The 288,358-nt window shown below is 36.6% G+C and overlaps 2 protein-coding genes across 2 annotated transcripts; both read left to right on the forward strand.

The window, feature by feature from the left end:
• Positions 1-1,246: 1,246 nt before the first annotated feature.
• Positions 1,247-227,693, forward strand: Prp16 (ATP-dependent RNA helicase l(1)G0007). Its single transcript, XM_090377598.1, has 24 exons — positions 1,247-1,706; positions 15,458-15,618; positions 29,162-29,320; positions 44,085-44,238; positions 56,127-56,242; positions 59,893-60,095; positions 75,974-76,159; positions 82,927-83,085; positions 86,052-86,306; positions 98,575-98,736; positions 106,932-107,078; positions 118,042-118,252; positions 118,371-118,433; positions 136,041-136,196; positions 146,220-146,320; positions 152,984-153,030; positions 154,464-154,626; positions 170,341-170,505; positions 172,337-172,485; positions 184,781-184,835; positions 190,647-190,907; positions 202,217-202,312; positions 204,956-205,077; positions 227,612-227,693. The coding sequence occupies exons 1-24, from the start codon at positions 1,420-1,422 to the stop codon at positions 227,691-227,693; spliced, it is 3,660 nt and encodes a 1,219-aa protein (XP_090233724.1). The 5' UTR covers positions 1,247-1,419.
• A 29,355-nt stretch (positions 227,694-257,048) lies between these two features.
• LOC150082783 (cyclin-dependent kinase 18-like) lies at positions 257,049-258,212 on the forward strand. The gene has a single exon (XM_090378279.1). The coding sequence runs from the start codon at positions 257,049-257,051 to the stop codon at positions 258,210-258,212; it is 1,164 nt and encodes a 387-aa protein (XP_090234405.1).
• Positions 258,213-288,358: the final 30,146 nt, after the last annotated feature.

Genomic DNA, 288,358 nt, shown 5'->3' on the forward strand with positions numbered 1-288,358 from the left:
AGACAGATGTAGGATAGATGTGCGGAAATTTGCCTTTAGCCAGTGGGTAGTTGATTGGTATAACAGACTTCCTTCCCTTGTTGTGGAAGTTGATAGCCTAAATAAATTTAAGGCTCAGCTGGACAGATATTTAGAACGAACGGAGGGGTGAAATGGGAGTGTTTTTTTTTTTTTTTTTTGGCTGATGCTGCATAAGCTTGCTTTCTTGCAACATATGCCTCTACTAATGCTAATATCGTCCATTCCTGTGTCAGTGCCATCTTCAGCTGGTGAACATTTTCTTGTGGGTGTGGATGTGCCTCTAAGCGTATCCCAAAACCTCCCATATATGTTCGATGGGATTTAGAGCGTAGAACGGGCAGACTAATCCATACGATCAATGTCCTCACTTTCCAAAAGCATATCAACTGCTGCAGTGCAATGGGGTGTGGCATTATAATCCATAAACACGAACTCGGGGCCAATGGCACCTCGGAACAGACGCACATGGGGAAGGATTACCTCATTACAGTAGCGTGCACTGGTTACAGTACAGCCTTCCAGTATCTGGAGTTGTGTATGTCCATCCAAGATAACGCCTCCCCAGACGAGAATCCTCGACCGCCATATCGATCCCTTTCAGTGATGTTTGCAGGGTGATACCGTGTGCCAACCTCTCGCCAGATTAGCTTGCGTCCAAAATCGCTGTTGAGACTGGATCTACTGTCATCAGTAAAGAGTACCATAAGTGAAGATTTTGTGGTTGTTAACCTTTAGAAATAGTGTTGGTCCTTAAGTTTTGCACCCTAGTGTTCTAACCACCGGTGACCGTGAGCATCCCACCAGCCGTGCCGTTTCGCAAATGCTCTGCCCCAGTCGTCTGGCCATTACAATTTGGCATCTATCAAATTCGCCTTTCTCATCTGAAAAACGAGTAACACTGATTAACGGAGCCCAGTATCAGGTGTTTTTTTATACCGTGTCCCGACCAGCGCATCAGCCGTAGTTCATCTGCACTTGCTTCGATTTGCATAACAACTCGCGGTCATACCTTTTTGGCTCGTCGGTGTATTCTTAATATTTAATTTCGTTAAAATAGTATTTCTTTTTTCACAATGAATAATACGAGAATATCCGACACCAGGGGACGCTAATGATGCTTCAGTTATGGTTGCCATCACCTGTTTTCTTTTCGTTGATGTTTCGAATGTAATTGTATCATGGTATCCATTGCAATGTAATGGCATTTAAAAATCACAGAATTTTAGTAAGTTAAAGTAATTTTGGTTAATTTATTAAATTCTTATTCATACGAGCAGGATTTACGTACATTGATTCTCGTAGATGGATCACGAATTCTTAAGTATCTGTAGAAATTAAAAATACAGAAAACCCAAGAAACGAACAAAAAAAAAAAAACTCCCTAACACTTTGGTTAAAATGGAAATAGAAGTGGACTCTATTCACAGGCTTGAGGGTTCTAAGGATCAGGTGGGTGGACTTGTTATTAAAAAACCGAAAGTAGTAGTTGAATCAGATGGAGTTTTTAAACTCCCTGCTCTTCCTCCCAGGCACTCCCTTCTAGGATTAGATGTACTAGCAGCAAGAAAAAGAAGAGAAAGAGAGGAGGAGAGGGAGGAAAAGCGCTCAAAAGTAGTGTCTTATAAAGAGCATGAAGAGGACGTCGAAGTCGACAGCTGCAACCTAAAGAAAATTTGTAGTAAAAGGTAAATGTAGTATAGTAAATTTCTTCTCTATTGTTTAAATAACTCATGTGGTTTTAAAACTTCCATTCATTGAAAGGAATTCCAAATAATTGTAGTTATCTGGATTTCTTTTCCTTTGATGATTTTTTATAACATCAGATAACAGGAAATCCGTATAATTATGATTTGTGAATGTGTATCAAATTTTCGTTGTATACGATATATTCATTATTTGCATTTGGTAAATTTAGTTTTATTTGTTATCTGTCAAAATATTATACACTAGTCTGCATTTTAATTTAAAAGTCTAAATTATAGGTATGCACTAACTAAGTTGTAAGCTTTGTAAACGACTTGTTCAGCATTGAGATGCGGAGGTTTAATAAATGTTTACCAAAATTGTGAATGTTTGGTTTTCTTTATGTGTTGGAGCAACAAAAGAAGAAAAAAATGTAATAAATAGATGTAATTTATTTAGATTTAGGTAAGAGTTTCGTAAATTGGTTGGAGTTGTGATTTCATTATGGAAGAATTGAGAAATCTCTGGTCATGTGAGTTTCAGATGGCAGGTTTTATAATTTGCTTAAGCTCTTTAATATATTTCTGTATGCTAGTTTTTGTATACCATTGATATGATTGTTTTAAATGGCGCTTTATGCCTCATAATCTGCTTCTTGTGTATAGTATAAGGGGCGATTATTTAATTCATGGTCTGGTGCAAGGTTTTATGTTTCCCACATGAACTTTCCATAACTGCCGCTACGATCACTCTCCCTGATCACTACTGAGAAAATTCTGTGTGTACATGCCAGTACTTGTCAAGCTAGTGTTGCATGAATAGAGTTTTTTTTAGCCGCGTGTCACTGACAGTCATTTTGAAGCAAGTGTCATGTCGGACATACAGATTGAACAGCGATATGTGATTCCCTATTGTGTCAGATGGGGCTTAAATGCATTGGAAACAGTTAAAGAGATGAGTGAAGCATCTGGTAATGAGTCTTGGTAGGACAGCCATATTCCAGTTTGACCAAACTTTCTGGTGTGAAGTGGTTTCTCCATTAAGACAATGCTAGGCCCCATGTGGCTAACATTGTGCAGGCAGTGATCACTGTCATAGATGCCGAGGTTCTACCACATCCCCTTTATTCATCGTGCTTAGCCCCTTGAGATTTCTTCCCGTTTCCATGTCTGAAGAAAGCTCTGAAAGGCAAGCATTTTGCATCTGACACAACGATGCTCACAGAGCCACAACGGAAGCACTTCACAGTCTTTTGAAAAATGGCTTGCAAGAAGCAATTAATGCCTTGGTACGACTGTGGCCAAAGTGTGTAAAGTTCAAGGGAGAGTATTTCGAGGAGAAATTCACAGAAGATTCAGATGATGACAGTTAAGATGTTGCATCAGTCTACAAATTAAATTATCACCCCTTGTATATTGTGGGCAATTTGTTTCATCTATGGCAAGTCAACATAACACATCACAAAAGTTAAATAACACATCACAAAAGTTATTTTAGTTTAAGCTGTTTTATAATGCTTGTAAAATGCAATAGTCATTCCAGGTTTTCAGAAAATTGTTTCAACACATGAAATTGTGATTAAAATCATTCCCCATAAATATAATTGTCAAACAAAGGAATTCAGAAAATCTTTCAATATAGTTTGCAGATATAATATCCATATAATATCTTTATTGCAATCAGCAAAAATAAGTAAATTTTACCTGGATGCCTGATGCAATGCCCATAATAGCAATATTCTTGATATATTCTATCTTGCTTTTTACTCAATATTCACTGGATATTGGGTAACACTAGGGAATGACAAGTAGCAACTGTTCATAAACCAGTTAGCTAGCAACCACTAGTGGACAGTGACTATAGTGTATTAATAAGGAATATATCCACAGAATTAACTTGTAATGGTTTTATTTTTTTTATTCACAAAAGTAGGATATATATCCTAGCTTAGTGAAAAGCTGTCTGTAACAGTTTAGGTTTTTCAGCACGAGCAATATGTATGGACATGTATTATATCTTATGTAGGTTAGCTCCTAAATGTTAGTTGAATTCCACTACGAGCATGTATATAAGATATGTTTAGTTTTTAGCCAAATCAATATTTCATTTAAATGCTGTCACTAGCTGTTCCAATGGAAAAGTAAATTACTAGTTTCGACTGTTTTTCACGTATCACAACACCTGTAGTTTTCTTTCCTCTATGGCAATAATTAGTTGTATTTTTTGAATGTATGATAAATATTCAACCAACTGCTCGTACATAAAATGTCGTATATGAGTACTTTATTATCAAAGGCCAAAAGATGCAAAGCAGCTATTCACTTGCTACATCAGCCAAAACAAAACAAACACACACACACACACTGATCATTCTCTTCTTGTTACCAGAGGGTATTGATCCAGCCTCCTCTTAAATTTTGCTAGACTACTGATCTTGGCTACCAAAGTTTGTGCAGTATGACAACATGAACATTAACTTCCTGAAACCTAGTATATTAGTTTTCGTCAATAATTTGTATTTATGTCCCATTTCAATGTGAAACTTCTACAATTTTTCCATTTGCTTCTCCTCCCAAAGACGTCTAGTTGCCAAACTTCATAATCCACATCCTTTTAATCTCCTCATGAATGTTGCTATTCCTATTCTCACCAGACAAGTCACCCTTCTTTGGACTCTTAGAATCTCAGTTTTTCTTGAGATTCAGCCTCCTGACCATATAGTTATTCAAAATGCACTCATGCCAGTGACTTATTTAATAGGTTATTTTCAAATTAATACTCAAATCATATCTCATAAAATCTTTTTTTTTTTTTTTTTTTTTGTTCCTTCTAGCAGTGTTATAGTCAGTCCAGTCTCCATGTAGTTAGGGCAGGTAATTCATTAGTCACTGTTTACTTATCTACTAATCAATTCAGTAATTACACTACCATGAGTTGCTAAAAGTTAAAATGTAATGTTCATAAATTACCATTAAGCTGTTACACTTGTGATTATCTTTACTTAAATGAAAAATGAAAATTTACACATGCACACACATATATACAGGGTGTTTCAGTTGAAAGGCAGTAGGGTCTATCCTGCTTATTTTCAGGTTTAGGCTATATGTCATCTGGACTTTTTGTATTGTATTGGGCTGAAATGTTAAAATTGGACTAGATTGAAGTGTTTATGGCTTTAATTGGATTGATTAAATAAGACACTGCTGGCATCTTTTCTTTTTCTCAGATGATACACATAAGGGGCAAAAATAAAAAAGGTTGAATATAGGATAGATGTGCAAAAAATTGTAATGAATTGTTAGAACAAACTTCCATCAGGTGTTGTGGAAGGAACAATTAGAAAAATTATTAGAGGGCTGGATAGATGAAGTGTTAATATATATATATATATATATATATATATATATATATTTTTTTTTTTTTTTTTTTTTTGCTTCCTTACATCATTTGCAACTACAGTAGAATGTTGGTCATCCGGAAAGTCAGTTATCCGGGATAATTTGAAAGGCTGATTTTCTTCTTTTTATTAATGGTGGTATTTGAGACACATTTATTATGCTATGAGAGTATTTCTATCTGTTTTTTTACCTCATATATCTGGCACGATGTTAGATTAGGACTAGGGGTTTTCTCGGAAACCATGAGTGATAGAGTTTATTCACTTCCGTGAACCCAATTTTCCACGACATATTTTGTTCTCTTCATTTCATATTATGTTTAATTTAGTTCCAGATTGGGTAAGAATAACATCTGCCCGAAACTGTGCGATTCATTATTTTTATCAGTAAAATGTCGACGAAAAGAAACACAACTCAAATGGGCAGAAAACCAGGAAGAATGCAATATAATCAAATTGATATTATTAAGGAACGTGAGAGATTTAGCAGCAAAAAAAAAAAAAAGTCACAAAAAACCCTAGAATATTATTTTAAAAAATTACTTTAAATTTTTTCCGCAAAAAAATTACTGTAAATTTTTTCCGCAAAAAAAATTGCAGTAAAATACCTATCCGAATATATATACATATATAAATGTGCAAATTTTTATGTATAAGTTATTATTATTATTTTTTTTTTAAATTAAATAAATTCATTTTTTTTTTCATGCTATTTAAATTTACATTCGATAATAACCTTACATTCGATTATTTGGAAAATTTTGCTATCTCGAAGAGGTTTGACATTAATTATTCTGGATAACTGATGTTCTACTGTACTATTACCAATACTGATACTAAGTATTTCCATTTAGATTTTGCCTAATAATTAGCTTTTTTTTTTCTCAGTGGGAAAGTTGTTCCCTATCTTCAGTTTATTCTAAAAGGGTCATTGATGTACCTCTGAAATGATTTTATTTAAACAAAAAAAACACAATAGTGGTATGTGATTTTTACTTTTTAGTACACATAATGAGCTGTATGAGGGCAGTTACATGTAACAAGATTGTTGTGCAAATTGAAGCTGTGTGGCATTTAATTTGTGGATATAAAGGGATGGTTGAATGAGAAAAGACAGAGTAGTTATAAACAGGTACTACTCTTCTTGGATTAATGTAATTAGTGGAGCACCCCTAGGGTTCGGTGCTGGGTCTGTTGTTGTTTTCTATATTCATTAATGATATTGATGAAGGCATATCAGTATTACAGTTAGCAGATGATATGAAAGTTTGCAGGGTTGTTAATGATGGTAATCAGGGTATGCTACTGCAACAAGATCTAGACAAACTAAGGTGATGGACTGAGAAATGGCAATTGAAGTGTCATATTGACAAATGCAAGGTACTTCATATGGAAAGCAGTAATCCTAGATTAATGTACCACACTCAGGGTTTGCAAGGAGAATGAAAAAGACATGGGGGTAATTGTACAGTTAGATATGAAATTCTGTGAGCAGTGCAGACAGGCTGCCAGGACAGCTGATGGGTTTTTATCAATGATATACAGGAATTTTGCCAGCAAGGATAAGGAGGTGATTATCCCACTGTATAAAGAAATGGTTAGACCTCACCTTGAATACTGTATACAGGTCTTGTGGCCTCATTTGAAGAAGGATGTAGATCTGTTGGAACAGGTGCAGAGAAGAGCAATGAGATTAGTGAGAGGAACAAAAAGATATTCTTACTAGAAAAGGCTTTAATTCTGCAAACTGCAGCACCTGGAGACTAGGCATCCATGAGAAGATCTGATTGAGGTGTTTAAGGCTTTGAATAGATTGAGTAAACTCAATGCTGATGGAATCCTTTCTCTTGCTCACATTACACATGTGATGGGACATAAATTCAAATTGAGGAATATGATTGCAGAGTAGATTTGCAGAAAATTGCCTTCAGTCAACAGGTGTTTGTTTGAACAAATTCCCATTTTGTTTTGAAGAGGTGGACAGTTGAATAATTCAAGGGAGGACTACACAAACTGTAGAAGGGATGACAGTGGTATGGGAAGCTTTGGCTTTTTTTTTTTTGTCTGATGCTGTGTAAACTTGCTTTCTTGTATCTGCCACTACTAATATATCTACTTAGTGCTTAAAATTGTTATCATTATTATTTTCTTTCTTTTCTTTTTTTCACTTTCCTTTGCTGTAATCCCTTACAGATACTATTCTTATTTAGTTGGTCCTGTATCATATTCTTAACCACAACCTCCAAAATTTTGAGGGCTTAAGTGTCTGACAGTGTTAACTACAAAATTGAATTTTTGTTTTGAGACAACTTTAGTTTAACTTTATAGAAATAACAATGCATATTATGTCATAGAAATGTATTTCTCTAGTAGTTTGCAAGTTAGCTTGGGCTATAAGCACATTTCCGGTAAATCAAGAAAATGTCAAATGACTTTTTCTTGGTTAATTACAAAAATGTTTACTACAAAATGATTTTGTAGTTAACATTGTCTGACTCAAAACCCTCGATTTTATAGTTGCCCATCATCTCTTTCATGCCTCTGTTATAGATTAGGAAATTGTTTTTAAATACTGAAATACTCTTTAAGCTTCTTAGGTCACTATTTATAAAAGTCACTATTTATTAGGTAGATAATTTGTAAAAATACTACTAGTATGATTTAGTTTAGTGAAATAGGTTTCTGACATAACAATGTAAAACATACCAGGAGATATGGATATTGTTGGTTGAATTTTTAAAAAATGAAATAACATATCCCCCTCATGAGTTAAGATCAAAATTATATTAAGTGAATGCTGATTGTTGAACAGTTATCTTTTAGGTCTATTACAAGCAAGGACAATTTTTTCTGTGAGAGAGTGTTGGAAAAGGTAATTTATGCAAAGACTGGTGCTCATAACCATTTTTTTCTCCACTCTTAAGTTGAAAGGTCTGTTCCTACCCTTTTATCACAAAAAAAATCCTTCCATTCTGTGATCACTTCCAACACTTACCTTGTTCAGAACAGTAACATCATATATCTTCTATTAGTGAGGATAAAGTTGATTTCATTAGTTGTAAATCCATTTGGGCTCTTCCATGTCCACTTTCTGTTCACCCTTTTCTTGAAAAAAGTGTTCATTACTGACATTCTTCGAGATTCTGCAAATTCCAAAGGTCTTTCACCTCTTTCATTTCTTTCACCAATTCCAAAATTTCCTATAGTTTCCCTTTCTGCGATGTTTTGTCTCTTTCCAACCTTAGCATTGAAGTCTCCCATAATGATGATATAGTGGGTTTTCTGCTCATCTAGAAGGCTCTCAATTTCGATGTACATTTCTTCAACCTCTTCATCATCATGGCTCGACGTTGGTTCATTACAAAAAAAAAAAGAAAAAAAGTTCAACGTCACATCTCATCCTGTAAGCTGTTTGATGCTGTCCACTCCTATCAATTTGGTGAAGAACACCAAGATAAGGGATACTGATCGAACTGTTCACCATTTTCACAGTTGTATTGAGGTTAGTTTCTATAAAGTTTTTATCATTCTTGATAAAAACTATTTTTATCATTGAAGGTATATCAGGCATAGTGTCAAAGTTTGCAGATGATACTATGGTTGGCAGGGTTGTTAATGACAGTAATGGCAGTGTGCTACTGCAACACGATCTAGAAAATTTGGACAGATGGGCTGAGAAGTGGCAACTGAAGTTTAACATTGACAAAGCAAAGTACTGCATATGGGTAGAAGTAACCCCAGAGGAACATACCAACACTGGTACTACACTTAGGGTGGTAGAAAATGAAAACATACTGGGAGTAATTGTGCAGTCAGATACAAAGTTTTCTGAGCAATGCAGGCAGGCTGCCAGAGCAGGTCATGGGGTTTTGTCAATGATATATACAGGAATTTTGCTAGTAGGGAAAAGGAAGTGATTATCCCTTTGTATAAGGCAGCGGTCAGGCCGCACCTTGAGTACTGTGTACAGGTCTGGAGGCCTCATTTTAGGAAGGATGTAGATTTGCTTGAACATGTACAGAGAAGGGTAACAAGATTGGTGAGGGGAACAAAGGGGTCCTTTTACTAAGAGAGGCTTAAGTTCTACAAATTGCAGCAGCTGGAGACTAGGCACCTGCGAGGTGATCTGATTGAGATGTATAAGGCCTTCAATGTGGGTTGAGCACAATCTCAGTTCTGATGGGATTCTTCCGCTTGCTCAGATTACGAACCTAAGGAGGCATAAATTCAAATTGAGGAAAGACAGCTGTTGAATAGATGTGTGGAAATTTGCCTTTAGCCAGCAGGTGGTTAATTGCTGGAACAAACTTCCATCTGTCATTGTGAAAGTTGATATCTTAAATAAATTCAAGGAAGAACTGGACAAACTTTTAGAGGGAATCGTTGTGCAATTTTTTTTTTTTTTTTTTTTTTTGGCTAATGCTATATAAGCTCATACACTTGCTTTCTTGCATCACATGCCTCTATTACTATTCTGTTATTAGGTGTTTATATTTTTAATCATGTAAGTAGATCAAGAATTCTGTTAAAATTAAAATGTTTGCATCAGCTTATACCTTTGTCTGCTGACATTATAGACTTTACATGGTACTATATTTAGTATTATTAGCAATACTAAGTACTGTACTTAGTATTGTTATCTATTTTATGGATTGTTTTATACTGCAGTTTGGAGCACTTAATTAGGTGTACATGTTGCCTACTCTTTTCTAAACTGTAAGTGTAACTGGATATGTGCAAGATGTGGCGGGGATTTTCTCCTTTGTTTACATCATATATGTTGTTTGTGAAACCTGTTGATTTCCTTTGTCAAAATAAGGCCTTTCAAGTGACAGAAGAATCAACATATCACTTCACCTAATCTCCTGTAATAAAGCAATGTTAGAAACCAAACAGCACAAGTAAGGCAGTATGTCTACATATGAACAGTTTGGTAGAAAGAGAGTAGATGGCAATCATCTGTGCCACTGAAATTCATGTATTAAGTTTCAATAAGAAAGAATGTCTATAACAGTTTACAGCTGTCTAAGATCTAAACTGGCATTAATTTTGAGTTCACAAAGCATCACAAGTATAAAAATGGTTCATTTTTATCACTAAAGATTTTCTCTCTATCCCAAAAAAGGAAATAAAGCACAAGGTAACTTCTTTTAGAAAAATAAATTTTGAATATATTTGAGAACAAGATCACATTTACAAACCTTACAAGTTTCCACTTTGGATTACAGATTACTATTTCTTTTACAAGAGAAAGTTGCTAATTCTTAAGCTAATGCTTTACTGGTGCCAAACATTTACCGTTTCGGGCATACTCATATATAAAGCTTTGACCTTCCTATGTGTGAGCAATGGGACACTGTTTTATTCATTCAAAGTATTTTATCTGACTGTACCAGTTTTAGAAATACTAATTTTACCGCTTTTACCCATCTGACTGAGCCATACACTAACTGACAATGTGTCAGCAGTTTTTAAATTTTTAAAATCGATTAATATATACACACATTTATGAAATATAGGGTTTTTTTTTTTTAACCTTTATACTGATTTTTATTTATTGATATGTCTTCATATATTTATTTTTTTATTTTTGTTATTGTTCTTTGGTTTTTAGGAGCATTAGCAACTAAGGCCATATTGCTCTGGGGATATGCGGTGGTCATTCCCTGATCTTTCCGCATCCTCTGTATTTGATGGTCATGGGCTCGAACCCTGGTCTAATCATGAAGCGTGTACTACACACTGCCGCTCCTGCCCACCTGATGCATTATAACCTTGTTGTTTTTGCACCAAAAAAATCAAATCAAATCAAATACAAAGCGTAAATGAAAAGAGTTGATCCGTTAAGATACTTTAAGTGACACAATTCATTAATCTTCTGCTTAGAATAAAGCTTCTGACACTAGTTAATTAGGTTGGCCACTTTTATAGAGTTTTAACTTTTTTTCCTTTGAAAATTCCAATATCCTTTAGCATAATGATAGATGCATGGATGTATATAATGAAAACCTGCTTACCTCTGGACATCAGACTTAACACAATTACTTCATAGTTGCAGATTACCCTTTTACAATTCTCTTCCTCTTTTTTTACTAATTTCTACCTTTAAAAGAGAATACTCTGAACATTTATTTCTTGACCCATTGATTGAAATAGGAATGGTAGTTGTATTCCATCATCACAGTTTAGACTAGCATTAGCTTATAAATAACCAAATCAAGGCTCACACTTTTACTATAAACATATTAGTTATAGAAGGCTAATAGATATACATTATACTCATCTATTAGCTCGAACTATGTGGTTTACTAAATAAAATTATTTAAGGTATCCCTTATCTCTTCCCTGCAAAATACTTGTTGCTTTCTTCTAGTCTGCTCTAGCACTACCCAAACAACAGCAGTATCTAAGTGCAAATCTTAAAACTCCTGGTTCCAGGATACCCGATATGAAGTTTTATGTATGAACTTGTATACTATATATAGATATAACAACAGTCTTTATATAGTAAATGCATGGATGACTTTATGTATTAAATGCAGTATTCTAAAGCATATATTCTCTAACATGTAAACAACAATTGACTGGCATAGTAGTGGAAAATGACATAACAAAGGAAGCAATCTTGTACAGCATCAGCAAAACAATAAAAAATCCACTTCCCACATCACCCATCCATCTAATAATTTGCCCAATTCTTCCTTATTTATATTTTCACAACACCAAATGAAAGTTTGTTGCAATCAACTACCCTCTGGCTGGAAGCAATTTTCACATATCTGCTCTACAACCATCTTTTCTTAATTTAAATTTATAGCCCCTTTGTGTTTGTGTGTGTGAGAGAGAGAGAGAGAGAGAGAGCAAGAGCGAGCATGCGTGCACGCTAGAGTAAGAATGCTATCATTTTCAAACTTAAATATCCTAATGTGCCTTCATCAGTATCATTAATAAGTATTGAAAGCAGCAGTAGGCCCAGCACAAAACTCTAAAGGACTCTGTTAATAACATTAGTCCAAGAAGAGCAATACCCATTGATAATCACTCTGCCTTCTCCACTAAACTGCCTTTTATCCATAGCAGTAACTTGCTCCTAAGGTCACACTGCTCCAATTTTTACAGCAATCTTTAATGTGGAATAGTATCAAGAGCTTTTCTAAAATCTAAGTATATGATGTTAAAATTATTTTTTTTGCATCCATTTCCTTTGTTATTGCATCATAGTACGTAGTCAGATTGGTTAGACATGATCTCCCCTTAACAAATCGAGGCTGTGCCATATAACTGCAATTCTTCTTCAGCTAGTGACTATTGTTTAGCATGGAGCTACTGGCTAAAGAAGTAATGCAGCAGGACCATCTAGACAGGAACTTGACAACAAAGGAGAATTGTTACATAGACTTAAATTAATTCGTTTTATGAGCTTCATAAATGAAAACAAAACTGCTTAAACTGCAGTTGTTGTTGTTATTTGGTTTTTAGGAGCATTAGCAACTAAGTCCATATTGCTCCGGTGATATGCGGTGGTCATTCCCTGACTTTTCCGCATCCTTTGTATTTGGTGGTCACGGGCTCGAACCCCGGTCTAATCAAGACGTGTGTGCTACGCACTGCTGCTCCTGCCCACCTGGCTACAGAGGCGCCTTTAAACTGCAGTATCACTTCTTCCATCTGTAAGTCCATGTGTAGCTATGACATAGGACAGTACCTCAAAAGTTACAATAATCGGTAGTTTGATATAGTCCAATTACTGTGACACTTCTGTATTTAAAATTTTAGTGTTAAATAGTTTAAAAAGTAATTTATTTTGTTATAAATAGCATTTAATGAGTATATCACATTGTAGTGTAGAATATTGTAACATTTTGTAAATTTAGTTTAAATTTTTTAGTCATAACCACTGTCATAACTATGATTAGAACAAGATCCAGTTAATTTAGTATGACTCATGTTAGTGTAACTTTGGGGAGAATTACTGCAGGCATTTGCTGCAATTCTCCTTTGGTTCAGTTTAGAGCCGTCTTTAATAAGATGTAATAGTGTCACAAATGATTCTTTTGTGCATGTTTTTTGCAAATTGAGTGAGGTAGTGAAGCAGAAATTCAGTGATTAGTGGATGAGATTGAGTACCTAAGAAAAGAATTGATGCTCTGAGAGAATTAAATTAAAGAACTGATCGTGTCATAGATCTTTACAATAATGAACTTACTCAGAAATAGATTTTGATTTTTTTTTTTTTAATATCTCAAATTATTTGACAAATCATTGTGAATTTATTTATTTAGTTTAAATAAAGGCTGCTGGTTTACAAGGACTGCACGGACAATCTAGCAGTTTGTTATTGCTCAAAATGCTTGGCTTATGCAGGACATCACTACTAGATGATTTCATCATCATTTCAGTCAATAACTCCTTTTCATTCTAATACAGAAGAGTTGTGCAATAGGGGTAGGAATATTGTGTGTATTGTTTTATCTCCTAATATTTTAATCCAACCCATGGATTAAGGCATCATCATCATGGACTTCAAGCAGCTCTGCAAGGAATCATTTATAAAAGAAGTTATGGTGGTGGTGTTCAAGATAATGGAAACCAAGATTGCATACACAAGAGGAAAGAGAACATAGCGAAACAGGAAAAAAAAGAAATCTACAAGCCTGGCATGTGTAACTAGGTTAAACTAATAATTATTGCAAATGGTTGAAAGAAGCTGTTGTTTGATAAGGAGGTGAATTTCAACTTTTCACATTTTGAGGCTCCAGACTACTATGCCATTGTGTTGGTTGCAGGAGAAAATAATGCAATGATTCAAGATGTTATGTGGATGGATATGATCTAGCTTAACAAGATTCTACATCCTATAATAGGAATCTTCATCTTAAGGTGGAAGCCCAGTGTCAGGATTGCCAACTGTTTAAAATTTACAGACAGATCATAATAAAAGAGCTAAAATTTGATTTTATGCATCCATATAGTCTCTAAAAATACAGTATCAAGAAATTTTCACAGGTTTAAAGAGTATTAGTTTATATGTTCATCTTATATATGAGTATTTTCATTCTGACCTATTTTTGAAAGAATTAGATCTGCTATTTTAACAGATCCAAATCAGAAATGAAACAGAATGATAAATGTGCACTGTGGTCTTATTTAATTATGCACTCTGACATATTAGGTTGCATGAATCAATATTGTTTTTATAAACTTGTGCGTTTTTTAGCCATCTCAGTATTATAAAAATTTGTTCCTGAAAAGTTGCACTGTCCATAAATGTTTTCTATAAAATTCATTTTCAGAAATTGACAACTCCAGCTGCTATTAAAATTGATTAGAACCTAACTGCTGCTGTGGAAACTCATTTCTGTATTTTTTTTTTTTTAACAACATTTTTTATTTATGTAGTTTGTTTTACAGGAACTCCTCTTCAATTCAAGTACCTCATTAAGACTTGCAAATGGCTTATATAATTTGTAAACTTTATTGTCATGTGGGAAGGACAGTGACGATGCCATTGTGCAATGAGTGGAGACAATATTGATTAACTCTGAGTAGAGGACCCAGGGCATGCTACGAAAACAGTTCCAAAACCATATCGAACACCACCAGTATCTTGATTGGCTAAAGGAATCGGATCAGTCTTCCATTTTCCAGGCTTCTTACAGATCTCTTCCATGCTTTGCAGTCTTACCTATTACAAGCTGTTCATGTGAAAGAGCCTTTTCAAAACTAGCACATGTAGAAAACAAACTAAGGACTACAATGTCCCAGGCTAGCATTCTGAAGCTTTAGTATTAGACATTCTTGTGCCTGACAGAATCGCCTCTGTAGCCAGGTGGGAAGGAGCAGTAGCGCGTATCACATGCTTCTTGATTAGACCGGGGGTTCGAGCCCATCACCACTAAATACGAAAGATGCAGAAAGGTCAGGGAATGACCACCGCATATCCCGGAGCAATATGGCCTCAGTTGCTAATGCTCCTAAAAAAAAAAAAAAAAAAAACAAACAAACAAACAGCCTGACAGAATAACTTCATGTGAGGCATTGCAGCTATTGGTGCGAATGGAGGATGCAGAGTATTTTGTGTTAAATATTGTTATTGTCATTAGTAAAGTTATGTTCTTGTATTAAGTAATACAGAAAGTATTTTTTTTTAATGAAATTTTGTGTTTGAATATTTTTACCTACATTTGAACCACCTTGTATATACAGTTTATATATTATTTTCATTTGTATTGTGAACAACAAAGTTTGATCATGATAAAATATCTCCTCTAATTGCCATTCTAGGTATTCAGTAGAATGTCATTATTATTAAAATTTGAACACATTTTCATTCATTATTGCTTAATTGTTTTATAGGAATTATCGTTCATCTCAAGTTGAAACACCATCTTATACAGGTGGAGTTAGCGAAAAATTTCAAGAAAAGTTGCATAGTAGACATGAACGAGAAAAGGAGAAAGGATTGTATGTTTCATCGAAAAGTCATAAAGAAAAAGAAAGAGAAGACAGGAGAAAAGGTATATTCATTATTTGTATACTTAGTATTATAATTAATAACACCTATAGCCTATGTGATTTGTTGTTTAAATTTAGTTTACTGATAACTTAAAATGGTTATAACAGTTATACAGGGTGTTTCAAAAATGGTGGTCAATAATTTAAAGGAAAAGTACAAACTAAAATAAGCAAAAAAAGTCCCAGTGAACATCAGGCTGCAAATGAACTGTTTTCGAGATAATGCACATTTTCTGTTAAGATCCGCCAATAAGAGCACTAGTTTAGCAAAAAGCTGTGAATCCTTTGCCAAGGGTGGTTTTATTAAACAGAAGATAATACATTTTTAATTTTTGGTTTCAACACCACAGGATTTTTACAGATGTTACAAAAGTTGTTCAAAATGCTGTCCTTGCATCCGTATGCAGCTTTGTAGTCTTCTCTGCATTGAATTGCGAATCCTCTCAGGCATTCCTGGGTCATTTCTGATTTGCTGAAAGGCTCCTTCAACCAGACGCTACAATTCCTCAACTCTGTTAATGTCAGAAATGTACACCAAGCTTTTTACATGACCCCAGATACAAAAATCCATAGGATTTAAATCTAGTGATCTGGGAGGCCACATTACAGGCCCACCTATCCACCGTTGACCATACCTTCTAGTTAGATACTGAGTCACAACTTGAGCAAAATGTGTCAGTGCGCCATCATACATAAACCACATGTTCTGGCATTGCTGAAGTGGAACATTATCATCATCAAGGAGATCTGGAAGAACATTCTTCAGGAACTGAAGGTACAGCTCTCCTGTTTGGCAGAAAGTGTGTTTCAATTAGACGGTCTCCTAGTAGTTCTGCCCAGACATTCAACGAGAAACGTTGCTGTTGTGACTTGTGAATTGCATTAGGATTTTCGTCAGACCAAATGTGACAGTTAGGAAAATTAAAAATACCATCATAAGTAAACCCAGCTTTGTCAGTGAAGAAAATGTTGTTTAAAAATTAGGGATTCAGGACACACTTTTGTTGCATCCACTGGCAAAAATTCACTTTGGGAGGGTAGCCTGTATTGCTGAGACCTTGTACATGCTAGATATGGTAGGGGTACAGTAATTGGCGATGTTCGTCTGACCAATTTGATTGGATACTATAATGTGGTCACAAAGGAACTGAATGCCAAAAATAATTTTGATATCATATACTTGGATTTCAGGAAAGCTTTTGATACTGTTGCACATGGAAGACTGCTGTACAAATTGGAGAGGTATGGAATCAAGGGTAAGCTGCTACAATGGATAAAGGGTTGGTTGAGTGGGAGACAACAGAGAGTGGTAATCAATGGACACTGTTCTTCGTGGATAAATGTTATTAGTGAAGTTTCCAAGGGTTCGGTGCTGGACCCATTGTTGTTTTTTATATTTATCAATGATATTGATGAAGATATATCAGGTTTAATGTCCTAGTTTGCAGATGATACAAAGGTTGGCAGGGTTGTTAACGACAGTAATGACAGTATGCTACTCCTACTGGATCTAGATAAGTTGGGAAAATGGGCTGAGAAGTGGCAAATGATTGACAAATGCAAAGTACTGCATATGGGTAGCAATAACTGAAGAGAAACGTACTAACTCTGTGGTACTGCACTCAGGGAAGTGGAAAGTGAAAAAGACATGGGGGTAATTGTGCAGTCAAATACGAAGTTCGCTGAGCAGTGCAGAGGGGTTTCCAGGGCAGGTCATGGAATCTTGTCAGTGATATATAGGAATTTTGCTAGCAGGGACAGGGAGGTGATTATCTCGTTATACAAGGCAATGGTCAGGCCACACCTAGAGTACTGTGTACAGGTCTGGAGACCTTATTTGAGGAAGGATGTAGAACTGCTAGAATGAGTACAAAGAAGGGCAACAAGATCGGTGAGGGGGAACAAAGGAGTGCTCTTACTAAAAAAGACTTAAGTTCTGCAAATTGCAGCACCTGGGGAGTAGGCACCTGCGAGGTGATAAGGCCTTGATTGAGTTGAGCAAGCTGAATGCTTGGGATTCTTCTCTTGCTCAGATTAAGAACCTGAGGGGGCACAGATTCAAATTGAGGAAAGTCAGTTGTAGAATAGATGTGTGGAAATTTGCCTTTAGCCAGCAGGTAGTTGATTGGTGGAACAGACTTTCGTCTTTTGTTGTGGAAGTTGATAGCCTAAATAAATTTAAGGCTGAGCTGAACAGGCATTTGGAATGAATGGAGGGGTGAAATGGGAGGTTTTTTTTTTTTTTTTTTCGCTGATGCTGCATAAGCTTACTTTCTTGCATCGTATGCCTCTGCTAATGCTAAATGCTAAAATGCTCTAAAGAAGTGAAATATAAAATTTTATGAGGATGCATCCAATGGGAGGGGTTGTTCACATCTGGTGAGTATGGGCTTGTCACACCCAGGGTTCTGAGCTGGATATCATCATTCTTTTCTTTCTTGGTGAGTCCCTTCTGCTTCTCTCTCTCTCTCTCTCTCTCTCTCTCTCTCTCTCACACAGGGTAACTCAAAAATTTTGTTTTTTTTAGCTGGTGCAGCAAAAGCCTCAGGCTTCCTTGCACATATGGCTAATGATAATGAGGATGGACAAAAAAAAAAATAATAATAATTTAAAATTTGCCACACACTGCTATGACTCGCTACACGCTCTTGCAGAGCAACACTCTTTGTCGAAATTCCTCGATTTTGTTCTATTCTTTCTAACACCCTTTCCTCAACGTCACGTGTTATGCTTCTGGGCCTACCTGCTTGTATTCCATTTGCGAAGTGCCCATGTTCTCTAAGGCGTTGATGTACCCTGATGAATGTGCACCTGTTGGGCTGCCGTCCACAGGAAAATGCTTCTTGGTACAAACGTGCAGCATCGAGTGCACTGCCTTTGGCTTTACCATACATGAAGTACATGTCTACATGCTCTTCGTTGCTGTAACCTCTTTCCATGTTGACTATTCTTTGACAAGTATTAGTATGCCTGCTGTCTCAGAGCATCGAGAGAAGGGAAATGGAGAGAATGATTATAACCTAACCTAAACAAACAAGTCAGTAGTGGATCCCAACTCTGTACAGTTCACCTTGTCAGTGGTGGATCCCAACTAGAAATGTGCAATATCTCGAAAATGATTCACTTAAGGAGATAAGTACTGTATAAGCCAGTGAAAAACTTTTAATAACAAGTGGCATGAAGCTTTCAGGGTTAAATGGGCCCCTTCATCAGCAAATTCTAATGGGATAAAGACATTTGAGACAAAATTTAACAGATATAGAGTTGTGCGCGCAGTGATGTGTGCATGGTCACGAGATTAAACATTCAACTGCTAGATTGTTGTTGCATGGATGTGTGTTGATTTGCTGCCAGTGTTTATCCAGTTTCAAGATAGTTGACTCCAAGATAGGGTGTAGCCTCATGCCCTTGCAGCGATTCATAGTTCTTGAATTGCATGATATGTTAAGTGACTCTAGCCAGAGGTGGTGGTGAAAGTGTCAGGATTGGTCAATGGGATCCTCTCATCGGACCAAAAAAAGGGGGTTAACAAAGCTAACCACAACCTTAATTCTACATATACAAGTCTATGTAGTCTACATGGATTAGCCTCAGTCTGTACTTAGATGTAAACTGGAATAGCATTTCATTAGTTGTCATCATCATCGAAATCTGTTATAACCATTGAAGGGACAGTCCTTCTGAACTATCAGCTTTCCTTCACTATTTTTCTTCATGCTATCCTATTTCCTGTTAGATCTTTAGCCAGAATAAGCCCTCTTTCTTCTAATACTTGATGGCATTGTTGATCACTTTCCTCTTGGTTTATCTCCAGGCCTGTAACCAATCATTTTTGTTTCAAATATCTGTTTTTAGTTAATCTTCCTTTTTCCATCCTTTTTTACATATCCATACACATTTTAAAGATGTTTCAGTTACCTTTGATTTGACATTTTTTACTCCCAAGATTTTCTCTTATTTCATCTTTTGTAATATCACTTTGTAATTGCTTCCATCTGTTAGTTACATTTGTTTTTTTTTTAAACTGTCATTTCTAAAGATTCTAATTTTTGATCAGTTCCTTTATTTTTTACCCAGTTCTGATTCATAGCTTAAAACAGGCTTAAAAACTGTTATAAACTGCTATTTTTTTTGCTAATTTCTCTTTTGCTCTAGTGAATTTAACTGGAATTCTTACACTTCCTGCTTTAGTTATTCTGCAGTATATTTCTGTTTAATATTCCATATTTATTAAATACTGCTCTTAGATATACAAAGAAAGTTATTAATTTATTACAATTTTTAGTTAATTAGCCTACACATGAAATAAATTTTCTTTGTCTCTCCCAAATTTCATAACTTGTTTTTGTGTGAAATTACCTGCAGTCTATCTAATTTATTTGGAGATTTTTGAAGATCTTGCAATCTTTGTAGCAACAAAATATCATCTACATAATAATGATGATAATTTTTATATCACCCACTAAACTTTGTCGGTAAAATATCCTTTTATTAAATTGATAAAAATTACATAAAGAAGTGAGGATAAGGTGCATTCCAAGTTTAAACTTCGAGACTGTTGCAGATATTCTCTCAGGTATGGCAATCTAGGCTTGCTACCTGGGAGTCTAAAATGCTGGTAGAACTGATATTCAGGTGGCACTTGAGTCTAGTGGACTGACTTTTGACAAAGTCCGGTCATTCTGCTACAACCAAATCCTCTGCTTGAATGCACTTTCATGATGGTGGGACTGTTATTAACTGTGAGTATAATCCCTGTGTGCAAGTCCTGAAATATGGTATACAGGAGGTGACCACCCAGGTGTGAACCAACATAAGCAGAGGACAAGGTGTAATTTCCACACCACACACAGAGGGATGCTGCCCCCTGTGTGTTAACAGACAATAGTAGGTAGTGGATGACTCATCAACCAGTGAAATACCATCCCTTTGATTATTGGAGACTTGAAGTGGCGAAACCCATGTTTATTCTCCAAAGCAAAGTTCTGCCACCCCTCCCCCCATTCCTTCCATCATACAGTAAAATTTGTCTTTTGAGGTTATGATAGGCATTATGGGGAGATCCAACCTTCCTTACATTTTGAGGGTACAGCTCTAAAATGGTGTTTGCAGGATGCTCTGCTCTGATATTCCTTGTCATAGACTTAGTAATTTGGAATCTCCTCTTTTCAATCTTCTTTGGCTTAAAATCTCTCTACCATATTCTGTAAAATTCATCTATTGCCTTTATTGTTTTCCCAACTCCACTAATTACTTGGAACTCTTTGGCTTCTTTTCTTTGAAATTTGACTTTGTCCAATCCAACTTTCCTAACAGTGAGATAATTTTTGTTGGTGATTTTAATTGTTAGCCACTAGATAGTCCACTAGACCAAACCTATTAGTAATTCTCTAGGAGGCATCCATCTCAGCCATTGTATAATCTTGCTGTCTCTACTATGCCAGTTAGCAAAGAGAGTCTGAATTGTGTGTATGCAGGGTACATTGTTAAGACCATGTTGTGTCAAGGAGCTGGGTATATTCTTACTGTGTGCATGCCATATCCAAAACTTTCATTACTTCATACAACATGTTTCCCCTCCCCGCCTTTCTCTACTACTAAATGCATCACGAATAGTCAAAGTGAACAAAATTATCTGTGAAAAGATCTAAACTTTCATTGGTCTCGGCTCCAGTCTCAGTGTTGTCCATTTCCATTTAGTCTGCCAAGCCAACTTAATTTTTCTGACAGAATCACAATTATTGGTTGATTCAACTACTGCTCATCTCTAGCTTAAAATCTCTCTACACTATTCTGTCAAATTCACCTATTGCCTATCATTCTCTGAATTCCACTAATCACTTGGAACTCCTTGACTTCCTTTCTTTGACGCTTCACTTTCTCCAGTCCAACGTTCCTAACATTGAGGTTATTTTCGTTGGTGATTTTAGTGTTCACAACTCCATCTGGCTTCCATTCATTTTCTAGTCACACGAACACAGGTGGTCAAGATGCTGAGACTTTTGCAATTACTAATGACCTCACACAGATTTTTCATTTACCTACCAGAATACTAGACAATCATAACCACACAGCAAACACCTCCGATCTTTTTTACACAAACAACCCTTTCAAGTACACGGTTGAGGTGAGTGGTACTCTGGACAACTAAGATCACAACTTAATGATAGTTTCTTTTCCAGTGGAGCCTTTCTCTCATGGCCATTCTCAGCCTTGTTTTGCAAGGCTGAGAATTGCCTTGCAAATCCCAGCCTTGAATGGAGTGAACTGCGAGATTTCTCGCAGTTCACTCCATTCAAAAGAGATCATTTGGGTTATTTAATAACCCATCTCCTGCAAAGTCTCTGTCTTTTAGATGCTCTGTTTCTGCTGAATGCCCTTTCAATAGATACTTTCATGGGCGCTGTTCTGAATTGGTTTCTATAAATCTCTTCCAGACCCATCTCAACACATATCCTTTTACTGTCCAACTTTTAACTCACAGAAACAACTTTTCTACCTCATTCTTTCTTTCAACTTCTGTTTTTGAGAAATCTCCCTTCATACATATTTCCTGAAAATTGCAATCTACAGAAATTCAAGTCTAATATCAACAAGTATCTTCTTTTATCTTCTCAACCTTCAACCCATGTGTGGTACGAAGTACTATAGGTTCTAATACTTTTCTTGTTTGAGATTTTCACTAAAAAAACATTGTTTTCTTCCTTAAATACTTGCTTGCAGATTCTTTTATATTGAAACTTACCCCTTAAAAGATTATCATTAATGCCAAATTTTTCTAAAATTTGAGACCAGAGCTTTCTAGATACTTTAGCATTAGCATTAGTAGAGGCGTATGATACAAGAAAGCAAGCTTATATAGCATCAGACAAAAAAACCTTCCTTGAACATTTAATGTAATTCTACTAATACAAAATATTATAATCTTATTTATAATATGTACTACAGTATTAAACAAGAAAATTATGATTGTAAATTTTGCATTGATTGTAGAGTGCAGTAAGGTTACAATTAAATTGTAAATTTCACTGCATAGGCTAAATACCAACAAGACCTTAACAAAAGAATTGTTTCATACTTTAAAATAATCTTTCAAAACATGCTGTTTCAATGGTAGAGCATGTTTTAAAAGAGAATTATGAAGATGCGAGAAAGCAGTTATTTCATTTTTGCAGTTAGCTACACTCGAAAAATTCAGTGTACAAGTCTGCAATGACTTCCCCTTCATTCGTGCATATCCTGAAACATTCAAAGTTTGCATCCACTTCCAGATAATCTTTGAAGCTTAAGTTTCCTGTAAGTTTAGGTGATGACGCACTTGCTCAAATATTTCTTCCTTATTATCGGACTGTTCTTCACAATTAATACAGGAAGAAGAAGCATGAAAAACTTTACATGTTGAATCATTCAAGGTGGTAAATCCAGCACATTTGAAGCAGTTGGCAATCACTTTTTCATCGACTTCATCCAGTGCTGAAACACATTGCCTGCAGGATATCGATTTCTCATTGAATTTTTCTTTCAAGACATAGCACAGTTTTGTTTAATAGCATTCATCAGTAGATTTTCCTAAAACACTGGATTACACCTCGATCAAGTGGCTGAAGAACTGACATCATATTTAGTACAAAGTCTTTTACAGTGATTGCACATAGGTCATTTACTTGACAATGAGGGATGCAGTTAATCCACAAACAGCAAAATTTTTCCATTCTCATCCTGTGATCTAAGTCTCTGATCCATTCTTTGTAGATTTGTGATGTCATCCATGCTTTTTTTTATTTGCTCGATACATAGACAGTAATGTCTTCAAAACTTTAAAGTTTAAAGCATCGACGCTTATGGGCTTTCCCAATGTTTAAAAGAGGAAGCTTCTCTGTGCCAGACATGTTTGCTGCTAGGAGAATGGTAATCTGTTGTTTGGCCTTTTTTCTGCCACTACATTTCTCACCTTTAAATGTAAATTTTTTTATCTAGAAGCAATTTAAAAAAAAAAAAAAGAGTCCCATTTCATCAGCATTTAAGATGTCATTGTGGTCATATGTCGCAAAACATTTTTTAAACAATTTTCCTTCCATTCCTTTGTAGCATCAATGTCCATGGCTGCACTTTTGCCACAAACTTTTTTGAAAGATAGACTACGACAAGTCTTAAATTTCTGGAACCATTCATCTGAACTTTTAAATTCTTCAATATCCATTGATGTGCAAACGATTCAGCCTTAGCTTTTAAAAGATTACCATCTATGGGAACATTTTTTGCACACATCATCATTAGCCATTCCAGAAGTACCTTTTCAAGATCCAGATACTTCGCCTTTCATGCTCGAATCCTACCTGGTGTAGCAGCAGATTTCTCTCAACTTTTAGTCTTTCAAAATAGTGAAAAGAGTACTCTTAGGAATTCTGAACTGCTTGGCAATGTCAGTCTTAGAATGTACACCATTATCTACAGTTTGCAAAATCCTAATTTATCTGTGATTGGCAAAGCTATCAGCTTTTTTGGAGTTATACCAATAAACATACCCTCTAACTAATTAAATTAACTTCTAGCCGATGTTCATTTCATTATTGCCCTGCCAGAAAAGAGCTTGGGAAATCTTAATAAATGATTTCTCGTGGTTAGGCTGCAAAGTCAGCAATTACTTCAATATATTTGAAGTGTTCTGTCATTTTTAAATGTTAATATTGTAATAAAAAAAAAAGTAAAAATTCAGATTAAGAGGTAGAAATTTATGGTCATTATAGAGAAATCCTTTTGTTTTCAGTGTCGTTATAATGAATGTAAAATAGCAGTAGGTTAATGAGAAATTGACCGGGACCAACCACATAAGATGTTATAACATGTTGGGACATTAAAAAGAGGGGTGCCAGAAAGAGCTTCAACTGTATAATCATTGGTTATTGGCAAATATCAGATAATTTTGATTTTTATCTGTTTTAATACTAGAGCTACCCTCTAGTGAATATGTTTGAAATGATAACATTTTCCGGCATATTGACATATCTGTGTCCATTTAGAAATGCAATAACAAAGCGTTCATTAATAATTTCTTAAAAAAAATACAGTCCAATTATGAAAGTGGATGTTAAACTTCACTGCATTGTTATATTCCCTTCATTAATTGTTCAGTCATGTAGATTTTTTTTTCCAGTTTACACAACACAGTTATACATATTAATAGTATGGAGATTTAAAATTAAATTTTGACATTCCATATTGAATCATCAGGCTTAATCAAGGAAGAATAAAAGTGAAAACAAACTGTACAGGGGAGAAAACAGTTTTCTTTCCTGTGCAGCTGCTCTGGCTTTTGTTCTTTCTTGATTAGCCTGATGACAGGATTCGATATGAAATCTGGAAATGTTGCCAATTGTTAAATAGTTATTGTGTGGAAATTCAGCTTGCTTTTTTAAACAGTAACAATTTATATACAGTAAAATTCTCTTGATAACAGTTCACATGGTTCGATTATTGTTATTCATAATTTACATTAATTCCTTATGAAGAATGATATAATATCCCCCTCTTTCTCAACACATTAACTCTTGAACTGTGCTAAGTATGGATGACTTGGTTGTTTGTAAATATCTGCACCTTTCTTTTAATTTTGCATCTCTCTCTCTTTTCCTTGTGTTGTTGTATGCTTGTAAGATTGATGTAATGGATAATTTTTGTACATTTTGGCAGTGTTTGCTAACTGCATCAAGGGGCATGGGCTCTTCATTTTTTATCGGTGATACATCCAGTGTGGTCAGACTTTGATGCCAACACTCTGAACAGTTGAATTGAATAAGGATTGTTGCTTTTCTTTATTCTTTGTTCTCGTCTCTAGGCTTTGATGGTAGCTGTAGTGTAATTATAATTTTGATAATAACAGTACAGAAGAAAAATGCATTGTTACAAAGTGGGCATCACTTTGCAACTGCAAATTCTGCTATTTTACTTCCTGTTTCCTTAGCATGTGAATCTTATAGCATGCAGTGTTTACCTTTTACCAAGCATTTTTAGTAATATATGTACAAGTTAATTTACATAACATTGAACAATGTGTTCCTCATTTGAATATTTTTCTTTGAAGCCTTACAATAAAATTAGTATTATGTATTATGTAGATTAATATCTTTCTATATTAATAAGCTATTTATAATAGCTTATTAATATAGCAAATATTAATAAGCTATTATAAATAGCTTATTAATATTTGCATATTTATAGGTCATAAGGTCATATTTATAATGGAAATTGCACTACCCTTCCATCGTTTTGTTTGTTTGTTTGTTATTTGGTTTTTAGGAGCATTAGCAACTAAGGCCATATTGCTCCGGGATATGCGGTGGTCATTCCCTGACCTTTCCGCATTCTCCGTATTTGGTGGTGACGGGCTCGAACCCCGGTCTAATCAAGAAGCGTGTGCTATGCACTGCTGCTCCTTCCCACCTGGCTACGGAGGCGCCAGTTCCCTTCCATCGTTATCATGTTCCCGTTATAAGAATCAGTTTTGAACACCTTTGTGATATTTTTCTAAAGTACATTTCTGAAGGTCACGACCAAAGAATAATAAAAACAGTTTGCTCTTTCCGGTTTATTTGGCTTTTTTGTTAGTGCATCTAATTATAAACAGGTAGTAAACTCGATCTTATTGCATTTGCGATAATACCAATAACTGCAGTTGTGTGGGTTTTTACATTATTGTGATGAAATGAGTTCCACTTCACTGAAATCTTCAATCATATAAAAAACAAATTTTCAGAAACTTCTCTTCATTCCTATTTACTTATTACAATGGTGAAGGGAAAGGGACCAACGGAAAGTACAAGTGGTAGTAGTGAAATAAGATCGAGTTTACTACCTGTTTATAATTAGATGCACTAACAAAAAAGCCAAATAAACCGGAAAGTGCAAATTGTTTTTATTATTCTTTGGTTGTGACCTTCAGAAATGTACTTTAGAAAAATATCACAAAGGTGTTCAAAACTGATTCTTATAACGGGAACATATGATAACGATGAAATGAGTTCTACTTCACTGAAACCTTCAATCATATAAAAAACAAATTTTCAGAAACTTCTCTTCATTCCTATTTACTTATTACAATGGTGAAGGGAAAGGGACCAACGGAAAGTACAAGTGGTGGTAGTGCCAGAAAACGAAACAAAATTGATTTCGAAAGGAAGATGAAAATGATTAAGAAGTATGAAGCAGAACAAAGTGTGTCATCTATTGCAAGAGAATTAGGTCTCGCTGCTTCAAGTGAATACTATTTTAAAGGACAGTGTGCGTATAAAAGAACATGTCAAAGGATCAATGCACTTAAGATCAACAGTGATCACAAAAAAGCATTCAGGTGTATATCGAAGATGGAACAGCTGTTAATAATAGGGATGGAAAATCAGATTCAGAAGCGAGTGCCCTTGAGTCTAATGGCCATTCAAGCAAAAGGTGCCTCCATAGCCAGGTGGGCAGGATCGGCAGTGCATAGCACACACTTCTTGATTAGACCGGGGTTCGAGCCTGTGACCACCAAATACGGAAGATGCAGAAAGGTCAGGGAATGACCACTGCATATCTCCGGTGCAATATGGCCTTAGTTGCTAATGTTCCTAAAAACCAAACAACAACAACAGCAAAAGCAACAAGTATTTATAAAGATATTAAGGATAAGTTTGGGAACCCCAACCCAAGTTCGTAGCAAGCAACAGGTGGTTTAATAGGTTCAAGCATCGCGCTGGTTTCTGCAAGGTTAAAGTATGCGGTGAAATTGCCAGTGCCAATTTTGCAGCTGCATAGAAATTTTATGATGTGTTGGAAAAAATTATTGATGAAGGCAGCTATTCAACACAGCAAATTTTAAATGTTGACGAGACTGTTCTGTATTGGAAAAAAAAATGCCACGTCGAAAATACATTACCAAAGAGACAAATGCAAGGCTTCAGAAGATAGGGCCATGCTCTTGCTTGGGGCTAATGCAGCGGGAGATTACAGATTAAAACCCTGCTTGTGTACCATTCTGGAAATCCTCGTGCATTTAAGGGCATCAATAAAGCCACCCTACCTGTGCATTTCCGTTCGAATGAGAGAGCATGGATAACAGTATCTCTCTTTGAGGATTGGTTTAAATGCTGCTTCATTCCCGAGGTTGAAAAAGATTGTAAAGACAACGACGTTCCTTTCAAGATTTTGCTTCTATTAGATAATGTTCCTGTACATCCTACACATCTAGATGATTTCAATTCGAACGTGAGAGTCATATTTCTACCGCAAAACATGACTTCACTCATGCAACCTATGGATCAGGGTGTTATTTCGAATTTAAAAGCAAACTATTTACGCACAAAATTTGCTCAGGCATTGTCTGCAGATGGTGAGAAAAATTTTATGTTAAGAGAAATCTTAACTTGGAAATCTTGCAATATTTACCACGCCATCTTAAACATTAATAAGGCCTGGGCAGAAATTACTAAAAGTTGTTTAAATGGTGCATGGAAGAAAATATGCCAACAGCATGTAAAAGGCTTCAAAGGATTTGAAAAAGACTAATCATATGAAGAGGTTACAGATAATATTGTAAAGGCTGCAGAGCTACTTCAGCTGGAGGTTGTTGCCAAAGACGTGGAGGAGTTAATAGAGGAAGAAGAGAAGGAAGACGTCGATTCTGGCAAAGATGCTCGAGAGGTAAAACTTACTGACGTTATGTCTGTCTCTCTTTTTTTGTAATTTTATAATTTTGAAATTTTTTTAAATTGCGCTTTTTTGTAATTTTTCCTGGTCATGAGATAAAAAAAAAATTGAATAAATGCAATAAATAATTCTGTTTACATGTTCGCTGAACATTTCTTTTTTGAGTCAATCAATTCAGTGAGCACAGTTGCGAGTGCTGCACAAGCATTGGAGAAATTCCGACTTATGTAGCGTTCCGCGGAACACAACCTCTACGTAAGTCAGGGAATTCCTGTATATAATTGACTGTATAACACAGTAATATATTTTATTGCATCCACAGAATATTTTAATTATATACTTCAGGTTAAAGCCATCATTTATGTGTGATTCATCATATGAGTGATGAATTTTTATATAATAACTTGTTTACATGTAAAAAGATTTAAAACTCATACATAAAGTTCTGGAAAAATTAAATGATTAAGCTCAGTAACTGCTGTATATGAGTTGTTGAGATCAGCCTTTTCTTTTGGAAATGCTAGTTTTTATATCATGCAGATTAGTCTTGAGTACTCAAAATTTACAGACAGTATTTTGTAACCATAGCATTATCTTTGGAATAAATGTCACATATTTCTTGCAATCAGATTGCATTATAAATATATAGCCACAGTAGAAGCTATGAAATTTTTACTTTTAGTATAAAAGTAATAACATAAAATATGTTTAATATAAAAATATTTTCCTTTTGTACATAATAAATTTATTAATCCTAAATTCTCTGAAATTTTTTCTTTTAGTTTTTTCATACATACATAGTTTATTGCTGTATAATATATTGAAATACTTGTAAAAATATATTGCTTTTAAACTTAATTGTAGACAGAGACACAGGATCCAGGAAACATAGGGATCATCACAAAGACAGGGAGAGATCACAACACTCGAGCAGGCATTCAAGTACAAGGTCATTTCATTGGAACTGGGATGAATCCCCTCAACCAAGAGATGAACCTCCTTCTCCTGACATAAGAGTGAAAGGTAATAATGTTAGTTATATATATATATATATTTTTTTTTTTATTATTATTTAACAGAGATACAAATATTAAATGGCTGCATTAGAGTTTTAAATAAATATTTATAACATTATAGTTTACAGATGTAGTATCATATGTATAAATTACATTAAGTAGCTAGCTGTCCTTGTTGCAAGTGTATCACTAAAAAATTGACTAATTTTTATTGGTTTTATTTTATATTAGTCCTGATTATATGAATTTGGACTTATAATATTGGAGACTTGTATTCAGTTTATTGATTGTTATGTTATGTTATGTTATGTTAGTTCCTACATCATCATGAATGTTGTTAAAAGTTATATCTTTCTGATATCAAGTCATGTATTGTTATTTGCATTTGTATCTTTATAGTATTCTGAGGTTTTCTGTAGATCAAGATATTTTGATAGTTAAAAGTTAAATTTAAATAATATCTTAAATTTGCTGAAAAATATACAGGAAGCAAAATTACTAGTAATTAACATGAATGCACTTTTAAAGTGCATTCATGTTAAATATGATTTTTCTGCCATACAAGGTTTTTTGTTTTCCATAAGTTGATACTCAGCTTGCAAAATATCTGTCTAATGGTCATAGCAGAAACTGTGCAGTAATGTGTTAGCTCCTTAGCCTTTTAAGGTGCTAAAAATTAGTATTAATAAAGATATGATGATGCATAGATAACAGGTTTATTTTAACATCAACATTAAGTCTGTGTTGTTCACCAATTTTCTAACCTCCTAAGATAAAGTAACCTACTTGTTGTAGCGAGTCCCCCAACCTGAATCCTTGGAAGTTAATAACATTAAAGGAGCTTTAAATTTAACAATTGACAATCTGTTCCCAAGAAAATATAGTTCAGTATGGGGGAAATCCTCTTTCCCCATTACTTTCAGTTGTGTTCATAACCCATTTGGAACACGCATAGTTATACCCACCCACCCACCCCAGTCCAGTGTATCTGTTATATTTTTGTCATATGAAACCATAGTGATGGAGAACTGGAAGTGTTTCATAAATGTATCAACAGCCTGGATGATAAAATTAAATTCTCCACAGAAAACAAAATAATAGAACACTGCTTTGCCTAGACATAATTTTAAACTTTGCCTAACTAACTGCATACTAATAGTTGATATATAATGATAATTGTGTGAAGACTGTTTTTTGGTGATCCATCCTCCTGCTCACGTCCTAACATAGTTATTTCCATCTTTTTCACACAGAAAAAAAAACCAAAAAAACCAACCCCAAAAAACTGTAAAACTATGGTTTGCCATTAAATTTGGAATTATCTAAAAATTCTGCAAATTTTTGCTTGAAATTATGTTTTTCATGTCTTGTCAATCAACAAGTCAGCTGTCAAGTGGTACTAGTCTATTACACAAAGCATGGGAAATGAGTGAAACTTCTTTTAATACTAGTGTCGAGATCTATTGCTATCTCTCTAAGTTGTGCCATTAGGCCACTTTTGGCCAAGAGGCACAACTTTAGGAGTAAAAGCAGTTATTGATTTATGTAATTTCATAATTGAAAATTAATTTGTCTATTTCTGGTTAACATTATTAACTTGATTCTTTGTCAAGACTTTTCAAAAGATTTACAGTATGACTGTATAGAAGCAAAACTCGAGGGTAAGGTTGAGGACAAGCATATCCAAGAATGGTTTTGATAATATATAATAGCTTTTTGCACTAAATATTTTGTACGTGGTATGTACATCATATCTTACTTGTCACATCTCTCATTTGTCCAACTTACATAATGTCTGTATTATGTCTATTTGCATGAGGAGAAGGATCCACCCATGCACGTTCAAAGAAAGTGCATCACCCCTTAAAATTGTAATTGTCGTCCGAATAACGTAAGTATATGGCAATATTTCTTACAGATTGCATCAGATAAGGTTGACATGCGTAGGTGATGATGTAATATTACATCAGCTGTTACTTTCAGCTATATAACTGTGCTCTGCAAGAGTTGCAGTCATTCCTTGCTTGTGTCAGGATGGCGAGTTACGTGCATTTGACACCACGAAGAAAGAGTGCTGTTGTTGCTTTGTGAGGAAGGATGTTCTTCCCATCATATTGCTTATGAAGTGTCTTGTAATCAGTTGACAGTGAGTAGATTTCTTTCCAAACTCAAGAATACTGGTTCTGCTGATAAGAAAAAAGAAATGGATGCAAACGAGTCTCTACACCAAAACAGGACTGTGTTTTCAAGCACTTATGCCTTAAAAACTGTAAAGCTTCTTTGTCTGAGCTGAAAAGAGAATGGGAAGAACACGGGAGTGGTAACAAGTGCAATAACAGTCAGAAGATGCCTCTTCAAAAATGGACTCGTAGCCTGTTGTCCTAAGAAGAAGCCCCTCCTCACACGAAAAAATGAAAAAGGCCCAATTAAGTTGGTGTAAGGGGCATGTAAAATGGATTCCGGTTATTTTCTCGAATGAAATTCGACCTGCATGGCTCTGATGGGAGAAAAACGATTCACTGTAAACGTGGTGAAGAATACCATCCAGACTGTATGATGTCTACAGTGAAATTCCCTACCAGCCAAATGATATGGGGGTGCATTTCGTATGCGGAGTAGGACACCCGCAGTTTATAAAAGGTTCCATAAATGCTAATGGATACCTGGCTACACTGGAAGGCAAATTGCTGCCAACCATTAGAGACCATTTCAACCTGCCAAGTAACTGTATCTTTCAAGATGACTCTGCTCCTTGTCATCAGGCGAAAAGTGTAAGTAGGCACTTCTGTAGTTATTTTAGCTTCATTTCTGCATTAGTGGTTTGACGGTAATGTGTTTACATTTGTTACATGTGACAAAATGGTTGGAAGAATGGCAATTACAACTCTTAGCTGGCCAGGAAACAGCCCAGACCTGAATCCTATAGAGAACTATTGGCATCATGTGGAATCTGCAGTTGCCAGAAAGAAACCAAACACCCTTCATGAACTTCAGGAAGCCATAATTCGTGTTTGGAACCATGAACTATCAGTTGATTATCTTCAGAAATTGATCTTGTCAATGCCTCAACGGTGTGATGCTGTCATCAGGGCCAGAGGCAGTTCAGCTAAATATTAGTTTGCACCTGGTGAACTTTTCATTTTACTTTCCATTTTAAATGATAAACTAAAGCAAATTGAGGGCTTCTGATAACATTTCAGCCATAATTGTCGTGTTTACCAAAACTGTTGTATAAAGGTTGCAAATGCTCATTTTGGAATATTTTGAGAGCACCTGTCAAATATTACTTAGCTTTGCCATAACTATTAATAAATATCTTTTGTTTTTATTTCTATTTGTGATGCTAGTCATTAATGTAACATACCATTGCAAAAAGGAGTTAGAAATGTGAAATTCCTAGGTGATGCACTTTCTTTGAACACCAGTGTGTGTTGGCTGTGTGCACTTTTCTGCTTATTATACTGATATCTACACATCTTTGTTTATATTAAAAATATATAGCATGCACACGTTAATTAATTATTATCTTTCTATACATTAAAATAACTTTCCTCCTAATGATATTTATTCAGCCAATGGGAGAAGAGGGATGCGGGTTAAGTGTAATACATAACAAATACAAAAATACATAACAGAAGGTTGTTTTACTGTGGTAAAACAAGCTTCTCTTTAAACGTGGTCAAGCACTATGTTTATCTAACACTGCTACGCAGTACCATTCTTAATTTCCATATGTAACGGATTTATTTAAATAAACTAAATGCAAAAAGGCATAAAATTTTAAGATTTTATATCTATATAATATCTGTGTAGATACACCATAGACAACTCTTAAAGAAAAACTACAATCGTAGTGTGAAAGGCATCCACTGATGAAAAGCCAACTAGCTTTAAAACAGTGACGTCTGGGTGGTGGTGCCCACCGAGAAAAGTGACAATAGTCTTCTCTATTAGTGAAGCGTTACTTATTTGAGGTAGTGCAATACATGGTAACTCGTTGTGAAGGATGAACACAATATGAGATACAGATGAAATGATACTTTTCACACTACAATCGTAGTTTTTCTTTAAGAGTTGTCTATGGTGTATCTACACCGATATATTGTAATGTATTTATGTATTCATAGCTGAGGACGAGACACACACACACAGTGTCGAAAGCTTCTATAAGTATTTTATTTTATCAAAAGAAGTGAGTGCAGTGAGCAGAGGGAGAAGCCCCCTAGTTTATATTAAAACTATATAGCATGCACACGTTAATAAATTAATTAATTTATTATTATTTTTTATTATTTAGATTTCTGCTAATCTCTCAGATGTGTTTGCAGATTAGCTGAGAATCATTTGCTATGTGGATCTTAGCATTCAGAAATACACTTGATTGATTGCCAATAATATCAGTATCTCTTAATAAATATACATACCAATCTTCTAATTTATATTCTGGACCCATATTGGGTGTGTTAGCTGTTTTGTTGTATTATATTTTAAACTGTATAATGTATGGACATAAGTTACTTCAGAATTTTGCAGTGTTATCAAATGTAACTATCTAAAAGTTGTTTAGAGTGTCTGGTGAATGTGTTACGTCAGCCTTACGTTTTTTGTAGTATGAATCATGGAGCCATAAACTGAGTTCTTTTTTCACTGAACTGAAACTGTTTAAATCTGTGTTGTACTTCTTCAGATGCACAGTATGCATCTTTGGGGATGTGCAGTTATATTCTGTAGCGCAGTGTTTCTCAAACTGGGGCTCCATAGACTAGTTCCAAGGGGTCCGCAAAATGGTGGTTGACCATATATATACAAACTTGAACAGGTGATGATAGATGGTACCAAAAGAAACATTTTTTGTCAAGTAAACATAGGTCGTAAATGAGCTGTTGTTATAGCAGCAGAAGCTATTAAAGGGTTGTAAAAATCAGAAAAGCACATTCAATAATTTAATGTCATTTAATGCATACAAATCATTTGCTGTTGCACACAAAATAGAAAAAACAATTCATAAGAAGTGCTCGAACTGGTGACTGTGATGTTCAGTACATAACTCACACCGATGCATCATTGAATGTTGTAAGCATTGGAAGTTCCTAGGATTGTCTTGTGTCTCTGCACTTGCTGCGACAATCCGTGCTATAAGTGCTATGCATATGTTATATGCATATAACTTTTTTTGATATTTGAAGAGGTCTGTGAACTTTTCTTTTTTATTTTTGAAAGGGTCCATGGATCTTAGTAGTTTGGGAACCACTGCTGTAGAGCATTAGGATTGGAGAAATCCATATACGATACACATTATGGAGGAAAATATCACTTCTGTTGTTTGTTGATGCACAGACACCTCTATGCCTTTTCCCAATGGGAAACGTTCTGTTCATAGATAAATCTCCAGGAAATACATTAGGATATCTCTCCATGCAGCTGCGTAAGAGATGGTTTTTCTGAACCTTGCACACCTATTACTAGGTCTTGTAGACTGAAAATGTAGATGAAAATATGAAAAAAACCTTGTTGGTGGAATGGCCTTGAGGGATGATGTCACAACTTACCTAACAAATGAACTGCTGCTGCATAATCTGATCTTAAATGACATTATGGTGAGTCTTTGCAAGATTTCTGTATCTGGCATAATGAACATTTTTGAAGGCTGCAGTCTGAAAGGTATGCTGCGTGATAGAAATAATGCCACTTATAATGCCCCAAAGAGCACTATAAGTGGAACCCCCTTTTTGGAGACTGTGTAGCAGAATTGCACACTTAATATATTGAAATTTCTTTTTTGGTACCTTCAACCTTTTTTTTTTAATAATGCTGAATTTAAATGCTGGCAAATAAAAAAATAATGTTGAATTTAAAAAATTCAGCATTAGTCATCCACTTTCCAAAAATTATCCGAAGCATGTGAGTGTAATGAAGAATAGTTAGACACCAAGTTATAATGAGAAGCCTTTTCTGTCTTCAGAGGCTCATGTTAAATATGAAATAAATCACTTTAATGATTAAATAAATCACCTTAATGATTAAATAAATAAATCACCTTAATGATTAAATAAATAAATCACCTTAATGATTAAATAAATAAATCACCTTAATGATTAAATAAATAAATCACCTAAATGTCACCTGCCCTAGTAACGATTTCTATAAAGTAAACAAACAGCACCATTAATGATTCCTAGAATTTAGTCTCTATGAAGGAGAGTTATAACTGAGTTTATTTCTTCTTGGGACCTTAAAAAAAGCAATATATGTAAGTGGGAAAATATTTAATTGGGAGTGCTTTAGCCCCTAAAAATTGCATGGCACTTTATGGGACTAGAAAAAAGCAAAAGAATATAAAAATATGTAGTAAGAAACATTAATACAGGGTCTGCAAAGATGGATATGAGAAGTACACATAGTGCCTGAACTAAATGGGTGTAAAGGGTAGCAGAAAAAAGAAATGAAGTAGTAATGAAATAGGTGAAAGAATTTTAAAATCCTAGTGCGATTGTGAATTAAGATTATTAATGGCATAATTAACAAGCCAATAGTAAGAAATGAGACTGTGGAAAAAGAAAATAAATTACAATGGGATATACAAAAATTGCAAAAGGGTTTACAAAATAAATTACAAAGGAGTATAACTGTATTCTGATATGGATGGGCAATTTTAGAAAGAAGGTTGAAAGAAGGATGACATATATGCAAAATCTGAAGACAGTTAAAAAGAAAAATTGATACATGGTTAGGCATTTCATCAGGGGACTACTCCTGGCCATGTATCAGGAACTGCATTTCCAAACTTGTCCATAGTACAAGAAAAGGGGGAAAAATACAAAAGTAAAATCCCTGTCTTAATACTATCAGACGTCCTGATACGGCGCCTCCGTAGCCAGGTGGGAAGGAGCAGCAGTGCGTAGCACACGCTTCTTGATTAGACCGGGGTTCGAGCCCGTCACCACCAAATACGGAGGATGCGGAAAGGTCAGGGAATGACCACCGCATACCCCGGAGCAATATGGCCCTAGTTGCTAATGCTCCTAAAAAAAAAAAAAAAAAAAAAAAACAACAACGTCCTGATACAGTGTAAATTAAAGTTAAAAATATAATATAAAATACACAGTGTTTACAGTGTGGTATGGGGAAAAAACACTGTAACAAGACAATTTATAGTTCAAATGTAATTTGCAGGGAAAAAAAAAAAAAAAAAAAAAAAAAAAATATATATATATATATATATATATATATATACATAATGTGATAAGCAAATGGTATAGGGTGAGGTAAAAAATTCTTGAGGATGGGGCAGGGGAGAAAGAGTGGTTAAACGAAGATGAAAATAGCAATAGGTGAAGTTTTACAATAATTTCATGAACAGGAAGAAAACTATTAGTTTTACGAATGGAAAGAAGATAGAAAAAGAAAGCAAAAAGATAAAAAGTGTAGAAAAAATAATTAAAATTATTGAACTTACTGGGTGTGTAAGGCCTAACCTTAAAGAAAGGGTTCTGGTATTTGCAAGGGTTCTGGTATTTGCAAGAGTTAGTAAAAATGGGTGTTAATACCACAAGCTTGTTATTATTATTATTACTACTAGACATATAGTGCAAGGAAGCCTGAGGCTTATGCTGCACCAGCCAAAAAAAAAATTTCCAAGTTACCCTGAGAGAGAGAGAGAGAGAGAGTCAGAAGTAGAAGGGAATCACCAAGAAAGAGAAGAATGATGATAATCAGCTCAGGACCCTGGGTGTGCCAAGCCCATACTCACAAGATGCGAGCCCCTGGGGAGAAAGGCAAACCGAAACCAAAAGTAAAATGTTACCTGGAGTAATAAAGCAAAGCAAAGCAAAGGGGAGATGACAAGGCATAAAAAAGCATTTTTTATGGCGAGATGACAAGGCGTTTTTTTATGCCCTGTCATCTTGCCTTCTCTTTGCTTTATTGCTCCAGGTAATGTTTTATTTTTGGTTTGGTTTGCCTTTCTTCTCTACAAGCTTATGCAAAAAAAAAAAAGTATGCAGCCAAAATAAAAAGTTGCTGTTTGCATCCTATTCACCCATACCTCTTCAATCCTCAGCTACCTAATCTATACAGAAATAAACCTAATAAAATAAGGCCAGAAGGCCTACAGCTTTTTGAAATATCACAGAGTTGGAAAGTTCCTCTTCACAATAGTCAACAGGTAATGAATTACTTTCATCCACCTTGGACTGCCCCTTCTCAACTGAACTTTGATACTTATTTTCTTCAATGGGGTAAGGATCTTCTACTGACTCTCAATCTGGAACAACTCCATGCAAGTCATATTCAGAACTATGTTGATTTCCTGCCAATATATACCGATGGGTCCAAATCTCAATCAGCCATTGGAGCATCAGCAGCAACAGTGTTTCCCTTTGCTATTATTTTAGCTTCCCTTCCACCTGAGTATAGCAGCTTTTCTGCATAACTACATGGGATGAAATTAGCTCTAGAAAATTTGAATCTTTACTCATCTTCAAAATATTTAATTTACACAGACTCACTCAGCTCAATTAGAGCAATGCAAAAACCCTCCTATACGTATCACCCTGTTTTAAACCAAATCAGGAAGTTGCTCTTGAAAATTAAACAACATCAACAATTAGTGAACTTTTGTTGGATTCCAGCACATTCAGGGATAAAGGGAATGAACTGGTGCATATATCAGCAAAAAATCCCTCCACATTAGATTTGACCTCTGTCGATATTCCAGCCTCTGACCATGATATCATCATAAAAGCAGCATACCTTGAACAGTGGAAAGAGCTATGGCACACCCAGACTAATAAACTTTTTCAGTTGAAACAGGAATCAAAATTTTGGCACTCAAGCATCCAAACAACTAGAAGGGAAGAAGTGGTACTTGCACGGGCAAGAAAGGACATACTCATCTGACCCACCTCCATCTACTTCTAAGTGTCCACACTGCTCAGTATATCTAACAGTTAAGCATATTCTTAACTGTTAGATATACTGCTTTCTCTGACCAAAAACCAATTCTGCTTTCTCTGACCAAAAACCAATTCTGCTTTCTCTGACCAAAAACCAATATCACTAGAGCATATTGTTGGCAATCAGGCAAATATTAAGGAACTTTTCTGTTTTCTGAAAAAAGTTGGAATATGCCATCAATTCTGAATAGTTTTTCTAAAATTAAATTGAAATGCCTTCAATTCTGAATTATTTCCTAACACAACTCTATGGATAGGTGCACTATAGCCACACCTTCATCTTCATCAGAGTGTACAGAAAAACAGTTGGGTGGTTCAGGAATAGGTAGTACCTCACCATGAGGCACGGGACAAATTGCAGATGGTATTTTTAGGCACATCACTGTCCACTTTTTCTTCATTGTCATCCCTTTTCTAATAGGAGGTACCGTACGGAAGTAACAGTCTGTGACATGATTTGTTGGCTCCCTCCATATACCATGGGCACTGCGAAAGGCATAAAATATCCCTTTCGATTCACTGACACGTTGAGTTTCAATAAACAGGTAGTGCAGCATATGTGTAGAGCCCAATTCTTGTCCTAGTCATTTACTTTACACCCAAAGTACAAGAAGTAGGCCTTTTTTTATGGCTCAAGTTAGGGACGCTTTCTTGACGCTAACATGACTTCTCCACATATGTAACAGAAGTCATCCGGACTGTTCATACAATTACAAGGTATGTTAATCTTACACGACACAAACAAGGGCAGACTGGCCATAAGACTTACTGGGGAAATCCCATTGGGTTGGAGACTGATAGAGGCTGATGTGATTTTCAATATTACACTCTGACCTCCGATACATTCTATTCGTTTTCTCTGATAAGAATTTTTGATCTAGTCTGCCCCTGGATACAAATACTGCACAAAAAGTAAGAATCTCACAGAGAAAAACCTTTAACTGAGAACAAATAACCCAGTACCTAGCCATATTCAAGGATTACTGCAACAGAGATGAAGATGCATTTGAGGTGACAACTACTTATCACGTGATGCAGAGCGAGGTGACAGTTGCCTATCATGTGATAAGAATGTGGTGGTACCGAAACTGCAGTCTTGCCATGTGTTTTGCCAAGAGCTGTAGTTGTTAATGCAGAGTAATTTGCTAATATGAGACCCCAACTATAATTTGAAAACAAGAGCCAATCAACAAATTTTAATGTGATTTTCATGTTCAGCAGCATAAAATTAGTCAAGATTGGGTATTTTCGTTTTTGTAACATTTTACGTGTTGACCAGTGTTTTCATCTGTAATGTCAATTCATTTTTTGTAGCTTCCTTGCTGGTGCAGACAATTCATGTTTGTTCTCGAGTTCTTTCTTCATTCTTCAGCATAGTGTAAGGAAAAACTCAACACAACATTCTTGAGATGCTGGTAAATTTGATCATCAATTTAATAATTTCATGAACTTATCTCTTAGGATAAGTTCTACTAATTTGCTGTAAACATTCATTACAGTTTTCTTCAATTGGCTGCATAGTTGCTTCCCTGGCATGTTTTTCCCATCAATGAAAATAGGACAGCATTACAGTTTAACTTCTCTTCTGAAACTAAAAATAACCTTGCTGATATAAACATAGAACATTGCTGTTAACAGTTAACATCAAAAAAAGTGCAGTCAGTAGTCTGACCCCCTATTCATATAATTTTTTTTTTTACCCCTGCCTGTGCCGACCGGGCTAGCCAGGTGGGTAAAGCACCTGCCTGGCAACCCAAAGGTCGCGGGTTCGAATCCCGCCTCGGGCTTGGATCAAAGTACTGCAAAAAAACCTTGGGAGGTGCATTATGGCCACAGAAGCCGATGCGCCAACAACTACCAAAAAAAAAAAAAAAAAAAAAACCCCTGCCTGTAAATATTTCTTATTTTAGGGGGGGGGGAAGGTATGAATATGAAGAGACATATTTAGCAGTTTATTAAACCAAATTGACAAATTGATTAATTATTTTTATTAGTTTTAGATTGTATTTAGATTACAAAAAAAAAAAAGAAATGCACACACATTTTAACAAAATTTAACTCTGGCTTTGTGAAGATGATGTTTCTTAGAAATAAGAACAGTAACATTTGGTTTATTGGTGAAAAGTTATATTCATAGATCTGTGGTTCAACATTTAATCAATTTCGGTATTTTTTTAATTAAAAATAATTTTTTTTAAATAAAGAACATTACATGTAGATGCCCCCATGAACAGCTATATGGTTCCCTAGGGGTCCAAAAATCCAGTTTAAAAAATGCTTAGAAGATATTATTGTATTGAAGAAAAAAAATGAGTGTTTTATGTTTTACATTTTTTTGTGAACAAAATTTTTATTTTTATTTTATTTTTGACAATAATCTCACTGATGTTCAGTTATGAAATCAAAATAAGAAAAAACTTAAATTTAAAAGCATTTTAGTTTTTAAAAAAAAAAAAAAAAAAAAAATGCCGACCGGGCTAGCCAGGTGCCTGCCTGGCAACCCAAAGGTCGCGGGTTCGAATCCCGCCTCGGGCTTGGATCAAAGTACTGCAAAAACCTTGGGAGGTGCACTATGACCACAGAAGCCAATGCGCCAACAACTACCAAAAAAAAAAAAAAAAAAAAAAAGTTTTTAAAAAATTTCCAAATTCCCCAAAATAATGTCCAGACGCCTTGAAAAGGGTTAATGTGTTTTTTTCAAAGTGGCATGAAGTTATTTTATGAGGATTTGAAAGAGGTATGAAAGCAAATGGGATTGGCCTTAGGTTCAGGCTTTATTTTTTAAGTACCAAATTCAGGTTATTAATTCTCAGATTGACAATACGAAATTTTTAGAAATCTTCAAGTACCGTGTTAATAGACTAGAAAAGAATAGCAAAAGCTTAAAAAGCAGTACTCACCTTGAAATTAATCTGCGATGGTTTACTTAGGTAGCGTGGTTAATGTTTAAGTTGAATTGTTAAATTGAAAAATTAAAAGGGAGGGAAGTAGGTAAAAGTTGACTGAGTTAAATGGGCGCAAGGAAACAGAAGTGTACACATCCAATCCTTGGTTGTCATCGAAATAAAAGAAAGAAGAATAATTAAAAACTATGTAAGTGAATCCGGTGAAGCCAATAGTCTTTACGAGGACTTTCGTTAGTTAAAGAACGTCTTCAGTTGGCATTGTGTGGGGAGAGAACGCGCATGGTATTTTAAGAATAAAAAATTATACTCTCGTGATGCCTTTTTTGACATGTGGGAACTTTAATCTCGAGAGGTTCCAAGGGGAAAGATTGAAGGGGAGTTTAGAATTTAGAATTTTGAGGTTAGAGTGGTGCTTGTACCATTCGATAACTAGAGCGCATATTGAAGTATTCTGTAGCTGGATTTTAGTTTAATGATGGAAATGGCAGAATCGATGAGCGGGTTGTGGTTGTGAGTCTGGGCATGAGTTGTAAGTTCTGTGACGGATTGGTTAGACGTGAGACTATGGAAATGGTAGTATGCATGGGTGTTGGATGTTTTTGATGAGCCAAATTTGGTAGTGGTACTTCCGATATAACATGTGTTGCAGTTTGATTGACAATTAATGAGGTATATAATATTATTAAGGTCGTTTGTAGAATATTTGTATGTGTCTTTATAGGTGCTGAAGAAGGATCCTAATTTGTTGTAGGTGGAAAAAACAAGGGAGATATCAGTGTTGTTAAATAGGCGTCGGAACTGTCCTGCTAGTTCATTGTGGTAAGGGAGGACTATGCGGATGTTAGTTTTATTTTTGTCTTTGGTTGGGATGTTAGATTTAATTTTATTTTTAGCGTTAAGGATTGTATTTAAAATGAGTTGGTGGGGGTAACCTCTGGATATAAATTTGTCGGTAATATACTGTATTTCATTGTGAAGGTCGGTGGGTGAGGAACTGTACTTTAGTGCATTGTGAATTTGGTTATATAAAACTGCCTTTTTAGTGTTTAGAGGGTGATGAGAAGCAAAATGTAAGTATTTACCGGTGTTTGTATTTTTCCTGAAAATTTTTTCGTATTTAATTTTGTGCCTGTTATATAGATAGTGAGATTAAGGAAATTTATTTGATTGTTCTGTCCAATTTCAAGGGTGAATTTAAGTCTATCATGTACAGAGTTAAGTTTTACGAAGAGGTTATTAATAATGGATCTGTTGCCTACTACAAGAATGTCGTCGGCATAGCGCATGTATAATTTTAGTTCAGGGGGAAAGGGGTGTAGAATTTGGCTTTCAGTGGCGGCTAGGTAGATTTCGGACAATGGGGCCGAAATCCCTAGTCCCATTGGTAAGCCATATATTTGTTGGAAGATTTTTTCGTTGAATCTAAAAAAATCTTGCTTCTAATAGAAGGGTGGTGAGTTCAAGGATATGGTCTATAGAAAGGGAGGTACGTTTTGTTAAGGTATCGTCTGTTTCTAAGAACTTGCATAAGGCTTGTAAAGTAAATGGAATATGGACATTTGTGTAAAGAGAAGTAACGTCATAGTTAATAATATCACAATATCCGATACAAACATCCTAGCTTCCTATGACGTTACTTCTCTTTACACAAATGTCCATATTCCATTTACTTTACAAGCCTTACGCAAGTTCTTAGAAACAGACGATACCTTAACAAAATGTACCTCCCTTTCTATAGACCATATCCTTGAACTCACCACCCTTCTTATTAGAAGCAAGATTTTTTAGATTCAACGAAAAAATCAGAATTTCCCGACAAATTTATATCCAGAGGTTACCCCCACCAACTCATTTTAAATACAATCCTTAACGCTAAAAATAAAATTAAATCTAACATCCCAACCAAAGACAAAAATAAAACTAACATCTGCATAGTCCTCCCTTACCACAATGAACTAGCAGGACAGTTCCGACGCCTATTTAACAACACTGATATCTCCCTTGTTTTTTCCACCTACAACAAATTAGGATCCTTCTTCAGCACCTATAAAGACACATACAAATATTCTACAAATGACCTTAATAATATTATATACCTCATTAATTGTCAACCAAACTGCAACACATGTTATATCGGAAGTACCACTACCAAATTTGGCTCATCAAAAACATCCAACACCCATGCATACTACCATTTCCATAGTCTCACGTCTAACCAATCCGTCACAGAACTTACAACTCATGCCCAGACTCACAACCACAACCCGCTCATCGATTCTGCCATTTCCATCATTAAACTAAAATCCAGCTACAGAATACTTCAATATGAAGCTCTAGTTATCGAATGGTTATGGTACAAGCACCACTCTAACCTCAAAATTCTAAATTCTAAACTCCCCTTCAATCTTTCCCCTTGGAACCTCTCGAGATTAAAGTTCCCACATGTCAAAAAAGGCATCACGAGAGTATAATTTTTTTATTCTTAAAATACCATGCGCGTTCTCTCCCCACACATTGCCAACTGAAGACGTTCTTTAACTAACGAAAGTCCTCATAAAGACTATTGGCTTCACCGGATTCACTTACATAGTTTTTAATTATTCTTCTTTCTTTTATTTCGATGACAACCAAGGATTGGATGTGTACACTTCTGTTTCCTTGCGCCCATTTAACTCAGTCAACTTTTACCTACTTCCCTCCCTTTTAATTTTTCAATTTAACAATTCAACTTAAACATTAACCACGCTACCTAAGTAAACCATCGCAGATTAATTTCAAGGTGAGTACTGCTTTTTAAGCTTTCGCTATTCTTTTCTAATTCTCAGATTTTGTTAAAATATTATATACTATTCTTTATATTATTATCTGCTTTTCTTTAGCAGTTCATCTTCTAATCTGAATATTTTTATAGATACTCCATCAAAATCTAGTTGGGATGATGATGATGACATCACTCCATCACGCTATTCTTCTTGGGATATGCCAACCCCTCATTCAAAATCTAGGTCAGAAAGAGACTGGGAAAGAAGTGCAAGGAGCGAAAGAAGTATTTCCTCAGAAAGAAAGTAATTATCATTTTAAAAATTTTAATTTGACTTAGTAATAACTTTATAATGAGAATATTCTAAAAAATTTTGTGGCCTTGATTATAACATTTCTGTTTCCAGAAAATTGATGCATTTTATAGTAATGGAAAAATTATAGTATTGGATTTTCCAGCAAACTCACAGGGATCATTATCCATGTGAGTTTGCTGGAGAAAAAAAAAAAAAGTGCAAGCATGTAGTACTGTATTATAATGTTGTTTCAGCCTTTTGGGATAAAAAACAAGAAAAAGTTGAAAATTGGTAACAAAAGTTTTGTTATCCAAAATTATTTCCCAACTGTCTCACTTCCAATAGGGCGAGAAAAATCAAAGCTAAAATCAAGCTATATAGAAAATCAGCATGTGAGTGGCATGCAGTATGTTTTGTATGCAAATACTAAACTGGAAAGTATTTCTTACAACAGTATGTAAAATTTGCACTTATAATTCTTCTAACAGATTTTTTTTTTTTTTAATTTTTAACATTTTTTAAGTGTTTCTGGTTTGGTTTGATAAAATGTACAAAAGTGTGCTTCTAGCACCACAGTAGTCAAAGTCCCTTTGGATTATTTTAACTTTCCATTGGGAAGGTAATTATTAGTGCTTTTCTTCATGTACAAAACTCTCATTAACTGGGTTCTTTCTTGCATGAATTTTTATTTGCTACTGTCAATATCAAAATTAGTTTTGCCATAGTTATGATATGGTTGAAATGTAAATATTTAATGTTGTACAAACAGCAATTTTATTACTTTGTGTCCTTTTTCTGGCTCTTCACTTTACTTAATGCAGATTTAAGATTAAGCTGTTGTCCTTCCCCGTACACTTTTGTCTAAGTTGACAGTTCTCCTTTGCATTTGGAATGATTTTACCCAGTGCAGCATAAAATGTGAGAGCTTTCAATTTGTGGTCATTAGAACTTTTTTTGTTTGTATGCCTTTCTTCCCTGTGATGAATTAGCACCACAATAATCAATGCCTTTGTGATTTGAAGTGGAGAGTTTTAGCTGCACTTTCAATAACAGTGCTGCTAAAATCTTTTAGTTTTTAGCAAATATAAAAATGGTTTTGTTAACAACATTCATATACATAATAAAACATAGAATTATGTATAAAAATATTCTGAATTTTGGGAAAGTGTATTTATTAAAATCACAATGTTTATGGATTTTTTTTTATACTATAATTGGTTATTCCAGAATTAGAATAAGATTGTTGATAACCAGGGGAGAATATAAAACTCCAATTTCCTCATGGTATTCGCACTCAAGTTAGGGAACAATCCCAGTGGGAATAAGTACCGAGATCAAAGTGCTTGCAGTGAACCATGCTGCAAGATAAAACTACCTAAAATAATATCGCAACACTTAACCCAACCAAAAGATTAACAAATATTATGTCGATCTCCTGGCTATTTTCTGGCCATGGAGGGAACTTTGCCTTCATATATGTACCTCACTGTCGATTTGTATATCTTTGGCAGTAAAGATTTATTTATTTTGATTAGATCTCTTTTTAGAAGCTTGGCAGAAGAATTTTAGGTTTTTTTAAAGACTTTAGTATTTAGTAATGGCCACATGGCGCAAGGAAGCCTATGGCTTATGCTGTACGAGCCAAAAAAAATAAAATAAAATAACAAAAAATACATAAAATTAAATAATAAGAATAAAACCAAATTAATAATAATAAAAAGAAAATTAAAAAAAAATAATAATAATAAAAATTAATAAGAGAAAAGGAAATTGACAACCTATGCATTTCCCTCCTCCCTTAGGTAATTATCCAGCTGACCTTTGAATTTCCCCAGACTGTCAGCCTCTACCACCCATGTAGGTAACTTATTCCAGTAATTTATAACTCGCTGGCTAAAATAAAACTTCCTGCAATCCAGTGTAAACAACTCCTCCCGTAACTTGAAATTATGACCCATAGTTCTAGAATCATTTATAACTGTGAAAATTTCGTTCTTATTCATTTTGCTTATGCCTCTCAGAGCCTTAAACGCCTCAATCAAGTCTCCTCTAAGGTGCCTAGTTTCCAAGCTCTGCAACCCACCTATTTGAAGTCTTTCCTCATATGGACACCCTTTTGCCGATCTCACCAGGTGAGTTACCCATCTTTGGACTTTTTCAAGAAGAACAATGTCTTTCTTTAGGTGCGTTCTCCATACTTGAACACAGTATTCCAAGTGTGGTCTAACAATAGCCTTATATAATGGGATTATGATGTCCTTAACTCTACTAGCGATTGTTCAATAAATCATCGATAGGACACCATGGGCCCTCTTTGCAAGCGGTCTACAATGCTCGGAGAACTTCATATCTGACCGTATTGTAATACCCAAGTCCCTTTTCTCCACTACTGGCTTTAGTTCAACTCTGCCAAGTGTACAGGCTGGCCTCGATTAACGCGATTAATTCGTTCCACGAGTGCATCGCGCAAAACAGAAACGCGTTAATCGAATATAATAATCAATAGGAAAAATTATAATTGGCCTTGACCTTCTGGAATATCCATAAATAATTTTAAAAATACCTTTTAAATAACTTTTTAACTGTAAACAATGTAAAAGATAATGAAAATAATTATGGAATTAAATGTTTATTGCATAAAACAGTGGTTTCCAAACTGTGCACCGTGGAATATTTTAATTTTCGAGGGAAACACAGCGATACTCGACATCTGTCGGACACCACGCGAACTACTAGCTCGAGGTAGTTCACAGTTTTAGCATTTCTTATTAAGTTGTTTGGACCTAACTACTAAACGGAACTGTTAGGTATTTCTTTTAGTCTGGGTGCACCTTGAAAAAATTACTGCGACACTAAGGGCGCCGTGAACCAAGAAAGTTTGAGAACCTCTGACATAAAATACACAATGAAGAAATGACTGTTGCGGAAATATTTGAACAGTGTTGACTTTCTCTTTTCATCAGTAAATTTCCGATAGCCGACAACAATCTTCTCTGGTCCCTGGCGAAATAAATACCGCAGAGAACCTCAAACCTTTTGTTTGAGGTTCTGTGCAATACGAAAGATTTCATCTAATTCTTTTACTGTTATCTCCTTCGCAGTAACATTTTCATCTGCCTCATTTAAAAATTTGAATTTTTATGCAAGTGTGCATTGACTTTATTAGCAGGAGACAAACAAGTAACACTTCTTCTTCCGATGGTTGATGGAACACAGAGGCTGGGAGCAGGCAAACGTTTGTTTATTGACCGTACGACTCGCGGTAAGCTTAACGCGCGATTCAAATCTTTTTCAACTATCGCATAAAAAAAAAAGATCGCGTTAACTGGAACATCGTGTAAAGTGAAAAGTGGTATAATTTTTCAAATAGCATTAACTGAAAATCGCGTTAATCGAACTCGCGTTATGCGAGGCCTGGCTGTATAAGTTATTTTGGGGTTACTGTACCCCAAGTGCAATATCTTACACTTTGCTGGATTAAAGCATAGCTGCCATTTTTCTGACCATCTCTGAAGTCTATCTAGATCACTCTGAAGAAGCTCGTCTTGGCAACAATCATTAACTACTCTACCAATCTTTACATCATCTGCAAATTTAGACATCATGCCCTCTATCCTTTCATCAATGTCATTTATGAAAATCAAAAACAACAATTGTCCTAATACTGATCCTTGGGGAACCCCACTTCTTACATCAACCCAATCTGAGGAATAACCATTTATTACAACCCTCTGCCTCCTGCTCTGAATCCACCTTGCGATCCATCTAAGGATTTTCTTTTTTTTTTTTTTTTTTCGGTAGTTGTTGGCGCATCGGCTTCTGTGGCCATAGTGCGCCTCCCAAGGTTTTTGCAGTACTTTGATCCAAGCCCGAGGCGGGATTCGAACCCGCGACCTTTGGGTTGCCAGGCAGGCACTTTACCCACCTGGCTAGCCCGGTCGGCAAGGATTTTCTCTGTGATTCTAGCTTGTTCCAGCTTATAAAGTAACTGTTCATGTGGGACTGAGTCAAATGCTGTGCTGAAATCCAAATAGACAACTTCAAAATTATTCCCTAAGTCTAGCACTTGAGTGACTCTGTCAAAATAGTTAATCAGATTAGTTAAACATGATTTTCCCTTTACAAAACCATGCTGAGTATCCTTCAGAATTCCATTTCTATCTAAGTGATCCTGAATTCCACCCTTGATCATAGGCTCCGTGATTTTCCCTTCTACTGAAGTTAGACTAACCGGCCGGTAATTTCCCACTTCACTCTTAGAACCACACTTATGTATTGGAGATACATTGGCACTTTTCCAATCCAACGTAATCACTCCCGAGTCCATGATGCTCTCGTAATTAGCCTCAGTGGTTCAATGCACTCACTTGCCACCTCCCTTAAGATTATAGGGTAAATGCTTTGCTGAAATCCAAATTGCTGCTTTGGATAAAGGGATGGTTGAGTGGGAGAAAACAGAGTGGTAATCAATGGACACTGCTCTTCGTGGACTAATGTTATTAGTGGAGTCCCCCAGGGTTCAGTGTTGGGTCCATTGTTGTTTTCTTTATTCATTAATGATATTGATGATGGTATATCAGGTTTAATGTCCAAGTTTGTAGACAATACGAAGGTTGGCAGGGTTGTTAATGACACTAATGGCAGTACGCTGCTGCAACAAGATCTAGAAAAGTTGAGTAGATGAGTTGAGAGGTGGCAACTGAAGTTTAATATTGATAAATGTAAAGTACTGCATATGGGAAGCAGTAACCCCAGAGTAACGTATCAACTGTGTGGTACTACACTGACAGAGATAGAGAGTGAAAAGGACCTGGAGGTAATTGTGCAGGCAGATATGAAGTTTTTTGAGCGGTGCAGATGGTCTGCAAGAGTAGCACATGGTGTCTTGTCAATGATATACAGGAATTTTTCTAGCAGGGATAAGGAGGTGATTATTCCCTTGTATAAGGCAATGGTCAGGCCACATCTTGAGTACTGTATACAAGTCTGGAAGCCTCATTTCAAGAAGGATGTAGAGCTGCTGGAACGAGTACAGAGAAGGGCAACAAGATTAGTGAATGGAACAAAGGGTTATTCTTATGAAGAAAGATTTGCAAATTACAGTGCCTGGAGACTAGGCACCTGTGATGTGATCTGATTGAGGTGTATAAAGCCTTGAATGGTTTGAGCATGTTGAATGCTGATGGGATTCTTCCTCTTGCTCAGAATAATCGCCCGAGAGGGCATAAATTCAAATTGAGGAAAGACAGTTGTAGGATAGATGTGCGGAAGTTTGCCTTTAGCCAGCAGATGGTTGCTTGCTGGAACAAACTTCTATCTGTCGTAGAAGTTGACAGCTTAAACAGATTCAAAACAGAACGAGACAAACATTTAGAGCGGGTGGATGAGTGAAATGAGAAGGGGGTGTGCGTGTATTTTTTTTCGGCCGATGCTATATAAACTTGCTTTCTATATGCCTTTGCTAATGCTAAAAATGCTAAAATGCTATCAACCCCAGGAGCCTTACTGGCCTGTAGGCTTGAAAGTTTTTTCATTAAATAAACGTGTGAAATTTCAACATCATTAATTACATTTTTTTAAACTTCACTCCCAGAATTTCTCATTAATGTGAAGGGTTTTTCTTCAGTAAATATCGATGCAAAGTAACTGTTGAGTTCATCTGCAACTTCAGCTGGGGTACCTAATACTATCCTGTGTCCATTACATAATATCTGGTTTGCCCTTCTCTTCTTTGCTGTTCTTCTATATATGTGAAGAATTCCTTATCCCCCTTTGCTCCCTTTGCCAGTGATTTCTCATAATCTGCCTTTGCCGGTGTAACCTTTTCAGTGGCATTATTATAGATAAATTTGTAGCTGTTATAGGCTTCAGTACTTTTTATTGCTCTGCATGCTTTATTTTTTTTTATTGCTTTTTGGCAACTTCATTATTCATCCAACTTGGAATCCTCCTCATGGAGTATATTTTTTAATTGTATATAAGCATTTAAAGCTTCTGTGATTAATGCTTTAAAGTTATACCATAATTCAATTGTATTCACTCTCTGTGAGTTATTGACCCAGTTAACAGAGGCCATGTAGTACCTTAAGGCATCGTAATTTCCTTTCCTGAAATTATAACCCATTCCTTGACCTTTAACTACTGCTACCTCTCTCTTCATCGTCCACCGTAGAACTCTGTGATCACTTTCTGCTACTGTTTTTTTTTTTTTTTTTTTATGTAAACCCCAAACACGAGAGGTATTAGAATCTATAGTACTTAGTACCGTGCTGGGGTTGGAGGTTGAGAAGATGAAAGAAGATATTTGTTGACATTGGACTTGAACTTCTGTAGACTGTAATTTTCAGGAAATATGTATAAAGGAAGGTTGTTCCAGAAAACGGCAGTTGAATGAATAAACAAGGAAGATAAAAAGTTGGTTCTGTGAGTTTGAAGTTGGACAGTAAATGGATGTTGGCTGGTGGCGGCACGTGTTCGGACTGTTTTGAAAGAGAGAGCGGGAATTATAGAAGCCAATTCAGAAGAACAGTGCCCATGGAAGTATCTGTAGAAGAGGCATGCTGCAGAAACAGTACGTCTATGAGAGAGCAAGTGGAGAGACTCTGTTAGAGATGAATCATTAATTAACCTAACTGCCCTCTTCTGAATGGAATCAAGAAGCCTGAGAGAGAGGTTTTGGGGACAGCACCCCAGATGTGGGAACAATATTCCATGGCAGGGCGGATTTGCGATTTATACAGAGTGCGCACCTGTTTGGAAGAAAAGTAACGCTGAGAGCGAAAGAAAAAACCAAGTTTTTTAGATGCAGAGAAAGCAATATTTGTAGTGTGCTTGTGCCAAGAGAGAGAGATTAGAAGTCAGGGTAATCCCCAAAAGAGATATATCATTTTGCCTAGAAATCGGAGTGTCACTAAAGGTAAGCATAGGGGCAGAAGAATCCTTTTTGCGAGATATAAGACAAGACTGAGTTTTAGAAGGGTTGAAATCAACTACGTTGTTTTTGCCCCACTGGAGAATTATCTGAAGATCGGCATTTAAGGAATTGTAAGCAGATTTTCGAGAAATTGAGCAAGATAAGGTTTCTCAAAATTGGAAAGTGGAATGCAATGTGCTATCATCGACAAAACTATGGATAGGATTTCCAGTCAATGGAAGAAGGTCATTAATATACAAGAGGAAAAGAGTGGGTGGAAAAACTGAACCTTGGGGGAGACCGGCATTAGTGGAGAAGTTAGAAGACAGAGAGCCATCTACCATCACCCTCAGTGAGCAATCAGAGGGAAAACTGGATAACCAATTACTAAAAACAGTTGGCAAACCATAAGATGGAAGCTTGTTTAGAAGACCTTTATGCCAAACACGATCGAAAGCCTTTGAGATGTCAAGAGCAACTATTTGTGTTTCCCTGAACCTTTCCATTGAATTAGTCCATAAATGGGTAACATAAGCCAGAATATCACCAGTGGAGACACTGACGGAATCCATACTGGCAATCGTTGATTAGACGGAAGGTTTCTAGGTAGTTTAAGAGTTGACGGTTAATTGCAATGGGACAATAATTGGATGGGAGGGATTTGTCACTCTTTTTAGGAACTGGCTGGATGTGAGCAAATTTCCAAGCAAAAGGAAAAACACCTTTGGAATAAGAAAGTGAAAAAAGGCGGCAAAGAATAGGAGTAAGTTCAGGAGCACAGTTTTAAGAACAAGTGGAGAAATACCATCAGGACCTGGAGCTTTCTTAGCATCAAGATTCTTCAAAATCCTTCTGACATCCTTTTGACAGAAGACGACAGGAGGCATTGAATGGAGCGTGTTGAGAATGGTGGGAGGTGTTTTACCAAGATCATTAATACATGAGTTGGAAGAAAAATGGGATGCTAGGAGGTAAGATTTATTCTTACCTGAAGTGACAACAGAACCATCTGGTTTGGACAGAGGTGGGACCAGAGATGGGCAAAAGTTGCGGCCAATAGCTTTGGCAAGAGACCAGAATGCTTGGCTACCATTAGGGCAAGAAGCAAGTTTTCTACTCTTAGCCCGTTCAAACTCTAGTTTGGACTGATTAATAACTGCTTTACAATTGTTGCGAGCTTTGGTGTAGGCAGAAAATGAAACTGGAGAATTAGAAACAAGCCAATTAAGATATGCAACATTCTTCTCTAACAGCTTTAGCACATTTATTGGGAAACCAAGGTTTAGATAAAGGACGAGATTTTAAAGTGGAATGTGGGATAAAGCATTCCATTCCTGCAAGAATAATTTCACTGACACGATCTGAGCAAACGTTGACATCAGAAGTTTTGAAACAGTAATCTGACCAAGGAAAAGAAGAAAAGAAATCTCGCAGGTCATCCCATTTTGCATTCTTGTAATGCCAAACAACATGAGGTTGGGAATAACCATGCGATAAAGGTTCCATTGGAGAAGAGGCAATCACCAAGTTGTGATCTGAAGTGCCTAAAGGACCTCTCACTTCGACCGTGTACTTAGAAGGGTTGTTTGTAAGAAAAAGATCAAGCGTATTGGCTGTATGATTAGGATTGTCCGGTATTTTTGTAGGTAAATGAACAATCTGTGCAAGGTCATTAGTAATTGCAAAAGCCTCAGCATCTCGACCAGCTGGGTCGGTGTGACTAGAAAACGGAAGCCAGCTAGAGTTGTGAACATTAAAATCACAGAGGAAAATTACCTCACTGTTAGGAAAGTTGGACTGGAGAAAGTCAAGTTGCAAAGAGAGGAAGTCAAAGAGCACCAAGTGATTAGTGGAATTGGGAGAACGGTAGAGACAACAGATGAATTTGACACAATGAGGTAGAGAGATTTTAAGCCATAGAAGATCAAAGAGAGGAGATTCCAAATTGCCAAGTCTCTGACAGGGAATATCAGAACGGGCATATGCACAAGTACCACCTTTGAGGCGAAAGGAATCATACAACGAATGATTTGGGCATCTGAGATGAGCAGTAGTTGAATCAACCAATAACTGAGATTCTGTCAGAAAAAGTACAAGAGGTTTGGCAGACTGCAAGCGGAAATGGACATCGTTGAGATTAGAATTGAGACCATGTATATTTGTGAAATTAATTAGGAAGTGCTTGGGAGGTTTAGATCTTTTCGCAGATAAGCTTGCTCTAATTAGTTTGACAATTCATGGTGTATTCAATAGTAAGAAAGAAAAAGTGGGTGGGACATGCTGTATGAAGTAATGAAATTTTTGGATATGGCGTACACGTGATAAGAATATACCCAGATCCTTGACATGATGTGGCTTCTACAATGCTCCCCGCATACACACTACTCGAACTCCCCACAGTCATTATCTGGCAGAGTAGAGGTAGCAAGATTATACACTAGCTGATCTGGAAGCCTCCTAGAGAGTTACCAATAGGTCGGTCCGGTGTACTAACTAGCGATCGGCCTGCAAAAACCGTTTTAGAGCTGTACCCTCGAAATGTAAGGAATAATGAATCTCGCCACGATGTTCATCATAACCTCAAAAGTCATCAATCATACTGCATGATGGAAGAGATAGGGAAGGGTTGACCGGAACTTAGCTCTAGAGACTAAACATGGGTTCCACCTCTTCAAGTCTTCAATAAGCAAAGTGGTGGTATTCCACCAGTTGATTAGAGTCATCTACCACCTAGTACTGCCTGTTAACATAGAGGGGCGGATTCCTCCATGTGGTGTGGCCGCCACATCTCGACCCCTGCTTATATTGGTTCACTCCTGGGTGGTCACCCACCATGTTCTTGTGCATGGAGGTTATACCCAGGATTACTAACAGTCCCACTATCGTGAAGGGTGCAAGCAGAGGATTTGGCTGTCATAGCCCGTCCGGACTTTGCCGAAATTGGGTTCACTTGACTTGAGTGTCACTCGAATATCATTTCCATCAGCATTTTAGACTCCCAGGTAGCAAGTACAGCTTGTCTGGCATATCTGAGAAGATGTCTGTGACAACCTCAAGGACCAACCCCAAGGTTCCCGTACTGTCAGCCATATTATGTCATCTGGTTCATGGGAGATGGGAGATGGGAGATGATGAGGTCTAGAGTATTCTTTTCTCTAGTACTTTCCCTGACATGTTGGTACAAATAACAATCATCTAGTTGATTTAAAAATTTTGGCACCCCATGTGGAGTTTCCTTCCCATTTGCTCTAATCAATTAGAGGCAAATTGAAATTGCCCATAATAAGACATTCAAGCTTACTTGCCCATTCCATTTGCATGTAGAGGCTCTCATCATAATCTTCACAATCAACTGGCTTGTAAATTACTCCCACTCTCATTATACCTTTACTTCTAACTATTTCACACCATACAGATTCTATACTAGCATGCGAAATGTCTGAATCCAGAAAAGCTTTCATCGTGCTCAGGCTACTTTTGATAAGAAGCATGACCTCCACCACCCCTTCTATCTTCCCTGTCCTTCCTAAGTACATTATACATACCGTACTGAAACTCACATTCCTTATCTCTGGGTAACACCAAGTGTCCGTAAGCCCTATTATGTCAGTGTTACTTGTCCTAACCAGGAGTTCGAATTCACTAATTTTTTTTGACAACACTTCTGACATTACTGTATAAACAATTAAGACTTAGTGTTCTTGTATAGTTAACTACCCTGATGCACACCTTAAAGTTATTTAAGCTCACTTCCCTGGCATTTGCCACCCAATCATTTGAAACGCTTTTGCCCTCAAAACATCTTGCTACTATGTTCTGTTGCGGTAACACACAAATACTCTTGAGGTATGTGCAAGAGTTAATTTGACCAATACTATCAGATAAACGCATATCTATATTACCCTTGTCCCCTCAAACTAGCAGTTTCCCTGAATCCTCAATAATACTGGCAAAAACTCTTGCACCACCTCTGTTTTTAAATGCATTCTGTCTCTAAGAAACAGATTCCTTCTACCTACAAATGCGGACCAAGCTGATAGAAATTTCCCCCCAAAAGCCTTGCAGAGTCCTTCAAGTCTTAAGTTAATCCACAAGGCTTTCAGCATACAATCCCTCCTATCGTGCTATAGGATAAAATCATGACTCACCCGGAAATCGCCATCGGCTATTTCCATATGAGTCATGGTACCCTCTGACGAAGTTTTCAAGGATCTTGTAATAACCATTATGAAATTTACTAATTATTAATAAAAGAAACTTTCAAAAAATTATATTTATAATATAAAAAAATAAATCAAACTATTACGGGGAAAAAACTTATTAAAATAAACTTTACAATATACTAAAAAACTTTTGAAATCCTGCTCTACTTCACCCATCCTGCTTTAATCCTCCTTATCTATGCTTCTTTAATGTCGCTATGAAGAGCTACAATAGGCACATCTGTTTGTCATGAATGCCAACCAGATAAGAGCAGATTGAGCAGGTATTCAGATAAGATAGGTATTTAAAACATTAACTCTAAAGAAAGTTGCAAAACACATGAGTGGCTGAAGAGCTAGTTTAATGGAGAGCAAAATTTAACAGAAAACACAAATGCAGTTTAGTGCTCCTTCACATGAAAACATAATCTGAAGAAGTCTTTAATTCACAGAAAATTAAAACAAAATCCAAACAGTACCTCCAGCTCTTGATTGCTGTGGGCGACAGAACCCTTATCTGGTGACATCTGATAACTATCAAGATGTGTGGAACTTGTCACTCTAAAATTAATAGACTGCTTCACTGCTAAATCCAAAGAAAAAATGTAATACATTAGTACAAATCAATGTCTAAGCAATAAAGGTATTAATATTAGTCATACAATGAAAGGCTCAGGGGCTTTTGCTGCACTAGCCAAGACAGTATTTTCCAAATATGTTTTCTGTACTGGAAAAAAATGTAATTGCATTTATGTTACAGTTTTTAACATTTTCTTTTGCAGGTCAAAAAGGTCTTACAGTGATGACACACCCCTTCCTACACCTACTTATAAGTATAATTCTTGGGCTGCCAATCGTAAGAAAACAGGAGCAACACCAAAAGAGAATGAAGAAAAAGGTAATCTCTCTCTCTCTCTCTCTCTCTCTTAACTTCTTTGTTTTCCAAGAAAAATGTCAATTGAAGAGAAGTTTTGATAAGAAGGAAACTGTATACAGTATAATGTTTTTTTGTGAAATAATTGACTGTGGCTAATCTCCAGAAAATTACATTATTTATATAGTAGCCTAACAATAATTATATGTAATTAATATCTGCACAGAGTATCAAAATGAAGGGCCAAAAAATTTTGATGTCTAGATATATATTGAGTTTGTCAGAAATCTGAACAGGGATCTTCCAAGACGATAACATGCTGTGTCATTGGGCCTGCACTCTGCACAAGTGGTTCAAGTAACACAGTGAAGATATAACCCATCTTGATTGGCCTCCAAATTCACCTAGCCTCAGTCCAGTTCAACATCTGTGGGTTGTTGTAAATAACATGACTCATCCGACCAGCACACCTTCTTCCAGCCTTCTAACATCCAACTTTTTTAAATGCTCTTTGCACCAGGCAAGTCTTTTACGCCGATGAACCTTGGTTAGGAGAGGATGCTGTAGGAGTTGTCTGCTGGTATAGCCCATATGTGCAAGCGTGCGATGCATGGGCATGCCAGATATTGTTCTGGGTTGGCCAATGTTGTATTGGGTAGTCAACTCTTCAACAGCACTACGCCTGTTTGCCTGTATGAGTCATCGAAATCAAGGCACCAGCTCGTCGAGCACCCACAATCTGTCCTTTATCAAAGTCCGATAAATCCTTCCTTTTACCCATCAAGCTCGGAATATTACTATCTACTGAACCACTGACACCTTATCTATGCTACGTATGACGACTAACTCTGCACTCTCGTACCTCACGTGGTCAACAGGTCACATTCAGTTTTCATAAGGGTGGTCATAATTTAATGATCACTCAGTGTATAATGGTCAGGCCACATCTTGAGTACTGCATACAGGTCTGGAGGCCTTATTTTTAGGAACAAGTACAGAGAAGGGCAACGAGATTGGTGAAGGGAACAAAGGGGCGCTCTTACCAAGAAAGGCTTCAGTTGTGCAAATGGCAGCGTCTGGAGAATAGACACCCATGAGATGATCTGATTGAGTTTTTTTAATTCTCTGAATGGATTGAGCAAGGAAGCATCAGGATTGAGGAAGAATCCCAATGCTGATGGGATTCTTCCTCTTGCTGAGACTATGCACATGGGGGAGCATAAATTCAAATTGAGGAAGGATGTTTGCCTTTAGCCAGTGAGTGGTTGATTGCTGGAACAATCTTCCATCTGTTGTTGTGGAAGTTGATAGCTTAAATAAATTCAAGAGAGAACTAGACAAACTATTGGAGGGAATGGATAAGTGAGATAGGAAGTTTTTTTTTTTTTTTTTTTTTTTTTGCTGATGCTGTATAAGCTTGCTTTCTTACATCATATGCCTCTACTACCATTGCATTACATACACATTTAAAATTTGAGGAATGCAAGTTGTCACCTAGATTTGTTTTATAAAACATTGCACAAAAAATTAGCAGCAACTATATACGAAGTAATGTATTACATGCGCTCTGAAAGGAAGTGAGAACAAGATGGATTTTTCCCAATAATAGTAAATAAAAAATTTATAAGTTATTTTAAGTAATTAACATATTTTCTGCATATATAGAAACATAACCTGTATATAAGGCAACTTGGTTCTTTTTTATTTTGAAAAATTCTAAAATGTTGACTTATACTCAAGTATCTACAATATATACATGTCAACCTGACCTGTCATATATATATATATATTATACATGTGTGATTGGATGAATGTTGAAGGGGTTAAAGTTTATTACCATTTGTTGATAATGTTTCATTATGAATGCTCCACTTGTAGCATTGTTAAAATTTCAGTATCTTTTCAATACAAAGGTCTGTGTACCATGTCATTAGTCACTTGTGTGGTTAAAAGGTTAGAAGAAAGAGATACTTATTCAGTTATCCAAGAAGAAGAAGAAAGACAATGACAAGCAGGCTTAACTGTTTTTTCCTTGCAACTACAATAGCTTAATCCACATATCGCTGAACTGTGAAATCAACAAAGGGCAATTTGCTGGGTAACATTGACAAATGGATATGCTGGTTTCAGACATATTTAAAACTATTTCATGAAACATTGATAGAAAGTTTTGAGAGCAGAGCAACTTCAGTACCCTTACAGGATTAGCCATCACAAAGCTTTAATGCATTCCAGTTCTCAAAAGCATACTCTCACTTTGGATTTTCTTCAGAATCACAGATGATTTTGTTTTGGTACAACCTGCAACTGTGCCATGGATATTTTAGCATAATATGGATATTTTAACCTCTCAGGTTATGTGGTACTGAAAATTGTTAATTAAAAAAGTTACAAATTTTTAGTGTTTCTCTGCAGTTTCTGGAGTTCTTTTTTGAGAATCAGTAAATAATTTTCTTAATTTGACGTATGTACTTGTAATTTTTGTTTTTGTAAATTTTGTTTTCTATTTTAGTGAACATGGCATTCAGTATTAATAAGTGTTAATTTTTTATTATTAATATGTATAAATGATTATCTGTAAAAAATCTGCTCAGCAAATAGAATTAAAACTTTTAGCATTCAGAGTTTATTGAAGTAAACATATGAGAGTTGGCTGAAAACTAATGCCTCTTATTGCATAACTTTTGAAGAAATGGAGATAAATCAAAAATCAAAAATGTACTTGTATAACAGAAAATATTGTCTTTTAATTTGGAGTATCATTTTCTATATATACTGCACCTAACTTTTGATACATTTTGTCCAACACTTAACATGTTTTTGTATGCTATTCAAGTAAAATTCTTCCAGCTGTAAGGCCTACCATCTCTACATAGGTGAGTTATATCTGTTGCCTTGGAGATGTTTTTTAAGCTTTGGAAACAAAAAGGAAAATTGCTTGAGCCAAATTCTGGCCTGTAGGGAGGATGCAGAACACCTTCAAATCCCAGCAACAAATTTCCATGCATGTTGCATGGCTGCTGTGAGGTTGCACATTGAAGCAACCACACTGCTGTATTGCCAAACCTTGCTTTTTTTTTTTTTTTTAGCTTATCCAACATCTCAAATACGTCAGTGTGGATAGCATCCGTAGAGTTCCAAAAGACAGTTACCATCACTTTGCCAGCTGATGCTTATGCTTTGAATTTTTTTGCACATGGAGATGTTTTATGGCGCAATTCCTTGGACTGTCCCCAGTTTTCTAGATCATGGGGGGTTGATTCCAAGATTAATTCAGATTTGATGAGTCTAACATTTGCAGTCAGAAATTGAATAACTGTTCATTGTTTGAACTGGGTTTTCAAGGATGCTTCCATTTAAAACAATGTAATTTGTAAACAACCACACAGAAACAATACTCTGTATGTGCTAACTATAAAAGCTATGTTGATGGGAATTTGCTGCACCACCTAGTGCCAGGGCTATGAAGTAAAAGTCATTACTACTTAATATATTTTCGTAATTTTAAGTAAAATTAAGTATTCTTTTCTTTTTGGAATCTTGGAATGCTTGATTCCAACGAGAAAGCAATTAAATATCATTCCAGTTTGATGGTACCTATATCATTTTGTATTGTTTTTGTGATGAAGCCAATTTATTTTGCTTATAGTAGTGAATTCTTTTTTTTTTTTAAGAAAATAAACTACCATGGTCACCTGATGAGTGGGATGAGGAGCAGAAACGTGTGGACAGAGAATGGTATTCTCTTGATGAAGGTTATGATGAAGCCAATAATCCATTTTCAAATATGTCTTCTGAATACACGCAGAAAAAGGAAGAAGCTTTAGAACAAAAAAAGAAGAAGAGAATGTCAGCACAGCAGAGACAGATAAACAAGGTGCAAACATGCATTCCTACTTTTTTATCAAAAGGAAATTAGAATAAATGGGATAAATAAGATAATGGGATTGTAATGTAACCTTTTGAATTTAGTTAACATCAGTGAACCAACTGGTTTTTAATTTCTTTATTTCACTAAAATAATTAAAATAATAGCTAATTAAAAAATTAAAACAATATCTGTATTTGGCTATAGGGAGAACATCTGAAACTGACAACCATGAAACCTGGTGTTTGCCTGTGCTTGGGTTTTTTCCAGTTTATGGGTAATAAATCTGAACAAACATGAAGTGTCAAATTAAATGTCAAAATTGAAGTATGTACAGGTAAATAGAAAACACATCGGTAGCTTGCTCAGTGGGCAGCATGACTGTGATTAAACTTTATTAAGAATAAACTATATTAAGAATAAAATAATATAATAATATAAAATAATGTAGTTAATTGTATTAGCCGTGTCTGTATTTGTTATTTCTATTTATTCCTTTATCTGCATTGGCTATTAATTTGGAAATGAGAACACCCACAATCTGGAAACCCAGGTGCAACAGAATTGCTGAGTGATTACTGACAAAATTGCTTCAATAATCTTTCTATACATTAAAATAATTTTCCTCCTAGTGATATATATTCAGCCAATAGGATTTTATCACAGTTACGTGGTAATACATAACCTGTGATAAAACAAGCTTCTGTTTTAGTGTGGTCATGCTAGATAAACCTTGTGCACACACTTTGTTTATCTAGCATGACCATACAGTACCATTCTTGTTTCCATATGTAACGTATTTAAGTATTCATAGCTGAGGAAGACCACCAAATATGGAGGATGTGGAAAGGTCAGGGAATGGCCACTGCATATCCCCAGAGCAATATGGCCTTAGCTGCTAATGCTCCTAAAAACCAAAGTATTTTAAGTATTTTATTTTATAAAAAGAAGTAAGTGCAGAGAGCGAAGACCCCTAGTATTCCATTTAAAAAATAAAATAAAAAATCAGATAGTGTTGATTATAATTTGTTACATAGAACTATGTTCTGTCCTTGTTTCTCAGTTGCAAGCTTCTCACTCACATTTTTTTACCAACAGCATATCTTGCATATCGGAATAAAAGTCATGGCAAAAAAGCAGCCAGCTAAGTGCTCAAATTTTTCTTATTAAGGTAATATCACTTATCACAAACATTAAATACTGTATGAAAGTATGGAGTAATGAAATTTTGTTTACTCACAAAAATGTATTTTTATTTTCCACTTTAAGTGCCAATACAAAGACTCAATATAGGTTTATTAATTCCCATGCTATGAGGCATTAGGCACTGAAGAGTCACTTGGAACTGGGCTATAGAGCTACTTGGAGCACACTATGCTTATTATTATTATTGTAATAATGATAGTATTTATTATATTTATTGTAAACAAATTTTTTGATGAATAAATTGTATTGTATTATTATTATTATTAGTAGTAGTACTGGTGGTGATAAACAATGCAAGAAAACAAGCAAGGCATGCCTTTGTTTTGTTTCTTTTTTTTCTCACTATATATCTGAGAGACGGTCGTTTTCAAAGCCGCTAAGTGGATTTTTCTTATTTATTGATTTGAAATTATTGTTTTTCTAAAACTTTTGATTTAAATTTAGTAGTATAACATTATTTGGTGATTTTCTGATTAATTTGGTGTATTTATTCTTTACTCGGCCTTGTAATTGCATAAAAGTATCGGTAAAGGTTTCCACGTGTTTCAACTCCGCGAACCGTTCGTAATTTTCCCGCCTTTGTGATACGATATACCGTACTAGATAGCGTTAGTTGAACTTCGTTAGCAGTTAAATTGTACGTTTAAATAAATACATATAACGACTTAGATTACAAACGTAATATAATTAATTTTATTTAACATAATTAATTATACATATAACCACTTAGGTTACGTAACATAAATAATTAGTAAAAACAAATAATTAATACATAACTTGATACGAAAGTTATATAAAGGGATTTCGCAGATAACACTCGTTACTGAAACGTATATTTCGTAGATAACACTCGTTACTGAAACGTAAATATTCCGTAAATAACACTCGTTACTGAAACATAAATATAGCGTTATAACTGTGTTTGGATACAAGTTTAGGATTTAATTTTGTACAGAAATTGAAATTTTATTGAAAGTAAATCTAAATCATGACTCAAACCAGAGCAGCAAAGCAAAGGGCTCAAGCTAATGGGAATGCTGTGGCCCAGGGGAGAACTGAGGGGGGCAGTTGTCCTCTGAATCACAGCCTTGTAAGATGCACTATTTGCTTGATGTTTGCGGAGCAGTCAAGTATGGGACATGATACTGCCATGGGGGATGTCTTTGTGTGTGTGCGATGCAAGGAGTGTAAGGAGATAAGGCGACAACTCACCGTTGTTATGGGCCTATATGAGAGCTTGAAGGATAGGGTGGATGCCCTCGAAGGATTACAAGTGAGGGGCCCATCAAGCTCTCAGCTGCCCACACCAATGCCAGAGCTTGCACTTGGTCATCGCGGAACACAGCGGCAACCCCCAAGGCAGAATGCGCTGGTCCCAAAGGAACTAGTAGTTGTTGGTGACTCTATTGTCAGGGAAACGGGAAACATGCTTTGTAAAAAGGATAGGTGGAATAGGACCAGGGTATGTCTGCCAGGGGCAAAAGTTGATGACGTTGTAGAGCGGATATCATCTTTTAAGGGCACAAAAGGTGATATAGTTGTACACGTTGGCACTAATGACATTAAGAGTAGGAGACCGGCGGAATTACTTGACAAGTACAGGTCACTGATGAAAAAAAGCCGTGAATTAGGGTTGAAATTGAAAGTGTCTGCAATTCTGCCCAGACACGATAGGAGGGAGTATATGATGAGAGCCCTGTCAATCAATTCGGCCCTGGAAAGATTGTGCAGGGCTCAAGGGGTAGAATTTTTTTCAGCCTGGTCTGTACTTGTTAACAGGAGAGACTGCTTCTACAGGGATGGGATACACTTAAATAGAAAGGGTGCAAGAATGTTTGCTGATGCTATCGAGGCAATGTTAGGTGGGTCGGAAAACTGCTAGATTGGGGGGATACAAGGACTAATAGATTAACAGTAGCCACTGGCAGAGGTGAAAGTGATTCTTGCACTGCTTCTATTGGAATGAGCCGCAGCCTGGAAAATAAGATGCAGGATATTTCAGAGACTGCTGGGAATCATTGGGGTACAAGTAAACACATGGGTTGTGTTAGGGTAGCTAAGAAAAAGAACAGGTGCATGTATACTTGTGTGTACACCAATGCTAGGAGTTTAGTAAATAAATTTGATGAATTTGAGGTATTGCTCAAAACATCAAAGGCAGATATTGTGGGGATTTCAGAGACGTGGTGTCACACAGATATAAGAAATGCAGAACTGGAATTTGGGGAGTACAATGTCTACAGAAAGGATAGACAGGATAGGAAGGGAGGAGGGGTTATGCTATTAGTTAAAAAACACATAAAATCCAAGGAAGTGAAGCCAGTCGACATCGCTGGACAGTGCAGTGTCGAGTCAGTTTGGTGTGACATAAGCATTGGGAGATCAAAATTGAAAGTAGGAGTGTGCTATAGGCCTAATGACTCTGATGAGTATAATAAGAAACTGTTCGGAGAAATAGAGTGGGCCAGTAAATCAGAGAGTCTTATAATGGGGGATTTTAATTTCCCAGATATTGACTGGAATTTGGGGGCTGGTCACTCACACAGTAGCAAGGCTTTTGTGGATTTATTGGATGATTGTTTTCTACATCAGCATGTTCGGGAGGCAACTAGAGGGAGTAATACTCTTGATTTGATTATCAGTAGTGATTCTTCATGCATTAAGAATCTGCAGATAAATGAACCACTTGGTGGCAGTGATCACAGTGTGCTGAAGTGGGAGTTACTCAAAGAGGTAACTACCATTAGGGGTAAAGGGAAGGGGTATTGCTTTCGTAAAGGCGACTACAATGGACTGAGACAGTATTTAAATTCTATACAGTGGGATCAACTGATGATATTGCCAACAGCAAATTCAAAATGGGAAGCATTCAAAGAACTTATCGTGGAAGCTACTAGGCTTTACATACCAACTAAGAAATATTGTTCAAGGTTTAGGCCTAAATGGATGTCAGATGAACTAATGAGGCATATGGCAGAGAAGAAAAATGCATGGGATACATACAAATTAACACGTGACACGGACGCCTATGATAGATACAAGTTGATCTTTAACCAAGTTACAAAGGAGGTTAGGCAGGCAAAGGCAGATTACGAGAGATCCTTGGCAAGGGATGCGAAGAAAAACAGCAAAGAGTTCTTTACTTATGTAAACTCTAGAAGGAAGGGGATGAATCAGATTGGTCCACTTGAGATCGATGGGTCAACTGTTGATGACCCTGCTCGGGTAGCTAACAAACTAAATGAATATTTTGCATCGACATTCACACATGAGGAGTTATTCAGCTAGGGGAATGCCAGAGGTGTATTCAATTCTAGCAGTAAGCTAGAGAATCTTGTAATAACTGAGAGCAAAGTGGAGGAGAAATTGTTGAAGATAAACACAAGAAAGGCACCTGGGGTGGATGGGATCTATCCAGTTATATTAAAGGAGGCAGCAAAGGAGGTAAGCAAACCCTTAGCCATAATTATGAGAGCTTCCTTGGACTCAGGGGAGGTACCCATTGACTGGAGATGTGCAAATGTGACCCCAATTCACAAAGGGGGATCAAAGGCTGACACAAGTAATTATAGACCTGTGAGTTTAACTTCTGTTCCCGGAAAATTAATGGAGGCACTGGTGAAAGAAGCACTGCAGGATCATCTAGACAAGACTTCAGTTATAGCTAGGACACAGCATGGTTTTGTTAAGGGGAAGTCTTGCCTGACCAATTTGATTGGATACTATGATGCAGTCACAAAAGAACTGGATGCAGGGAATAACTTTGATATTATATACTTGGATCTTAGAAAGGCTTTTGATACTGTTGCACATGGAAGACTGCTGCACAAATTGGAGCAGTGTGGCATTGGAGGCAAGTTGCTGCTATGGATAAAGGGGTGGTTGAGGGGGAGAAGACAGAGAGTGGTAATCAATGGACACTGCTCATCGTGGACTAATGTTATTAGTGGAGTCCCTCAGGGTTCAGTATTGGGGCCTTTATTGTTTTCTGTATTTATAAATGATATTGATGATGGTATATCAGGCTTAATGTCCAAGTTTGCAGACGATACGAAGGTTGGCAGGGTTGTCAAGGACACTACTGACACTATGCTGCTGCAACAGGATTTGGAAAGGTTGAGCAGATGGGCTTCGAGGTGGCAAATGAAGTTTAACATTGACAAATGTAAAGTACTACATATGGGAAACAGCAACCCCAGAGCAGCGTATCAACTCTGTGGTACTACACTGACAGTGGTAGAGAATGAAAGGGACCTGGGGGTGGTGGTGCAGGCAGATATGAAGTTCTCTGAGCAGTGCAGACGAGCTGCAAGAGTAGCTCATGGTGTATTGTCAATGATATATAGGAATTTTTCTAGCAGGGATAAGGAGGTGATTATTCCCTTGTATAAGGCAATGGTCAGGCCACACCTAGAGTACTGTATACAGGCCTGGAGGCCTCATTTCAGGAAGGATGTAGAGCTGCTGGAACGAGTACAGAGAAGGGCAACTAGATTGGTGAATGGGACAAAGGGGTTCTCTTACGAAGAAAGGCTTAAGTTTTGCAAATTACAGTGTCTGGAAACTAGGCACCAGCGGGGTGATCTGATAGAGGTGTACAAAGCCTTGAATGGTTTGAGCATGCCAATGCTGATGGGATTCTTCCTCTAGCTCAGAAAAATCACCTGAGAGGGCATAAATTCAAATTGAGGAAAGACAGATGTAGGATAGATGTGCGGAAATTTGCCTTTAGCCAGCGGGTGGTTGGTGGGTGGAACAGACTTCCATCCCTTGTCGTGGAAGTTGATAGCCTAAATAAGTTTAAGGCTCAGCTGGACAGGTATTTCGAACGAACAGAGGGGTGAAGTGGAAGTGGTTATTTTTATTTATTTATGTTACTTTTTTTTTTTTTTTTTGGCTGATGCTGCATAAGCTTGCTTTCTTGCATCAAATGCCTCTACTAATGCTAATGCTAATCTTTGCAAGTGATACCATGTTCGCAAGTCTTACATAACGATACACGTGTAGCTACAATTTGTGTGGAAAAAAGAAATATTAATTGTTAGATTTCTAATAGTATGATTTTAATGAAATTTGGAATGGCAACAAATATTTTTTAAAAAACCCAAATATAAAATTTCATGAAAATCCATCCACTGGAAGTACCTCTGTTACGTGTGGATGGACATGGTGAAGACAATAGGTGCATATGCATATACAGTAGAGTCCTGATTAACCAAGACTCATTCAATTGAGGTTCCGAATTATCTGAGGTGTTGTATATGCTTTATCATCAAAGACAAGAGTATGTAGTTCAGTACAGAGTGGGAACTCGCGCCAGTTGACTGTTGAGCTGTGCTAATCTTTTATGTTTGTTGATTTTGTGACTTTTTACTCTAATTTTAAAGGCAAGCAGGCTTAACTGTTTCTTCCTTGCAATTGCAGTAGCTTAATCCACATATCAGTGAACTGTACAATCGACAAAGGGCAGTGAGCTGTGTAACATTGACAAATGAATATGTGGTTTCAAACATGTTTAAAAATATTTCATGAAACATTGGTAGAAAGTGTTGAGGGTAGAGCAACTTCAGTACCCTTACAGGATTAGCCATCACACATTTCTTATGATTAACCAAGATTCATTTAATTGAGGTTCTGGATTATCTGAGGGGAATTGTCGAAAAGTTGTATATACTTTATCATCAAAGACAAGAGTATATAGTTCAGTACAGACTGGGAACTCACACTAGTTGACTGTTCAGCTGTGCTGATCTTTTACATTTGTTGATTTCATGACCTTTTACTCTGTAATTTTAAAGATTTAATAAAAAAGATTTTCAAATTTTAACTCTATAATTTTCAATTTTTTTATTTGTCATGTTTCATCTATGTTTTTAGGGTTAGTGTAAGCACTATGAGTGGAAAACGAAAGTGTGTTGTTGTTGTGTCTTTACATATGAAGTTGAATGCAATCAAACACGATTAAGGAGAAACAATAAAAAAAAAACGGATTAAGGAGAAATGATAAAAGGAGAAACAAACACGGATTAAGTAGAAACAATAAAAAAAAAGTGGCCAGTTACTTAGGTGTTAATTGGAGTGACTGTAGGGGATTGCAGGAGAAAGAGTGGAAATTGAAAAATGGTGTTCACAAAGAGCATCTGTATGTGATGGTGAAAATTTGAATAGAAAAACTATGAAGAAAGGAAAATTTGAACAAACTTCTGAAGCTCTTTTTTTGTGGTTCACACAGATGAGAGACAAAGGAAGCCTAATTTCTGGACCGATTTTACAGGCTAAGGATAAGATTTTACAGGTCTTAGAATTTCATAAGCATTTTAGTGAAGGGGAAGAACAATTTGCTGCAGTATTGGTATGGAAAACATTTGGTATGAAAAACCTGGTATGGAAAAACTATGGAAAACCCCCAATCTTGGATCGTTGGAAAAAATGGTTTGGAGTTAGAAATATGAACATCAATGGGGAAAAATTATCAGCTAGTATGGAAGAAATAGCAACATTTACTGCTAAATTAGCAAAAATTATTCAAGGAGAAAATTTAAATTTGGATCACATTTACAATTGTGACAAAACAGGCCTGAATTATAAAATGTTCCTATCCAAAACACTTGCATCTAGAAAAGAAAAATCAGCTCCTAGTTATAAACGAAGCAAGGAAAGAATGACAGTACTGACGTGTACAAATTCATTGGGGGTGGGGGGCATAAGCTTAAACTAACCATTGGAAAGTCAAAGGATTCCCGAGCTTTAAAAAATGTAAATTGCTTGCCTGTTAACTATGCAAAAAAAAAAAAAAAAAAAATGCATGGATGGATTCAAGTTTGTTTAAAACATGGTTTCATGAAGTATTTGTTCCTAGCACAAAAAAATATTTGAACGAAAAAAACTTCCCCATAAAGCACTTTTAATTTTAGACAATGCTCCATCCCATCCAGATGAAAGGAACTAGTTTTTGCCACCTAATGTGACATCCCTTCTTTAACCTCTAGATCAAGGTGTTTTGGAGACTTAGAAACACAACTATAGGCAACGTCTCTTAAAACATCCTGGAAAAATATTTTATGCTCTCAAAATGAAGCCAATGAGAAAAAGATGGCAAATGAAGATGAAAGAGGGGAGGAAACCCTTTTTAGAACTAGCCAATAACCTTTCTGTTTCAGACACTCTTACTATAGAGGATATTAAAGAGTGGATGAATTCTGATGAACAGCTGGAAATGACTGATGACATGATCGTAAAGCTTGTTGATGAACAAAAAAGGTGAAAGTGAAGATGTGAAGAGGGCACAGAAACTAAAAAAAAAAAATTACACACATAGAAGGTCTAAATGCTATTGAGTCAGCTTTACGTTATATTGTAAAAGAGTAAGAGAAGTTTATCGCAATGTGATATGTAGAACACTTCCGTATGATACTCTCCAGAAATTAAAACGAAAACAATTAAAAAAAATCGAAAATCTTACATTATAGTAAGAAATAATTAACAATAATTAAAAATCAAATGAACAATTAAAAATCAATTTAAGGCAATTAAAAATTAAGAAAAAAATTAATTTAACAAAAAAATGCAAAACGATTTTACTTCCTGAAGCTGAAAATGACTGAATAGTAATTTTCAGCTTCAGGGAATGAAAATTACTGAATAGGGATGCACATGGAACTTAAATAGGGATTATTTGTCTTCGCGCATGTGCGTAAAGGACCATGAGTTGGAGATTAGATATGGCCAGCGAACATTAACAGAATTCTCATGTAATTTAATTTCGACAGTTTCTGCAATTAATAGTCTCGTATAATTATGTTGGACACGAAATATTTTGGCTTTGTTAAATAAAAAAGTGTTTTTCATTAACAGCATGAAAGGCTAATTCTGATGCTGCTGAACGAGAAGCATGAACTGAGGCAGCATGTTTGTTAACACAAAAATTCAGAAGAAACCGCGTAGAACTCTAATAAGACTGGTTGCAATCACCGCAAGAAATGTTGTATACTAGGTCATTGATTTGTGTTGCGAATGAGAAAAGGACAGCGATTGTTCAGTATAGTGTGTAATTTCCGTATTGGCCTGGCTACTATTTTAAATTCGGTATCTTTAAAGAATCTGTTAAGTTGCTTGTGCCACTGTTCAACATATGTGACAGAAATAAAGTATTTTTTGATATTACTGTTGTTGGTCGGTGTATTTTTTTTTGTATTCTATCCTTAGCTTGTACCCTAATTCTGTCTACTGTAGCAAGTGGGTGACCCCTGTTTAAGAATCTGCTGGTTAATATTTGTATTTCTGAGCCCAAAGCAGATTCCATCGTTGAATAGTTATAAGCATTGAGAAATTGATTAAAGATAATCGATCTTTTCTAGGTGAATGGGTGATAGCTGTTATAATGTAGAAGCATACTGATGTTTGTAGGTTTATGATAGATGTTAAATTGGATTTTATTCACGTCCTAAGTAAGTGCGAAATTTAGAAAATTTAATGACTTAGTGTCTGTATTCTCCCTCTCCAATGTAAATTTGAGTCTAGAATGAATATTATTAAACGAATGTAAAATGTCTTGGATAGTGCTACTATTGGTAATGACTAGAACATCGTCTAAATACCTCCCATAGTATGTGATATGTGGTAGAAAAGGCGTCAAATGTATATGTTCAATCGTTGAGAGATAGATCTCCGATATTAGGCTGCTCAGGCTTAATCCTATTGGCAAACCAAAAATTTGTTTGTATACTTTGTCTCGAAAGGTGATATAGTTAGCCTCAACTAAGAGTTTAATTAAGTGAAAAATTTCCTTAATAGGAAGCTTCGTATAATTAATTGGTATCGAGTTATTATTTAATATATCCCAAAGAATATCTAATGTGTATTCAACGTTTACATTCGTATATAACAAGTAAATTATCATTATCATTACTGCCAAGTCTACAGTCCTTAAGGTATTAAATAGTGTATCATAGTTCTCAATCCCAAATTGTATCACGTCTAAAGGGTTTTATAATGCTATATACATGTGTGGCCAAGGATGAAAATGCCGAGTTTCTGTAGGAAACAAAAGCCAAATAGGAAAGCTGGTCTTATGTAATTTTACCTGACCGAAAAGTGCAGGAATATTGTATGTTCTGGCCTTCAATTCCTTTAACTGGAGAAATTAACTTAAATTTATTCAAACTGCTCACTTTCACAAACGTCAGATGGTAGTTTTCAGTAATCAGTTACTGTGGCTGAAAGAAAATTTGCTCACATCCATCCTGCAACCATCCTTTTTCAGTTTAAGTTGATGTTCCCTTGTGTATGTTATCTGAGAAAGAGTAAGTTTACCATCATCATTAAGTTTACTCTGTCTATTTAAAGCCTTAAACACTTCAATCAGATCTTGCCACAGGTGCTTAGTTTTTAGGCACTGCAGTTTGCAGAACCGAAGTCTTTTATGGTAAGAGTACCCCATAGCATTCTTGACTAGTCTGGTTGCTTTTCTCTGCACCTGTTCCAAGAGATCCATATCGTTCTTAAAATTCATATGTTGAGCATATAGTGGGGAAGCAAGTTTAATGAACTCTGGAAGCTGCAAGTTAAATATTATTTAAGTTAAGTATTAGGAGAACAATTTGCCACCCAGCAGTTGCTACTCAGAGAACAAGTTTTGTGCTACTTGTGGTGAGATTGAGATCTTAAAAATGTAAAATGTGCAGTTTTAGGACATCCAGATTTTGGATGCTCTACTCGTATTATTTCTAAATTGAATTTAACTCCTAGTTGGTATGCTTAAAGTATTTGATACACCAAAAACAGTAAAAATGATAAATGTAAATATCTGTTAGATTTACATCAACATGAATTTTAGTATTCCTTCAGTATGATATTTGCTTTTTAACTCCACATTAATTATTTTTTAATTAAAAAAATTTAGTCATATCTTAGTTATTTTTTTAACTCATCATTATTTGCTTCTCTCATCAACCTATGTGATGAGAGAAGCAAATAATTTGTATTTTTTCATCTACTCCTTTTTTTTTTTTTTTTTTTTGTTAGTGCAGCAAAAGCCTGTAAATAACCCACAAGATAAAATAACATTAGGGGTGATGTTTGAAGAACAAGCTGGCCATTATCCACAACTTATTACTTTTTCACCAAACACCTCATTTTCTGCCTTGAGTGATTAGAGGTATGCTTGATAGTGGAATCTTGCTGGAAATGCACAATAGAATTTTTCTTCATCTGTTAGTTCCCCAAAAAAATAGTTGCAAATTATAGTGTATCTCTCTCCAGTTTGTCTCTATATAGATGCAGTTCCAATGATCCTCCTTGCAGTCAAAGTGCACCAAAAACCCAGTTTTGGCATTGTGGAGAGGAACTTTGCACATAAGATGTCGGTTTTCGGAGTTTTTGTATCTGCTATTTTGGTTGTTCACTGTCCATTCAAATAAAACTGTGTCTTATCTGTAAAAATCATCAATTCTGGGTCATTTTCTCTATCATGAATTGAAGAAGGAACCATTTGCAGAAATTGACTTTGACTAGAGGATCCTGTAGCTGTAAAGACTACACTTTTGATTTGTAGGGCCACAGTTTTTAAAGTTTTGTTTCCATTCTTGCAGTACTCTTTGACACTCCTGTTTTTTTGTAAGAGGTGCTTAAGGGGGTGTAGCTATAAAATCTTCTGAAATGATTTCTTTCAATCACAGTGCAGCCTTAGTGTAAATTAAGTAAATATTAGTATTTGACTTTCACCAAGTCACAATAATTTTATTATACTTATTTTGTTGAATGAACTGAACAGAAAACCTGTTTGAATAATACCTAAATAAAAAAAAACTACATTAAACAATAGCAGTTTTTGAAACATATAAACCACAAAATTTATAGAATATAAATTAATAGAAATATTCAATATTCAAAATTAATAGAATATTCAACCAAATAATATCCTATTAATATTATTTGGTTGAATTAAGAGTTTTGATTTAAACAGTCAACATATGCCAGGAATTAAATTCAGTATTTCAGTTGGTTTTACAGCAGTTTTTCTCCTAGTCATTTAATATTTTATATTGTACCTTAGTTATCAAATAGTCAGACACACCCATTCTTAACTGATGTTCTTCACTCAGTACATTAAAATTTTTTATTCATGCTTTTGGGTATATTTAACCACATCGTAAACGGAAAATTATTTAAGTGCAACTATGTTACCAAATATTAAAGTATTCTGTAACTGTCAGTTTTATATAGGGTGATTGAAAAGTTAATACTTATTTTTAAAATGCTGTTTTAGGATCACAAAATCACATTAAGTTCCCCCCCATTTATTTATTACAGAATTTGATACCATTTAATATCCTGCAGTACAATTTTGTTTTGTTTTAAGTAAGTAATGGCTGGGTAACTGCACATTACTGATAGAGCAAAGACCAGATGTGAAGTGTGGTAGCTGATAACAGCTGTTCAGAGATTATGGCAAGCTGAAGAAGAAGTGCAACATTAAATCCATGAAGGCTGCCATCTAAATCGTTGACATCTGGATTTGGGGCTGATGGAAAGTACAGTGGAAGACCACCTGCTTCTGTGTTAGATGAAACATCAAGGTGGTACAAGATGCTTTTTTCACAAAGTCTTAAGGAATCCATTAGAATGTGTGTGTATTGAATGGGACTGACTAACGATTCTGTTCAGAAAAGTTTTGAAAATAGATCTAAAACAGAAATTATGGGAACCACACTGCATGCAGGATCATAACCCAGAGGATTATGAATGAAGAAGTTAGCACACATCTGATATGAATGACTAGAAGGCTGGCAGTACCTCTTAAGAACATATTTTTTTTTTTACCAGATGAAACCATTTTTCATGTTGAAGACTTTGTCTATAGACATAACACACATTACTAGGGGGAGATATTTTTCATGTTTGGACACAGCATGCATTACTGGGGCCATTCCAGTGGAGAAGTGGGGAAGAGCCAAAGCCAACCAAAAGTAACAGTGTGGGATGATGTATAACAAAATTTTCAGCCCTTATGTTTTAAAGTTCAAATTACCAATAATAAAAATATCAGGAATCAAAATGCTGACATTAAAAATGTGAACAGTTCAAAAAAAATAACACTACAAAATGTTGTTAGGTTCAAAATACCACTGTCTAAAAACTGACAATTCTGAATTCCAGTTGACCAAAATGCTGACAATTCAAAATGTCAACAGCTTATAATAAAACAGGCTATAGTATCTATAAAAATTTTTGAAGGAAATTTTTTGACATGTTTCACAACGTGATAAATTCAAGCTTCATGACAAAATCTTATAGGTGTAACCAACCAAATATTTTTGTTGTTGTTATTAGGGGAATACTATAAGTTTATTTTACACCTAAATGTTTTTGTGAAATGGATAAATTTTTGACACTACTACAATTTTTTATTCTATTTTATTGTATATTTTCAAAAAATTATATATTCTGAATAAGAGAATCTATAAATTACTAATTTTGTATACTGGAAATATTTCCGATATGCAAAATTTCATAAAATGCCATGAAAATGTGGAACATTTGATGAAAAAATTTTACAATTTTGTAATATTATGAAAGAAATCTGCTACTAGTGTCAGTGATCACATTTGTCTTTTAAGAATCCATCCAGAAAAAAGATATTTTTTCTTTTAATGTTGTTGCTTATTCCTTAAGCTTTGTATTGTAACACAAACTGCTCTTGCAAATTACAACTGTGTTGCTGGTCATACACCACTTGCATGATCTGGTGACCAGTTTGATGTCACTTTAGAACTGCTGAGAATGAAGAGAGATGGAAAATGTCCATTGTGGGTACAGTTTGAAAAAGGTGTGCTTCATTAAATCTCTCATTAATATCTTTCATAAACATTTTTTGACATTAAACAATAGATTTAATTCCTCATGACCAAGATTTCCCTTGCCATTTTATAGCCAGTCATGCAGCTGATGAGCTTCATTGCTGGGTATAATAGTTGTAAAAAAAAACTTAATGATCTTTGTTATGTTGTGCAAGAAATTGATTGAAATTCCCTATGGTATATTATTAAAATAAAAATGTAATGTAAATTGATAAAGATTGAACATACCTTGTTAAAATTATTCGTTAAGAAGAACAGGTTTTTTTTTTTTTTTATCCTCCTGTGTGAAAGTATTTTTGCTCAGCAGTATGATCATTGATATTCTCTCTGGTACTGTGCTGGTCATGCATTTAAAATTGACATTACAGTACATGACAAGATTGACAAGCTGTATTTACATCTGTAACACTAGCATTACCTTTTAGTCATTCCAATGACAAATAACTTATTATTTATTAAAGCAGTGACAAATAACTTATTTATTATTTATTAAAGCAGTGACAAATAACTTATTTATAGATGTAAATAAGTTATTTGTCACTGCTTATTACTCATTGAAATGTGCTTCACTGAGGCTGCTGAACACTAGGTATACCTCTCTAAAATCCTGTACCTCTCAATCATAGAGTGTCAGATTTTTTGAGTTTAATGTATATTACATTATGACAATGTGACTGGTTAGTGTACGTGTTATGGACTGCTCCTGTTTTAATCCTGTTGGCATTCTTACCTGCTATTATGAATATGTCAGCATTTTTGAAGTGTCAACATTTCAACACTTTTGCCATTTTGGGGTAATTTTTGTCAGAATTTCAAACTTTTTGGTGTTTTGACTGTTGTTTACATGTATTGCTGTTATAACTCTCAGCATTATGGATTTTGGCAATTTGATTGCCAAATTGCCAAAGATGCCTTTTAAGATGCCTTCTCATCTTAAAAGATATGATGACTTTGGAAAGATACCTTGCTATGCTTGAAAATTTATTTTCCCTGAATTCATGCATTGCCCAAACATGCAAGAAATGATCTTTCTGCAGAATGGCACATTGTTGCACTTTATTATGCCCGTGCAAAAACGGCTCAACATTAATTTCTCTAGCAGTGATGGATTGACAAATCTGACTAAACAGAATTGTCTGCAAGGAATCCTAATCTGACACAAAAAAAAAGTGAAGAACTGTTAATAAATTGGAATAAATTACCAAAGAAGTGAATGGGTGTTCTTGTATACTTCAGTAGAGGTGTATTGAGAAATGTGCATATTAAGATTTCAACACGTGTAAAGTAAATGATATAAAATTACCTAAGATTACTTTTTTAGCATTAGCCATATGGTGCAAGGAAGGCTCAAGCTTTTCTTGTACCAGCCAAAAAATAATAAATGAAATAAACTATTTATGTGGCTCTCTCCTCAGAAAGTTCCCTATCCCACTGACCTTTGAATTTCTTCAAACTGCCAGCCTCACCCACCCATGGAGGTAACTTCCTCCAGTAATAAACAACTCACTGGCTAAAAGAAAAGTAGGTAATGACTTTAAAATCATCCTGTAGATAAAACTAGATATTCTGATTTGTAGCAATCAGTCATACTGCTTGGTAAAATATTTTCACATGCTGAATAAGATTTATGCTGATTTATACAATATCTTTTCTGAAAGAAAACACTGTTGGTTTCATTTATATACTAATATTAGTGGTAGCCATATACAGTGCAAGGAAGCTAAAGGATTTGAAAAAATAATTACCTTGTGTCCTTTCTTCCATTACTAAATACTCTATTTTTTGTGCTGATATATAATATAGTTTATTTCATTATTCTTGCAGGATAATGAAAAATGGGAAACTAATCGAATGTTGACAAGTGGTGTTGTGCAAAGAACCGAGATGGATGAAGATTTTGAGGAAGGAAATGAAGCACGGGTTCATCTGTTAGTTCATAATATTGTTCCTCCCTTTCTTGATGGAAGAATTGTGTTCACCAAACAACCCGAACCTGTTGTGCCAGTCAAAGTAAAATATTCATTTCTACTTATAAAATGAATTTTTTTCTCTCATAATATTTTATAGTTAATAAGACATATATTATAATGGGAATTATATTTTTGTTAGATGAAAGTCTATCTGTGTCTTTATGCAGATTTCCTCAGACATTAAAAAAAAAACTTGATTTTTAGCTATAAGGGATAAGATTAAATACCATTGGTGGTGCATTTTGTTTTTTCCAAGACAGTTAAAATATTTACTATGTGGGATATCCACTAAGCAGTCTATTGCCAATGCTTATTGTTTTTATCAAGGTATAAATAATATAGGCCATCATTCTGAAAACATGCTTAGCTGCCTGTATGTATTAACTTCTTCTGGCAATAAAGATGGACAATATTCAAATTGCACTCCTGCCATTAAAATATTTCCTATAGCGTATTGTGGTAGTCCTTGGAAAAGGCACCTAGTCGTAACAATTCCACCATGCAAAGGCTAAAAACAGTGACTAAATTTTTTTTTAAGTTATATTTTAGATATTTTGTAAGTTAAATTATAACGGTATAACATTTTTACATCATCATATTTTCATTTCACATGCAAACACAAGTATCTATCATTTTTTTGAAATATGTGATAAATATTTAAAATTTTTTAAAATACAGCAGACTCTTGATTTACTGAGATTGGATTAACCGGGACACTTCAAGACTTCGGGACACTATCAATCAGAAATCATAAAATTCAAGTAATAACTAGAATAGGTATAAACAGATGTTTTGCAAGTCGTAAATAAGTGACAAGAAGCGGCGTTATAAGTCGTCATTGGGAGTTTTTTTATCTATCGCCATACTTCTTTTTACTTAGGTTGCATAACATTTTTCAATACAGTAAGTCCCCAACTTACGCAACTACGGATTTACGTAAATTTGTTTTCACTCAATTTTTTTTTTTTTTTTTTTTAGGATTGTAAAATTTAAAACAACAAAAAAAAAATAATAATAAGCAATCAATAACGACGATCATGGCATGCACAAATTGCACAAGTGAGATCGGAGTAACAAGAAAAAAACAGGAAAGAAGAGAAGATTCTTACAATTATTTATGGTTTTTTTTTTATATGACTGAAGAATTCAGTGAAGGGGACACACACACAATTATAATAACGTAAAAACCAACAGAATTCCAGCTATCGGTATCATCGCAAACACAATAAGATCGAGTTTACTACCTGTTTATAATAGATTGCACTAACAAAAAAGCCCAATAAAACGGAAAGTGCAACTTGTTTTTATTGTTTTCTGTTGACCTCCAGAAATGTGCTTTAATAAAATGTGAACTCATGCAGGGTAATAATAGTGAGTTTTCGCCTTAACCCTATGAAGTTCTGTTCAGAAAATTTAATTCTGACTGTTATCATGGTGCTGACTAAGAGAATAAGTGACAGTGGTACTAGTAAATCTATCAAGAAAAGGAAAGTGATCGATTTGGATCAGAAAATTAAAATAATAAGGATGTATGAAAATGGGCAAACATTAACAAGTATCGCGCTGAATTCAGATATTGTCAATAATAATATAGCAACAATATGTTACTAGTCATTCCCGAGTTATGTAAAACTCGACTAAGTAAGAAGTCCTGGAACTTATCTCTTACGTATTTCGGGGACTTCTGTATTTTTGGATAACCGGGAAATCGATTATCCGGGATTTGTTTTTTACCATCTGTCCCAGAAAATCGAGAGTCTACTGTATTTTAGGTAGGAGAATTTAAATAGCTTGCTTTAAGTTGCTTTAATTTAAATTGCTTGCTTTAAGTTGCTTTAATTTAAATTGCTTGCTTTAAGTTGCTTTAATTTAAATTGCTTTAAGTTCGCTTTCTGTAAGTTTTTATGGTTGAGAGTTTGCAATACATAAAAAACTTTTTTTTTATTATGTGTAGATCATAGTCAAATGATTAACTATTCTTACCTAGTGAGCGCAAGAATTTGATTAAAAATATATGAAAGATATTGCTCTGTAAATTAGTGTAATCTTGGATTTACAGGTGTAATGAAGCCAGAGAAAAAGTGTCAATAGCTGTTACATTAATTGCAAGAAAAAAGGAATATCCGAGAATGATGCCATCAAATATTAACATAAAACAACAGATTAATCTTGAAGAGTAAATTTTCCCTATATCTAAGTGCTTGTTGCAAAATACAAGATTTGCATACAAATGAATTAAATACTGTAAGTCATGAGTTAACACCTTCATAGTACAGTCGTGGTCAAATTGATCAGCTGTAAAAAGATAAGGAGACTACATATGCATACCACAATAAATAAAATTATTCGTAATGGTGACTTTAAAAGAGTTGTTTCCTTCGCAGTTTATTTCCATTAAAAGATAACTACTAATTAATACAGGGTTATTACTGTCAGAATGTCTTTTGTGGTGGGGGAATAGAACATGAAAGAAAAAACTTTTTTTTTCTTTCTTTTCTGGACATTCTGCTCATTGAGAAGAGGAGTAGTGCATGTGCTTAATGGACTGACAGAAGTTCTGGAATTTGATGTGATCAAGAAACTATAACAGATTCCATAATTTGTTTGTGTTATGATATGTATGTATAATTCTCTTGATAGAAAAAACTGATTAAAAACCATGATTAAGTGAAAAACAGAGAATAGGATAAATTGACATAGAAGATTGGTAATTAATTTTAAGAAGCACTATTTGCTAAATGGAATAATTCATATTTTGAGATCATTGGCAAGTGTGATTAGATTGTGAACAGCATGTATAAAAAGATAGGATGAAAGGGAATAACAGACTGCTAAAGTGCCTCTGTATTGGATATTAGATGAGCCTAAACAGTTATAAAACAAAGCAGTGTTGATCACTATTGAACTCTGATCAGCTACCGACTTTGATCCACCAGTTGGTAGTGTGAAATAAGAATTATAACTTTTAGGAATGGGATATATGGTATATCAAAATAATAGAGCCAGAGCAAAAGTGAAGTGTGCATGTGTGTAGCAAAATGTAATAATTTCTTAGGGAAATATTATTGTTATGATAAATATTGTGTTTATTGAGAAAAATATATTAAAAGATGAATAAAATATAAACATACAAGAATTTATTGCAAAATCGCATTATTTCAGTGTCAGACTTCTTCCAAATAATAGTGCCACAAAAAAACCAAAAAAAAAAACCAACTGTTTAAAATTAGTTTTAAAACATAAAATTGATTAATATCTAATAAAAATACATCCTTTGATTACTTTAAATACTCAATATAAAAACTAAACATAATTTAATCAACTAATTATTTAAAGAAATGAAACACTATTATATTACATGTAAGAATTACTGCAACAAGTAATGCTAATCGGGTACTAACTGCACTGTACATACAAGAACAAAAAATAATAATAATAAAATTAAATACATGATAAAAAAAAAAAAGTAAAATTACAAAAGATTAAAAAGCAAGAGGCAGCCCTGACCCACAGAAGCATGCAATATATGGTGCAGCTGCTGCTTAGACCATGCAAAGAAACCTTCTTGCAACAATCAGTTGGAAAAGCACAGACATTCACTAAGAAAGAAAAATTACAGATAAACTTTCTTATTAAACAAGCAAAATGCAAAACTTGCTTGCTAAACTTTGGTGATTTTGTTTCATTTTTCATTACGTAGTTTAATTTTTTGTGCTTGATTGCAGTTAGCACCTCATTAGCCTGGGTCATACAATCTAGAGTCCAATATAAACAGAAACTGGAAAATACACATCCTGTTCAGAAATATAAGACCTAGATCTATACATATCCCACCACAGCCTTACATCCCAGAACCAACCATGTTCATCAACCAGCAAACAGAAGTATTAACTTTCCCTCTCTTTCCACAGTGTCAACTCCATGGAATAGATGCAGGTTATTCAAAATTTGGCATTTGTTTTAATTTAAATTTTTCTTACAGTTTGCTCATCAATTTTTGTTCTAGTTAACAAAAAGCAAGCAAAAATTTTTATTTTTTTATTTTATTTATTTAGTTTTTTCTCTCTGAGTTGTTTCAGGTTTTATGAAAAGTCTTCCATATTTAAGCATTTTTTTTTTTTTTTTTTTTTCATCTATCAGTCTTTGTTGTATAAGGACATCCATGTCAGGTTTGCTTTCTTGCATGCAGTCCATGTTTGATATATGACTACAGTAGCTGATGCCACCATGGCAAAGAAGTTAGTGTTTCCTCAGATCTTTCTTTATGTCATCTTTAATATTTTCTCATTTTATTTTTGAAGTGAGGGTTGACATTTGCTTTTAGGTTTTCACATGTTTGGAGGCCCTTTGCCTTATTCTGGCTGTAATTGCACCACCTTATGCAAGGTTCTGTGCTGTTGTGCTTTTTAGAGTGAGTTTTGGGCTTTAATTTCATTCTATTTTTATATATATATATTGCTTTTTCTTTCTCTTTAGCATTTTCATTCAGGCTGTTTAATCATAGCATGATTGCAGGTAGTACTAGTACCTCACAAGCATAATCCTATTGTAGTTTGCAGCAAAATTCATGCATGGTCTGTTAGTTGTAATTATTAATTTTGCATAGGTTTTGCAGATGCTTTATAACATAATGCATGTAACATCACTTGAAAGTGATATTCTTATTCAATTCGCTGCTGCTTCTCATGATGCTTATTCCTTGAATATACAGATGTTTATCAAGAATCCACAAAAAACCACTTAACCAAAAAAAATGTAACAGGTTGATCTGGAAGGAAACTCAAAAAAAAGAAGTAGATATCCTTCAAAAAGTTATATACGTTATATTTAATTTAATTTAATTGAATTTTATAATAAAATTATATATGTTATATTTATTTAACATATATAATTTTATATCAATCGAAAGTGTAAAGAAATCGAATACCACAACAAACGAAACAACACTAAAAAAATGTATAATATTATTAAGTCCTTAAGACAAAAGTTCTGACCAAAACTTAATGTAATTAAGGACTCCAAAGGAGAAATTTTAACAGAGGAGAACACAATGAAAGGAAGGTGGAAAGAATACTGTGAGCAGCTCTTCCGAGCACCTGCTGGCACTAATGATCTGCCACCCCCTTTTCAAGGTGTGATCTTGAACCAGTTCCACTGAAGGAAGAAGTCAAAAAAGCCATCAGAGAACTAATATGTGGCAAGTCACCTGGAATTGATGAAATCCCAGCAGAATCGATTAAAGCTGCAGGTTGGAAGGGCACAGAGTTTTTTCATAAAATGATTGTAAAAATTTGGGAAACGGGACGATGGCCATCAGATTGGAAGAAATCAATTTTCATTCCCTTACCAAAAAAAGATCTGAAAATTTGCTCAAATTACAGGACTATTAGCCTAATTTCTCATGCTAGCAAGATTCTTCTTAAAATCATATTGAACAGAATCTCAAGAAAACTTGAAAAAGAAATGCCAGAAGAGCAAGCAGGTTTCAGAAGGGGTAGAGGAACCAGAGATCAGATCTTAAGCCTACGACTGATTATAGAAAAATGCAAAGAATTCAATGTTCCAGTCGTTTTGTGTTTTATAGATTATGCAAAAGCATTTGATTGTGTTCAACATGAGAAATTATGGGAAATGATGACTATTATGGGTTTCCCAATCCACATAATTCAGCTGATTAAGCTACTATACCAAGAAAGGAAGGACTGTGAGAACGAACATGGGAAACAAGGACTTTTTCACAATAGGTAATGGTGTCAGGCAGGGCTGTATTTTGTCACCTCACCTTTTTATTCTTTATGCCAAAGATATCATCTGTGAAGCTTTGGAAGATTTAGAGAGTGGCATCAAAATTGGAGGACTGAAGATAAACAATCTTCATTATGCAGATGATACTGTTCTAATCTTAAAGAAACTCTGAGAAGAGTATGTGAAGCAAGTAAGAAAAAAGGATTGTTTCTGAATGTGTGTAAAACTAAAATTATGGTGATTGGTGATAATCTTGATTCCAGTAAGGTGAAGGTTAATGGGCAAGATATCGAAGAAGTTGATGAATTTGATTACTTAGGGTCAAGAATAAATAAAAATAGTGACTGCTCAAACGATGTAAAGAGACGACAGGCAATTGCTAAAATGTTGGTCACTGATCTGATAAAATTATGGAGAGATCATGATCTGCCCCTAAAGACGAAACTGAGAATCATTGATTCGTTAATTTTTCCAGTTGCCACTTATGGATGTGAAGGATGGAATCTGAAAAGAGTTGACAGGAAGAAAATTGAGGCATTTGAAATGTGGTGTTACAGGAGAATACTGCTTATTTCTTATTTGGATCAAAGAACAAATGAGTGGGTATTGAATAAAATTGGCAGGCCTAAAATTCTTCTTCATAGCATCAACAAAAGAAAACTCAAGTTTTTTGGTCATAGTAAGAAGGGAAAACTTTCTGTTGAAGAATATAATGGAAGGAAAAACCGAGGGAAGAGGTGCAGAGGAAGACCTGGAACTAGGTGGAAGGATGGGATCAGTGAACTTCTGGGCATGACATTTTGCGATGCTGCTCGTATAGCACACGATTGATGCAGTTGGAGGAATTTGTTGGTGGTCACAACAGCTCCTCGGCGGGGAGCTATGTGACTGGATGAAGAAGAACATTTAATTTAATTCCATTTTATAATAAAAATAACTGAGTTATTTTATTTAATTCGGAAATTGTTTTGGTATTTTTTTTTTTTTCACATAATTGTCATAATTAATTAAGAACTTCATGTGAAGTGAAATTACTTATCAATTATTTTATGTATATTGTAGGATCCAAGTTCTGATATGGCTATTATTGCTCGTAAAGGAAGTGCAGTTGTAAAATACTATCGAGAACAGAAAGAACGCCGAAAAGCCCAAAAAAAGGAGTGGGAATTGGCAGGAACAAAGCTTGGTGACTTAATGGGTATCAAAAAGGAAGATGACAAGGTAAGTCTAATAATTTCTGTTGCTTCTAGTTGGAAAATGTATTACTTATTAATTGATGTTTATATAGCTTCCTTTAGTAATCCAGTATACCTTAATTTCTTATATTGCCTCCTGTACAGTTTCTCTCCATAATGTTCATCATCACCAATCTATGGGTATTTTTGTGATAGCTTGTTTCCCTGCAAACAGTTGCTTCAGTTACTTCAATAAGCAACTCAGTTCAATTCATTTCTAAGATATCCTCTATCACCATGATTTTATAAATGCTAATCAGCAAGTGGCAGTGATTGTGATAAATGATAAGTGTTGAATGGATGGCTGCACCAAATCTCCCCACCACTCCAGTCAGGATAAAAATTTAATATATGTAATGATAACATATCATTAAATTTACTTGAAATTAAGGGGAGGGTGAGGAACATGGTTATAATGTTTGTCTCTTTTCTTTTTAAAAGACAATTTCTGGATTGATTTTGTTTCTGTGAACAAACTGAATTTTAAGCATATCTTTAAAAAGTTTCAGATTTGTAAATCATTGGTGGGAACTTCAAGTTATTAAGCTCCTTTACGAGTATACTCTGTAATATTTTCTACAAATGACATTCATGAGGTATGAACTGCCTTCTATATGGTTCATCCACACGTTTTCATCAAAATATCACTTTTTTTGGAGTTTTCTACCTTTGAATAATATGTCTGTGACAGATGTTGTTCAGAGATGAAAAACTAAATGTGATTTTGATATTTTGGATATTTAAAAAAAAACTACAAATGATTTTGATATTTTGGATATGTGTGTCAAAATTGTTTTTTGCATTCAGATTCATTTTAGGATCCATAGTATAATGAAGGACCCTTATAATGGTACTCGGTTGTCTGTCTATCCATCCGTCTGTCACAGCATTGTATCTCTGGAACCTCTTAACCTAATGACTTGAAATTTTCTTGGGTTTTTACATCATGTGATTGTTGTTGACAAAAATTTGTCTGAGAAATGGGAGGTAAAATGTGGGGGGATAAAAATGTTGTCGACAACCTATAGCTTATCATACACCGTTGGAAAGAGCTCAACGAGTAGGTTTAAAATATAATTTTAAAATATTTTTAAAATAAAAAATGGCGGCGCCAGACAGGAAAATGTAATTTTTGTGTCCCTCCTCTATTTCCGTCACTAATAGAGATAATCACATTAGCTATGCATTATTCGATGCTTATTAAGGGAAAATAAAATCTATCGATTGGGAATTAAGGGAATATTAAGGGAAAATAAAATCTATAAAACCGATTGAAATCTATCATTTACTTTTTGTGTTAAAATTAAATTGCACTTCGATAGCACACTTCTTTGTACTAAGTAACTCTCCTTCTGGTGACAAAAACGTTGCTAAATAGTTAATAATTCTATAAAGGTCATTTATAAATTTTGTGATGAGAAGTATTTTTTAACAATTTTCAAAGTTGGAGTTGTCCCGGCAAGGAGCTACTCAGAGAGCCAGTGTTGAGGTGGCCATGGTGGACGCCTGTGCAGAGTCTTGCACGGACCTCACCTGCTAGTCGCTTCTCCCCCAAGACTTTAATCGTTTCTCCAGGAAGAAGTCAAAGTCGCTTCTCCCATCCCTATCATTCACAACAATAACTAGAAAGACTCAAATAGACAACATTTTTGTTAGTTCCTCAGTTTTTGGCCAAACTGGGGTACTAGAAACTATTTTTAGTTGTCATAAAGCTCTCTATTTGAGATACTACACTAACGACCGTTCATGACTATGGACCCTTCATCCTGAGTGCCTGGCACTCAGTAGTAGACCAATTTATTTGACTACCTCATAGACATAAAGGAAGCAGATGGTGTGCAAGTTCTAATTTGCACACCATCTGCTATTTTTAGTTGTCATAAAGCTCTCTATTTGAGATACTACACTAACAACCGTTCGTGACTATGGACCCTTCATCCTGAGTGCCTGGCACTCAGCAGTAGACCGATTTATTTGACTACCTCATAGACATAAAGGAAGCAGATGGTGTGCAAGTTCTAATTTGTAACACATACTGGTTTATAAAATGCTGCTGCTGCATAGGCAAACTCATGAGATTTATATTGGTGTCTGAGCTAATATGTGTGCATGGGGGACTTCTAACATGCTCCACATTATTTGTGAAGGAGTATCCAAATACTTTTGATCATATTTTTTATTATTATTGTATTCGTTAAGTTCTGCTGAGGACCAAATGTTAATACAGGTATTCCTATAACAACCTAACATACATACTATAAGTATGAGTAGAAATTGTATTTAAAAAAAAAAAAAAAAAACTATTCATATATTTGCACACCTAGTTTAATATTTTTTGTGGTCTGTTGCCCCTACCTCATATATAAAAGTGGCCTGTATCTGAAAAAAAGCTAGGAAACTAGGAAACACTAGTCTAAAGCATTCTGATACAGATATTTTTATTTTAATCTACCATCTTGAAACAAGATGGCAACCACCACTCATTATATGAATACCCATATATAAATTTTGTATTTATAGTCAACTTAAGACCATTATTGTAAATTGCAAACCTGAAGACCCATTTAGACTCTTATTTTGACAACCTGATCCACACCAAATTTATATGTGATTCTAGGATATGTTAGTCACCAAATAACAAATAGAGAAGCAAAAATCCTTTTACAGTTTAGAGATCAATTTGGAGTAATGGATAATAAAAACACAGGGAAATAAAGTGATTACTTGTCATTTATGGTATTTGGTCAGTGATTTGGGCTAATTTTAAAATTTCTTTTGCATTTACTACTAATTACATATTTTATCAAATTGTTAATAATAACAGAAATAAAATAAGGACTTTATTTATATATTAAATGTAATACACTCAATATGGAATAACTGGTTGAATGCAAATATCCAAATTGTATATACTGCATGCAGTTACTAGATTTATTTATTTTAATTATCTAGGAAAGCAAGGAAGCATCAAAAGATGACGATGATGATGATAATACGAATTATAAAGATGATCATAAATTTAAGGACCATATGAAGAATGCAGGAGAAGCAAGCAGTGACTTTTCCATTAAGAAAACGATAACACAGCAGCGTCAGTTTCTGCCCGTGTTTGCTGTTCGAGAAGAGTTATTAAATGTAATTCATGATAACAGTGTAGTAATTATAGTTGGTGAAACTGGTTCAGGAAAAACTACGCAGCTCACACAGGTAAGTACTTAAGTGTTGTTGATTTTGGTGCATTATAGCCTTAGCTGCTGATGTGCCACTAAAACCCAAAACAACCAATCAACTTCAATGCTGTTATAATATTTAAAATAATGTCATCTTTATTGTTTAAAAAATGAATCGTAAGATGATTGTGCTCACTATTTTGTTTTAAATTGTATAAATAAATAAATAAATTTTCTGTTTATACTCCGGCACGACAACCAAGTCAGTAGAGTTTACAGTAAATCGTCAATACAATATTTATCATATTAAGTAGCCAATGGCTTGAACCCCGGTCCACTCAAGGAATGCATGCTATGCACTCTTGCTCCTGACCACTTGGCTATGTCAGGCCTATGTTGCTGTTGTACCAGCAAATCAGTTTGTATATTTAGCTTCCATGCATGTAGTTACTTCATGCTTATCTGCTCATCTTCATGTTTTGTGCTTATTAATTACCATATTTCTTCGATTCTAAGACACCATCGATTGTAAGACGCACCTTAATTTCAGAAAAAAAGCTTTGATTCTAAGAAAAATAAATAAATAAAATAAAACACTAAAATAAATCTAACAAATATTTTTATTATAATTGAATTCAATTTACTAATAATACCGGTATTTATCAGTAGGTATGTTATTCATCACTTCCTTCTGAATCTTCTGAGCCGTCAATATCTGCATCTGAATCAATATCAGAGTATACTTCACATTCAGAGTCAGATTCTTTGAGCCATCGTTATCTTCATTATCCCATAATATATCATCTTCTGAGCCATCGAGATCGTTGGTGATGCAACATTTTTTAAATGAGTGCTTTTTTTCTGGAATCAGCTTCCAAGCTGTTGATATCCATTCTGCCAATTTTGATTCCAGCGCTTTCTTAATTTTTCCGGAAGGTGTCAGCAGAAGGTTGTCGGTCAACAGCCAGAATTCATATTCCTTTCTCAAGTAATCTTTAAATGGTTTGTTGACTGAAACGTCAAGTGGCTGCAGTTGGCTAGTCATGCCACCAATAATCACAACCAAGTCACCACGTTTGAAGACTTCCAAGATGTCTATTCCACACAACATTTAGCCAGTCTTCCATAAGCTCTGCCGACATCCATCCATTTTTTGTGCACGCACAATAACATCTTTGGGGAAATTTTCATATTATGGTATGGTTTTTCGATTTAAAATTAAATATGGTGGCAACTTTCGACCATTAGCGGTGATACGCTGCTTTTCGTAGCCCATGCTTATAATCTTGATTTCTTTAGCACCTTTAGCATTGAAGGTGTAATTTCGAGGCATATCAAAGAAGACTGGGGTTTCATCAGCATTTCCAGTTTGACTAAACTCATAGTTTCTTTTTTTTTCCCTTAATTTCATCACCTGTTGCTGAAAGTTAATTAGCTTCTGTTGAAAGTCTGCAGGAATTTTTTGACAGATAGATGTTCGGCGCCTTAACGATAATCCACTCCGACGCATGAATCTGTCGCACCAGCCGCGAATAGAGAAAAAATTATTTTCTCTATTCCGAGGGACTTGGCAATTTCTCTGGCTTTCAATTGCATGGATTGTCGAGTGATGGGTAACCCTTTTGTACGTGTCTCCATTACAAAATGTATCACAGCTTCATCGAATTGTGGAAATCTTCCTTTCTTAGGTGGCGCCTCCGTGGGCAGGAGCAGCAGTGTGTAGCACATGCTTCTAGATTAGACCAGGGTTCGAGCCTGTGACAACCAAATATGGAGGATGCGGAAAGGTCAGGGAATGACCACCGCATATCCACGGAGCAATATGGCCTTAGTTGCTAATGCTCCTAAAAAAAAAAAACCTTTCTTTGGTTCTGTAAAGCACTTGGTGCTTTACAGAACCAAAGAAAGGTTTTTTTACAGTCCTGTAAAGCACTTGGTGCTTAACAGGACTGTTGCTTTGCACGAAAATATGGAATTGCGATGATTTCTCCAGCAACGAACATTTACTTCACTAATGTCAAAATGTCGACCTGCAGCTCTATTTCCATGTTCATACACAATACACAATAACTTTTCATTTCAATGCGGCTTCGTAGTGCAATCTTTTTGACATTTTAATGTGCAATAAGGGATAAAAATTAACGAAATACGGTAACTCCACTTACGTACTTTCAAAGATACAAACAAAACTTCCTAGTTTTCGCTGAGTGAGCTCCACTATAATGAAATAACAGTGGCTTCACATTTCAAAAGCACGTGAAATTACCTGCACCACTTTATTCTCCATTGGAATTGGAGAATGCAATAACTGTCAAACTTGGAGACGGGGTTTCCACTTAAAAACAAAACGTGTGGTGCCGTGCAAAGCGCGGGAAAATTCGGAAAAAAACTACGATTGTAAGACTCACTCCATTTTTAGAGATGTTTATAGAGAGAAAAAAGTGCATCTTAGAATAAAGATGCAATACGAAGAAATACAGTATATATATTTTTTAGAAATATTATTGTTAGTAAAAGCATAAAACTAAATAAATTTTATTGAATCTCATGAGAAATAAACAAACCAGGCAAAAATCACTAAATTTTTTTCTAAAAAGCATTTTAGAAAAAAGCATTCTAGGGCAAAGGCTGCTTGGGAGTTTACTGACATACGGGTTAGTGCAATCACATAATTTTTATACATAGCAAACTATCCAAAGTAGGTAAATGGGATCATTTTAATTATATCTCGTATTGTGGAGTTATACTTCTTAACTGAGTTGTAACAATTGCAACACCAGAATACCTGTCCACCCACCAAAGAGAGGCCAAAAAGCTTTGAAACAGTGATGTGTAAGTGGTGGTATCCGCTGAGAATAAGTAACAATAGTCTTCTCCATTGGTGAAGTGTTACTTATTCGAGGTAGTGCAATATCATGACATCTCGTTGTGAAGGTCTTCACAATATGAGATATAATTAAAATGATGCCATTTACCTACTTTGGGTAGTTTGCTATGTATAAAAATTATGTGATTGCACTAACCCATAAGTCAGTAAAAGTTATTGATTACACACATCTGTTTATTTTCGTCAATGTTTACAAAAAAAGAGCAGCTCACAGTGTGTCTCCACTAGTTTTTCCATTGACAAACTTAATTGTCATATACAGTATCAATAAACACAGTGGCAACAGTTGTCACTTATTTTAAATGGTATTACTGAAATTGTGCTTCAGATCACACACACACACAAACACACACACACACACACACACACACACACACACACACACACACACACACACACACACACACACACACACACTATGAAAATGTGCACTAACCCTCTGAACGAAATATGTTCATTTACCAAAAGCAATCATTCTTCATGACAGCATAGTGGTTATGTCACTTGTTTGGAGTGGGCAGTGTTTGAATCCCATTTGAGATTTTTAATTTTTAAAGGTATTACATCTTTAACTAAGAACTGTGTAATCTTCTCTGGCACAGAGGTCAAACTGATAAGGCTGTAGTTGTTCATTTCACATTTTGAGTAACCTGTATAAATAGGAGAAAGAGATTTCTATGCCTCCAGTCTACAGGGACTGTGCCTGAATCTAAGATGCTCTTATTATAATAGCTAGGTTGCTTACTTCTTTTGCTGCTTCAGTATAATTGGATAGATTCCATCAGCTCCTGGTGCCTTACAGTACATTTTGCCATTAGTAATTTTTCAGTTAATTAGTATTAGATAGGTCACTGGTCCCTTTCAGCTTTAAAAACTTCAAGTTAAAAAAAAGAATAAGGTGATCCACATGCTGTTATTAACATGTTCACTGCATCTGATTAAGCATCAAAAGGTAGCCTGAGTTCTGTGCTGTAGTGCATGTAAGTGATCGTTCTTAAGCAGTCAATATACAAGTGGTGTAAAAGTATAGGCTGAGTTCTGTCTGCATGCTGATTGAACTGTGGGCTACTAGTATCAATGATTCATTTTTGGTTATAGTTTGGTACATATTTTTATTGGTTTTTTTGCTTGTGTTGAGGTTTTACTTTTACACAGATGGAATAAACTTTCAATAAAATTTTGAGTTTTGTTCTGATTTACAGTGCAGCCCAAAAGTAAGTGTTTGCTTTTAGCTATGAATTCCAGACTTTTACTTTTCAACATTTACTTATGAATTTTAAGAATGTTGAAGATTTTTGAATGTTATTTCTCAATATTTCAAAAATTACAGCACATTGAATGCAATTCTCTCAAATATAGGTGGCAATGATTGTGTTAACCAATATCATCATCATCAGCCATTTTCAATCCACTGCAGGATGAAGGCCTCTCCAGCAACTTTCCACTTCCTTCTGTTTTGAGCACTGGACATCCACTTACTACCCACAAACTCATGAATTTCATCTATCCATCTCCGCCTTTGTCTTCCAGGTTTTCTTCTAGCTCCTCTTGGATACCATTCTGTTATTTTCTTAGTCCATCTGTCATCATGTCTTCGAGCTATGTGTCCTGCCCAAGACCATTTTAGTTCTTTAGTTTTGATAAGAATGTCCTTTACTTGAGTTTGTTGCCTAATCCATGTGTTTCTCTTCTTATCTAACAGTCTGATTCCCAATATGATTTGTTCCATTCTTCGCTGTGTAGTTCTCAGCTTCTCTTCCATTCTTTTGGTGAGTGCCCAAGTTTCACTTCCATAAGTCATGGTGGGGAGTATACATTGGTTCATTATTTTACGTTTCAGACAAACTGGGATATTGCTCTTCAGTATGTGACTATATTTCCTGAATGCTATCCACCCAAAATTTATTCTTCTCTTGACTTCCAGCCATTTATCATTATTACAGCTAATAACTTGTCCCAGATAAGTATATGACTCCACCTTTTCAATTACTGCTCCTTCAATCATTATTTCCCTTTCTGTGGCATACTTGTTCATCATTACTTTTGTTTTAGCCATATTCATCTTTAGTCCAAAATCCTTACTAGCTGTGCATAACTGATTAAGATTTTCCTCTAATTCTTTGGGATCATGGCTTATGACCACAATGTCATCTGCAAATCGTAAATGGTTTAGGTACTCTCCGTTCACATTGACTCCTTTCTGCGACCAGTCTAATCTTCTGAAAGCTTCCTCAAGGGCAGCAGTAAACAGCTTTGGAGATATTGTGTCTCCTTGTCGAACTCCTTTCTCGATTTTAAATTTCCTACTGTCTTTGTCTAGTCTAATAAAGGAGGTAGCACTCTCGTATATTTTCTTCAAAATCATAATATATGGGGTATCAATGCCTTGTCTTTCCAGTGCCCAAAACATTGCCTTATGCTGTATGGAGTCAAATGCCTTTTCATAATCCACAAATGCCAGGCATAATGGTGTTTTATATTCATTTGCTTTCTCCATTAGCTGTGATATTACATGAAGGTGATCCATAGTTGAGAATCCTGTCCTAAAGCCAGCTTGCTCTTTCGGTTGATTCTCATCAAGTATTCTTTCTAATCTGTTAGTAATGACCCTTGTGAACAACTTGTAGATGTGGGATAACAAGCTAATTGGTCTATAATTTCCAATTTCTGATTTATCTCCTTTCTTATGCAGCAGAACTATGATTGCATTATTCAGTTAACCAATAATAAAACCATAATTCAATTCAATTAATCGCTTTTTTACCATGCGAAATTATCGCTGAAACTACAGCACATATTTTGCAGGTAACTGCTGCTGCTATCATAACAGAAATAAAAGATACAATTAATTAATAAATTAATAAGGAAATAATTAAAGAAAGCTTCCATAGACTTTATCATGGAAAGAAGTTTCAGAAATCCACAAGGTTGGTGCAGTGTTGCCATTTATGTTACAAAGACTGAGGAAACACATTCTTCAGACAAATGTGTACCCTCAAATAAGAAAGTAGTAAACTGAAAGGAAGGAAGTTTGAAAGGTTAATGGACCACAGGCATGATTTCTTCAGAGGAGCACCCACGGCTACCAATGTGGGTGCTCCTCTGAAGAAATCCCCTCTGAAGACACCCAAAAGTCTTATTTCCATAGTTAATGAACTGCTCAAAAGCAGCCAAGCATTTGCTGGTGCCCCTATATGGCCTGTAATAGAGGAAACCAAAGAATTTACAAACTTAATGGAGCAAATTAAGGAAACACATACTTAAATACAGCAAGCTCTCTGAAGTCTAACCTAAGAAAACCAAACATAAAAAATATAAATATTAGTTTCTTTTGAGTAAATGCTGCCATTTATTTGATAATATTACATTATGATATTATTTTGTTTTATTTATTTAATTATTCCTCTTTAGCAGTTTGATTATGTAATTTTATTTTGTATATTTGCATATAATTTGAGAAAATTTCCAAGGCTTAGTCAATTTTCTTTTGGTTGACATCTAAAATTTTACATTTTGTGTGTGTGGTTTTCTTATATTAGCCTGAAGAGGGCTTGCCCTATTTAAGTTTCTATTTTCTTTTTCTGCTCTGTGAAGTACATGTATTCTGTGGTTTGCTATGTCACAGGTCATATAGGAGTACCAATCAACACTTGGTTGTTTTTTAAAAGTCCCCATGGAAATTCAGTCTTTTGGATATCTACAGGTTTGCATATTCTCCTGAAGAAATCATGCCTTTGGTCTCTTAATCTTTCAACTTCCTTTCTTTCAGTTTATTATTTTTATATTTGAGAATCTGCATTTATCTGCAGGACATGCTTCCATAAACTTTAGAACACAGGCAGCAGCATTGCACCAACCATGTGGATTTCTGAGGGGTTCTTCCCATGGTAAGGGTAGGTGTTCTTTAATTATTTTCTTATTGATTTATTATAGAAGATTGATTTAAATCATCATAATTTAAATTACAGTTTAAAATCTTCCTCACAAATAAATGTAGATGTAAAATATATGTTCAGCTTATTGGCAGCCAGTTCAGGATCATTGTTATTGTTACCACAGATATCAAGCAGACCAGTATAATTGATTCCTTTCTTTTTATTGCAGAAGAATTCCCTAATTCTTTTCATTGCAATGTTAGCTAAAGAAGTTTCAGTCTTCCTTAGAATGCATAATCCTCTAAGTAACTTTATTACAGACTAATTTATATTTATTATGGAATTTAAGGTCTCTTGATAATTTCTAATCATTCCATGCACCTTTCTTCCCTGCCACAAAGGCCATTAGTTCTTTTGACTGACCCCATTTTAGTGTGCACCTTGAACAATATCCTTGAGGTTGTCACAGACATTCTCTCAGATATTCCAGACAAGCTGTACTTGCTACCTGGGAGTCTAAAATGCTGATGGAACTGATATTCGGGTGACACTCAAGTCAAGTGGACCCAATTTCGGCGAAGTCCCTAGGGTCTATGACAGCCAAATCCTCTGCTTGCACCTTCACGATGGTGGGACTGTTAGTAATCCTGGGTATAACCTCCATGCACAAGTACATGGTGGGTGACCACCCAGGTGTGAACCAAAGTAAGCAGGGATCGAGGTGTGGCACCCACACTACATGGAAGAATGCCACCCCTCTATGTTACTAGGCAGTACTAGGTGGTAGATGACTCTCATCAACCGGTGCAACACCACCACTTTGTTTATTGGAGGCTTGAAGTGGTGGAACCCATGTTTAGTCTCTAGAGCTAAGTTCCGGTCAACCCTTCCCTATCTCTTCCATCATGCAGTATGATTGATGACTTTTGAGTTTATGATGAACATCATGACGAGGTCCAATATTCCTTACATTTCGAGGGTACAGCTCTAAAACGGTTTTTGCAGGCCGATCGCTAGTTAGTACACCGGACCGAACCTATTGGTAACTCTCTAGGAGGCTTCCAGATCAGCTAGTGTATAATCTTGCTACCTCTACTCTGCCAGATAATGACTGTGGGGAGTTCAAGTAGTGTGTATGCGGGGAGCATTGTCGAGGCCACGTTATGCCAAGGATCTGGGTATATTCTTACCACGTGTACGCCATATCAAAAAATTTCATTACTTCATACAGCATCTCCCACCCACTTTTTCTTACTATTGAATACACCATGAATTGTCCAACTAATTAGAGCAAGTTTATCTGCAAAAAAGATCTAAACCTCCCAAGCCCTTCATAATTAATTTCACAAATATACATGGTCTCAGTTCTAATCTCAACGATGTCCATTTCCACTTGCAGTCTGCCAAACCCCATGTACTTTTTCTGACAGAATCTCAGTTATTGGTCGATTCAACTACTGCTCATCTCAGATGCCCAAATCATTCGTTGTATGATTCCTTTCGCCTCAAAGGTGGTACTTGTGCATATGCCCGTTCTGATATTCCCTGTCAGAGACTTGGCAATTTGGAATCTTCTCTCTTTGATCTTCTCTGGCTTAAAATCTCTCTACCTCATTGTGCAAATTCATCTGTTGTCTCTACCGTTCTCCCAACTCCACTAATCACTTGGAGCTCTTTGACTTCCTCTCTTTGCAACTTAACTTTCTCCAGTCCAACTTTCCTAACAGTGAGGTAATTTTCCTTGGTGATTTTAATGTTCACAACTCCAGCTGGCTTCCGTTTTCTAGTCACACTGACCCAGCTGGTCGAGATGCTGAGGCTTTTGCAATTACTAATGACCTTGCACAGATTGTTCATTTACCTACAAGAATACCGGACAATCCTAATCATACATCCGACACGCTTGATCTTTTTTTCACAAACAACTCTTCTAAGTACATGATCGAAATGAGAGGTCCTTTAGGCACTTCAGATCACAACTTGGTGATTGTCTCTTCTCCAATGGAGCCTTTATCTCATGGCTATTCCCAACCTCATTGTTTGTCATTACAAGAATGCAAAATGGGATGACCTAAGAGAGTTCTTTTCTTTTTTTCCTTGGTCAGATTACTGTTTCAAAACTTCTGATGTCAACGTTTGCTTAGATCGTGTCAGTGAAATTATTCTTGCAGGAATAGAATCCTTTATCCCACACTCCACTTTAATATTTCGTCCTTTATCTAAACCTTGGTTTTCTGATAAATGTGCTAAGGCTGTTCAAGAGAAGAATGTTGCATATCGTAATTGGCTTGTTTCTAATTCTTCAGTTTCATTTTCTGCCTACACCAAAGCTCGCAACAATTGTAAAGCAGTTACTAATCAGTCCAAATTAGAGTTTGAACAGGTTAAGAGTAGAAAACTGCTTCATGCCTTAATGATAGCTGAGAATTCTGGTCTCTTGCCAAAGCTATTGGCCGCAACTTTTGCCCATCTCTGCTCCCACCTCTATCCAAACCAGATGGTTCTGTTGTCACTTCAGCCAAGGATAAAGCTGACTTGCTAGCATACCATTTTACTTCTAACTCATGTATTAATGATCTTGGTAAAACACCACCCACCATTCCCAACACGCTCCATTCAATGCCTCCTGTGGTCTTCTGCCAAAAGGATGTCAGAAGGATTTTGATGAATCTTGATGTTAATAAAGCTCCAGGTCCCGATGGTATTTCTCCACTTGTTCTCAAAATCTGTGCTCCTGAACTTACTCCTATTCTTTGCTGGCTTTTTTCACTTTCGTATTCCAAAGGTGTTTTTCCTTCTGCTTGGAAATTTGCGCATATCCAGCCAGTTCCTAAAAAGGGTGACAAATCCTTCCCATCCAATTATCGTCCCATTGCAATTACTTCTACTCTTTCTAAAGTAATGGAGAAATCAATGAACCGCCAACTCTTAAACTACCTAGAAACCTTCCGTCTGATCAACGATCGCCAGTGTGAATTCCGTCAGTGTTGATCCACTGGTGATATTCTGGCTTATGTTACCTATTTATGGACTAATTCAATGGAAAGGTTCGGTGAAACACAAGTAGTTGCTCTTGACATCTCAAAGGCTTTCGATCGTGTTTGGCATAAAGGTCTTCTAAACAAGCTTTCATCTTATGGTTTGCCAACTGTTTTTTGTAATTGGTTATCCAGTTTTCTCTCTGATCGCTCACTGAGGGTGAGGCGCCTCCGTAGCCAGGTGGGACGGAGCAGCAGTGCATAGCACACACTTCTTGATTAAACCAGGGTTCGAGCCCGTCACCACCAAATATGGAGGATGCGGAAAGGTCAGGGAATGACCACCGCATATCCCGGAGCAATATGACCTTAGTTGCTAATGCTCCTAAAAAAAAAAAAAAATCACTGAGGGTGATGGTAGATGGCTCTCTCTCTTCTAACTTCTCCACTAATGCCGGTGTCCTCCAGGGTTCAGTTCTTTTCCCCACTCTTTTCCTCTTGTATATTAATGACCTTCTTCCATTGACTGGAAATCCTATCCATAGTTTTGCCAATGATAGCACATTGCATTCTACTTTCCATTTTGATAAACCTTGCCCTGCTCAATCAGCTTCAACTTCTCGAAAATCTGCTACCAATTCCTTAAATGCCGATCTTCAGGTAATTCTCCAGTGGGGCAAAGACAACTTAATTGATTTCAACCCTTCTAAAACTCAGTCTTGTCTTATATCTTGCAAAAAGGATTCTTCTGCCCCTATGTTTATCTTTAGTGACACTCCGATTTCTAGGCAAAATGATATATCTCTTTTGGGGATTACCCTGACTTCTAATCTCTCATGGCACAAGCACATTACAAATATTGCTTCCTCTGCATCTAAAAAACTTGGTTTTCTCTTTCGCTCTCGGCGTTACTTTTCTTCCAAACAGCTGCTCACTCTGTATAAATCGCAAATCCGCCTTGCCATGGAATATTGTTCCCACATCGGGGGTGGTGTCCCCAAAACCTCTCTCAGGCTTCTTGATTCCGTTCAGAAGAGGGCAGTTAGGTTAATGATTCATCTCTAACAGAGTCTCTCCATTCACTGTCTCATAGATGTACTGTTTCTGCTGCATGCCTCTTCTGCAGGTACTTCCATGGGCACTGTTCTTCTGAATTGGCTTCTATAATTCCCGCTCTCTCTTTCAAACAGTCCAAACACGTGCCGCCACCAGCCAACATCCATTTACTGTCCAACTTCAAGCTCACAGAACCAACTTTTCATCCTCCTCGTTTATTCATTCAACTGCCGTTTTCTGGAACAATCTTCCTTCATACATATTTTCTGAAAATTACAGTCTACAGAAGTTCAAGTCCAATGTCAACAAATATCTTCTTTCGTCTTCTCAACCTCCAACCCAACCACGGTACTAAGCACGATAGGTTCTAATACCTCTCGTGTTTGGGGTTTACATAAAAAAAAATCTTTTGTTGATATAAAATTCTTAGTGGTTTTCAGAATAACTTCCTTGAACATTTCTAATTTAGTATTTATATTTGTTAAAATTACTGTTTGATTCCACTAAAAAATGGGGCCAACCAGTAAAAGGGGAACCTTCCCTTTCCATTGATAGTACTTGTTTCTTTAAATTGTTTCCACATTTATACACTAGGATCACTGCTTGCCAGTGGTTACTTTATTTGAAGATTTTTAATATCTAACAAATCCTTACTGATAACCAGGAATATTTCTTTCCCTTATTGCATCTCTTGCATGCTTATGTAGAAGTGGGCATCCAGCAAATCCTCAAATGGAGCTAGTTAGTTACTCACCTAACCACTAGGTGAGTAACTAACTGACAAGTTCCAGTCAATCCCTAGGAAATTCAAATATGATTTGTTGTAACAATGTCTGTTATTTTCATCACAGTCATCTGATGAAATAGTTGCCTACTGGATATGCTTCTCTTGAATCTCTATGCTTGGCAGTTAAAAGCATAACCCCTCTCTCCTTCTGTCATGTGGTTAGACCGGGGTTCAAGCCCGTGACCACCAAATACGGAGGATGTGGAAAGGTCAGGGAATGACCACCGCATATCCCTGGAGCAATATGGCCTTAGTTGCTAATGCTCCTAAAAACCAAATAACAACAACAACGACCTTCGTCATGTCTGTCCTTTCTGTTCACATTGTATTTGCCATATTCAAATTCTTCAACCAGTATATCAGACTCATGTGTTTTGATATTCTTATTATGTTTAAATTTTTTGACTTAACCAATACCTTAAATTCCTTAAATTCATACATTATATTTATGCCACATGCCTAGCATTAGTGAACAAATATATGAAAGTCTGCCTTGTTATGTTCATTGTGACTTTTATACATCTGTATAGGCACATTATAGCTGGAGCAGCTTATGTACCATTAAACAACATCTGCATAGTTGCTTAAAGTAGTACTTTCTCCAGGAATCAGTGGTAGTATTCAACCAGATTGCTTAAATTATTGTAAGAAATAGAAGACTAGATGATTTTTTGTTTAATTATTTCTTCTTACATGTTTCTTCATTTTAATTTTGTTTTTAGTATCTTCATGAGGAAGGCTACAGTAAATATGGTATGATAGGATGTACTCAGCCACGTCGAGTAGCAGCAATGTCTGTAGCAAAGCGAGTATCCGATGAAATGAATGTTGTGCTTGGAGAAGAAGTAGGCTATGCTATCAGATTTGAAGATTGTACTAGTGAGGTAAGAATTAATACTATTTCTTGTATATTATTTTCTTCCTTCTTTATTGATCATTGATGATGTTACGTTTGTAGTACAGGATGTTCAAAAATGATGCGGAGAGTTTGTATTTATTGAATGGAAACAAGATGTAACTATGATATAAGTTGTAGTATAGAGCAGTGCTGTCCAACATTTTGGCTGGTTGAGCACTTTCATATCTACTTTTAGTTGGAAGGTGCCTCCATAAAAGAAAAAATTATCATATTAAATATTTACTGAAAATAAGCATGTGTGTGTGTGTGTGTGTGTACTTCTTAATTGCTTCTCATTTTGTTGTCTGTTAAACTTTGGAGAAATGAAATTCATTATATGAACTTCAATCAACAAATCCATTAGAATTTGCACAAGCAAATCTGTAGACAAAATTTTTAAGTAGTTTTAGTTTTATGATTTTCATAATAGAACATTATTTTTATAGTACAGGAAAACCTTGTTAATACAGTATCAGTTTAAAAAAAGTTCTCATTTATACAAAGTAGATTTCATTCCCCTCAAAAGAGATAGGCATTCTTTTGTTAAAAAATTTGTTTAATGCAAAATACAGTTAATACATATTACAAAATCTGTTTGCATCTTGGATAGTGTTATCCTACATATCAATACAGTTAGTACAAAGTATGCTGATCCTGCCATGCTAACTGGCTGTCATCATGGTCACTTGCCATTTGCAGAGAGGAGAATCAGAGCCATAAGTTTCACTGTGAAATACGAGGATAGTTGAAACACAAGTTGCATAATTCATGCTACAGCTGTGAGCATTGGTGAAATAACTAGAATACTGTAAATGTTTTCAAACACCAAGTTATTCTGTGCAAGTGAGATTTTTCACATTTTGACCACTTATTTTTCAGAAAAGTAAGCATTTGGTTAGTCAAGAGTAAAAATAACCACTGTTCAACAATGGTCCAAAGCAAAAATGAAATGAGTTACACGTGGATACTAAACCCAAAATCATTGAAGAAGTTTATAAGATGGAGTACATCTAAACAGAAATTGCAAATCATTTATAGATTCCTTTACCAGTGTTATCAATAGTTTTAAAAGAAAATAGAAGACATCTAAAGTTGGAAGGGCACTAAAATGAAGAAACCATGGAGCAGTGGATCAAGATCTTGAAGAAAGGCTATTGGAATGGTTCCACCAAATGTGAGCATTGTATTTACCAATATTGGGTACTCTGCTACAAAAAGAAATGCTGATGTTTTTGCACTCCCCCTTGGGTGGTATCTGTGATTTTAAATGTAGCAATGGTTGGCTGTATCACTTTAAAGAATAGAACAATTTTGTCTTACTTGATATCAGTGGTGATCTGGAGGATTCGAAAAGGAGAAACCCTAGATTGTTTAGAGGCTATGTAACCAGTTCTTCGCAAATATGACACAAGACTTTTTCAACATGGATGATACAAGAGTGTTTTAGACTTTACTTCCCAAAAAAACACTTGCTGTTCATGGTGAAACTTGTATAGGGTTAAACTGAGCAAACAGAGGGTGAGTACTGTTTTGTACCAATGCAGATGGCAGTAAAAAGTTTTGTTTCCTTGTTATTGGCATGTCTTCTCAGCCAAGATAGATAAAGGAGTAACCACTCTCCTTTATGAAGGGTGGTTACTCCTCTAGTAAAATTAAAATTATAACAGCTTGGTTTACTGCCAATTTTTCAATTATGGATTCTAAAATTGGAAGAATGTTCATGCAGAAAATAAAATTCTGATGATCCTGGATCGATATGCTATGCAATCTGTTGTAGTGCTGAAGTTTTCAATTATTAGATTCCTCTTTCTGCCTCCAAACACCAGATGTTTCATGAAACCATTAGACCAGGGTGTCATTCATAACTTGAAGAAAGCCTACAGATCTCATGCCTACTGTCTCATGGATTATTGATCCACCACTTTGAAGGTAAAACAGCATTGCACCAAAAATGTAATGTGTTAGGTACCATTTGAAACATTGTGATTACTTGGGATGACATTTCTCCTAATGTCACGGTAAACTGATTTGAAATGATTATAAAGTGTATGAATGGGAGGAACCGAGGGGACACATGGACCTTGAGGAAGAATTTGAAGACTGTGTTCACTTGGATGACTCTTGTCACCATAGCTATGTCATCAGAAGATCTACTGAACACTTAATATGTAGTGAAACTTATAAAAAGGAAAAGATTATACAAAATGACAATGAAGAACCTGTGCACACATTACCTATTGAATCTAATGCTTAAAATGAATTGAAAATGTACTACCTTGCAGCAATGTTAGTAGCGAGGTGCTAATGTTAAGAACCATTACAAAAAATGTCCAGAAGAAGTCAGATTATTTTTTAAAATAGTGTTAAGTTAAATTTATTTAATGTTGAAGCATATAAATAAGTTAATCAGTGTATTAACCCACTAAATTGGTATGATTTTTTTCATCCATTTTTTAAACTAATCTTTATTGTTTATAATTCAAAATTATAAGAGTACCCTTTTGCTTGTTTACTCCTTTGTTAAATCGTACATTTCTTATGAATCCTTCTTGAAACCTTCTTTTTAATTAATTATTATTTTTACAATTTTTGTTGTAGTCCTTGTTAATTGTGACTGCAGCTGAAAACATATCTAAAATGGCAAATTCAAGTTCAAGTAGGGTAAATTGCAAAACTAAATTAGAAAGATGATTTGACATGTTAATTTCATGAACCTTGTTATTACAAAAGTGAGACTTAGGTCCCTTGAAGTATGTATTAACATGGTTTTCCTGTATGAGCAAGGGGAAGAGGGAAAATTTAAATGCCTAAAATATTTAATTTTTATTTCAGGACAGTTAATTTCTGCAGCTTACATCCTAGAATTTCCTCCAAAAACATTCTCGGAAAAGGTGGTTGCCAGTTTGCAGGTGCCATCTGAACTTACCGAGAGCACCGGGTTGGACAGCACTGGTATAGAGTAAAAGTCTCATGCTTACATTATATCAATAGCTCAATATGACAGTGAACTATAAAGAGAATCATTTATTATCAAATATAAAATATGGTGAGTTACAGGTAAGTGAAAGATATAAATTCATATGTAATAGTGGAACTGTTCCATTCCTTTTTATTGAGCCCAAGAAAGAGACAAAAGTCCTTTTATCTGGTTTTTTTCTTTCATTAATTAGCCAGCATTTGATTATTGGAATATGGTGTGGCATGCAGCAACTCTTTGATAAAGTTGTTCTGCACATACAAGGAAAATAAATTCAGGTAATGAGACTAGCCTGTCACAACTCTAGAAGAGTAAATTGAACTAAAAACTCAACTGTTTTATGTGAATTTATAATCACTTGCTTGTAGCTCACTTAGAGTGGTATAATTATAGCCCCCATAAGTTTGACTTCTGTGTTATGGAAAATTAAGGAGTCCATTATTATAAAGATAATAGAAGATCATCTGGATAGGATTAAGCTATGAGGCAGTCACAGCATAGATCTATTAAGAAGAGATGACAACTGATCAGTTTGATTACTTACTGTGGGGTTGTCACAAAGGAACTGAATGCAAAGAATAATTTTCACATAATTTACTTACATTTTAGCAAAGCTTTTGATGAATTTCTGTGTGAGCGACTTATGCATAAAATGAAACAATGTAGCATTAGCAGTGCTATGCTATGAGTACAGTCGATAAAGGAGTGATGATTAAGTAATAGAAAACAGAGTGGTCATAAATGGCCACTTCTCTTCATGGACTATTATCATGAACAGAGCTTCACATGGTTCATTGTTATATCCCATCCTGTTCCTGATATTTAGTAATGTTATTGATTTAGGTATTCAAGTATAATGTCTAAAATGATCACTCATTATCCCCATCACCAAAAAAGTGAGCATCCAATTCTGTTTTGAACTTAACCAAACTTTCAAACTGGCTACTGTGTAACAGAAAAATGTTTATCTTTTTATCTGTTTATTATATGTATTTTTTGTGCCGAATCCAGTGGGTCACTGTTGAAGGTTTTATGTTTTTGTGATATTTGTGTATGTTATATAGGTCCAAAGTAGGTGAAGCATAACATCATTGGTGGCACCAAATTTTGCATTGCTTATGAAGCCTAGTTTGGAATGCCTGTGGTGTGATTAAGACAAGCTATGGTCACCTCATTTCTGCTGTGGTAGTTGTAAATGTATGCCTTTTGTTATATCTTGAATATGGAGAGACCCCAAAAACCATCATGATGATGACTGTTCTTTTGCATGGTGGGTATATTAAAGTTTAAACAGTTTCTGAATCAAAGAGCTGTGGTGTATCCGAATATACCATGCTCTGTTGCCACACAGTGAAGACCTTCCAATTGTTGATACACCTTTTAGAGAAGAATTAGATGATGAATCTGGTGAACAGAATAATTAGAATAAAATGCCATATTTCTGTAATCACCAAGATTGGTTGACAAACTGAGAGACTTGGATCTAACCAGCCTGCAAGGTAGCCACATACAGAAAAAGATATTCCACTTATATAGGCTTTTACAGTGTTGAAGAATCCCTGTATTATTGTTTTGATGTGATTTACCTTTATGAAGAAATTGTTATTAGTCACATACCAGAAGAGTGGTATCTTTTCATAAGCAATCAAAGTAATATTTGAAAGCTGGCTTGCTTCACAATGGGAATATACACCTATCAATTCCTGTTGCATACCATGTTCTTCATATTAAAGGCAATCAAGTATGGATGTCTGTGTGGACTTCAAGATGCTTTGGTTTCTCCTGAGTTTGCAAGGTGGTTTCTAAGTTCCTTTTCTTTCTCTGCCTCTGGAACAGCAGGGAAGTAGGTGAGCACTACAGGAAAAGAGAATGGCCACCTAGAATTGAATTGTACTCTGGGGCACACAATGAATTAAACAGTCTTTTGGTTACAAGAAACAAAAGTTTTGCTTCTGTTACTCCATAGGTAGGACTAGTCAAACAATTTGGTGAAGTATCGCATCCTCAAGGTGACACCTCCATGCATATGAAGTCTGTGTTTCCAAAACTGTCTGGTGAAATAGTGCAAAGTGACATGCAGATGCTAGTTTCGCAAGAACTGTAAAATATTAACTAATTCTACGCAAAATGCATGTCAGTCATGTCTCCTTGTGGCAAATGACTTTCTTGGTAACATTAAAAATTATTAGAAAAATGGGCTGCAGAATATCAGTCAAGCTCCATACCTGCATGATGGCAATGTTAATGAAGAGCATGTGGAGACATTGCACCAGGACATACAATCAATGGAGAAGAGGCACCAAGGAAGGTGCGATGACACTATTGATGGCCAACTATATCTGGTTATTCGTTCAGAATGATCATACTGACCACAAAAAACAAAATTGTTAAAATGCATATTTTTAATGAAATTTTTGATTAACCCAAGGAAAGTTTATCCTTTTTAATTTGTGATTTTTTTAGCTTATTGTTTACTTATAGGAAAGATTAATACTATTCTGTACAGAAACTAAAGATTTTTTAAAAATCTGGTAGTATATTATTGCACATTTGCTTTTCTTTCATTTCTGGGCAAATCATTGATTCTGTGCAAAAACTGAAAGCAGCACATTTGAAAGCAGCATATCCTAATTCATAAAGAAACATAAAGAAATGCTAAAAAATTATTATATAGTTTAATTTATTTTAATGATCTATAACATGCTGTCCAAAAGTGAACTTCATGAGATCTAGCCTTCTATTATTCATTAAGGTTTTATATTAATAGTTCCTGATTCATATGTCTCCTACCATTGAGAATATACCTCCAACATTATTTTATTGATTTTTTTTTTGGGCTTTATACACCTCAGTTTGGTCTACCCTGAGATGTGTAGTTGCCAAATTTTGCAGTCTGTGCCTTCTAAGCTTCATATGTGCATTGATTTAGTAGTAGTAAAGGCAAATGATGCAAGAAGGCAAGCTTATACAGGGTGTTTCAGTTAAACGTTTCAGAACTTCTAAGAGGGGTAGGGTACATCCTGACAACTCGAAATCATATAGCAATGTGGGGTCGGAAATGCTTTCCTGAAGCGGTGTTGTACACAGAAGCACCATAAAGAAAAGAGACCGTAAGTGAGAAATCGTTTTAATAATACATGAAAAGAAGCAAAAGGTACATGGATTAAAGTAAGTGTTCGAAGTTTCTTCCACGGGCTACAATGCACGCCTCACATCTCCGACGCATGGACATCCGAACATTCTGGAATACTCCAGGCGAATTTCGAATTTCTTCGGCAGCTACTGCGATTCTTGCAACCAGCTCCTCAGCATTGTCAACAGGGGTGTCATAAACTAGCGATTTCATATGACCCCAGAAATAAAAATCAAGACATGATAGGTCGGGTGACCAAGCAGGCCAACGCACGGGACCACCACGTCCGATCCACTGTTGACCAAATGTGACATCCAGGTAGTTACGAACATCTCCGCTATAATGGGCAGGGGCTCCATCGTGTTGGAACCACATTGTCTGTTGCGTCGATGCAGAAATCTGTTCATCTCTCAAAGGTTGTGGCAATACTTGCTGCAGAAAGATCAAGTAGATAGGTCCGGTTAGACGACACGGTAACAGGTAAGGTCCGATGAGGTGATCTCCCATAATACCGGCCCATACATTGACCGAAAATTGAATCTGTGCTGCACGACGTCGTATTGCATGCGGGTTCTCGACCGCCCAGATATGGTCGTTATGCGTGTTGAAAATTCCTTCCCTTGTGAAGGATGCCTCATCGGAAAACAACACTTCAGCAGGAAAAAGGGGATTTGTAGCACATTTTCCAAGGTAACACTGTGCGAAAGCAATACGAGGTGCATAATCCTCCGGTTGCTCTGTCTGGACACGCTGCCTAGAGTATTCCAGAATGTTCGGATGTCCATGCGTCGGAGATGTGAGGCGTGCATTGTAGCCCGTGGAAGAAACTTCGAACACTTACTTTAATCCATGTACCTTTTGCTTCTTTTCATGTATTATTAAAACGATTTCTCACTTACGGTCTCTTTTCTTTATGGTGCTTCTGTGTACAACACCGCTTCAGGAAAGCATTTCCGACCCCACATTGCTATATGATTTCGAGTTGTCAGGATGTACCCTACCCCTCTTAGAAGTTCTGAAACGTTTAACTGAAACACCCTGTATAGTATCAGGCAAAAAAAAAAAAAAAAAACTACACCCTTCATACCCATCCATACCCTCCAAGAATTTATCTAGTTCTTCCTTGAATTTATTTAAACCGCCCACTTCTGCAACAACAGATGGAAGCCTGTTCCAACAATCAACCACCTGCTGGCTGAAGGAAAAATTTGCATTTATCATTAGTCTGGTTGCCCTTCTTACACCCACTCTGAAATTTTTATCTTTTTTTAGTTATGGTCCCTCCAGATCTGAATGCAGTATTCTAAATGCAGGTTCACCATTGTTTTATGCAGAGAGACAATGACATTCATTCAATGAGATTCAATGGCCTACTTTCAAAGGTTCTATAAATCATAAACAGGACATTGCCTTCCTTCCTAGTTACCTGTTTACACTGCATGGTAAATTCCATACTGATTCCATTATAACATCTGTAATTTTTCTCCTAAACCACTTTTAACGCCTCTCCTTCTAGTTTTGAAGTAAGACCTAAATATCTGTTCCCCAGGTGTGGAACCTTAAATATAGAAACTTTATTTTACCGACAATATTTGATGTTGATCCAAAATCATTCTGGATCATTATGGCCTGGTTCTTATCATTAACCATCCTTCCTACCTTCAAATCAATAGCAAAATTTGACAGCTTTCCCTGTACTCCTAATTACCTGTAGAGTCTAATATCTTGAGGACACACCATGAAGTTGACGGTCAGTGGAGATGCAGTGACCCTGCTTTTAACCAAAAAAGAGAAAAGTATTCTATATATGCAGTGTTATATTTTTAAACAGAGGTCTTGCCACACTCAGTTACCAGAGTGTGCTATTGTTTTGATATGTCTGTCCTTCTGTCAAATATTTATTGATATGAAAATGAAAGGAAAAAATAGTAATACACATCTGTATAATTGCATGAATTTAACTCAAAATTACATTTTTTAATAGGTTTCAAGGCAATTTTTGATATTATAATGCATATAAAGTTTTATTTCATTTATCCATTTTTCATTACTTTTTTTTGTATTTTGACAGAAAACAATAATTAAATATATGACAGATGGTATTTTGCTGAGAGAATCTTTAAGAGAATCTGATTTAGATAATTACAGTGCTATCATTATGGATGAAGCCCATGAACGCTCACTTAGTACTGATGTTTTGTTTGGCCTTTTGCGGGAGGTAAGAATTCTTGAAAGTTTGCTATATTAACAATATTTATTATTAAATAAATAATTAATGGTTACGGACAAGTTCATGTATCATAATGAGTGATAGCTAATTACAGAATACAGGGATCACTGTATAAAATTTGCACTAAAATCATGGTGAACTTCAGTACATGTAAATAAATAGGGCATCATAGTAAAAATTAATGATAAATTAAAGGCATATCCTATCAAAATCCTTAAGATAAAAACATTTTATATTACAACAAAATTCGGACTTCTCAGACTAAGAAAGTGATGACATTGATGATGTCAACAAAATATTTTTTAATATGAAAAGCATCCATGTCCAGTAATAACCTGAGATTGATCAATAGTTTTCCATGTCTCCTTTAACGATTTTTTGTTATTATTGAATCTGCAGATATCAAATTTGAATTACACAGTATTCCCATAATGACATTAAGAATTGGAACTAATGACATTAAGCGTAAGAGATCTGCAAATTTACTCAACAAGTACAGGTCAGTGTTGAAAAAAGTCGCGAGTTGCGGTTGAATGTGAAAGTGTCTGCAATTCTGCCCAGACACGATAGGAGGGAGTATATGATGAGAGCCTTGTCAATCAATTCGGCCCTGGAGAGATTGTGCAAGGCTCAAGGGGTAGAATATTTTTCAGCTTGGTCTGTGCTTGTTGACAGGAGAGACTGCTTCTACAGGGATGGGATACACTTAAATAGAAAGGGTGCAAGAATATTTGCAGATGCTATCAAGGCAGTGTTAGGTAGGTCGGAAAACTGCTAGCATGGGGGAATACACAGACTAAAAGGTTAACAGTGGCCGCAGGCAGAGGCAGAAGTGATTCTTGCACAACTTCTATTGAAATGCAATTGAGCGGCAGCCTGGAAAGCAAGGCAATGGGGATTTACAGGACTGCTGGGAGTCATAGTGGAAGAAGTAAATACATGGGCTGTGTTAGGGTAGCTAAGAGTAGAAACAGGTGCATGTATACTTTGCATGTACACCAGTGCTAGGAGTATAGTTAATAAATTCAATGAGCTTGAACTGCTAGTCAAGACATCAAAGGCAGATATTGTTGGGATATTAGAGACGTGGTGTCACACAGACATAAGCAGTGCAGAATTGGAATTTGGGGAGTACAATGTATATAGGAAGGATAACCAGGATAGGAAGGGAGGAGGGGTTATGCTGGTAGTTAAGAAACACATAAAATCTAAGGAAGTGCATCCAATTGATGTTGGTGGTCAGTGCAGTGTTGAGTCTGTTTGGTGTGAAATAAGCACTGGGAAAGGAAAAATCAGAGTAGGTGTGTGTTATAGGCCTAATGAATCTGATGAGTATAATGAGCAATTGTGCAGACAAATAGAGTGGGCCAGTAAATCAGAATGTCTTATAATTGGGAGATTTTAACTTTCCAGATATTGACTGGAACTTGTGAGTTGGTCACTCGCACAATAGCAAGACTTTTGTGGATTTATTGGATGACTGTTTTCTACAACAACATGTTCAAGAGGCAACCAGAGGGAGTAATACTCTTGATCTGATTATCAGTAGTGATTCTTCATGCATTAAGAATCTGCAGATAAAGGAAGCACTGTGCGACAGTAATCACAATGTATTGATGTGGCAATTATTTAAAGATGTAACTACCATCAAGGCTAAAGGGAAGGGCTTTTGCTTTTGTAAAGGTGACAACAGAGGTCTCAGACAGTTTTTAAATTCTGTACAGTGCGATCAACTGATGATGTTACCAACAGTGAATTCTAAATGGGAAGCCTTCAGGGACTTAATTTTGGAGGCGACTAGGCTTTTAATTCCAACTAAGAAATACTGTTCAAGATTTAGGCCTAAATGGATGTCAGATGAATTAATGAGGCTAGTGCAGAGAAGAAGAAGAATGTATGGGATGCATATAAAGTATCAGGTGATGCAGAAGCCTATGGCAGGTATAAACTAGTGTGTAATCAAGTCACAAAGGAGGTTAGGCAGGCAAAGGCAGATTATGAGAAATCTTTGGCAAAGGATGTAAAGAAAAACAGCAAGGAGTTCTTTACTTATGTAAACTCTAGAAGGAAAGGGATGAATCAGATTGGACCACTTAACATAGATGGGTTGACTATTGTTGATCATGCTCAGGTAGGTGATAAACTGAATAAGTATTTTGCATCTACATTCACACATGAGGAGTTATTCAATGAGAGGAGTGCCAGAAGTTTATCAAATGCTAACAGGGCGCTAAGTGATTCTGTAATAACTGAAAGCAAAGTGGAGTAGAAATTATTGAAGTTAAACATAAGGAAGGCACCCACGGTGGATGGGATCTATCCAGTTATATTTAAGGAGGCAGCAAAGGAAGTAAGCAAACCCTTAGCAATAATTATGAGAGCTTCCTTGGACTCGAGGAGGACCCCCAAGGACTGGAGGTGTGCAAATGTATCACCAATTCACAAAGGAGGTTCAAAAGGGACACAAGTAACTGCAGACCTGTTAGTTTAACTTGTGTTCTGGGGAAAATAATGGAATCGCTAGTTAAAGAAGCATTGCAGTATCATCTAGACAAGACTGCAGTAATAATTAAGACACAACATGGGTTTGTCAAAGGGAGGTCTTGTCTGACCAGTTTGATTGCTTACTATGATGTGGTCACAAAGGAACTGAATGCCAAAAATAATTTTGATATCGTATACTTGGATTTCAGGAAAGCGTTTGATACTGTTGCACATGGAAGACTGCTGTATAAATTGGAGAGGTATCGCATCAAGGGTAAGCTGCTACAATGGATAAAGTGTTGGTTGAGTGAGAGACAACAGAGAGTGGTAATCAATGGACACTGCCCTTCGTGGACAAATGTTATTAGTGGAGTTCCCCAGGGTTTGGTGCTGGGCCCATTGTTATTTTGTATATTTATCAATGATATTGATGAAGGTATATCAGGTTTAACGTCCAAGTTTGCAGATGATACAAAGGTTGGCAGGGTTGTTAATGACAGTATGCTACTCCTACTGGATCTAAATAAGTTGGGAAAATGGGCTGAGAAGTGGAAACTGGAGTTTAACATTGACAAATGCAAAGTACTGCATATGGGTAGCAATAACCAAAGAGAAATGTACCAACTGGTTGGTACTACACTCAGAGAAGTGTAAAATGAAAAAGACCTGAGGTAATTGTGCAGCAAAATATGAAGTTCGCTGAGCAGTGCAGATGGGCTGCCAGGGCAGGTCATGGAGTCTTGTCAATGATATATAGGAATTTTGCTAGCAGGGACAGGGAGGTGATAATCCCATTATACAAGGCAATGGTCAGGCCACACCTAGAGTACTGTGTACAGGTCTGGAGGCCTCATTTTAGGAAAGATGTAGAGTTGCTAGAACGAGTACAAAGAAGGGCAACAAGATTGGTGAGAGGAACAAAGGGGTGCTCTTACCAAGAAAGGCTTAAGTTCTGCAAATTGCAGCGCCTGGAGAATAGGCACCTGCGAGGTGATCTGATTGAGGTGTATAAGGCCTTGAATGGGTTGAGCAAGCTGAATGCTGATGGGATTCTTCGTCTTGCTCAGACTAAGCACCTGAGGGGACACAGTTTCAAATTGAGGAAAGATAGCTGTAGAACAGATGTGGTAAATTTGCCTTTAGCCAGTGGGTAGTTGATTGGTGGAATAGGCTTCCATCTTTTGTTGTGGAAGCTAATAGCCTAAATAAATTTAAGGCTGGGCTGGACAGGCACTTGAAACGAAAGGAGGGATGAAATGGGAGGTTTTTTTTTTTTTTTTTTGTCTGATGCTACATCATCTTACTTTGTTGCATCATATGCCTCTACTAATGCTAATAAATACCTGTTACAAAGTTTTGCTATTGAAAGATCGAAACAAAAGTAAACCCCCAATTGCAGTATTTTGTGTATTCTTTCCGCCCACCATATTAAAATTGCTCTAGCTATTAGGAATTATTAGCATATGTGTCTATTGTTCCATTGGAAGATACAGTGGCACTAAGCAAATTCTTGATATGGTCATTCACCCAGATCAAAGGTGAATGACCCAGAAAGTCAAGGTTAATTAAATGATTTAAGGATACATGCTTTTTGTATGAAGACAAAGTAGATGCTAGCTCCTTTTCTAAAATAAACTAGGAGGTTGCACTCAGAATAATTATGCATCATTACTCAAAAAACAAACACAAAAAAATTCTTTCTGTACAGACAAGAAAGCCTTTGCTCTGAAGAGAAATGATCTAGTTTGCACCTACAGCTCCAGGGAAGACTACTAGGGTTATGCAAAATAGGGGGGGGGGAGAGGTCATTGTCCTGTGTCAGTGATTGGTCTGGTGGTGTGTGATTTTGACGGCATTAGAGATATGTGTTTCTGTGAACAAAGAATTAGAACTTTTGTGAAAGTTAGAAAAAGACCTTGAGTGTCAGCAGTCATATTACTGTAAAATTTTTTGCTATAATCTAGAAATCATCTTTATTTGTTCCAGTTGACTTTATACTAGCATTGCAATCCATTTAGCCTCTATTAGATACATATACATGTTTCCATTTGAACTGATAAAACCTACTCTGTTTTTATCACTTTTAATAATCTACAAAACGTAAACATTTTACAGAAGTTTTCTCCCTCTTTCTCGGCAACTGCAACCCTGCTGTTACCCTGTCAGAAAAACACCAAAAGACCACGAGGAAGCAGTGGAAAAAACTTCTGTGAAATGTATCATTTCTAGACTGTTAAAAGTGTTTAAAAAAAGTTGAGTAGCTTTCAAAGTGAAGTGCTTCTTTATCAGCTGAACTGAGGAAGTAGAGAGGAACATCCATGAAATGTATGATTTATAGACTGTTAAGAGAAAATAGATTCTCAACTTTTTGCAGGTGAAGTGCTTTGAACTCAACTAATTAGATGTTGAATAAATATTATATTAATTTATTTTGGTTAATGTAATATTATAAAATATTATATTAACCAAACCATGTTTCATGGCCATTAGTACTTGCAACTGTGGTCAGGTTCCTGTGCAATTAAGCTTAAAAGAAATACATGTATTCTCCAAAATTATTAGAATGTTATGGAAAAGTGCTGTGCTATGAAATAAAGAACATTTAATCTTGTAATACTGTATTTAACTGCACTCATTATGTGGAGTAGAACAATTTTGCTGTACAAAATTGGCAGTGGAAACTTAATAAAGCTTATTTGAGTTTGAAGTGCTCTCGGGTACCCTCACTGAAGTTTCAGGTGACTCCCCCTACTGCTGTCTGACACATTTGTAGGCTGATGATGATGAGGAAAATTGTGGTTGCCTGGTACTCTGCTTTATTGTGAAAATATTTTTGCTGGTGATAAATACCACCAGACGGCAGTTACATTATTGGTCATATACGGATGAAAAGTCTGGCTGAGTGGATGCTGTCTGTTATTTCTGAAATCCATTAAAGTGGGGTTATACTGTACTGATAGTCTGAAATAATCATTTGTCAGAATAGCAGCATCCAGTATTTCATTAGACACTGTATATATTGTGATATGAATGTCCTAGTGGATTGATTGACTGTGTGAAGGTTAGGGATGGCTTTTTCAAATAACATTGCTGAATTTTGTTTCCTAATATATTAATAAATGAAATTTATAAACAACAGTTTTTTATTTATTTTATGATAGTAATTTAAAAAAAAAAAAAAAATTGTAACTGTGTTTATGGCAGTACTGTGTATATTTCTATAATTCATTGGATTGAGCTGGTTCCAGTGCTTTGAACTGAACTAATTAGATGTCGAATAAATATTATATTAATTTCGTTTTAGCACTGTTGTCTGGAGTGTATCTTACAGTTACTTCTGAGGAGATTGCAAATCCTGTTAACCAACCACAATTCATGGCCATTAGAACTTGCAGCTGTGGTGCAAGTTCTAATGCTCCTGCGCATAATGCTAATACATCATAAATATGACCTTTTGACCATGTTCCAGATTTCATCACCCGTTCTGGTAGCTCTGAACTGAATCCACAGAATTCGTGACATAATGAAAAGCTCTTATACAATAAAACCTTGATTTGATGGACTATATGGGGGTAAGACCTGTCTGCTAAATCCAGTTGTCTGTTAAACTTAAAAGAAATACATGTATTCTCCAAAGTTGTTAGAATGTTATGGAAAAGTACTGTGTTATGACCTCCAGCTCATTACAGCACAACGAAACAAATGGCCCTCAGTCCCCAGCGGCTTTCATTCCCCCTCTTACGGCAGTGAGAGGATCAGAGTGGAAGCAGAGGGTGCTAAGAATCTCTGGGTACGACCAGGCTGCCATGCATGGAAACTGAACTTGGTCTGTTACAACATAAGATCGCTCATCAGTGTTGATATTAGAGCTGGAAAAGGAATTAGAAAATGTGAATTGGAATATCATCGGTTTGGCTGAAACAAGAAGAAATTAATCACTTATAAGTTTATCAAGTGGAAATGTGCTGTACACCATTGGAAACAGTAAAAGGAGTGAAGGTGGAGTTGGCTTTCTGGTCCATATAGATATCAAAAGCAGCATTTTGGAATTCAAAAGAACATCACCAAGGGTGTCAAGGCTACTACTCAGGATTTCTAAGAGGTACAAGCTAAAAGTTATAATGATTTATGCACCAACATTGAGCCATGACGGTGAAGAGGTTGAAGAAATATACACCAAAATTGAGTCTTCTAGATGAGCAGAAAACCCACTGCTCTCATTATGGGGGACTTCAATGCTAAGGTTGGAAAGAGACAAAACAGCGCAGAAAGGGGAACTATAGGAAATTTTGGAATTGGCGAAAGAAATGAAAGAGGTGAAAGACTTGTGGAATTTGCAATTCTCAAGGAATGTCAGTAATGAACACTTTTTTCAAGAAAAGGGTGACCAGGAAGTGGACATGGCAGAGTCCAAATGGATTAACAACTAATGAAATCAACTTCATCCTCACTAACAGAAGATATATCGTGAATGATGTTACCATCCTGAACAAGGTAAATGTTGGAAGTGATCACAGAATGGTAAGATGCACACTCAATATAGATGTAAGAAAAGAAAGGAAAAAACTGACTCAAGTAAATAATACGAAGAGTCAGTTTCTCCTCTTCTGTTATCTTTCAGATAACATAAGAGGAGAAAAATCAGTATGCATTGGAACTTAAGAACAAGTTTGAGCTTCTGCAGTCTGTTCAGGACCAAGATATTGACCACAAATACTACAACTTTCTGAAAGCGATAAAGCCCAAGAAACCTATAGGTAAAAAGAAATTCAAATAAGAAAAAATTAGTAAAGAAGCACTTGTCATGATGAACTGAAGAAAACAAATGAAGAACAAGGTAAATACTGACAAGGATAAAATTGAGTATACTGAGTTTTTTTTTTTTTTATGAAAACCCCAAACACGAAAGGTATCAAAACCTATAGTACTTAGTACCATGCATGGGTTGAAGGTGAAGTATGGGGGGAGGGGAATGCCGGAAACTTTGCTCTAGAGATTAAACATGGGTTTCACTACTTCAAGCCTCCAATAAGCAAAGTGGTGGTATTTCACCGGTTGATGATATGCAAAGCTATTAGAAAGACTCAGAGAGGATATAAGAAGATTTGACACAAGAAAGGTAGAACAAGCATTAAGGGCAAACAAAGGACTTAAATCAGCAGCCATGAGCAGTAAAACAGAAAGACAAATGATACTGAAACTGAAGAATAGCAATGGTGTACTTATAAATAGCAGAGAAGGCATAATTCAAATAGCAGAAGACTACTATAGAGAATTATACAAGGAGCAAGGGAAGGATATCAGCAGTGGGGAAGATGGATCACAAATTAGTAACACATATGACATACCTAATATCCTTCCTGAGGAGGTAGGACATGCTTTAAACAAAATGAAGAATCAGAAAGTCCCGGGGGAAGATTAAGTTACTGTAGAGTTGTTAAAATTGGGAGGAAGAGATATAGTACAGAAACTGGCAAGATTCTTCACAAAATGCATTAGAAAAGGAGTGACACCTAAGGAGTGAATAATGCAATCATAGTTTTGCTGCATAAGAGAGGAGATAAATCAGAAATTGGAAATTATAGACCAATTATCTTGTTATCAAACGTCTACAAGTTGTTCGCAAGAGTCATTGCTAACAGATTAGAAAGAATACTTGATGAGAACCAACCGAAAAAGCAAGCTGGCCCTAGGACAGGATTCTCAACTATGGATCACCTTCACGTAATATCATAGCTAATGGAGAAAGCAAATGAATATAAAACACCATTATGCCTGGCATTTGTGGATTATGAAAAGGCATTTGACTCCATATAGCATAAGGCAATGTTTTGGGCACTGGAAAGACAAGGCATAGATACCCCATATATTATGATTTTGAAGAAAATATATGAGTACACTACCTCCTTTATTAGACTAGACAAAGACAGTAGCAAATTTAAAATTGAGAAAGGAGTTCGACAAGGAGACAATATCTCTGAAGTTGTAATGTGAATGGAGAGTATCTAAACCATTTACGATCTGCAGATGACATTGTGATCATAAGCCATGATCCCAAAGAATTAGAGGAAAATCTTAATCAGTTATGCGGAGTTAGTAAGGATTTCGGGCTAAAGATGAATATGGCTAAAACAAAAATAATGATGAACAAGTATGCCACAGAAAGGGATATAATCATTGAAGGAGCAGTAATTGAAAAGGAGGATTCATATACTTATCTGGGACAAGTCATTAGCTGTAATAATGATAAATGACTGGAAGTCAAGAGAAGAATAAATTTTGGATGGATAGCATTCAGGAAATATAGTCGCATACTGAGGAGGAATGTCCCAATTTGTCTGAAATTTAAAATAATGAACCAATGTATACTCCCCACCATGACTTATGGAAGTGAAACTTGGGCACTCACCAAAAGAATGGAAGAGAAGCTGAGAATTACACAAAGAATGGAAGAGAAGCTGAGAACTACACATAGAATGGAAGAGAAGCTGAGAACTACACAGCAAAGAATGGAATGAATTATATTAGGAATCAGTCTGTTAGATAAGAATAGAAACACATTAATTAGGCAGCAAACTCAAGTAAAGGACATTCTTATCAAAACTAAAGAACTAAAATGGTCTTGGGCAGAACACAACTTGAAGACATGATGCCAGATGGACTAAGAAAATTACAGAATGGTACCCAAGAGAAGCTAGAAGAAGACCTGGAAGACAACAATAGAGATTGACAGATGAATTTCATGAGTTCCTGGGTAGTAAGTGGATGGTCATTGCACAGAACAGAAGGAACTGGAAAGTTTCTGGAGAGGCCTTCATCCAGTGGATTTAAAGTGGCTGATGATGATGACTGTGTTATGAAATAGTCTAAATGTAGTCTAAGATACTGCAGTATAAATATGCAAAGAGCATTGAATTTCAGAAATTTTCCAATTCTGATATTGAGACTGATTTCAATGTTTTTTTTTGCTGAATTTTCATATGAAATGAGTCTCTCTCTCTCTCTCTCTCTCTCTCTCTCTCTCTCTCTCTCTCTCTCTCTCTCTTTCTCTCTCTCTCTCTCTCTCTCTCTCTCTCTCTCTCTCTCTCTCTCTCTCTCTCTCTCTCTCTCTCTCTCTCTCATGTTCAACTTAACTCATGTTGGTACCTTAGTTGCTGATATCTTTTCAAATTATGTAGCATTACCTGAAAATACAATTGTACTATACATTTAAAAATCTGAGACACAGTCAGGACAACTGATTTAAACTTACTGGCTTCTCATCAGCTGGCAGGTGGTATCTATTAGTGAACATATTCTGAATATGAATAATTATTTTGTTTAATTGAACAGCCAAGGTTGGATATGGAAGTAAAATTTCCATTTAAACACTTAGTCAAAATACATTACTTGCAGTTTGGCCCTGATAAAAGCCTCAAAGTAAGCTTCAAAACAGCCAGCCTGGCAATATGTCAAATTTTAAATGTATAGTGGATTAACCTTTTCAGGGATGATATACAATTAAGATATTAGTAATTTAGGTTGAACTGGAGATAGTGCTATTTGTCTCTGAGATGAACATAAGCCAAAGCCTTAAGGTTGAGAACTCAGCCTTGGTGGTCTTCGATGGTAGCAGATAATCCCATGATCGACAATCAAACATAGTAAAGTATGTGAATTTTATTTGATTTCAGTTAGTGCATTGAACTGTAAGCATTCCCCTTGTGGTTAGCATCTCACACTACCAATTACAGCATGCTATAGAAAAAATTTGGAAAAATCATGGAAGTTCTTTTTATTAATATAAAGTGTTTTTAACTGTCCAGTTATGTAACCTGTTTAATGGGGATTTAAAAATTATACAGTAATTGAATTGTTTATTTTTGTAAAAATCTTTATATAACTGGTAGGTATTCAAATGGACAAAGTAAAGTCTGCATTATTAATAAATAAGGAAAAATAAGTTTAGTCTAAGTGTAGGGCTCCTGTGGAATCTTGTATTTAGGCTAGGAGCTTAAACAACATTTTACATCCACAACTGCCCTACAGTAGAGAGAGAGTTTTCACATGTCAGCAAGATCTTTCACTAGCTATTTCACAACACCTTAATGCTACAATTCCACTCCTTTTCATCAATGAACTATTGGTCAAAGACATGCACTGCCTTTGTAAGCCGTCAGTACCATGTGTGTGAGTGAAAAGTATACAGCATGAGAGAAGATGATAGCTAGCGAATGACTTCATTTGCCTCTAGAATTTCTATCCGCTATATTAAGGAAACTTTTAATCAGGTTGACCACTTTTTGCTGTGAGTATTAAGCTTCTTTTAGAGTATAAGCTATTTTCATGAAATACTCTGGTTTGTATTTAGGCATTGCAATAAGGGAATAATAATTAAAACATTATTTCTATAAGTGCTAAGGTATTCTTATGAAATTAATAACAAAGGAACCTGAAAAAGGAATTTAACTGTTTTTATTTTTCAAAGGTTGTTGCAAGAAGGCAAGACTTAAAACTTATAGTTACTTCAGCTACTATGGATGCCACCAAGTTTTCATCATTTTTTGGGAATGTTCCTGTATTTGCAATACCTGGACGTACTTTCCCTGTGGAGATATACTTCAGCAAAAATCCAGTTGAAGATTATGTGGATGCAGCTGTCAAACAAGCTTTACAAATTCACCTTCAGCCCAATATAGGTATCTGTAATTCCATTTGATTATGCAATGAGTGATATGTGATTAGTAATTAAATGAACAATTATGCTCATTGAAATCTGCTGTCTTTTGTAAATAAATAATTTCATTGTTATTTTAGGTGATATACTCATCTTTATGCCTGGCCAAGAAGATATTGAAGTTACTTGTGATCTCATTTCTGGTAAGATTACATAACAGTAGTGTGCATTGTTTCTATCTCTTTTTCAGTCATTATAAAACTTCTTGTCCATATCTACCTAATAGATTCTTAATGAAATTTGCATCTTGTTAGTTTGGAAGCAGTTAAAGAAGCACACTAGTAACAATCTAAACTGCAGTTTAAAATAAGCAAGTATTTTATTCTTTAACATGGTTTAATAAGCAGAATTTTATAGCATAATATTTAGGAACTAACAGAAGTACTTTATGTATACTACTATAAATTGAGACAAAGCTAAAACCTTTGTTTGACACTCGTAGGATCTCTTGTGCTGCTGATCTTTCAGTGACATCATTCTACCTTGCACGATATCTTCTATAAGATCAGTATTTTGGATACATAATAGTTTATGTATATTTTGAAATATTTTAACTGAAATTTTATAAGATTCATTAATTTAGGTCAGTCATAGATTACATGACACTATATTGCATTAGAGTAATCCTTTCAGGTTGGACATGTTGAACTGTGTTTCTTATGTGGGTTTTGGTGAGTACATATGTAGGTCTACATTTTTGCAAGTCATTTCAAGTAATGTGTTCATTTGTGTACAAATTATCTTGCGATTTTTCCAGGACATGCTGTTATCTGTGAACTGTGTTTCCAATTAATGGTAGATGGTTTTAATAAATGGTAACACAAATTGTAGACCCCAGCCACTGTTGATAGCTTAAACCCCTGGTTGATGTTTTTTGGGAATATCTAATGTGATGTTGTACCACCCCTTTGAGTACCTTCAGGTCACATGGGGTGAGCTTCTGTGATATTGTGCATTGCCGAACAGTAGTGTTCAGCAATTACACTTCTGTTACACTTCTATTTCATGACAACATCACCAGTGGTTGACTTTGGATAGTGTAAACTGTCAGCAATTGCATGAATTGACAAGCCAATAATATGAAATACAAAAGTAACGCTCCTTTCAAAATCAGTCATCTTAGCTATACTTACCATGACAAGTATATACACTGGTGTACAAAATATTTAAGGACCGGTCAGGTTTTCACCTGTATCTTCTCATAGGAGTGGCCTGGATATGGGAAAAGCATACCAAAGGAACCTTGTGAGGTACAGAAATGATGAAGGAAACAACACCGACACAACAATGGAAACAAAATTGTACAGAGGGACTTTATTCAAAAATGGCAACAGCACTGGCTGCCATGATACAGATGCATCACTGCCAAAGTTGGAACAAAGGAAAGATGTGGTCCTCAGCAGGAGATATGGCCACCCCTAATGTCGATGCAGACTTTGCATCGCCTGTTCATACTTAGAACAATGTTGTTGATAAATTCTTGCGGTAACATCGTCAATTCCTCTGTCAGCGCCATCTTCACCTGGTGAACATTTTCTGGTTGGTGTGGACGTGCTGCTAGGCGTCTTCCCAGAGCGTCCCATATGTGTTCGATGGGATTTAGATGGGGGGGGGGGGACGGGCAGGCAAATCCATACGAACAATGTCCTCACTTTCCAAAAGCATATCAACAATGTCCTCGCTTTCCAAAAGCATATCAACATAATCAGTGCGAAAGGGTGTTATCATCCATGAACATGAACTCTGGGCCATTGACACCCTGGAACAGATGCACACGGGGAAGGATTACTTCAGTACAGTAGCATTCACCAGTTACAGTACCCCCTTCCAGTATCTGGAGTTGTGTACGTCCATCCAAGATAACGTCTCCCCAGACAAGAACATCTCGACCGCCATATCGATCTCTTTCAGTGATGTTTGCGGGGTGATACCGTGTGCCAACCTCTCGCCAGATTAGCTGACGTCCAGAATCGCTGCCGAGACTGAATCTACTCTCATCAGTAAAGAGTACCTTAAGTAAAGATTTTGTGGTTGTAACCATTAGAAATAGTGTTGGTCCTTAAGTTCTGTACACCAGTGCATAGCTTGTGTAGCTCATAAATCTTCCTTATATAGCAATTAGAATTACTTGTTTGTTTTGGAAAGTTCAGTGGACTGTGGAAATTGGTGTCCAAACACTTTTTGAGGTCAGTGTATATTATATTTGCACTTTGTATGCAATTATAATTAATTAATAAATTAATAGAATCATGACTCAGACCAGAGCAGCAAAGCAAAAGGCTCAAGCTAATGGAAGTGCTGTGGCTCAGAGCAGAACTGAGGGGGGCAGTTGTCCTCTGACTCACAGCCTTATAAAATGCACTGTTTGCTTGATGTTTGCAGAGCAATCGGGTACGGGACATGATACTGCCAAGGGGGATGTCGTTGTGTGTGCGCGCGATGCAAGGAGTGTATCGATATCAGGCAATAACTCGGCGTTCTTGTGGGCCTATATGAGACCTTGAAGGACAGGGTGGATGCCCTCAAAGAAACTAAATTGAGGGGCCCATCAAGCTCTCAGCTGCCCACATCAACACCAGAGCTTGCACTTGGGCGTCGCGTGACACAGAGACAACCCCCCAAGGCAGAATGTGCTGGTCCCGAAGGAACTAGTAGTTGTTGGTGACTCTATTATCAGGGAAATGGGGAACATGCTTTGTAAAAAAGATAGGTGGAACAGGACCAGGGTATGTCTGCCAGGGGCAAAGGTTGATGACGTTGTAGAGCGAATGTCATCTTTTAAGGGCACAAAAGGTGATATAGTTGTACACGTTGGCACTAATAATATTAAGAGTAGGAGACCGGCAGAATTACTTAACAAGTACAGGTCACTGTTGAACAAAAGCCGAGAATTAGGGTTGAATTTGAAAGTGTCTGCAATTCTGCCAAGACACGATAGGAGGGAGTATATGATGAGAGCCTTGTCGATCAATTCGGCCCTGGAAAGATAGTGCAAGGCTCAAGGGGTAGAAATTTTTTCAGCCTGGACTGTACTTGTTAACAGGAGAGATTGCTTCTACAGGGATGGGATACACTTAAATAGAAAGGGTGCAAGAATATTTGCTGATGCTATCGAGGCAGTGTTAGGTGGGTCGGAAAACTGCTAGCTTGGGGGGAGACAAAGACCAATAGATTGACAGTAGCCACTGGCAGAGGTGAAAGAGATTCTTGCACTGCTTCTATTAGAATGAGCAGAAGCCTGAAAAACAAGATGCATGGTATTTCAGAGACTGCTGGGAGCCATTGCGGTACAAGTAAACACATGGGTTGTGTTAGGGTAGCTAAGAATAGAAACAGGTGCAGGTATACTTGCGTGTACACCAATGCTAGGAGTTTAGTAAATAAATTTGATGAATTTGAGGTATTGCTCAAAACATCGAAGGCAGATATTGTTGGGATATCAGAGACGTGGTGTCACACAGATATAAGGGATGCAGAACTGCAATTTGGGGAGTACAACGTCTACAGAAAGGATAGACAGGATAGGAAGGGGGGAGGGGTTATGCTATTAGTTAAGAAACACATAAAGACCAAGGAAGTGAAGCCAGTCGACATCGCTGGACAGTGCAGTGTTGAGTCAGTTTGGTGTGACATCAGCATTGACTCTGATGAGTATAATAAGGAACTGTACAGGGAAATAGAGTGGGCCAGTAAATCAGAGAGTCTTATAATGGGAGATTTTAATTTCCCAGATATTGACTGGAATTTGGGGGCTGGTTACTCACACACTAGCAGGGCTTTTGTGGATTTATTGGATGATTGTTTTCTACATCAGCATGTTCGGGAGGCAACTAGAGGGAGTAATACTCTTGATTTGATTATCAGCAGTGATTCTTCATGCATTAAGAATCTGCAGATAAATGAACCACTAGGTGGCAGTGATCACAGAGCGCTGAAGTGGGATTTACTCAAAGAGGTAACTACCATTAGGGGTAAAGGGAAGGGTTATTGCTTCCATAAAGGCGACTACGATGGACTGAGACAGTATTTAAATTCTATACAGTGGGACCAACTGATGATGTTACCAACAGCAAATTCAAAATGGGAAGCATTCAAAGAACTTATCTTGGAAGCTACTAGGCTTTACATACCAACTAAGAAATATTGTTCAAGGTTTAGGCCAAAATGGATGTCAGATGAACTAGTGAGGCATATGGCAGAGAAGAAAAATGCATGGGATACTTTCAAATTAACACATGACACAGAAGCCTATGATAGATACAAGTTGATATGCAACCAAGTTACAAAGGAGGTTAGGCAGGCGAAGGCAGATTACGAGGCGCCTCCGTAGCCAGGTGGGAAGGAGCAGCAGTGCGTAGCACACGCCTCTTGATTAGACCGGGGTTCGAGCCCGTCACCACCAAATATGGAGGATGCGGAAAGGTCAGGGAATGACCACCGCATATCCCGGAGCAATATGGCCTTAGTTGCTAATGCTCCTAAAAACCAAACAACAACAAGCAGATTACGAGAAATCCTTGGCAAGGGATGCAAAGAAAAACAGCAAAGAGTTCTTTACTTATGTAAACTCTAGAAGGAAGGGGATGAATCAGATTGGTCCACTTGATATTGATGGGTCAACTGTTGATGATCCTGCTCAGGTAGCTAACAAACTAAATGAATATTTTGCATCGACATTCACACATGAGGAGTTATTCAGCAAGAGGAATGCCAGAGGTGTATTCAACTCTAGCAGTAAGCTACAGAATCTTGAAATGACTGGGAGTAAAGTGGAGGAGAAACTGTTGAAGATAAACACAAGAAAGGCACCCGGGGTGGATGGGATGTATCCAGTTATATTAAAGGAGGCAGCAAAGGAAGTAAGCAAACCCTTAGCCATAATTATGAGAGCTTCCTTGGACTCAGGGGAGGTACCCATAGACTGGAAATGTGCAAATGTGACCCCAATTCACAAAGGAGGATCAAAGGCTGACACAAGTAATTATAGACCTGTGAGCTTAACTTCTGTTCCAGGAAAATTAATGGAGGCACTGGTTAAAGAAGCACTGCAGGATCATTTAGACAAGACTTCAGTTATAGCTCAGACACAGCATGGTTTTGTTAAGGGGAAGTCTTGCCTGACCAACTTGATGCAGTGGATACTGGGATGCAGGGAATAACTTTGATATTATATACTTGGATCTTAGAAAGGCTTTTGATACTGCTACACAAATTGGAGCAGTGTGACATTGGAGGCAAATTGCTGCTATGGATAAAGGGGTGGTTGAGGGGGAGAAGACAGAGAGTGGTAATCAATGGACACTGCTCATCGTGGACTAATGTTATTAGTGGAGTCCCTCAGGGCTCAGCGTTGGGTCCATTATTGTTTTCTGTATTTATAAATGATATTGATGATGGTATATCAAGCTTAATGTCCAAGTTTGCAGACGATACAAAGGTTGGCAGGATTGTCAAGGACACTACTGACACTATGTTGCTGCAACAGGATTTGGAAAGGTTGAGCAGATGGGCTTCGAGGTGGCAAATGAAGTTTAACATTGACAAATGTAAAGTACTACATATGGGAAACAGCAACCCCAGAGCAACGTATCAACTGTGTGGTACTACACTGACAGTGGTAGAGAGTGAAAGAGACCTGGGGGTGGTTGTGCAGGCAGATATGAAGTTCTCTGAGCAGTCAGACGGGCTGCAAGAGTAGCTCATGGAGTATTGTCAATGATATACAGGAATTTTTCCAGCAGGGATAAGGAGGTGATTATTCCATTGTATAAGGCAATGGTCAGGCCACACCTAGAGTACTGTATACAGGTCTGGAGGCCTCATTTCAAGAAGGATGTAGAGCTGCTGGAACGAGTACAGAGAAGGGCAACATGATTAGTGAATGGAACAAAGGGGTGCTCTTACGAAGAAAGGCTTAAGTTTTGCAAATTACAGTGTCTGGAGACTAGGCACCAGCGAGGTGATCTGATAGAGGTGTATAAAGCCTTGAATGGTTTAAGCATGCTCAATGCTGATGAGATTCTTCCTCTAGCTCAGAAAAATCACCTGAGAGGGCATATATTCAAATTTAGGAAAGACAGATGTAGGATAGACGTGCGGAAATTTGCCTTTAGCCAGCGGGTGGTTGGTTGGTGGAACAGACTTCCATCCCTTGTGATGGAGGTTGATAGCCTAAATAAGTTTAAGGCTCAGCTGGACAGGTATTTTGAACGAACAGAGGGGTGAAGTGGAAGTGGGTTTTTTTTTTTTTTTTGGCTGATGCTGCATAAGCTTGCTTTCTTGCATCAAATGCCTCTACTAATGCTAATGCTAATAATGCTAATCATTGAGACTAAAGAGAGGAGGAGCTAGTTTGAGTTAAAAAGTCCAAATTATGTTCAAGTAAATATTTTCGATTTATAGTTCATAAAAACAAGTAAATTTATTCAAAATCCAGCAACATATATTAGTTTAAATAGTATTAGGACACAAATATAATAACTAAAAGGAAATTTTATGGAAAAAAAAAAAAATATATATATATATATATATTTAAAACAAAATGGAAAATGATACTTATAACTTGTGTGGCTCATAAACCTTCCATACAAATTTGTATATAGCAATTTGAGTTACTTGTTTGTTTGGTAAGGTCAAGGCCACTATGGAAATTGTAGTCCGAACACTTTTTTGAGATCAGTGTATATTATATTTGCACTTTGTATGCAATAATTGCTAGATGAGCAGAAAATCCACTACACTATCATTATGGCGGACTTCAGTGCTAAGGTTGGAAAAAGACAAAACAGTGCAGAAAGGGGAACTATAGGAAATTTTGCAATTGGTGAAAGAAATGAAAGAGGTGAATGACTTGTGGAATTTGTAGAATCTTGAAGATTGTCAGTAATGAACACTTTTTTCAAGAAAAGGGTGAACAGAAAGTGGACATGGAAGAGTCCAAATGGATTAACAACTAATGAAATTGACTTTATTCACTAACAGAAGATATATCATGACTGATGTTACCGTCCTGAATAAGGTAAATGTTGGAAGTATCACAGAATGGTAAGATGCACACTTGATATAAATGTAAGAAACGAAAGAAAAAATCTGACTCAAGTAAATAATACGAAGATCTTTGAGATAACAGAAAAGGAGAAAAACCAGTATGTACTGAACTTAAGAACAAGTTAGAGCTTCTGCAGACTGTTCAGGACCAAGATATCAACCAGGAATACTACAACTTTCTGAAAGCGATAAAGCCCAAGAAACCTATAGATAAAAAGAAATGAAAAGAAGAAAAAATTTGTCAAGAAACACTTGTCATGATGAACCGAAGGTGACAAATGAAGAGCAAGATAAACCAATATCCCATCAGAATTCAGCGTGCTCAACCCATTCAAGGCCTTATACACCTCGATCAGATCACCTCGCAGGTGCCTAGTCTCCAGTTCCTGCAATTTGCAGAACTTAAGCCTCTCCTGGTAAGAGGAGCCCTTCATTCCCCTCACCAATCTTGTTGCCCTTTTCTGTACACGCTCAAGCAAATCTACATCCTTCCTAAAATGAGGCTCCAGACCTGCATGCAGTACTCAAGGCATGGCCTGACCATTGCCTTATACAGAGGGACAATCACCTCGTTTTCCCTGCTAGCAAAATTCCTGTATATCATTGACAACACCCCATGACCTGCCCTGGCAGCCTGTCTGCATTGCTCAGAAAACTTCATATCTGACTGCACAATTACTCCCAAATCTTTTTCATTTTCTACCACCTTAAGTTTAGTACCACACAGTTGGTACGTTTCTCTGGTGTTACTTCCACCCATATGCAGTACTTTGCATTTGTCAATGTTAAACTTCAGTTGCCACTTCTCAGGCCATCTGCCCAAATTTTCTAGATCCTGTTGCAGTAATACACTGCCATTACTGTCATTAACAACCCTACCAACCTTTGTATCATCTGCAAACTTCGACACTAAGCATGATATACCTTCATCAATATCATTGATAAATATACAAAACAACAGTGGACCCAACACCGAACTCTGTGGGACTCCACTAATAACATTAGCCCATGAAGAGAAGTACCCATTGATTACCACCCTCTGTCTTCTCCCACTTAACCATCCTTTTATCCATTGTAGCAACTTACCTTTAATATCATTCTACCTCAATTTGTACAGTAGTCTTCTATGCGTAACAGTGTTAAAAGCTTTCCTGAAATCCAAGTATATGATATCAAAATTATTTTTTGCTTCCAGTTCCTTTGTAACCACATCATAATATCCAATCAAATTTGTCAGACAAGACTTTCCCTTAACAAACACATGCTGTGTCTGAATTATTGCTGCAGTCTTGCCTAGATGATCCTGCAATGCATCTTTAACCAGTGACTCCATTATTTTAGCCAGAACAGAAGTTAAACTAACTGGTCTGTAATTACTTGTGTCGCCCTTCGATCCCCCTTTGTGAATTGGGGATACATTTGCACATCTCCAGTCTGTGGGGACCTCCTCTGAGTCCAAGGATGCTTTCATAATTATGGCTAAGGGTTTGTTTACTTCCTTTGCTGTCTCCTTTAATATAACTGGATAGATCCCATCCACCCCAGGTGTCTTTCTTATGTTTAACTTAAACAATTTCTCCTCCACTTTGTTCTCAGTTATTGCAAAATCATTAAGCACCCTGCTATAATTTGATAACCTTCCGGCATTTTCAAACCTTAATAACTCCTCATGTGTGAATGTAGATGCAAAATACTCATTCAGTTTGTTTGCTGTCTGAGCAGGATCATCAACAGTCGAACCATCGATATTAAGGGGACCAATCAGATTCATCCCCTTCCTTTTAGAGTTTATATAAGTAAAGAAATCCTTGCTGTTTTTCTTAGCATCCTTTGCCAAAGATTTCTCATAATCTGCCTTCGCCTGTCTAACCTCCTTTGTGACTTGATTACAGACTAGCTTATAATTATCCTTGGCTTCTGTGTCGCCTGATAATTTATATGCATCCCATGCATTTTTCTTCTCTGCCACGAGTCTCATTAGTTCATTTGACAACCATTTAGGCCTAAACCTTGAACAATATTTTTTAATAGGTTTGAAACATTTAGTAGCTTCCACTATTAATTTCTTGAATGCTTCCCGCGTAGAATTTACTTTTGGTAATATCATCAGTTGGTCCCACTGTACAGAATTTAAAAACTGTCTGAGACCATTGTAGTCACCTTTACAGAAGCAAAAACCCTTTCCTTTACCCCTGATGGTAATTATATCTTTAAGTAAATCCCCCATCAGTACACTGTGATCACTGCCACCTAATGGTTCCTTTATCTGCAAATTCTTAATACACAAATGATCACTGCTAATAACCATATCAAGAGTATTACCCTCTCAAACATGCTGCTGCAGAAAACAATCATCCTATAAATCCACAAAAGTCTTACTAGTGTGCGAGTGAACAACCCATAAGTTCCAGTCAATATCTGGGAAGTTAAAATCCCCAATTATAAGACATTCTGATTTACTAGCCCACTCTATTTCTCTGTACAATTGTTCATTGTACTCATTCGAGTTTATTAGGCCTATAACACACCCCTACTCTTATTTTTGCTTTCATAGTGCTTATGTCACACAAAACTGACTCAACAGTGCACTCTTCATCTATATCAACTGGATGCACTTCTTTTGATTTTATGTTTTTCTTAATTAACAGCATAACACCTCCTCCCTTCCTATCCTGTCTGTCCTTTCTGTACACATTGTACTCCCCAAATTCCAGTTCTGCATTCCTTATATCTGTGTGACACCACGTCTTTGCTATCCCAAATATCCACGAGGTGATCTGATTGAGGTGTATAAGCCCTCGAATGGGTTGAGCATGCTGAATTCTGATGGGATTCTTCCACTTGTTCAGATTACGAACCTAAGGGGGCATAAATTGAAATTGAGAAAGTACAGATGTAGAATAGTTGTGCGGAAATTTGCCTTTAGCCAGCTGGTGGTTAATTGCTGGAACAAACTTCCATCGTCATTATGGAAGTTGATTAATTGCTGGAACAAACTTCCATCGTCATTATGGAAGTTGATAGGTTAAATAAATTTAAGGAGGAACTGGACAAACATTTAGAGGGGATTGTTTTGTAATTTGTTTTTTTTGGCTGATGCTGCATAAGCTCATACACTTGCTTTCTTGCATCACATGCCACTACTACTACTGACAAGGAGAAAATTGAGTATACTGAGTTATGCAAAGCCATTAGAAAGAGACTCAGAGAGGACATCAGTAGATTTAACACAAGAAAAGTAGAAAAAGCATTAAGAGAAAACAAAGGACTTAAATCAGCAGCCATGAGCAGTAATACAGAAAGACAAATGATACTGAAACTGAAGAACAGCAATGGTGTACTTATAAATAGCAGAGAAGGCATAATTCAAATAGCAGAAGACTACTATAGAGAATTATACAAAGAGTGAGGGAATGATCCAAGCAGTGGGGAAGATTTTTTTTTTTTTTTTTTAGGAGCATTAGCAACTAAGGTCATATTGCTCTGGGGATGTGCGGTGGTCATTCCCTGACCTTTCCACATCCTCCGTATTTGGTGGTGATGGGCTTGAACCCTGGTCTAATCAAGAAGCGTGTGCTATGCACTGCTGCCCCTTCCCACTTGGCTACGGAGGCGCCTAGTGGGGAAGATGGATTGCAAATTAGTAACACATACGGCATACCCGATATTCTTCCTGATGAGGTAGAACATGCGTTAAAGAAAATTAAGAATCAGAAAGCCCCGTGGGAAGATGAAGTTACTGTAGAGTTGTTAAAATTGGGAGGAAGAGATATGGTACAGAAACTGCCAAGATTCTTCACAAAATGCATTATAAAAGGTGTGATGCCTAAGGAGTGGGATAATGCAATCATAGTTTTGCTGTATAAGAAAGGAGATAAATCAGAAATTGGAAATTATAGACCAATTAGCTTATTATTCCACTCTACAAGTTGTTAACAAGGGTCATTACTAACAGATTAGAAAGAATACTCGATAAGAATCAACCGAAAGAGCAAGCTGGCTTTAGGACAGGATTGTCAACTATGGATCACCTTCACATAATATCACAGCTAATGGAGAAAGCAAATGAATACAAAACACCATTATGCCTGGCATTTGTGGATTATGAAAAGACATTTGACTCCATACAGCATAAGGCAATGTTTCGTGCACTGGAAAGACAAGGCATAGATACCCCATATATTATGATTTTGAAGAAAATATATGAGAGCGCTACCTCCTTTATTAGACTAGACAAAGACAGCAGCAAATTTAAAATTGAGAAAGGAGTTCGACAAGGAGACACAATATCTCCGAAGTTGTTTACTGCTGCCCTTGAGGAAGCTTTCAGAAAATTAGACTGGTTGCAGAAAGGAGTCAATGTGAATGGAGAGTACCTAAACTATTTACGATTTGCAGATGACATTGTGGTCATAAGCCACGATCCCAAAGAATTAGAGGAAAATCTTAATCAGTTATGCACAGTTAGTAAGGATTGTGGACTAAAGATGAATATGGCTAAAAGAAAAGTAATGATGAACAAGTATGCCACAGAAAGGGACGTAATGATTGAAGGAGCAGTAATTGAAAAGGTGGAGTCATATACTTATCTGGGACAAGTTATTGGCTGTAATAATGATAAATGGCTGGAAATTAAGAGAAGAATAAATTTTGAATGGATAACATTCAAGAAATATAGTCACATACTGAGGAGCAATATCTCAGTTTGTCTGAAACGTAAAATAATGAACCAATGTATACTCCCCACCATGACTTATGGAAGTGAAACTTGGGCACTCACCAAATGAATGGAAGAGAAGCTGAGAACTACACAGCGAAGAATGGAACAAATTATATTGGGAATCAATCTGTTAGACAAGAAGAGAAACACATGGATTAGGCAGCAAACTCAAGTAAAGGACATTCTTATCAAAACTAAAGAACTAAAATGGTCTTGGGCAGAACACATAACTTGAGGACATGATGACAGATGGACTAAGAAAATTACAAAATGGTACCAAAGAGGAGCTAGAAGAAGACCTGGAAGACAACGGCGGAGATGGATAGATGAAATCCATGAGTTTGTGGGTAGTAAATGGATGCCCATTGCACAAAACAGAAGGAACTGGAAAGTTGCTGGAGAGTCCTTCATCCTGCAGTGGATTGAAAATGGCTGATGACGATGATGCAATAATTGAGACTAAAGTTGGGAGGAGATAGTGAGTTAAAAAGTACAAATTATTTTCAAGTAAATATTATGTAAATAGTTTCAATTTGTAGTTCATAAAACGAAGTAAATTTATTCAAAATCCAACAACATATATTAGTTTAAATAGTCATCATCATCATCATCATCAGCCATTTTCAATCCACTGCAGGATGAAGGCCTCTCCAGCAACTTTCCAGTTCCTTCTGTTTTGAGCACTGGCCATCCATTTACTACTCAAAAACTCATGAATTTCATCTATCCATCTCCGCCTTTGTCTTCCAGGTTTTCTTCTAGCTCCTCTTGGGTACCATTGTGTTATTTTCTTAGTCCATCTGTCATCATGTCTTCGAGCTATGTGTTCTGCCCAAGACCATTTTAGTTCTTTAGTTTTGATAAGAATGTCCATTACTTGAGTTTGCTGCCTAATCCATGTGTTTCTCTTCTTATCTAACAGTCTGATTCCCAATATAATTCGTTCCATTCTTCTCTGTGTAGTTCTTAGCTTCTCTTCCATTCTTTTGGTGAGCGCCCAAGTTTCACTTAAATAAGTCATGGTGGGGAGTATACATTGATTCATTATTTTACGTTTCAGACAAACTGGGATATTGCTCTTCAGTATGTGGCTATATTTCCTGAATGCTCTCCATCCAAAATTTATTCTTCTCTTGACTTCCAGCCATTTATCATTATTACAGCTAATAACTTGTCCCAGATAAGTATATGACTCCACCTTTTCAATTACTGCTCCTTCAATCATTATTTCCTTTTCCGTGGCATACTTGTTCATCATTACTTTTGTTTTAGCCATATTCATCTTTAGTCCAAAATCCTTACTAATGTGCATAACTGATTAAGATTTTCCTCTAATTCTTTGGGATCGTGGCTTATGACCATAATGTCATCTGCAAATCGTAAATGGTTTAGGTACTCTCCGTTCACATTGACTCCTTTCTGCGACCAGTCTAATCTTCTGAAAGCTTCCTCAAGGGCAGCAGTAAACAGCTTTGGAGATATTGTGTCTCCTTGTCGAACTCCTTTCTCAATTTTAAATTTCCTACTGTCTTTGTCTTTGTCTTGTCTAATAAAGGAGGTAGCTTTCTCATATATTTTCTTCAAAATCATAATATGTGGGGTATCTATGCCTTGTCTTTCCAGTGCCCGAAACATTGCCTTATGCTGTATGGAGTCAAATGTCTTTTCATAATCCACAAATGCCAGGCATAATGGTGTTTTATATTCATTTGCTTTCTCCATTAGCTGTGATATTACGTGAAGGTGATCCATAGTTGACAATCCTGTCCTAAAGCCAGCTTGCTCTTTTGGTTGATTCTCATCAAGTATTCTTTCTAATCTGTTAGTAATGACCCTTGTGAACAACTTGTAGATATGGGATAACAAGCTAATTGGTCTATAATTTCCAATTTCTGATTTATCTCCTTTCTTATGCAGCAAAACTATGATTGCATTATTCCACTGCTTAGGCATCGCACCTTTTCTAATGCACTTTGTGAAGAGCCTTGCCAGTTTTTGTGTTATGTCTCTTCCTCCCAATTTTAACAACTCTACAGTAACTTCATCTTCCCCCGGGGCTTTCCGATTCTTCATTTTCTTCAATGCATGTTCTACCTCATCAGGAAGAATATCGGGTATGTCGTATGTGTTGCTACTTTGCAATCCATGTTCCCCACTGCTGGTATCATTCCCTCGCTCCTTGTATAATTCTCTATAGTAGTCTTCTGCTATTTGAATTATGCCTTCTCTGCTGTTTATAAGTACACCGTCGCTATTCTTCAGTTTCAGTATCATTTGTCTTTCTGTATTACTGCTCATGGCTGCTGATTTAAATCCTTTGTTTTCCCTTAATGCTTGTTCTACTTTTCTTGTGTTAAATCTTCTTATTTCCTCTCTGAGTCTCTTTCTAATGGCTTTGCATAACTCAGTATACTCAATTTTCTCCCTGTCAGTGTTTTTCTTGCTCTTCATTTGTCGTCTTTGGTTCATCATGACAAGTGTTTCTTGACTAATTTTTTCTTCTTTGGATTTCTGTTTCCCTATAGGTTTCTTGGGCTTTATCACTTTCAAAAAGTTGTAATATTCCTCGTCGATATCTTGGTCCTCAGCAGTCTGCAGAAGCTCATACTTGTTCTTAAGTTCCAGTACATACTGCTTTTTCTCCTCTTCTGTTATCTCAAAGACCTTTGTATTATTTACTCGAGTCAGTTTTTTCCTTTCCTTTCCTACATCTATATCAAGTGTACATCTTACCATTCTGTGATCACTTCCAACTTTTACCTTATTCAGGACGGTAACATCAGTCACAATATATCTTCTGTTAGTGAGGATGAAGTCGATTTCATTAGTTGTTAATCCATTTGGACTCTTCCATGTCCACTTTCTGTTCACCCTTTCCTTGAAAAAAGTGTTCATTACTGACATTCCTTGAGATTCTGCAAATTCTACAAGTCTTTCACCTCTTTTATTTCTTTCACCAATTCCAAAATTTCCTATAGTTCCTCTTTCTGCGCTGTTTTGCCTTTTTCCAACCTTAGCATTGAAGTCCCCCATAATAATAGTGTAGTTGATTTTCTGCTCATCTAGAAGACTCTCAATTTCAGTGTACATTTCTTCAACCTCTTCATCATCATGGCTCGATGTTGGTGCATAAATCATTATAATCTTTAGCTTGTACCTCTTAGAAATCTTGAGTATTAGTCTTGAGTTTAAATAGTATTAGGACACAAATATAATAAAAACAAAAAGAAAATTTTATGAAAATATATATACAGTGGCAAACAAAAAAACTGCATCACTTGTGAATTTTGCAAATAATATGTTTTTCACTGCATTGTGGGTTGCAGAAATGTTCAAAATGCATTTGTTAGATGGGATATATATCTCTGTGAATGAAATCCAAGAAAAAGACTCCACGTGATATACCTAATTACCATAAATATCTTCCCAAAGGGTAAAATGTGTAATTAATGAAAATATGAGAAATTATGCAAATGGCAATCATGACAACCAAACATACATTTTATTGCATTTACATGTACAAACAAATGACAAGTTAACGTAATAGTATTATGTACTGTAAATCAGCAAAATAAGTCCTCACTACTTTGTTGTTCCTCCTCGAGTTTTGCAATTACAGCCTTGCAACGATCTGGCATAAATTTAATCAACTTCTGGATATACGGTTGCCTAATTTTGTGTTACCACACCCTTACAATGCTCTCCTGCAGCTGAATCTTACTTGTTGGCTTCTTCTGTGCAATTTTAGACGACATTATGTGAGCAATTTTCAGTAGGGTTCAAATGTGGACTGTTGCCGGGCCAGTCCAACACTGTAATGCCAGCATTTCTGAAGTATGGTTGCACCTTAAGGAAGAAAAACGAGGAAAAAACATTGGTGTATGTTTTAAGCCTTGTGAGACAATAAGACAAACTCATCATTAGATCTAAATAGCATAAAAACTTACCAATTTTGCTGTGTGGCAAGGTGCTGAGTCCTGTTGAAAAATGCAGGTTTGGGCGTCTGTGTGGTGATCCCTAATAACAGGTTTCAGGCACTCCTCCAAGATAGCAGTGTAGGTTTCTGCATTCACCATTCCAGTAATAAACTTAATTTGTCCCACACCTTTACTTGTTATGCATCCCCAGACTATTTGACCAGTGGGGAACTTTACAGTTGGTGTTATGCAGTCAGGATGGTATGCCTCCGATTTTCGTCTTCTGACATATTGCTTCCCATCCGAGCCATGCAGGTTGAATTTTGATTTGTCAGAAAAGATTACGGTGTCCCATTGCTCTTTTGTCCATGAAACGTGTTTTATCCCAAGCAAGTTGCTTCCTCATTTGTTGGATCAACAAAAGCTTCTTTAGCCAATAGGCATGCAGACCGAAAGCTGTCTTTGGATAGTTCGTGCACTTGTTTCAACACCAGAGGCCATCTCAAAATCCAGTTTTAGATCAGGAGCACTGGCATGGTGATTACAAAGGCATAGCCATTTCAAATATCAATCTTGGGAAGGCTTGGGAAAGCTCTTACAGCCTGATCTAGGTCCTCTCTTCACATCACTGGTTTCACACTTTAATTTCAGCACTCAGGACACTGGTGGCAGCCTATGTTATCAGTGATAGCATGCGTAGAAAGCCCTTCCTGGGACAGAGCAACAGCTACACTTCTTGGTGTCAACCGAACATATGGAGCTATGCTTACACCTCCGCAAAACAGGATACTAATGAGCGTGTATACCCTTCCAACGCCGTATTTATAGAAACGGCTGATGTAATACCATGCAATTACTGTCTGATACAATAGAAGCATTATCTGATGTAATACCTTTGCTTTGTGACAAACAAAATTACTGTAATCAAACAATATCTTATACATTTCACTAAAAGTGTTACTTTTTTAAGGTGATGCAGTTTTTTTTTCCACCACTGTATATATTTAAAACAATGGAATATGAAGTGTTTAAATCAAACCATGAACTTTAATTGTGTTAAGCAGTAATAACTATAAATTTAATAAGATATAGACAGCTCCAGTAGTATTCTCTCTTTTTTTTTTCTTTTTTTTCCCCCCAGAAATGATAAAGATTCTGTTGTAATTCTGTGTTTCATAAAATTGTCCTCCATTTCTCTTAGAACACAGAAATATTTTTGAATTTCGTGTCAGAATTAGCAGGTTTAATAAGGGTATCAAGGCAACTTCTGCCTTCATGTAATTTACTTTATCTTTACTTTTTTCCTCACTTCCCACTTTACCTGCATATTTTCACCCTTGAAATGCTGTTGCTATTTCATCATCTTCTAGCCATGTCCTCTCATCACCAAAATTAATATCCTTTTAACCATTTTTGTGGAACACCTTTTGATATTCTTTGTTTGATTCAATTCGAATACAAGAATATGAACTTACCATCGCATTCTATTTACTTCATTCTGATTTGCAGCCTAGTTGTAAATATCACACTATATTTTGTAATTTTAATATTGGTCACTTCCTTTTCTTCTCTTGTAAGAATCTCCAAAAGAATAAAAAACACTCTTCAGTTGTTTACTGCTGAGTATGACTCCCTGACCCATAGGTTGTATGATGGGTTGTGTATATCACAGTAATAAAAGGTACCTAATAAAGTTTTCGTTGGAAGGATGTGCAGGGACATTTTTAAAATAAAAATGTCTTATTTTTATTTTTTCAATTTTTATTTTGAAATGATTTTACTTCTTTTACAAAGTGATTGTGAAATGATTCTGAAAAAAGGTTCAGAATTGTATCATGAAATTTATGTTTAGGAAAATCTTCTTTCTGCTTAAGTAAAATACAAAAAAAAAGGGGAGCAATCTGAATTACTGGGGTTTTACTGTGTCACTTTTTTTTCCCCCCTATTCCAAAAAATAAGTAAAATATTTTCCTTTCCCTCCTTTTTTTTCAGTTGAAGAATAGATATATTCAATTATATTGCTAGGAAAATTATAGTTATTATACAGTTTCTTATTTGTTTTCTAGAACGTCTAGGAGAAATTGATAATGCCCCTCAATTAGCAATCTTGCCAATATATTCACAGCTTCCTAGTGATTTACAAGCAAAGATTTTCCAGAAAGCACCAGATGGAGTAAGAAAATGTGTAGTTGCAACAAATATTGCCGAAACTTCATTGACTGGTAATTATTTTTAATTAACTTAACTTTTAAATTATTAAGAGAGCAGTTTATATGCAGATCAGATATTATAGGATATTTAACCTGTTGAATAGGTGATCTTGATTTAGATTAAAGTATGTCTTAAAATACCCAATAAATGGGATATATTTGAAAACAGTTATTGAAGCTCATTTTCTGGAAAAAAATATAGTTCCACTACCAAGGTCATATATGCTTGACAGTTTTATCAACATTAATGTGGTTCTTTTTTTTTTTCTATTTTCTGTACTTAAAAGTAGTCAATCATCTTTAAAATTACAAGAGGTTATAATTTAATCTAATATATTTCTTAATACACTTATTAATTTTTTTAACATTTTGTCAAGTAATGTTTTGCTAATTTAAGTACCATACTGTATGTGAATTGATTGTTTTTCTCCCATTTGTGCAACATTCAAAAACCACACTTATGTAAAGGCTGACTTGTATTTGTCTTATGTAAATTTATGTCCATTATTGAAAGATGATTTATTTTAAAATCATTATCCTAATGGTATAGGCGCCTCGGTAGCCAGGTGGGAAGGAGCAGCAGCGCGTAGCACACGCTTCTTGATTAGACCGGGGTTCGAGCCCGTCACCACCAAATACGGAGGATGCGGAAAGGTCAAGGAATGACCACCGCATATCCCGGAGCAATATGGCCTTAGTTGCTAATGCTCCTAAAAACCAAATAACAACAAACCTAATGGTATATAAGAAAATATCTTATTCCTTTCCTTGGCTAAATGCTTCAAGGAAATTTATATCAGTATGTAGAACTTTTGCAGTTAAGAGCACTTAAAATTAGTATAATTTTTCATTTAAATGAAAAATTTAAATGAAAAAAAAGAGATCCCTGGAGGTAAATGCCTGTTTAATTATTGTTGTCTCCATTACAATTATTTACTGCAAAAAGGGGAAAAAAATTATTTCAAGCTAGTAATACATGAAAAATTATTAGTTTTGTGACATTTACTAAAAGTGGTAATTTTTAGTTTTTTATGGAATACTTATAGTAATTGAGAGTATTATAGTAATCTTATAGTAATTGAGAGTATTATAGTAAACTTATAGTAATTGAGAGTATTAGGAGTGATACAGAACATTAAATAGCCAGGTGGGAAGGAGCAGCAGTGCATAGCACACGCTTCATGATTAGACCGGGGTTTGAGCCCGTCACCACCAAATATATGGAGGATGCGGAAAGGTCAGGGAATGACCACTGCATATCCCGGAGCAATATGGCCTTAGTTGTTAATGCTCCTAAACAACAACAACAGAACATTAAATGAATAACTGTTTCACTTATGTACCTATGATTTAGAAGCAGTATATTTCTTCTCTGTGGCCTGTTTTATATTTGGTGATCTTTAAAATATACCCTCCCCTGCAATGATTGATGAATGTGAACTGTTCCAAGCACAATAAAAGAAAAGCTGGACCACTGCTGGCAGTATTCACTGCATGTACCTTTATATAGTAATTTGTCAGAGTTTGATAGAGAGATGATTGTTAGTATCAGGAAGATCTTTCTCAAACAAATTGAGTGTGAGAGAGAGAGAGAGAGAGAGAGAGAGAGAGAGAGAGAGAGAGAGAGAGAGAGAGAGATGCAAGTGTTATTAAACCAAAGAAAATACAATCAACCATCACATCAGTAGCAGTGTGATTGCTGATTCTCTTTGAAAAATGGAATGTGAATGTACTAGTAATGGCAGCAAATGATGCAAGAAAGTAAGTTTATATAGCATCATCAAAAAAAAAAAAAAAAAAAAACACTACACACTTCCCATCCATACTCTCCAAGAATTCATCTACTTCCTTGAATTTATTCAAACCACCAACTTCTGCAACAACAACAGATGGAATATCCTTTCTCAACTTAAATTTATGCCCCCTCATAGAATTTAAAAGCTGTCTGAGTCCACTGTAGTCTTACAAAAGCAAAAGCCTTTCCCTTTACCCTTGACAATAGTTATGTCTTTAATTAAATTACACAGTAGTACACTGTGATTGGGGTAGCAGTGGGTCTTTTACTTGCAGATTCTTAATGCATGTAGAATCACTGCTGATAACCAGATCAAGAGTAATGCTTCCTCTTGTTGCCTCTCTAACATGCTGTAGTATAAAACAGTCATCCTACAAAAGTCTTACTAGTGTGTGAGTGACCAACCCACAAATTCCACTCAACATCTGGAAAGTTAGAATCCCCCATTATAAGACATTCTGATTTACTGGCCCACTCTATTTTTCTTTATAGATGTTTGTTATACTTATCACAGTCATCAGGCCTATAACACACTCATACTCTAAATTTTGTTTTCCTAGTGCTTATATAACACCAAACTGACTTGACATTGCACTGGTCACCCATGTCGGCTGGATGCACCCCCTTAACTTTAACCTGTTTCCTAACTAAGAGGATAACTCCTCTATCCCTCCTGTCCTTTCTGCCTTTCCTGTATACATAGGCATCAAAGGCAGATATTGTGGGGATTTCAGAGACGTGGTGTCACACAGATATAAGGAATGCAGAACTGGAATTTGGGGAGTACAATGTCTACAGAAAGGATAGACAGGATAGGAAGGGAGGAGGGGTTATGCTATTAGTTAAAAAACACATAAAATCCAAGGAAGTGAAGCCGTCGACATCACTGGACAGTGCAGTGTCGAGTCAGTTTGGTGTGACATAAGCATTGGGAGATCAAAATTGAGAGTAGGAGTGTGCTATAGGCCTAATGACTCTGATGAGTATAATAAGAAACTGTTCGGAGAAATAGAGTGGGCCAGTAAATCAGAGAGTCTTATAATGGAGGATTTTAATTTCCCAGATATTGACTGGAATTTGGGGGCTGGTCACCCACACAGTAGCAAGGCTTTTGTGGATTTATTGGATGATTGTTTTCTACATCAGCATGTTCGGGAGGCAACTAGAGGGAGTAATACTCTTGATTTGATTATCAGTAGTGATTCTTCATGCATTAAGAATCTGCAGATAAATGAACCACTAGGTGGCAGTGATCACAGTGTGCTGAAGTGGGAGTTACTCAAAGAGGTAACTACCATTAGGGGTAAAGGGAAGGGGTATTGCTTTCGTAAAGGCGACTACAATGGACTGAGACAGTATTTAAATTCTATACAGTGGGATCAACTGATGATATTGCCAACAGCAAATTCAAAATGGGAAGCATTCAAAGAACTTATCTTGGAAGCTACTAGGCTTTACATACCAACTAAGAAATATTGTTCAAGGTTTAGGCCTAAATGGATGTCAGATGAACTAATGAGGCATATGGCAGAGAAGAAAAATGCATGGGATACATACAAATTAACACGTGACACAGACGCCTATGATATATACAAGTTGATCTTTAACCAAGTTACAAAGGAGGTTAGGCAGGCGAAGGCAGATTACGAGAGATCCTTGGCAAGGGATGCGAAGAAAAACAGCAAAGAGTTCTTTACTTATGTAAACTCTAGAAGGAAGGGGATGAATCAGATTGGTCCACTTGAGATCGATGGGTCAACTGTTGATGACCCTGCTCAGGTAGCTAACAAACTAAATGAATATTTTGCATCAACATTCACACATGAGGAGTTATTCAGCGAGGGGAATGCCAGAGGTGTATTCAACTCTAGCAGTAAGCTAGAGAATCTTGTAATAACTGAGAGCAAAGTGAAGGAGAAATTGTTGAAGATAAACACAAGAAAGGCACCTGGGGTGGATGGGATCTATCCAGTTATATTAAAGGAGGCAGCAAAGGAAGTAAGCAAACCCTTAGCCATAATTATGAGAGCTTCCTTGGACTCAGGGGAGGTACCCATGGACTGGAGATGTGCAAATGTGACCCCAATTCACAAAGGGGGATCAAAGGCCGACACAAGTAATTATAGACCTGTGAGTTTAACTTCTGTTCCCGGAAAATTAATGGAGGCACTGGTTAAAGAAGCACTGCAGGATCATCTGGACAAGACTTCAGTTATAGCTAGGACACAGCATGGTTTTGTTAAAGGTAAGTCTTGCCTGACCAATTTGATTGGATACTATGATGCAGTCACAAAAGAACTGGATGCAGGGAATAACTTTGATATTATATACTTGGATCTTAGAAAGGCTTTTGATACTGTTGCACATGGAAGACTGCTGCACAAATTGGAGCAGTGTGGCATTGGAGGCAAATTGCTGCTATGGATAAAGGGGTGGTTGAGGGGGAGAAGACAGAGAGTGGTAATCAAACAACACTGCTCATCGTGGACTAATGTTATTAGTGGAGTCCCTCAGGGTTCAGTGTTGGGTCCTTTATTGTTTTCTGTATTTATAAATGATATTGATGATGGTATATCAGGCTTAATGTCCAAGTTTGCAGACGATACGAAGGTTGGCAGGGTTGTCAAGGACACTACTGACACTATGTTGCTGCAACAGGATTTGGAAAGGTTGAGCAGATGGGCTTCGAGGTGGCAAATGAAGTTTAACATTGACAAATGTAAAGTACTACATATGGGAAACAGCAACCCCAGAGCAACGTATCAACTGTGTGGTACTACACTGACAGTGGTAGAGAGTGAAAGGGACCTGGGGGTGGTTGTGCAGGCAGATATGAAGTTCTCTGAGCAGTGCAGATGGGCTGCAAGAGTAGCTCATGGTGTATTGTCAATGATATATAGGAATTTTTCTAGCAGGGATAAGGAGGTGATTATTCCCTTGTATAAGGCAATGGTCAGGCCACACCTAGAGTACTGTATACAGGCCTGGAGGCCTCATTTCAAGAAGGATGTAGAGCTGCTGGAACGAGTACAGAGAAGGGCAACTAGATTGGTGAATGGGACAAAGGGGTGCTCTTACGAAGAAAGGCTTAAGTTTTGCGAATTACAAAGTCTGGAAACTAGGCACCAGCGAGGTGATCTGATAGAGGTGTACAAAGCCTTGAATGGTTTGAGCATGCTCAATGCTGATGGGATTCTTCCTCTTGCTCAGAATAATCACCTGAGAGGGCATAAATTCAAATTGAGGAAAGACAGATGTAGAATAGATGTGCGGAAATTTGCCTTTAGCCAGCGGGTGGTTGGTAGGTGGAACAGACTTCCATCCCTTGTCATGGAAGTTGATAGCCTAAATAAGTTTAAGGCTCATCTGAACAGGTATTTCGAACAGAGGGGTGAAGTGGAAGTGGTTATTTTTATTTATTTATGTTACTTTTTTTTTTTTTTTTTCCTGATGCTGCATAAGCTTGCTTTCTTGCATCAAATGCCTCTACTAATGCTAATGCTAATAGCCATTTGAGATAGGACCACAATGGTCTTGAATTGAAATTCTGAGTAAGTTCAGCTTCAACTGTATGAAGATAATGAGAATATTGAGATTTAGTAATTTTCTTAACAGGGCATCTAAAGGAAGAAAAGGAAATGTAGTTAAAGTTAGTTTTGAGTTTTAAATACCTTTTGTTGGAGGTAATTTTTGCGACGAATTAAACGCCCATGCTTGTTCGACATTCAGTAAGGAAAGTTACTATGATTAGCGGAAGAGAATTTGATGGGAACGAACTCAGAAATTGAAGAATGGAAGATTGAGTATGATGTATAGATCGATCGATTCAAAATTATGGACGGGAATCTAATCAGCATTGCCCAGAAATCAATTTAACACAAGTCCAGTCTGTGTGCCTAAAGCTGAAAAAGTATCTGTCAAAGGAAGGTTCAGAAATAAAAGAAAGGAAATCTACGACAATAGGGAAGTGATCTGATCGGATGAAATTATCACCCTTAGAATTGAGAAGAGAGTTGATTCATGGGTAAAAACTAAATCAAGGTAGAAGGAGTTCCGGGTGGGAAAGTTACAGATCTGAGTTAGGGCATTACTAAGTCAAATGCTACAAAATTGCTTAGCCAGTGAATTTGGTGAACGATTCAGGTCAAAGGCCATTGGGACATTAAAATCACCCAGAATAAGTGGTATTGCTTTCAGAGGTTTCAGAAAGATCGCTGCATCTATAATATCCTCTAATTATTTGAATGGTGGCTAAAGAAACCGGGGATCAAAGTAAAAAAGCATAACCAGGAGAAGCTTTCCTGCATGATTAACTAATAAAAAGATACCTTCAATGGAAGAATGTTTAGTGAACTGTGCCACTTTGACCAAGTGATGGGTAAAGATAGTAATGCCACCACCCTTCGAGTCTAGATCCAAATAATAGGCAGAATAGGAGAGAAGTGAAATTTCACTGTCAGATACATGTGGATGTAACCAGGTTTCAGTGAGGGTGACTATGGCAGAAGTTTGTTGCAGAAGGAAGAGATGAAAAGCAGTTATATTTTTTACAACGCTTTTACAATTGACATAAAATAGTAACGATAACGAAGACATCCTTGATATACAGTATGTCATGTTGTGGGGAGGGGAGGATAAGTGAGAGCTTTCCATTCTTCTGATAGAAGGGAAATTTCTCAATTTTTCCTGGTGTCTGATTTAACAGTAGAAACTGTCTCTCAGTTGTCATGAAGTGCAGTTATTGTTCTCCAGGGATGGGCTGTAATGCCATTAGGCTGGATAAAATCTAAATACATTGACAAAAAAATTTACATACTAAAAAAAACACGTCTTCTCCTGAGTAAGGAGAACTGATAGAATAAATCATTGACCTTATTCCCATTCACTTTATTTTGGATTGGTTAAATAAAAAATTTTTTATCAAAGGAAAGCTAGAATTTTTGACCAGTTTAAGGAAATTATTATAGCATAGTAATTAGCAGCACCTATACTCAGTAAAACATATTGCTGTATGTTAGAGATTGTATGGAATTTTTAGTCATAAAACATTAATTGGCATTAAGTTATTACCTCTGAAGTGTAGATGAGTTAAAAATACATATTTATATATTAAATAAGTGTATATTTAATTAAGTGCATTTCACTATTATATTGCAAAATGAAACTATTCTGTAATTCAAGAAATTCATATACTAAGTGCAGAAATAGCAGCCATTTTGGTATCTTTTGCTATAACACTTCTCCCATCTTGGTATAGTACTAATGCTACTAAAAAGAAATTTTTATTGTTCCCCACATCGGTTTTGTCTTTCGCGTTAACAGTGTCAGCTGTACCAGCATGGAAGAATGACTGCTGTTGTATTACTGTTTATAGTAAAGTGAGCCTGAACAAAAGCATTACTCTACAGTGTATATCCTTCTTTAGGTATAAGATAAAGTTATTTTTATGTATAGTTGATAAATTAGATTCCTATTCATCTTTTGCCAAATGTTGTTTAAGGATTTCAAATGCTATTCCTAAAAGACAATAGAAAAACATAATTTCAGGTATTTTTTCTATAATATTGAAAATTAATATTACTAAAATTAATTGGTCTGAGTAATTTTAAGAAAATTATTTAGAACAAACCTTTGTACTGATATGAGAATATAAAATATGAAATAATTACCGTATTTCCCCATGTATAAGATGCACCTTAATTTTGGGGCCCGAAATTTGAAAAAAAATGTATTACATAAAGTTATTGAACTCAAGTTTTATTCATACAACTCATCACTGTCAAACTCCCATCCATTAGCTTGTCCTCATCTGTGTCTGATGACGAATCACTGTCTTCATATATTGCCTCGTCCTCAGTTCAATCTATGGCATTTGAAATGCCACACTTAAATGACTTGACAACGATCTCAATCTTGATATTATCCCAGAATCTTTTCACCCAGGAACAAACTTCTCCTATAGTTGGTTTCTTCCTGCTGGTGTCAAATTGTCCCCAGAAGATTTCATCCATTGGTTCCATGGCAGCTTTGAAGGGTTTGTTAATGCTGACATCAAGTGGTTGGAGCTGGGATGTCAAGGTATGACGGCAAGTTTTGTTTTTTGCTCTGCAGCAATCTTCTTTGTATTTTTTGTTATATGTGCCCTGAACTGATCAAGCACCAATAAGGTGGTGCCTCTGTAGCCAGGTGGGAAGGAGCAGCAGTGCGTAGCACACGCCTCTTGATTAGACCGTGGTTCGAGCCCGTTACCACCAAATACGGAGGATGCGGAAAGGTCAGGGAATGACCACCGCATATCCCCTGAGCAATATGGCCTTAGTTGCTAATGCTCCTAAAAACCAAATAACAAACAAACAAACAGCACCAATAGGGCAGGTTTGCGTAAGAGCCCACCTGGTCTCCTGCTCAAACCAGATCTTCATCCCATCCTGATCCATCCAACCCTTGTCATGAACGTGGACAATCACTCTTCGAGGAATGTCTTCTTTTGCGTTTGAAAATCAGCTTAGGAGGCAGCTTGGTTCCATCGGCACAACAAGCTAGAACAACTGTATAATGGCTCTTTTCATGTCCATCTTGAAATGCTGTAATTAAGACAATTAAATTAAGACAATTAAAACTGTAATTGTCTTCACAATTACAGTTTTCACCCCCTTCTTATCAACAGTTCTGTTACTTGGGACTCAAATTGAAGGGGGACTTTGTCCTTATTTGCAATCTGTCCCAACTCAGACCGATGTGTCTTCCGACATTGAATGACAAAACGATGAAATTCAAGGACCTCCTGCTCATAGCTTTCAGGTATCTTTTGGGCAAGTCTGGTGCATGTACGCATGCTTAGTCCATTCTGTTTCATGAACCTGAAGCACCAATTGTGTCCTCATTTGAAATCAGTAACTTCTTTGTCATCAGCAGTTCTTCTTGCCTCATGCTGAGTCATCTTTGTGGACACAGGAATTCCAATTGCCCTTTGCTCCTCAATCCATATCTTCAATTCCCTCTCTAAATCAGGCCATTTTGCTGACTTGCCTCTAATGGCCTTCTTCTGCCGTGGCATTTTCAGTAGGATTTCTTCTTCCCGTAGCCAGTCTCGGATTGTTTTCTCAGTTGGAAGAGGACCAAACTTACGTTCAGCAGCACGATTTCCATTCACTTTTGCAAACTGGATCACTTTTAACTTGAATTCAGCACTGTACATTTTGCTGACTTGCCTCTAATGGCCTTCTTCTGCCGTGGAATTTTCAGTAGGATTTCTTCTTCCCGTAGCCAGTCTCGGATTGTTTTCTCAGTTGGAAGAGGACCAAACTTACGTTCAGCAGCACGATTTCCATTCACTTTTGCTGACTTGCCTCTAATGACCTTCTTCTGCCGTGGCATTTTCAGTAGGATTTCTTCTTCCCGTAGCCAGTCTCGGATTGTTTTCTCAGTTGGAGGAGGACCCAACTTACGTTCAGCAGCACGATTTCCATTCACTTTTGCAAACTGGATCACTTTTAACTTGAATTCAGCACTGTACAAAAATCTTTTCTGAGCCATTTCTGGGCAGAATGTGGCAAAATGTAACCTAATATACTGGTAACAAGTGCGAAACAATGAGCGCAAAGACAACAAGTGCGAAAAAGTGGGAAATGCAAGTAAAAAAAAATCTACAACTACTGTATAAGACGCACCCAGTTTTTAGACCCCAAATTTTTTGAAAAAAGGTGTGTCTTATAAATGGGGAAATATGGTAATGTATATGCAGTAACACTTTATAAATCTGGTACTTCGAAAATTTTTCTAAAAAAATAAAATAATGAGCCAAAAGTGAGCCAAAATCCTGTACACTCTCTCTCTGTCTCTCTCTCTCTCTCTCTCTCTCTCTCTCTCTCTCTCTCTCTCTCTCTCTCATTGGTTGCTTGCTATTATTATTCAAACTCTATATCATAAACATGAAAAATTAGTAGTTTTATTAACTTTTTTTTTTAAATGTGATATCAGAAAAAAAAAATTATTTTGTTGTGCATTTGTTTCTAAATTGTGATCTTCAACTTAGTGTACTGTTCACCTTGGAGAAACTTTGTCATAGTTTCTGAAGCTGTGGTGATAGACAAGCAGTCACTGCAAGAGCAATGAATATTAGGTTTCAAAACTTTTTCAAGAATTAAGCCAAATGTTGCCAGATTTAAGAGTTATACTAAGTATTATTGATTATAGACACATAATTTACAAATGTCTGATTTATTCCCTTGTTTTAACAGTTGATGGCATTATGTTTGTGGTAGACAGTGGTTACTGTAAACTAAAAGTATACAACCCAAGAATTGGTATGGATGCTTTGCAGATATATCCAATTAGTCAGGTATGTTGCATTATTTTTTTTCTATAAGAACAAGATAAATTAAAAATATCTTTTCGTGTAGAAAACTTGTTGTCCCATTACCTACCATATATTTTAAATGCTGCTATTGCTAAATTTGAACATTCATATAAATAATTTTTTATTTTTTCTGTTCTTTTCTTGCTCGTTCATGATGTTGAAATCTTTTCTTTCTCCACTCTTGACATTGAAAGTCCTGGTGCCTTTTTTTAAATAATCTATTTATTTATTGTTTGAATTTTAATCTGTTCAAAATATTTATTCCCCATTGTCTTAGATTCCCAGTATCAGACATTGGAAAATAAATATTTTGCTATTATGAAACTATGCACAACTTTTTTATTGTTATAGTTGTTGAAATGGCAGTACTAATTATGGAAGTAAAGCTGCATTATCGTGGACCAGAAGCCAAACATTGTAAAGCATTCCTCCCCCCCCCCTTTAAACTAAATCACAAAATGTCACAATGTACACTCAATGCATAGTTTATTTGGAACACCTCCGTGCAAGGAAGCCAAGCCTACCATATATGCCAGTCATATATCTATTTCCGAATGCATATGCTAATAGCAAATAGGTTGTTGTTGTTATTTGGTTTTTAGGAGCATTAGCAACTAAGGCCATATTGCTCCGGGATATGCGGTGGTCATTCCATGACCTTTCCGCATCCTCCGTATTTGGTGGTGACGGGCTCGAACCACGGTCTAATCAAGAAGCGTGTGCTACGCACTGCTGCTCCTTCCCACCTGGCTACGGAGGCGCCAAGCAAATAGGTGACTCTGGTAGTGAAACCAGTTCTACCAGTGGTGACTCTGGTAGAACATGAAATTATAGTTGAACAAGAGGGTGGCACTAGTATCACTACAACAATGGCAATATAGTGTGTTCAAAGGTATGTGAAGAATAGCTCACAGTTTAGGGAGAGGGGACATGAGTGGTCAGTATCTGAGAGAACTAGTACACCGTTCCAAATATTCAGTACAGCTGTGAACTGCTGCTACCATCTCTCCCAATGCAAAAATGCCAGATTTTGTCAGGTCCAAGTTACAGCAACAGATGACCTTGTTTCGCATAAATAGAAAGAAATTCCATATTTGCAGCGAGGCTAAGAAAAACCAGACTCCAAATAAAGGTTGCCTGTATGACAAATTCCAGTTCTCTGGTATAGTGGTTAATGGTCATTTAGGGGGAAATTAAAGACAACGCTGGGTGGTAATCAGTGGGTGCTGCTCTTTGTGGACTAATGTTATTAGTGGAGTCCCACAGGGTTCGATGTTGGGTCCACTGTTGTTTTGTACATTTATCAATGATATTGATGAAGGTATATCAGGCTTAGTATCGAAGTTTGCAGATGATACAAAAGTTGGCAGAGTTGTTAATGACAGTAATGGCAGTGTGTTACTGCAACCGGATCTAGAAAATTTGGGCAGATGGGCTGAGAAGTGGCAACTGAAGTTTAACATTGAAAATTACTGCATATGGGTAAAAGTAATCCCAGAGAAATATACCAACTATGTGGTACTACACTTAAGGTGGTAGAAAATGAAAAAGACCTGGGAGTAATTGTACAGTCAGATATGAAGTTTTCTGAGCAGTGCAGACAGGCTGCCAAGGCAGGTCATGGGGCGTTGTCAATGATATACAGGAATTTTGTTAGAAGGGAAAAGGTGATTGTCCCTCTGTATAAGGCAATGGTCAGGCCATGCCTTGAGTACTGCGTGCAGATCTGGAGGCCTCATTTTAGGAAGGATGTAGATTTGCTTGAGCGTGTACAGAGAAGGGCAACAAGATTGTGAGGGGAATGAAGGGATCCTCTTACCAGGAGAGGCTTAAGTTCTGCAAATTGCAGCAGCTGGAGACGAGGCACCTGCGTGGTATCTGATTGAGGTGTATAAGGCCTTGAATGGGTTTTTCACACTGAATTCTGATGGGATTCTTCCACTGGTTCAGATTACGAACTTAAAGGGGCATAAATTGAAATTGAGGAAGGGCAGATGTAGAATAGATGTGCGGAAATTTGCCTTTAGCCAGCGTGGAAGTTTAAAGGTTAAATAAATTTAAGCGGGAACTGGACAAACATTTAGAGGGGATTGTTTTGTAAATTTTTTTATTTTTTTTTTTTTTGGCTAATGCTTGCTTTCTTGCATCACATGCCACTACTACTATTTGGAAAAATACATTATTTCTTGCATCACATGCCACTACTACTACTATTTGTAAAAAGACATTATAACAGCCTAGCACAGGGCTAAACATTTTCTTCAAATCTAGGTGTTTGCAAATGTACGGGGGTGTCCTCAGGGACCACCTAGATAGTGAATACACATGTTTACTAAACTTAATTGTTAGATTGGAGTAAAAATTCATTCTGAAAAAAAGTGGTCTTTCTGACACAACCATTGTGTACAGTTTCCTTCTAATAAGATCAGAGAGAAAGCTTATGAAGTTAAATTGTATGCTTTGTATCTTATCATGCTAAATTCTTGCAAGTCTAATATTGTCAGAAGTAAGTTAAATGTATTTGTTTTTTTTTTTTTTTTTGATTTGGTAGTTGTTGGCGCATCGGCTTCTGTGGCCATATTGCACCTCCCAAGGTTTTTTGCAGTACTTTGATCCAAGCCCGAGGAGGGAATCGAACCCGCGACCTTTGGGTTGCCGGGCAAGTACTTTACCCACCCGGCTAGCCCGGTCGGCCAAATGTATTTGTGTTTACTTTACTTATGTCAATATTCTGATAGTTACGGCAGTATTTTGTATAAGATTATAATTGGGTAATTCATATAAAGCATTAATATGAAGAGATGCACTTGCTGGGGGGAGGGGAGGTCCAACAGTGTTGGATCTCCTCTTCCCCCTAACACTGACCTAATCTAGGACCTAACCTGGACTTGTTACATTATTTTCCAGAGTAGATGTTCCTCTTTGTAGTGCATGTTTATGATGTTGAAATCATTTTTTGTCAGCTAATAATATTTTATTTTAACATAGTGAATTTTAATATAATATAACAAATCAAATATGAATTACTTTTGATTTGACTGCAGAAAATTTACTGGTTTTTAGAGGTAAATTTCACTTACCAAACCTTGCGTCTTGTATTATATCTTATATTATCTCTCCTAAAATACCTGGCACACTATGGCCACAGATGCCGATATACCTAATAAATCCCCAAACAAACAAACCTAAAATACATATTTAACTCTTTCAATAGTTTTCAAACTTCTCTTGCCGTATACCTATCCCAGAGTATAAACAAGATTTTTCTTCATTTTTTTGAACATTGCTCACTTAATTTAATTGTACCTACAGTTGTGGTAGTGACATTCAAAATGACTGAAAAAAAATTTAGCATGGATTGCATCGTTCACAGTTTCTGTTTTTTTAGATAATATTCTATCTTGAAAATATCATATAAAACTACTTATTTATCATTATTATAAATTTTGAGTTGGTTGAATTGTTTACAGGTTTTTTTTTTCTGAGATAAATTTAGGGTCCTGCATCATTTCCCCTTGGTTGGATTAGGAAGGGTAAGAAGTGATGGTTGGAAGTTGTCTTAGCTAAATGATGAGCTATTTTGTTGTTGATTCCATGGTTGGACAAGAACTTTCATCTGCCATTCAAACATGCATGAAGTAGTACTGGATCTGTAGCCAGGGTTGGTGATGCAGTTATTGGTCCTAGAGTTGGCTTGCATTATCCTGACTGATCTATTTAAGTTACTGTTTTGGTTGGATAGAATACAGTCCTTAGGATAGGGCTGTATTCTATGACTTCTTCCACTCAAACATCTTTCTCAATCAATTAGCTTGTATTTTGCAGCCTGCTTAAATATAATTTCATACTATATGTAGTTGACTATGCAATTTCCTGTATCTTCATGATTGATGTTTACACCATCATCATTATATTCTAATATACTGCCATCTGATGTACTACCCTTTTCTACCTCCTCTTTCATCCTTCCACCAGGTTTTCTTGCAATGTAATATTACTAATTCAAAAATTGGGTGAATGCCCTCTTCTTTTGCTTATCAAATGTTTCTTGTATTGCATATGCATGGCTTCTAACCACTGTCAACATGCATGGTCATTCTCATATATGATAGTGGTTTTCAGATAAAGTTTGTAATGTCCTCTTTGCCAGACTTGCTCAGAAACTGCCAAACTGAAACCTGTATTGCATACAGCATGTGGTTACCTACTCAATTCTTAAGCTGCCTCTTTGCCTCACTGATGTAGCTTGTGCTGCATTCTAAATAGTTAAATTTATAAGTGCCACCACTCCCAAACCTTTCTAGAATGGGAGATTTAATTCAGAAAATATAGCCTGCAACTTTCTACCAGTAGTTGTCTACATTCGGTGATGTATTGTATAAGTAGTCTGGGTTTCTATATGCCAGGATAAAATGGAAAGCGAATGAAATGCATGGCCAATGCTGATGAATTAACAGGAGTTGAAAATTTGATATGTTTAAGCTGCCATATTTCTGATAAATTCACAGGAAGTTTTACATCAAGTATTAGAAATTAGAATTCCAAAAATTAACATATTTAATCACATACTTAATTAACTTACTTATAATTTCATCCTTTCATAGTTAAGAATCAGTCATTTGAAAACTATGTGGATGTTTGCATGTGTGTAAATTTTTTCTGTATCTGAAAGTAAATTTATCATCAGAAAATGAAAAATAACTCCCCCCTCCCATGGCCACATGGATAGCTTTATTGGATGTCACTGTACTGCACTCATCCTTTAAGACAGACAAACTTACTATAGCCGACCGGGCTAGCCAACTGGGTAAAGTGCCTGCCTGGTAACCCAAAGGTCGCGGGTTCGATTCCCGCCTCGGGCTTGGATCAAAGTACTGCAAAAACCTTGGGAGGTGCATTATGGCCACAGAAGCCTATGTGCCAACAACTACCAAAAAAAAAACTTACTATAGAATATTTGCAATTTATAGATACAATCTACCCTTGGTCTTAGTTGCCTCTGTGTAAATTCTAAAAGGATCCAATTCTTTCCATATCTATAATATAATGTATTTTGAAAACGAAATGCACAAGGCATAATCCTTATGGGTTTTGATAATTAACTATATAGTATCAGTGTAAATACACCATAGTTAACCTATAAACTTGAACTACTTATGTAGCGTAGAAGGCATTATTTTAATTGTATCTCATATTGTGGTTGCTTTCACAACAAGATAGCTGCTATTGCATTACTTCAAATAAATAACGCTTCTCTAGTAGAGAAGACTACTGTTATTTATTTTCAGCGGTACCACCACTCAGACGATCATTTTGAAGCTATTGGGCTTCATCATCGGTGGGCGGGCAGGTACCCAGGTAATACAACAAGCCATCACAGTTGCGAAGTTATATCCACAATATGAGAGTTGCCAAAATACTATATAGATACTATATAGTTAATTATCAAAACCCATAAGGATTATGCCTTGTGCATTTCGTTTTCAAAATACATTACTACCACACCCTTTTGGCATCTCTCATATTGTGGATATAACTTCACAACTGTGATGGCTTGTGTATTACCTGGGTACCTGCCCGCCCACCGATGATGAAGCCCAATAGCTTCAAAATGATCGTCTGGGTGGTGGTACCGCTGAAAATAAATAACAGTAGTCTTCTCTACTAGAGAAGCGTTATTTATTTGAAGTAATGCAATAACAGCTATCTCGTTGTGAAGGAAACCACAATATGAGATACAATTAAAACGATTCCTTCTACGCTACATACGTAGTTCAAGTTTATGGGTTAACTATGGTGTATTTACACCGATACTATATAGTTAACTATAATATAATGAACAAATTCATATAAAAAATTTTGTATGTTACATAATCACTTATCCCATCTGATAACTGGTTTACAATCAGGCTTGTAAACCTGATTGGTGAAACAGGTATTGATTTGGCACTGTTGACAACTACCAAATGAGACTAAATCCTAACTAAATGGAAAAAATTTGTCATGGCAGTAATGAGGATCATCCAGCTTCTTTACTAGCATTCCCTTAATAACTACTGGAACAGACATGTTCACAGCATACAACATTGGAAACACATGCAAGTAAATTCCGTTATTCAACATTTATTCATTTCAACTCACCATAAAGATTAAAAAACTTTTTTATTAAATAAATAACAATAAAACAAAATATTTATTATAATGTTATTGATCACTTCTTACTACCAGAAATGCAGTGCTAAGAAAGCAGATAACTGCAGGTGAACTATAGTGCAGGTCTGGACATGGTATAAAAAACACATGATACTGAGCTCCGTTAATCAGTTATTATTACGCTGATGTGTTACTTGTGTTACGTTAATGTGTTATTATTACGCTTGTAAATGAAATTTAATCATACTTTTATTATTAATATTATGTATTAATAATAAAAGTATGATTAGTAATAATTAATAATATATTAATAATAAATATAATTAATAACTATATATTAATAATAATATAAATGATAATAAAATAATAATTTTATTATTAATATATATAATTTTAATCATACTTACTTTCTTTCAAAAGACAGTGAAAGAGAGTAAAGATTCATTTAAAGTTTGTTCACATTATCTGAATTACTTTTTATTTGTTTTATAGGCTAATGCTAATCAACGATCTGGGCGAGCAGGAAGAACTGGACCAGGGTAAATCTAATTTTACTTTTTTTAATTAATTTTTGGTTATTTTATTTTTGATTATTTTAACATGGAGTTGAAACTGTTTTGTTGTATATTCTTTTCTTGAAATTATGGAGTTTTATTAAAAAACAAATATGGAGGGGAAAAAAGTTTCAGATTTACTAGATATCATATTTAAAATTTTATCAATAAGACTCTTGAATTCGATATCATTATAATTCAAGCCAAAACTCATCTGTCTCACTAAGAGCTTTAAAGCAAAGCTTTTGCAATTTTAATATTTTGTATGACTCCTACAAAATGCTTTGTTGCGATACAAAAACCATTGCTGTTTGTTTTATGATACAGTTCTAGTAAGTTCTCTAAAGGACATGCTAATAATGAGGTATACATTTATACTGAGACAAGACTCTTTGCTGCATATGAGTCAGTTCATATATTATTAAAAATTAAAAATTACAATTGTGAAGACTCCTGAATTAAATGGTTTCAATGGAATAAAGCGTCTTTCTCAGCAACTTATAATATGCTGCTATTTCCGATATTAATAATTATAGTAAAATTATAAATATTGTATTTTTGTTTTGTTTTTTTCCATACAAAACTATACCCAAAAAATTTGCAGTTTTATTCCTTTAAACTTGGCATTAAGTTAAACTTCGTTTTAAAGTAATTAATTGAGTAATTAATTAAAAATAATTAAAAACAGTTTAGCTGTATCAATCTGAATTAAACTACACTGCTTATTTTATTTATTTATTTACTGTATGATTGATGTGATGATTATCCTGTTTCAGTGAGAGTTTTACTTTTTTATTTTATTTTATTTTATTCCTTTGTTAAGGCCTCACTTGCTTATTTTGTGTTATTATTATCTTTTATTCAATGAAACACTCTGACTTGTCTGTACCAGGGTATCACCCCCAACCAGAAAATGCATTTTATTACCTTTGAGTACAGCGGGTACACCAATGGTGTATCATAACAGAATTTGAGGCACCATTAGTGTACTTTGAAATGTGAAAACAAAAAATGATCAGGATATGAAAAAAAAAAAAAAAACTTCTAGTATAAAGATTTACAAAAATTGTAATATTTTATGGCAATGGATTTTATTACACCTGGTGTCTAACTGTACTTTTAATGGCAACTCAGCTGTATTTGTGCACACCAAAAATATTTTAGATACAACTGATTAAAATTAATCTAGACATTTTTGGCGAGATTGCTTCCATCATATTTAGTAAAAAGTTTATATTGAACACAAAACAAAAAATATGAGGATGAACACATACACAGAGTAAAGACAACTAACTTGATATTAAAGTAATTAAATAATTTAAAATATTTAAATTTGAATTAACACTGCACTACTTACTTTTTATTTATTTATTTTTTTACTGTTCTGCTTGATACTGATGATTATCTTATCATTCCAGACACTGTTTTCGTTTATATACAGAAAGCCAATATAAACAAGAAATGCTCACTACTACTATTCCAGAAATACAGAGAACTAATTTATCCAATGTAGTTCTGTTATTAAAATCACTTGGTGTTCAAGATCTTCTTCAATTTCATTTTATGGATCCTCCTCCACAGGTATGAGGTACACATTTAATCATTTTTGAATTTAATAGTAACTTAATTGATTAATTTTTAAATAAAATATTTTGATGAGTATAAAGCACTCATAAGAATATGTTATTGTTGTTGACACCGGTTCTTTTCTGTGTAATCCTAATGTGGATATTTTATATGCAGCAGAGACAGTTCTAATGCTTCATGTATCATATTGATGACATCAGTGTGTTCAGTTAGTCAGATTAAGCTTTCTGTGCCACTTAAAATAAGTAAATCTTATTAAAACTTGCCAACTTTGTGGCCATTTGGATTAGACTTTTACCACTTCATAAACTATAATGTATAGCTCTTATGTGCCTGCAGCTTTTGTTCTGTTACTTGAGTTTTGAATTATAAATAAATTAAGATAAGTAAACATTGTGGCGATATTGGATTAAACTTATTGCTACTGTTAATATAGGCAGGTATGTGCAAAGATTAATATCTCACTAATATTGTAAATAAAATGTATATATTTTTTTCTGTTGTGAATGTTCTAGCTCATCATGACAATTATTACAAATGACTACACACACCACTATGAGCATGAAAAATTAACTACAGATTAAGAGAGAGAGTTAATTATGAACATTAATTATTAGGTTAATAAACTGTGAAAATTAAGAAATAATAATTAAAGTTGGAGGGAGGGTTAGCCAATGGTTTGAGGACCACTTTTCCTTCTCTTTCTTTTTCTTCTTCTCCTTGGCTGGTACGCCTGGTATCAGGTTTACAATGCATAATCCAGACTGACTTGGTCGAGATTATAAAAAAACTTTATGAAGTATAATCAAGATATATAATCCCGATATTAAACTTATTCATCTCTCTCTCGGTGCCTCCGTAGCCAGGTGGGAAGGAGCAGCAGTGCGTAGCACGCGCTTCTTGATTAGACCGGGGTTCGAGCCCGTCACCACCAAATACGAAGGATGCGGAAAGGTCAGGGAATGACCACCGCATATCCCGGAGCAATATGGCCTTAGTTGCTAATGCTCCTAAAAATAAAAAAAAACCAAAACCAAACCATCTCTCTCTCTCTCTCTCTCTCTCTCTCTCTCTCTCTCTCTCTCTCTCTCTCTCTCTCACGCACATGCATGGCCCCAGGTGCCAAGCGAATTCGAGGTCAAGCATTTTTACTGCAAATTAAACAGCGATCTTTCTCAGAGATAAAAGTTCTTTTTAAGTTATATCGTTTTCTATCAGCAGTTCATTTATAAATCAGTTCTCCACTTGGAAAGTCTCAAGTAAGAAGAGAGAAAGGAAATTCACCTTTCTTTTTTGTTATACTGTATATATATATTACATTCTTTACTGATAACTAACCCTTCTAACCACTTGGCCTCCTTGCGGCAGTGCTCCTTCCTCCCCACTGTGGGGCATGAAACCTGGGAGGTTAACCCCCCAAGGCAAAAAGGAGCTAACCATGGACTATGATGACTACCCTGCTCTTGAGCTGCCTAGGTGCTCATCTAGTACTGTCAGCGATGCTGACCATGAAATTGCATATGATGGAACAAAGACAAAAAATATTGTTGAAGGATACAGAACAACAGGAATGCCCATCATTCCTTATTTTGCATTCTCTTTCGGACAAATCTATTAGCACTCTATCACCATTTCTTATACAGAAATGTCTGGAAAATGTGGCAGGCTCACCCAAAATGGTGAGAAGACTCAGATCCAGTGACCTATTGGTGGAAACTGCAAGTCGCACACATTCTGAGACTTTGCTGAAATTAACAACATTTGGAGGACTACCCGTACAGGTCACCCCACATGCAACCTTAAATACCTCTAAAGGAGTAATTGCAGAGTGGGATCTGATGAATGTAACAGAAGCTGAACTGGTCCAGGAACTGAAACATCAAAAAGTTATACAAGCCAAACGCATCACAATCAGGAGAGATGGAGATGTAATTCCCACCTGCAACATCATTCTGACATTCAGAACACCAATATTACCATCTAGTGTCAAAGCCGGGTATCTCAATTGCCAAGTATGGCCTTTCATTCCAAATCCTATAAGATGCTACAAGCACCAAAAAATTGGTCACTCACAAATGGCTTGTAGAGGCGATCCAGTCTGTCCAAACTGTGGTTCCAAAGAACATTCACAAACAGACTGATGCTAAAACCTCACATACTCCTAATTGCAAAGGCACACATCCAGCCTATTCAAAATCATGTGATCTCTGGAAAGCAGGGGAAAAAATCCAAAAGTATAGGGTAGAACAAAAAGTTACATATCAAGAGGCAAAGAAACAAATTATGCTCAATGCACTCAAGAACACATATGCAACAGCAATGAAAAAATATCAGTCTATGTCAACACAAACTGAAGTTTCCATTCTCCCAACCATATCCATTGCAGATTGGGCCTGATCTGTGCTGTCAACGAAATTTCGTTGACAGCACACTTTCGTCAACAAAACAGTCTCCTAAGGAGCAAAAGGTAGCAGACAGAGCCACCAACACTCCAGTCACAGTTCCACCAACTGCACCACAAATCATCAGATTCTACAAAACTGAAAACCAATTCAGCTCCCACTAAGAAGACAAATAATCCCATAGCAGTAAATATGGATACCGATAACGCTGACCCGGAAGAACCTATCCTAGACCTTCACGCAGAGGATGACATGGACACTGGACACCCAATCTTTCCAAGAAGAGAGAAAGTGAAGCTCGATCACCACAAACAGACTGGGAATGAAAAAAGAGTCAGAATCATCTTCATGTAACAAAACCAAATAATGCATCATATAATACAATGGAACTGTAGAGGACTTCACAGTAGCATTGATGATATCCATGAGCTAATAGGTCATTATCATCCTGTAGGCATCTGCTTACAAGAGACAAATTTAACATTACAAGTGTCTCTCTCAATTAAAAATTATACCCTTTTTAGGAAAGACAGAGCTGGTACAAATAATTCTCATGGACGTTCTCATGAGACTAAATCCTAACTAAATGAAACAAATTTGTCATGGCAGTAACGAGGTTCATCCAGCTTCTTTTTATTTCTTTTTTTTTATGAAAACCCCAAACACGAAAGGTATCAAAACCTATAGTACTTAGTACTGTGCATGGGTTGAAGGAGAAGTATGGGGGGAGGGGAATGCCGGAAACTTTGCTCTAGAGACTAAACATGGGTTTCACTACTTCAAGCCTCCAATAAGCAAAGTGGTGGTATTTCACCGGTTGATGAAAGTTATCTACTAGCATTCTCTTAATAATACATCATATAATTTTCCTAGATTCACCAGTACCTTACAGCATTCCGTTACAAACCTCCATTGAAGCTGTTGCAACGTGTATAGTGATGTGATTGGAAGTGCTTTATTTGTAAAAAAATAGGTGCCGGTACTGATTCTTTGCTATCAGGAAAAATTGAAAGTTAAAAGGATATGAAAAGTACTCTAAAATTTTTTTTTCCTGATATTGTTACTTTAGTAGTAATGTTTTTAGAATAAGAACAACGAATTAAGTTTATTAACACAGTTTATTAAGCATAAATTTATTATTCACGTATATAAAAAAATAAGTAAAATGTGAGTAAAATAAATAAAAAATAATAACATAAATAAAAATAATTTCATAATAAAGTTTGTAGAATATTCCAAATTTTCATTAAGTTCTCATCGGACACCCTATGCCGACTCTTCTTCCTCTTTGTGTGTGTCAGTTGCTGAATGACGTTTCCGAAGCAGCCATGAATCAACATATTTTGCTGGATCGAAGCGTGTTAGCGGTGGGCCTACAGTTTTAAGAAACAGTAGTGAAGAAACTGTTTTTGTCATCAATGAAGCGCTGGTTGGGTTGGCGATCAGATTCATTTGTGAAAATCCTTGTTCACATTCACTTGATGAAATTGGTATCATACTCAAAAGCGTTCATCAAATTCTCCAAACAGGCCTCTGCGGTTGGGTATATCCATACTGTTTTTTGAGTCTTTTTCACCAACCTTGCGTAGAATTAAAACACCAGGGAAACTAAACTTTTGATAACTGATTTATAATAAGTCAAAATACCCGCATCTACAACAAATTTAACTTTATAAAAACTCTACATATAAATTATTAAAATCTGCTACATTACAATCAATAAAATGCATAAAATATACTGATTAAAACGATAAAAACCGTAGCTTTCAAAGGCTCAGCCTTCTTCTTCAGCGGTAAACCTTGCTATGCAGTACAACTTTAAATATCAGCAGGCTAACGGTACTCCTCACGTGTTTCCATTCTCGTGTGCTTCGTTCTCTCGCGTTGTGGAACTGGAAGTGGCTCGAGTGGAAGCCACACGGAATCGTTCATCCCTTTTGAGGATAGTGGTCTCAAAGATGGGATGAATCCGCGTGCCTCTATCCCTATTTATGTTAATGGTAGAACAAATCCGCAAACTCTCGAGCCACTTACGGTCCCAGAACTTATGCGCCCGATCGGTGATGATAGCATCGTCCGGGGAGATCTGGTGTTGCTTCTCCCAAAAATGCTCGGCCACGGCGGACTTGCCATATTCCGCATTTCTTATTGCCTTAGTGTGTTCCCCCAAACGATCTTTAAGACGGCGTTTTGTTTCCCCTACATAACACTCCCCACAATCCGGGCATCTAATGCTATATACGACCCCACTAGTGTTCTCTTTTTTATTGGGGTCTTTAACCTGAGACACGATTGTGCGCAGCCTCCGTCCTGGAAGCTGCACACAACGCGTCTGGTACTTTCTTAGTATTCTAGCTATATGATCAGTCAAACCCGGGTAGTAGGGAATGTATGCAGTGGCTATCGGTGTAAATGGCTCGCCTCTCCTCTGATTTCCTTTAACATATTTCTCTATAATCCTCCGGGGGTAACCACATTTTGCAAGATCCGTCGCGACCCGTTCATACTCTAACTTTCTATCATCGGAGGCACTGCAATGTGATTTTGCTCTTTCAACTAAAGCTCTTACCACACTGTTCCTATGATGGTTGGTTTGGGCTGAGCTGTAATGCGCATACTGCCCTTTACACATGGACTTCCTAAACACCCTAGTCCTCAGCTGTCGACCTTCTCTACAGACCAACACATCTAGGAACGGCAAAACTCCTCCTTCTTCCACCTCCGATGTAAATTGTATGAATGGGGAGAAGCCATTTAAGCTGTTCAACACTTGATCCTCACTCCCCTTCCGAATGATTGAAAACGTATCATCCACATACCTTTTCCAGGGGCGCATAGGGAGAACACTAGCATTAAATATTCTGGCCTCGAGCTCCTCCATAGCTAAATTAGCTATAATTGCGCTGATGGGGGAGCCCATGGCTGCACCATTAACCTGTTTATACATAGTATTATCAAATACCATAGTGGTACTTGAGAGGCATAACTCTATTCCTTTCTCAATATCCTCTAGCTTTAGCTGTGTTCTAGTACTTAGGGTGGTGTCCCTCTGTAATGCCAAGCGTGCACACCACACCCCATGATCAATCGGAATACATGTAAATAGCGATTTCACGTCGAAGGAAATCATGATCTCATTTTCTTCTATGGGTTGGCTTCTAATAAACTGCACAAAGTCTTTACTATCTTTAATACTGTATTCTGAAAGTCCCACTAGTGGGGATAACAATTTGGCTAAGAAACCAGAAAGTGCATAGGTTGGACTGCCTATAAATGAGACTATGGGTCTAAGTGGCACATCCACTTTGTGAATTTTAGGCAAGCCATAAAATCTTGGCATTTGGCTACCTGTAGCGCGCAACATCCAATACTGTTCCTTAGAAATTTTGTTGGACTTAAGCCAACCCTGTACCATACCGTTCACTTGGCGTTCCAAACTAAGAAGAGGACTTTTCTGAATAACTTTATAAGTCATCTGATCTTCCAATAAACACAACGCTTTACTTCTATATGCTTCCTTATCAAGAACCACAGTTGCTCTACCCTTGTCCGCGGGTAGGACTACGATGCTATCATCCTGTTTAAGGCTTCTTAGCGCAATTCTTTGCTTCACATTAAGATTGGAGGGGGCATCCTTAGCTTGACTCAGGATCGCTGCTACTTTTACTCGAACTTCATTAGCTGTAGCTTCGGGAAGTTTGCTTATAGCCCTTTCCACGCCCATAGCTACTTCTGCAACGGGTAATCTGGGCGGCACCATGGCAAATTCCGGTCCTAAATTTAGAACCTCCAATTGCTCCTTAGTTAATTGTTTATTGCTCAAATTCACCACAAAATTCTTGGTGGTGCTATCACCACTGCCCCTAGGCTTGGTTCGTTCTTTAAGCTTGTCAAACTTCCCCATTTGTCTCCGTCTATAACTGTCCGAAATTCGTTTTGCTTTAGCTGTTACTACACTAACCACTCCTGCTAAGTGTATCGGAGACAACTTATCATTTAACTTATCCAAGCACTGCCTTTTACCTCTCCTAATGTGGTATAAATCATTATGTAATTTTCCGATCCATATATTAAGGATCTTCCTTTGATACCACTTGGTAATGTTAAATACTCGTTCATCCTCAAAGGGTAGCTTTGTTTGAAAGCCTCGTGGAATGAGATTATGCGTCTTGCATCGATGGGCAAACCTCAAATGTTGTTCATGTTTCGCCTCCCTAACACTATGCCTCTGAAATTCTCTGACGCACTGCACAAATGGACGGCCATAACATCGAAATAATTCTCCAAACAGGCCTCTGCGGTTGGGTATATCCATACTGTTTTTTGAGTCTTTTTCACCAACCTTGCGTAGAATTAAAACACCAGGGAAACTAAACTTTTGATAACTGATTTATAATAAGTCAAAATACCCGCATCTACAACAAATTTAACTTTATAAAAACTCTACATATAAATTATTAAAATCTGCTACATTACAATCAATAAAATGCATAAAATATACTGATTAAAACGATAAAAACCGTAGCTTTCAAAGGCTCAGCCTTCTTCTTCAGCGGTAAACCTTGCTATGCAGTACAACTTTAAATATCAGCAGGCTAACGGTACTCCTCACGTGTTTCCATTCTCGTGTGCTTCGTTCTCTCGCGTTGTGGAACTGGAAGTGGCTCGAGTGGAAGCCACACGGAATCGTTCATCCCTTTTGAGGATAGTGGTCTCAAAGATGGGATGAATCCGCGTGCCTCTATCCCTATTTATGTTAATGGTAGAACAAATCCGCAAACTCTCGAGCCACTTACGGTCCCAGAACTTATGCGCCCGATCGGTGATGATAGCATCGTCCGGGGAGATCTGGTGTTGCTTCTCCCAAAAATGCTCGGCCACGGCGGACTTGCCATATTCCGCATTTCTAGAGAACACTAGTGGGGTCGTATATAGCATTAGATGCCCGGATTGTGGGGAGTGTTATGTAGGGGAAACAAAACGCCGTCTTAAAGATCGTTTGGGGGAACACACTAAGGCAATAAGATATGCGGAATATGGCAAGTCCGCCGTGGCCGAGCATTTTTGGGAGAAGCAACACCAGATCTCCCCGGACGATGCTATCATCACCGATCGGGCGCATAAGTTCTGGGACCGTAAGTGGCTCGAGAGTTTGCGGATTTGTTCTACCATTAACATAAATAGGGATAGAGGCACGCGGATTCATCCCATCTTTGAGACCACTATCCTCAAAAGGGATGAACGATTCCGTGTGGCTTCCACTCGAGCCACTTCCAGTTCCACAACGCGAGAGAACGAAGCACACGAGAATGGAAACACGTGAGGAGTACCGTTAGCCTGCTGATATTTAAAGTTGTACTGCATAGCAAGGTTTACCGCTGAAGAAGAAGGCTGAGCCTTTGAAAGCTACGGTTTTTATCGTTTTAATCAGTATATTTTATGCATTTTATTGATTGTAATGTAGCAGATTTTAATAATTTATATGTAGAGTTTTTATAAAGTTAAATTTGTTGTAGATGCGGGTATTTTGACTTATTATAAATCAGTTATCAAAAGTTTAGTTTCCCTGGTGTTTTAATTCTACGCAAGGTTGGTGAAAAAGACTCAAAAAACAGTATGGATATACCCAACCGCAGAGGCCTGTTTGGAGAATTATTTCGATGTTATGGCCGTCCATTTGTGCAGTGCGTCAGAGAATTTCAGAGGCATAGTGTTAGGGAGGCGAAACATGAACAACATTTGAGGTTTGCCCATCGATGCAAGACGCATAATCTCATTCCACGAGGCTTTCAAACAAAGCTACCCTTTGAGGATGAACGAGTATTTAACATTACCAAGTGGTATCAAAGGAAGATCCTTAATATATGGATCGGAAAATTACATAATGATTTATACCACATTAGGAGAGGTAAAAGGCAGTGCTTGGATAAGTTAAATGATAAGTTGTCTCCGATACACTTAGCAGGAGTGGTTAGTGTAGTAACAGCTAAAGCAAAACGAATTTCGGACAGTTATAGACGGAGACAAATGGGGAAGTTTGACAAGCTTAAAGAACGAACCAAGCCTAGGGGCAGTGGTGATAGCACCACCAAGAATTTTGTGGTGAATTTGAGCAATAAACAATTAACTAAGGAGCAATTGGAGGTTCTAAATTTAGGACCGGAATTTGCCATGGTGCCGCCCAGATTACCCGTTGCAGAAGTAGCTATGGGCGTGGAAAGGGCTATAAGCAAACTTCCCGAAGCTACAGCTAATGAAGTTCGAGTAAAAGTAGCAGCGATCCTGAGTCAAGCTAAGGATGCCCCCTCCAATCTTAATGTGAAGCAAAGAATTGCGCTAAGAAGCCTTAAACAGGATGATAGCATCGTAGTCCTACCCGCGGACAAGGGTAGAGCAACTGTGGTTCTTGATAAGGAAGCATATAGAAGTAAAGCGTTGTGTTTATTGGAAGATCAGATGACTTATAAAGTTATTCAGAAAAGTCCTCTTCTTAGTTTGGAACGCCAAGTGAACGGTATGGTACAGGGTTGGCTTAAGTCCAACAAAATTTCTAAGGAACAGTATTGGATGTTGCGCGCTACAGGTAGCCAAATGCCAAGATTTTATGGCTTGCCTAAAATTCACAAAGTGGATGTGCCACTTAGACCCATAGTCTCATTTATAGGCAGTCCAACCTATGCACTTTCTGGTTTCTTAGCCAAATTGTTATCCCCACTAGTGGGACTTTCAGAATACAGTATTAAAGATAGTAAAGACTTTGTGCAGTTTATTAGAAGCCAACCCATAGAAGAAAATGAGATCATGATTTCCTTCGACGTGAAATCGCTATTTACATGTATTCCGATTGATCATGGGGTGTGGTGTGCACGCTTGGCATTACAGAGGGACACCACCCTAAGTACTAGAACACAGCTAAAGCTAGAGGATATTGAGAAAGGAATAGAGTTATGCCTCTCAAGTACCACTATGGTATTTGATAATACTATGTATAAACAGGTTAATGGTGCAGCCATGGGCTCCCCCATCAGCGCAATTATAGCTAATTTAGCTATGGAGGAGCTCGAGGCCAGAATATTTAATGCTAGTGTTCTCCCTATGCGCCCCTGGAAAAGGTATGTGGATGATACGTTTTCAATCATTCGGAAGGGGAGTGAGGATCAAGTGTTGAACAGCTTAAATGGCTTCTCCCCATTCATACAATTTACATCGGAGGTGGAAGAAGGAGGAGTTTTGCCGTTCCTAGATGTGTTGGTCTGTAGAGAAGGTCGACAGCTGAGGACTAGGGTGTTTAGGAAGTCCATGTGTAAAGGGCAGTATGCGCATTACAGCTCAGCCCAAACCAACCATCATAGGAACAGTGTGGTAAGAGCTTTAGTTGAAAGAGCAAAATCACATTGCAGTGCCTCCGATGATAGAAAGTTAGAGTATGAACGGGTCGCGACGGATCTTGCAAAATGTGGTTACCCCCGGAGGATTATAGAGAAATATGTTAAAGGAAATCAGAGGAGAGGCGAGCCATTTACACCGATAGCCACTGCATACATTCCCTACTACCCGGGTTTGACTGATCATATAGCTAGAATACTAAGAAAGTACCAGACGCGTTGTGTGCAGCTTCCAGGACGGAGGCTGCGCACAATCGTGTCTCAGGTTAAAGACCCCATTAAAAAAGAGAACACTAGTGGGGTCGTATATAGCATTAGATGCCCGGATTGTGGGGAGTGTTATGTAGGGGAAACAAAACGCCGTCTTAAAGATCGTTTGGGGGAACACACTAAGGCAATAAGAAATGCGGAATATGGCAAGTCCGCCGTGGCCGAGCATTTTTGGGAGAAGCAACACCAGATCTCCCCGGACGATGCTATCATCACCGATCGGGCGCATAAGTTCTGGGACCGTAAGTGGCTCGAGAGTTTGCGGATTTGTTCTACCATTAACATAAATAGGGATAGAGGCACGCGGATTCATCCCATCTTTGAGACCACTATCCTCAAAAGGGATGAACGATTCCGTGTGGCTTCCACTCGAGCCACTTCCAGTTCCACAACGCGAGAGAACGAAGCACACGAGAATGGAAACACGTGAGGAGTACCGTTAGCCTGCTGATATTTAAAGTTGTACTGCATAGCAAGGTTTACCGCTGAAGAAGAAGGCTGAGCCTTTGAAAGCTACGGTTTTTATCGTTTTAATCAGTATATTTTATGCATTTTATTGATTGTAATGTAGCAGATTTTAATAATTTATATGTAGAGTTTTTATAAAGTTAAATTTGTTGTAGATGCGGGTATTTTGACTTATTATAAATCAGTTATCAAAAGTTTAGTTTCCCTGGTGTTTTAATTCTACGCAACGTTCATCAAATGCTTCAATTCTTCTGAAACCTTATCAATTAGGTATTCCCGAATTGCAATTAACTGTAACCTAATTGACAGTTTTCTAACTTCGTTTTCACCAAATGCCAACAATTCATGTTTGGAAGAATTAATACCTTCGTAGTCGTCGTTTTCCTTCTCTCGGGATTGGTATTGTCACTAGTTCTTAAATTTGAATTTTTTTCTTTTCTTTTTTTTTGAACCTGTCCAAAATGACGGTGTCGTTCGGATATTCAGGTACTGTGACCATGTAAACAGAGATAGGGAAAATTTATTGAAAAATGTGGATAATGCACTTCCGGGAAACAACAGATGATTATTTATCGGGGTAAAAGAAAATCACTTTTCTAATTCTCAAACGGGGCGTTTACAGTTGATTCACACGAGGAAAGTGAACTAAAACAACATTTTAAATTTTGTTGATTATCAAAACAATTTTCTCATTAAATGTTTTGTTCAGTAAATGTAATTGTGTATTGTACTTAATAAAAGTTTTGAATATTTTCAATTTTACTTTTACATGCAACAAGATATCGAAAATGTAACACACTAAAGAAATCTAACTTTGAATTTTTTTGAATATGGCCCCTGTACAGGAAAAGGTTGGACACCACTGCAGTAGAAGGTAGGCCAGAGCCCATTGGGAATACACCTTGATCTGCTCACTCTTGACCAGTGCAACGTCTCTGTATGTGGCACAGGTGGTCGAATAGGTTTTACCAGATACCACTAAGTTGTAGAATGGTAATCCCTTTAGCTCTCTTAATTCGCGCTGCAGCACTAATTGCCTAAATTGCCTGAAGGCCAGAAATGTGAACAGTGCGTACCGAGTTAATTCTCTCTTAATCTGTTCGCTATATGAAAATTTTCTTCACTCAACTGAAACTATTTTAAATGTAACTTCCAAGGGGAATTCAAAATAATTAAACAGAGGTCCGACTGAGTAATTTAGAATTATAAAAATGGTCATACAGTTTTATATAAAATATCTTAACAATAGACAGTAAAAAATGCAAATTTAGTTAAATAATTTTAAGCTTATTTGAATAGAAGGTAAATATGTGAAAACAATTTACAGAATATTACAAATTTCAAAGTGCATTGCATCCAAATGTCACACGTCACTGTTAATAAAGGTGCCGGTACGCCATACCATCCCAAAAAAAGCACTGATGATTGGTATTAATTTGACATTTGTCACTATCTATCGTCAAATCACCCCTATATTATTCATGAACACCGAAGATCTTATTCTGCAGTTACCAACCTCTATCTGTTTATTGTGGGACTTCAGTGGACACCATCCATTGTGGGGTTCTCCCAATGCAGATAGACAAGGACAGCTCATCGAACAGCTAACTGACAGACAAAACCTAACTATACTAAATACTGGCTCGCCAACTTACATCCATCTCTCTACGGGTACAACCTCTGCAATAGATCTCTCCATCTGCTCTCTGTCCCTCTTTCCTAGCATTGAATGGACGGCCCTTGACAGCCTGCTAATGGAATGTGCTGATTCAAACAGCACATTCATAATTTCAGAAAACTACATAAAATGGAAATTTTCAAAAGCAGATTGGGAAAAATTCACCTCCCGAGTGTCCTTTGATGAACAGATCATCGAAACCTGTCCTATTGACACAGTTACCCATCACATTACGAGACAAATATTGGCTGCTGCATGTACTGCGATTCCACAATCACAGTCAACCACCCATAGAACCATAAATTATTGGTGGAACGAAGAGTGCAAGGGTGCAAAAAAATAAAAAAACCGAGCATGGAATCTGTTTCGAAAACATCCTACCACCACCAATCTTATAAACTACAAGAGACTCAGAGCCAAGGCCCATCACATTAGGAAAAAAGCTAAAAGAGAATCTTGAATTCGATTTGCAAGCTCGATTAATAAAAAATACTGATACAAGAATAACATGGAGAAAAATATAACAGCTAAATGGCAAATTTCCCCCATTATCCTCCCCACTTCTCAGGGCACGAGCTTTCTTCCCCCATAGATATACCGAATGCGTTAGGGACTGTTTTTTCACAGTTATCTGCCTCAACAGCACACAATCCATCATTCCAGAAGATCAAAGTATTAGCTGAAAAGTCTAAACTGAACTTCAGACCTACATGTTTTTTTATCCTATAATCAACCGCTTACAATGCTTGAACTTCAAGAAGCCATATATACCTCAAAAAACAGTGCTGCATGCCCCGATGGAATATATTACATAATGCTCTAACACTTAGATAAAAAATCTGTCTCTTTACTGCTGACCTTTTTCAATCGCATCTTCCTTGAACATTCATTCCCTAGTTCCTTTCATCATTCCTATATAATAGCAATTCCCAAACCAGGGAAAGATCACCCTATTCCTCAAAACTATAGACCCATTTCTCTCACCAGTTGCTTAAATAAAACCCTGGAAAAAATAATTCACCGTCGACTTACATGGTATTTCGATTCTAAAAATATAATTTCTGACAATCAATTTGGTTTCAGAAAGAATAGATCAGCCCTGGATCTCGTGGTTAAAGCTGAAACAAACATCAGGAATGCATTCATCCGAAATGAGCGTCTCATCACGGTATGCCTTGATGTAGAGAAAGCCTTTGACACCACATGGCATTTTTGGTATCCTGAGAGATCTGCATTCCCTTGACTTGAGAGGCCACTTACCATATTTCATGCAGAACTTCCTTCAGCACAAGTCCTTTCAAGTTCGATACCGACAAGTCCTCTCCCAAACATGTATACAAGAAGAAAGGGTCCCACAAGGCTCTGTGCTCAGTGCCACCTTATTCGCAACAAGAATAAATTACATGACCAAAACTATTCCCAACACTGTGAATTCATACCTCTATGCCGGTGATCTCAGTATTTCTTGCAATTCACAAAACATGACCTTCATTGAGCAGCTGCTCCAAATTTCAATTAATAACATTCAGATATGGATGGCACAGAATGGGTATCGACTCTCCTGCTCAAAATCTAAAGTAATTCACTTTTGTAACAAAAGGAAGATGCATCTAGATCCAGAACTACACTTAACAAACAGCTTATCTCAGTTGTGAACAGCATTAGTCTCCTTGCTCTGATTTTCAATAGCAAATTGAACTTTATGGAATACATTAAATATCTACATACATCTTGCCAGAAAAAAATGAACATATTCAGAATTATTTCTTCAACATCCTGGGGTGCAGATCGATACACGTTACTTCATTTGTATAGAGTCCTAATCAGATCTCACCTTGATTACGGTGCGCCGATATATGATTCTGCTAGGGAGAGCATGCTAGCACAGCTTGCCCCTATCCAACATTCTGCCCTGAGGATAGCTATAGGCACTTATAAAACTTCGCCAATTCAAAGTCTTTTCGTTGAAGCTCGTGAATTTCCCCTAAACCTCAGAAGAAAGATATTACTACTCAGCTATACAACTAAAGTCCAAAGTCTACCTACCCATCCCATTAGACCGATAATTAATGACCCCCAGTTCACAATGTACTATAGAAATAAACCCAGAACAGTTCTGGGTTTATTTCTGAACTCTGAACAGCCTACTGCTCTCAGATTTCAGGCATTATTACAAACTTGGAATATACATTTTGACAAAGTTCTTCAAGATCCAACCAGTCCAGATCCCCTATGGTATTATATTAAACCATCCTATGACAGTTATTTCCTAAACTGGGGAAAGCACTCTCTTGCAAATGTCAACATACAACAACTCCACATTGCCCACACACAAAGTCATCTGCATTTTACAAAAATATATACCGATGGGTCAAAATCTGAGAGTAGAGCAGGTGCCGCAGCCGTCTTCCCTCAAAAACCTTCTCTGTATCGCTTCCCAATGACTGCAGCAGCTATACAGCTGAATTACACGCCATCAAACTTGCAATAGAAAATATTCTCCATCTGTCCATCCATAAAAGCATGATACAAATTTGTATATACGGACTCCCAAAGTGCGCTTATAGCTTTACAGAACATTTCATCTCAAACACATCCTTTAATAAAATTCATGAAATCCAAACTGATGCATATCCAAGAACTGCAGTGAGTGGTCATTTTCTGCTGGATCCCAGGCCATGCTGGGATACCAGGAAACGAATGTGTGGACTATGCCACTAAGCATCCCTCCAACAGAGAATCATCACAGTATTATGTTCCATATCTTGACTACAAAAGTAATATACGAAGAATATGTAGGGAACAGTGGACAATTCAATGGCAAGCCGAAACGTATAATAAACTCCTCCAAATAAATTCTGAACCGCAGTTGTGGTCCTCCAGCTTCAGTGTAAACAGAAGGGAGGAAATAATCTTAACCAGAGTGCGAATCTCCTCACAGGTAATGATCCTTCGCAATGCACACAGTGCAACCCTCCTTTTACAATGAAACATATTCTTGTTGAGTGTACTTTATACACCACTGCCCCCCAAGTCTCATTTAGCTTTCTTGCAAATCTTAAAGAACCCCTGACACTCTACCACACGGGCAACACATACGTTAATTATCAATCTGGTATTTAATAAAATTTTAATGTACCATTATATAGTGGTGTGTATGTCTAATATGCCTCTAATTGAATAGTAGAAATGACCTTTAATTTAGGCCAGAAATTATCTTTACCAAGAATTGGAATTCCATAGATAACAACTCAAGGAAACATTGTTTTTCCTTCTCTAGCTGTTATTTCTTTATCTCTATTCTTCCCCCAAGTTATATAGACCACTTCATATACGGGAAAGACCCTTGAATGGATTATAGGATTGCTACAGGACAGGAGGTTGTGAGTTATTCAACAGAATGAATTTCCAAAACAAAATGTTTCATTTTGATTTCTGTATATTGGTTCATTTCTTAAAATTTTTGCTCTAGAGAGAAAGCTCAATGAAATTATTTTTACTTTAGGATAACATGCTGAATTCTATGTATCAGCTGTGGATTTTGGGTGCTCTAGGAAATGTAGGAAATCTGACATCTCTAGGTAGAAATATGGAAGAATTTCCACTTGATCCACCTCTTTCTAAATTGCTCATTGTATCCTGTGATATGGAATGTAGTACAGAAATTTTGGTAAGTTATTCTTTTATTTCATTAAAGAATTTTTTTATGTGAAGGGAAAGTGTTGTGTGGATGTGAAATTTCTATTTAAACACATTGAACATTATTATATGCGTTTACCCTTAAAAATGGGGTTAAAGACACATAACCCCATTTCTAGGTGCACATCCTCATAACCTTGCATTTTCCCTATGCAATTGCAAGGTTATGGACTTATGTGATTAGACATCGGGTTACAATACTATAGAATTTCAGGGAATATTACAATACTTAAATAGAAGTTTTATTTCCATATATCACTTGGTTGTTAATGCTGCATTTGTTGCATATAAATGCTGGGTTATGGGGTTATATTTGTACAGGCATTTCCTGCTTTATGAGTTCTTTTTTTTCAAGTATCAAGTATCAACAGATTTGAAAATATGAATGTACTACTGTTGTTTTCAATTTTCTTAAATGACATTGATGAAGGGCGTGATTTTAAAATAATTTGCAGATATCAAGACCAGGAAAGTGGTTGATGGCTAGAGGCAGGCAGCATGTTTTCAGGGTGACCTGGAGAGGCTTCAGCGATGGTCAGAAAAGTGGCAACTATATGTTAATGCAGCAAAACACAAGATTTTACTCTTGGGAAATAACAACTCCAATATAATTTATAGTCTAGGGGAGTTGTATTAAAGATAGTAACAGTACAATCCAATCGGATGTGAAGTTCTCCATACAATGCAGGCAGACAGCAAGGAAGGGTACATGGTGTCCTATTGATGAATCACTGATCATTTAAGTCTAAAGATAGGAGGGTTATAATCAAGATAATGATGAGACCATGCTTGGAATACCATGTACAAGTATGGAGACTACACCTAAAAAAAAAAAAGACATTAAGCTTCTTTTAAAGGTCCAAAGATGGGTAATATCCTTATACACTTACAGATTCCTATAATACTATTATTAGATAAGTCTATAAGGCTGTGGGGGGGGGGAATAAAATGAATGGAAGTGAAATTTTTGTGGTTATGAATGATACTAGAACTTCTCCTTGTGTTATAACCCAGGGTGGGCCTTCTCAATGATGTTCCACCAGTAAGCCCTCCCAGAAGTCAAACTTCAACTTCTTATTCTCGTGATTTTTAAGTCCTCTTCTATGTCATCCATCCATCTTTTCCTTGGTCTTCCTCTCACCCTCCTCCCTGTAGGTTTCCATTTCGTGATACTAGAACTAGTGGCCATAAATTCAAATTGCAGGAGAAGGGAGATAGACTGGATTATCATAAGTTTTATTTTATGCACTGAGTTGTTAATTACTGGAATAATTATGTTCATGGGTAGTTAAGGCTGATAGTGCAGAAAATTTGAAAATTGGCTGGATTGGCACCTATTGTGAGATGTAAAAGGTGTGGGAGGAGGGTTTTTTTTTTTTTTTTTTTCCTAGTGTAGAAAAAACCTGGGCTTACTTTCATCATATGGCTGATACTAATTAACAAATTTGGTGCCTGCTGTATTTTTACAAAATGTGAGTGAATGCAGGATGCATACTTGGGTTTGTTTGTCACAATCCAATATACCTATAAGTGTGATGACTGATAGATCTCCTCATTGTTTTATTAAAACATTATTTATACAAAACACTGCATTGTGTTCATTTGGTTTTCATACAATATTTGTTTAATTTTAAATGATAGCCTGGGGAGAAGATAATCTGGATTTTAAGGATTATAAAGATAATATTCTTAATCATTAAATGATTAAGAATATCACATTAAATACCACTGTTTTTATTTCCAACATACAGATATTAGGATTTTAGAAATTTTAATAATTAAAATGTAACCTTTTTTTTTAGATAATTGTATCAATGCTTTCTGTGCCAGCCATTTTTTATCGACCAAGAGGAAGAGAGGAGGAAAGTGATGCTGCTCGAGAAAAATTTCAAGTTCCAGAAAGTGATCATCTTACTTATCTCAATGTATATTTGCAGTGGAAGCAACATGGGTGAGTTAGAAAATAAATAAATAAATACAATATATATAAATTTTACAACACATTGGAGCACAGAAGAACTTTGTCCAGTGCAGATGCCAGGCACTTGAACATTTGCATTTTACCCTTGAGACTGAGCTTCCATAGCAAGATGTAGAATCTTATTACATTTGATTTGAAATTCCTATGGAAGATATGAACATGAGTACCATTTATTGTGTAGGAAATTTGAAGAGTAATAATAGATTTAATAGATTAATTGCAAGTTATATCCCCAAGGAAGGTATGTACATGAGTACCATTTATTGTGTAGAAAATTTGAGGAGTAATAATAGATTTAATAGATTAATTGTAAGTTATATGTGTGAAAAAAATGATTCGTTGAGGTTTAAAATTTATATAAATATTGTTTCCTGCTGAAATCCCAGAAACTGGCTGACTGTTATATATATATTTTGATCTCATTTTAACTCACCAAAGATTCAGGCAGCATCAAGATAATTTTAAATGATAGCCTGGGGAGAAGATAATCTGATTTGAAGCAAAGGAACCAATAGCATGTGGTTATCAAAATGTCATAAAATGGAAGTGTGAACCAAACTGATGCACTCACCCTCTCTGACAGGGTGAGTGCACCAGTTTGGGAAATCAGAATTTGCTTCAGAGTTGTCAGTGTGTAAATTGAGCCATAGGTCTTGGAAACAGATGATTGGAAAAAAATTGGTCTGGAGTGACAGTATCTATATTGGGCTGTGACTGTATCAAATATGCACTTCGACAATCTGACAAATACTTGTTACCAGAATGCACAACTGTGATAGTAGAGCATCCCGTTAGTGTCAGATGTGGAGATGTATATTAAGGGATGGTGTTGGATGGCTGCATTTTATTAATGGTACATTAAGTGCAAAAAATTGTCAAATGGAAAGTGCTGTCAGTGACTTATACCCTAATGCATAGGCATGTGCATCTTTCAGCAGAAGGCGCCTCCGTAGCCAGGTGGGAAGGAGCAGCAGTTCGTAGCACACGCTTCTTGATTAGACTGGGGTTTGAGCCCATCACCACCAAATACAGAGGATGCGGAAAGGTCAGGGAATGACCACCTCATATCCCAGAGCAATATGGCCTTAGTTGCTAATGCTCCTAAAAACCAAAAAAATAATAATATCTTTCAGCAGAATGGTGGACCTTGCCACGGAGCCAAAATCAGAGTGAAATGGCTGAAAGATCATATCAAAAATATGCTCAACATTGCAAATTTATGGCCAAGGCTGAATGTTGTTTCCTTCTGAAATTCCAGAAATATAAGAGATGATTGAGGCCATCATTCAGAGTTGGTTCAGGGTCATCATACCTAAAGTACTATGACATTTAGTATATTTTATGCCAAGATTGACTGAAGCTTTTTAAAAGGCAAAAGCTTCCCATAAAATATTAATATAAAGTTTTACACTTAATTACTGACTTACTTATTATTTTAACACTTATTTTTTTAATAAATTTATTTGTATTCCAACCTTGCTTTATAAGTTTTTTTAAAAAAGAAATTTTCTTTCAGAATAAAAGACACAGCTTTTAATTCAAAATGAAGGCAGTAAACATTGATTATAAATGTAGTTTACATATACACCTAATTCTGTTTTTACACGATAGATACATTCCTGAAAAATACGTGTAAAAAAAGACATTGTATTTATGGAAGAAAAGAAGATTGGTTCCGGATCTAAAAAATCAGTAAAAATAATTAAAAAAAAAACACATAAAAATATTCGCTTTAAGCTTATTATTTTATTTCAACAAAATATACATGTAATAATATGTAATGAAAATGTATTAAAGTAAATTTGTATGCATATGAAATGAAAAAAATTCTTCATGAACAAAAAAAAATCTGTTTTAGACATAGCAAGATTTTATTCATTTTCACTTTCTGATAATAAACGGCGCATATGTTTGCGTACGACTGGAATATCACTGCCATCACTAGAAATGTTGTGGACATCGTCTTCTTCCTCTATTAATGAAATTCTTTCTGTGATCTCTTCAGCAAAATCAGCACGAGTCTCCTCTGGTGCTGATGTTTCACCAGTTTTACGAATGAATTCAGTTATTAATCGTTGTGTTCGTGTTTTGGTTAGGCCGTTATATAATTCTCTGTAAGAGGCTGTTAACAACTTCAGTTTACGTTGAAACTTCCCTGCGCGTTCCTCATTAGGGTCATGTTTGACAAAATGATTACCTAATTTTCTGGCCAGTTCCAGACCTTTTATTAAATCTGCATTTAGAACAGAATCATTTTCTTCATTATCACTATGTTCTGTGGGATAAGGAGTCCCAAGGACAAGCTCTAATATTTCATCTTTACTTAGGGCTTTCTTGGTTAACAATTCATCAATATCTTCAAACGATAGATCATCGAATCCTTCCCCACCAATTTTGTGTGCCATTGTAATGATGTTGAGAAATTCGGTCGTATTAAGGATGATGGGATCTTTGCTTTTTACACATTGTGGCCAAACCGCTTACCAACATGTATTTAAAGTTGCTGGTTTTAATTCAGTTAACGCTAATCCAACCTGATTGATACAATCCATAATTGAGAATTTCTTCCACACATCAATGACTGTTAGTGTTTCATCATTCAGTTTGTCCAAAACGTGTTGGAACGTTCGTTTTATGTAGTATGTTTTAATTGTCACAATTATACCTTGGTCTAGCGGTTGTATCAAAGATGTAGTATTAGGTGGCAGAAATAAAATTTGTACGTTTGGGTGTTCCAAGACAGGATGGCCGGGTGCATTGTCAAGAATCAGAAGAACTTTAAATTCGAGACCTTTCAAATTCATATAACATCTGACTTCTGGGACGAAACATTTGTTGAACCATTCTGTAAAGATAGCAGTGGTCACCCAGGCCTTCTTGTTTGCCATCCTGTGAACAGGCAGTTTATTGATATCTACACCTTTCATTGAACGTGGGTTTAGGGCTCGATTTACCAGCAGTGGTTTCAACATACGATCTCCTGAAACGTTGGAGGAAAATAATAAGGTCACACGATCCTTAGCTACCTTACAACCACCAGCAGTTTTCTGCGATTTGGCTACATACTGTTCGGCTACATACCGTTCTGTTCGGCATTCATTTCCAGAAGAAACCAGTTTCATCTGCATTCCACACTTGATCAGGAGTGTATTCTCCATCTTCAATAATTTTTGCAAGTTTCTGCTGGAATACTTTAGCAGCCGATTCATCTGCAGATGCAGTTTCACCTTTAATTTTTATATTATGAAGAGCATTCCTTTTAAGAAACCCTGTCATCTAACCTGTACTCGCAGAAAATTCATACTTTCTGTTTAACTGGGATGAAGTGCTTGGCTCCTTTTCTTTAATCTGTCTGTAAATTCTTAGTGCTGTTTGCTTGATGGCATTTCCATCTACTAGTACTCTTTTTTGTGACTGATCTTCTATCCATATTACCAGAGCCTTTTCCATTTTTTCCTTGACAATATCTCTTGTATGTGATGATGAATTAACACTTACTTTTGTTCCAGAACATACTGACTTCCTAATTGCAGCTTCATTTTTCTTAATAGTTCTTACGGTAGCTTCATGTACACCAAAATGCTTTCCTACAGACGTAGCCCCTTGTCCAGTTGCAAGACGATCTAAAATTTGAATTTTAAGTTCCAAAGAAATCACTTTCCTTTTCATTTTGGTAATAGGTGAATTATTCGACATTATATAAGGGCTACCGAAAAATATCTCAGTTATAATTAATAAAAAAAGGATGAAAAATTTGTAAACTTACAATTTATTGACTATCGGCAAAATTAATAAATTTATATGCGCACAAATTTCACTAAAGATTCTTTCACTTTGAAATAGAGCTTACTACTAAATGTCTTCCGACGATACAATGCACGAATACTGTAGATGTGCACCAAATTCAATAAAAACGTTGATGATTCATAGATACCTAGACGTACACATTGGTAAACAAAAGCACGCATTTCAAAACGCACACACTAGCTGTTATCCAATCTATTGGTGCGTGTAAAAAAAAAAAGAAATGATACTTATTAGTATCATTTCTTTTATATGCCACAAATAAAATATGCCACAAATAAAAAAAATTTTTTTTAGAATTTAGGCAAAAAAAAATTCATAGAAATCGTGTTAAATCAAAATGACTCGCGTAAAAAGAGAATGAAATATTTATTTTGAATTCGTGTAAAAAAAGTTCGTGCAAAAACAGAATTAGGTGTAGTTTTTTTAAGTGTCCTGAAAATTACTGTAATTACTGTATTGTAATGAAACTGCTAGTTAGATAAAACCTTTCACGCTAAAAAACATGCTGCTCAAGATGGAGTGTACTCCATTTTGCTTACAGAATTTTTCTGCTAGGATACATTGCCAACTTTTAAAAAAACTCCATGTATAATGTTTCACATCAACCATTCAAAACTGTCTCACATTTTTTTTATAGTAATAATAAAATGTTTCATACATAAACATTTATTTTCTCATTATGAGGGTTTAGCGTCAAAAAATGTTAACTACAAAATCATTTTGTAGTCAACCAAGAAAAAGTCATTTGAGATTTTCTTGGTTTACCAGAAATGTACTTACATCCCAAGTTAACTTGTAAAACACTAATTTTAGAAATTTTTATAATTAAAATGTAACCTTTTTTTAAGATATGCATATCATGCTCTATGACATGATATGCATTGTTCTTTGTATAAAGTAAAACTAAAGTTATCTCAAAAAATGCAATTTTGTAGTTAACATTATTTGACACTAAACCCTCGATTAGTCCTGTAAGACCATAATGCTTGTAATTGGCAAAGCCCTGTTGTACTAATGTTTTTTTTTTTTAAGTGTTAATTGTGTTATTAGCATAATAAAACTAATTAAAATTCAGTTCCATTACAAATAAAGCTTACCAATTTTTGTATGACAGAAATGATGGTGGAGAATGCTCCGTTTATACAAAGGGTACTAGGAAAGTTTTGCAATACAGCTTTGTTTATTTAATTTTTTCAAAGTAATTTCCTCTACATTCAATACACCTCTCCATCCTCCGAAACCAATCTTTAAACCAGTTCTGCCAAGTTTCATCATCATCATCATCAGCCATTTTCAATCCACTGCAGGATGAAGGCCTCTCCAGCAACTTTCCAGTTGCTTCTGTTTTGAGCACTGGACATCCATTTACTACCCACAAACTCATGAATTTCATCTATCCATCTCCGCCTTTGTCTTCCAGGTTTTCTTCTAGCTCCTCTTGGATACCATTCTGTTATTTTCTTAGTCCATCTGTCATCATGTCTTCGAGCTATGTGTCCTGCCCAAGACCATTTTAGTTCTTTAGTTTTGATAAGAATGTCCTTTACTTGAGTTTGTTGCCTAATCCATGTGTTTCTCTTCTTATCTAACAGTCTTATTCCCAATATGATTCGTTCCATTCTTCGCTGTGTGGTTCTCAGCTTCTCTTCCATTCTTTTGGTGAGTGCCCAAGTTTCACTTCCATAAGTCATGGTGGGGAGTATACATTGGTCCATTATTTTACGTTTCAGACAAACTGGGATATTGCTCTTCAGTATGTGACTATATTTCCTGAATGCTATCCATCCAAAATTTATTCTTCTCTTGACTTCCAGCCATTTATCATTATTACAGCTAATAACTTGTCCCAGATAAGTATATGACTCCACCTTTTCAATTACTGCTCCTCCAATCATTATTTCCCTTTCTGTGGCATACTTGTTCATCATTACTTTTGTTTTAGCCATATTCATCTTTAGTCCAAAATCCTTACTAGCTGTTCCAAGTTTCACTAGGGAGTAAAGCACACTCGTTGTCCCAAGCCCGTAGAAGGTCCTCATCACTGGAAAACCGCCTCCCTTTTAGCTTCATTTTCACATGCGGGAACAGTGCAAAGTCGCAGGGAGCAAGGTCTGGCCTGTAGGGAGGGTGCTCGAGAAGTTTCAGTCCTGTCGTGGTCAAATATTCGGTGCAGGCTTTGGCGCGGTGAGCTGGAGCATTTTCGTGATGGAGGTACCAGGTGTCCATTCTTGACTTTGGCCGCAGGTTCTTCCTAGATCCAATGACTTTAGGCAGGCATTGTTCAGTATACCACTTAGCTGTGACTGTCTTCTGCGTGTCCAAAACGACACGTTCCACAATTCCACTCGATTTGAAAAATACAGCTATCATTTTCTTCTTTACAGATCGGGATTTTCTGACAATTACGGGTGTGTCGTCATCATCAAAGACCCAAACTTTGTTTTGAGCCTTGGTCGGCAGATCGTAATAGTACAGCCAAGTCTCGTCACCTGTCACGATGTTGTTCACATACCGAGATTGTCCCTTATCAAACTTTTTTAACATCTCCCGGCACCAAGTCACACGTCATGTCATCTGCTCTTCGGTCAGTTGATGCGGCACCCAGAGAGAACAAAGTTTCTTCACGTGCAAATGATCTTGCAGAATCGAACGAATTGCTGGTGCATTTAGGCCCAAAGTATCCTCTATCTGTTGGTAGGTCACTCGCCTGTTTTCGTCAAGCATTTTCCTCACAGCAGTAACGTTTTCCTCCGTAACTGACGTTCGTGGCCTTCCCGGCCTCTCAGACTCCTCCAGAGTGAAATTTCCCCTTTGGAATTCTCTATACCACCCGAATATCGTTGTACGATGTGGACAATCATCATCTAGTGCAAGAGTCATTTCTTCTAAGCACTGGTCTATGGTTAAACCACGCACGAAATTATACCGCAAAACTGTCCTTATCTCATTTCGTGACCACGATGCCATCGCAAGCACTTTACACTCTCACTACTAATGAATAACTGAGCCCATCGACTTGGCGCGGCGGCTACTATGCACATATGAACATGTCTCAACATGCAGCAACAAGCAGCTTCCTGTGATTCATTGTTGCGTCATATTGCAAAACTTTCCTAGTACCCTTTGTACTATATTCTGGCATGACCACTAAAACACAGGAGTTTACAATTAACTATTTCAACAACAAATGCAGTCATTAATCATATTTAGAGTCACATGGGTTTGAACCATGGACCACTGAAATACATGTGGTGTTGCACTCTCACACTTGACCACACAGCTTTGTCATAGCAAAAATGGAACTTTTAAGTAGAAAGCTATTTAATATGAATTAAAGAAATTAAAAATATTGAAACAAATAAAAGTTGATTTTCATGCAGGTTACATAGGTAACATTAAGAAATGAGAATGTAGTCCTATCTGGAAGATCTAAATCCAATTTCTGACATTTGTAAACAGGTTTCTATAGATATTTGTAAGGATGAGGAAAGAGCATAGACTAACCTGAGGATTTGAAGTAAGGGCCTTGGAAAGTAAGTGCAGTAGACAAAAAAAAAAAAAAAACTTTGCATTTGGAAGGCAGGTAGTATGAATTTTACCCTTTTCTGTGCAAGTTCTCGGAGCACACATGGTAATTAGTTTCCAATAGCATTAGTAGAGGCATATGATGCAAGAAAGAAAGCTTATATAGCATAAACCAAAAAAAAAAAAAAACCTTCCCGTTTCACCCATTCATACACTACAACAGTTTGTCTAGAATTTATTTAAGCTGTTAACTTCCACAACGACAGATGAAAGTTTGTTCCAGCAATCAACTGCCCACTGGCTAAAGGCAAATTTCCCACATCTATTCTACAACTGTCTTTCCTCAATTTGAATTTATGCCCCATCAGGTGTGGAATCTGAGCAGGAGAAAGAATCCCACATCAGCATTGAGCTTGCTCAAATCATTCAAGGCCTTATACACTTCAATCAGATCACCTCGCAGATGCCTAGTCTCCAGACTTTGCATTTTGCAGAACTTAAGTTGGTAAGAGCAACCCTTTGTTCCACTCACTAATCTCATTGCCCTTCTCTGTACTTGTTCCAGCAGCTCTACATCTTTTCTAAAATGAGGCCTCCAGATCTGTATGCTCAAGGTGTGGTCTGACCATCGCCTTATACAAGAGGATAATCACTTCCTTATCTCTGCTAGCAAAATTCCTATATATCATTGACAAGACTCCATGAGCTACTTCTGCAGCCTGTCTGCACTGGTCATAAAACTTATATCTGACTGCACAATTACGCCTAGGGCTTTTTCATCCTTCACTACCCTGAGTGTAGTACCGCATAGTTGGTATGCTACTCTGGGATGATACTCTTGGGGTGGCAACTGAAGTTTAACAACTTCAGTTGCCACCTCTCTGCCCATCTACTCAACTTTTCCAGATCCTGTTGCAGTAGTGTACTGTCATTAACAACCTTACCAACCTTTGTATTGTCTGAAAACTTGGACATTAAGCCTGATATACCTTCATCAATATCATTGATAAATACAGAAAACAATGGGCCCAACGCAGACCCCTGGGGGACAAAAATGATAACATTAGTCCATGAAGAGCAGTATCTGTTGATTACTACTTTCTGTCTTCTCCCACTCAACCATCCCTTTATCCATTGCAACATCTTGCCCTTAATGCCACTCTCCAACTTGTACAGTAGTGCCGACCGGGCTAGCCGGGTGGGTAAAGTGCCTGCCTAGCAACCCAAAGGTCGCGGGTTCGAATCCCACCTCGGGCTTGGATCAGAGTACTGCAAAAATCTTGGGAGGTGCATTATGGCCATAGAAGCCGATGCGCTAACTAAAACACAAACAAACAATTGTACAGTAGTCTTCTATGTGCAACAGTATCAAAAGCTTTCCTAAAATCCAAGTATATGTTATCAAAATTATTTTTTGCCTCCAGTTCTTTTGTGACATCGTAGTATCCAATCAAATTGGTCAGACAAGACTGTCCTTAACATGCCCTGTGTCTAAACAATAACCGCAGTCTTGTCTAGGTGATCCTGCAGTGCTTCTTTAACCAGTGACTCCATTATTTTCCCTGGAACAGAAGTTAAACTAACTAGTCTCTAATTATTCATGTCACCTTCATGTGACTTCCAGTCTGTGGGGACTTCTCCTGTCCAAGGATGCCCTCATAATCATGGCTAAGGGCCTGCTTACTTCCTTTGCTGCCTCCTTTAATATAACTGGATGGATACCATCTAACCCAGGTGCCTTTCTTATGTTTAACTTGAACAATTTCTCCTCCACTTTGCTCTCAGTTATTACAAAATAATTTAACTCCCTGTTAGAGTTTGATAAGCTTATGGCTCCCACTTTCCTACAGAATTCCTCACATGTGAACGTAGGTGCAAAATGCTCATTCGATTTGTCAGCTACTTGAGCAGAATCATCAACAATCGAACCATCGATATCAAGTGGACCCATCTGATTCATCCCCTTTCTTCTAGAGTTTATATAGTGGCGGGCTACGAGTGAATTTAGGGAATTTTGATGTTTTTTAAGGTTTTTTTTGATGTTTTTTACGTGGAAAGTGTTTTTGAATATTTTGTATATAAATGTTTTTAAACATTAATATGTTCTGACTCATTTTTTAATATTTTTTAATATTTTTACTCATTTTTTAACATTAAAGTGAAATTCTCAAAAATAAAAAAATTCAATAAAAATTGTTGATAAAATAAAAAAAATTCATTTTTACTATTTATTTATTGTTTTTTATTTTTTTTGCTTTGATGCAGTAATATTCTCTGCATCTATTTATGTATCAGTTGAGTCAATTTCATAAACTTAATGAGGATTCATGATCAGAATTCCGGAGAATTTATTCAGTTATGGCCTTTGTAAGTCTGTACTGGAAGACCATTTTGTATATATTGCTGAGGGTGACATAATGTAGCCAGCATCTGCACAAAATTCTTAAATAATTTTAGATAATATTATTTCTATACATTTTCATTTTTGGTAGTGGATGGGGATTACAGATGGACACAAAGCAAGGACCAACATAGAAAAGTTATGTGACAGTTTAGTGGATGCGACTTTAATTAATATACACCGATGAGCCAAAAAATTATGACCAGCAAGTTGTTATGCAAATCAAAGCAACTGCGGGTGACTACGGCACGTGCACGGGTCGGGACATGGTATAAAAAACACCTGATACTGAGAAAGGCAGCAGACTTAAGTGAGTTTGACAAAGGCCAAATTGTAATGGCCAGATGACTGGGTCAGAGCATGTCTGAAACGGTGGCGCCTCCGTAGCCAGGTGGGCAGGAGCAGCAGTGCGTAGCACACGCTTTTTGATTAGACCGGGGTTCGAGCCCATGCCCACCAAATACGGAGGATGCAGAAAGGTCAGGGAATGACCACCGCATATCCCCAGAGCAATATGGCCTTAGTTGCTAATGTTCCTAAAAACCAAATAACAAAATAACAAAACAACAATCTGAAAGCACGGCTGGTGGGATGCTCATGGTCAGCCGTGGTTAGTACCTACCAAAAGTGGTCCGAGGAGAGGGAACCCACGAACCACTGGCGAGGTGTTGGATGACCATGGCACATCGATGCTTGAGGTGAGCGAAGACTCTCCCGGATGATACATGGCAACAGAAGGGCAACTGTGGCGCAACTAGCCGGTAATTGGAATGCTAGTGACGGGAGTAATGTGTCACAACACCCAGCACTTCGAACCCTGCTGAAAATGGAGCTGCGTAGCTACGGGCTGCTCGGAGTGCCCATGCTAACCACGGTTCACCAGCGACAGTGCCTACAATGGGCACGTGAGCATCAAAACTGGACCTTGAGTGATTGGAAGAAGGTCGTCCTAGTCCGATGAATCACATTTCCTGTTGCACCATGTGGACTGCTGGGTACATATGCATCGTTTACCTGGGGAATTGATGGCGCCTGGGTGCACTGTGGGACAAAAACAAGCCGGTGGTGGTGGCAGTGTTGTGCTTTGGGCGATGTTCTGCTGGGATACCCTGGGTCCAGTCATCCATGTGCTGGACACTCTGACATCTACCACCTACCTAAACATCATTGCTGACCAGGTACACCCTTTCATGGCAACAGTCTTCCCCTCTGGCGGTGCCATCTTTCAGCAGGATAATGCACCATGCCACACTGCCCAGATTGTTCGAGACTGGTTCACAGAACATGAAGACTTCCAGGTATTGCCCTAGTCTCCAAATTCCCCAGACATCAATCACATCAAGCATCTGTGGTTTGTGTTGGAACAGCAACTCTGATCTGCGGCATCTCAACCACGGACCTTACAGGAGTTAAAGAATCTGCTGGTTACATGTTGGTACCAGATACCACAAGACACATTTACACATGTAGCATCCATGCCTCACCGGGTATGAGCTGTTTTGGCTGCATGCGGAGGACCAACATCATATTAGGTAGGTGGTCATAATGTTTTGACTCATCGGTGTACTTTTGAATTGTACCTACAGGATCATTTTCTTATTTCTCAATGTTTATTCTTTATTTATTATTTATTTACCATGTACTGTGTAGGCAGTGTGAATAGTCATGCAGAGCATGGTACTAGAGACAGACTATAATTTTGATTTTATGTTAAATACTGATTACGGCCTCTGTTGCCAAGTGTCAGGAGTGGGAGTGCAGTAGCACAAGCTCTTTGAGTAGATGAGGGTTCAAGCCCCTGACTTGAACGGTCAGGTCGATTTGCCACTCTGCACTGACCAGTGTGGCCGATTATGGTCCATTTCCCTGAACACGAATTGTTGAAGAGGCTTCCATCCTGCAGTGGATTGATAATGGCTGCAGTCGAAGTTGACTAATACATTTTAAAAATAACTGAAAATCAGTTTGTGTGATATGCTTTCACATTTGTATTGGAGCATTTTAGATCTGATAATGCAATAAGACATGGTATTTACCAATTTTTGACTGGTATTGGAGAAATGTTCTGTTTATACTCTGACATGACCACTAAGTCACAGAAGTTTACAACTAATCATTTTGATAACAAATACAATCATTAACTATATTTAGCAATTACACAGGCTTGAACATGGTCCACTCAAATGTGTGTGTGTGTGTGTGTGTGTGTGTGTGTGTGTGTGTGTGTGTGTGTGTGTGTGTGTGTGTGTGTGTGTGTGTGTGTGTGTGTAGTGTTTCACTCTCGTTCTTGGCACAGCCACTAGTCAGAGGAATTACAATCATTTTAATTATTTCAACAATGAGTTGAACCATAGTCCAGTCAAATGTGCTGCTTCGCTCTCACACTTGACCATTTGGTTACATCAGGCCTATATTGTGAGAAAGGCAGCTTTTTATAATGACCCATATTTTATATCTTAAAATTTTCAATTTTAAAAAACATTTGATTATTATTCAAAATATTGTTGTATAACTTTTTCATTTAATATCTAGGTATTCTTCCACTTGGTGTAATGAGCATTTTATCCATGTGAAAGCTATGAGAAAGGTATGTTTAAATAAAAAATAAAACTTAATTTAAATATGGGAATATCTATATTAATGCATATATATTAATATTTCAAAAAGGAAAAGTACACAGTTTAATTGGGTGTAACACTATATTTTATTTCCAAAAATGATTCAGCATTTAAAAAATACAAAGATTCATAAAGTAAAATTTTTCAGATTGAACCATTTTTTTAAAGTTGTTGAAGCACCACTTATAAAATCTGTGCAGACACTAGAAATAGGAACTTGGCATGAATGTTTATTTTAATGAAAGCTAATGTGTTTACAGAAGTAGGTTTTTCCCCTATACAGTTTACTCTAGCTTTCTTCATTCTTTAATTGGGCTGTGATGACAGGATTCAGCAGAGAATCTAGAACACCAACAGTTCTTAAGTAGTTCTGTTCTGTGGGAGTTTTACTTGCTTGTTGTAAACTGCAGTACCACGCACAGTAAAATTTACTTTATAACAATTCATATAGTTTAATTAGTGTCATTCTTATTTTGCATTAATTTGTTAATGAAACAAGCATCCTTTCTTCAACCACCAAAGTACCATTTACAGACTACAGACATAGTATCAAAGTGAACAGCAAAAAACAGTGGCAAAGAATATGGAGCGAGCAAACTTATAATAAACTTTTTCAAATTAAACCAGTTTTAAAGCAGTGGAAATACAGTGAAAGAGATGTCTAAAAAGAAGACATAACCCTTGCCAGGTTACGGATAGGGCACACATACCTAACCCATTCCTATCTACTTAAAGCCGAAGAACCACCTCATTGCAGTCAGTGCCATGTACAACAAACAGTTATACATTTCCTACTAGACTGTCCAGCCTTTATAAATGAAAGAAAAATAGCTTTTAGGTCAGTAACTAAAATTCAAGATGCTCTAGCTTTGGAAAACATTTTAAGTGAAGAAAATAATATAAGAGAAGTTTTTCACTACCTAAAATTAATAGGCTTATATAATCAGATTTAAAACACAAAAAAAATCACTACACATAGTAGTAGTAGTGGCATGTGATGCAAGAAAGCAAGTGTATGAGCTTATGCAGCATCAGCCAAAAAAAAAAAAAAAAAAAATACAAAACAATCCCCTCTAAAATGTTTGTCCAGTTCCTCCTTAAATGTATTTAACCTATCAATTTCCACAACGGCAGATGGAAGTTTGTTCCAGCAATTAACCACCCACTAGCTAAAGACAGATTTTTGCACATCTATTCTACATCTGTCCTTCCTCAATTTCAATTTATGCCCCCTTAGGTTCGTAATCTGAACAAGTGGAAGAATTCCATCAAAATTCAGCGTGCTCAACCCACTCAACCTTATACACCTCAATCAGATCACTTCACAGGTACCTAGTCTCCAGCTGCTGAAATTTACAGAACTTAAGCCTCTCCTGGTAAGAGGATCCCTTCATTCCCCTCACCAATCTTGTTGTCCTTCTCTGTACACGCTCAAGCAAATCTACGTCCTTCCTAAAATGAGGCCTCCAGACCTGCATGCAGTACTCAAGGCCTGGCCTCACCATTGCCTTATACAGAGGGACAATCACCTCCTTTTCCCTGCTAACAAAATTTCTGTATATCATTTACAATACCCCATGACCTGACTGCACAATTACTCCCAGATCTTTTTCATTTTCTACCACCTTAAGTGTAGTATCACACAGTTGGTACTTTTCTCTGGGGTTACTTCTACCCATATGCAACACTTTGCATTTGTCAATGTTAACTTCAGTTGTCACTTCTCAGGCCATCTGCCCAAATTTTTTCGATCCTGTTGCAGTAACACACTGCCATTATTGTCATTAACAACCCTACCAACCTTTGTATCATCTGCAAACTTCAACACTAAGCGTGATATACCTTCATCAATATCATTGATAAATATACAAAACAACAGTGGACCCAACACCGAACCCTGTGGGACTCCACTAATAACATTAGTCCACGAAGAGCAGTGTCCATTGCTTACCACCCTCTGTCTTCTCCCACTCAACCATCCTTTTATCCATTGTAGCAACTTACCCTTAATACCATTCTGCTCCATATTGTATAGTAGTCTTCCATGCGCAACAGTGTCAAAAGCTTTTCTGAAATCCAAGTATATGATATCAAAATTATTTTTTGCATCCAGTTCCTTTGTAACCTCAAATAGAAAGTGCCACGTGGCACTTTCTATTTGAGAATTGCCTGCTAAGCACTCTGTCACTATGGCTACCATCTGTTATTTATTGAATTTAGTTTCATGTGATTTTATTTTGTTTCCCAAGCTTAAAGTTCTCTTGAAAGATATGACAGATTTTCAATGACTGAAGAAATTATTCAGAATGTGAAATACGAATTATTATTAATTCTGAAAGAAACTTATCAGAAATTCTTCTAGAAGTTTTAGGCCTCTATAAATATATGGTCTGCTTTAAAATTTGGTAAACCTTCACTCTTAGCAACCTCTACAGCCCATTTTTGCAAATGCCAATAGTGCAGTGACGCTCTTTGTTTATCAAATTCAGAGGCAAGGAAAGAGTGTCAATAGTTTAATGATACTCTTTCCTTGCCTCTCTGAATATGCTAAACATAATTTTTGCTGTTTCTATGCTTCCTGATTTGCTTCTTCCCTTTTCCACGAATGCAACAATCTGGTTTACCTTGTTGAGGATGAGTATGTAATCCTCAATGTTTTGCTACTGCACTTTCAGTGGAGATGAATTATATGAATTAGTGCTGCAGTCTTGGCTGCTTTCTGGACTGGCACTTTCCTCCTGTTTCTTCCAAATCAGATACACTGCTGTCAGCATTAGACTCACACCACAATGTATCTTTTCCATCATAATAGCCTCACCAGTTATATGTTGTATCATAAAATCATAGGTGTATCAAGCAAGCCATTTGCTTATGGTGCCTGGATCTGCTTCTGTCACTTCAAACTCGTTTGTTACTTTTTCTTTCAAAGCTCTGTGATGGTATATGGATCACATATCTTCTGTACAGTTTTATTGCATGTGTGTAATGCAATATGGTCTTTTATTATGTCACCTTCATTGCAATAAATATTACCGTTGTCACTATGACATTCACTTGGTTCTTCACTGCATCTGCCCAATTATTTCCTTATTGGGCACCACACCTTTAAATATCCAAAAAGAAAACTGTCCTGAATGAGCTTTGAATATTTCTTGAATGGAATGTTTTGAATCTTGCACATGCACATGCCTTATCACAGTGTATCCTCAAACATCTCAGATGTTTTAAAAATCATTCACCAATTTTAAAATTGGCAATTTCTAAAGCAAATTTCAACTTGCTTGAAATTTGCTTTAGAAATTACATTGCCACTGCTACAGTAATATCTTAGAGCACCAGCTGCATGACACCTTGCATCACTGGGCAAGCTCTCATAGGAAATACTGATTATTTCTTAACTGTGTGCTTATCTTTCCAGGAATGAGTATTAGTGGGCATTGTTTACAGTGCTGACTTGTTGAACAGCATGATGCAGATTAATGCCATCCCAGTCATGCACAATAATCAGCATAATTTTAACATTCGCTGGTTCTCTTCTGAATTTTTTAAAAGAGAATATATTTTGTTCACATGCTTGCTGAAAACTATGGAAACATGCTTTCTTGTACGATTTCAACATTTATTCAAGAGTGCTGATCTTGCTTCGTAAATGTAGGATGGAATTCCTGCAACTTGCATTTCTCTGTCCAGCAGAATAACATTCCCATTTCATACAGTTATGAAATTGCAGCTACTGTACAACCATTGTGCCCTTTCATTTGCAGCCTAAGCCACAGGTTCTTCTATAAATGTGTGTGTACAGGACAGCATTGTCACTCCTTTTGATATTCTTAATTTATCCGCATGTAATTCATTGAGAAGGGGCTAAACAACAAAAGAATATTATGTAATAATATTCTTTTGAATTCTGAAAGCAAAATGAATGGCTCCTTAAATTCTTTTAGGATATAAGGGACTACTGATCATACTGCATAGTATGCAAAATTTTGGAGTTATATACTCTAAAGCAAACTGTTAACCATAGGTTAGTTATACAAATAATCATCACCAGACCCAGGATTAATTGCCTGCTCCTTCCAAAAGCAGCCCTTGTATACAAATTAACACGATCCTTTTGTAACTGTTATATAGCTTTTGGGAACAAATGATTATTTGAAGGAATGATTCTAAAATATTTACTTTTCTTAAATATGATATCATTACTCTAGAAAAGCCTTCTGTAGTTCTGGGAATCATGGGAAATTTCCATAATTGGTTATTTCCTTCTTGCTTGAATATAACACCAACCTATAATTATAGAAAAACTGTAATTGTGATGCATGCAGAAATTTATGCTATCCCATTTTTGGTGTGTGACTGAGGATAACTGCAGATGCTTGAGAAATTAGGCACAATGAAATTCATTCATTGTTGAAGACCATATTTCTTTTTGATTTCATCACAAGAATTTTTACAGTTAATATCATGTTTACTGCATTGCTTGATAGTAGTGAGATTAAATGAATTTCTTTAGAATAAAGAATAGTTGTCTATTATGGGCAGTGATATTAGCAATAAGATTTTTAGCTTTCAACCTGTAATTGGTGTGATGGTTTGTGTATTTAACAATCTTCTTTTCATTCTCGCTTTGTCCTTAAGTTATCTGAAACATATATTTCACATTATTTAAATTGTGTCTTTTGCATTGTATTTTTTGTTACATCATCAGTTTTCATGTAATCAGTAGTTTTAATGGGTGACTTGAAAGGCGGGGAGATTTTAGAATTTTTAAGGCTGTGGATATAATGGGTATCCAAAAGGCAATGAGACACTCTCTTCAGTGGAAAGTATATTTTATTTGTGTTTTTATAACTAACCATAACATTGTTATTTTTATGTTATTCTTTACAGTTTACAATTAATTTTTTAAAAATTTTGTTTTGATGTGTGTAAGAGAAAGTTGCAATTATGAAATATTTTGGAGATTACCAAAAGGATTTCTTATCCTCACCTAGGAAAAAATTGTTGATCATGTTCAGTGTAAATTGATAAAATAAGGTATGTTGTCTCATAAACTTGGAAAAGATCAATATTTCGAGCAAGGCTTTTGTGTGTGCCACAAGCTTTGTGTTTTCTAGACTTATATTACCAGTACAATAAAACAAAGTTTGATTGCACTGGAAGCAGGTGGGTGGCATGAAGTTGTTAATTTTTAAATTTTGATGTGTCAGGGAAGACACCTGATAAAATAAATTGTAGGAACTCAACATTGGAAGCCATTCAAATCTTTGCATTTATATTGCTAAAACCTTTAAGGTGTAATTCATTAGAAACTAGCAAATTATTTCTAAAATTGTTGTTTAATTATTGCCAAACATGTACAACAAACAAACTTCAAACATGTAATTCACCTTGGTAGTCTGGTCTGCCATCTAATATCAGTACAACACGTTGATGTTTTGCTTAAAATATAACATGATGTTTTGTTGAAAATGGTTTCTTTTGTAACGTAAGTGCTAACTAATCAGAGATATCAGCTGAATATATGTGAGAGAGAATTTAAAACTAAATTTATCAGATAGCAAATATAGAGTTTACCATTTGTAAACTAACTCAGTTGTGAACTTCAACATCACATGCGAACTTCAAGAATTCCATTGAAACTGATAGTTCTTTATATAATACAAGTATTGTCAATAATGAATTAGCTACAAATATATATATATATGCACACCAAGAAAAACATATTGTTTACTTAATTTTTATTAGTAATTCCATTCTTATTTCTGTTTTTTTGTTAGGTACGTGAGGTTCGACAACAGTTAAAAGATATAATGGTGCAACAGAAAATGAAATTGCTGTCTTGTGGCACAGACTGGGATATTATTCGAAAGTGTATCTGTTCTGCATATTTCCACCAAGCTGCTCGTCTAAAAGGTATTGGGGAATATGTAAATTGTCGAACTGGAATGCCCTGTCATCTTCATCCTACTAGTGCGCTCTTTGGAATGGGTTTCACACCAGATTATGTTGTGTATCATGAATTGATAATGACTGCTAAGGTATGTACTGGGCTTTTTATTTGTGTTTAATGCTTTAGGCAGATTAATAGAAAGTGTATTCTTCCATCCTTCACCACAAAGTCTGAGATGAAATGACTTTGTGCATCACATTCAGTATGTAGTGTAGCATACTTCTGGTTTTCTGTCAAGTTTTTCTGAATTTCAGTCATGTTGTTCCAGATTTCATTCAGGATTTTTTTTCTTTTTCCAATACATGTATTTGTTATGGCTTTAAAATGTGAATCTATCAAATTTATGTATGGACTGTAAACTACTGTTTCACACACACAGTATAGCTTATACCACATTCATATGCCTTTTAATAGTAATATGGTAAATGCAAGTTCATTTCTTTAAAAAAATCTCATGGTCTATAAAATTTTTGCTGTTGTATACTTGTGTAGTCTCATAAAATTAATTTTTCTAATTATTTTCTCTTGAAAAAATTATTGAGAATGCATGCAGTTGGATTTTTTTTTTTTGTTTTTTTTGTTTTTTCTGTTTTCTCAAAATGTATTGAGTCAGATATCCATTCTGAAATAAAAAAAAAATATTCCATTTCATACATTGAGAAAGTGTTAGTCTTAATTCAGAATGTTCTTCATATAATATCCTATGAATCATGCATTATTGGTACTCAGTTTTTGTGGTTATAAAGAGTTAGGTTATGATTTCTGTGGCATTACTTCAAATCTAAACAACAGCATTGGGTAACAAAAGCAAGTAGTAGTATATTCAAGATTGGAAAGAAATGGAATTCAGTTCATCCACCTCATGCAAAACATTAATCTGTTTCAGTTTAAAAAAAAAAAAAAGGCAATTTTCTATGACCAGGCTTCTAGTGGTAAGATTTTCTGAAAAAGGAAGGTTACTCTTACATTTATAAATATTGCATCACTGGGCATCAGCTATCAACTTGCTTAGTTCTGATTTTGATTTTAGATGATTTTACAAAGAGACATTTTTTGTACTATTTCTCCCAAATCAAAATCAACATAAAGTTTACAGGTAAAATTTTATGATTTCTCTACATAATTTTAAAGTTTTCTTTTTACCATCATTTGTTTAACATTTTTTAGTCAAAATTCAGTAGAACCCTGATTTATCAGCTAAAGATGGTGTTCATCCTAGTTATACCTTAGAGACAGCTTTTCTGGTTTGTCATACAAACTCAGTGTTGAACTGTGGGCACACTTATTTTTACTTGATAAATCAGGGCTCAGAGGAGGTTTGAAAATAAATTTTTTGATGCCTTTAGACATCATATAAGGGGGTATCAAAATGTTCATACCCTTACCTAGAAATAATAGCCCTAGAAAGATGAAACTTCACAAGAACTTTAATCCTTTTCTATGTACTCTCCATGTATAGTAACACATTTCTCTCATCTATGGATCAGTTGTTTAATGCCTTGATCATAAAAGTCTGCACTTTTTGCCTGAAACCACGATTCCACTTCATTGATGACTTCCTGAGATGAATCAAAGCAACATCCATGCAATGGTTTCTTTATTTCTCAAAACAAGAAGTCTGACGGTGCTCTGTCAGGAGAATAGGGTGGGTGCTGCAGTAGTTCGAAGCCACACTGGGCAACAAAGTAGGTGGTGGCAATGGCCATGTGAGCCGGTGCATTGTCTGACAGAAGACGGACAACTTTGGTTAACATTCCATGCCTTTTCACCTTCAAAGCATCGAGTAACGTTTTCAAAAGATTTCTGTAGTATTGTCCGGTAAGTGTGGAACCACAAGGTAAGTAATCTGTCAGGATAACCCTTTTCTGTCCAAAACACAGACAACATCACCTTCTTCGCAGATGGAGTGGTCTTTGCCTTTTTGGGAGGTGGGAAGGAGATGTGTTTCTACTGCATTGACATGTCTTTAATCTCTGGATCATACTGGTACACTCAGCATTTCATTTCTTCATCAATTTCCTGAGCTTTCTTTCCCTGCAAATGCAGGAACTTGATCATTGCTCGATACTCCACTTTGTCAACCATAGTGTCCTTCCTCAGATTCCAGGCTCCACCTGTAGTGTACGATCACCTATGGGAATGAAATTTCCCATGTTAGTTATTCAATATGTAGAAAACTTATATTAAAAACGGCATCTTCCTACTGATGTTTTATCTAGGTCAGGGTACAAACTTTTTGATACCTCCTTGTACATTGTAAATAAATCTGATGGATTAAGTACTGATTAAGTCATTGAAAGCAGACATTGTAGGAATAACGGAGACATGGTGTCACTCAGACATAAGTGATGCTGAATTTGAGTATGGGCAGTACGATGTATACAGGAAGGACAGACAGGGCAGGAGAGATGGGGGGATTATGCTCTTAGTTAAGAAAAATATTAAATCTAAGGCAGTGCATCCAGTTGACTTGGGTGAGGAGTGCAATGTTGAGTCAGTTTGGTGTGATATAAGCACTGGAAAAACAAAATTGAGAGTAGATGTGTGTTATAGGCCTTATAGCTATGATGAGTATACCAGACAGCAGTACACAGAAGTGGAGTGGGCCAGAAAATCAGAATGTCTCATAATGGGGGATTTTAACTTTCCAGATGTTGACTGGAATAACATTAGCATTAGTAGAGGCATATGATGCAAGAAAGAAAGCTTATATAGCATCAGCCAAAAAAATAAAAAAACTTCTGTTTCACCCATCCATACACTACAACGGTTTGTCGAGATGAGCCTTGAATTTATTTAAGCTATCAACTTCCACAACGACAGATGGAAGTTTGTTCCAGCAATCAACTGCCTGCTGACTAAAGGCATTCCCACATCTATTCTGCAACTGTCTTTCCTCAATTTGAATTTATGTCCCCTCAGATGTGGAATCTGAGCAAGAGGAAGAATCCCATCAGCATTGAGCTTGCTCAAACCATTCAAAGCCTTATACACTTCAATCAGATCACCTCACAGGAGCCTAGTCTCCAGATGCTGCAACTTGCAGAACTTAAGCCTTTCTTAGTAAGTGCACCCCTTTGTTCCTCTAACCAATCTTGTTGCCCTTCTCTGTACTCATTCTAGCAACTCTACATCCTTCCTAAAATGAGACCTCCAGACCTGTATACAAGTACTCAAGGTTTGGCCTGACCATTGCCTTATACAAAGGGATAATTACCTCCTTGTCTCTGCTAGAAAAATTCCTATATATCATTGACAAAACTTCATGACTTGCTCTGGCAGCCCGTCTGTACTGCTTAGAGAACTTCATATCTGACTGCACAATTACCCCCAAGTCTTTTTCATTCTCCACCTCCCTGAGTGTAGTACCACCCAGTTGGTACGTTTCTCTTGGGTTACTGCTACCCATATAGAGTACTTTGCATTTGCTGATGTTAACTTCAGTTGCCACTTCTCAGCCCATATTCCTAACTTTTCTAGATCCTGTTGCAGTAGCATACTGTCTTTACTGTCATTAACAACCCTGCCAATATTTGTATTGTCTGCAAACTTGGACATTAAGCCTGATGTACCTTCATCGATATCATTGATAAATACACAAAACAACAATCACTTAGCTCTCTGTTAGAGTTTAATAAACTTCTGGTATTCCCCTCCTTGAATAACTACTCGTGTGAATGTAGATGCAGAATACTCATTCAGTTTATCAGCTATTTGAGCAGGATCATCAGTAGTCAAACCATCTGTGTTAAGTGGACCAATCTGATTCATCCCCTTTCTTTTAGAGTTTACATAAGTAAAGAACTCTTTGCTGTTTTTCTTTGCATCCTTTGCCAAAGATTTCTTGTAATCTGCCTTCGCCTGTCTAGCTTCCTCTGTGACTTGATTACAGACTAGCTTATATCTGCCATAGACGTCTGTGTCGCTTGATAATTTATATGCATCCCATGCATTTTTATTCCCTGCCACAAGCCTCATTAATTCAACCGACATCCATTTAGGCCTGAACTTTGAACAGTATTTCTTAGTTGGTATGAAAAGCCTAGTAGTCTCCAAGATTAAGGCCCTGAAGGCTTCCCATTTAGAATTCACCATTGGTAACATCATCAGTTGATCCCACTGTATAGAATTTAAAAACTGAGACCACTGTAGTCAACTTTACGAAAACAAAAACCCTTCTCTTTACCCTTGATGGTAGTTACATCTTTAAGTAAATCCCACACCAGTACACTGTGATCACTGTCACCTAGTGGTTCCTTTGTCTGCAAATTCTTGATGCATGAATAATTACTGCTGATAATCCAATGAAGGGTGTGACTCCCTCTTGTTGCCTCTCTAACATGCTGTTGTAAAAAACAATCCTCCAATAAATCCACAAAAGTCTTGCTAGCATGCAAATGACCAACCCACAAGTTCCAGTCAATATCTGGAAAGTTAAAATCCCCCATTAGAAGACATTCTGATTTACTGGCCCATTCTATTTCTCTGCACAACTGTTCATTGTACTCATCAGAGTCATTAGGCCTATAACATACTCCTACTCTCTCATTTTCCCTTTCCCAGTGTTTGTCATCCAAACAGACTCAACATTGCACCGTCCACCCATGTTAACTGGATGCACTTCCTTAGATTTTATATGTTTCTTAACTAACAGCATAACCTCTAATCCCTTTCTACCCTGTCTGTCCTTCCTGTACACATTGTACTCCCCAAATTCCAATTCTGCACTGCTTATATCTGTGTGACACCATGTCTTTGATATCCCAACAATATCTGCCTTTAATGTCTTGATCAGCACTTCAAATTCATCAATTTTATTTACTAATTTTTGGGTTGATCATCACACACACTAGCAAGACTTTTGTAGATTTCTTGGATGACTGTTTTCCACAGCAGCATGTTAGAGAAGCAACAAGAGAAAGCAATGTGATGAGAATACCAGAATAAGAGGAATGGCTGTGATGAGGATACCAGACAGCTGTACACAGAAGTAGAGTGGGCCAGCAAATCAGAATGTCTCATAATGGGGGATTTTAACTTTCCAGATGTTGACTGGAACTTTTGGGTTGATCATCACACCCACTAGCAAGACTTTTGTAGATTTCTTGGATGACTGTTTTCTACAGTATCATGTTAGAGAAGCAACAAAGAATACTCTTGATCTCGTTATCAGCAGTGATTCTTCATTCATTAAGAATGCGCAATTAAAAGACCCACTAGATGACAGTGATCACAGTACTGATGTGGAATTTAATTAAAGACATAACTACTTTCGAGGGTAAAGGGAAAGGCTTTTGCTTTCATAAGAGTGACTACAGAGATCACAGACAATTGTGTGCAGCGGGACCAACTGATGATGTTACCAACAGCAAATTCTAAATGTCTAAATGGGAAACATTCAGAGAAGTAATCAAAGAAGATACTAGGCTTTTCATACCAACAAAGAAATACTGTTCAAGGCTTAGACCTAAATGGATGAACTATTGAGACATGTGGCAGAGAAGAAAAGTATATGGAATGCATATAAATTATCAGGTGATACAGAAGCCTATGGTAGATATAAATTAGTCTATAACCAAGTCACAAAGGAGGTTAGACATGCTAAGGCAGACTATGAGAAGTTTATGGCAAAGAATTCATTGCTTATATTAACAGTAGAAGGAAGGAGTTGAATCACCTTGGACCACTTGACATTTATGGATTAACTGTTGATTCCCTGCTCAGGTTGCAGACAAATTGAATATGTATCTTACATCTACATTGACACATGCGAAATTTTTTAGGGTAAGGGATGCCAGAAGTTTATCAAACTGTAACAAGGATCTAAATGACTTTGTGATAACTGAAAGGAAGGTGGAGGAGAAATTTTTTTAATAAGGAGCTAAATGACTGTGATAATTGAAAGGAGTGGACATAAAAAGTCACTGGGGTAAATGGAATCTATCCAATTATATTAAGGGAGGCAGCAAAAGAGATAAGTAAACCCTTGATCATAATTATGAGAGCATCCTTGAATTCAGAGGAGGTCCCTGTGGACTGGAGAAGTGTGGATATATACCAATTCATAAAGATCTGAAGGTGACATGATTAATTACAGACCTATTATCTTAACATCTGTTTCAGTATAAATAATGCAATTACTGGTTAAAGAAGTAATGCAGGATAATTTGGACAGGCATACAATTATACTGCAATCACGGCATGGATTTGTCAAGGGGTGGTCCTGTCTAACCAATCTGATAGGTTACTATGATGCAGTGCCCAAGGAACTGGATGCAAAAAATAATTTTGACATCATATACTTGGATTTCAGGAAGGGTTTTGATACCATTGCACATGAAAGACTGCTGTACAAAGTGGAGCAATGTGGCATTAAGGGCAAGCTACTTCTATGGATAAAGGGATGGTTAGGTGGAAGAAGACAGAGTAGTTATCAGTGGGCACTGCTTTCGTGGACTAATGTTATTAGTGGAGTTCCCCAGGGTTCGGGGCAGGGTCCATTGTTGTTTTCAATATTTATTAATGAAGGTATGTCAGGCTTAATGTCTAAGTTTGCAGATGATACAAAGGCCACTCAGCAGTGTGAGCTACTGCAACAAGACAAAGGAAAATTGGGTTGATGGGCTGAGAAATGACAGTTGAAGTTTAACATTGACAAATGCAAGGTACTTCACATGGGTAGCAGTAACTGCAGAGTAACTTATCAATTGTGTGGTACTATATGCAGAGTAGTGGAGAATGAAAAAGACCTGGGGGTAATTGTGCAGTCAGACATGAAATTCTCTGAGCAGTGTAGATATACTGCCAGGACAGCTCATAGGGTTTTGTCAATGATATACAGATACTTTACAGGTGCCTCTGTAGCCAGGTGGGCAGGAGCAGCAGTGCGCAGTACACACTTCTTAATTAGATCGGGGTTCGAGCCCGTGACCACCAAATATGGAGGATGCGGAAAGGTCAGGGAATGACCACTGCATATCCCCGGAACAATATGGCTTTAGTTGCTAATGCTCCTTAAAAAAAAAAAAAAATAAATAACAATAACAGATACTTTTCTATCGAGGATAAGCAGGCGATTATCCCTTTGTATACAGGTCTGGAGGCCTAACTTTAGGAAGGATGTAGATCTTCTGGAACAGGTGCAGAGAAGGGCAACTAGGTGAAGGATACAAAAGGGCACTCTTATGTAGAAAGGCTTCAGTTCTTCAGATTGCAGTGTCTTGTGACCAGGCACCTGTGGGGAGATATGATTTAGGTGTTTAAAGTCTTGACTGGATTGAGTAAGCTGAATGTTAATGGTATTCTTCCACTTACTGAGATTACACACAAGGGAACATAATTCAAGTTGAGGAAGCATGGTTGCAGGATAGATGTGCCAAAATTTGCCTTCAGTCAGCAGGTGGTTGATTGTTGGAACAGGCTTCTATCTGTTGTTGTGGAAGCGAATGGGTTGAATAAATTCAAAGAACTAGATAAATTCTTGGAGGGTACAGATGGGTGAATTGTGTTTTTTTTTTTTTTTTTTTTTTTTGTAAATGTTATATAAGCTTGCTTTCTTGCATCATTTGCCATTACTACTGCTACTACCAATATTGAAATCATACAGACAATAGCAAGCAACTTTCTCATTGATAAAAAAGCAGTTGAGCAGACAAATTTTTTAAAGTTAGATATCATAAAATTGTACTTATAGCCTTTTAATCAATTTTGACAGCTTAAGTTCATGAGAAATAAACCACAAAAGGTTTTAGCATAAAGTCTCCTATAACAACAAACTAAGAGAGTTAATAAATGAAGTACATTATGTGACACACCTCTCAGGTTCTTAACATTTTAGAACATTTTTTCCCTAATGCAAAAAGAGCCCTAGAATGTTAAATTTTCAATAGCTAATATTATGCAATTAAATAATAATAAAAAAAGAAAAAAAAAAAGAATTTTAGAACATATAAATGAAAATAACTTTAAAATATGTTTTATTGTGTTTCCTAATGACATGCTCATTTATATTATTAATTTGGAAGAAATGTTACAGAATGCATTCTTGCTGAAAGCCTCATCTATATTAAAAGTTGTTTGGATTCTGATTCCAAAAGTTGGTGGTCTTATGTACATAGTCTTTAGCTCAAGCCCTTGAAGTTAGTTTGTCTCTTGTTAGAAAAAGTTTCTCAAAATCATCCATCCAGAATTTAGCATTAAGACAGTTCATAAATAAACAGATACATTATTTAAAATGTACTTAAAATAAACTTGAATACCATAGATATATGTTGTATATCATAAAAGGGTTAATAACTGAAAATTGCACTTTTTTTTTTTTTTTCTCTTTTCCCATGTCTTAGAGCCTCATAGTTACCAAGCTGTGTGGCTTAAATATTCAAATTCTTTCTTCATGTGGGTGTCCTTTTTGCTAGTCTCACCAGATACATGATACACGTGGTATGTATAGTTCCTGTTAGTAGAGCATCTACTGATCTGAAAAAATAACATTAAAAAATATACAATCTGTTTGAAAAACTGGAAATGAAGCTAAACGTATATACAGTCACTCCCCGATTTATGTAAGGGTTGTATTCCACAGAACTCTACGTAAGTTGAATTGAATCGGAGGCGCCTCTGTAGCCAGGTGGGAAGGAGCAACAGTACGTAGCACATGCTTCTTGATTAGACCGGGGTTTGAGCCTGTCACCACCAAATACGGAGGCTGCGGAAAGGTCAAGGAATGACCACCGCATATTTCCGGAGCAATATAGCCTTAGTTGCTAATGCTCCTAAAAAAAAAAAACACCCAAAAAAAAAAAAGTAAGTTGAATTTTACATGAGTCAGAATTTCCCTAAATTCTTATGCAGCACTCGCAACTATGCATGCTGAATTTGATCGAAGTAAAAAAGAAATGTTCATTGAACATGTAAATAGAATTATTTATTCAATCTTTTTATCTCATGCGCAGGAAAAATTACAAAAATTTCAAAATTATAAAATTACAAAAAGAGAGATGAGACAGGCATAATGTCAGCAAGTTTTACATTTCGAGCATCGTTGCCAGAATTAACTCTCCAGCTGATAAGCACACCACTGCAGAAGTTGAGGGCTGTGGAGATTTAGAAGGGGTTTTTTTCCAACACATCACAAAATTTCTCTGCCTCTGTAGAATTGGCACTGGTGACTTCACCACATATTTTAATGTTTGGGAAACCAGCACAATGCTTGAACCTATTAAACCGCCTGTTGCTTGCCACGAACTTGGCTTGGGGTTTTGCCATACTTATCCTTAATATCTTCATAAATACTTTTTGCTTTTGCTTGAATGGCCATTGGACTCAGAGGCACTCGCTTCTGAATCTGATTTTCTATCCATATTATTAATAGCTTTCCCATCATTAGCACCTGAATGCTGTTTTGTTTGTTATTTGGTTTTTAGGAGCATTAGCAACTAAGGCCATATTGCTCCTGGAATATGTGGTGGTAATTCCCTGACCTTTCTGCATCCTCCGTATTTGGTGGTGACGGGCTCGAACCTCAGTCTAATCAAGAAGCGTGTGCTACGCACTGCTGCTCCTTCCCACCTAGCTACGGAGGTGCCCCCGCTGTTTTGTGATCACTGTTGATCTTAAATGCGTTGATCCTTTAACATGTTCTTTTATATGCGCACTGTCCCTTAAAATAGTATTCATTGTTGAAACAGCGAGACCTAATTCCTGTGTGCAATAGATGAAAAACTTTGTCCTGCTTCGTACTACTTAATTAAACATCTTCATTTCTAAATCAATTTTGTTTTGTTTCCTAGCACTGCCAGCACTTTCCGCTGGTTGCTTTCCCTTCACCATTGTAATAAGTAAATAGGAATGAAGAGAAGATTCCAAAAATTTATTTATGTTTTTATATGATTGAAGATTTCAGTGAAGGGGAACTCATTTTACCATAATACTGTAACATAAAAACCCACTTATCGCAAATGCAATAAGATAGAGTTTACTACCGTTTTATAATAGATTGCGCTAACAGAAAAGCCCAATAAACCGGAAAGTGCAAATTGTTTTTGTTGTTTTATGGTGGTGACCTTCAGAAATGTGTTTTAGAAAAATATCACAAAGGCGTTCAGAATTGATTCTTATAACAGAACATATGATAACGATGAAAGAGTAGGGCAATTTCCATTATAAAAATTACCTTTTAGAGAGATAAATAGTTATATAGCAAAAATTTCAACTTCTGAGGTCTTGGAACAAATTACTAAAAAAACAATGTGTTATTGGGTTCACATTGCAATGTTTTCATGATACCTGTAGTTTAAATTCCACTTTTATTGCCAGAAATTCTGACCTCTGTTTCAACTTGACAAGAATAGTTAAGAGATTTGTTGCCTTTTTGGATTAATTTAGCACAGGTAAGTAGATGCATTGGTGAGCTCCCTGCGATGTTGATTTTCTAAGCATCAACATTTATTTGTCAAATTATATTAAATTTATTTTATAAATGTAAAATCGTTTTAATTTTTTTTTATTACAAGTGCTTAGCATAAAATTTCTTTATGTAGTTGGCAAAAACATTTCGTGGTACGAGGTATGGATCAATAAGGGAAGGGTATTGATTTTGATAGCTTCTGGATCAGCTCTCATGTGGCACATGATGCATTTCAAACAGTATGTAACACATTTCAGGAAAAAGTTGATGATCCTTGCCTTATATAGTAGGATTGTGAATCCTTATATAGTAGGATTATATTTTTCATAGTGAACTTGATCTCTAGATAGTCTGTGGATATTTCAAGCAGCCTTCTTTTCTGATACCACTTTCATCAATTCTTTGGTCACCAGGTTTGGTTTCCATCTTGTGCTATATCTTTTCGAAGTATGAAACAATGTATAACATCCAAAGTTATTTTTTGAAATATTTCCCATTTTGCATGGGTATTGCTTCGAAATTTCAGCTGAAGCAGCTGAATTGAATTCAGATTATGTCTGAGACTAACATTAAGGTCACTACTGGCTAGTGGTTTCTTAAATCTATTGATAGCATATAAATCTTTAGTAAGAATCACTTCAAGCATACTGCCCTCCTATTGGCATACCTAAAAAATTGATGTAGAAATCATTTACTGAGATGGTTCAAGAACCAACTGCTACTAGGCAAATATCCAATAGTAAGACATTCTGATTTTCTTGCTTATTCAAATTGCAAATACAAGTAATCATTATAACAGGGCTTTTAATTTAAATAATAAATTATAAATGTAGTCACCAGATACTCACGCCATGACTGCATCGCTATTATTTTCAAATTAAGATTTTAATGCAGATTGCTGAAATTACAGTGTTATAGAAGTGAATTTTTCTTTCTGATAATTTTATTTTAGCATGTATAAATGTTCTCGAAACTGATATTTGTCTTTTCAGGAATACATGCAATGTGTTACTGCAGTTGATGGTCACTGGTTAGCTGAATTGGGTCCTATGTTCTACAGCATTAAGGAGTCAGCAAAATCAAGGCAGGCAAGTACATTTTGTATATATGTGAATGCACCAGATTATATATAAAATTTCTTGTGATTATATAAGATTGTATTACATTATGATCTAGTGCATAATAAAATTACGCACCAGAACAGCTCTCACTTTTTTTATGCAGATAATTTAAATCTTTGCATTAATGTTATAAGGCTTACCTAAGATTAAGTTGATTAAGGTCTTAAGTTTATTTCTTTTTTAAGTAATAAGATAATCTAGAATTACCTTTGTCCAAATATTGAACGTTACATTTACCAGTATTGTACAGGTTATTTCAAAATTATCTCTAAAACTTGTGTACAGTAATACCCCGAAGTTACGCGATAGGTGGGTCCGACGAAAATCGTGTAAGTCAAATTCGCGTAAGTCAGGGTACAACTTTGCATATAAATACATATAAATTTTGCTTAATTGGGACCAAGGACTAACAAAAACACTAGTTTAGAAGAAAAATATTAATAAAATTGCAGTTCTTTATACATATTAATACAAAATATGTATTAAAAAAACAAATGACTTACGTTAAAAAGTTATTTCGATGTCGATGGCTTCATAAAATCTAACAAATTCGTCTGACGACACAGCGCCTTCTTTTTTTCACGCAGAATTTCTTCGTAGCAAGCTAATAATTTTTTTTATTCCTTGCTTTGTAGCTATAACGCGTTCTTCGTTGGAGTCTATGTTTTCTAAAATTTTTAAGCCCTTTACAATTGAGCCCTTTTCAATTTTCAACCTGTCAAGTGCTTTTCGCCGTTGCTTCATTTAGGCCTGTAGCACGTGCAATATCACATGGTCTTTCATTTCGCTCAAAGCGTTTCACAATTTCATATTTTTTCTCTATCGACAGAGGCGGACTGGCCATAAGCCTTACCGGGGCCAGTGTAACCCCGGTGGGCCAGTGTGATTTTGGCCATAAACTATAGTATGAGGCCACTATAGATTTTCCCGGGTAAGAATTTTTGACCCAGTCCGCCTCTGTTTATCGATAATTGCTTTTCTTTTTCTCTCTGAATCTGCAGTGTCTTCACCAGGACACTTCCTTTTCACACCTTTTAATTAAGTATTTTACTCATTTTTAGGGAATAAAGCGCAATTACAAAACGAGGAGGCACGCTTGATACGCATAAACAAAGCTGCGCGCATGTAGCAACTGAATAAACAACACCATAAAGGCAGAGATACACTATTAACACCTCACATTTCTAGGGGTTACTACCATAAAACAATAAAAATCCAGTTGCGTTTCTGCTAGTGAAATCTGTTATAAACGGGTAGTAAACTCGATCTAATTGCATTTGCGATTATACCGATAGCTGGAATTGTGCTGGTTTTTACGTTATTATGGTGAAATGTGTTTTTCCCTTCACTGATATAAAAAACATAAAAGCAGCAAAGTTGAATTTTGTTCATCTTTCGTTCTCATTCTCCGCCGTTGCACCGTATATCGATAACATATGAAAAACGACCTTGAAGATAGTGGGCGGCAGCGTTGCCAAACGAAAAAATCAAGAACCGCGTAACTCCGAGTTCGCGTAAGTTGGGGTATTACTGTATTTTAAACAAAGCACTCCATGAAAGCAGTGCTAGATATGTTCAACATGATTAATACCAGTTATGCAGCAATATGTCCCAACGAAAGTCACCTGAGAAGTGTTTTCAGGAGAGCACCACTACTTGTGTTAATTGAGGTGGAGTGTCCACACTGTATAACTATGTAAAATAGGAATACATTTTTGATATTCCATGTCAGTATGTTTGTTGATGCTTGATGCCAATACTTGTTGTTGTTTTTGGTTTTTAGGAGCATTAGCAACTAAGGCCATATTGCTCCGGGATATCCGGTGGTCATTCCCTGGCCTTTCCGCATCCTCCGTATTTGGTGGTGACTGGCTCGAACCCCAGTCTAATCAAGAAGCGTGTGCTACACACTGCTGCTCCTTCCCACCTGGCTACGGAGGCGCACCAATACTTGTGAAGTGGTTTTTCATACAGCTAAGTAAAAAAATCCAGATTACTGGATGAAAACCTGAGTTTGTCCGGCAACACTTGCTAAAGACTGACTAAGGGCTACAATGAATTTTAGGTGGCAGCGAACATATTTAAAGACTGCAGTGTTAAAAAGATCTAAAGTGAATCTTCAAAGCAGATTATAGCTGTATTTAGTAAAGCAGTGGTTTATCTAGCTAAGAGAATGAACAAAGGAGATGCGCTAAACAAAGAGAAGTGAAAACATTTTAAGTGAAACTGAAATTAAGGCTGTACAAAGAACATAATGAGCAAAACGTATGGGGTGTAGCCCACACTCTTTAGTAATTCAGAGTTCAGCGAAGGCTAACCTTTGAATTAGTAAAATTATAAAAATTGTAAAATTAGCTGGCTTATTAAAAATTCAATGAAATTTAGCAAAAATGAATGCCTCCGTGATGATGGAATAGGTGCAGGTTTCCAATGAATTTATCTCAGTTGTCCTTTAAAATATTTTTGGAAAATGCCATTGATTTAGTAACAGTTCTATTCATCCTACTAATTTTATTGAATAATTTTACTAATTTTAAATAAACTTTATTTGCTTTGAGATTATTTTTTTTGTCTAAGAAAGTTTTATTTTTTCTTTCTTCTCCACACTAGGAAAGAAGACGATTAGATAAAGAAAGCCAAAGTCAGATGGAACAGGAAATGGCTCGTGCTGAAGAGCAGATTAGAAAACACAAAGAGGAGCAAGAAGCTAGAGTTTATTCTTCTAGCAAAAGGTAGTTTTCAATTTTAATCAAATTAAAAAACAGACTATATTTTAATGAAAATAAATTTATGATAAAAAATTATGATAATTTAATTTTAATGGAAACTCATCAGTACAGGAGTGGTGAATGTGTTTTAATGCTGCAGAATGTAAGGTGGAATGCACATGGGAAATAATAACACCAAAATAGCTTATATGAGGGGCATTTGAAAAGTTTGTGACCTCAGTATGAAACGGTAGTGGTACAGTTTTAAAAATTTCTGTACTTAATATATAACACTTTAAATAGTAATCCACTAAGTTTCATGCAGTTTCAATAATGTCTTTTGTTCAGGACCTATAATGTTTTTAATTACAGGTCCTAAAGTCAAATTTGTGTGAATGAAGAAAGATGCACAAAATAAGTCACTGTGCAGTCATCCAATATTTGGGACAAAAAGGAGTAATGCTAACGGCAGTTCATAAAGATATGGTTACGACATTGAGAGAGGATGCCCCTTCCAATTCCATGGTTAAGAAGTGGTCAGCAGAATTTAAATGAGTGGGACAAAGCCTGGAAGATGACCCACCTGTGGAAGACCTGCAACGTTCATCACTCCGGAAGTTGTTGACAATGTGCATGATTTGGTAATGAGCGATTCGTGTTGAAAGTTCAATACATTACCAGGATCTTGGACATATCATCTGAATATATGTATCACATAATAATAGAGGTTCTTGCTGTGAAGAAGGTGTCTGCAGGATTTTTCCCAAAATTGTTGACAGCAGATCAAAAACACACAAGAGTTGTCGAGTCAAGGGAACATTTGCATCTTTATTTGCAGATCCAGAAAATTTTGTTGCAAGGTTTGTGACTGTGGCTAAGATGTGGGTCCATTCACTTTTAGCCAGAGACAAAGGAGCAGACCAAACAGTTAAAATACAGCTCTTCTTCCCCTCAAAAGAAATCCATGTCAATTCCTTCTGCTGCTGACAAGGTGATTTTATCAGTTTTTCAGAAAGGCCAGACAGTCACAGGCATATTATGGAGACCTCGTGAAGCATTTGTTTGAAAACATCAAAGACAAACGCTGAGGAAAACTCAGAAAAGGAGTATTGTTCCACCAGGACAATGTGCCTGCTCACAAGTCTTTTATTGCTATGACTGCACTGCACAAGTGTAGCTTTGAAATCTTGGACTATCCTCCATATTCATCAGATCAAGCACCATTAGACTTTCATTTATTTCCTAATTTGAAAAAAATAGCTAGCTGGATCCATTTTTCCCACCAATAGTGATGTCATTGCTTTAGTCAATGCATTCTTGGAGGCCCAAGAGAAAATTTTCTTCACTGCTGGAATCAATGTATTGCAGCATTGGTGGCAAAAGTGTATTGACTCCAAAGGGGAATATGTTGAAAAGTAATGTTACCAAATAAATGTTCAGTTGCAATATAGGTGAATTAAGCCATTATGATGCTAAATAATATGTGTGACTGAAGAAAATTTAATAGAACATATTTGCCTGTTTAATCTAATGCCAAAAACTAAAAATAATGTTAAAACTAAAATTATGTTACTATCGATCCATTCATCCACATGGACATTGTGGTTGAATGTTGTTGTTTTTTTTTTTTTTTTTCAGCTAAAATTAGCATCAGAAAATTAAAATTGGTTAAATTTACTGTTAAAGAAGATAATAAATAATTACAGCAAATTAGAATTGGACCCCAAAATCCTATGGGTCTGCATCAGATAAACAATAGTTATACTTACCAACTTAAGTGTGGAGAACCCCACACTTGCAGTAGTAAGCAAAAAAAGAGGAAGTTCTTAAATGCCACCAAGTATATAATACACATTCAAAACAGCTGCCTGGTGTTATATGTTGCAGTTACAACCAAATGCAATTAAAATTGTAATTAACTAAAATGTCACTAATTACATATGATAATCAAAACTAATGCCATCCTGGGCAAGGATTGGTATAGCATTAGGATAAACATTTCTTTTTAAAACATAATATTCATCCTGAACCTCAGTCGAGGCTTCAACAAAATGCTATTCCAGTAGTCCCTGAGACCAGATTTTTGTGGTTCATATTTGAATAATAGGTTGACTTTTCTCCAAGTGTGGAGTGCTGACCTATGCATCTGCCAGAAACAGTATGCATGCTTTGATGGCTGCATCCCATCTGCTATTCGGTGATTATTGCAAAGTATAACATTTTGAACATCTCCTGTTCATATCCTGTATATGAAAACAAATGAATTTTCATTATCTCTTTGATGGAAACAGTTGTCTCTACAATATACTTTATAACTGAAATCCATTTCAGACCACCCCACCCCACATGAACATGTTTTCAAGTGACATTTGGAAAAATCTTTATAACGCCCTTCAAACAGCCAAGTATCAATTCAATATTCATATCCAAGAGCTCCTCAGGAATCTACATTTCATGGTAGACATAGTTGCCCAATTAACAAGGCAACCTCTTCCAGTCTGGCATATGACTTCTCCCATAAGAACTGGGGAAAGTCTGTTACTCCAGTACAGTGACATATTTTTGAGTCTGTTACTCCAGTACAGTGACATATTTTTTGAAAACATAATATTCATCCTGAACCTCAGTTGAGTGATGAATCAACTCACCACATTGAGCTGAACATTCTAACTTCTTGTCAGTTTATACAGATTTCTGGAAGTCAGAACTGTATGTGGGATCTGCAGCTGTCTTTTCAGACATTACATTATCTGTGAAGGTTCCCCTGAGTGCACATATACACTGCAGGGTTACATGCTGTAGAGCTAGCTTGGTTCCCATACAAACCTTCCACTACCAAAAACGTATCATATACAGGGTGTCTCAAAAATACACGGCATAACTTCTGGAATGAGTTCCTCATATGTAGACAATAAAAATATTTTATATCAACATAGTTCCGGAAATGTTTGGTTCCCAAGTTATTAACCGGAATGTCTTATCTCCCGCAGGTTATTTCCTTCATCACAAGGTACTGACAGAACCAGGTGGTTTTCCATTCCGACCATGTACTCAAATCAGGAGCAAGTGGATATGCACTTTATGTACGGTTTGCTGTCCGCCAAACTGTACATAAAGCTCTAGAGGCTCATCGTTTGTACCACGAAAGGTTCCCAGAACGAAGATCTCCAGACAGGAAAATGTTTGAAGGTATCCATCGCTGCCTTTGTGAACGTGGGACCTTTACACCTCATGCTGCTGACAGAGGACAACCAAGATCTACGACTCCTGAAGTAGAGGAGGAGATTTTGCATGTTGTGCATGCCACTCCTGGAATCAGCACATGCAGAATAGCAATCCAACTGGCTGTTCAACGTTCGACTATTTGAAAAGTGTTGCGAGAACACCAACTGTATCCTTACCATCTGCAACGGGTACAGGCCTTGTCACCAGCAGATTACCCTGTGCGAGTTATGTTCTCCCAGTGGTTCTTGCAGCAGTGTGGTACAACTCCTCACTTTCCTGCCATAGTGATATTCACAGATGAAGCACAGTTCGTGAGACAGAATCCAAAACTTTCACAATCAGCATGTATGGGCCGAGGAAAACCCACATGCAATTCTTCCATCACATCACCAACAGCAGTTCAGCCTCAACATCTGGGCGGGTGTTTTTGGTGATAAGTTATTTGGGCCCCATATACTTCCAAACAAACTCACAGGGCAGGCATACAGAAACTTTCTGGAAAACAACATGCTTGATTTCTTGGACGACACACCACTGATCATTCGTCAACAAGCACACTTATGCACAATGGCACTCCCGCACATTTCAGCCACCTAGCCTGCAATTACTTGAATCGAAGGTTTTCTGGTCGGTGGATAGGTACAAGAGGTGGACCAACTGCCTGGCCTCCATGCTCATCTGATTTAAACCCACTAGATTTCTTCTTGTGGGGCCATTTAAATCCATTGATGTATTTGACTCCGGTGGCTGATATGGAAACGCTCCGCAATCGAATTGTGGCAGGTTGTGAGACAATACGAAACATGCCAGGAATTCAGCATCGTCTTTGCGAGTCCATGAGACGTCGATGTGAGGCCTATATTCAGGCAGAAGGTGGACATTTTGAACAATTACTATAAGGTGATGTGAATAGTTAAGTGTCACAGACAGACCTTCAAAACTCGGAAACCAAGCATTTCTGGAACTATGTTGATATAAAATATTTTTATTGTCTACATATGAGGAACTCATTCCTAAAGTTATGCCGTGTATTTTTGAGACGCCCTGTATATATAGATTCTCTGAGTTCATTGTAGGCCTTATTAATGATGAGGTATAATTATCATCAATTCTTGTCTCGGGTACATCCAAGGCTAAATTATCTTTTGGAATCTGATTTTGATATTTTCTTCTGTTAGATCTCCAGCCACAGTGCGATTAGGGAAAATGATTTGGCTAGCGTTGCAACCAAAGCAGCAGCGGTACCCTAGATAACCCTTACCTACCAGTCCCTTCAGTCTCTTATATGGACTACCAGCAATATGAAAGAAACTGTTTTCCCATTTGGTAACATTCACTGCATGGGCAGGCTTCAAACAGATTATACTAGATTGAGCCTTAATCGAACTGTGGTAGTCTACCTGCACAGGAAACTTTAAAGAGGAAGTTGTTCTAACTTGGCTATGTTGAGGGCTGATGACCCTTCTGTGTGCAAGCACTGTGACACCATTTTAACTATCAAACACGTGTTTATTGAAAGTCAAAATTTTATCAGTGCACATCATATATGTTTTAATCATCTGACTTAGCCTTATTTATACACCCATTCAGATTTTATTTGACAAAGATAACATGTCTGAAATTTTCTGTTTTTAAATATTATAAACCTGTATTTTTATAAAAGTGTATAATTTATATAAATTTATACTATATTTAAACATTGTGTTTCTTTACTTGTTTTTAGATTTGTTTGAGAGGTACTGCTTTTTGATATTTATACATTTTTACATGATAATCTATATGTAGGTTAATGATTTTTAATGTATTTTATTTTTGGACTTGTTATGTCATGACCTAAGTTGCCCATGTACCATTAAAATTGAAATCAGATCAAATGGGGGTTGCACAGTGTGCTGAGGCACCATTCTGGTAATGTCAAAGCCAGTTACGGTCATAACTTTAGCAGCAGCTTGCACTATCTTTGCTTTTTTTTTTTTTGACATTGTATAAGTTGAAAATCCTCTGTGGATTTTAATGGTGTGTAATCTTTGTTAGAAAGCCATCACTGCCTTCAGCATTCATCTTCATCCCCAAAAAGATCTCAATGCATGCATGTTTTTGTTCTGGTGTGGTAATCCTGGGATCCAACATGCACAGACATAACGTATGTCTGTGCATGTTGAATCATAGGATTACTGCAGTTCTTTGAATACCTGGACCACCAGCCTTTATAGATATACAGGATGTCTCAAAAATATTGGTACAAACATTTAGGGGAGGTAGGTAACATCTAAAGGAATGTGAATTGCCTAGGAACCTATAACTGGAAACATCACGGGAAAGTAGTAGCAGAGGCACAAGAAGCAGAAATGACACAAGACAGTAATTAGTGGCAAACATTTATTTGACATAATATTAACAATGGAGTACAAGATGGATGCATTTCATGATGTTACAACAGATGCTTGAAGGTTCCACCATGAGACGCGATGCACGCATGACACCGATGCAACATGGATTGGCGGACACGGTTGAACACACCTGGAGTTTCTTTGACAGTAGCAGCAGCGCAGATGAGTCTCGCCATGAGATCCATTTCCATCTCCGCAGGCGATTCATACACAATAGATTTGAGGGCCCCCCACAGAAAGAAATCAAGGCTTGATAAATCAGGTGAGCGTGGGGGCCAGGCAACGTGTCCACCACGGCCAATCCATTGACGCCCAAAACGCCTGTTCAAATGGTCACAAACACACCTTCCATAATGGACAGGCGCCCCGTCATGTTGAAACCAAATGTTGCATCTCACATTTGCTGGAACATCGTCAAGTAACCTTGGTAGAACTTGTTCAAGAAAGATCCGACATTTAGCAGAGTTCATGCGGGATGGTAACAGGTATGGGCCGACTAAGCAGTCACCGACCATACCTGCCCACACATTTATTGTGAAGTGATGTTGTGCCGCATGGGGGCACACACCGTGTGGGCCCTCTGCTAATCCATACACCAGGTGCATGTCTGCCAGCTCACAGTTCATATATCAATGCATGCTCTTCGTCCGGCGACTACTGCTTGAATGAGTAAACCAGAAATTTTCCCTCTAACGAACTGATGAACAGCACCGTGTATCGACTTACGGTGACATTTCCAGTTATGGGTTCCTATGCGATTCACATTCCTTTAGATGTTACCTACCTCCCCTAATCGTTTGTACCAATATTTTTGAGACACCCTGTATATAGATAAATTATAGATATATCAAAATATATGCTTTATAGATAAATGCAAGTTTGGACCACCAGACTTGTATTTATCTTTAAATTGTTTAAACAACCATCTAATTGTACTATAAGAAATCGCAGATTCTCTGTAGGCCTCGCCTACAATAATATGGATTAAGCTTCTGTGTGTTTCTTTAAACAGTAGCAATGTTTAAGAGCCATGTAACATTTTTTATATATGCAAACCATAATGATATAAGAAAAAATGTAATCTTTGCCTACATCACTAGTGTGCAACATGAATTTTATATGCACTACAAAAAGGGCCCAGCACAGTGTAAGTCAGTTTACTATGGTGTAAACAGGATGAAGCAAAGACGTTTTTGGCAAGGGCAAGAGGTGATCCCTATTCCACTGATGAAATGTTACAATGTGTAAGAGAAGTCTTTTAGCAAAGCATGCAAGAATCCACTTACAGATGTAGCCATGAGTTGAATATGCTCAAATGCCAGTCTGGCATGTTCCCTGGATCTGCATTTGAAAGCTTAAAGAAGGCCCTGGCTGTAGGCATTAAAACCAAAAGATAAATTCAAGAAGTTTGACATTTTCTGTCACTTTCAACAGAAATTGGAAGAAGGTTGTGGCAACACAGCTTTTTCCTCAGTAACAAAGCTACTTTTCTCTTGAGTGGAAAGTCAACCACTTTAATATTTGAATGTGGGATTCTGAAAATCTTCATGAAATTATTGAGCATGAACAATACTTCTCAGATGTAAATGTTTTGTGCCATTCACATCAGAATTTGCAGTCCTTTATTTTTTTACAGAAAGACAATCAACTGAAACATTAATCTGGATTTGTTAAGTGGCTGGCTTTATGCCTCAGTTTCATGAAAATTGCTGATTTCATCTTCCAGCAAAGGGTGCATTTCCTTACTTCTGTGACAATATCTTATGGACACACTACCTCAGCAGTGGGATAAAGTACTGAAGAAGATATGTGGTACTCCTGTTCTCCACTCCTCCCCTCCTCAGGTCTCCAGACACAACACTATATGACTTTTTTTGAAATGAAACAGCATCCAGTCTGAGGCAGGGACACCGATTACTACAAACATACTTGCTAAGTATTGTCTGGGAAGAAATGCATGTTTGAATTGATGTCTGCATGGGGCTAAGTTGAGGGCTGCTAGGATTAATAGGAAATTTTGGCAATTCGCTGACCATCTGCATATGTCCCAGTAATAATAAATGTGAATTTTTGTTTCTATAATTTTTTTGAAATTTTCTTCTTTTTGAATCATTCTTGTATTTTCCATATATATATATATACCGGTGTCTCAAAAATACGTGGCATAACTTCAGGAATGAGTTCCTCATATGTAGACAATAAAAATATTTTATATCAACATAGTTCCGGAAATGCTTGGTTCCCGAATTATTAACCGGAATGTCTTATCTCCCGCAGGTGATTTCCTTCAATTCAAGGTACTGACAGAATCTGGTGGTTTTCCATTCCAACCATGTACTCAAATCAGGAGCAAGCGGATATGCACTTTATGTACGGTTTGGCGGACGGCAATGCTCTGGAGGCTCGTCGTTTGTACCACGAAAGGTTCCCAGAATGAAGATGTCTGGACAGGAAAATGTTTGAAGGTATCCATCGCCGCCTTTGTGAACATGGGCCCTTTACACCTCGTGCTGCCGACGGAGGACAACCAAGATCTACGACAACTGAAATAAAGGAGGAGATTTTGGATATTGTGCATGCCATTCCTGGAATCAGCACATGCAGAATAGCAATGCAACTGGCTGTTCAACATTCGACTCTTTGGAGAGTGTTGCGAGAACACCAACTGATGCGGAAAGTCTCCGCAATCGAATTGTGGCAGGTTGTGAGACAATATGAAACATGCCAGGAATTTGGCATCGTCTTTGTGAGTCCATGAGACATCGATGTGAGGCCTGTATTCAGGCAGAAGGTGGACATTTTGAACAATTACTATAAGGTGATGTGAATAGTTAAGTGTCATAGACAGACCTTCAAAACTCAGAAACCAAGCATTTCCAGAACTATGTTGATATAAAATATTTTTATTGTCTACATATGAGGAACTCATTCCTGAAGTTATGCCGTGTATTTTTGAGATCCCCTGTATATTTCCTGAAAATAACTTAGTAGGATTTCAAGTGCAGCATTAATAAGTTGCTCTTTCTTCCCTCAATCCATTCACTGCACTCTTGTTCTTTACTCAGAACATGTTTACTAGACTTCACCATGTGATATTGATAGGTACCCTTGAGGTGATTTGTGTAACAATTCTTTTATTTTTTATGATGATGATGAGAGTACACAGGGAAGATGGGTTAACCTGTCAACTTGAAATTTGTTATAAATGTCCCTAAGAATATTTTAAATAAGCCACTTTTAACTTTTGTAAACGATTAGAATTGCTATTCCAAATTTATAGAACTGTGCTTTATAGTACGAGAACTGGGGTGAGCCATGGAATTGGACCTAAAATCTTCCCAGTGTCAATCTGGCTTTCCTTTCTTGTAATGCACACCCATAATGTAATTTCATTTATGTATATACATATTTTGGAGATGCACTAACTGATATCATAGTTTGAGGCTTTTTGCCCTGAAATATTATTAGGAAAGATCAAGTTTTAATGCTTAACTGATTTACAGGTATAAACTTAACTAGTGGATTTGTGGCTGTGTGTAAACTTGTTATATGCTGTGTCTTCTAAAGAAGAAAATTCTCAAAAATTGCAAAGTTTGATCAACTAGTAAGGAAAATAATGTAGCATCCTTAAGATACTGTGGAGAGCTCAGTGTAGATTGTCCACTGTACTGGAGGTCATAAAATGAAAATTTTACCTGGGCTACAAATTAATTCTACAGGTGTTTCTGGCATGTGGAATTCTGACTTTTAGCCTACAGGAGGGTGCTTTGAGTGATGGCACAATGGGTGCACTGAGAATATGCACCACTAAGACTGCAGATGTAAGGAAGGAAAATATGCCCAGCCATCATTTTACTTTCTTAAAATTACCTCTCAGTGAACTTATATGTGTAAGTGGTTTTTCCAATGCTAGAAATGTAATGCCTTCTATGAAGTCATAATTGGTATACAGTCAGTCCTCGTATAACACGTGTTTACACGAATTCGATCATACACGATTTATAAATAGGGGAACGATATCGTATATAACACGAACCGAATTCGCTTATGCATGATTCGCCTTTGTGTTTACAAGAAATGGCAGTCAGACCGGAATCACCCCAACTAAACGCAACATGATAGGAATGAAGAGAAGATTCTGAAAATGTATTTGTTTTTTACATCAGTGAAGGGGAAACGCATTTCACCATAATAACATAAAATTCCAGCTATCGGTATTATCGCAAATGCAATTAGATCGAGTTTACTACCAGTTTATAACAGATTCCACTAGCAGGAATGCAACTGGAAATTGTTTTTATTGTTTTATGGTAGTAACCCCCAGAAATGTGCTTTAGTAAAATGTGAGCTAGTGAGGTAGAGTTGTCTCTGCCTTTACGGTGTTGTTTATTCAATTGCTACATGCGCACAGCTTTGTTTATGTATCAAGCGTGCCTCCTCATTTTGTAATTGTGCTTTATTCCCTAAAAATGAGTAAAATACTTAAAAGGTGTGAAAAGGAAGCTTCCTGGTGAAGACACTACAGATTCAGAGCGAAAAAGAAAAGCAATATTGATAAACAGAGGTGGACTGGGTCAAAAATTCTTACCCGGGAAAATTTGTAGTGGCCTCATAGTAGCGTTTATGGCCAAAATCACACCGGCCTCCGACCCACCGTGGTTTCCCTGGTAAGGCTTATGGCCAGTCCGCCTCTGTCAATATAGAAAAATTATGAAATTGTGAAACGCTTTGAGCGAAATGAAAGACTGTGTGATATTGCACGTGCTACAGGCCTAAATGAGGCAACGCCGAGAATTACAAAGAATGCAGAGAAAAAAAAACAACTTTTATAGCAGGAACAACTCAAAGTGTAATTAAAATCCATTAGATTAAGACACAAAGAATTGGAAGAGGTGGAACGGCTGTCATCTGCTTGGATAGAAAATCAAACAAAAAACAAGTTTGCTTACGATAGAAGCAAAAGCATTAGCAATATTTTATTATGTAATAGTCGTAATAAAATACTTACGTATTTTATTACGATAATTTATTGTTTGGTAATGTTTTGATTACAAATGTGTGTTCAATCTTGGGTGGTTGGCACCTAACCCTATGTTTCCCATAGGACTTGTTGTTTATATTGCACGATTTTGCATTGCACAAGGGTTTCTAGGAACGCAACTATCGTGCTATACGAGGACAGACTGTACTTAGTTTGAGATTTAAAATGAAGTTGTAAAATGGAAATGATAAAAACTGGTGAGTAAAGCATTACATTTAAAATGCCAAAATGGATTACAAGAGGTTAAGAATTTTATTTTTCAAAAGAAAAAAGCACAGAACAGTTACAGATTATCACAAGACACCAATACACTGATTGGCAAAAAAAAAAACATTTTTTGCTCCCTGTTAAAATTCAGGATGATTCTTGTAGAAGTATAAATGTATTTAGAAAATAAATACATTTATACTTCCCAAAAAAATTTTAAAGCACACTTTTAAGGACATGCTTTCAATGCTTTCAAATAGAATCTGTAAAACCAGGATGTATGGTTCCCTTATACATGGGGACTCTAATCTCCTCAACTTTGTTTTCACCGAGAATCCATGTTATATCAAAAATTTGACTGCAGGGCCAGTAGTGAATACTGACTACAATGTTATTAAATGGGTAATGTCCAAAGAAATTTTTGTGGCCAAAGGAAAGGGATTGAACTTTAAGAGTGGGAGACTGTAATGACTGAAGTATTTCTTGGGCGTGATTAACCAGAGCGACAATTATATGCTATTGGATAAGAGTTCACTATTGGAATTATTTGAGAGATTTATCTTAGAAGCCACAAATGCATTTGCTCCAGGGCTCCCATAAAATAAAGATGCTAAAATGGATTACAAGAAGTTAAGAATTTAATTTTTCAAAAGAAAAAAGCACAGAACAGTTACAGATTATCACAAGACACCAATACACTGATTGGCAAAAAAAACATATTTTATGCTCCCTGTTAAAATTCAGGGTGATTCTTGTAGATTTGATGTTGCTAAATTCAAATATGGCAACCATATTGCTGTAACACCCACCAATTTTAAGGGAGAAGGGATTAAAGTCAAAAACTAAGTTTCTAGTAAAAAAGATTTGATATATTTTAAAAAAATGTTACATACAGTACTAAATATTGAACAATGGGTCTATTAACCTCATTCTATTTACAAAAATGTTTATATTGATAACAAAACACTTATTTTTGTCGGTTTTTTTGCCTTTTATAATCGTCCATTGGTGTCTCCCATACAAGATTCCAGCAGTAGTCTGCCAACATATTTGGACTCCATTTTTTTCCATTTGAGAAATATCTTGGTGAAACCTTTCACTGTGTTCATCGGAGAGTGCTCCCAAGTTTTCAGGAAAAAGGCTAAATGGGGATGTAGGAAATGAAGCTTTAATGACATGTTGCATCCCTACTCTGTAAAATTAGCTCATCCACAATTTCACTGTAATTTTGTGATTTCTCATTGCCTAAAAAGTTCCAGCAGATGTTTTTAAATGCCTTCAAGGCTCCTTATTTCTGTAGCATTTAATTTTTTAATGAATTTCTCATCTTGGAATAGCAGTTTGATTTGAGGACCCACAAAAATCCCCTCTTTTATCTTGACCTCACTAATTTGAAGAAACTTTTGCCTCGAACAGGAAAATCCTTCTCCTTTTTTGTCCATCACTTTCACTAATATTTTTATCAAACCTAGCTTGGTGTGCAATGTAGGTAAATAGATTTTTTACTTATCCAGCAGAGGAGGATGTGCTACATTTTTCTGGCCTGGTGTAGTTCCTGAATGGTCTGGCCATATTTCACTCTGTAGTGGCAATCCTTCACTCAGCGGCTGTCCACTCACATAAAAAGTAGTAGTAATTAGCATATCCACTTTGCAACCCAGGAAGCAGAGCTTACCACTTTTAGATCAGCACAGATATTCCATTTTTATTCTCGATAGCACATTTTTTAGAAAAGAACCTGTAGATTCTCATGTTTTCTTCATGTGAACTGCAAGGGCCAAAGGTATAGATGGATACTTATTTCCATTATGCAGTAAAACTGCTTTCAAACAGACCTTGAACGAATCTATGAAAAACCTCTGCTACTTGGGAATATGCTTCAGATGCAACTCTTTCATTAATCCCTGGACGTTGTTACAATAAACCAAAGCACCATCCATGGAGTAATAGATCATTATGTTAGATTGCCTTTTACTATAAAAAGCTACCTTGACACACTTTTCCACTGCTGAAGCCATGATCCTAGTAATTGAGCCTTGGTTTTGGAGAGGTCAAAATCTCTGACCAAATCATTCAATTATGCCTGAGTGATTAGATGTGGCTTAGCAATATCAAAAGTCTGGATCTGTACTCATTCTTGGTTCTGCATCTTGGAATACTGTGTTCCAGTATGGAGACCGCACCTAAAAACAGACATCAATCTTCTTGAAAGGGTCCAAAGACGGGGAACTTGCCTGGTGAAATCGGCAAAAGGGTGTCCATATGAGGAAAGACTTCAAATATGTGGGAACTTAGGCACCTTAGAGGCGACTTGATTGAGATATTTAAGGCTCTGAGCGGCAAAAGTAAAATGAATGAGAATGAAATTTTCATGGTTATAAATGATTCTAGAACTAGGGGACATAATTTAAAGTTACGGGGGAGAAATTTAGACTGATTGCAGGAAGTTTTATTTTAGCCAGCAAGTTATAAATTACTGGAATAAGTTACCTATGTGGGTGGGTGACCCTGACACTGGGGAAATTCAAAGGTGATTGTCAGCTGTACAGGTAACTGTCCAGGTGACCTTTGAAGGGAAATGCATAGGCATTCTGTTTCTTTTCTTTTATTTAATTTTATTATTATTATTATTATTTTACTCTCTTTTTTTGTCTGGTGCAGCATAAGCTTTAGGCTTCCTTGCACCATATGGTTGTTACTAATACTAATCTTTTGTACACTCCTTTTCCTATCCTGAATCAGAGTCAAGTCCCCAAGTTTCTGGTGGCTTTGGCACTGTATCCTCATTAGGAACCAGCCTTAGAGCAGAAGGTATGTTGGGATACTCTACTTTATGCTTGGATTTCTCAGAAAAACCAGAAATATTGGTCATACAAAAGTAACAATCGTTTATGTGGTCTCGAGGTTCCTGCCATATCACTGGAACAGCAAAAGGCATCGATTTATGACTACCTCTAAGCCAGCCTGTTAATGTCCTTGAACTTGAGCTAAAGGAAATCTCTGACCTTACATTCGAAATGGAGTTCATAGGCTTTTCTCACAAGTTGTGACAGTGGCTTCCATTGCGATTTTAATATCACTTCTCCTCAAGTGTAGTAAAAGCTATCAGGCTTATTTCAGCAAGAATGCATCATAATCATAATTCATGTATGGTTGAGGTATGCGCACATAAGAACACAATTAAGAAATTATAGATTTTTATTTCTAATTTAAACACAGTTCACGATTTACTTTGTTCACCACTCACTCTGAAACACATACACTTTTTGAAATATGAAAATGCTTGCTTGGGGCAGAACCCACTCATATATATACCAGTAGAGAAGTTTCTAGAAGGCTCACAATGTTTCTAGAAAACCTTGTTGAAAGTTCCAGAAGTTTCCAGAAATATCCTGACTTTTCTTCCTCATGTACCAAAATTCTAGAACATTCTTGGACGTTGTAGAAAGCTCCGGAATGTTCTAGGGAAAAAATAAAAAAAATAGATAAAATAGATGGAAAAGATGATTAAACCAACTACAGATCTTGATTTTTGGTCATTAACCTATGATATTTGAAAACTGAGGGTGATTGAGAACTTTTTAAGCATATATCTCTGTTTTTGAACATATTTCCTATGAGAATCTGTTTAAATTATTTTAAGGAGGTAATTGATGCTAACCAATGTTATATGAGTATTGCAAGCATACACGTAACAGAGTGCATAGCACACGCTTCTTGATTAGACCGGGGTTCGAGCCCGTGACCAGCAAATACGGAGGATGCAGAAAAGTCAGGGAATGACCACTGCATATCCCCGAAGCAATATGGCCTTAGTTGCTAATGCTCCTAAATAAAAGCCAAATAACAATAATAATAATAATAACACGTAACAGAACCACAGATGGGGTAAGACAGGTGAAAACTGAGTATGAGAAATCACTCCATGCTTTCAAAGAGAGCTCAGAAAAAGGGTGAAAAGTTCTACACATGTATGAATACAAAAAAAGAAGAGAATGAATCAGATCAATCCCTTACTTGATTAAAGTGGAAGAATGTGGAATTTCATTGACGACAACTACTGTCAAGGTTGGGGAAAGGGACTTTTGCTTTCGTAGGAGTGACTGCAGGAATCTCAGACAGTTTTTAAATTGTGTGCAGTGGGACCAGCTAATAATTGCCAACAGCAAATTCTAAATGGGAAGTATTCGGGGACGTAATCAAGGAGGCTACTAGGCTTTTCATACTAACAAAGAAATACTGTTCAGGGCTTAGACCTAGAAGGATGTCAGATGAACTGTTGAAACACATGGCAGAAAAGAAAAGTGCATGGGATGCATGTAAATTATTAGATGATAGAGAGGCCTATGGTAGATATAAATTAGTCTGTGATCAGGTTGCAGGGGAGGTTGGGCAGGCTGGGGCAGCTTATGAGAAGTCTGTCAGAGAATGCAAAGAAAAACAGCAACAACTTCTATGCTTATATTGACAGTGGAAGGAAGGGACAGTGAATCACATTGGGCCACTTGATGTCTGTAGGTTAACTATTGATGGCCCTGCTTGGGTTTCAGACAAATTGAATGGGTATTTTGCATCTACATTCACACTTGGGGAATTCTTTGGAGAAGGGGATGCCAAGGTGTATTGGGTTCTAGTGGGGAACTGAATGTAATTACAGGGAAAATAATGGAATCACTGGTTAAAGACATAATTTAGGACCATTTGGACAGGTATGCAGTTATACTGCAGTCACAGCATGGATTTGTCAAAGGGCAGTTTGTCTAACCAGTCTGATAGGTTACTATGATGCAGTGACCAAGGAACTGGTTGCAAAAAATAATTTTAACATCATATACTTGTATTTCAGGAAGGCTTTTGATACTGTTACACATAAAAGACTGCTGTACAAACTGGAGCAATGTGGCATTAAGGGCAAGTTACCTATGGATAAAGGGATGGTTAAGTGGAAGATGACAGAGCGATTATCAATAGGTACTGTTCTTTGTGGACTAATGTTATTAGTGGAGTTTCCCAGGGTTCAATGCTGGGTCCATTGTTGTTTTCAATATTTATCAATGATATTGATGAAGTTATATGAGGCTTGATGTCTAAGTTTGCAGATGATACAAAGGTTGTCATGGTGGTTAACGACAGTCATCAGGGTCAGTTACTGCAACAAGATCTAGGAAAATTGTTGATGGGCTGAAAAATGGCAGTTGAAGTTTAATATTGACAAATGCAAGGTACTGCACATAGGTAGCAGTAACCCCAGAGTAAATTATCACTGTGTTGTACCACACTCAGGGCAGTGAAGAATGTAAAGGACCTGGAGGTGATTGGGAAGTCAGACATGAAATTCTCTGAGCAGTGCAGATATGTTGCCAGGACAGCTCATGGGATTTTGTCAGTGATATACAGAAACTTTGCCAGCATGGATAAGGAGGTGATTATCCCTTTGTATAAGGCCATTGTTAGGCAACATCTTGAGTACTGTATACAGATGTGGAGGCCTCACTTTAGGAAAGATGTAGATCTGCTGGACTGGGTGCAGAGAAGGGCAACCAGATTGGTGAAGCAAACAAAAAAATGCTCTTACATAGAAAGGCTTCAGTTCTGAAAATTGCAGTGTCTCGAGACGCACCTACGGGTAGATCTGATTGAGGTGTTTGAAGCCTTGAAGGATCGAGTAAGCTGAATGTTAATGGTATTCTTCCACTTGCTAAGACTACACACGAAGAGACATAAATTCGAGTTGAGGAAGGATGGTTGCAAGATAGATGTGCGTCAGTTTTCCTTCAGCCATCAAGTGGTTGATTGTCGGAACAGGCTTCCATCTGTTGTTGTGGAAGTGGATATATTGAATAAATTCAAGGGAGAGCTAGACAAATTCTTGGAGAGTACAGATGGGTGAACTGTTTTTTTGTTTTTTTTCTGATGCTATATTATAAGCTTGCTGCTTTCTTGCATCATTTGCTGTTACTACTTTTACTACTGGAATCATATTACACAAAGCAATGCTGTATTCTCAGAGAAGGCTATTAGAATGTTACAGAAGCTGAGGCTCCAGAGCTGGATAGTATTTATCCTATTATACTAAAAAAAAGGCTACATTTGATTGCATCAATCCTTTGAGAATGTTAATTTTAATGTTAATTTTAATTAAATGTTAATTAATCGATCCTTTGGGAATTGACCTTCTTGGACCAGAGAGGAACTAATGTCTCTTCAGTGCACAAAGGAGATGAAAAATAGGTGATGGACAACTATAGAGAGGTGAGTCTTACACACCACAGAAGTCAAGGATATAATACAGAGCCAATAAGAATGATTTTTTGTTTTTTCTTAATGAAAATCCCAAGCACGAGAGGTATTAGAACCTATATTACTTAGTACCATGGTTAAGTTGAAGGTTGAGAAGATGAAAGAAGATACTTGTTGACATTAGACTTGAATTTATGTGGATTGTAATTTTCAGGAAATACGTACGAGGGGAAGTTCCAGAAAATTGAAGTTGAAGGAATAAATGAGGAAGAAGAAAGGTGTTCTGTGTATTTAAAGTTGGACAGAAAAAAGATGCTGACTGGTTTGGAAGAAAGAGAGGAATTATAGAGATGGGTTATTAATGAACCTAATTGCCCTTTTTTAAATGGAATCTAGAAGCCTGAGAGAGGTTTTGGGGCAACAGTGCCCCAGATGTGCAAGCAGTATTCCATGGTAGGGCAGATTTGTGATTTGTACAGAGTGAACAACTCTTTAGAAGAAAAGTAATGCAAGAGTGAAAGAAAAAACCCAGTTTTTTAGATGTGGAAGAAGCAGTATTTGTTTTGTGCTTATGCCAAGAGAGATTAGAAGTCAGTGTAATCCCTAATAGAGATATGTGATCTTGTCTAGAAATCTGAGTATCATCAAAGATAAGCATAGGAGCAAAAGAATCTTTTTTGTGAAATATAAGACAGGACTAAGTTTTAGAAGGATTGAAATCAAATAAGTTGTCTTTGTGCCACTGAAAAATTAGCTGGAGATTTGCATTTAAGGAATTGGTAGTGGATATTCAAGAAGATGAAGCTGTTTGTGTAGGGAAAGGTTTCTCAAATTGGAAGGTGGAATGCAATGTATTATTATCAGAAAAATTATGGATAGGGTTTCTGGTAAGTGGAAAAGAGTGAAAGAAAGAACTGAACCTTGGGGAACACGTGCATTATTTAGAAGACAGAGAGCCATCGCCCACAGTAACCACTCACTACAGGTGATGATTAGAATGATATCCTTAATTGATCACAGCTTGGGTTTGCGAAGGAAAAGTCTTCTTGCCTGGCTACTCTGGTTAATTCTTTCAATAAAATCATGAAACAGTTGGATGCAAGAAATAACTTCAGTGTTATTTGCCTTGATTTTATTAAAGCTTTTGATACAGTTCCATGTGAAAGGCTATTATATAACTGGAGCAAATTAAGATTATAGGTAAGATCCTTAATTGTATCAGAGGCTGGCTAAAGGATAGGAATCAGGTGTTAGTCATAAATGGACATTCTTTAAGATGGACCAGTGTAGCAAATGGAGTTCCTCAAGAATGAGTGAGCGCCTCCGTAGCCAGGTGGGAAGAAGCAGCAGTGCGTGGCACACGCTTCTTGATTAGACCGGGGTTCGAGGCCGTCACCACCAAATACGGAGGATGCGGAAAGGTCAGGGAATGACCACCGCATATTCCCGGAGCAATATGGCCTTAGTTGCTAATGCTCCTAAAAACCAAATAACAAACAACAAACAAGAATGAGTGAGTGCTGCTTGTTGGGGGGCGGGGGTACTGTTTCTACTCATCCTAAATAACATTACCAAGACAGGATTAGTGGGGAAGTTTTCATAGTTTGCTGATAACCTGAAGGTAGAAAGAGTGGTTAATGACCAGAACTGGGCCATATTTTTCACAGTTACATGGATCGGTTGTAGATATGGTCTAAAAAATGGCAAATAAAAGTTTAATGTTTCTAAATGCAGTCTTTGATTGCATTTAGTTTTTGCACCTTGAAAACAAATCAGGGAATTAATCCAAGATGTTCCCAGGATGCATCAAGTTTTGTATCTTGGAAACATAAATCTAGGAGATAAAATGATTTGGGATGTGAAAGAAAAATAAAACTTAGATGATATGATATAGTCAGATAGGAAATTTACCACACAGTGCATACTGGTGGCCAGGAAGGCACCTCCCTACTTGCAAGGGTCCTATAAATCATAGGACCCTTGCAAGAAGGGAGAAGAATGTCAGTTTTGTTCTGTTTAAGATAATGATAAGACTCATTTTAAAATATTGTATTCTCGTGTGGAGGCTACACCTAAAACACTACATGGAGCTTCTAGAAACTGTTCAAAGATGGGTGACCAGATTAGTTAGGAGCACTGATTGATATCATATGAATAATAGCTTAGAAGGTGCTGACTGCAAAGCTTGGTATTAGCCATCTTTAAAAGGGAAAGATTTACTAATCTCCTAATTAAAGGAGATTAGTAAAATCAATGATGGAGCCATTCACACTGGTAGGATGGAGAGACATTGAACCAAGAGCCATGAACATAAAATAATGGGGTGTAATCTCTGATACCCTCCAGTTGCTGTTAGAACCCATGTGCAGGTTCTCATTAGCCCATGAGATTGTTCCTCTCTCTAACAAGGCAAGGTTTATAACATTTTCACCAGATATGCAATTATTTATTTGTAATTATGAAATTAGGAAAATATAGTACAGTAATAACTGTAGTGTGGAAATAAATTTAAATTTTTATTTTTATGCTCTGGGACAGCCACATAGGGTCAGAGGTGTTCACAAGATAGAGAGAATACAAGAATGTCATTGTAAAGAACTTATATACAGTGGTGTCAAAAAATTGCCAACTTCTAATATCAGACCTCATATAAAGAAAGATACAGACATACTTGAAAGAGTATAAAAGAAGATGGCAAGAATAATTGTGGATGCAAAGAGGTATTATAGGAAGAGAGATTCCAGTTTTCCATAAGCTACAAAGTTTGAAACTTACCATTTTTGTGGGAATCTGATTGAGGTGATGAAGGCTTTAAAAGGGTTAAGCAAACTTAATGGGGGGGGGGATATATATATTTTTTTCTTCTTCTAGGATTAAAATAATAAATTAAAGAAAGGTAATTTTAGACTGGATGTATGAAAATCAGCCAACAGTTAGAAAGCGATCAACTATTGGAACATGTTATTACCTAATGTGGGTCAGAAAGCTTATGCAGATTTAAAGAGAATTAGATAAATATTTGGAACTAGATAAAAATTAAATATCTTCCTAGTGTTAAATTTTATTTTTATTTTTTATGCAGAATTATTATTACATAAGTTTTGCTCCCTTGCACCCTTCTGCCCTTTTAATACCAAAATTATATTTACATTAAATATATTATTCATATTTTACATAGGAGTAGAAATGGTATGAAAGAAAACACAGTGTATAGAGAATCATGTTAGGATATTTGTTCTGAATTAAAGCTAATTTACATGAATTTATTATGGGAAGTGGGAGGATTATTATTAAGATATTAATGTTTTGGGAGCTGCCTTGCCCCTTCTTCTGAGGTTAGAAGAATTTAGGGCTAACAGTTGAGGGAATGACTGTTGAAGTGCTAATGTCATGATTGCACAAGGCAGTTCATGAAATATCAGTTAGAAGGAAAGTTTAATAACATCTCTCCATCAATTATTATAAATTAGTCTTAATTTGGAATAAATATCCTCATGAGATTCTCTACATAGTCTTGTGTTTTCCTTTATACCATTATCTTTTTTTCTTTTCTTTTTTTTTCCAAAATAATGAGAGGAATTACTTGAATATGCATGTAGACATAATTCCTTTCATTATTTTGAAAATTATCCCAGGGGCTCATATCTGGTGAGTATAGGCTTGGCACACCCAGGGTCCTGAGCTGGATTGGATATCATCATTCTTCTCTTTCTTGGTGATTCCTTTCTACTTCTCTCTCTCTCTGGATAACTTGTAAATTTTTTTTTTTTTGGCTGGTGCAGCATAAGCCTCAGGCTTCCTTGCACCATATAGCTAATAATAATAATAATAATAAAAAATTGATCAGTAACGTAGGACATACTGAGACTCTTTCATTTACTATTTATACCATTATATAAATATATTTTTTGTGATACAAACATTAACAAATTTATATGAAAAATCTGTTAATATGTTGATCAGTGAGGTACTCAAATCAAAATAGGAAACAAAATGGTTATACTAGAATGAGCAGTATCAGTTTGAATCTGGCAACAGAAGGCATTTGGTATGACCTTTTCAATTGGTATTGAGTTTATCAGTGTTAGACGAGGTGTAAAGTTGCTTTCCTTCAATTTGTCCCATATATTTTCATTCTGGAATTAGCCTTATAATGCTAATGCATAATTTTAACATATCGTGGTCTGGTTATCTAAGTAAACTAGCACAACAGATCATTAGTGTTTATTAGTATTAGCAATGGCCACATGGTACAAGGAAGCTTATGGCTTATGCTGCACCAGCCAAAAAAGGAGAAATTAATAAGAAGAAAATTTAAAAAAATAAATAAAAGAAAAGGAAATAGACAACTTATGCATTTCCCTCCTCCCGTAGGTAATTATCCAGCTGACCTTTGAATTTCCCCAAACTGTTAACCTCTAACACCCATGTAGGTACTTATTCCAGTAATTTATAATTTGCTAGCTAAAATGAAACTTTCTGCAATCCAGTGTAAACATCCCCCCCCCCTTAATAACTTGAATTTATGGCTCCTAGTTCTAGTCATTTATAGTGGTGAAAATTTTGTCCTTATTAAAATTTTGTACTTCATTTTGCTTATGCCTCTCAGAGCCTTAAAAACCATCTCCTCTAAGGTGCCTCGTTTCCAAGCTCTGCGACCCACATTTGAAGTCTTTCCTCATATGGACACCCTTTTTGCTGATCTCACCAGGCGAGTTACCAGTCTTTGGACCCTTTCAAGAAGCACAATGTCTTTCTTTAGGTGCGGTCTAACAATAGCCTTATATAATGGGATTATGATGTCCTTATCTCTACTCGCAATGGTTCGATAAATCATCGATAGGACACCATGGGCCTTGCTTGCAACCAGTCTACGATGCTCGGAGAACTTCATGTCTGACCGTATCTTAATACCCAAGTCCCTTTTCTCCAATACTGGCTTTAGTTCAACTCCACTAAGTATATAAATTATTTTGTGGTTACTGTTCCCCAGTAATACCTTGCACTTTGCTGGATTAAAGCATAGCTGCCATTTTTCTAACCATCCCTGAAATCTGTCTGGGTCACTCTGAAGAAATCATTAACTACTCTACCAATCTTTACATAATCTGCAAATTTAGACCATGCCCTCTACCCCTTCATCAATGTCATTTATGAAAATCAAAAACAACAGTGGTCCTAATACTAATCCTTGGGGGAATCCCACTTCTTACATCAACCCAACCTTCAAAACTGTTTCTGTTCACTACAATGAACAGAAATAGTTTTGAAGTCCTCTTAAGAAGAAAACATGAAATTATCAGGTGGCACAAAAAACCAATAACACTAGAGCATGTGAGCCAGTATGCTTAACTTTGATGTGTAACCTTTTATTTCAGTATGAGAATTCTTAAGTTGTTATTAATTGTGCCATTTTCAAAAATTATTTATACATTACTGATTATTTTTTTCTCAGGTCACAAATTGTTACTCCTGGCAGAAGGGAACCAGGCACACCTACTACTCCTAGAAGGAAACCAGACAGATTTGGCCTGTAATGGTGTAAACATTTTTTTTTTTTTTTTTTTTTGTAATATATGTACATAACTGTGTACAGATGAACTCTGCATTTGGTTGCAGTATTTTAGGCCATTGTAAAATATTACAAATAAATGCTTTTGGTATTGTTTTTGTAGGTGTGTAATTTGTTTTATTTTTATTAAAGTGACATGTGCAAGCACCCATACTTAGAATCCAAGCTTAAATAGTCCCATTCGGTTGTTTTAGTTACTTTTATGATTGTACTATATATGGGGTGGCTTTTAAGATAGAGAAAAAACTTGGTGGTTGAGCATTTTGTTAAATAGAAAATTATTTTGTCAGCATGTTACTTGATGAAATGAATATTACATAATTTTGTTGTTTGCATTTGCATTTAATGTGTAAGTATACTTACATGGTTCCTCACTTCCAAATACAGGTAACCCTCGTATAACACGGTAGTTAGGTTCCTATAAAATGTCATGTTGTGCGAAACTGTTATACAGGACTAAGAAAGAGTGCAAAAAGGGGGTTACATTCCAAAAGCTAACAACAAAAACACACCATTCTAGATTTCATGTATCTTTTGCTTGATAAATCTTTGTGAATTTCATCATATAGAACTAAGCATCTTCGAGCACAAAGTTCAAAAGCTACCTTTTGAAATTTGGGCTCCTTTCATTCAAGAATCTGCATTCAAAAAATAAGATTCTAATTGTTTGGCTAACTTTATGCCTTCCCATATACTTTTTAGTGCAAAATTTGGAACTGTAGAATTTTCATCAGCACTGTCATTCTCTGAATTGATTTGATTTTACTTCCGATGCCATTTCCACCAAATCCGCTTCGCCAGCCTCTCTTTCTACCAGTAATTCTTGAACATCTTCAGTAATCATATCTTTTTTTTAATATTTTTAGGAGCATCAGCAACTAAGGCCATGCTACTCTGTGTTTATTGTCTATAAATTGTGTGTCCTGAGGTCGATTTTCTGTTTTGCTGGATGAAAAACTCTAAGTTTCTGGGAGAAAAAACCATGCTACCCACACCCAACTAACTAAGCCATGTTGTGAAAAAGACCCATAAAAATACCTCCCATCATCAACTAGATTCGAACTTGGGTCTTTTCCACCCGGTGTGGGAAGGTGGGCGATTCTATCAACTGTGCTACCCACGAGGGTTGTTGTTGTTGTTGTTATTTAGTTTTTAGGAGCATTAGCAACTGAGGCCATATTGCTCCGGTGATATGCGGTGGTCATTCCCTGACTTTTCCGCATCCTCCGTATTTGGTGGTCACGGGCTCGAACCCCGGTCTAATCAAGAAGCGTGTGCTACGCACTGCTGCTCCTGCCCACGGAGGCGGCCTCCCACAAGGGCTTAATATCATCAAAACTTTCCCCTCCTACCGACGTGGCAAGTTCTATTATTGCACCGATTCCATTTTCTGCCCATTCGACCATATTTCCTGAATGAACTGACTCTGGCCATACATTTTTCCACATGCATTTAAAGTTGATGGTTTTACTTCTTTCAGCAATAAAGCTATGATTCTGATACAGTCCACAATTGAGAAATGTTTCCATTACTTCAATAGATTCGGATCAAATTTTTTTCCAAAATCTGTTGTAACGATTTTCTGATGTAATGAGTTTTAAAAGTGGATATAATGCCTTGATCTTATAGCTGAATGAAACAAGTTGTATTAACCCAGTACAACTGTGGTGGTAGGAACAAAACTTCATCATTTGGATGATTTAAATCTTTTGGATGGCCTGGTGTGCTATCCAGAACTTTGAAATCTAGATTTTTCCACAAGTTCAATAGCACAGAACGTAACACGGGGATTTCCCAATAAAATAAAATACAAGGATTTCTCAATTTTTTTTTTTTTTTTTTTGACTAGCAAGTCAACAGCGGGAATTCAAAAAGAGTGGAAATGTTGAAAAATTACATCCAACATAATAGCAGGGTTTCCCCACACAAAAGCTCAAAAATACCCTGTTATGCAAGGTTTACTGAAATTCTCTAACCCCGTTAGAGCGAAACTGTATAAGTACTGTGTTGTGCAAGGATTTCTGCAATTTATCAATCGTGTTATAGCAAAACCGTGTTGTAGAAGTACCGTATTATACAGGGGTTGACTGTATAAAAAAGAAAGGCTTTCTTACGAGTTTTAATTTGTACACCATCCCTTCCATTACAATAACCTGTGTTATAACGCACTTTTTTTTTTTTTACCCAACCTTATAACAAATGAAGCCTAGTTTAAAATAGGCAGGATATCAATGCACAAAAGAATTAGAAATAGAGAGTACATAATCTACAGGATGTATCAGAAGTCTGGACCCACAGGATATATATGTGGCATTTTCTCAAGTTACAAAAGCACTCTTTTTAATATCTGCTTACACATTTCAGAAATTGAAATATGAAATCAGATATTAGATAAATTTGTTGAGTTTGTACTTTTATAATGTTTAACGTATACTTACATGGTTCCCCACTCCCAGATATAAAAAAGAATTGCCTAAGGATTTTAAATTGATATTGTAATGGTTTGCAGTGGTTTATCCTATATGGTTTTCTTATGGGGATATGGGGTTTATAGCCAAAAACCAAACCAAAGCATATTTCAGCACTAATGGAAAACATGCAGAATGCATTCTCTCAGATCACTGTATGACTATTATGTGTATGTAGTGGATTAACGTTAATGGTAAACAATTTGAATAATAAATGAATTAGGTGTATATTTTTCATTTTCTCTATGGTTCAGACCTGTGATACACACACTGTACAGAACTATATGCAAGCCTTTTCAGAGCTGCTGTTAGGCATGTGCAACCACAGAGCGGCTTGCACAATTGGATTTGTCTCTGTTATGTAGTGGAAATACACGCATGTCCCACGTTGTGAACGTTGATTGATCATATATATTATGGATTCTTTATGTGCTATGATATAACGACTATCATAAAGTATAGCATAGCTTAATTTTCAGCACTCACCTCAATAATCCGCTTGGTTTGATGAAACTTCTAACAGGTACATAGTAATTATAAAATGTTGGAAGTTAGAATTCCGATAAGTGGCTATACACAGTGCTTTTTTTTGTAAAAAAAATAGGTGCTGGTACTCATTCTGTGCTATCAGGAAAAATTGAAAATCAAATGAAAAGTACTCTATATGTTTTTAGAATAAGAATGACAAATTAAGTATATTAACACAATTTATTAAGCATAAATTTATTATTCAAGTATATAAACAAATATTGTCGTCGTCATGTCTGCAATACCAGGGTACCTGCCCACCCACCGATGATAGGCCAATAGCTTTGAAACAGTGCCATCTGGGTGGTGGTACTCACTGAGAATAAGTAACAATAGTCTTCTCTATTAGTGAAGCGTTACTTATTCGAGGTAGTGCAATATCATGGCAACTCGTTGTGAAGGAAGAGCAGAATATGAGAAACAGAGCAAATAACGCCTACTACACAACTAAAACCGTAGTTTCTTAAGAATTGTCTATGGTGTATCTACACCGATATTATATAGATATTAAACTCTTAACGTATTATGCCTTGTGCATTTAGTTATTTTTAAATGAAAAAAATAAGTAAACTGTAAGTAAAATAATTAAAAATAATTTCATAATAAAGTTTTTGTAGAATGTTCCAAATTTTTATTAAGTTTTCATCCGATACGCTATGCCGACTTTTTTTCCTCCTCTTTGTGTGTTGGTTGCTGAATGACATTCCGAATCAGCCAAGAATCGACATATTTTGCTGGATCGAAGCAGGTCAGCTGTGGGCCTACAGTTTTAAGAAACAGTAGTGAAGAAACTGTTTTTGTCATCAATGAAGTGCTGGATGGGCTGGCGATCAGATTCATTTGTGAAAAATCCTCGCTCACATTCACTCGATGAAATTGGTATCATACTCAGAGCATTCAACAAACGCTCCAATTCTTCCGAAACCTTCTTACCAGTTAGGTATGCACGAATTGCATTTAACTGTAATTGACAATTTTCTAACTTCATTTTCACCAAATGCCAAAAATTCATATTTAGAAGAATTAATACCTTCGTTATCCTTCTCTCGTCATCGGTATTGTCACTAGTTCTTAAATTTGAATTTTTTTTTTTGAAACTGTCAAAATATCGGTGTCATTCGGATATTCAGGTGCTGTGATCATGTAAACAGAGATAGGGAAAATTTACGGAAAAATGTGGATAACACACTTCCGCGAAACAACAGATGATTATTTGTCAGGGTAAAAGAAAATCACTTTTCTAATTCTTGAACGGGACGCTTACAGCTGATTCACAGCGATGTCCAACCTACGGCCCGCAAGGAAAGTGAACTAAAACAGCATTTTAAATTTTGTTAATTATCAAAAACATTTTCTAATTAAATGTTTTGTTCAGTAAATGTAATGTGTATTGTGCGTAATAAAATTTTTGAATATTTTCAATTTTACTTTTACATGCAACAAGATATCGAAAATGTAACACCCTAAAGAAATATCTAACTTGGAATTTTTTTGAATATGGTCCCTGTAGGGGAAAAGGTTGGACTCCACTGGAAGGTGGGCCAGAGCCCATTGGGAATACACCTTGATCTGCTCACTCTTGACCAGCGCGACTTCTCAGTGTGGGACAGGTAGTCAGATAGGTTTTACCAGGTACCACTAAGTTGTAGAATGCTAATCCCTTTAGCTCTCTTAATTCGCTCAGCAGCACTAATTACCTGAAGGCCAGAAAAGCAAACAGGGTGTACCGAGTTAATTCTCTCCTAATCTGTTCGCTATATGAAAATTTTCTGCGCTCAACTGAAACTATTTTAAATGTAACTTCCAAGGGGAATTCAAAATAATTAAACAGGAGTCCGACTGAGTAATTTAGAATTATAAAAAATGGTTATACAGTTTTATATAGAAAAAATCTTAAAAATTGACAGTAAAAAATGCAAATTTAGTTAAATCATTTTAAGCTTATTTGAATAGTAGGTAAACATGTGAAAAAAATTTACGGAATGTTACAAATTTCAAAGTGCATTGCATCCAAATGTCACACATCACTATTAATAAAGGTGCTGGTACATGGTACCGTTCCTACCATCCCAAAAAAAGCACTGGATATACGTAACTTAGTGTAATTATAAATTTTAAAAACTAAAACATTACTAAATTATGAGCTTTAAAATGTTAAAATTTGCGTAAGAAAGGAAAGTGCACATTCTATTCTATGGTTGTCTTATTAAATTCTTGAATTAAAAATTAAAACAGGATAGAAGCTAATAGTTGCGCATGAGCAACTTTCGAAACCATCCTCAGTTAGATTTAGTGGAAAGAGAAGAACTCGCAAAGTATGTTATATACTAGTTAAATTCCCAAAATGCATCTCAGTGTACATGGAAACTTATATGTGCTAAATTCCAAATAGGGGAGAGGTTGATTGGAGCCTCATTTTGAAGAATTTTATAACTAGAATTTAGTTTAATTATTGTAATAGCCGAATTGATATGTTGATTATGATTACAAGATTGAACATGTTAATTCTGTGCCCGATAAATTAGATTTTAAGCTATTAAGGTGATAGTAGGCACGTGTGTTGAAATTTTTGAAGTGCCAAATTTTACTGTCGTACTACAAATGTAACATGCTTGACAATCTGATTGACCTCTAATTAAATATATAATGTTATTATAATCCTGTGTTGTATACTCATATGTTGTCCTGTATGAATTAAATTTAGAACCTAATTTATTATAAGATGTAAATATTAACTTAATATCTATATTCTTAAAATTCTGTCGAAGCTGTCTAGCGTATTGTTTATGATACGGAAGAACGAGAAGGGTTCCGTGTGTCTTATTCAGATGGTTATTAATATTGTCAGGGCTATTAATACGATTATGGACTTTAGTAATGATTTCTTTTATTAGTTGTAATGGATATTATTAGTTGTAATGGAAATATCCATTACAACTAATAATTTTTTTATATATGGGCCTCGCATTTCGGCCCCTTTGTCTGAAATCTATCTTGCTTCTATTGAAGAAAAAGTACTTCAACCTTTTCCTCTAAGTATCAAATTGTATATAAGATACACAGACAGCATACTTTTAATAGGTAATAAAATAACTATTGACACCTTATTAAATACATTTAATACAACACATGAAAAACTCAAATTTACCCTTGAAGTAGAAACCGATAATAAAATTAATTTTTTAAATCTCACTTATATATAAAATCTGTACAATTTTAGGTACTAAAATATACAGGAAGAACACACATATACAGAGAAGTTCCTACATTACTACTCACACCATCCTCTATATATTAAAAGAGCAGTTAGTGACAAATGGGCCTGGAGTACTGGGGTCCATAGTTTCAAATACAGATATATACAGTTATACCCAGATATTTATTAACAAATAAAGTACAAATAAAATAAAATATAAGTACAAAAACCAGTAGCTTTCGGAACACGTGTCCCTTTATCAACTGACATACCATCTGCCATCGGGCTGTCAGACCTCAGATACCTACCGTTTACGCCAACAGCGCAAGTTCATAAACTTAAGCATAGAAGCTAACTCCTTAAAGGCGAACACTCGTTCAAGCCACACGTCTTCTTTCGTCTTGAATCTAAGTAACAAACAACTGTCCAACGAGCAGCTGAGTGTTTTATCAAACGGTATGAAATTCGCCGTTATACCATCGAAACCTCCCATCACACAGCTCGCTATGGGTATAGAAGCCAGTATTACCAACCTTCCCGAAGATACTGCCAACGAGATCCGATTCAAGACTGCCGCAATCCTCCGCAACACTCGAAAAACGTACTCAAACCTCAACCACCGCCAGCGTGCCGCCCTGTCATCTATAAGAAAAGACAACTCCATCGTTGTACTTCCTGCGGATAAAGGGCGCCGGACTGTTGTGCTGGACCGATCAGCCTACCGAGAGAAAGCCTTGGCTCTATTACTCGATCCTAACGTATATGAACCTCTACCTGATCCTCCCGTTAAAGTCTTGAAACGTCTGGAAGCAAATGTTAATAAACTTGTCCACGCATGGCATAAAGATAAGAAGATCCCGACCGCGACTCACCATCTTCTACGTGCTACTGGCTGCCAACTACCGCAATTCTATGGATTATCAAAGATCCATAAACCGGGTATTCCTCTCAGACCTATAGTGTCTTGCTGCAGTGCCCCAACGTATGAACTGTCCAAACACATCGCGAGCCTCCTCTCGCCTCTTATAGGTAATACATCTCACACCGTTAAAAACAGCAATGAATTCATTAACATCATTAAGGACATTTCAATTCCTGACAACTCTGTCATGGCATCATTTGACGTGGTCTCTTTATTCACCTCGATTCCCGTCCAACAGGCCGTGCACTGCGCCAGAAGGCTCCTTGAGAGCGACTTAGGCCTCCAATCCAGGATGTCACTATCCACTGATGACATCTGTACCGCCCTCAACCTATGCCTCTCTAGCAGCATCTTCACCTTTGAAGACTCACTCTACAATCAAGTACATGGCACTGCTATGGGTGCCCCTGTCAGTTCCGTAGTAGCTAACATCGCCATGGAAGATCTAGAGGAGCAGATACACCAGAACCCACCTACACCTATTACAACATGGTGTAGATACGTCAACGATATTTTTACCATAATACCACGTGGTTCTGAAACGGTACTACTAGAACACCTCAACTCCCTATCCAATTTCATCAAGTTTACCATAGAATCAGAGGTGAACGGTTCGCTCCCGTTTCTGGACGTACTAGTGCATCGCGTAGGCCCACGTCTAGAGACCTCAGTATACTGCAAACCCATGTGGTGCGGTCAATTCACCAACTACGGGTCCGGCCACGCTCCAAGCCATCTCAATAGCACTGCCCGCACCCTATTCTCCAGGGCCTGGAGCCATTCCAGCACCGGCACAATTAGACGTAACGAGATCTCCCATGTGAAGGCGGATCTAACCAGATGCGGTTATCCATCCCATGTACTAAACAGATGCTTGTTACAGGCAGAAGAACTTACATTCAACCCAAGACCTCCGAAGCAAGTCGGCATATCGTCCGCCTACATTCCGTACTATCCAGGAGTGTCAGGACGTATCTCGAAGATCCTTAGAAGTTACAACATCAAATGTGTACAATTACCCGGTAGGAACCTACGTTCACTTGTCTCCAGTGTGAAGACCCCTGTCACACCTGTCTTACGCAGCAATGTAGTGTACCGTATCACCTGTAAGGCCTGTAACAGTTGCTACGTAGGTGAGACATCGAGACGTCTCCAAGATCGCCTCACGGAACACGACAGAGCAATCCGGCTTGCCGAAACTGACCAGTCCGTGCTCGCAGAACATTTTTGGGCTACCAACCACGACCTTGACCCCAAGCGCGACTTTGAGATAGTGGACCACGCGCGACACTTTCGCCACCGCCTATGGCTAGTCACTAAACATAATAAACAACCCTAAGGCATTAAATCGCCAGAAAGGCATGCGTCTGCATCCCATCCTAGAGACAACCGTTTTATTGATGGATGATCACTGGCGTAAGGCAGCACACGTCCGTGCTACAACAATGACGCATGATTAACGTGCCACTTTGCTTGTAGTGTATTCAAATTTTATATTAACTTATCAGTTGATAAAGGGACACGTGTTCCGAAAGCTACTGGTTTTTGTACTTATATTTTATTTTATTTGTACTTTATTTGTTAATAAATATCTGGGTATAACTGTATATATCTGTATTTGAAAAAAGCAGTTCTTTATAACCAGATATATAATGCTATTAAATATAGTCACACACAAGTAGATCTATCCACAGAATTACAATACCTCACTAAAAATTTTATCGACAGGAAATATCCATTACAACTAATAAAAGAAACCATTACTAAAGTCCATAATAGTATTAATAGCCCTGACAATATTAATAACCATCTCTGAATAAGACACATGGAACCCTTATCGTTATTCCATACCATAAACAACATGCTAGACGGCTTTGACAGATTTTTAAGAATACAGATATTAAGTTAATATTTACATCCTATAATAAATTAGGTTCTAAATTTAATTCATACAGGACAACATATGAGTATACGACACAGGATTGTAATAACATTATATATTTAATTAGATGTAAATCAGATTGTCAAGCATGTTACATTGGTAGTACAACAGCTAAATTTGGCGCTTCAAATCTAATTTATCGGGCACAGAATTAACACATGTTCAATCTTGTAATCATAATCCACGCATCAATTCGGCTATTACAATAATTAAACTAAATTCTAGTTATAAAATTCTTTAAAATGAGGCTCTCGTTATTCAATGGTTCAAGCGCCACACCTCATTCAACATATTAAACATGAAGGTTCCAATCAACCTCTCTCTCTCCTATTTGGAATTTAGCACGTATAAAGTTTCCACATACACTGAGATGCATTTCTGGAATTTAACTGGTATGTAACATACTTTGCGTGTTCTTCTATCTCGTTTTAATCTTTAATTTTTAGTACATGAACTTAATAAGACAACCATAGAATGGAATGTGCACTTTCCTTTCTTAGGCAAATTTTAACATGTTTTAAAGCTCGTAATTTTTTAGTTTTTAAAATTTATAATTACATTAAGTTACGAATAGCCACTTATCGGAATTCCAACTTCCAACATTTTATAATTACTATGTGCCTGTTATAAGTTTCATCAAACCAAGCAGATTATTATGAGGTGAGTGCTGAAAATTAAGCTATGCTATACTTATGAAAAAAATTACCTTCAAATTGTATATTTAAACATACTTGTCTTTTGTGGTCAGTGTAATCATTGTGACCCAAGACCCAGTTATACTTGCCTACCATGGCTTCATCACACTCTTCTTGGTACTCTGTCTCCATTGACTAAGTCCTAGCAGAATTTCTCCCCATGCTCTTCACAAATTGGCCAGATATAGTATGAAAAAATCCAGTTGAGAGTAATAGAGCCGGATCGATATTTCTACATCCCATTTTCCCAATTATTTTTAATCAGCTTATCTACTAGTTCTTAGTAGTTTTCACTCTTAATGTCCCTACAGGGTGAAATTATTTCCAGGACGTTGCCCAGTATGAGTCAGTACTATCTTTTAGTTCTTATGAAGCAAATATCTACATAACGTTTGGACCAATAAATAGTGCCACATTTCACTTTTGCACCAGACGTTTTGGAACTATAGGTTGCATATGCTTGATAGTGTCTCCTTAAGGATCCAGTGTTTTAAAGATTTGTTTTACCAGTAACAGCTTGATATGGAGTGGAAGTAAGCCTTTGTTTTTTGGAACCAAAGGTCTGTTTATTATGTTATGCTAACCATGCTGCAACTCAGTTCTGGCAGACCATTCTCTTTTCCTGTAATGCTGATCTACTGCCCTGCTGTCCCAGAGGCACAGAAAGCAAGAAAATTTGTTGAAATCAACTTGCAATCCTAGCATCTTGAAGTTCTCATAGACATCACATTTATAGTTAACATACTTGATATTTTCTAATAAATGCTTCACATTTCTGTAGTCTTCCTTAATATGAAGAGCACACAACAGGAATTAATGGTGGTATATTCCCATTTTAAAGCAACATAGCTTTCAAATTGTTACTTGAACTGTCTGTGGAAAGGTGCCACTCTTTTGGATTATGATCAATACCAATAAAATCAAGACAACAGCACAAGAATTCTGCAACAGTGTAAAAATGTGCATAAACGATGTCTTTTTATATGGAAGTCGTGAAGCTGGCAACCAATAAATTCCATCCTTTTAAACGAAATGTCAGGAGTCCTGCTTTGGATATAGTTTTATCTGAGTCCCTTGCAAAGTTTACTGCTCTTTCTGATTAGGGAATGTGGCACTTGACTTGAACAGGCTTCTAAGTCTTGCAGTCCCAATTATTCTCTTCTTCAGATTAATTGTCCAATTCTGAAGACTTTCCTGTAAGGCATATTGGGAATTAGCAGGCCTTCATTGTGTAGCACTGGAGCAATAGAGAATGGTATATTGGGATATACTATAGCTTTTCAACCTGCAGAATTTTTTTAACTTTGATTCATCCACCATTCAAAAGTAGCAGTTGTAATGGTTTATGGTCTCTCACTATATTTGAGGTGTTGTGAAAAGCATACACTTGCAACTGCCACAAAGCCATCCCTTTAAAACTAGAACCTCCAGCTAGCAAAAATACTTGAAACTGCTGTTGCTGGACATTTTATTATAAGCCTTGATATAAAGTAACTGGAAACTGTACATAGTGTTGTGCTTATGGTAATACACATAAAAGTAATATTTCTGATAGCAAAAATTTGAGCAGAAGACTTTCTATTTTTTTTTTTTTTTTTTTTTGTCTTGGAAATAAACTGAAGTTTAAAAATTAATTTGCATAATTTAAACAAATGACAGCTTTTTCAACAGTTTCTGTACACTTTCTGCATACATACTTTTTACACGCAGTGCACATTTCTGTAGTTTTGTTTGCCTTGCATTGCCTAATTTGGCATTGATACCTTTTGAGAGGTTTTACATGACCACTATTGTTACTGGTTTGAGCTGCTGCTTTCTGTGAATCTGTATACATTCTTTTCTGAGTTCTTCACCTAGCTTCAACATCAAATCTCTTCTCTTCATAACTTTTCCTGTCAATTCTTTATAAATAATCCAAGCAAGATATAATATATTATAAAAGATGTGAACCAGCTATCTATGTAGATCTGCCTTTGTTGAATATTTTTTGGCCATTTGGTCTAAAACATCAATCTCATACCTTGTTTCATTGTAATATAATACTGTGTCAGGCTTCTTCTTTGTACCATTACTTATCGCAACACTTGTATGAAGTATACTCAAGATTATTACATTTTCATTTGCTTTAGCCTGATAATTCATCAGCGTGCAATCATGAAGTTTGGAAACTGAGGTGGAATATAATTCTGCCTTCTTTTTTATGGATGTTGGAACTTCTTTATGAGCACAATATTCAAAGATCCTGCTACTATAGTAATATTTTTTTGGACTAATTTCTTTGCCAATTCAAAACTGGTAAAGAAGTTATCAGTGGTTACATTTCTACCCTGATTCAAAAATGGCTCCATTAGTTTTAGGACATATTCAGAAAGTGGTTTAGCTGGGTGCATATTGTTTTTCCCCAAATAAGGAAAGCTGTTCAGTAGACATTTTGAAGTTGTGTTAGCTGCCAACCAAAACTTTATACCAAATTTGTCTGGGTTTTTTTTTTTTGGCCATATACTGGATCAATCAGCATGTAGCTTTAGTTAGAAATAGCTGCTCATCTATTTTGATGTTTTCTCCAGATATATAGCAAACTTTACAGTTGAAAATAAATTTGCACCATATTTCTGAAGCTAAAGCAAATTTATCATTTCCTAGATGCTCTTTCCTTGAAGAATGTATGTCAAATCTTATGAACCACTTAATTTCATAAAAGTTGTTACGCGACATTGTATCATGAAAACATTGAAGCCTCATACAGTTGGCCACAAACAATCCAGTTCTAAATTTCTACCAGCATATGCTCTGCAAGCTAAAAGTACAGCAGTAAAAACATTGAGTTCTTGAATGGATGCAGACCAATTATTATTCTTCAATTGTCTTCACGCTTTGATTTCAGTGCAGTTCTGTACATGTTTTATCATTGAAGTGTCTACAAATAAACAAAAAGCACTTACCACAGAATCCATACACACATTTCTTCTTGCATAAGGAGTTGGCCCAGGGTTATCGTGATTTGTGTTCCTTTGTAGGGCATATCCAGCTGAAGGACCACCAAATTTTATAACTTCCAGTATGTGCCCAGATTATGAAGTGTGTGCGCTACCCACTGATAGACACACAGTTCAGTTTTTATGATTATGACGCCATGTATTATCATCTATAGCAGTGGTTTTGACCTTTTTTTAATAATGGCACCCCTAAGTAATTTATTTTATTTTGTGACATCCCCACTCAATTTTCTGCTTGTTAGATCCGATTCTCTCTCAGTATATATATATAGATCTAATATTAAAAATATATGTTATATGATACTTATTACAATAATATAACTATAAACCAAATTACAATTACAATTTTGTTTACCTAAAATCTTAAACTCATCTGCACTTTTAAAAAAATGTATTAAAACTCCACTACACTGTTAAATACCCCTTCACAATGCACTAAATTATTAGGCGCCACTAAAAGCATGAATTGAATTCACAAAGAGTAAACCATCCATCTTTCATGCTGTAAATCAGTTAATGAAATTGAACAAACTTTACTTTCTCTTATAGTTACCTGTTACAACCACTGATCCCTAAATCATGTTTTTGGAAATGTTAGTCTTATGGCACATTAGCATCTTAGGCTGTATAATACACAAAATATATCTGTAGAAATGTGTATTCGTGGACCAGTTTGCAAGTTGCACAGACTGAAAAACCTGAAATTCATGGGGGGAAAACCCTATTCCCTTTGCCTGAGATCAGCTAACTATAACCCTGATTAAAGGTCTCTAAAATTCCTTTGGATTCCAATGGGATATGAACCCAGACCATTTTCAGTCTGGGTTCCAAGTGATTTAAAATTGCAATAAAGAGATCATCTATCTTTTTTTCTAAATGTTTCAAATATAATAATATTTAAGGAGTGAGGAACATTCAATAAATGCACTATCAATGGATTTAAGAAAATTTTGATATTTAAGACATTAACTCCTGGATGGTTTTCAATTTAAAAAGCCATACTATATTATATTCTCTAAAATAGAACATTATGTAGAGCACACTACATTATGTTCTATTTGAGAGATCTTCATATACATTAAAAACAATAAAAAAAAGAAAAAAAAACGCCAAAATTGACTTACCTTCTGTAATAAATGGCAGTCTAATTTAAACAATCATTACTAAATGCAATTCTTAATATTTGGAGAATTTCTGCTCTGACTGACCTGTTCTTCACACAAATCTTGATGCACATGCATTATTCAATTTTAAAATCCACTGCATTTGTGACCTCTTTCACGAATGTAGTGAATTTGAAAGCTGCCTAATACACATTTGAACTTCAACGTCCACTGCTCATTATTGGTTTGGTGGTGCGAGAAGCAGCTCAACTCAGTAATGTAGTAAAAACTCCACTTTTACTCAGAGCCGGAACTAGGCAATCCTACACCTGGGGCATAAGTGTTATAAGTACACCCCATTATATGCAGGTAGTCAATCTTTCAGTAGCATAACTAGGGTCATCAACACCCAGGGGGCAACATGTCTTCCTGGCACCCGTGATTGTGATAGATAATTCCTTCAGTTTGCACCCCTAAAGCTTGATGCTTGGGGGGGGATTCCTCCCCTCTGCACCTCCCTTGCTATGCCTCTGCAATCTTTATGAATTTATAAAAATTACTATTGCAATGGCCTACGATTTGCATATATTTATTAATAAAATAATTTAAATAATACAATGAATATAGCAAAACAAAAATATCAAAGCAAAAGAAACTTATAAATACATGTATTCATTTATATCTACAGAGAATTTAATTATATATAAACTACAAAGAAAGTACATATAACTACAAAGAAATTAGAAAACCACATAGTTTATGTTTATATATATCTAGTGTAAAATCATAGAAACAAAATATTGCGAAATATAGTACTTTTAACATAATAACAAACTAAAAATATGCAATGAAGGTGTATTATTTGAATATTTCTTGCTTTGAAGGACCTGTCACAAGAAGCTACTGTTACAGGCAGGGTAAGAAAAATTCATAGCACTATTTCTATATTTTGATAAATTAGACAATACTCATGAACGAATTGGAGAAGTTGTAAAGGGGTTACGGATTTTATATCCTGAGTTTTCAAATATCTGTTGATATTTCAACAGATATTCGAAAAATTTTGTTTGCCCTCCAGTGCTAACTACTGGAGAACAAACCAAAAAGCTCAGAGGTGTGACGTCACCAAACAGGCCATACTTTATAGAAATTTGTAATTGGAGTTTCTCTGTTACTTTCAAAATTTGTAAAACACTGTTCCTCCGTGATATTTTTTTCCGTAAATGATTATAAATCCTGAATTTAATTTTTTTCACTCTCACAAAAATTTCTGGAATCACGTTCCTGGAATAAGTAGCAATTTCTGGAATAATAAGTACGTACAAAGATAATGCAGTATTTCTTTTAATAAATTTTTTATTTTAAACAAAGAATACAAATTGACCAGTAGCTATTATCGGTGTCGGGAGTATGCCTTAATCTTATGACTGGCTATAGAAAGCAGTGACTAGGATGACTTCTTGGTATGTGGGATAGGTGGCTGCATACGTTTTACGTTCCACTTACATAGCGGAATGATAATCCCTTTAACCCTTTGTGCTTTCTAATTGCTTAAATTGCCTAAAGGCCAAAGGTGGAAGCAAAGCATACAAAGTTAAATCTCTCATTGTCCGTTCATTATATGAAAATTTTCTTCATTTTACAGAAACTTTTAAATGTAATTACCAAACGGAATTCAAAAAATTTGTTATAAGGAAGTTTGTTAAACACAGCTCTGACTGTAATCAAATCAAAAATGAAGCAATTTTAAAATATATAACTAGTTGGATGTGCCCTTAAAATGCTGCACCTAGGGCTGACACCCTGCTCGCCCCACCCTAGTTCTGGCTCTGCCTACACTTGCTCGTCATCTTGGCCTCCACCTATTCTGTAATGAATGAAGTCTTAGATCTTTTTCCTAGGACCTCATATTTTAGCCTGAAATGCATTAATAAAAATTTTAAAACTGTATAATGGCTAACTATATACACTTGAAAATATTACTATTGCACATATATTTAGTAATGCAGGAAATAGTAACACTATTCTGTACTATGAAACTCATTGTCTCCTTGGATGGAGGCAGCATTCTACAAAAAAAACTGTCATTTCTGTTTATTATCTTCCATAGAGTTGTAGGCAAACTTGCACAGTACTTTACACTTGCAAAAAATAAGACATTTTTAAAAAATTCTAAAAAGTTTTTTTAAAGTTTTTTTTTAGGTCTTCAGATTAACTTTCTTTGACAGAAAAATTAAAATATAATCACAAATTACTGGTTTTAGTTTTGCATGTAGCTGAACTCATAACTGTGTTTTAAAACTTTGTGTTTAAGAATAACTTGAAATATTGATGATACCAAACTTTGTGAAGAACCAGTGATAATTGCAAAGTATTATGTTTGCCTGATATTACCACTTTGGGTACTTTATAAAGTTTATCCATAAAAATAATTTGTAATTTGGCTATATATTTATCCAAACACATATATCACTTAAAGAATTGTCATAGCTGTGCTTATGACTATAATAATAGCTGAAAAAGGTTTCTCATAACCAAAACTAATAAAAAATTATTTTAGGTCTTCCATAAATCAAAAATGATTATCGAGCTTACTGTTTCTTTGAGTTGAACGTCAGATTGCTAATGAACTCAGTTACATTGATGCAACTGAGTTCATTTGCAATCAAATAAATATATATTTGATAAATGTTTTAAAAATGCATGTTTGTTTTAAATATGAGCAGAAAATAAAAAGAAAAGGATCACAATCAATTATCTAAAAGATATTAAGTAAATGGATACTTGTATTTTTGTTTAAAATCTTCACTTGGATGATTTCATGTTTTGCTGTGGTTTTGGGATAGCATATGTGATCACTAGTGCAAGTTACACAATTGAATTCATATGACACCATATAAAATGTATGATCCATTGTTAACCACGGTGCTGGTATATTGGCTGTCTTAAATGCTGTAGTTGTAAACACCTCTGACTACCATAGGGCTGTATCTGAATATGAAAAGAAACTTATATAAAATGGATACCAAGCGGTTATTATGTCAGAAGTCATTGGTATTAAATATATTAGGATGCTTGGTGATGTAAAGCAAAAACATTTATTTAAAGAGACGCCACTTCTCTTCAGCTCTTTAATAAGTTCAAAGTGCTTCTAAATCCCCCCCCTTTCTATCCTCCTGAAAATTTCAGATGTGGGCCTAAATTATACTCAAAATAATACTTTTCTGAATTTTTTAAATTAAAATTATTTTTTCTATTTTCACATACACCAGAGACAGTGAAAGTATATAAGGTGTGACTATAAAATAATGAGACCGATTTTAATGTATAGCTTCTACAAACAGGCTTGACATAGCAGATGGTCAGGAGCACGAGTACAGTAGCTTTGAGTGGACTGGGGCTCAAGCCCATGACTGCTAAATATGATTGACGTTTGTATTGATTGATTTATTGTAAACTCCACTGACCTGGTGGTCGTGCTGGAGTATAAACAAGAACATAATTGGAGTTAGTTTCTGCTGTGGGAACAACATACAAAATGAATTTCACTTTCTGCTACTTGTGCCTTCAATTTTAACAAAATATTTGCATAGCATTTGCATAATACCCTTTTTTGTTTCAATTATAAAAAAATTATTTTTAGCTTTTTTACCAAATTGAAATTTTACCAATTTTAGCTTTTTTATGAAATTGAAATTTTACTAATTTTAGCTTTTTTACCAATTTGATAGATTGATATCCATTTGCAATTATGATTTGCTAAATCATAACTGAAAATGGATACTAATCAAAATTTAAAATAAACTTGCTCTTAATTTGATTTGCTAAACACAATTAAAAAATATCAAATGAAAACAGAAAAAAGAAACCAATAATAATAATAAATTTTTATCATAATTTTTAGAATTTCCAAGGTCGCTGATCATCCAGATGCTCACATGGCATCTGACAGACATAATATGAATGTCTGTATTTTTGATAGCTCTTTGCATTTAGCTGGTGAAATCAAAACTCTATGGCATGATAAGACACTTGTCACTGGAATCTCACAAAACACCATGTGGGAATAGGAGTTGCCCAGAATAAAGGTAGATGCTTTTGCTTACCTGGTGCCTGTTAAATGCCAAATAAAAATTTGTCTCATAATTCATAGTATATCAAAATGAAATCAGAAAATACTGTATAATCAGTTAGAGTATACTGGTTGGCAAAAGGTACACAGGAGCATCTGACTTCATTTACAAAATTAAAATATATATATAAAAAAGTGGTGCTGTCAGACATTATGTTAGCAACAGAAGGTTAAGTAAAACAGAAACTGGTCCATTCCTTTTATTTTATTGAACAAACAAAACATAACAGCATGTAGGTTAACAATAATAGATAATGTAAATGTTTCACATGCTCAGGGAAAAAAAATGGTGAAATAAAAGCCTTTTTACATGGTTTTAATTCTCTTATAAGCAGGAACTTTTGATTTTTGACAAGTGACCTTCCTATCTACTGTTTATTTTTATTGTGACTTTGCTGTTTATTTTACTATTTTCATATTACTGTGACTTTTTTTTTTTTTTTTTTACAGATCTTAAAATAATTAAAAGGAATGGAATAGTTTCACAATTCACCTAAATTCATATTTGCTGTGTATAACTTTCCTCTGATGTGTCAGTGTGTCAGAAATATTCATACAAGAAATTGATTGGTTGTTACTAGCCCCCAGAAGTGGGTATTGGTACATATTCATTGTGAAGAAAGAAAGGAAAGTATTAATTATGATGCTCAAAATGGAGGCCAGAAACACATGACCAAGAAAAACTTTCAAAAGGTGAGAAAATTTAATTATTTAAATGGATTAAACTTTATACTTAAAATCTGAGGAGTTAAATTTAGCTGAAAACCAGACTCATCTGATAATAGTAATAGAGGCAAGAAAGCAAGCGTATTAGCTTAAAAAAAAAGAAAAAAAAAAAACAATTTCACACATCCATTCCCTCTAAAAGTTTGTCCAGTCCTTCCTTGAATTTATTTAAGCTATCAACTTCTACAACAAAAGATGGAAGTTTGTTCCAGCAATTAACCATCTGCTGGTATATAAAATAATTATTTTACTTTAAAATCGTAATCCCTAGCCTCATCCGGGATATTACTGCAGGTCTGACTTTTCACTCGCAACAATAATAGCTATTTATTTCTGGGAATTTTCCCTAAAAATGACAGCTTTTTCTACATTTTTGGTATTGTTTAGAACGAAAATTTCTCTTTTGTTTTATGCCATTGCAAAAAACTGTACTGATTCAGTACAATCAGTTTTAAAAATTCACTCCTAAATATGAACTCAAAATAAGTTAAAAAAGAAATTGTTCAGAAAAATTTTTCAAAATGAATATTGTATTTACATATCTGTTTGATTTGATTACTTTATCCATACTCACTTAATAAGAGTGCAAAATTGATCATTAAATTACATTCACACAAATTAAGAAATCCTGTGCTGATAACTCATGCTAATCTCTCTCTCTTTCTCTGTGTCACTTAAAGCCAGTGGTGGTCCCAGGATTTTCTAGGGGAAGGGACTAAAGAAGTGTTCTGGGGTATCATTAAGCTTTAATTATCATGTAACAGTAAAAAAAAAAAAAAAAAATCTACATTATTTTGATTGTGGAGGGGGTGCTATAACTCCTTTAGCCTCTATCTGGAACCACCACTGCTTAAAGCTACCATACTTAAAATTCCTCAAAAACTCATGTTTCTTTTAAACAATATCCAGATTTTTATTAAACAGTCACTCAGCTGAGAAGGCTTTGATTAATTTGGAACAATCAGCTAACCTCTCAACAACACCTTAATGCAACCTCAAAATTATCCAGAATAAAAAACTTTTGAAGCTTTCTGGATCACCACCTCCACAATTAAAACCTTCTACACTCAAGGAACAACAACCCCTAGAGAATAACCACTGCTTCAGCAACAGCTTGATGCATCTGTTATTAACTGTGATATTACTCCAATTTTTAACTTCCTCACAGACTGTTCATAACTGTATTTCATCCTAAATTTACTCATCTCAAGAGCACTCAACTCAAGAGCCTTCAACATATTAGTTGTCCTAGTCAATTCACTGTAAACTGATTATGACAGGATTTCTTGGTCGGGGAGATAGCTTCTTAGGATAGGTGAGACAGCCTCCCAAAATAAACAAAAAAAAATTTTTTTTTGTTTCACCTCTCCTTTTAAGTTTTATAATGAGTAGAATCTGATGTTAAATAACAAAATCTTTTCAAAATTCAATTTTCTGCCCATGTGTTTTATTTACAAGTTTTTAAAATTAGAATGAGGAAAGTGAGGTGGCAGGCCAAAATTGGTGGGGTGGAGTGCAAAAAGCTGAGAGCCCCTGGAATATGAGCTACTTTGTAAAAATTAATCCTGTAGATTAACAATCCTAAAAGATTTATACTTAAAAAATAGCAAAAGATTTGGGCCAACTATGTCATTACAGATCAGTGGGCAATTTGAGTCTTGCTAAGCTGACTCCAAGTCAATTAATATTATTTTGTTACTGATTAAGACTGCTAGAATATTATATTCTCAAGGCCACTTAACAGTTCTATTTAATCAAAATCTACTTAATATTTTAACTAATTTTCTTTGTATTAAGGACTCTGCTATCAGTATATCTGCCTTCTTTAAATTGTTTTTTTCCCTCCTTAGTTTGCTTTTAATAGCCATTTAATTTTTCTAATCACCCTATTTCTATCACCCCTCCCCTCCAGTTCAAAGCTGTACTGTAATCAAGTTTGTAAATAAAATACTGTAAATAACAAATTTCATGAAATGAGCAAAATAATAAATATTATTGATCACCTTTAATAAATATTATAGCATGGACTTTTCTGATGGTGAAATTATTTTTTCTTCCTTGAGATTTACACCCCCTTTCATTTGTTTTGGCATATCTAAATTAACACTGGTTAGATTAAGAAGCTTTACTTTTAACTGAAAAATTAAGATAAACTTGTCATATCACTAGTGATGTATTACTATTTAATTGCTGGAAGAAAGATTAAGCATAAGATACATATGAAAAAAAAAAAATATATATATATATATTTTTTTTTTAAAGATTTCACATGCTTTGGCTAGGTGAAGTTGCTGAAGTATCATGTCTAAATCCGGCCCTAGCCATGATTAATGCTGCGTCAGTATCTTGTGTTCGTTGCCTGTTTTATTCTATAAATGTAATGATGCACTTTTTCACATTACAACATCAAATACTACCGTCATGCAATTCGCATGCTAAGTAAAAACATTTAAACAGTTGTGAACGCCACTTTTAAGTCGGATTAATTAATGTCCAAAGGTAGTAAATTTTTGTATTAAACTGATTAATGCTTGACCAATCAATAAGGAATATAATATTTTATTATATTTTTATTAATATAAACTAAATAAATTAATACTTAATTCATTATAATATGGATTGTAATGTCCACGTTCGATATGGTTCTAATGAACTGTATGATGTGTAATGAGTACAACTGTACCTGATATAATTACAAAATTCGGTTTAGTGCAGTTCGCATAATTTTTCAAAATACATGTAACTTCCTTTCAGTTTGAGGAGTATTTAATTTAGCAATTAAAAAAAAAAAAATTAGTCGCTTAGCAATACACTCCCATCGTGCAGTTCGCATGCGAAAGATACTCTTTTTTTTTTTTTTTTTTTTTTAAGTTAAGTAGCTCGATAGTTTTATAAAATATAAACACGGTTTATTCATTTATCATAGAGTTCGTAATGTTTTAGTTACAATTCAGAAAATTTGATTTTGTAAATATATCTGTAATTGCTATTTGTCAAAGCAATTTTATATAGCGTTCGTGTGACCAAAAGACCACCATCGTTTCCACCGTGATTTTTTGTGGATTAAGTGCAACTCTTTTCCGAACTATTTAAACACATTTTGCTGAAGCATTTGTAAACCTGTGAAAATTTCAGCTGTTCTGAATGTGTCTCCTTCAGTATAGATTACAAGAATGAACAGTATTATTATCAATTATTTTCATTGGATACGCAGCTCATCTATATAATCTACTTATTTAGGCTTACCATACTATGAATTGTAAGTACAGTACTTTATATTAATTATTTTTATTTGTTTAATTTATTCTGATTTATATTAAAAATTGTAGCATGCGTAGTGAAATGTGAGTATGAAGAACATCGATATAATTAGAAAGTTCATTACTCAGTTCCTGATTTGAAGAGTGACTTAAAAAAAACCAAAAAAAAACCCAACAGTATGTACTATCAAACCATTTTTAATTCATTGGTTTAACAGACAGACGGGGGGGGGGTGTCATTATTTTACAACGAACCTAACACAGCCCGCTAACCTCACTTTTAAAACTTGTACCGTTTGTTAGTCAATATCGTGCAGTACATTATTAGCGAAAAACAATTGCAATATATTGATTTTTGTTTTCTTTATAAGGTGGGACAAATTCATGAATGCCGAATATATCAATACTGAAAAAATCAGCCAGTGCAGTGCATGTTTTACTGTATAAAAATAGTGTAACGTAATTAAAAGAACTCGTAAATATATTATTATTATCATTAGCCATATGGTACAAGGAAGCCTGAGGCTTATGCTGCACCGGCCAAAAAAAAAAAAAAAAAATTCCGAATTACCCCGAGAGAGAGAGAGAGAGAAAAGCAGAAGCACCAAGAAAAAGAATGATGATATCCAGCTCAGGACCCCGGGTGTGCCGTATGCTAACGCTCGTCAGTAAAATATTTTTATTTTTAATAATCAAGTATGTACATGATATTACCAGGGGCCGTCTTAAGATTTTCAAGGGGGGGGGGGGAGATTAAAGTAATGTTCCAAGGAACCATTAAGCTTTAATCATCATGCAGTAAAAAAAAAAAATTCCTCATTATTTTGATTATACGAGGGTTTTAGCCCCTAACTGGGATCGCCCCTGGATATTATCAATAAATGTGAAAACTCAGAACTCCATTCTGGTGCCTTCGCAAGCAAAATGAGTCCATCTCGTCTAACTTGTAACCTTAACCGAAAGTTATGGCGTTGTATTCATCCGCCAAGTGTTCTTCATTTAGAAACTATATAGCTATCACAAAAATTTTGTGGTACCGTTCGGAGATTTTAAAAAAATGTATAGGTTAATTTAATAACAATTAAAATTGTTGCGGTATCGTTCTCCTCTGTATTTAAAATGTAAATAGTTTAATTTAAAAATGAAGTTCCCCTGTGTAATAATGTATGCAATAAAAGCAAAAATAATTTTTATATTTTCACTTTTAAACAAACACTATGCTGCCTTTAAAATCAATTTTTCGATTTAAGTAGTGCAAAAAAAAAGAAAAAGGTATTTTATAAATTCTATATAGGCAATTATAAATAATGTTTGTTATAAATTTACAAAACTATAAATTACGTATGAAAAGTTATAAAACACTTGGTTATTCTTTACCAAAATTTGTTGGCTTTGAAAAGTGCCTCTTTCCCTTTCCCCCAGAAGAATTCGAACCCGCAACAGGTTTACAAATAGAAAGAAAATCCGTCTTAAATTTCCTATACGTCAGCAATAATGGTATATAACAAAAATCAATTAATAATATTAAAATGTTAAATTAACATAAATCAGTTAATAATATTAATATTTTATTATATATAATTATAAAAATAATGTAAAATTACATAATTAAAATAATTTAAAAAATACAAATATATTCTTAATATAATTAATTTTGTAATTTTTTTAATAAGTTGCTGAGCTGAAAATAAGTTTCAGGTTCAGCTGTATTTTTCTTTCTTCCTTTATAAATCCAGCCTCAGAAAAGTCTTTTCTCTGGTTGCGCTATTGGTAGGAATGACAGTTTTAAATCCCTTTCGTTTCCCGACAGAGGGCAGGATTGTACTTGCTAAAGGTCGGACGGAACTGTACTTTGAAATGTCACCTGCCATTTTGACTCAGACGAAAGTATATAAGATAATTTATGCAAATCGCGTAATCGGACGGAACTACAATCTATTATTATTCATAACAGCTTTGAGCCTAAAAAGACTTGCGTCTTTCCCCCATTTTAAAACTAATTTTAAAAATCATTAAAAAAAACGAAAATGCAGGCGATTTTGTATGGATGAAGATAAATTAAAATAAAAGGTAATTCTGAATTGTTTGTATAAGTATGTTCATTGGCCAATTTGCACGATGTGAGGGCCGAAAAACCGGAATAATTCACAGAGAAAAATCCTATTCCCTCCGCCTGAGATCGGCTGACTACAGGCCCGATTGAAGAAGCCTTTGGAACTTTTCTTCAGTGGGATTCGAACAAAGACCTCTCCAATTGAATGTCAGGTGACGAAATCACTCTGTCATGGAGAACATATTTTTATTTTTATGATTTTTTTTAAGCTGCAATAATATGGATTTATACTCTTTTTCGTTGCAGCTGTATCGCTGCACTGAAAGGACAGAATTCATGGGATACCTGGTTCCTGGGCAACGCGACACTCACCCCTTTCGCTAGTGGACGAACCCACCTCTTGGTAGGTAACCTGCATTCACGTAGACAGTAATTCGATGTCAGTATGGATAAACGTCGTGAGTTAACCAACTTTGAAAGAGGGATGATAGTGGGTGCCCGACGCATGGGTCACTATCGCAGAGGTGGTACAGAAATTGCCCTGTCCCGTTCGACAGTATCAAGAGTATATCGGGAATACGTCATTTCCGGAATAACATCTCATCGTGGATAGCGCTGTGAGCGGAGAAAGGTGGTGGATGAACTTGGCGGTTGACGTCTGTCTCACATTATTCAGTCAACCGGCTAGCGAGAGTGGCACAATTCACAGCCGACTTCAACGAGGGAGGTGCCAGAAACGTCTCCAACAAGACCATCAGACGATCGTTAGCCGCAATCAGTTTATGGGAGCTGCCAACCCACCAGAGTACCATTGCTAACATCAAGACAGAGGACTCTACGCCTCAACTGATGGAAAGACCATCGGCACTGGACCTTGGATGATTGAAGACGGTTCTCCTGGTCCGATGAGTCCCGTTTCCAGTTATTTCGAGCGGACGGAAAAGTGCGTATTTGGCGGAAACCGCACGAAGCTCTGCACCCGTCATGTCAACAAAGGAACTGTTCGGGCAGGTGGACGGTCGGTAATGGTCTGGGGCGTGTTCAACTGGCACACGTTTGGACCCTCTGGTACGTCTAGACGCATCTCTGGACGGTCCAGGTTACTTGTCCATCCTTTCAGACCATTTGCATTCCTTCATGGTCATCGTGCACCTACAGGGCAATGGACTTTTCCAGCAGGACAGTGCGCCTCCCAACACGGCCGTGGTGACTAGAACATGGTTCAAAGAGCATTGTGCAGAATTTACCACCATGGAATGGCCTCTCCGTTCACCGGACATGTACCCTGAGCATCTTTGGGATGCTGTAGAAAGGTCCGTTGGGGCTTTGGATCCTCCACCCAGGAATGCGACTGAATTGTGGACAGCGGAGCAAGCATGGATGGAAATACTTGTAGAACGCTTTCGTGGATTCAGTGCCTCGCCGTGTAACTGCCCTTATCTAGGCGAAAGGTGGGCCTACCCGTTACTAGGTAGGTATCCCATGATTTCTGTCCACTCAGTGTTATAGTATTAATTCCTTAAACTTTATGGATTAATAAACTTTTGTGGGCTACCCTGATGAAATAGCAATTGCTTATGGCATTTTTTTTATATGGAAAAATGCGTTCAGAACAATCGATTTCACGAATGAGCTTTTGGGAGGGAACCCAGTCGTAATTTGTACTACGTAAAATGAATTAAAAAAAAAAAAAAAAGTACTGTCCAATCTAGAATGAAATTTCAAGAATTTTTAGAAATTCAGGAATAAAAAGCACGGCCGAACCTAGAATTCAGGGGAAGGAGAAGGTCCAGTTGCGAGAAATAATGCAGACAAGGTCAGTAAGATGGAGCTCTCTTTTGTTGGATTGACAGTTCCCCCTTCGTTGGGATTTAGGGGCCCGTTTCATGTGAAGGCACAGATGCATTGTACCCGTTGCTAATTGAAAAATTTCCTAGGAGTTTTGATGCCAGTTTCTTTTCAGCAAAGACTTTTCACCAGTCAAGTGAAAAGTTTATTTGAGAATGCACGACTCCTTATTGTGAAAAGGATGAAAATATATTTCAACAAATATTGTTTCCTTTTTAACTGTATCATAATTATAATAAATAAAATCAATTTTCTATTTGTATTCGGGGAAAAATATATGACAGGAGGAGTGTGCAAGCTGTGGGGTACCCATTAAGGGAAGCTGCCAAGTATCGTTTTTAATGAAGTTGTAGATTCAGACTAAATATGGAAAAGACAAAAATATTTTTTAAGTTTTGGGAGGGGTGTAAATTCCCTTGATTGCCTCTTCAGTAATACACAGTATATGGGTGCAAATGGTACCTGGATCACTTAACTTATTACGAGCGCTAAAAATATTTATTTCAATGTATGTACAGTATTTGAAATGTACTTAAATTGGACCTTTTTCCTCTTCATATGCTGTTATTCGAACAGTAAATTTTCAAAGAAACTGAACGAGTATAGACGAAGAGGACCCTTACCCAAATACGTGAATCTAAAGAAATACATACTGTAGTTTAATGTTAATGAATTATTTTGGCATTCTTTGTATGAACATTTCACTCCTTTTTTTGACTTTTGTTATTAGTTCCATATGCTTCCACTAGATGGTAGCACCATGTACACGAATGCGGTATATTTTAAAGGCTGCAGCGGGGAAATTGAAACTTAACTGCATTAATATCGCGCTTTTTCCTGTTAAATTTACATATTTTTTTGCGAGAACCGTGCCCTGAATGAGTAAACTGCAGGCTTGTTCTTGCACAACTTTCATCATTATGCAATCCCATTATTAATGGGATACACAATAGACCGGTTTGTACTTTCATAATTCACCCTGTCAGCTGAAAATAGAAGGTACGGAAGTCTCTTTTCGCGTGATCCCAGTAGAGCATGCTGCACACTTTGTAGTAATAGGCCAAGATCTTGGATAATGCACATCGCTTGCTTTGTATGTGGCATATTAACATAGCCGTTTTCGGTATTTAAAAAAGCCAAAGATGCAAAAATTTCTTCAACTAATAGTAAATGAACTGGTAACGCATTTATTTATCGTATATTTATTATTATTATTTTTATTTTTTTTTTTTTTTTTGGCATTGAGAATTTCTGTTAATACTCTTCTTTGTAGGCAAAATCTTGGGGGGGATAAAAACAAACTGCGGTACTTCTGCTCTGTTTCTCTGTGTAATTGTCTTGTTTGCAATACCGTAACGAAATATGTTTAATTTTAAAACTACACATAATATCCACACAAAAACGCAAATTGCCCATCTCGGTTATCCTAGTGCAAACATAGAAACGTCAGTCAAATGAAATGCCCCGAAACACACTGTACACATTCCAGGAAAAGAGACAGAGAAAAAGAAAACATAACTCGAATTTACCGGTTCTTATATGTACTAGAAAAGTTATAAGAACATTTATAATTGCAGTAATTAGGCACGGATGCTAATTAAGATCGTTTGTATAATGTCTGTTATAATGAAAGAGTACCATATTAATTAAATGGGTATATTAATTATGGTCATTTGCATAATGCGCGATTTTTAATGGGAATTCACTTTTTTCGCATTATGTTTACTCTTCCTGAGACAAGACTTTGTAGTTGAAGTGCAGTATCAGCGTTTGGATGACCTCTGGTGAACCCAAAGGTTACCCCCACTATTCAGACCTCAAAGAGTAGAAACTCCTCGGAACTTCGATTTTATAAATTGTCTCTGTATTTATCTACCTCTATTATCGGTCTCCTCGTGGCAGCGCGGTGGATGGCGTTGGTCTCGGGCGAGGGGCGCATGGTTCCCCTCTTCAGCAAATTCTGTCTGTTTTCATTTCACACTCGGAAGAAACAACCATAGATAACATGCAGTTTACAGAAAGGATATACTACCGTCTCATGGCCTTAGTTACCTAGTGGCATATTCTAAACAAAATCCCGATCATTAGCTCGTTGCAGTTTACCCCATCATTTAGAATGGGATAAACTGTAGGTTTGTAACCAAAATGCCTTTAAAACAGTGTTTCCCAACCCGTGGTCCGCGGTACCAACAATCCCATTAACTATGATGGGAGATGCAGTTTCTTCTACAGATAACAACCTAACGTATACTACATGTGTTAAGTAAGTTTACATATCAATGTATTTAATATATGTGTATGTATATTTTAATATTTTTTGTGACCCGTTTCCTCCACTTCAAATATAAAAGTGGTCCGTGGTTACCACCTGAGACACAAAAATGATATGCATTGGGGGGAGTGGAAACACTGCCTAAGAACGTTTAGAGTATCAGTTTTGATATTTAAATTGATATTAATAACCGGATAAGTTCGTGTATTTGAAAGTATTCCTTCAAAATTAAGTTACCGATTCTATTGTTTTTTTTAAGAATTTTATTTGTTTGAATTTTTTAACTTTTCAATTAATTATTTAATTTAATTCGTTCAGTTTTTAGAAGATAAGACTTCAAAAATAGTAACTGGAATTGTATTATGAGACAGCCTTTGAAGCATCCATTATTTAATTCTTAGGAAATCCGATTACCCTCCGAACAATATCAAATTGATGTGAGGTATGAGATTCAGCTTAAATATTCAGCTATTGGCGATGCTTAGACCTCTCCTGTGACGTGGAGGTATGCATAATGTTATCAATCACTACTTCTAGCGATGCTGAATGCTAAATTATTCTTCGGATGTCTGTCACGGACTGCATACACACACATATGCGTGTTCGTCTGTGTTCACCTGACCTACAGCGTCATGAGAAAGGTCACTCGTGTGTTAGGATCCCCGTGAGAGGAGTTTGGATGGCGGTATTGACCCTTTGACGTTATCAATTCCAAGAGACATTGAGATGAAGCTAATAATTCCCCAAGGCGCGTTTCACAAGGAAGGAATATATGAACTGATTCATTAGTAAGGAAAATGCGGGTCTTGGTTTGGTCGATGCCCATTGAATTAGAGTGCCAATATGTCATCACAGTTTTCTCTATTATTTGAAACGTTTTTTTTGGAGAGGTATGATTTTTTTTCCCCCCCTGGTCTCGATATTTCATCTGTTTAGAATGAATGAAATTTTTAATTAAAAAAAATTGTTAGGAAATGAGTTAAAATCCGGTTTATTTTTCGGCTGAAAAGCAGACCACAGTCAATTGTTAATGATGTCACTGAATTGAAATGATCAAAGAAGTTTAATTGTTGCTTAAAACATTGATGGGAGGAAACTTCAAACAATGAAAGGGAATCTGAAAAACTGAGTTTCGCATAAATTAAGCATAGTAAACGGAAAAAGAGCTCCGTTTTCTCTATGGAGGACGACAATGATGAAGATAGCGATGCTGATGGCTTTGAAGAGGACGAAGAAGAAGATTATAGAATACAACGAATAATGCTGAATTTACGAGATCACCATGGACTTAACTATTTGGGTGAGTTAGGAAGAGGTTCTTTCGGCAAGGTAGTGGAGATGGTGGATACAAAAGAATCAAAAGTAGCGGTTAAAATAGTGCTTAAGCCTTTAGACGGAGAACTATGTTTGTGGCCACAAGTTAAGCATCCAAACATACTCGCTGTCAGTAAAGTATTTAAGTTTGATTTCGCCTATGCATTTGTTATGCCCAGAGCTGTGAATGATCTTAAACAGTTACTAATTTGCGGAGACTTTTACAAGGCTTCTAACAGTTTTCAGCTATGTAAACAGTGGATCCATCAGATACTGGTTGCATTGTGTTATCTTCACAACAAGAACTTTTACCATCTCGATGTCAAGACGAATAACGTCCTTATTTGCGATACTATGGATGCCAAGTTGTCTGACTTTAGTTTCTTGACAACCCACAGTGTGGTACGAAAGAAAGAAGTTGGCCTGCCCATTGTGTTCTGCCCTCCAGAAATTAATAATGATACAGCGGATAATTTTCCTCCCGAAAAAATTGATCTTTGGGGATTTGGCATCATGTCTTTAGAGACATTAGCAGGCACTCCTTTGAGAAAAGGATTCACTAAGTTTGATACTAAACACCGTTCTGCCACCACTCTCGATGTGTGGAAAGGAGTCACGGAACCTTTAATTAACAAGGTGGTTACGGGTGAAAAGGATATTGCTCGGATGATATCAAATATTCACGGAATAAGTGGAGATGATGTTCAGTTAGCTGTTGATTTTATTAAACAGTTTCTCCAGGACTGCGAGAATAGGCCACCTTGTGAACAAGCACTTCATCACCTTTTCCTTTGTAATTCAGAAAACCAGATATGCGAACACACAGCTAGGAAAGATATATGGAATAACCCAGTAAACCCTACAGGTAGTATCTACGAATTGTTAGATGAATCTAATAACCAATTTAGCTTCTGGCGTTACATAAAAAGTAGAATCCTCGGCTTATTCATGGGATGTTATAAGTGTTGGCCCATTCAAGTAACCCGTAGGAAAATAAAAACATTGAAAAGTGTTCATTCTTTGAGCTGAAGTAGAAAGTATCATACTTCCCCTTTGCTGCCATTTTTATCAAGGTGTAGACTTGAACTGTGCCGAGCTCGAGTTTAAAACTGATAAAGTAATGGTTTATCTGTTTGAGTTGTAATTTGTTACAATAATAACACGAAATTCTTTTCTATTTCTTTCACGGTGTAGAGGGCCCTTTGAGTAAGTTAGTAGGCGCCTCCGTAGCCAGGTGGGAAGGAGCAGCAGTGCGTAGCACACGCTTCTTGATTAGACCGGGGTTCGAGCCCGTCACCACCAAATACGGAGGATGCGGAAAGGTCAGGGAATGACCACCGCATATCCCCGGAGCAATATGGCCTTAGTTGCTAATGCTCCTAAAAGCCAAATAACAAACAAACAACAAGCTTAAGTTAGTAATATATTGGACAATATGTTGCTGATTCAACTGGAGTACAACCAGTGACCTGTTGCGTCAAGCTTATGTGATGCAGGTCCAGTCACTTATGCAATGGAAGAGAAAACAGTTTAAGAATCTTCGGCAACCCATCCTCATGCAATGTTGAATGCGCTGATCGGTTGTGAAATTCTTCCAAACAGCCATTACAGTTGTTGGAAACCAACCAGCTGTTTTTGGTAAAAAACAAATCACCTGGTCGGTCCTTGCTGGACGTTTTTCAAATTCCAAGGCACAAACAAGCAATGAAATGTTATCGGTAAGCGGGCATTCATGCTATTTAAACGACCGTGACAGATCTCATGACTAATATTCCAGAAATTCCTTTTTAAAACTGTTTCAGTGACCTTCAGCAACGCTGGTAACTGTTAGTGCAGGGGAAGATAACTTTGAAGGAAAAGAAAGCCAGCAATTCGTAAGTATCTTGTATTTTTTTTTTTTTATTATTTTTTTTTTATGCAGTCGGTCCTGGCACTTTAGAGACGTGGAGTGTGCGTTGCCGCTTTATTTTGCCGTCGTGGGCAGCACAGTAGATATAATCAACGTTCTCATCACACAATATAAAAAGTGCACGGTTCGAAATCCCGTCAATAGCGCTGGGAATTTGCTTTTTTCTCTCTCTGTTTATCCCCCTCCTCCGGAAACTCGGAGTTTTTTGTTCAGCCAACATCAATCAACCATAGAATACATGCAATTTACAGACATAATATACTGTTGCCTCACAGCCTTAATTGCTTTGGAGCCAATACGCATACATGCACGCCACGTTAATGCACTGAATTTTTTTTAATTTAGCGGTCAATTCTGAAGTAAATAAAATGTACATTAGTTGTGAAATCAGCTTTTAATGGGAAGAGAATGAGGCATAAAGCAAACCCAATATCTAGTTCCTTTATATTTCCTATTTATGAAAAAATAATGGGAACATTTTAGAATTTGTTGGGGAAACTAAACCCATGAGACGTCAGTATATTGTGTTTATTAATTACTCGTATTGTGTGGTTTGTTTTTCTGTTTTGTTAAATTTAAAAAAAAATCCAAGTTTCCGTGGGGGGAAGAAAGAAACACGTAAAAAACCTTATGGGGCCGAATAACTCGACCAATGACGTGAAAAAAAAAAAAAAAAAAAAAAAAGCCCATTAAAAGTTCTCCGATGGGATTCGAACCCAGACCTTTTCCATACAGTGTATCAGAGCAGCAATCATACTCGCCATGAGCCAATCACAGTAAGGGCAAATGATGTAAGCAATGGGACTTTTACAGAATCAAAACAAACAAACAAAAAAAAGCAAAACAATAAAAAAACAGACTATTTATACTATACTCATTCCCGCAAAATAACCATCCAACTCTGATTTCAGTCATTTTTGGAGGCGACTTTTCCTACTGCTTGACAGTACTCTCATTAGGTAAACTTCATGAGGTCCGGCCTTCTTTTATTCCCTGCGATTTTATATTTGTGTCCCCTTGGGCACAGGCCTTCCTCATTCGTTTTACCCAACCCTTTCAGCACCTTATACACTTCGTTTAGGTCTCCCCTTAGATGTCTGTGTGTGTGTGCATCGATTTGCGGGCATCTCCGTAGCCAGGTGAAAAGGAGCAGCAGTGCGTAGCACACGCTGCTTGATTAGACCGGGGTTCGAGCCCGTCACCACCAAATACGGAGGATGCGGAAAGGTCAGGGAATGACCACCGCATATCCCGGAGCAATATGGCCTTAGTTGCTAATGCTCCTAAAAACCAAATAACAAACAAACAACAAGCATCGATTTGCACTTGTCACCAATCTGGTCACCCTTCTTTGAACCTTCTCCAGTTTTCTTTTTTTTTTTTTTTTTTTTTTTGTACCGTCTCCAGAGCTGAAAACAATACTCCAAATGCAATCTGACCATCGTCTTGTAACCAATATAATTTATGTCACCGTGTTAGATGAACAACATGATGACCCTGATTTTGCACTGTGTGAAATACTCTGAAAAGTGTGTGTTTCACCAATAAATATCAGATAGAAGCACAGCCGCAGAACAGTTTGTATTTTGCATAAAGGAACTTTATTTCAGTTGATTATCATCAACACTATCCTACCAAAAGCCATTGAAAACTCAGTTATGAACAAATATGTATTTATTCACCGATTTCAGTTGATCCATATTCCAGATTCGGTGTGCATGTTTTTTTATCATCAAAGGGTTGTGTTCTGCAGGCCTTGTTTGAAAATTAATGATATATACCTGTCTACATGTCGTGAAAATACTTACAGGTTTTCTTTTGGCTGCTCGCAGCTCCAGACTCCGATTTTCTAGGATCTGATGGCGAGTTGGGATGACTAGCCGTCTCAAGGTGCGTTTGCTCGTGTCGCTCAGTGTTTTAAGTTAACCTGGTAATTTTTCAGGCTATGGACTTTCATTTCATCACGTTACCAGCTGTCGATACAATACCAGTTTGGAATGTTCAATTCCTTAGTAGCAGCGCAGACATTTTCTCACCTGGTGTCCAATTATCATTCCCTACTGAAATTCTCTTAGCTCTTTTCGGGTGTATCGTTCGGCGTACTCGTTTGAAATGAATTCTAGGCTGACCGCTGATTACCTGTGTACATAAAAAATATTTGCATATTTTATAGTCACACACAATTTTCGACAGTCAGGAGGATATCCCATAATTTTTGGTAGGATAGTATACATAGCTTGATTGTGAAAATTAAACTGGTTTTTACAAAATTTTCTGGCAACGACTGACAAACTGAGTTAAAATAAATTTGTTGAAATAAATAAATAATATTCTGTATGCATAAAATACTAAAACAGAGATAAAATAAAAGCGTTAAAATACAATATGATAAAAGCGTTAAAATATACAGTAGCTTTCGAGACGAAGTGCCTCTTCATCAGTTCGAAATCTACAGTATATTTTAACGCTTTTATCCTATTTTATATTTTATCTGTTTTAGTATTTTATGTATATATTATTTATTTATTTCAATAAATTTATTTTAACTCAGTTTGTCGGTCGTCGCTAGAAAATTTTGCGATATGCAACCCGAATCTCAAAACCTGTTTTCCAATTTCTAAAGTGGTTTTCATTTGCTAAAACTTAACGGAAAATTTTTTTTCCGTTAAGCAAATCCTTTAGCACAATTTTTGATACTTGATCAAATCGTCGGTAGCACAGTTGGTAGAATCACCGTCCTGCCCACACCGGGTGGAAAAAAAACCCGAGTTCGAGTTCCGTCAACGACGTGAGGAATTTTTATGGGCCTCTTTCACAAAGTGGCTGATTTAGTCGGTGTCAGGCGAGGTTTCTTCTCCGGAAACTCGGGTTTTTCGTCAAGAAAAACAAAGTCTGCCACAGAACACACGCAATTTACAGATAGCATTACGAAGCAATATGACTTTAGTCGCTGATACTCCGTAAAAAAAAAAAAAAAAAAAAAAACACTTGCTCTAACGAAATAGTTGCACAATGATAGCCAATTGAAATCCCATGACGGAGGTACGAACAGAACTTAGTTTCAACTAATAATAGTCACAGAGGGAACCTTCCCCCTAGGTTCGCGAGAAAGTAAATACGTAAAACCTGTGAAGTGTAGACATTTTGTTAACGCGTCATGCTCAATGCTTATGTCGATTATTGTGGCCTGAACTTAAATCTTTATCATTTATTTTTGTCGTAATTTATATGTGATTTCCTAAAACAATGACCGGAAGCATTTGTCCGAAAACAAATTTTAGTACTGTTAACGATGTCGCAAATTCATTTCTGATAATTTTTAAGCAGGTGTTGGGGGAAAAGGGAGGTGAATCTTTAAACACTACTACATCAAATTGCAGTCCGTCCTATAAGTGCATTAAGTAGTTCCTACTGAAGTCTTTATGGTCTGAAACAACCATATATACCAAATATGCATTATTTTACCAATTGTTCCTATTTTTAAAAGGCATTTTCCAATTTTAAAAATCGGTAAGGAACAAATCATGAATTTTTATAATGATTCAGATCGTGAAATTTAAATGCGATATAGCTAGCTAAAACGGTATTTCCATTTACCTTTTTTTCAGATATGATCAGGCATTGCTGTAAAATATGTGATATAATATAATGATTTCAGAGAAAATCTACTGAGGTTAAAGGAGGGCAAGGCTGCAAGGACGGTTGTATATATACAATTAAGTATAATTAAAAAAGGTTGCATGTGAGTGTATCAAACCATTAGGAACGTTAATGGGAACGTCATTAGAGATTCCGAGAAGTCCCTTTGAATTGGAAAAGTGCTAGTGTTTCCCCAATCCACAAAGATTATGTAACTATAGAGCAGTGAGTTTGACTTCTGTGGTAGGGAAGATCATGGAGTCGCTGGTTAGGGATGCTATTCAGCACCATCTCGACAAAAATGATATCTTCAATAGATCCGAGCATGGGTTAGTTGAGGAGAGGCTGGGATAAAAAACCTGGAAAATTATTAAATCCTGTTGGATGCAGGAAACAATTTTGATATTATATTGAATGTTGTTGCGGCATCCCGGTTTTCAACCGGGATGCCGCAACAACATTCTAGGGGTGCCACGTAATTTGGGTTCAAGTTACTTAAACTTTTTATTATTTCAATATAAAAAGGTGTACAGTATCTTTTTAATTTTGTGGTGATCTATAATTGATGTTTACTTAGTACCTCTATGTAAAGAATAAAATTATATACTGTATATATAATTTGTATTATGAAATGTAATTTTTATAATAATATTATTGTAATAAATAACATATATATTTTTTAATATTCTATATATATTGAGAAAATTGAGTAGGGGTGCCGCAAAATAAAATAAATTACTTAGGGGTGCCGTTATTAAAAAAAGGTTGAAAACCGCTGAATTCTAAGGGAACTGTCAAAAGTTTGCTGCTGTTGATTTGAAAGTGGAAATGGTAGTTAACAATGCCAGCCAGGTCATATTGCTTCAAAAAAAAAAAGACTTGGGTCAGTTGCATGCATGAAAGATGGAATTTAAAGTTTAATGCTTCTAAATAAAGTTTGTGGCACAGAGTCACAATTCAGTCTGACAAGAAATTTTACATGCAGTGTAAACAAGCGACTAGGAAGGCACAAAGTGTTGAGTTATAGGACATTTGATAGTAGGAAGAAGGACGTCATTATAATTCTGTACTATTTACAAGACAATAGTTAGACTGCATTTGAATATTGTATTTAAGTCTAGAGACTACACCTAAAAGAAGATATAGAACTTTTGAAAAGAGTTAAGAGACGGGCAACCAGATTAGTGATGAGAACAAATCAATGCACGTATGAAGAACGAATTAGAAGGCATGAACTGCAAATTTTGACAACTGAACATGTAAGGGAAAATCTGATAGATGCGTATAATGTGCTGAAGGGGTTGAGTAAAATGAATGAGGAAAGTCTGGTTTTTCCCTCGTAGGTGAGATAAGAACTGGGGATGGTACAAGTATAAAACCTTATGAAGTTTACCTATGGGCAGTAGATTGTGGGTCGTCGAACGCTGGAATAGGTTGCCTTTCAACGTAGCAAAGACAGTCTGGCTAAGTTCAGAGCAAAAGTGGTTGGTTACCTTGTAGGAATGGGAATAGTACGAATATTCTGTAATTAAACTTGAGAAGGACATTAAGTGTAAATTACTAGGTAGGTTTAATAAAGACACTTTACCACGTAAAGTATTTACTTAGTTTATTAGAAAGAGAGGACAATTCTTTACAATAGACCCAAGCAGTCCCAACAACTAAAATTGGCTACGTTTCGGATTTCTGTGTTGAAATCCGTCTTCGGGTCTGGAATAATTGTTGGTTTGTGTGTACAACAGGGTCTCTACAGTGGCATAGCTTGGTAACTCCTGCAGCACAGGTCAGTCTTCCATGATAGAAATTATAAACTTATCGCAAACCAAAAATCCAGGCCCGCAGAAGGATTTCAACATATAAATCCGAAATGCAGTCAATTTATTTATACTTATGTATAAATATATTTATTTATTTATTTTATTTATACTTATGTATAAATAAATACAATTTATTTATTTATACAATCAATTTATACTTCACGTGGAAATGTGGCTTTAGTAAACCTAACGAATATTCTGTTTTATTTTATTATTACTATTTTTCTTTTCTGCTGATGCGGAAAATGATCGTTTACATCATTTGGCCTTACTAATACAATAAGATGCATAACTAAAATGTATCATATTGGCATGTAACAAAGCTGGCTATGTATATAGATCAATGCGTATGCCTTAAATATTAAAGAAATCATTTAAAATTATTCGACGTTGAATTCGGTATCCTCTTCATATATGAAAAGTGGATGTGGAATTACTTAGGCAATACCACAAAGGGGTATTTAACAGAATATGAAAGCAATTGATACACATTTGATAGTGCGCATCATCGTGACTTGTAACCTGATACTTGTTTTTTTTTATATTCCATTTGTCGATTCTTTCAAAAAATGATTAAATAACTGTCTCCAGCTACAAAGCCTGATGTAGCCAAATGGTCAAGGGCAGGAGTGCAGTAGCACACGTGTTTGAGTTGACTGGTTGGAGCTCACGTGAATGCAAAATACGGTAATGATTGTATTCTTATCAAAATTCTTAGTGATAAACTTCTCTGACTTGTGGTTGCGCCAAAGTATAAACAGAACTTTTTCTGCTGAAGTCTCATATAACTTACGAGTTTCTGCTACGTACCTTTTTTGTACATATTTCCAAGGCATTCTCCTACTTTCTCTCCCAAATTCGTTAGAAAATATGTCAACTAGCCGATATCTTTTCACTGTTGAACTTGAAACTCATTGAATTAAGTTTTCTTTCACCTGCTTCAGTCTCGGCAGTAACCTTTGTTCATATATTTCACTGAAAATTATACTGTTATGTGTTAATAGCGTTCAAAAAAAAAAAAAAAAAATTGAAAGCTTAGTTGAGAAGCATGACATCTCCTATAATAATCTGTATACATGTAAAGGAAATGTTTTATATATAGCAAATCAGTAATAAATTAAAATGTTCTTAGTTTTAAAAAGTTCAAAATAATGGAAATCATAAATGAGAGTAATAATATCTTGGTGCACACCTCCTGTGAGATGTGATGGCAAACTGTTATATAGTGGAATCATGTTTGAAAAATTGATATCACCCCTAAACGTTAATAATCTAACAGATTTTTTAAATGGTCTATATATTTTTATAAAATTTCAAACTCTTATTGCCCCTACACGTTACCCTTATTCGTCGTTCACATGATGCTTCGCCGTGATCCTTGGAAAGGCAGCATCCTTTGTCTTGAAAATGAGAACCAATAGACATATGTTCTAGATTATAATTAAACGAAATGATTAGTATGAATATGCCAAATTTTTCCCATTTATTTTATAGAAGGATAAGAGTGAATTTATCTTGAAACACCTGTTCCCTATAGTATCAAGGAACTCTTAACTTTTCCTAGGATCAAAGATACCCCTTTTCTTTAAAATTGATAAACTAGATACAAAACTGCATTCTTATTAGGTATGCCGCGCTTTCAGAATTATTGATACAGTTCCTTGCACTCTCACAATGGAATTCTCCCTTTAATCCTATCCCATCCTTCTACTTTCTCAATGTATGACGTCATACCTTACCGAGAGGACCAACATTGGAAACTGTATTTCCCATGATTATAAGTTCCCCATGCAAAATTTCATGTACTCGACTCTGTTTGCTCGAAGGCTATAAATATTTGTAATGGTCCCATTGTTGAACTACAATGAGCAATTTTAATTCCACTTTCGTTTGAATCAATAGCATAGCGTTAAGGCATTCATTAAACCAGACAGTATAACTGAATGTTTTACACATACAGCCATCCGACTATCTGACTGCAGACAAAAGATCAAGTGCTATTTTCCCGATATACTTTCCCTAGACATGATTTTACGTTTTATTTAGTCTCATAGCTAAAATTAAACGCATGTCAATGCTTACAATTTACTAGCTTAACAAATAATGTTGGATGGAGTTAATGTGATTTACTGACTCGCTAACAGTAAATAGTTACTCTGCGACCTGCGTTAGGAAACTATAGAACTCCAACAGCCTACTAGATCTCCTACACAACTGGGGATATGTACGAAAGGCGACGCTGCCCATGCGGGGTTACGACATCCATACGACTGGGATTTCATTAAAATATTTGCAGTGGCCGGAAGGAGAAAGTTTAGCAAATGGCCACCATATTTTGAGTTTTTCACTTTTTATTGTCAGCACTGTCACCAAGAACTCCATGCTGGTTTCAGGAGATAACATATCTGGGAGAATGTCCGGTTGCACGTGTAGGCCTTGAGGTGTCAGAGCGAGAAATATAACCCCACTAAAATATCTGACAGAAGTCTCGCACCCCGTCACTAATTAACTGCTGATGCTCTCTTTACAGTGAAGAAATGGCAAAATACCCGCTTCTGTCTATGCAGCCAGAAGCATTCTGTCTATACACTGCGTACTCAAAAGATTGGAACTTTTTGCAAAACGAATGCAATAAAACGCGATGCATCCGATTAAAAATTGCTTCACTGGTGATTTTTATATTGTCAAGGCCCCCTCTGTTATTGCAAACGATGTAATATTTTCTGCATGTAATGTTTACGCATCAAAAGACCTCATAGAAATAAAGGGAATCGGAAAATGGTGAAATTAGACCATATTTAGAGGCATTTTAAATTATATTAAACTGAAATTTAATGCAGCTCAATTAGTTTCACTGAAGTTTCCAAAGAGATTTGTTTAATTTTCAGTATGCCCACGCATACACGATATTGAAGGTTCATACATCAATGGTGAGCCGACCGGGCTAGCCGAGTGGGTAAAGTACCTGCCCGGCAACCCAAAGGTCGCGGGTTCGATTCCCGCCTCGGGCTTGGATCAAAGTACTGCAAAAACCTTGGGAGGTGCAATATGGCCACAGAAGCCGATGCGCCAACAACTACCAAATCAAATCAAAATCATCAATGTTGTATTTAAAACTGATCTGTCTGTACTATTATACCCTTACCAGACCTCATTCATTTTTTATAAACAAAAAATAATTGCACTAGTAAATTAGTACAATTTGCTAAATTGTATCGAAGCAAGTTTTGCTAAATTTATTTAATTGTACTAGTAAAGTAGCAGCATGCATGTCTTCTTTCTTTCTTTCTCTCTTGTCTTCATGTAGACATAAGAAATAATCCGTATCTCATTTTGGAAAACAGTCTTACCTGTAGAAGTTCCCTATATTGTTCTCAACCCAAGCAGTAGATAATGCTAGGTAGTTCTTTGGGTTGCGGGGAATGATCTGGCTGTTTTCTGGATTGATAGTTACGATATAACAAATGGTTTTCTTAGTGATACAAACAAAAATTGAGATCCATTTTTACTATCAGAATTCCATTAACTCTTTAATTTCATTTCAGGTGGAAAAACTATTCGATTCACTTTTGGAATGTTTCTTATTTCTGGTCATTTCTTCAAGTGATCGATACATTTAAAAGACTGTTTAGAGGAGTATAAGAACTTCATAAAGAATGTAATGCATTCTTTTTATGATTAAAGTTTTACATTTTACGTATAAATTATAATTTTGCTGTGTATCTGCTTGGTACGCTTCTGTAAATAGCATGTTCAGCCTAATAATGGATTACTAAACTAGAATCAGAACCTTGATCAGGAAAATACTCTTATGTAAACAGGTGTTGTCATGGTGGAAAACAAAGCTTTTTCTCACTCCCAAGAAATCTTTTTACGAAACAATTGGGCATGCCATTCCTGGGATAGTGGCTCCATCTGGCGTACTGAAAATGCCAACCCACAATATGTTCTTGTTTATAGTCCGACACGACCAGGTCAGAGGAGTTTACAATAACTCATGAATACAATCGCTAATCGTATTTAGCAGTCATACGGAATTGAACGACGGTCCACCCCCAAAGAGTGTGTGCTACTGCACTCACGCTTTTGACCACTTGGCTAAGTTCGGCCTAAATATATTCGGGAACATTGCATACAGAATCTATACTGTCAAAGGTATGACAGGACCACGTTGATGATAGCGAATGATTTCTTTCTCTCTCCCCCGCTTATTTGATGGTCATGTGGTTTCGTCCTCTGCCCAGATCATTGCCTGAACACAGGTGGAATATTTGGTTGTAAGTTTATGCCATCTGATTTCTAGAACTTGAGTCAAAAACGTTGCCATGAAATCTACGATACGCTAGAGACGATAATCACTTGACAAGAAGTAATTTTAAATATACCTCCTTAGTTTAGAAGAAACAGGAGAGGCAATAACTTGTGTGCCTCTCGTGTTTGTAGGTGCCATACGCTCGATAAGAAATTTGGAGAATTAACGGTCATATTCATCTTCGCTGCCATGAGTATATTCAAAGCCCAGTTCGTTCATTTTAAACTACTTAATAGCGGAGCCACCCTCGCTGCACATTTTCAATCGGTGCGCGATGCACGTTACTTTATGACCCTAAGAACCCACTTAAGAAGTGTTCAGTCGGACATTTTTATTTTCTCCACGAGTGATTTGTCTCGTCTAGTTTGACCTCACCGGGACTCTAAAATACAAGAAGGTGTCTTACAAGAATTTTAACTGCTACAAAGATTATCGCTACCTTCCCCAGTCCTCCGTCTTTTTCCATGGAAGAGTGCACGGTGTTCTTCGTTCACCCGCTGATGGTAAGACAGCTCCTCTGGTGAGTTATGTCACAGCCCGTCGCCAGGTCAACCAGGCGTACCAGGAGCGATAGGAGCTGTCTGTGTGAAGACCCAGCATGGCAGCTCCACTGCACGGCTAGGTAGATGGCAGTCCCGCGAGGCCCTGATCTGCACACACTTACTGCCTGTCACCCAGCATCCCCCACATCTTCCTCAAGGCTCTGCGGGGTGAAGAACAAGGCGAGCACACTGTCGAGAATGATCGACAGCTTTCCGCGAAGCGTCGTCTTGGCGAGTATGCTCCGGGTCAGGGAGACACACGAGCGCGCGCACTCACGGGCCGGGGGAAAGAGATGGCCGCCGGTGACGAATGATGGACAGCTAGTCGTTACTGGGAAACAAGCGCAGCTGCAGCGACAGCCCCTCCCTGGGGCCGCAAGCTTGGAAAAGGGGCTGCGGTGGATCTCGCACGTCCAAGGGATTAGGCATAACGCCATTCCTAATGACTGTCGTGAGGAACGGCTTTCTGCTCAATAGCCGGGGAGGACACCGCCGTATTTGTCTTTTCGTGTCGCAGTGGACGGCTGAAGCGACACTTCTGAGAAATCCGAGGAAATGACACTACGCTCGTGGGATGGTGTGACAATGGAGCTGGAGACAGAGGTAAAGAATAGCAAACAGCTCTAACTCGGGCCTTCTCGCACCAGGATTATTGCTCGCTGGCTTGAGAGAAAAATGAAGTTGAGTACCCCGGAAAATAAACAGTGTTGTCCATTAACAGCGGCCTCCAAGTACTCGAATGACACATTTTTACTGGCCATTCATTTCGTCCCTATCTCTCCATCTGCCACGCTGCTGAGGAGAGAGAGATTTGTTATAAAGCGTCATTTCAGATAATGTTTGCTTCTTAAAGTAAATCGTCGTCATGGGGACTATGGCCTTAAATTTCAAGCAGTCTGAAAGATGGCTAAAAGTACCTCTAGAAATCTTTACGATGCACACAATATTCTGGGAATTTTCAAATAGTTTGGGAGAGACAGAGAGTGAGAGTAGGCTTCGTAAAACAACTTTAGATAGATAAGATCCAGTCGGTTCTGCTATTAGTCATCTCAGTGGATCGTGTGGACACGTGTATTCGGCCATTATTCTTTATTAGTCCACTTGTCACCCTCTATTTGGTACTGTTATGTGCAAAACACAATCTGTTGTCGCAATGTGGTCATGTCAATTGTTGTCTCATAACAACAACCTCAGTTGGTCTGTTACAATTATTAATCCATTAATGCAAGATGATGTTACTAGTATTTTTCAGGCGCTTCCGTAGCCAGGTGGGAAGGAGCAGCAGTGCGTAGCACACGCTTCTTGATTAGACCGGGGTTCGAGCCCGTCACCACCAAATACGGAGGATGCGGAAAGGTCAGGGAATGACCACCGCATATCCCGGAACAATATGGCCTTAGTTGCTAATGCTCCTAAAACCAAATAACAAATAACTAGTATTTTTCCATTGATGAAATACAGTCGCGCAAACACAGTATTAATGTAAATGTGGGAGGGATTTTGATGAGCTTATATCACACTGTGGCTGAGTTAGTCAGTTTCGGGCAAAGTTTGCATGTCCGCCGCGTTTTCCCCAAGAAACTCGGGGATTCCATCCGATAAAACAGGCAAAACGACCACAGAATGCACGCAAGTTTTACGGTACACTGAGGTCCCATAGCCTTAGTTGCTTTAAAGCAACAACAGCAGCATTAATGAAATCATTGTTGAAACACACGTTATAGTTCAGTGCCTCTACCAATATTGATTAGATCACTCTTGCAACAACAATCACAGTCCAATTGTTGCAGCACGGTATTGATTAAAATCACTGAGGGAGCACACACGCTCCCGCACAAACAGAGCCCTCGCTGCTGACGCAGTGGTTACAATCAGAATACTTCTACACCGTGTGGAAGTGGTTTGGGTTCGATTGAGGCAGGAGAAACTTTTATGGGCTGTCTCATACCGCGACCGATTAGTCTGACTCTGGCGAGAGTTACATGGTTTTTCTCCGAAACTCAGGTTTTTATTAAATACAACAGGAAGACCGACTATAAAATACACAATTTACAGATACATTGTATTGATATTTCATGGTCTTAGTTTCCTTGAGGCAATTGAGAGCTAACTGACCAAAAGTAAAATTAATTACTAGAATGATTAGTTACTTAAGTGCCTGATTTTTTTTTAACCTTAGGTTTTTCATAATTTTTCATTTTCTTAAAAGGCCTCATAGCCTTAACTTGAGAAAAGTCTAGTGAGCAACCTTAAACTGCCTATTTTTCCTCCTTACTATAATATCTTTTTACTTTGATTCATTCCTGTTGGCTATTGTTTAATAATATATGGCATCCATTCCAATAATACTGAAAAACCGGAATCGAAAAATTGTAATCTCCTGCGGGAAAAGTAATTTCATATCAAAATTGCTTAAAGTATGTAAGCAGGCTACCTTAGTTGATGTGGTCGGTTTACTTACTTTGTCAGACGAAAAACCCGAGCTTCCGGTATACTACCCTCGCTGAAGGCCGACTAACTCGTCCACAGTGTGAAAAAAAACTTATAAAACTTCCTCACGTGATTGACAGATTCGAACGAAGCCCTTTCCACATGTTGTGGGAGGCCGATGATGATATATATATATATATATATTTTTTTTTTATTAGTTGTTGGCGCATCAGCTTTTGTGACCATAATGCACCTCCCAAGGTTTTTGCATTTTACTGTGATCCAAGCCCGAGGCGGGATTCGAACCCGCGACCTTTGGGTTGCCAGGCACATTTCCCACTTGGCTAGCCCGGTCGGCGATGATGATATAACCTCTGTGCTAGCCACGAAAGCAACATCAAGAGACAATTTTTTTTTTTTTTTTTTAAATGGAATCGGAACTTTTCATTCATATCCATATCGTGTATTTCATTCATATCCATATCGTGTATTTATCTATTAATATTATTTACGGGTCGACTGAAGCAGAAATTTCTTCTGCAGTCATCGAGGGAACCGAACCGAGACTCTGTGCATAAGAGTGGCTGACGACGCTCTATGGTGTTAACTAAGCTACCCAGAGGGTGGTAGATCAGGCGAAAAAAAAATAATAAAAAATTAAAAAAAATTCAAATCATTAATTTAATGGCACTGGAGCTTGTGCTATTAAAATAATTTGAATATCCGTTTATTGTATTTTGCCTGTAGGAGTGCGCTCATGGGCTGATTTGCATGTTGTGCGGGCTGAAAAGCTGGGCATAACTCAAGAGGGAAAGACCATATTCTCTCTCTCTCTCTCTCTCTCTCTCTCTGACTTAATCCCCCCGTCCCTCTGCCTGAGATTGGCAAAATAAAGCCTCAGTCACACGCGAGTACCACAGCGCTTATAATCGCCGTCCTCCTCGCACCGATTAAGAAAGGCCCTGGTTCGAATCCCGTCAGAAACTTCAAGGAATAACGTGGCTGAGTTAGTCGGTTTTGGGCACGGACAGCAAGGAAACGCTGGTTTTTCGTCCAGAAAAACAGGCAACTCGACCAGAGAACGTACGAAATTTATGGAAATTTACACATGGGTATATGAGTTAGTTCTTCGAGTGACTCTAATAGTGGGCATAGTGTGTGTACCTGTTGGCAGTACCGGTGGTCCCCCCCCCCACAAAACCGCTTAAAAATGTCACTGTGAAGTAGTAAAATCTGCCAGGGCCAAATAAAGGTGTGACTATTGTGGTTTGTTTTTTTTTTTTTTTTTTTTGTCTCTCAAATCTGGTTGAACCATTCTAAATGTACCAGAAGCATGTAAGCTAGTTCACAGGGCGAACATGAAACGACTGTAAAGTTTAAGCCTTGCGGTTTGAACCTCTTTGAACTGCATATGGGATGCCCCCCATCAGCAGATATCAATGACTCCCTTAACTTCTTGGAGTACGCCCTGGACTTCATTGGCCCCGAATCACTCCTCATAGCCACTGATGCCAACGCAAAATCACCATTCTGGTTCAGTTCGTCTACCGACACCCGGGAAATGCTGGTTGAGGACTTCATCATCAGCAGGAATCTAACGATCCACTATCAGCCTAGTCAGTATACAACTTACAGCAGCTCCATTGGAGAGTCAAACATTGATCTCACCAATTCCACAAGGAAACTTAGCCCTCTAGTCTCCAATTGGGAAGTCATTCCCAACTGGACAATTAGCGATCACAGAATTATCCTGTTCTTCATAACATTAACTACAACCATAAACACCAATGAAACTAGGATTCCGGACTTTGTTAGATTTTCCATCAGAAATGTTGACTGGGAAGCTTTCGAAAGGTCTGTTGTCTCAAATTTCCCTCCCAGGGATCCAACCCAATACAGTGTCCGCACTGCTGACGAATTAGTTACCACCCTGCAGCAAGCTGTCCAGAAGGCCTCTTATAAATCTGCCAAGAAGAAAATCTTCCGTCCCACTGTATGCCCTTGGTGGACTCAGGAACTCACCTTGCTTAGACGGTCCGTCCACCGAGCTCGCCGATTTTACCAGCGACGCCGTGACTGGCCAGCCCCAGAAGTAGCACGACTATACAGCGACTACATCGCTAAGAAAAATGAATACACAAAGGCTACTGCAGCTAGGAAGAAGGCAACATGGTCTGACTTTGTCAGAGAATCTGGCACGACGAATCCGTGGGGCCTAGTCTACAAGATCATGCGGGACAAAACCTACAATCCAGACATCTTCAGCACAGCAATTGCAGACTCCCGGGAGACTTCCAACTGGCAGGACTCAGCCAATCATATCCTTGATAAGCTATTTCCACCAGACGACACTGCTTAGGACTTGTCTGAACATATTTATTTATTATACTGCTATTCGTACTGCAAACAACAGTTATGAATCAGATGAAACCACAGAACCTTTCACCTTGGAAGAATTATCAGCAGTTCTTCAAAATATTAACATCCAAAAATGTCCAGGATTAGATCTCATTGAATACAGTTTCATCCTCCGTCTTTACAACTTTCGGCCAGAGTATATACTCTTACTGTACAACAAATGTCTTCAGGAGGGATGTTTTCCTGTGGACTGGAAGATCTCGCTACTGAGACTAATTAAGAAGCAACACAAAAACCCTACTGACCCGCGCTCTCACCGTCCAATTGCGCTACTTGAAAACTTTGGCAAAATACTGGAGCGGCTTATGGCGCTCAGGACCACAGCTCTCTTTCAAGCACAATCTCCTCTCCCCCTGCCAGTATGGTTTCACTCCAGGACGATCCTGTGAGGAGGCTCTCTTCGATCTAGTTCTGCACATAGAAAACTCTGAAGCAAAATTTGAACTTGCTATCTTCATTGACTTCGAGGGCGCGTTTGACACTGTCAAACGCGCCCCCCTCGTGGGGCAGTGCTCTGGCACGCCTCCGGACAGCCTCCTGTTCCAGTCATCTCTATAAACTTTTTCAAAGCTACTTTTCAGATAGAACAGTAATTCTACAGTCAAAATACCATCATGTCCCCAGGCCAATCACCTGGGGGTGTCCTCAGGGCTCAGTCCTGGGACCTCTCGTGTGTAATATGATCCTACAAGACTGGCTTTCCCGCTCCTCTTCCAATGCCAAGATTGTTGCTTTTGCAGACGATCTCACGATAGTGGTGTCCGGCCGCTCTCGCAAAGCCATAGAAGACAATGTTAATCGGGTCCTTGACGACCTCTCTTCCTGGGCTGCACTTAATAAACTACGGATAAATCCAAGCAAGACTAAAATGATGCTCTTTAAAAATAACCTGGACCTCAGGCGGCCTCCGCAAGTTAAAGTCTCTGGGGTACAACTTCCCATTGTCACACAGACCACTGTGCTAGGGGTGGTTCTGGATCATAAATTAAGCTTTCACCTCCACCTCATCCATCTCAGCTCCAAGGTGAAAAAATTTTCAGGCTCAATCATCAGAATCACCAGGAACGAATGGGGCCTGTCCAAGCGGTCGCTTCAGCTGCACTATAACGCCGTCTTCCTTCCGATCATGACGTATGCTGCAGGTGCTTGGTTCCACCGAGCTAGATTGGTAAATATGATAGGCAAATTAGGCTCTATACAACGGACAATGCTTCTGGCTATCCATAGGGTATGCAGGACAGTATCCACTGCTGCTATCCTCCAGGTCTTAGCTGGGACCCTTTCACTGGACCTGTATGTGACCTTCCGTGGCCTGACCTTTATAATCAACAAGAAAATTCCAACCAAGATCTTGGACATTGAGCTAAACCTGAAAACTGACCCTAAGGCAGAGAAAACACGCTGTTATAATGAGATGATAAACATCTGGCACACAAGATTGGACACTTCCACCAAGGGAGCAGTTACAAGGAGATTTCTGCCGGATGTAACTCTCCCTTCCTCTAAGTCAGCGCAGAAGTGGCTCTGTCTAACTCTTGAGACATCATTCCTAGTCACTGGGCGTGGCTCGTTGAACGAGAAGCTCTTCCAACTAGGCCTAATACCCATAGACATTTGCTACTGCGGGGGTCAAGGAGAAGTGGTTCCACCTTCTCTACGAGGACCTGAGGCAAGACCTAGCAAATACCATCCCTTTCACTGAAAACCAACTGGACATTCTATTACAGACACCACAGAACCTTGCTGCCTTCCAGAACTTCTCGACGCAAGTATTCACGCGCAGGAAAACCTCCTACAGAATAACGCAGGCTACGAATGGGGACCCCAGACAGCAGCTTAAAAATTTTATTTTAATAATCTAAAATTTTTAATTATCTATATTTGTTTTTATTTTATTTATTTATTTTTTTTAAATTTTATTTTTAATTTATTTTATTTATTATTATTATTTTTTCTCATTTTCTCTTCGCGTCTGCACTACGTACTTTTTTCCCTCATTCCTCCCCCCACTCTCCACTAGTGTAGCTTCTCTCTTTCTTTTTTTTCCCCCTCTCTTCCTCTGTATTGGGCCCCCTGTAGGAACCTGGCCCACCTTTTGTCAGCATCAGGTGAGTCACCGTCTCTTTTGAGACGGTACGTGTTTTATTGGGACTGGCCCACCTTCCCGTGGTATGGACGAGTACCCAGAATCATCTGTCCAGGTGACTGATGCTTCTGGGTAGCCAAGAGTCCAGGCCAGAACAGAACAACAGAACACACACATAATACATACAAACTTACGTCGCACACATATCTGGCCCATTTGTAGTGATACTGTTCTTCACAGAGATACGAGGCGGAGTTGAACAGACGTTCTAGGAGCCGCCCTTTACAAAAACACATGTCCATTGTGGGTATCGTGAATATAGTGTTGTGTTGTTCATCTGTCCACTTAGTTACTAAAGGTCCCCTCACCTGGAAGGGGCATTCCAGCATCCGTCCACGGCACGAGGAGCCTGACCAGGTCAGTAGAGGGACGCTTCTCGGGGTATACCCCTCCTGCCAAGGAAGGAGAGAGACGACCCAAGAAATGAAGTAAGGATAGAGGGAAGGGGATAAAAAATGTTGAGAAATAGTGGGGACCACGTGGAGCAGGTCCGCCAGGCGAGCAGGAAATCAGGAGCCGCTAGTGGGAGAAACACCCTTGAGAAGGGTGAGTAAAGACAGCAAAAGTGCAAGTTGATAACAGAGATAGAAAGAGGAATGAGCGCCGAGAAATCGATAGAGAGGGCACTCCTTCCCAAAAGAGGAAGAGTGCAGGCATCCTACACCAACATAGTGGTCGACGATGAAATCCTACCCAAAAGGGTTTGAATATGACAGACTTTATTTTACAGCCTCAGTTGATGCAGCAGTTGTAGGTAGGATTTTACTTAGACTTTATTGCGCTGTATGTGTTATTTCTGTAAATTGCTTGTGTTCTGTTGTCGATTTGGCTGTTTGCTGGACAAAAACAGTATTACATTCGCCTGAGACCGATTAACTCCGCACGTTGTGAAAAAGATCCATAAAATTCGAACACCTCTTTTGCACCCAGTGTGGGGAGGTTGGTGATTGATTATATCAATTCTGCTAACCGCGAGGGCAGCCTCAGTTGAAGTCGTTAGAAACTTTTCCAGTCATTGACGGAAATCAAACCCAGACTTCTCCAAAAAAGTGGCGTACGACATGTATCGTTGTTGCTGTTGTTGGATTTTAGATGCATCAGTGACACAACGTATTGCACCATTATGTTTGTAACAATGTGTGCTCATACATTTTTATTGGTCGGTTTGCATATTGAATAACATGAGTTTTTCCGCTTCCAGGGAAAAATGTTACTCCCTCCGCCTAAGATCGCATTTATTAAGCTTAAACAGGATCACAAATTAAAGTTTATACAAAAAACCCTATCGACATCATCTGTCCCTTCTATCTAATAATTTGTTTAATCCTGCCTCAAAATTTATTAACTCTGGCCAAAGGCAAATTTTCTCATATCTATCCTCCAATCATCCTTTTTCGATTTAAATTGTCTTCTTTATATTCCCTTATGTTCGCCATCATTTAGTTTACTCAATTCATTTAAAGCATTAAGCTCTTCAAGTCTCATTAAGTGCCTGATTTCCAGACTTCAAGAAAGGCTTCAGTTCAGTATTTTGTAGAACTCGAGTCTTTTGTGATAAGAGTATCATTTTGTACCTCTGAATAACCTTACTGCTTTTCTCTGTACCTATTACAATAGATCTGCATACTTTCCAAAATGAGGTTTCCAGACCATGAAAATGACGTTTCCATGAAGTACTCAGGGTGGGTACAGTTGGTAGAATCACTGTTTTCCCCACACTGGGTGGAAAAGACCTGAGTTCGAGTCCCGTCGATGACGTGAGGAATTTTTATTGGCTTTTTTTTCTCAACGTGGCTGAGTTAGTCGACCTCAGACGAGGGTCGCATGGTTTTCATCCCAGAAACTCGGGTTTTTCATCTAGCAAAAAGAAAATTTCCCACAGAACACCTACGCAATTTACAAACAGTATATACAAAGCAATATGGCCTTAGTCGCTGATGCTCCTAAAATCCTACTAAAACAGCAGAACTCAGAATGCGTCCTCACTATTGCCGTGTACAACGGAATAATCACCTTTGTCCCTGCTGGCAGAATTCTATCGTTGAGAGAACCCCCATGAGCTGTCCAACAGCGTATCTGCACTGCTCAGAGAACTTCATGTCGGACTGTAAAATTATCCCTGGGTATTTCTGTTCACCATAACGTTGAGGGTGGTACTACACTAGTGTGCAAAACTTAACGACCAACACTATTTCTAAAGGTTACAACCACAAAATCTTTACTTAAGGTACTCTTTACTGATGAGAGTAGATTCAGTCTCAGCAGCGATTTCGGACGTCAGCTAATCTGGCGAGAGGTTAGCACACGGTATCATCCCGCAAACATCACTGAAAGGGATCGATGTGGCGGTCGAGGTGTTCACATCTGGTGAGGCGTTATCTTGGATGGACGTACACGACTCGGAATAATGGAAGGCGGTACTCTAATCGGTGCACGCTACTGTACTGAGGTAATCCATCCCCATGTGCGTCTGTTCCGAAGTGCCATTGGCCCGGAGTTCGTGTTATGGATGATAACGCCATACCCCATCGCACTGCAGCTGGTGATATACTTTTGGGAAGTGAGGACATTGTTCATATGGATTGGCCTGCCCGTTCCATCGATCTAAATCCCATCGAACACGTATGAGATGCTCTGAGGAGACGCCTAGCGGCACGTCCACACCCACCAGAAAATCTTCACCAGGTGAAGATGGCGCCGACAGAGGAATTGACGATGTTACCGCAAGAATTTATCAACAACATTGTTCTAAATATGGACAGGCGGTGCAAAGCTTGCATCAAAATTAGGGGTGACCATATCTCCTACTGAGGACCACCTCTTCCCTTTGTTCCATCTTTGGCAGCGATGCATCTGTATCATGGTAGCCAGTGCTATGTTGCCATTTTTGAATAAAGTCCCTCTGTACCGTTTTGTTTCTGTTATTGTGTCTTTGTTGTTTTTCATCATTTCTGTACCTCACGAGGTTCCTTTGGTATGCTTTTTTCGTATCCAGGCCACTCCTATGAGAAGCTACAGGTAAAAATCTGACTGTTCCTTAAATTTTGCACACCAGTGTACCACATAATTGGTATCTTATTCTGGGACTGCTGCTACCCTTATGCAACTCGTCACTTGTTAGCTCGTCTGCCTAATATTTGTAAGTCTTGTTGCAGTAGTATGCTTTGATCTCTGTCACTAAGCGCCCTGCTATGCTCTTATAATTATGGCCAAGGATTTGCTTACTTGTTTTTCGGCGCCTTGTAATATAGTTGAATATAATTTCATGAGCCGCACGTGCCATATTCACTTTTAGCTTCAACAATTTATCTTTCACTTTCTTCTGTTATCACAAAAGCATTTAGCTTCCAGCTATAACTTAGTATAATTCTAGTATCCCCATTCTTGAAAAGTGGGAATGTAGATGCAAAATATTTATCCTGTTTGTTCACCACCTAAACAGAATCATCAATTGTTATGCCATTCTTATGTACACCGCTCGACAATATTTACAGAACAAAATGCTTTTCATGAATATTTTATTGTGAGTGAACAGTGTCACTTAAGGCGAATATTTGATATTATTATTTTTAGCCATATAGTGCAAGGAAGCCTGAGGCTTATGCTGCACCAGCCAGAGAGAGAGAGAGAGAGAGAGAGAGGAATCACCAAGAAAGAGAAGAATAATGATATATAGCTCAGGACACTGGGTGTGCCAAGCCCATACTCATCAGATGTAGGCCCGTGAGGTTATAATAAGCATCCTGGCATGCAAATTTCGGGGTGGTAGATCGATTTCTATTTCCAGTAGAAATCGATCTATACTACCTTATAGAACCTCACATTATGCAAATTATTCATGTCTATAAAAACATGGGTTGCGACCATATCACTTCGTTCCCGTTTTTGGGCTTATACACAGAATCTTATAGACACCCTTATATCGAGCACTGTTCACCGCTGTCAGGCCTGTTTAGCCTTTGGATACGATCATAGGCCGTACTACTTTCATCGAAAGCTGCATAAGTTACACCACGTCTTCTACATATTCTGTTAATTTTGTCGAGCAGTGTAGTAGAAAAATGCAGTTTATTCCTTTCCTTCTAGTGTTAACATAAGCAAAAAATTCTCTGTTACTTTGTTTTCGCATTCTTATGCAAAGGCTTCTAAATCTGCCTTAGCTTGCCTCACCTCTTAACTTCATTGTAGACTAGTTTAATCTTCTTTCCGTGTCCCCTGTTAATTTATAATAATCCCATTCGTTTTTCTTCTCTGTCACTCTCCTTGGTTCATCTGACATCCATTTAGGTGTAAACCTTAAAAAGTATCTCTTACTTGAGTTAAAAGGCCTAGCAGCTTCTATGATTACTTCTCCAAACGCTTCCCATTTAGAATTTGCATTTGGTAACATCATTAGTTGGTCCCACTGTAAACAATTTAAAATTGTCTAAGACTATTGAAATCACCTTTCCGAAAACAAAATCCCTTCCCTTTACTCTTGAAAGTAGTTTTATTTTTAATATAGTTATGTCTTTAATTCGACATCAGTACACTATAATGCTGCTGTCGTTTATCTGGAGATTCGTATTGCGTGAAGAGTCACTGATAATAACCAGATCAAGAGTATTGATTTCTTTTGTTGCCTACATAACGTGCCGTTGTATAAAACAATCCTCCAGAAAAGTTCTGATGCTACGTGAGTGACCAGCCCATAATTTCCAATAAGTACCCAGAAAGTTAAAATTTCCCATTACAAGTTATTCTGATTTACTGACCCGGTCTACTTATATGTGTAATTGTCCATTATACTCACCATGAGAATCATTTTCCTGTAACATACTTCTGTCCTCATTTTTATTTTCTCATTGCTTATGTCACCTCAAGCTGACTCAACATTATATATAAACTGGATATCAACTAGGTGCGCTGGCTTAGTTTCCATTTGTTTCTTAACCAAGAGCATAACTTTCATCTGTCTACCCTTTCTGTACACATTCATGTTTCTGATATCCTTATAATGTCTACATTTGATGACTTAACCAATACTTCAAATTCCTCAAATTTATTTCTTATACTTCTAGCTTTAGTATACATGGATATGTGCGCATGTTTTGCTCTTAGTTTCCCTAACACAGTCCATATGTTTGCTTGTCCCATGAAGCCTGCATACATTGCTTTCCACGATAGTGCTTGTTTCAACAGAAGTAGTGCAAGAATCAGTTTCACCTCTACTTGTATTTTCAATTAAACTATTGGTCTGTGTTTTCAAGCTAATAGTTTTCTGATCGACCTAACATTGCCTGAATAGCATCTGTAAATATTCTTGCATCCCTTCTATTTAAGTGTATCCCACCCCTGCAAAAACACTCTGCTGTTAATAAGCACAGGCCATGCTGGGAATACCTGGTCAAAATGCGAGGCACTTTCATTTTGTGACTATAACTCGCGGCTTTTTCTCAACATTCTCCTGTTTCTATTAAGTAAATTCTCTGATCTATTCTTATCCTTAGTACCAAAGTGTATAACAATATCACCTTTTATGTCCTTAAAAGATAACTGTTTTGCAACATCATTAACTTTAGCCTCTGGTAGACATACCCTACTCCCAATTCCACCTATTTCTTTTTGCACAATATAGATAACCGCGTGGGTTGCATGGTGGATATAATCACTGTCCTCTCCACGCTAGATGGAAAAGGCCTGAATTTGAATCCCATTAAGCATCTAAGGAGGTTTTATGGGCTTTTTCACAAGGTGGCTGAGTTATCTGGTTTCCAAGGGCTGCATGTTTCATCTCTCGAGCGCGGGTGTTTCGTCTATCAAACAGGCAAATCGAACACAAAATACACAATTTACAGGCATAGTATACTAACACCTCATGGCCTCAGTTGCTTTAACACATGCTCAGTATAGTCCCTACTCTCCCCTGATGATAGAGCCCCTAACAATAACTATTTCTTGCGGGACCAGCGCTTTCTGCAGTTAGGAGTTCAACTGCATTGTCGGATGGACGGGTGTATTGCCCAACCATTCAGCTAGGTAGCTGAGTGATTGACGGGTGTTCATTTTAATTCCTTTGAGGGAATCAACTGAGTCCTTCAAGATTTAATATTCGCCTATGAAAAGGCATTTTCGCCTAATCTCCTCGCACTCTTTGCATTGAAAACACACAAAGGTATCTATCCGCTGTGGCTGCATTATGTCTGACTACAGATATTCCTCAAATATGCAGGAGGTAGTGCATGTTATAAAACTCCTGGTCTTTAGAACTACCCTTGGCAGCCCCCCTTCCAGGCCGAAGCATTTCATTTCATTACTTTGAACTTTTAATAACTCTAATCCCAAAATAATAAATCTACTAAGTTTATAAAACTTCCAAGTAGTCAGTTTCTTCATTTACGAATCATAGTAGACTAACAAGATGACAGTTTGATATTCAGTTAGAGGAACTCTAATATTAAACGGCACCCGGGTACATAGGGCCAGCGTCTGTAAAATTAATTTAACATTAATTTTGCCTGTAAAACTGGGAATATGTCACAAAGGTCAGTAAAGGTATTATTCAACAGATAAGTGGAATCACTTTGGCCTAACAGCATCTTGAGCCATTGGTCGCATCCTTTTCATTCAAATACTGAGAATGAGCAAGAAGCAGACAACAAATCTTAAAAGAAGTAAAATGAGTGCTACAGCACTCATTTTACTTCTTTTACCTTTTATTACTTAAATTAATAGTTAAAACTAGTTCCCACAAATAGAATTATCTTCTTCTCATATAGTCACAATCGATCACAAATGCCCCACTATATTTTTCATTTTCCAACTGATTATTCAATCAAGCAATTAACATTAACAAGGTTAAAGCTGACTTTGCAGACCTGGCCAAAAGCAACTGAAGACTATGAGGCGTCAGTGTATTGTATCTATAAATTGAGTGTATTCTGCGCGGATAACAAATGTACTTTTCCTGAAGAGAAAACTGTGCAGCCCGCGTCAAAGACCGATTAACTTGGCCATAGTGTGAAGAAATCGTAAAAATTCCTCCGTCGTGACGTAATTCTAACCCAAACCTTTTCGAGACTGGTTCTGATGGTCGAAAGGACCATCAGAACCAGTGTGCTACCTTTCGAGGGTTGTTATAGTTTGGGTTGGCCTGGAGGGTGGCATGCTCCAGTTCTTGTATATGCGTCTCTATATATGATATATTATTTCTGCATATTTCGCCCTAGCAGGTAGCAAAGTGGTCCCAACAGAAGTCGCAGAGACAAGATCGTTGAATCCTGAGACTTTTCTCTTTTTCTCTCTCCTAAAAATGATTGTAAAGTTCATTCGATATTGAAATGATAGTGAAACTTCGACTAGCTTAGCAAAAAAAAACAAAAACATAAAAAATCCTCTTGAAAAGAAAAGCAGTTAGATAAGTCTTAAGTGAATAAAATTTATGGTAAATAAAAAAAAGTTGTTTACGATAATTAATAGAGCGTTAAAATCTGTACAAAAAAAGTACAGAATTTACACATCTCTGACATCTGTTCCTTCCAAACGGGTTTTATCCAAATATCTGAAGAAAATAATAAACGAAGAAAGAAATCCGTTATTACAAATATTTACATGATATTCTTTTTTTAAGAGTAATATTTAATTTTAAAATTATGTATTTTTTATTTTTTTGAAAAACAAAGCCAGAAAATTCTAAAAAACTGTTGGTGCTAGAAATACTTCTGTATTCTAGAGCTTAGTAGTGTTTACCAAAACCTCGTTACCTGATGCTCAAGTGACCAGTAGCTTGAGGAGGGAATTTGTACAGCCGTTTTTTTTTTTTATTGTGTTAATAATATTGTGTTACATTTGATACGCAAACGTTAAATAAAAATTTTACCTGATTATGTAAGGCAGTTTGAATTTTCGTAAAAGTATCCAAAATGAGCTCTCAAAGGAAAGTAAGAAATACTAATAATCATTCGGAATGTCCGTAATGAGTGAGAGAATAATGGTTGCCAACCGAGATGTTGGGGAAATAAAACTACTAACCATAATCGAACGAATCGATTATAACCTCTAGATTTTGCCCTTCGCTTATATTTACTAAAATCCTTCGAATGGCACCTTAATCGAATGAATTGATTATATTCTCTCTGTTATGCCCATTACTAGTGTTGATGATATTAAAAAAAAAAAAAAAAGGGTCCAGAATAGAGGCATCGTCGATGAAACTGTGCGCCATCACAAGGAGATGCATTTGAAGAAAACAAAGTTCCTCTATATATGCGAATAAAGGGCGCATCTCATAAATTGAATATGTTTGTAATGGCCACCAAAAATATGTATACGTATACATATAAGCGGTTATTGTACGAAGGGCTGACTGATTAATTAACGCGCATATTTGGACGTAGGTCGTTACTAAAATCTTAGAGAGGAAATTACACGAGCATTCAAAACGCTGCGTTTAGCATGCGTGTCTTGTCTTTTAAATCAGTGGTTCCCAACCTTTTTTGACTCGCGAACCCCTTTCAACATAATATTTTTATCGCGAACCCCTTTCAACATAATATTTTTATCGCCAACCCCTAAGCCTGTATTCTCTGAAATCGTATAAAAGTACTGAATTTTCATTATAAAATATTTCCAGTACTACGTTTTTAGGGCCGACCGGGCTAGCCAGGTAGGTAAAGTGCCTGCCTGGCAACCCAAAGGTCGCGGGTTCGATTCCCGCCTCGGGCTTGGATCACAGTAAAAAAAAATGCAAAAACTTTGGGAGGTGCAATATGGCCATAGAAGCTGATGCACCAACAACTAATACAAAAAAAAAAAAAAAAAAAACGTTTTTATAAGCGATATTGCGTAATAAAAATTATTATTAAGTATTATTTATACTTTGTGAAGCAATTATTGATTAATCAAACTACATTTTGAACAGGCAAAGAGTAGAAAACTTGCTTCTTGCCCTAATGGTAGCCGAGCATTCTGGTCTTTCCAAAGCTTGGCCCGCAATTTTTGCCCATCTCTCTTCCTGTCTCTGTCAAAACCAGATGGTTCTCTTGCCACATCAGCCAAAGATAAAGCTGACCTGTTAGCAACCTATGTTTTTTTTTCCAACTCCTGCATTGATGATCTTGGTTAATCACCTCAAATCGTTCCCAGTACACTCCATTCAATGAATCATGTGGTTTTCCGTCAAAAGGATTTTGATGAATCTGATGCTACGAAAGCTCCAGTTCCTGATGTTATTTCTCCACTTGTTCTCAAAACCTATGCCCGTGAACTTACTCCTGTTTTGTGTCGTCTTGTTTCACTTTCTTATTCCAAAGATATTTTTCCTTCTGCTTGGAAATTTGCTCATATCCAGGCAATTCCTAACAAATTCCTTCCATCCAATTATCGTCCGATTTGCCATTACTTCTACTCTTTCCAAAGTAATAGAGAAATCAATTAACTGCCAACTCAAACTATCTGGAAATCTTTCATCTGATCAACGATCGCCAGTATGGATTCCACTAGTGATATTTTGGCTTATGTACATCTATGCAAGAACTTAAGCAAGGACTTCTAGAAGACACAGAAAACGGACTGAAGACATAAGAAAGAAAATGGAATTGAAAAAGAATATTATTGACACTATCAAAGAAAATCGTTTAACGTGGTATGGACATGTAAAACGGAAGCAAGAAACCAGATATTCAAAGGCTATCCTGGAATGGATACCTCCTGGAAGCAGGAGAAGAGGACATCCATGTCTTACCTAGTAAGACATGGATGGAGTACGGGAATGCATGACAGCTCTAGGTTTAACTGACCAACACACCATGAACCGCACTTTATGGCGGGAAAAAATTCCTACCAAAAAATAACTTGTAGGCTGAGGAAACCCATTGTAAATGAACAGACTCCTCTTGAAGAAAATGCGCATCTATGGACAACTTCAATGGAAAAGTTTTTGTTGAAACTCAAGCCATTGCCGTTGATATTTCAAAGGATTTTGATGGTGTTTGGCATAAAGGTCTTCTAAGTAAGCTTCCATCCTATGGTTTGCCAGCTGTTCTTTGTGATTGGGTATCCAGTTTTCTCCTGACCGCTCACTGCGGGTGATGGCTCTGTCTTCTAATTTCTCCACTAATGCTGATGTTCCCCAAGGTTCAGTTCTTTCTCCCCCCCTCTTTTACTCTTGTATATTAATGGCCTTTTTTCGCTGACCGGAAATCTTGTCCATAGTTTTGCTGGTGATAGCACATTACTTTCCACCTTCCAGTTTGAGAAACCCTGCCCTGCTCAAACAGCTTCAACTTCTCGAGTATCCACTGCCAAATCCTTAAATGCTGATCTCCAGTGGGGCAAAGAAAACATAATTTCAATCCTTCTAAAGCTCAGTCCTGTCTTATATCTCGCAAAATGGATTCTTCTGCTCCTGTGATTATCATCGATGACTCCGATTTCTAGGCAAGATCTTGGGGATTACCCTGACTTCTAATCTCTCTTGACACAAGCACATTACAAATATTGCTTCCTCTGCATCTAAAAAACTTGGTTTTCTCTTTCGCTCTCGGCTTTACTTTTCTTCCAAACAGCTGTTCACTCTGTACAAATCGCAAATCTGCCCTACCATAAAATATTGTTCCCGCATCTGGGGCGGTGCCCCCAAAATCTCTCTCAGGCTTCTTGATTCCATTCAGAAGAGGGCAATTAGGTTAATTAATGACTCATCTCTAACAGAGTCTGTCTGCGCGGTAGCACAGTGGTTTCGTCACCGTCCTCCCCACACCGGGTGGAAAAGGCCCGGGTTCGAATCCCGTCGATGACGCGAGGAACTTTAGTGGGCTTTTGTCACTCCGTGGCTGAGTTAGTCAGTCTCAGGCGTAGATAGCAAGGTTTTTCTCCCCAGAAACTGGGGTTTTTTCGTTCAGCAAAACAAGCAAATCGACTAGAGAACACACGCAATATACAGTTATAATACATATATGGGTATATGTAAGAGATTACGGGTGGCCCTAATATAATAATTTGAATTTGTCCACTCTTTGTCTCATACACGTTCTGTTTCTGCCGCATGTCTTTTCTATCGATGGCTACTTCCATGGGCACTTTTCTTCTGAATTGGCTTCTATAATTCCCACTCTCTCTTTTAAAGTAGTCCGAACACGTGATGCAACCAGCCAACATCCTTTTACTGTCCAACTTCAAACTCACAGAACCAACGTTTCTTCTTCCTCATTTATTCAATGAACTTCTGTTTTCTGGAACAACTTTCTTTCATACCTATTTCCTGAAAATTACAATTTACATAAGTTGAAGTCTAAAGTCAACACGTATCATCTTTTCAACCTTCAACCCATGCACGGTACTAAGTACTATAAGTTCTAAAAAGAAAAAAAAAAAAGTACCTATACATAACAATGATTCTTGAGAATGAAAAAAAAAAAAAAATAGTATGGAAAACGTTTAATTAAAAAAAGTTGTTTAGGCTTAGGTAATGTACTTCCATCATATCTACTACGCAGGTAGTATGAATGCATCGTTTATTCATATCTCATATTGTGAATGAATCTTCAGAACGAGTGTTCGAGATATTGTACTGCTTTGAATAAGCACCCAGATGGCACCGTTTTAAAATATGTTATGGGATAAAGTTCTCGGTTATCCTCATACTATCCCTATTAGACTTAGAAAAGAGATAAAGATGTAGGAAGGTGATAGTAGGAGAGGTAGAAGAAGGAAATGCCGTAGAAGGAAGAAAGGGACAGTTGCTCCTTCGACTCACACACAAAGCTCATATATTCCTCGAATAAGCAACGCTTTCCCAGTAGAGAAGATTGTTGTTACCTATTCGAGGAAACTCAGTGGCCATCTGGCTCCCCCAGACGGCACCGTTTCCAAGCTTGTTGGCTTCTCTTCGGTGGGTGGACAGGTACCTTGTTGTTGCAATAGCGACAACCCGGTTATGAAGTATAACTCCACAATATGAGAGATGCTTGATGGTGTGCATGGT

Source organism: Mastigoproctus giganteus, chromosome 7 (assembly GCF_048544385.1).
Source record: "Mastigoproctus giganteus isolate SK-2022 chromosome 7, ASM4854438v1, whole genome shotgun sequence".
Taxonomy (NCBI): domain Eukaryota; kingdom Metazoa; phylum Arthropoda; class Arachnida; order Uropygi; family Thelyphonidae; genus Mastigoproctus; species Mastigoproctus giganteus.

Bases quoted from the DNA above. Each gene is read 5' to 3' on its own strand.
- LOC150082783 (XM_090378279.1), top strand. From the start codon at position 257,049: ATGGAGGACGACAATGATGAAGATAGCGATGCTGATGGCTTTGAAGAG.
- Prp16 (XM_090377598.1), top strand. From the start codon at position 1,420: ATGGAAATAGAAGTGGACTCTATTCACAGGCTTGAGGGTTCTAAGGAT. The intron at 60,096-75,973 runs GTGCAAACATGC...TTATTCTTGCAG, and splicing joins AGCAGAGACAGATAAACAAG to GATAATGAAAAATGGGAAAC. The intron at 154,627-170,340 runs GTATGAGGTACA...TTTTTACTTTAG, and splicing joins TTATGGATCCTCCTCCACAG to GATAACATGCTGAATTCTAT.